This window comes from Dipodomys spectabilis, unplaced genomic scaffold (assembly GCF_019054845.1).
Source record: "Dipodomys spectabilis isolate Male_0828 unplaced genomic scaffold, ASM1905484v1 ptg000329l, whole genome shotgun sequence".
Classification (NCBI taxonomy): domain Eukaryota; kingdom Metazoa; phylum Chordata; class Mammalia; order Rodentia; family Heteromyidae; genus Dipodomys; species Dipodomys spectabilis.
In genome coordinates, this window is record NW_024871006.1 from 2822423 (window position 1) to 3109240 (window position 286818).

Below are 286818 nucleotides of genomic sequence, written 5' to 3' on the forward strand. Positions count from 1 at the left end.
CGGGGCTCGCCGCTGGTCCCAGCTTCCCGCGTCCGCTGGCGTCGCTGTGGGAACCTCAGGCTCAGGTTTGTGGTGAGGAAAGCGATTGGGAGAATCGCGGGCAAGTCTCCGAACTTTCCTTGGACCTCGGTTTGACTTTTTTTTCTCACGGAGGAAATGAACCTTAAAGAACACAGTTCTAAGGCGTTATCTGCTCGGCAGCCTTGGTGGCTTCATCCGTGGGGGTTCAGGAGTAGAGCCCAGGAGCGCGTGTCCTCGTTTTCATGCTAATCACCGTGTTGGTGCGACGAGCCCCTAGAAAGACCTTTGGTGTGCTGCTTCCATGGGATTCCTGTGAGCATCCAACCCGGGCACGTGGGGGACCATTTCAGTTCCTAAGCATCCTACACCTTTCAGTGTCGTTTGCACCCTCAGGGTCCCTATAAAATATCTCCAGCCGCAGCTGGAGGCTCAGGCCTGTCATCCCAGCTTCCCAGGAGGCTGAGATCTGAGGATCGTGGTTGACAGCCAGCCTGGGCAGGAAAGTCTGTGAGACTCATCTCCAATAACCAGGAAAGTTGGGAGTGGCGCTGTAGCTCAAGTGGTAAGAGCACGAGCCTTGAACAAAAAGCTCAAGGACAGAACTCAGGCCCTGAGTTCAAGCCTCCTTTCTCCCTTCCTCCCCCCTCCCTTCCTGTCTCTCTCTGTGTGTCTCTCTCTGAGTGTCTCTGTCTGTCTGTCTTACACACACACACACACACACACACACACACACACACACACAGTCTAAAATGTATTTCACCAGCCTGTGGTGGTCACACCTGTAATCCTAGCTACTTAGGAGGCTCAGATCTGAGCATCATGGTTTGATGCCAGAAGGAAAGTCCGTGAGAGTCTTATCTCTAATTAACCATCAGAAAGCCCTTAGTGGTGCTGTAGTTCAAAGTGGTGGAGTATGAGCCTTGAGAGGAAAAAGTTCATGGTTATCACCCAGGCCCTGAGTTCAAAAGTCTTGACTGTCAAGGAAGGAAAGAAGGAAGGAAGGAAATGGAGTTTAAGAGCTGGGGGAGTAGCTCAAGTGGTAGAAGCACTTTATTATTAAAAGTGATTGGCTTGGTTAGTAGTTACTACATTTGTTTGTTTGTTTTTTGGCATTTAGCATTTCTAGCACATTCCGCATACCAGTAGTATGCACAGGAGGCCCAATGTTGCTGCCTCAATGAAACGAACATTCCAATGGACAAATGAACATTCCAATATAAGTATATGCCCAGATGGGGAGGTGGTAAGCACTCAAGACTAAGTCAAGCAGGAGCTTCTTTCCACAGATGTCAGGCAGGGTGAGTGGCAGGGTGGGGGTGGGGTGGGAGGGGCAGGAGGAGAACCCTGAAGCCAGCAGTTGGATGGATGGATGGATGCTGGATGGATGGATGATGGGTGGATGGATGGATGGATGGATGATGGATAGATGGGTGGGTGGATGGATACGTGGATGGATGGGTAGATGGATGGATGCATGGATGGGTGGATGGGCAGATGGATAGATGGATGGAAAACCAGATCAGTACCCTCCGAGCTCTGCAAACTGGAATGAAGGAGGGCTGGCGTTGTAGGACCTGAGGTTTAGGGAGGCTTGGCCATTATGAGAGCTTCAATTTTAATCAGAGTGAAATGGGAAGCCAGGAGGAACAGACTTCATATTAAAAGGGTCAATTTGGGACTAGAGGGGTGGCTCAGAGGCTAAGTGCTTAGCCTAGCACTCATGAGGACCTGGGTTCAATTCCCAGCACTGATTTTTAAAAAATCAGTCTGGATGCTGGATGCAGCTTAGTGACAAAATTGTGTGGCACTTAGGAGCCCAATGGGTAGGGGCAGTGTGGATAGTAACCAGTGGTTGGGTTCCTGATTTATTCAGAAGACAGGATTGGCTGATGGATGGGTGTGTGAGAAGAAGGTCTGTGTGAGATTTTTGACCCAAGTGTCTGAAAGAATGGAGATGCAACAGATTTAGGGGGAAGGCAGGCAGGAAGAACCAGTGCCCCCACCGGATGCAGTGGGAGGTGCCCATTGGGTAGCCAGGGGTGGCTCAAGCCTGTAATCCTGGTGACACAGGAGGCTGAGATCTGAGGATCACAGTTCAAAGCCAGCCTGGGCAGAAAGTTCTTGGAGACGCTTATCTCACATTAATGACTGAAAAGCTAGAGATGTGGTTCACGTGGTGGTGGAACACTAGCCTTGAGCAGAAAAAGCTGAAGGACAGCATCCAGACCCTGAGTTCAAACCCTAGTACTGGCCAATAAAGAAGAAAAAGAAGGAGGAGGGAGAGAAGGAGGAGGAGGAGGAGGAGGAGGAGGAGGAGGAGGAGGAGGAGGAGGAGGAGGAGGAGGAGGAGGAGGAGGAGGAGGAAGAAAGAAAAAAAAGAAAAAGAACAAAATTAAGGACAAAAGAAGGCTAGTGAATATGAAAAAGTTTCCAGTTTGGCTAGAGATGTGAAATTGGGAAGTATTACTGAACTGATATTATCTAAAGCCTTATGGAAATGTTCCTGAAATGTTATATTTGTTGTTGTGAACTGCCTACTTAGGAAGCCATTAGGGGAATTGCTGTTTTAAAGCCAGTTGTGAGTCATTGTGCAGGGAAAATTACATTGTATTTTATCTTTTGAGTAAGTCTTGGGTGGGAATTACCTCCTGCCAAATGCAGTTCTATTGAGAGGGTCCCAGAATGATGATTCTTCAATTTTGATTTTTTTTTTTTTAGATTTTTGTGATGATGTGAAAGCAACATGCACTCAGTAGGAATCGGGCTTTGAATTCAGAATATTCATCTTTGTCCTAGGCCAGTGGCACGTGGCTCAGGGCCTCTTCCTGAGTCACAGGCTCCAGGCAGCACTGACAGAGATGCTCCACTGTGTACACTGGGCTGGGTTGCTATCCTATGATGTGGGGTCAGTTAGGCGTGTTAAATGACTTTTTTCCCCTTTAACGTAGTGTTTCATTATGTAGCCCTGGCTAGCCTTAAGCTTTCAATCTTTCTGCTTCTACTTAACACTTCCCAAGTGTTAGGACTACAGGCATGAACCACCACACTCATTCATTAACATAACTTATTTTATGGTGTGTGTGTGTGTGTGTGTGTGTGTGTGTGTGTGTGTGTGTGTGAGCTCAGGGACTGGGTCCTGTCCCTTAGTCCCTTAGCTTTCTAGTTCAAGGCTAGCTCTCTACCAGTTGAGCCACAGCTCCACTTCTAGCTTTTTTTGGGTGGTTAACTGGAGATGAGAGTCTCGTGGACTCACTTGCTCAGATGAACTTCAAATCACAATCTTTGGATCTCAGCCTCTTGAGTAACTAGGATTACAGATGTGAGCCAGACTTAACCCTATTCTCAACTTATGAAAGGCTTATCAGGATATAACTACGCCATAAGTTGGGGAACAGCAAGCAAGCAGAGTCAACAAAAATGATTAAGTTTGTTTTCTCTTTTTAACAAATAGTGACTTAAAAACATATCTAGACCTTGGTGCCCAAGCCCTGAGTTCTAGCCCCAGGAATAGCAAAAAAGAAAAAGAAAATCCCAAGGTAATAGTTACTATACAGCTATTTATCAGGCCTCTATTAAATACACAGAATGTCTTTGATGTGGAATTATGTGTAACTATGTAGTAAAAGCCCATAAGAGATAAATGAATTGACAATAATGTGGTACAAATTGCTTCACATAGAAAAATAACCTGAAGTTCTGTGGCTGAAGATGTAGTTGTGTGTAAATGAACCCGATTAATTAAGAAGGAAATCAAAGCTTTACTTTGATTCCCTGCTTTTGTTTCGGTTTCCCAGAAACTGACCAATCAATTGAAAAGCAAAAGAAATAAAAGAAAAGAGGCTGAGATCTGAGATACATGGTTCAAAGCCAGCCATGGCAGAAAAGTCTCTGTGAGACTCTTATCTCCAATTAACCACCAGAAAACCAGCTGTGGCGCTGTGCCTCAAAGTGGTAGAACATTAGCCTTGAGCAAAAGAGCTCAGTATCACTGAGGGAAATACAGATGTGACAGGACCACATTGCATCTGGAGGCTGGAGGGATGATATTCTTTGTGTCTCCCAACTGCTGGTGGCTGCCAGCATTCCTTGGCTTATGGCAGCATTCCTCCACACTTCTGCCTTGCTTGCTGTGTACATTGTCTTCTCCTCTTCTGTGGATGTTGTTTCCTTCTCTCTTGTGCAGACACTAGTGACTGTTTTTAGGGTCCATATAGATAATGTAGGATGTTCTCCTCTGGTCAAAATTCTTACTTTGATTAAATCTGCAAAGATTCCCCCCCCCCCCCCCCCCCGCCATACAAAGTAATGTTTTCAGAGCCAGAGATCAGAACTTGGTATCTTTGGGAGTCATTATTTCATCTACTATAATTACTCCAATATTTTTTTTTTCCTTAGTGGGACTGAGTTTTGAACTCAGGACCTGGTACTTGGTTGGCAGGCGCTCTACCACTTGAGTCAGCCCTTTTTGCACTGGTTAGTTTTCAGATAGGTTCTTACTTTGTAACTGGACTGGATTAGGATCCCCTGATCTCTGCTTCCCAAGTAGCTAAGAATACAGGCGTGAGCCACCATACCCAGCTGGATATTAATTAGTCCATTTTTTTTTCAGTGGTGGGATTGAAGAGCTTGTGGGTGCTAGGCAATCCACAAGCACTCAGTTATTTCCCTTCTCTGCAACACACTCTTGCAGTAAACGTAATTACCTTGTTTGCTCTCTCTGGTAGCATTTAAAATATTCCATGAAAAAAAAGTCAGAGAGAGAAGCAGAGAGAGAGAGAGAGAAAGAAAGAGAGAGAGGGAGAGAGATAGAGAGAGAAGAGCCAGGCACTAGTAATCCCCGCTACTCAGGAGGCTGAGAGCTGAGGATTTCCTTTTAAAGCCAGCTGGGACTAGAAAGCCCATGAAACCCTTATCTCCAATCATCTAACTCAGATAAAGCCAGTAGTGGCGCTGTGGCTCCAGTAGTAGAGCGCTAGCTTGGAACGAAAGAAGCTCAGGGACAGCACCCAAGCCCTGAGTTCAAGTCCAGGGACTGGCAAAAGAGGAAGAAATTTTTTTTTGGGGGGGGGGGGTCCGGTCGTGGGGCCTGAACTCTAGGCCTGGGCGCTGTCCCTCAGCTCTTCAGCTCAAGGCTAGGGCTCCACCACTTGAGCCACAGCGCCACTTCCGGCGTTTTTTGTTTTTGCTTATGTGGTGCTGGGGAATCGAACCCAGGGCCTCATGCATGCAAGGCAAGCGCTCTACCACTGAGCCACCTTCCCAGCCCCAAGAGGAAGAAATTATATTATGTCTCTGTGGTGCTATCCAGCTAAGAAACACTATTTCCAGATGCTAGATTGACTATATAATAAAATATAAATCGGGGTAACATGGTTACTTCCTCTGAAAGGACCCTCAGGATCAAGGTTAATGTCTTCGTCCCTCAGTTTCCTCTACAATGGTAAAGTTTATATGTAGTCTCATAGTATAAACAGAATACTAGATCCAAGTTTTTTCCTCTTTTTTCTTTCCTTTTCTTCTCTTGGACATTGAACCTATGCTATGGCCTTTCACAAGTAACAGATCCATTTCCCCAATCACTGGATTGTGTTTTTTCTCCCCCAAATATGTCCAGTGTTAGACTTGAGAGTCTCATGAGAAAATGAGGAACCAGAACAATAGTGCAATGGTTCTTACACTGTAATATCTTCTAGGTCATTCTGCATGTAATTAAGACTTGGAAGTTTAAGCCATTTGCTTAAACTGTAATCACACCTGTAATCCTAATTAGTTACTCAGGAGGCTGAGATCTGAGTATCTGAGTTTGAAGTCAGCTCTGACTGAAGTCAGAGTCTTTAGCTAGCAAAAAGCTGGAAAAGCAGCTGTGGCAAAAAGCCTGATCTCAAGTCCCAGAACCACCAAGAAGGAAAAAAACAAAAATTTAGGCCTTTGATTGCTCTCAGTAGATTCTAGCGATCTGCCAGTATCCCCCCTGCCACTTTCGTGGATCGTGGTGCTTGAACTGGATGCGGTCCCTGAGCTCTTTTTGCTCAAGGCTAATGCTCTACCACTTTGAGCCACAGCACCATGTCTAGTCTTTTGGTGGTTAATTGGAGATAAGAGTCTCACAGGGACTTTTCTACCTGGGCTGGCTTTGAATCATGACCCTCAGATCTCAGCCTCCTGAGTTGCTAGGATTACCGGGGGGAGCCACCAGTACCTGGCCTCTTTTCCTTTTTTTCCTTTTCACTTGATTGGTCAGTTTCTGGAAAACAGAAACAAAAGCAGGGTATGAAAGTAAAGCTGTGATTTCCTTCTTAATTAATTGGATTCATTTACACACAGCTACATCTTCAACCATAGAACTTCAGGTTTTTTCCTTTTTTTTTTCTTTTTTTTTGGGGTCCGGTCATGGGGCTGAACTCTGGGTCTGGGCGCTGTCCCTCAGCTCTTCAGCTCATGGCTAGCACTCTACCACTTGAGCCACAGCGCTACTTCTGGCTTTTTTTTCTGCTTATGTGGTGCTGAGGAATCGAACCCAGGACCTCATGCATGCAAGGCAAGCGCTCTACCACAGCCACCTTCCCAGCCCTGTTTTTTTTTTTTTTCTATGTGAAGCAATTTGTACCACATTATTGTCAATTCATTTATCTTTTATGGACTTTTTGCTACATAGTTACAAGTAATTTCACATCAAAGACATTCTGTTTATTTTATAGAGGCCTGATAAATGGTTGTACAGTAACTATTACCTTGGGATTTTCCTTTTTTTGCTAGTACTGGGGCTAGAACTCATGGCTAGGGCACTGTAGTCCCTGAGCTTTTTTTGTTCAAGGATAGCACTCTACCACTTGACCCACAGCACCACTGTTGGCTTTTTCTGTTTATCTAGTACTGAGGAATTGAACCCAGGACTTCATGCATACTAGGCAAGTACTCTACCACTAAGCCACATTCCCAGATCTACTCTTTTGTTCTGTGTGTGTGCTCCCTATCTTTATTTTTATATGTGATGATCACAGAATGCATGTTTCTCATTGTTAATGGGCAGTTATTATGGTCGCCTTTAAGGTTCTTTGTAACTAGATAGAAAGACAACCAAGATACAATTCTGGCCATACCCTTATTAAAGACCACAGGCCTTGATATTTTTAAGTAACTGCTATTGACCAGTAGATGGCGCTCCTTCCTTGGAGTGAATGACTTATGAATGAAGAAATTCTCCCTACACTTCTCCCCATTCTCTCCAGTATGATAGTAATGAATACTAATTATTCCTACTTCTTGCCAAGATACTTCGAATTCATCTTTTATTCATTCTCCATCTAGTCCAGACCCTCCCCATAGATCTCTGATAACAGTATAATGACCTCCTGCCTCTGGTATCTTGTACTTTTTCCATACACTGCCATCAGACTCATTTTCCATAAACACAGCTTGTCTATATTGGGCCTGGCTGGAGGAGAGGGCTTCTGTGGCGGAATGAGGCAAAGAGTGATGGCTGGTTTGTCTCATTTGGCTGGAGTAGGGCTGGGGAGGGGAAACGGATTGATGATGAAGTAGAGTCAGAGCCCAGGAAGAGGGGTAGAGAGAAAGAGAGGGGAGGGGAGAGGGGGAGAGAAAGAGAGAGAGAGAGAGGACAATCAGGTACTCAGATCAAAGCCACTCCACTGATGTCCAAGTAAGAAGTAAAGAGGTAATCCTAGTTACTCAGGAGGCTGAGCTCAGGAGGATCACAGTTGTCTAGACTCCAAAATAACCAGCAAGAAACAGGACTGGAGGTGTGGTTCAAGTCGGAGGGCACCAGCTGAGCAAGCAAGCTGCACAAGTGTGAGGCCTTGAGTTCAAAAAGTAGGAAAGAAATAAAAAAAGGAAAACAGCTTGAGCTCTTTTTGTATCACAGACTTTCAATGTGTTATTCTTCCTCACTACACTGTCGGATTTAGATTCTTCCACCTCGAGGAATTTGGTTTAGTTTTAATTAGTTGCTGCGAATATTTCCGAGCCAACTCTGGGAAGCATTTATCTAGAAAATAGTTTTCACTAAAACATAAGCTGGATATAGAGTGTCATTTTCCTAGCAGGCTTTGTATCATGTTCATATAGTTATCAATTCATTCCAGCCATCTGTATGACTTTAGCGACAAGCCCAACGTCCTTAATTTTGGTTAGTGGCTTCGTAATCACTTAGTAATGGTAATTTTAAATCCTGGAAATACTGAGACATCTGTATTTCCCAATGCAAGCTTCAAGGAGCAGCTGCAGGTCTCCAGAGAATAATGCTTAAAAGCTGATGCTTCCACGTTACTGGCACACAGGCAACCGATGCTATCTCATCAGCAACTTTTCAGAAAAACAAGCTCCAAGAAAGAAAAAAAAAACACACAAACCAGACAAATGAAAACCAGACTTCAGCAAGTTGCACGCAGCTTCCTGAGTAACTGAAGAATGTGCTTCTTGTGGTTAAAACGAGGGAGCTGTTTATTATGGATGAAACACCAGCACTCCAGGCATTTCATTGACATTTCACTGTGACTTGTTGAACTTAGGAGTGCTGACATGAAAACCTATTCTTTGTTGTTGTTCTCAGAGGCCTTCCAGCCGCGCCTGGAAGAGGTAGGGGGACATCCGGTGCAGGCCTGCCCGCCCTCCCTTCTCTGTCTTTGTTCCTGCCTTTTTCTTTCTTTCCTGCCCCCCTTCTTTCTTTGGGGGGGGATCCTGGGCCTTGGACTCAGGGCCTGAGCCCCGTTCCTTAAGTGTTTTTGCTCAAGGTTGGCGCTCTACCACTTGAACCACAGCGCCCACTTCCAGCTTCTTGCTGGGTAATCGGAGGTGAGCCTCCTGTGTGATCTTCTGCCCAGGCCGGCTTCGAACCTCGATCCTTAGGTCTCCTGAGTGGCTAGAATTGCCAAGCCCCCCCCCCACCCCCGTTTCTGTGCTCGGGTGGCTTCTTTGGGCCTCGCTGCTGGCTGCCCTTCCCCGACCCCTTCTCGATCCCGGGCGGTCAGGTCTCCTCCCTTCCCCGAGGGGATCGTCCCGTCCCCGGCCCCCCCCCCCGCCCCCCCCCCCGCCCCACAAGCCAAGGGACATTCGCGCATCCTGGAAACGGGACAGACCCGGGGGGGGGGCGCCCCGGCAGACAAACCCAGAGGGTGCGAGGGGGTCCGGAAGGAGGCCCCCCCGCGCTCGGCCCGGGAGAGGCCCGCTGCCCGCGGCGTTTAAACCGGGCCCCGTCTTCGCCTCGTCCCCATTGGCCGGCCCGGGGCCGCCCTCCCCGCCGCGGCCGCCGCTGATGTCAGCCGGGCGGCGCTCGCGCGGCAGCCGCCGGCTTCTCCCGCGCCCACCATCCCGGCCCCGGAGCCCCGCGCCGGCGCCCGCCCCCCGGCCCGGCCCGGCCCGGCCCGGCCCGGCCCGGCCCGGCGCCCCGCGCTGGGCGGCGGCGAGCGGCCTCGGCGGCTTCCCCTGTGCTCCCGACGCTCGGGGACTCCAGCCTGCAGAAAAACAACGCGCCGCTGCGGGGAATCCGGCGTCCGGGGCCCGGGCGAGGGGGCCGGGCGGGCCCTTTGTCTGGGAAGTCGGCGTCCCCGGCCCCGCCGCGGACGCGGTCCGCGGGATCGAGGGCCGAGGCGGGGGGACCCGCGGGCGAGGAGCCAGGGGGGCGGCCGCCGGCTCGCTCCGCTCCCCGAGGCGCGCGACCGGCGACTCCGTGCGTTTGTTTTCATTTGTGGAATCCTCCCCCTCCCTCCTCCCTCCTCCCCTCCCTCCCCCTCCTCCCTCCCCTCCCTCGCCCGCTACCGGGCATGTCCTGATCTGCGGCCGCGCCTACCGCCGCGGGTCTCCCTCCTTCTCCGCCTGACTTTGCCTCCCGCGCGGCTCCCGGGAGCATCGGCCCCGAGCCGAGGCAGGAGGCGCGCGAGGAGCCTCGAACCCCCGGACTCAGAGCTTGACATGGTGCGGTGCGGGCCGGGGGAAGCGAGGAGCTGAGCGCTGTCGGAGCGCGGTGCGGTGCGGTGCGGCGCGGTGCGGGCCCTCCCCCCCGGACGCCCGCCGCGGGTTCGGGTCCGGCCGCACCATGCTGCTGAAGGAGTACCGGATCTGCATGCCGCTCACCGTGGACGAGGTAGGCGCCGGGCCTCGCCCGCTCCCGGGGCGCCGCGGGGACCGGGCGGGGGGCGGCGGGAAAACCTGGGGTGCGCGCGCGCGCGTGCGGCGCGGGGTCCGGGCCGCCCCAGCCCGGAGCCTCGGGGTCCGCGGCTTCCCGCGGGCGCCGCCGCAGCCCCGCGAGCGTGGGGTGGGGCGCGGACTCCAGGTGGGCTCCCGGGGGGGGGGGCGGGGAGGGCATCGGGCTCAGACGTGGGGGGGAACCACCGTGCACCCGGAGGATCCGAGGCGCCCCCCCCCTCCTCGGGAGGGGGAACGCACCGAGCCGAGCCCAGCGCCCCGGGGCGCGCGCGCAGAAGCCGGGGTGCGGGGTGCCCCGTCCTGGCCCTGGGCCTGGCCTCATCCTGCGCGCCCTCGGTTGGGAGGCCGGCCGGCCGGGAGGCCCGAGCCCCCGTCGGAACCCCGAGGAGTGTGTGTGTGGGGGGGCGGGGGTCCCCCACCTGGCGCGGTCGCCGGTCCTCCGGGCGTCACGCCCGCGCTCCCGGCCCGGCCCACCCGGCTGCGGCCGGTGCCGATCGCCCGGTTCGGAAACTTTCTGCGGGTTCTCGTTGGCTCGGCCGCGGGGAGCCCGGGGCGGCGGCGCGGCCACCGGGGGGCGCCCCAGCACGCAGCGCCGCACCCGGGCCTCGCCGCCGGGACGGGGCGGGGGGGGGGGGCGCGTGGGGACCCCGGGCGCCGCCGCCGCCCTCCGAGCGGCCCCCCACGCCCCCGCGGGGGTGCTCAGACCCGGCGCCCACCCCCCTCCTCTTTGGGTGTGTGTGTGTGTATGGGAGGAGAGGGTTCGATTTTCCGGCTGCTTCGGGTTGGATCTACCCCGGTGCGGCTGGGGGGCGGGCAGCCCACGGAGGCGCGGTGGGGAGGGGCACGCCGGGGCCCACAGACCCGTGACCCGCCCGCTGCTCGGCCGACGGCCGTGGGGGGCTTGGCGGGGTCGAATGCGGGTGTGTGTGTGTGGGGGGGGGGGGTTGGTCATCTCGGCCCAGATCAAAGCGGGTTGGACTTGACGAAACCTGGCCCCGCCTGGTACCGGGGCTGCGGGAGAGAGAAAAGAGAGAGGAGAGGGAGGAGAGGGGGTCCCAGCTGCACCTGCCTCGCCAGCCAGCTTTGGGGTTGGCTGGCATTTGGGGGCCCTGGGATCCTTTCCCTTGGGGGACCGGATCTTCCTAACCCCTCCCTCCCCCCCTCTCTCCCCTGGGACCAGGTCCACCCATGGGGGGGGAGTGTGAGTGTGTGTTGGGGGGGGTCTAGATAAGAGTTTGCAATCTGAAACTGCGTGAAATTTGCCTCCCCCCTAAAAAATATATAATGATAGGAGGAAAAAAGCCAGTTCTAGAATCTTCTGTCAATCACATTTCTTTATTCAGGTTGATTCTTTCCTTGGGCTTTCTTAAATGCTCAGATCTCTCCCTCTCCCCCCCCCTCCCTCTCCCTCCTCCTCCTCTCTCTTCCCCCTCCCCCTCCCTCCTCCTCCTCCTCTCTCCCCCTCCCCCTCCCTCCCTCCTTCTCCTCTCTCCCTCCCTTTCTCCTTCCACCCCCCCTCTTTCTCCTCCACTCCTTCTCCCTGGCCACCCTTCTCTCCCTCCTTCCCTCTCCCCCCAACCCTGAAGTAGCCAGAGAAGTAATTGCATTTGAGTGGTATAGGTGGAGGCCCTTTGTTAATTGAAATCAGTGAAATCACCTTCCACCTGTAGGATGATGTATAATTATAAATTATTTAATTCACTTGGACTAAATAAACATGATTCAGTTTCTGGGAGGTCACATTCTGGTGTTTTCTGCAATGGGGTAAATAGATAAGACGTTTCAAGCTATTCAAATCCACCAGCCGGATGCTTGATGGCTCCTGCCTGTAATCCTAGCTACTCAGGAGACCAGGATCTGTGGATCATGATTCCACACCGGCCCAGGGAAGAAAGTCTGTGATACTCTCATCTTCGGTTAACCTCCAATGAGCGGCAAGTGGAGCAGTGGCTCAAGTGGTATTAGCATTGAGCAAAAAGAGCTCAGGACAGCGCCCAGGCTCATGAGCCCCAGGACCAGAGAGGAGAGGAGAAGGGAAAATTAAAATCCACCAGACCGGATAATAGGCCTAGTGTGCTAGCTCATAGACCCCTAGACTCTGAACTAGTCATGGATGCTCGCCTTCCCCCATCTCCACCCCACCTCTTCTGCCTGAATCCTCCACTCTGAGAAGCCGACTAACTGTCTAGGGAGATGATGCTGACAGGGAGGTTTTGATTCAACTCTGCCTTCACTTTGGACCCGATTCAACCCTCAGGGAGCTTCTGGAACCTGTTTCTATTTAATGGCCACAGTTAATTAGTAGCAGAGTTTTTGCAAATGAAGCAAATTCCAGTGTTTGGGTATAGACAGTGTCCCTGGCCGGATCTACCACCCCCCCCTCCCCGCACTGGAGACTGGCCTTAGGGAGCGTAGTGTCTTACCATCCATACTTTGCTGGTGAGCATTTGGAGGTGCCGAAAGGTTAAGTAACAGGACCCAGGCCTCATGATTAGTGACTGGGCTTGGGGGGAGGGGGTGAGGGGGAGGTGGTGGCTGGTGGAGTCATGATTTGTGTTTCCTGATTCAGCTTTTTGCTGTCAGTCCCTGTTAATCCAGGACAAAGAAAATCCCCTTTGTAGAAAACACGTAAAAGAACTATCAACTACCAGAAGAAATAGAAACCTTGCAATTGTTACAGGGTTCTCCTGTTCCTTTAGTTGTGTTGTATTATTTACTTATTTATTTTTTTCTGTGTGGTACTGGGATTCCTTTAATTGCAAGAATTCAAAGGTCTTTGGATTGCTGCCTTCTGCTATTTCACCCTTGATTGGTTGGTTGATTGGGGGACACTTTGATTTGGACTCAGGGCCTCTGACGTAGTAATCCAGTGCTCTATCATCAAGCTATGTCCCCTACTCCTCTAACATTATTGTCTTGGCGTGGGGATGTGCAACATTGGGCTTAAACTCAGGGCCTCATGCTCTTGCTTAGCTTTTATCCTTTCCTGCTTTAGAATGCTGCTCAACCACTTGAGCCACATCTCTGTTTCTGACTTTTGGGATGTTAATTAGAAGTAAGTCTTGCAGATTTGTCTTCCCCTGGCTGGCTTTGAACCTTGATCCTTACCTGTCTACACCTCCTGAGTGGTTAGGATTACAGGTGTGAGCCACAGGTGCCCAGCATCCTCTGTCTTTATTTATTTATTTATTTATTTTGGGGGGGGGGTTCTGGTCATGGGCCTGAACTCTGGGCCTGGGCGCTGTCCCTCAGCTCTTCAGCTCAAGGCTAGCGCACTACCACTTGAGCCACAGCGCCACTTCCGGCTTTTTTTTCTGCTTATGTGGTGCTGAGGAATTGAACCCAGGGCCTCATGCATGCAAGGCAAGCATTCTACCACTGAGCCCCCTTCCCTGCCCCTCTGTCTTTATTTTTAACCCATAAAGGTTCTGTAGTTCCAGGGAAACTAAAGTAGGTCCTAAAGAAGATAAAGCTGAATTACATCTAGCTAAGAGTGATGGGGATAGGGGTTATTTAAAACATTCATTCCATGGCTAGAGGTGCAGCTTAGTGGTAGAACATTTGTCTTCCATGTTTGAGGCCTTGGGTTCAATTCCTAGCATGGGAACAAATAGCTTTAGAATAAAGAATTATTATTATTTTTATTATTATTATTTTATGTTGGTTGTGGGGCTTGAACTCTGGGCCTGAGCACTGTCCCTCAGCTCTTCAGCTCAAGGCTAGCACTCTACCACTTGAGCTACAGCGCCACTTCTGGTTTTCTGGTGGTTTATTGGAGCTAAGAGTTTCACAGCTTTTCCTGCCCAGGCTGGCTTTGAACCATGATCTTCAGATCTCAGTCTCCTGAGTGCTAGGATGACAGGCATGAGCCACAGGCGCCTGGCTTAAGCCATTTTGTTTTATGGAAGGCTCAGCTCTCAGTCACTTAGTTACTCCTTTTAGTCAAGGAGATGGGGGTCTATGGTGAAGCCAGGACTTTTGCTTCCTGGCACAATGCTGTTTTACTGGAGACCAGAGGGGTCTCCAAGGTCTCCTTTCCTGTGGGTCCTAGCCTGTATGTACAACAGGTTTGCTGGTCAGTTCCCAGCTGAGGAGAGCTTAGGGACTCTGACTTTGTATCTACCTAGGGGACATGTAGGACAGTTGCTGTTGGAATCTATTGGAAGTGTGGCCTCAGAACTCAGGATTAGCTTCATGCAGTGGTACATGCTTATAGTCCCAGCACTCACAAAGCTGACGGAAGAAGATTGTGAGTTGGAGGCTAGCTCCGGCAACATAGTGAGACCCTGTCTCGAGACCAAATGTCTCAACAGATGAGGTAAGATGAGGCAGATCTAAGGCAAGAATCTTTTACTTCAATTGCTTTTTTTTTTTTTTTTTTTGTCGGTCGTGGGGCTTGAACTCTGGGCCTGGGCGCTGTCCCTCAGCTCTTCAGCTCAAGGCGAGCGCTCTACCACTTGAGCTACAGCGCCACTTCCGGTTTTCTGGTGGTTTATTGGAGATAGGAGTCTCACGGTCTCTCCTGCCCGGGCTGGCTTTGAACCATGATCCTCAGATCTCAGCCTCCTGAGTAGCTAGGATTACAGGCTTGAGCCACCAGAGCCCGGCTTACTTCAATTGCTTTTAAAGAAAGCTCCATCCCACGTGTAAACAGTTCCTCCTCTGACTGCAGTAACAAGAATGTGTGTACTTTCAGGGGGTTATTGAGGTCTCTGTGGACTTGGTACACAAGGAAGAAAAATAGAAACACTGGCCTCTGCCTTTAAGAAGAAAGTGAAAGGCAAAAAAGCAAAAAACAAAACTCCCCCCCCCCCCCCCCCAGAATAGTACTTTGTTCTTTCCCCTGGCAGAGAGCCCCGAGTACTTTATCTGGGCCCTTTTGGATCACCTGGAGAGTTGCATTTTATTTTGGCCAGTGCTGGGGCTTGAACTCAGGACCTAGACACTGTCCCTGAGCTTCTTTTGCTCAAGGCTAGCACTCTACCACTTGAGCCACAGCGCCACTTCTGGCTCTTTTTGTTTATAGAGTACTGAGGAATCGAACCCAGGGCTTGGTGCATGCTAGGCAAGCACCCATGTTCTCAGCCCTTGCAGACATTTCTGAGAGCAGGATGTGGGCTGCGGCCCTGGGAGTACCATGAATGGAGAGGCCCGCATGCGCAGTTGTGCCTGTGTGGCGTTTCTACAATCAGCAAGCGTGGCAGGGCAGACATTGGGGCAGGAAAGGGGTTTTGAAGTTTCATGTTGGGTTTTGCCTATTAGCTGATGCTCTTGGGTAGGCTGATTAAGGCTTTTTTTGGGATTAATCTCCTGCTTCTTCTCTAGGGCTCCTCAGAAACATACTTTGGAAGATGTTCTTTTCCAGAATGACCACTATTCTTCTGACTGTTGAGTTTTAGTGGTGGTTATCTTTGTGTGTTGGTGCTAGAGCTTGAACTCAGGGTCTGGGCTCCGCCTCTGAGCTTTTGTGTTCAAGGCTAGCGCCCTATCATTTGAACCACAACTCTACTTCCTAGTTTTTTGGTAGTTAATTGAACATAACAGTCTCATGGACTTCCCGGACTGGCTTCGAACCGAAATCCTCACATCTCAGCCTCCTAAGTAGCTAGAATCACAGGCACGAGCCACAGGTGCCTTGGCTGTCTTTGGTTTTTAATTTTCTGGTTAGCCTGGCTTCTTGGATAGGGAGCCAGGTGAGCTTCATTAATTTGATTTCTGGGTAATCTAAGTAGTTTTGTTTGTGTAATTCCCAGCTCTCGCCCCTCCCTCCTCTCCCCTCCCCCTTCCCCCTCTCCCCTCTCCTTACCTCCTCTCTCCCCTCCCATCTTCTCCTTCCCCTCTCTCCTCTCCGCTCTCCGTTGAGAGTGACTTCACAGGAAGAGGAGGGCATGTTAATGGACAGTGCAAACCTTTTCATCGCTAATGGAACTGGCCACAGGAGCAGATGCTGTCCTCCGCCAGCTGGGGTTGTTGACTTTGTGCCTGAAGGCTGCTGTGTTTTCCCTAGCACTTGAGTTTCAAGCCTGTTACCTGAAACAGGCACTGACTGGGTCTTACGAAAGAAAAAAGACCCATTCTTCACAAAACCCTACCACTTGAGCCTCCAGACCAGCTTTTTGCTATGCAGTTATTTTCAAGATGAAGTCTTTTGGACTTTTCTGCTCAGGTTCATCTCCAACCTTGATCCTGCCCCATCTCAGCTTTCTGAGACCTACAGTTATAGGTGTGAGCCACTGGCGCCCAATTTGGGTTATTTATTTTGCTGTTGGAGATAGTAAGAGAGCCGAGGCTAAGCTCAGAGTTCAAACCCCAGGCTGAACGGATATTATTCACATTTTAACAAAAAGTGATTTAATTTTTTTTTTTGGGGGGGGTCGTCCTGGGGCTTGAACTCTGGGCCTGGAATCTGTCCCTGAACTCTTTTGCTCAAGGCTAGCACTCTACCACTTTAAGCCACAGCTCCCCTTCTGATTTTCTGGTGGTTAATTGGCGATAAGAGTCTCACACAGACCCAGGACCCAACTCCCATCCTCAGATCTCAGCCTCCTAGAGCCAAGCCTATATAGGATTACAGACTTCAGCCACCAGCACCTGGTGGGACCACTGTTTTGTAGGCAGTCTTTATTTTTTGGTTATTTATTTACTCATTTATATTTTTGCTGCTGAGGATGGAACCCAGGGCCTTACAGATACTAAGCAGGTGCTCTACCGGCCAAGCTACACAGCCAGTGGGCAGTTTGTAAAATGTTAATGAGTTGCTTCTCAGCCCAGGATCCACCCTGCCCTGGGAAGTGTGTGGTGTGGCAAGGGTTACAAAGAATATCCATTCGCTTTATGTGTTTGTTTTGTGTTGAGGTGGAGTCTCAATTTGTAGCCCAGTCTGGCCTTGAACTCACTGGGAATTTAGTTCAGCATTCTATTTTTTTTGTGGAATGGGACTCAAAGGCTGGTACATGCTAAGCAAACATTCTACTACTGAGCTATAATCCTAGTGATTTAAATATATATGTGTGTACAGATATATACACTATATAATGTTTACATAGTATAATACATATCGTATATGACATAATATACGATATAATTACATAGTACATATATTTTATACATGTACATTTTATATATACATGCTATTTATGTATATTTTATATATACATATATGCACACATTTATATATGATATATATACATATACATATATATACATATGATATAGATACATATTTTACATATACTATGTAATTATATAAACAATTATTAATAAATACATATTAGATATATATTTTATTATGTAAACTAGGCGCTGGTGGCTCACATCTGTAATCCTAGCTAGTCAGTAGACTGAGATCTAAGGATCAAGGTTTGAAGCCGGGCCAAGCAGGAAAGTGTGAGACTCTTGATTGCCAGTTAACCAGCAAAAAGCTGGAACTGAAACTGTGGCTCAAGTGGTAGAGCACTTGGCCTTGAGCAAAAAAGCTAAGGAACAGTTCTCAGGCTTGATATCAAGCCCCAGTACTGGTGTTTGTATGCGCGTGCACATGTTCACACACACATATACACAGAGACATGTATATGTTCACACACATGTGCATGCGTGTGTGAATACACATGTATGCATATATGAGTGTGTGTGTGTGTGTGTGTGTGTGTGTGTCTCAGCCTGTCCTGGTGTTTTTCTGTGGCTTCAGGTCCTGGGTGGGCTTTGGCCTGTTGTCTGTTGCGTGGAGCTCTGCATGGTTTCGGCGGACCTCAGCAAAGCCTTTTGCGATCTGGATGGCTCCCTGTCTCTGCTCTGGGGAAGGACTGAGCTCTGCCAGTCAGCTGAACTCAGCACACTGGGAGAGGAACAGACTCACTTCCCGAGTCAGCCTCCTTCCCCACCCTCCGGCGCCTTCCGGAAATCGGGTATTTTATGGGATTTCCAAGTGGAGATTTTTTTGGTAGTTACAAGACAGATGAAACACCCCCCCCCCACACACACACTTCCGGGGATTATAAATTATTTTATAGCACAGCATCAATTGGAGAAAATGTAAAATTCTTTGGGAAATTTATCTTGGAAACTTTTTTTTTGTTGTTGTTGTTGGTTGTGGAGCTTGAACTCTGGGCCTGGGTGCTGTCCCTCAACTCTTCAGCTCAAGGCTAGTGCTCTACCACTTGAGCCACAGCGCCACTTCTGGTTTTCTGAGTGGTTTATTGGAGATAAGAGTCTCATGGAGTTTCTTGCCTGGGCTGGCTTTGAACCGTGATCCTCAGATCTCAGCCTCCTGAGTAGCTAGGATTACAGGCGTTAGCCAACGGTGCCCAGCTACTTTTTTTTTTTTTTTGGTGGGTTCTGGAGCTTGGATTCAGGACTGTCCCTGAGCCTCTTTGTGCTCAAAGAGGTGTGAGCCACGAGTGCCCGACAACTTTACTATTTGTACTATAAAACCTTCACTTTAAAGTCAGGCACTTGTGGCTTATACCTACAATTTTAGCTTCTCAGGAGGCTGAGATCTGAGGATTAGGGTTCCAAGCCGACCCAGCTAGAAAAATTCCAAGGAACTCTTTATCTCTCATTAACCAGCAAAAGGCTGGAAGTGGAGGTTTGGCTTGGTAGTAGAGGGCCAGCTTGAATGAAAGAGCTAAGGGAGAACAGAGAGCACTGAGTTCAAGCCCCAGTTCTGGTACATGTCAGTTCTGGTACATGTGTGCGTGCACATGCATGTTCACACACACACACACACACACAGTTCCTTAGCACTGACACTGAGAGGATTGAGGTCAGTCATTCCAAAGAGTTCATGTAATCTGGCTGTTTTCTTCCCATTCCCAGAGGAGTATATTCGTTTTTCTTTTACTATGGAACAAATTATCAGAAACTAAGTGTCTTGGAACAACACCATTTATCATTTCCCAGTTTCTGTAAGGAGAAGTGTGGGTGTGGAGGAGTCATCTTCCAAGCTTGCATGATTCCTGGCAGAATTCAGTTCCTTGCAGGTATAGGACGAGAGTTCCTACTTTCTCTTCAGCAATCAATTAGAAATTCACTTCTGTAAATCACCTGCTGTTCTGACTAAGGAGTCTTTTCTACCACATGACATTTTCTTCTTTCAAGGCCAATAGGGAAGTTGCTGCCATTTTAAATCCCTCTGGTTTGTCATCTCTGACTTCTAGATTTGTTCTTAAAAAGGGTTTACCTGCTTAGACCAGGCCCACCATGCTCAAGGGAAGAGGATTATCTATACGCTAGTGTGTGTCCACCATGCAGTGAAGTGTGTGTGTGTGTGTGTGTGTGTGTGTGTGTGTGTGTGTGTGTGTCCCCGTGTCCTTCTGCCAAACCAACCATAAGAAGATTAGCTGAAGCCCAGCGCCAGTGGCTCATGCCTGTAATCCTAGCTACTCAGGAGGCTGAGATCTGAGGATTGTGGTTCAAAGCAAGCCTGGGCAGGAAACTTTGTATGACTCTTTATCTCCAATAAACCACCAGAAAACTGGAAGTGGTGCTGTGGCTCAAGTGGCAGAACGCTCACTTTGAACTGAAAAGCTCAGGGCCAGCACTCAGGCCCAGAGTTCAAGCTCCATAGACTGATCCACCCCCAAAAAATAAAGGGAAGTTCCAGGTTGGTATTTGATCATCTTGAAAATACGCATTTTACATATAGTTTGTGTATGTCTGCACACGTGCGTGCTTGTGTGCTGATCCTGGGGCTTGAACTTGTGGTCTGGGGGCTGTCCTTGAACTTTCTCACTCAAGGCTAGTGCTCTACCAATTGAGTCACAGTTCTACTTCTTTTTTGGTGGCTAATTGGAAATAGCCTCACAGACTTCCATGCCCTTAAACCACAGTCCTCAGATCTCAGCCTCCTGCATAAGCTAGGATTACAGGAGTGAGCCATGGTACCAGAGTCACAGATATTTTCTTGACTTCTTGCTGGGTACTTGTCCAGGGATGGAGCCACAAATAAGGCAGTCACAGTTTCTCCTCCTGTGGTGTTCACAGGGTGGAGGGCACTGGACAAGCTTTTAAAACATTTAATAGAGATGATCGTAAAGTTATTTAGGTAGCAGAGAAAGCCACTGACAGTACTGAGTTAGAATTATTACTATTATTATTATTATTGGTTTTGAGACAGGATCTTGCTATATAGCCCAGGCTGGCCTCCAATTTGCAGTCCTCCATCCCAGCCTCCCAGGTGCTAGGATCATAGGCATACATGATTACGCCCCTGGCTTTTCTGATTTGTAATTAGGAGTCAATTAAAATGTTGCTGGGTGCCAGTGGCTCATGCCTGTAATTCTAGTTACTCAAGAGGAATTGTGATCTGGAGATCATGGTTCGAAACTAATCCAGACCAAAACATCTGTGAGATTCCTATCTCCAATTAAAACCACCAGAAAAGTCAGAATTGGATGTGGGTTTAAGTGGTAGAATACAAGCCTTGAGGAAAAAAAAGCTGAATAACATCTCTCTCTCTCTCTCTCTCTCTCTCTCTCTCTCTCACACACACACACACACACACACACACACACACACACACACACATCTCTGCTTAGTTTGTCCATGGGATAGATGGATGGTAGAATTCGCACTAGGGAGATGTCCAGGGATGAGAAGTGGGTCCTTATGGATACCGATGCTTGGCTAGTGTCTTTTCCTCCTCCTCCTTTTCTTTCTCCTCCTCCTCCTGCCCCTCCTCTGCTGGTCGTGGGGCTTGAACTCTGGGCCTGGGTGCTGTCCCTCAGCTCAAGGCTAGCACTCTATCACTTGAGCTACAGCACCACTTCCAGTTTTCTGGTGAATTATTGGAGATAAGAGTCTCACAGACTTTACTGCCCGGGCTGGCTTTGAACCGCAATCCTCAGATCTCAGCCTGCTGAGTAGATAGGATTACTGGCATGAGCCACCAGGGCCCATCCCTCCCTTTCCCCTTCTGGAGCTTTATTCTAAAGAGGGTGACTTGGCTGTTTACACTCAGCCCATGTTTCCTTCACCTCTGGTAGGATGATAAAATCGCACTCCACGATGCTGGGTGAACCTGTGAGGATGGCATCAGGCTGGAGGGAAACGGTGCAGCCAGGACACACTAAGGCAGTGTAGATTCTGGGGACCCTCCTCCCCTTTCCTGGCCAACCGCCCGAGCAGCCTCATGCAATGCTGTTTGTTGACTTAGAAACACAGGAGTCAGAGTGCATAGGAGATTTTGACATCAAGAATTAGAGTGACTCATCCTTGGCACATTAGCACCCTGCACTTAAAGCGCCTCCAAGCTAACCACCTGGCCACGGAAAGTTCTTGATCAAATCTACCTAATGACTTCCTTCTCTTCTGCTCCCCTTCTGTCTTTTCTCCTTCCATCCTCCTGTCCTTCCTCCCTCTTCGCTCAATTAATTAATTAATTTTTGTACTGGTGCTCAGACTTGAACTCAGGCCTGGGTGTTATCTCTTAGATTAGTTAAGTGCTCTAGTGCCTGAGCCACAGCTCTACATCCGGTTTTTTGGTGGTTCATTGGAGATAAGAGTCGCACAGATTTTCCTGCTCCAGCTGACTTTGAACTGTGATCCTCAAATCTCAGCCTCCTGAGATGACAGGCGCTCAGCTCTTTGCTCTTTTTAATTTTTGTAGCTTTTTTTTTTTTTTTTCCAGGGCTGAGGACCGAACCCAGGGCCTTGCACGCGCCGGGCGGGCGCCCTTCCGCTGGGCTAAACTCCCAGCCCCCTGCTCATTTTAATTTTAAGTGAAGCATGACCTTCTAGAACTCCTGTTGTTCCCAAGCAAAGAAAAATCACCATCCTTTCTTCTAGCATCTGACTCTCCGTAGGGTGTTGTTTCTTTTCCCAGACTGAATCATCCAAAGAAGTAAGAGTGGCCAAACAAATGTAATTTGTTAAGAACCTATAATAATGTTGTTTAAACACTTAATAGACGCAGCTCATCTCCAAGATTGCTCTCCGGCCTGTGTCACCCGGACATGTGTGTGCCCACGTGATTCTACTCTGATTATAATATTTTTATGAGGGCCAGATCCAGGTGCTTCTGTGTGGTTTTTTTTTATACCAAAAAATAACTTATCTCTGATTATCTAAAAGAAAATTTAGGGCTAGGAGTATGGCTTAGTGATGGAGTGCTTGCCGAGCATGCATGAAGCCTTGGGTTTGATTTCTCAGCACCACGTACACAGAAAAGGCTGGAAGTGGTGCTGTGGTTCAAGTGGCAGAGTGCTAGCCTTGAGCAAAAGAATCTCAGGAACAGTGCCCAGGCCCTGAGTTCAAGCCCCAATACTGTCAGCAAAGAAAAAGAAAGAAAATTTAACAATTAATTTGGATGCTACTATTGTTTACATCCTCAAATGCACTGAGTCTGTTTTAATTTTTTTAATTTATTTGCTTTTATTTAAGTTTTATGTAGTGTGTGTGTGTGTGTGTGTGTGTGTGTGTGTCCTGGTACTAGGGCTTGAATTCATGGCTTAGATGCTGTCTCTTAGCTTTTTCACTCAAGGCTAGCTCTCTACCACTTGAGCCACAGCACCACTTCCAGTTTTCTGGTGGTTAATTGGAGGTAAGAGTGTCACAGACTTGCCTGCCCTGGCTGGCTTTGAACCATGATCCTCAAATCTAAGCCTCCAGAGTAGCTAGGATGACAGGTGTGAGCCACTGGTGCCTGGATTCTTTTTTTAGTTTTGAGACAAGATGTCATGATGTAGCCTGTGCTCATCTCCAACTCCCAACTGGTCCTCCTGCCTTAGTCTGCCAAATACTGGGATGATAGTGTGTCCCACCATGTCTGGCTATTTATTTATTTATTTATTTTGCTTATGTGGTGCTGAGGAATTGAACCCAGGGCCTCAGGCATGCAAGGCAAGCGCTCTACCCTGAGCCACCTTCCCAGCCCTGGCTATTTATTCTTAAAACCAGCAAAGTTTCATTTATCTTTTGTCTTTGGAAAAATGATGCCCAGAAGGCTGCTTATGTTAAGCATCTCTGTCTTTGCATGTCATATACATTGTGGCCGTTTCCTATCTGGGCTGTCTTGATTGCACAGTGATGAGCTGGGCAGTTTTCTATGGAACAAGACCTTGGCTGAGCGTGACCTGGGTTCAGTTTTGTGTTTTTGGTGGTGCTTGGGTTTAGAACTATGGACCTTGTGATTCCTAGGCAGATACTGTACCACTAAGCCATGCCTCCATTCCAGTAATGTTGTCTTTATGCCAGCTCTATATACCTCAGCCAGACATCACATGAAAGGCTCTGTTTGGAAAGTATGAGTGTTAAAATTTGGTTTCTAAATTTAAAAGTTTTCAGATTTTATATCACTTTCCATATGCAAAGAAGGGAAAGAGAGAAATTGCGTTTGTTGTGATTTATTTCCTCTAGTCTTTATAAGAGTCCTATTACAGGTGTTTACTTATTTATTTTTTTGTGGTGCCTGTCTTGGAGCTTGAGCTCAGAGCCTGGGCGCTGTCCCTGAGCTTCTTTTGCTCAAGGCTAGCATCTACCACTTGAGCCACAGTGCCACTTCCAGCTTTTTCTGTTTATCTAGTACTGAGAATCCAACCCAGGGCTTCATGCATACAAGGCAAGTCCTCTACCACTAAGCCACATCCCCAGCCCTATAATAGAGGTTTAAACTCAGGGCTTTGTGCTTGCTCAGTTTGCTTGCTCAGCTGATACTTTCCCACTTGAGCCATACCACCAGTCCAGCATTTTGCTAATTATTTTGGAGATGGAGTCACTGTGACTTTTTTTTTTTGTCTAGTTCTTAGGTCCCAGTAAGAAAAGAATGATGAGCTATCCTGTTTACCTCAGAATTAAACCAAGTGTCATTCCTCTATTTGACTTTAATTGGTGAATCATATTCCTTTGTGAAAAGAACTTTTGTAATTTGTGCTCTAAAATGAGAACCACCCCAGCGCTCATGGGAATTATCCCTTTGAATGGTGTTCAGAACCTTTGGTTTCCAGGGGTGTCAGCTTAGAAGTTCGTTCTAGAGCCTCCCTAGGTGACTCAGAATTAAGCGTGAAAATACCGGGAGGGAACAGATGAGACACAGTGCCTTTGTTACATTTAGTTGGGAATTTAAAACTCTTCATATACAGTAAGCAAATTGGAAGGTATTCAACATAATCTAAATGAGCTGGGCACCCATGGCTCATATCTGTAAATGTAGCTGCTCAGGAGGCTGAGATCTGAGGATCACAATTCAAAGTCTGTGAGACTCTTAGCTACAATTAACCAGCAACTCTCCCCTCCCCCCAAACAAACCAGAAGTGGAAGTGTGGCTCAAGTGGTAGAGCACCGGTTTTAAGCAAAAAAAGTCAAGTTGAAGAAATGAGACCCTGACTTCAAAGCCTACTACCAGCACAAAAACCAACCAACCAAACAAAAAGGATCAAAATGTACTATTCTTATTTTCTTCTTTTCCTTTTTGTTGTTTAAAAATAATTTTCCTTTTATTTTTATTAATGTTGTTTACTTTTTGTTGATGTGGTACTGAGGAATTGAACCCAGGGTCTCATACATGCTAGGCAAACACTCTACCAGTAAGCCACATTCCCTTCCCAAAGTGTACTATTCTAAATGATGTATCTAGTGGATTGGGTGGGTGTGGTATGAGAGTTATACAGTGGGGACAAAAATCTTATGTTTTTCCCTTCTTTTTTGTTTTTTGGTTTTTTTTTTCTGGTCCGGTTGTGGGGCCTGAACTCTGGGCCTGGGCGCTGTCCCTCAGCTCTTCAGCTCAAGGCTAGTGCCCTACCACCTGAGCCACAGCGCCACTTCCGACTTTTTTCTTTTTGCTTATGTGGTGCTGAGGAATCGAACCCAGGGCCTCAGGCATGCAAGGCAAGCGCTCTACCACTGAGCCACCTTACCAGCCCCTTTTCCCTTCTTTTTTGTGCTGCTGCTGGGACTTGAACCCAGGGCCTCATGCGCCACTTAGCTTTTCAGCAATATTTGGAGTACTTGGCAGGTTTAATTCAGGACAGCTTCTGTGCTGTCAGCAGACAGAAAAAGTATGTCTGGTTCAGAAGACTCAGGAAATCGGCTTCAAGAAGCTTTTGGGAGGAGAGCAGGCTGGTAGATGGAGTGTGTGATTCGAAGTAAGGTTGATTTTTGTACAGGGTGGAAATAAGACATTAATTGATCTCTCTTTTGAGTAACAGTACAGTTAAAATATTACTTTATTATCTTAGAATTGTATAAATGTTTAACTTGGGAGAAGAAATCCTGTGTCAGTATGATGGCTTATTTATCCATTAACTTTGTAACATTTTCATTCTTGCCAATTCTCTTAGTGATTTCTACAAATAGAAGCTTTCAACTCACTAACCAGAAATTTGGATTTTTATTTATTCAGTTAGTTTTGGTGGAAATGGGATTTGAATTAAGCCTTGCGTGGCAAGAGCTCTACCACCTGAGCCATGTCCCAGGCTCTTGTGCCCAGGGGCAGCCCCCACTTCCACCCTTTCTCCCCTCCCCTCCTTCCAACACCCCTTCCCCCTTATTCTATTTAGAGATAGAGTGATAGAGTCTAGGGAACTTTTCTGCAAGGGTAGGTCTTGAACCTCGGTCCTCCAGATCTCAGCCTCCTGAGTAGCAAAGATTAAAGGTGTGAATCACTGGCACTCATCTTGTTTTTGTTTTGAGATGCATTCTTGCTATGTTGTCCAGGCTGGCCTGACTCAAATTCATAGGTTCAAGAAATCCTCTCACTTTGGCCTCCTCCGTAGCTGGGACTACAGGAATGCATCGCCACACTCAGTTTGGACAGATGGTTTACTTAAAGGCAGGGGCCATCAGTAGGGGAATTACATATGTGCTTTACTCCGTGGACACGTCTGGAATGTGTAAGTGGCTGTGGTTAGTGCAGAGTGACTTGACCCTCTATCAGGAACATTTTGAGTCTGAAGCTCAAATGTTGTTGATGATAGTGATATAGTGCTAATGTCGTATAGCTACTATGATTTATGATTTTAAAGGATCTAAGGAGCCTTCACAAATATTCATGGTGGCTGTTTTTGTTGTTGTTGTTTGGGGTAAGTACTGAATTTAAACTCACAGCCTTCTGCTTGCAAGGCTGGTGCTCTTCCACTTGAGCCACACCACCAAGCCCAGCTTTTTGTTATTTTGGAGATGGGAGTCTCACAGACTTTTTTTTTCTTCCTGGGTTGGCTTTGAACGGCAGTCCTCTAGATCTCGGCTTCCTGAGTAGCTAGGATTTCAAGTGCGAGTCGCCAGCGTCTGGCAAGAGTGCTTTTCTTAATATTTAAAAATGCTATGAAAATAGTATCAATGAGACAGATGCAGAATGTGGTTATTTAATCTTCCCGCATCTGAGGATGAAGAGTTGGGTAGCTTGAATTGCATTTAGTCATCTGGGAAGAAGTTATACCTTGCAAGATGGAGACTCAACCCTGGTGGACTGAAGGCTCTGATTTGTGCTGATTTTCTTTTTTGTTGGTCATGGGGCTTGAACTCTGGGCCTGGGTGCTGTTCCTCAGCTCTTCAGCTCAAGGCTAGCGCTCTACCATTTGAGCCACAGCTCCACCTCTGGTTTTCTGGTGGTTCATTGGAGATAAGAATCTCATGGACTTTCCTGCCCGGGCTGGCTTTGAACCGTGATCCTCTGATCTCAGCCTCCTGAGTAGCTAGGGTTACAGGTGTGAGCCACTGGTATCCCGCTCAAATGCTGATTTTTTTTTTTTGGTCCAATTGTGGGGCCTGAACTCCGGGCCTGGGCACTGTCTCTCAGCTCTTCAGCTCAAGGCTAGCTCTCTACCACTTGAGCCACAGCGCCACTTCCGGCTTTTTTCTTTTTGCTTATGTGGTGCTGAGGAATCAAACCCAGGGCCTCAGGCATGCAAGGCAAGCGCTCTACCACTGAGCCACCTTCCCAGCCCAAATGCTGCTTTTTTTGATAGCTGTTTTGCCCCCTGTAAGAAGGTGCCATGTCCAAATGCAAACTCCTTAGATGACCATATCAGGGGACGTCTCTTTTGGATTGTGTATGATGGCAACTTGGGTTTAGCCAAGTGTAATGATGGATTTGGGTGAGATAACATGGATGCAGATAGACAGACATGGTTTCTTGCCACGATCTGACTAAAAGGGAGATTAGTACCCCTACTCCTTAAATAATATTAGGCTATTAGCTGTCCAAATAGAATAATCCCCTTAAACCTTTTCAAGAAAAAACACTTCTGGAAGGTCAAGTGTGTGTAAAATGAGCCATTATTTACAAAAGTGCTCAGGCTCTTTTCCATTGTCTTTGTGGACTCCAGTCTCTGTCTTTCTTTTCTTCCTCCCTTTCTCCTTCCTCCCTCCCCTCCTTCCTCCTTTCCTTCCTTCTTTCCTTTCTCTCTCTCTCTCTCTCTCTCTCTTTCTCTCATCCTTTTTCTTTTCTTTCCCTCTTTCTATATCTGTCTTGGGGTTTGAACTTGGGGCCTGGATGGTGTCCCTCAGCTTCTTTGCTCAAGGCTAGTGTCCTACCACTTGAACCACAACTCTACTTCCAGCTTTTTTTTTTTTTTTTGGTCAGTCATGGGGCTTGAACTCCTGGCCTAGGCACTGTCCCTGAGTTCTTCAGCTCAAGGCGAGCGCTCTACCACTTGAGCCACAGCACCACTTTTGGTTTTCTGGTGGTTTATTGGAGATAAGGGTCTCACTGACTTTCCTGCCTGGGCTGGCTTTGAACTGTGATCCTCAGATCTCAGCTAGGATTACAGGTATGAGCCACCAGCGTCCGGCTTCCTTCCTTCCTTCCTTCCTTCCTTCCTTCCTTCCTTCCTTCCTTCCTTCCTTCCTTCCTTCCTTCCTTCCTTCCTTCCTTCATAAAGTTATCTTTAAGTGGTTGTACAAAGGTGGTTTCAATTCAACATGCTAGATTCTCTTAACATGGTTTATGTCTACAGATCACTTTTATTTATTTTTGTTTTGGGCACAGGGGCTTGAACTCAGGGCTTGTTATTTAGTTAGTGCTTGTACTTGAACTCAAGGCCTAGGTGCTTATACTTAGCTTTTTTTTACTCAATGCTAGCACTCTATTAAGTGAGCAATAGTTCCACTAACATCTTTTCTAAGGTAGTTAACTAGAGGTAATGTTCTCATGGACTTTCCTGCCTGGGCTGGCTTTGAACCCTGATCCTCAGGTTAGCTAGGATTATAGGCATGAGCCACAGGTGCCCACCGCATTTTATTTATTTTTAATTTTTTAAAATGTTTAATTTTTTTTTAATTCTAAGGGTGATTACAGAGGGGTTACAGTTACAGAAGTCAGGTAATGAGTATGTTTCTTTTTGGACATTGCCACCCTTTCCCTCACTATCTCCCATTTTTCCCCCCTCCTTTCCTCACCCACAAGCTATATAGCTCATTTTCAACATAGTATCTCATGCTGCATTTGTAATTTCATTTTATTTTGTCAGTCGTGGGGTTCAAACCTGGGCCTGGGCACTGTCCCTGAGCTCTTCAGCTCCAGGCGGGTGCTCTACCACTTTAAGCCACAGCGCCACTTCTGCTTTTCAGGTGGTTCATTGGAAATAAGAATCTCATGGACTTTCCTGCCCGGACTGGCTTTGAACTGCGATCCTTAGGTCTCAGCCTCCTGAGTTGCTAGGATGACAGGCGAAGCCGCTAGCTTCAGTACTTGTTCTGCAATCAAAAGCAGCTGAATCCCCCTCACAGAAACCTCATGATGCATTCATCCATTTTTCATCTGGTGAGCGTCCTCCTCAGGCTGGCCAGGCCCACCACCTCTGCTGTAGCCCTGGACAAGGAGCTGGCCCAGGGACTGCCAGCGGGTCTTTCTTGGAACAAAATAAGAACTAAGTAAAAAGCTAGGCACTGGTGGCTCATGCCTGCTACTTGGGAGGCTGAGATCTGAGGATCATGGTTCCAAGCTAGCCTGGGCAGAACTGCCCATGAGACTCGTATTCATTTAACTACCAAAAGAGCCGGAAGTGGAGCTGTGACTCAGGTGATAGAGTGCTAGCCTTGAACATAAAATCTTTTGTTGTTGTTGTTGGTTCTAAGACTTGAACTCAGGGCCTGCGCTCCTTCTCTACCACTTTGAGCCACAGCACCACTCTTGGTTTCCTGGAGATAAGAGTCTCACCTACTTTTCTGCCCTGGCTGGCTTTGATCTGTGATCCTCAGATCTTGGCCTCCTGAGTAGCGAGGATTACATGCATGAGTCACTGGTGCCCAGTGAGCACAAAATCTTAGGGACAGTGTTCAGGCCCTGAGTTCAAACCCTGGGACAGACACAGGAAGGAAGGGAGGGGGAGAGGGAGGGAGGGAAGGAGGGGAAGGAAAGAAAGAAAAGAAAAGGAGAACTAAGAGGTGAAGCTGTTTTCAGGGCTCAGGAACTGCTGGCTGGCTCAGTGTGGGATTCTAGGCATGTCTGGTCGCTGCTGGGCTGAGGATCTATCTGCCTTGGGTGTTTCTCAGGAGCTCAGGCTGGGGTAGGTCTGTGCACTGGGAAACAGACATGAGGCTTTGCCCATCACTCTCAGCCACGCCTGCGGGTGTGGCTCACAGCTAAGCGCTGTGCTTCCTTTCTTCTTTTGTTGGGTTGGTTCAGATTGTGAGTCCAACACACACAAAGTTGACAAGTCCTGTCACTGCCCCCTTCCCACCGGAAGTCCACTTTCCAATGCAATATGTGTTGTTTTCATGTTTCTTCATTCTCTGATTTGTTGTTGTTAGTTAGTCGTGGGCCTGGGCGCTGTCCCTCAGCTCTTCAGCTCAGGGCTAGCTTTCTACCACTTGAGCCACAGCACTACTCCCAGCTTTTTCTGCTTATGTGGTGCTGAGGAATCGAACCCAGGGCCTCATGTATGCAGGGCAAGCACTCTACCACTGAGCCACCTTCCCAGCTCTTTCATTCTCTGATTTACTGAAACACCTTCCACATGTATATTCCTGAGCCAGAGTACCTGGGAGTGATCTCCATGGACGAAAGTGGATTGGGATGTAGAGAATCTGAGTCCTTGGAAGTAGAATGATGACTCGAGTGGTAGAGTGCTAACCTTGACAAAAAAGCTAAGGGACAGTGCCCAATGAGCTGAGTTCTCGCTGTGTGCTAACCATGATCTCTTTGATTTAGGAAAAACTATCTTCCTAGATTTCTGCTTCTGTCTTAGCTCACCTTGCCTACCAGGCCTGGGTCGTGTTACCAGCACTGCAGAGGTCAAAAGGGGTGCGGTAGTTGTTGGACATGTCACTCAAATGCTGGAGCAATTGCCTCGCAAGTGGCTGATGCTGAGTTCAGGCCCCCTTACCTCCCGCCTTGCCCAGCTGAACCGAAATACCTTTAAAAGAGAGAGAGAGAGAGAGAGAGAGTGTGTATGTACACTGATGCTGGGAGAGAGAGAGTGTGTGTGTATTTACACTGATGCTGGGACTTAGACTCAGGACCTGAGTACTCAGTGTCCTTTAGGTGTTTAGGCTCAAGGATAGCACGCTACAACTTGAGCCACAGCTCCACTTCTGGCCATTGAGGGGTTAATTGGAAATTAGTCTCTTGGACTTTTCTGCCAGGGTTAGCTTTGAACCACGATCCTCAGATCTGTCTCCTGAGTAGCTAGGATTACAGGGGTGAGCCATCGATGCCCGGCCTTTGACTCAGTGCTTTGAATGTAGGGACATCCACCAGGACAAATCACCATTTTGGAGTCTTCTCTCTAAATGGCCCATGGGAAAACCTCGTCCAGGATCCCTGCCCTTGCTCAGTGGGTCTGTGTGATAGGAAGACATGCTCACGGCTTAGTTTATTTCCAGCCCTGCATGGACTAGAAATCACTTGTGTTTACGTTGCCATAGAGGTAGGCCTCTGGCCTGGGCGTCGAGGTTCCCGTTGAAAATAGATGGGCTGAAATGATGGTTGAACAGGTGTCTGTGCCTTGTAAAGTTGTTGGTGTTTTGTGAAGGCCAGAGCTTAGAATCACACACACGACTCTTCTGCACTAGATTTCGTGCTTTAATGGGGTTTGTTATTTTTGACACATTCCTTCCCCCTTCTCATTTTATTTATAGACCTTTTTTTTTTTTTTCCTCTTCAAGCAACGACATGCCAATTTCCTCGAGTAACATAAGGAAAAGCTTGAGCTCATTTTACTTAGCTGTCCTACCCTTGTTTAGTGTAACTGGAGTCTTCCTAAAAATAGCCCTCCTTTGTCTAATGGGATTCTTATTATAGCCGAGGTCTGCTTTATTTAAACACAAGATGTCTTTTTAAACAGGCCCCTCTCAGTGGATAGGCACTTACTCTTCGTGTATGGATATAATGCAATCAAATGTATATAATATGTAATGAAAATATAGTTCCCTGTTGGTTTAAGCTTTCCTGGATAGAGTAGTAGAAATGATTCATTCTGTACTCACTTGCCACTTACAATCATTTTCTTGCTTTCTTTTTTGGCAGTACTAGGGTTTGAACTCAGGGCCTCATAACTTGGTAGGCATGCCCCCTTTTGCTTCAGTTATTTTTCCAATAGGGTCTCATATATATGTATGCCAGCTTGGACCATGATCCTCCTATTTATACTTCCTGTGTAGCTGGGATAGCAGGTGTGTATCACCATGCCCAGCATTTTATTGGTTGAGATGAGAGTCTCTTGGTTTTTTTTTTCTTTTTTTGCCTAGACCAGCCTTGAATCAAGATCTTCTACCTCGAGTCTTTAGGATTATAGGAAAGAGCCATCACAACTAACCTTATTCTCTCTGTCTGTCTCTGCTGGTACTCAGGCTTGAACTCAGAGCCCCAATTCTCATTTGGCTTTTTTACCCAAGGCTGGCTGGTATTCTGCCACTTGAGCTACAGCTCCACATCCAGCTTTATGCTGGTTAATTGGAAGTAAGAGTCTCATAGACTTTCCTGCTGGGCTGGCTTCAAATTATGATCCTCAGATCTCAGCCTCTTGGGTGGCTAGGATGACAGCTGTGAGTCCACAGCATCTAGCGCTCTTGTGATGTAGTGTGGGAGCCGCGCCTTGTAGCTCAGTGGCAGATGAGATAAGCAGGCCCTCCTGCCTTTCCCTCTTTCCTGAAACCCCTGACTTTTCCAGGAAACATCAATCACAAAATACCGGTCTGTGTTGCTTGCCTTACAAAAAGCAGTAGGTATTGGGGTGTAGCACTGAAAACCTCAATTACATTAATAAGCTTAACACTGACTTATTCCCTTACCCCTTCATTAGATTTAATTTTTGAAATGAGGTCCTCATTAGATATTTTTGTACAACAGTTTAGGATTATGATTTAGCACGGAGAGGAGGTAATTTAGAGTGTGATGAGGCCAATTTATTTCTAAAGGCATAAACATTTCATTACAGTGATGTATTTGTCCGAGTGGACATTTACTTAGCAAGGCTCTGCTTTGGTGGAGGAGATGCACAGAAGACCACCATGCGAAGCACAGTGTAGACACACTGGCAATGGTTTTAGCCTTGTAGTGCTCTTTCAAGGTGCATCTTGCTGTTCTCCCCCCGTACTGCTCCCCAGACCAGCATTCAAACTCTTAAACTAATGCCTTCCCTCATTGGCTGACACTCTACCGACTGAGCCATGCCTCCAACCCATGGATTAGTTATTTATTTTATCCTGCTGTCTTGATTTCATAGATGTGGATATTGATACCCAGAATATTTGTAAATGCCACCCAAACAGAGAGTCAGTGGCAGAACTAGCTCAAATCCAGGGGTCGTTGCTTGTGACTTTCATCTGTTCTCTCTAGGAACAACTGTTGATTTCCACAGCCAAAGGGAAGCTGACATTAATTTGCCATCAAGTTAATGAAGCTCAGTATACTACAAATTCTCAAATGGATGTATGCCCCTGAAAGAGTAATGGGGAATGGTATGTATCTGGAGCATGATATCTAAGAAATTGTATAGTTAAAAATCTTGCTCCTGGCTGGGTGTCAGTGGCTCTTGCCTGTAATCCTAGCTACTTGGGAGGCTGGAATCTAAGAATCACAGTTAGAAGCCAGCCTAGGCAGGAAAGTTGAGAATCTTATCTCCAATTAACCACCAAAAAGCTGGAAGTGAAGATGCACCTCAAGTGGTAGATTGTCAGCCTTGAGTGAAAAAGCTCAAGGACAGTGTCCAGGCCCTGAGTTCAAGGTCCAGAACCAGCATTAAAAAAAAAAAAAGAAGGGCTGGGAAGGTGGCTCAGTGGTAGAGCGCTTGCCTTGTATGCATGAGGCCCTAGTTCGATTCCTCAGCACCACATAAGCAAAAAGAAAAAAGCCAGAAGTGGCGCTGTGGCTCAAGGGGTAGAGCGCTAGCCTTGAGCTGAAGAGCTGAGGGACAGCGCCCAAGCCCAGAGTTCAGGCCCACGACCGGACCCCTCCCCCCCCCCAAAAAAAGAGAATATTTAAGTGGGTGGGGATATAGCTTACTGATAGAGCATTTGCCTTAGTTTCATTTCCAGCATTAAAAGAAAGAGAGGGAGGAAAGAAGATGGGGAAGAGGAGAAAAACGAATATTGTGAGTGTGGTAGTGCACACCTATAATCACAGAACACTGGAGACTGAGACTGGAGTCTAGCTCAGGCTACATAGTGAGACCCTGTCTCAACCCTCCACCCCTCAAAAATACTAAAAAGGGGGCTGGGAATGGGTTTAGCAGTAGAGTGCTTGCCTAGCATGCATGAAGCCCTGGGTTCAATTCCTCAGTACCACATAAACAGAAAAAGCCAGAAGTGGTGCTGTGGCTCAAGTGGTAGAGTGCTAGCCTTGAGCACAGAGAGGCTCAGGGACAGTGCTCAGGCTTTGAGTTCAAGCCCCAGGACTGCCAAAAAAAAAATACTAAAAAGTAGAAAATGGCAAAGCCATCCCCAAAAATATTGGCCTCAGTAGACCAATATTCGATTTGCACTTGCCATTCTTTATAGAGAAACTGGAAAGGCAGACACAATGTTCTAGTACTTTAAAGCTATTTTAAATTACCGGGAAACTTGCTTGTTTTTAGAAAGCATCTATGTCTTTCTAGACTGCATCTTGAAAAAAAAAAAAAAGGCACTTGAAGATGTCATTATATGAATATTCAGAAAGCTACGCTGTAATAGACCTAGATGGGACCTTATGATTATCTAAAGATAGTTAAATCAGAACTTTCAAAAGACATGGCTTTGCGGTTTGAAGCCAGCCTGGGCAGGAAAAATGAAAATAAAAAGGATTTCATAAACTAATTACCTAGTACTGGGAATGACCAAGGAAACCAAAGTTGTAGCCTCTTGAACACTGGAAACATGTCTTGTGGGCTCTCCTATTAGTGGATCACATATATAGAAACACACACACACACACAGACATACACACACACTAATACACATATAGGAAAGCACTCCGGTTAGCACTCTACCACTTGAGCCACAGCCTCACTTCTTCTATTGTGGTAGTTTAGTGGAGATGAGAATCTCACACTTTCCTTCCCAGGCTGACTTTGAACTATTATTCTCAAATCTTACCCTTCTGAGTAGATAGGATTTACAGGTGGGAGCCAGTGGTGCCCGGCTCTTAGCATAATATTTTAAAGGTACATTCATTTTTGTGGGTGATTATTACTTCATTATGTTGATGTACAGTATTTCATTTATCCACGTTTTGGATATTATGAGTAATGTTGCTGTGAAGATCCATTTACAAACTGTGTGTGTGTATGTCTGCTGGTCATGGGACTTGAACTCAGGGCCCGGGTGCTGTCCCTGAGCTTTTTTTGCTCAAGGCTTGCACTCTCTACCATTTGAGCCACAGCTCCACTTCTGACTTTTTGGTGGTTAACTGGAAATAAGAGTCTCATGGACTTTCCTGTCCCCACTGGCTTTGAACTATGACCCTCCGATCTCAGCCTCTCCAGTAGTTAGGATTACAGGTGTGACCGAGCTATCAACATTCAGCTTGGCTTACATGTTTTGTGTGTGTGTGTGTGTGTGTGTGTGTGTGTGTGTGTGTATGTGTGTTGTAAGAGTTTTTATATATTCTGATTGCTAGACCCTTATCAAAGAAGTGGTTTTCAAATATTTTCTTCCATTCTGAGGAATGTCTTTTGCCTGTTCATATTTATCTTTGAAACACAAAACTTTATTTTTTTTTCGGATGGCTGTGGGGCTTGAACTCTGGGCCTGGGTGCTGTCCCTCAGCTCTTCAGCTCAAGATGAGCGCTCTACCACTTGAGCCACAGCACCACCTAGTTTTTTGGTGGTTTATTGGAGAGTCTCATGGCCTTTCCTTTCTGAGCTGGCTTTGAACGGTGATCCTCAGATCTTAGCCTCCTGTGTAGCTGCTAGTATTACAGGTGTGAGCCATCCGCGCCTGGCTTGAAACACAAAACCTTTAAAGTTGGGTGAAGTCCATCTATTTTTGCTTTGGTTCCTTGAGTTTTTTTTGGCTTACACTAAAGAAGCCATTCATGTGGTGCAGAAGAATTGAACCTAGGGCCTCATGCATGCAAGGCAAGCAACTCTACCACTAAGCTACCTTCCCAGCCTCTCTTTGCTTTCTTTTAAGTGTAATAGTTTTAGCTCTTATTGTAGATCTTTTAGTTTTTGAGCTATTTTTTTTCTTTTTGTGCCAGTTCTCAGTCTTGAACTCAGGGCCTTCACCCTCATTGGCATTTTTCACTCGACTGGACTTGAACCATACCTCTCCTTTCAACTTTTCGCTGGTTAATTGGAGATAAGAGTCTCACGGACTTTCCAGACTGAGCTGACTTTGAACTGAGATTCTCAGATCTCAGCCTCTTGAGTTGCTAGGATGACCGACAAGAACCACTAGCAAATGGCTCTTTGGGTTAATTTCTGTCTGGCATGGGGAGGTAGTGTTTCAGAATCATTCTTTTTGCAGGTAGATAAGTGTGTAACCCAGCGCCATCTGTTGAGAAGGTGATTTTTCTCTGGTATATTGTTGAGAGTTTGCTCTCTTTCACTTTACATTTCGAGCCAGAGATGGATGCGTACACCCACAAATTACTTCGTTTTTTTAAAAATGGCTATGTAGTATCCACAATGTACTTCTGTTCTTGGTTCTGTACCCACTGGGTTGTTCCCAGAGATGGCTGTGACAAACCCTGTTGTCGTGATCGTATGTGTGTGAGTGGCTCTCGAGGGTGTGTGTCTGGGAGTGGAGCGTGTGCACACGCCTCCCAAAGTGCTTGCAATATTTATGCTGCTGTTGGCGATGGAAGAAAATTACATTTGGGAAAACTTAGTTCCAAGCATTCTGTTTGTTTTGTGTCTCTGCGAGGGGAAAAAATCATTGCTAGGAAGAAAGAAGTAGTATTTGCAAGTGAAAATTTGCCTTTCAGGCATCTGATATTTAATTAGTAAGAATTATGTTAAACAAGCAAAAGGCCAATAACTAGAGAAGCTATTATGCAGTTAACATCTCCTATTTTTACATACTATTGTGTAGCTTCATGGAGGTGAAGGTCTCTGCTAGTAGACAGTGGGTCCCCCCTTACCCATGGTTTTCCTTTCTTCCCTCCTCTTCCTCTCCCTCCCACCCCCGCCCCGTTTTGGCCAGTACTGGGCTTGAATGCAGGGCCTTGTTGCTGTCCCTGAGCTTTTTCTGCTCCAGGCTAGCGCTTTACCCCTTGAGACACAGCTACACTTGCAGTGTTGTGATAGTTATGGAAGATAAGAGCCTTATAGACTTTCCTGCCGGGGCTGGCTTTGAAGCATGATCCTCAGATCTCAGCCTCCTGAGTAGCCATAGTTACAGGTATGAATTACTGGTACCCAGCCATGGTTTTGTTTTCTGAGGCTTCAGTTACAAGTAGCCAACGGTAGTCTGATAATATGAGATAGAAAATCCCAGAAATCAATGGTTCAGAAGTTTTTGTTGAGTGCTCTTGGTTCTGAGTAATGTGATGAAATCTCACACCTCTCAGGATGAGAATTGTCCCTTTGTCCAGTGTATCCATGCTGTATTCCCAACTCACCATTAATCAATAGTCTGCCTGGTTATCAGACCAGCAGACAATGTACTATAGTGCTTGTGTCCACTAACTTTTCTTTTACTTAATGACAGTATCAGGACGAAAGAACTAAATAATGCTAGTAATTTGGATATGCCAAAGAGAAGCTATAAAGTACTTCCTTGTAGTGAAAAAGTGAGTTAGCCCACTGTGATGCTGTTTGCCTATGATCTTGGCACTTAGGAGGCAGAGGCAGGAGAATCGTGAGTTTGAGATCAACCTGGAGTATATAACAAGGCTCTATCCCAGAACAAAAAAGGAGTTAAGTTTATATAATGTACCTACAGGAGAAAGAATAATATACATGGACCTTGGTACTATTTGTAGTTTCTGGGATCCATGGAGAAAAGGAGGTAACTGGCGCTGGGAAGGTGGCTCAGTGGTAGAGTGCTTGCCTTGCATGCATAAGGCCCTGGGTTTGTTCTTCAGCATCACATAAGCAGAAAAAGCTGGACGTAGGGCCGGAAGTGGTAGAGCGCTGGTCTACAGCTGAAGAGCTGGGGGACAGGGCCTAGGCCCAGAATTCAGGCCCCACAACCTACAAAAAAAAGAAAAGAAAAGAAAAGGAGGTAATTGCTATAATGGAAACTGTGTTAATTAAATCAACATCATAATAGTGTGTGTTTGCTCTTCTCTAGGTTTGGGAGTGCATGCACACATATATATATATACACACACATATGTATATATATATATGTACATTTATATGTATAGCAGAGTAGAACCAGTGTATTGAAAGGTTGTGTCTTTTTTTTTGCTCCCCAGGTATTAGTACACTGTAGTCATGCTGAGAAAGAATGTTTTCCCATTAGCTCATCCTGTATTGTCACATGACAGGATGGACAGCTGACAGGTTAGGTTGGGAGTGATCCCAACCTGAGAGATGGAACCATCTACTGATAGACTGTTCTGATAGCTGAACAGTCTAAAGACCAACACACCTAGGTTAGGCCAAGGCCAACAAGACTGGCCACCAGAGGGTCAAAAGAGGCTCCTGGAAAGCGGATAGGTGGGGCTCCTCCGGACCCAGCTGAGATGTCACTCTCCTAGGAAAGGTTTTCATTCTCCCAACCACACATCATTCCATTCTTCTTCCTGCCTTTCTTCATTCAGGAAGCTGTCTGGATGTCCCTCCCATTTCACCATAACTTTGCTATTAATAAGACCCAAGTCATCACTTATCATATAAGGCAAAGTCTTTTGTGTGATTTTTGTTGTTGTCTTGGGGCTGGAATTCAGGACCTGGGTACTGTCTTTGAGTTTTTGTGCTCATGGCTACTAGCACTCTACCACTTGATCCATAGCTCTACTTCAGCTGTTTTGGTGGTTAATTGGAAATGAATGTCTCATGAATCTCATTCCTCAAATATCACTCTCCTGAGTAGCTAGGATTACAGACAGGCATGAACCATCAGTGCCAAGCCCTTTGTGTGATATTTAAAGTCCTCCTGGGCTGACTGAGTGCTGTCTCATACTCTGTCTTTCCTTATAGCTTGTTCTTAGGCCAAATCAAACTAATTACTTTTCCCCAAATGTACTATGTAGTTAACGTTTAATATCTCTTCATTTTATTGCTTTGGCTCTCTCAAAAATCAGAGCTAATGAAATGTTGGTTATTGCAATTACACAGACATGGTTATATAATGCCCTTAATAAATGAGATTGAAAATGTTATATGTTTTCTAACCCAGAACCACATTCTAGCTTTGTTCTGTCGAGAGCATCACAGCATTTTTCTGAAGATTATGTCCTGCTCAGTTCTTCAGGGCTATGTGCAAGGAATTGTGGTCCTGACTTAGACACAATGAATGGGCAGTAGTCCTGTCTGTCCAAATGAAAGCATTGACTTTTTTTTTGGCCGGTCCTGGGGCTTGAACTCAGAGGCTTGAACTCTGTCCCAGAGCCTCTTTGTGGAAAGCATTGACTTTTAAAACTCATGGTTACTTGGAAAATAAATGTGAATATATATATATATATAAAATTTTTTTTTTTAGGTCCGGTCGTGGGTCCTGAACTCTGGGCCTGGGCACTGTCCCTTAGCTCTTCAGCTCAAGGCTAGCACTCTACCACCTGAGCCACAGCGACACTTCTGGCTTTTTTCTTTTTGCTTATGTGGTGCTGAGGAATCGAACCCAGGGCCTCAGGCATGCAAGGCAAGCGCTCTACCATCTTCCCAGCCCCTGAATATATTTATTATGCTATATATTTATATACTTGATAGAAAAATGGAAGGTCACACTAGTGTCATCTGTGGTTGGAATGACACAGTATGCTGACTATGACTGGTATTTCAGTGCTTCGTGTATACTAGGAAGAGGTTCTATCACTGAGCCATACCTCCAGCCCATTTTTGTTATGTGTGTGTGTATACACATATGTACACGTATGTACATATGTACCAGTACTGGGCCTTGAACTTAAGCTAAGGGCCATTGTGCCTTAGCTTATTTGCTCAAGACTGGTGCTCTAACCACTTGAGCCCCAGCTCTACTTCTGACTAGTTGCTGGTTATTTGGGGACAAGAATCACAAAGGACTTTTCTGCCCTGGCTGGCTTCAAACCACGATCCTTGTATCGCAGCTTTCTGAGTAGCTAGGATTACAGGTGTAAGCCATTAACCCTAGCTATTAGCTATGAACGAAGTCTTATGATCACAGGTACTTTGAAAAGTTCAACTTTCCATGTAAGTTCTTTTCCCTCCCCTCTCCTTCCCTCCCCTTCCGACACAAATGTACATTCCTTTTTATTGTTGCATGTTCTGTGTTCCCCAAAAGTTATATTGAAAACAAAATCCTCTAATCCTACAAGTTGATGGCCTCGGAAGGTGGGGCTTTGGGGAAATTAGATGAGGTCACAGGGTGGGGCCCCTTGCTGGTATTAATGGCTTTATAAGAAGAAGAGACACCTGAGCTAGCATACTTGTCCTTTCTAACCCTGTGAAGCCCTGTGCCAGGTAATGGTGCAGCAAGGAGGGCCTCCCCAGATGGTGAGCAGGTGCTGGCACCATGCTCTTGGACCTCTCAGACTCCAGAACTGTTAGACAAATAAACTGAAGAGCTTTCATTTTTAGCTAAGTGTATGTAAACGTAGGCAAAGCAAGCTGGTCAAAGGGATGCGGGACAGGTGAGCAGTGTGCTTCCGCCCAGCATCCTCTGCCTGGCCCTCCTTCTGAGTTCTCAGAAGTAAGGAGACTGATGCTAGTGGTCTCGTTGTCCGCCCTGTGTGAGTTCTTTCACTCAACATTGACACCTCTAAAGCCATTCAAGAACAGCTTGCATCAGGACCTCTGCCCTTGAAAGAAAAGGGATACATCCTGGTTCTTGAGCCCAGTGTGACATCTGCAGGAGTTAAGGACACAGAAGTAGAGCTGATTAGACCTACACTTAATCCCTGGCCCTCCCCCTTCCTGAGTATCCCATAGTCCATTGTCCTACAGACCTATCGTATTATGTATTATTATTATGTTTGCCAGTTGTGGGGCTTGAACTCAGGGCCTGGGCACTGTGAACTTTTGTGTTCAAGGCTAGCACTCTACCACTTGAGCCACTGCTTCACTTCCAGTTTTTTAGTAGTTAATTGGAGATAAAGGGTCTCATGTCTGGGTGCTGGTGGCTCACGCCTGTAATCCTAGCTACACAGGAGGCTGAGATCTGAGGACTGTGGTTCAAAGCCAGCCTGGGCAGGAAAGTCCCTGTGAGATTCTTATCTCCAGCAAACCTCTCAAAAACTAGAAGTGGTACTGTGGCTCAAGTGGTAGAGTGCTAGCCTTGATCACAAAGAGACTCAAGGACCTCGCCTAAGTCCTGAGTTCAGTCCCCATGACTGACAAAAAAGTAGTCTCATGGACTTTCCTGCCTGGACAGTCATTGAACCATGATCCTTAGATCTCAGCCTCCTGAGTAGCTATGATTATAGTCATGAGCCACCAGCATCTGGCTAGACTTATGGTATTTAAAGGCCTGAATGTCTTGCTCTTTCTCACTCTTTCTCCCTTCCTTATTCATTTATTTTTCTGTGTTGAGGCTCAAACTGTGGGCCTCATGCTTGCTGAGCAGGTGCTTTGCCACTCCTGGGGCTTGAACTCAGGACCTCACACTCTCACTTGGCTTTTTCATTCAAGGCTGGCACTTGACCATCTGAGCCACACCTTCACGTCCAGCTTTTTGCTGCTTCATTGGAGATAAAAATCTCAGGCACTTTCCAGCTCAGGTTGGTTTTGAATTTCGATCCTCAGATCTCAGCCTCCTGAGTAACTAGAATTATAGCCATGAGCAATGGGTACCTGGCTTGCACCCAGTGTTTTTATTGTGTTTTGTCTTGTGCTTTATGGCTGAGCACCCACCCTGGTATCATCTTCCCACATACCTTTGTAGTCAGAACCCCTGGAGCTGTGGTCTCCCTCAGACATAGAAGTTCAGACTGTACCGAGCAGCATATTGGGATATATGTTTTCCTTGGTTGGTGTGTGTGATAATCTCCCTGACAGACAATTCAGATCTTATGACTGACTCCCTGGCTCAAGCCGTTATTATTATCAGGAGCTGATTAGGCACTAGATTAAGATCTGCGTGGTCAACCGTCTGGAGCCCTCAATACCTATTTTTCGTAAAGGCTAAATTTCCAGCTTGCTCCCTTCGTCTGTTTGTAGCAATGTTGCCCTGTGTCATGGGAGAAGGCTATTTTATATTTAAATAGAATATGCTAACTTTACTAAGTAAGTGGTGACCTAAAAATTATCATGCAGGAGAATGGAATTTCACTGGCTCACCCAGGAAGTTGCCATCCCAGGAGAACTGCATTTTCGGTTCATTGTGTTGGTAGGCAGATTGCCACAGTGTGCTGCCTGAGGGAAAGAAACACAAAAGAAAGATGTCAGCAAGTAGGGAAAGGATCCTCTGAGGAGTTTTGCTTAATAGAGTCTGTGACGGTAGGGTGCTGGTGGCTCACACCTATAATCCTAGCTACTTGGGAGGCTGAGACCTGAGGATCGTGGTTTGCAGCCAGCCTGGGCAGAAACAAAAATTATGATACTCTTATGTCCAATTAACCAGCAAAAAGCAGGAGAAGGAGGTGTGACTCAAGTGGTAGAGTGCCAGCCTTGAGTGAAAAAGCCAGGCAAGAGCCTGAGGCCCCAAGTTCAAGCATCCTCACCCCCTAAAACATACGGTCACCAGGAAAATTATGAGGAAGGAGAGAGAGCTAATCAACTCATTAAAACAAACAAAATCTTTTGTTCCCAAACCTTCTTCATATGTTGATCTATTAGGCACAGAAATGATCAGAGATATGTGTGTGCGTATGTGCATGTGTATGTATGTCTGAGTGTGAGTGTGTGAGTCCAGGGACTTGAACTCAGGGCCTGGGTGCTGTCCCTGAGGTTTTTTTTTTCTTTTTGCCAGTCCTGGGATTTGAACTCTGGGCCTGAGCACTGTCCCTGAGCTTCTTTTGCTCAAGGCTAGCTCTCTCCCACTTGAGCTGCAGTGCTACTTCCAGCTTTTTCTGTGTATGTAGTACTAAGGAATCAAACCCAGGGCTTCGAGGCTGGGAAGGTGGCTCAGTGGTAGAGCACTTGCCTTGCACGCCTGAGGCCCTGGGTTCGATTCCTCAGCACCACATAAGCAAAAAGAAAAAAGCCGGAAGTGGTGCTGTGGCTCAAGTGGTAGAGCGCTAGCCTTGAGCTGAAGAGCTGAGGGACAGTGCCCAGGCCCAGGGTTCAGGCCCCACAACTGGACCCAAAAAAAAAAACAACCCCAGGGCTTCATATAGGTGAGGCAAGCACTCTACCACTAAGCCACATTCCCAGCCCCCTGAGACTTTTTCTTTTTTGCTCAAAGATATGCACTACCACTCGAGCCACAGCTCCACTTGTGGCATTTTTGGTGGTTGATTGGAGATCAGAGTCTTACAGACTTTTCCTTTACAGGTTGGCTTTGAACCCTGATCTGTAGATCTCAGCCTCCTTGAGTAGCTAGGACTACAGGCCACCAACAACCTGGCAATCAGACATAAATTAATGTCCTTACTTTGCTTTGTGCTTGGTGGGCCCAACACTAGTCAAGGTCTTTGATCCTCTAGTAGTAGAAATGGTCGAGCTTTTCAGATTGGAATAGCTCCAAAAAGCTATTCCATGGAAAGGAATATATTTTATGTATATTTTATGGCACACATTATAGTGAATATGATCAGAAACCCTTCAGTGGAAGATTCTCAGGAAATACAAAGTCTCAGCCTGTCACCCCAACACCTGGGCCGAATTCTGGAAGCGTATGGAAATTGGCCACTTCAGTTTTCTCCTTGGCTTTTATTTCCTGCCTTTTAATATATTTTCTCATCATAGAAGCACTTCGTGTTTTGGCACTCAGACATACTTCCCAGCATTTCCTCTGATCACATCGATAACCCTCTACTTTATAGTCGGCATAACAGAAGAAAAATCAGAAATGGCCTCATCTAGGTTCCTGATTCATTAAGGAACCACCAAGGGCTTCGCCAGTTATGAATAATGCATCATCCATGATGGGAAATAGAACATTCTAGGCTCCAATCTCTTGTGTGAGGAGGGAGAGGGCTCTGAAGGATCCTTGGTGTAGAAGGGCGGATAACATTTCAGCAGATCTCCTCACTCCACTCCTTGTCTTCCTCCCCTCCGGGTAGGTGGACAGAAGGCTTTTCTTCGGAGGGGCCTGGGAGGAGGAGGAGGAGGAAGGTGAGGAGGAGGAGGAGCTGTTCTCTCCCACCCCTTCTGGGTTCATTCACACCCACAGCTCATATATAGGATGCATTTCTTTTCCCTCCATGCCAAAGATTTGGGAACAGAATGGTAGCTTTTGAAACCCATTTTTGTTGTTCCAAAACCTTTTTTACTTCGTGGTGTTGGGGAAAAGACAGGCTGCTCTGCCACATGCCCCCCCCCCCCCCCCCCCCCCCCCCGCCCAAGTCTATTCTTCCTTCCTTCCCTCCTTCCCTCCGCCCTCTCTTTCTACCTTTCCCTTTCCCAGCAGTATTGGAGCTAGAACTCATGGCCTCTTGCTCCTGTTTAGCTTTTCACTTAAGGCTGGTGCTCTACCACTTGAGCTTCGGCTGCCCTTTGAACATCATGCTGACTACTTAGGGGCAAGAATCTCACTGTTTTTGTTTTTTTTTTCCTGCCCTGGCTGGCTTTGAACCATGATCCTCAGATCTCAGCCTCCTGAGTAGCCAGGATGACAGGCGTGAGTGACGAGACCACTTGGCTTAAATCGTCTTTCTTTGAAAGCGGTAGGGAATTTACCTTCATTTTCCCTGTGCCTTGGAGTCTTTGCCTCCTGGAAGGATGCATCTCCTGAGCTCATACATATTTATGAAGTTCTGGGAATATGGGTGGTGAGCCAGCCAGAAGATCTTCCCTCCATGGGACTCCATCTCACTGAGCCATAGCAATTACAGACCTTCCAGAAATGATAGTGTGAGGTCAGCTTTTTTTTTTTTGGGTCCAGTCGTGGGGCCTGAACTCTGGGCCTGGGCGCTGTCCCTCAGCTCTTCAGCTCAAGGCTAGTGCTCTACCACATGAGCCACAGCGCCACTTCCGGCTTTTTTCTTTTTGCTTATGTGGTGCTGAGGAATCGAACCCAGAGCCTCAGACATGCAAGGCAAGCGCTCTACCACTGAGCCACCTTCCCAGCTCCGAGGCCAGCTTTTTGCTGGTTAATTGGACATAAGAGTATCATAATTTTTTCTGCCCAGGCTGGCTGCAAACCAAGATGCTCAGGACTCAGCCTCCCAAGTAGCTAGGATTATAGGTGTGAGCCACCAGCACCCTACCGTCACCACTCTATTAAGCAAAACTCTTCAGAGGATCCTTTCCCTACTTGCTGAAGTCTTTCTTTTGTGTTTCTTTCCCTCAGGCAGCACACTGTGGCAATCAATCTGCCTACCAACACAATGAACCCAAAATGCAGTTCTCCTGGGATGGCAACTTCCTGGGTGAGCCAGTGTTGGTGCTGGGCTTGAACTTGACCTCATGCTCTTGCTTAGCTTTTTTTTCCCCTCAAGGCTGGCATTCAACCATCTGAGCCACGACTTTACTTGTGACTTTTGGTTGGCTCATTGGATCTAAGAGTCTCATGGACTTGTCTGGACTGGCTTCAAACTGTGATCCTCAGATCTCAACCTAGATTACAGATGTGAGCCACTAACATGACACCTAGCTTGAATTTTCTTTCTTCTTCTTCTTTTTTTTTAATACAAGAAAGAATCCTATGTTTTAATTGTTTTACTGCTCAGCTGCTATTTTGATATGTTGAAGGAAGTCCATTGATTCTCCGTGAGGAGTGCTTATTGGTGAGCATGAGTCAGCCCGTCTGCTTTTATTAATTTGCTCAGAAGCTTTTTCTGGCAGATTGATTTTTTTAAAAGCCCCCAACAAAACAGAGATTTTATTTAATAGAAATATTGTCAGGATGACATTGAGATTTGAGCGTTGGCTTTCACAATCATTCACTATAAATTGCATAAGGTCTTTGGTGTTTCTTAAATCTGTAAGAATCAAGATATTCCTGGCACTGGTGGCTCACGCCTGTAATCCTAGCTACTTAGGAGGCTGAGATCAGAAGATCACAGTTTGAAGCCAGCCTGGGCAGGAATGACCGTGAGACTCATCTCCAATTAAGTATCAAAAAAAGAAAAAAGCCAAAAGTGGAATTGTGGCTCAAAAGTGCTCGAGTGCTAGTCTTGGGCAAAAAAGCACAGAGACAATGCCTAGGCCCTGAGTTCAAGCCCCATGACCGACCAAAAAAAAAAAAAAAAGGGAATCAGGATGTCTTGGAGAAATTAAGCTGTCTGTTGCTGTCTGAGGGATATTTGTTCCAGGATCTGCAAAGAGATCACAGTGGAAAGGTGCTCCAGTCCCTTGTATAAATGGCTTAGTATTTGCAAAGAGCTTCCTCATTTCCTTTAACTCCTCTCTGGATGACTTATAATGCCTAATGCAGTGTAATGCTGTAGTTATGCTGTGTCATTTAGGAATAATGACAAAGAAGCCCATCTGTACGTGTTCAGGACAGACAGGTACTGGGGCTTAAACTCAGGGCTTTGTGCTTTTGCTTGGCTTTTTTGCTTAAGGCTGGTGCTTTACTACTTGAGCCACAGCTTCCAGCTTTTTGCTGGTTAATTGGAGCAAAGAGTCTCATGGACTTTCCTGAACAGGCTGGCTTCAAGCCATGATCCTCAAAGCTCAGCCTCCTGAGTAGCTAAGATTACAGGTGTGAGCCACCAGCGCCCAGCCAGACATGATTTTTTTTTTTTAAAGTTTTTTCCTCTTACCCATGATTGGTCAAATCAGCAAGCTGCAACCCCGCATTTAAAGAAGATGTACTACATTCTTCATCCCCCAATGGAGTTTCATTCCTGAGCAGGCAGTATTTGCTTGAAGAACTCTGTTGACCTTACCCAGCAGGCCAAGCCTTTTTAAAAACCAAACCAAAAACCTTTAAGGAATTGGTGTTCATAGGGAGAGATGGTGAAATCTTGTTCATAGTATTTCCAACCTACCAGGTTCACCTGTGTTTGAATGAGTGTGTGTGTGTGTGTGTGTGTGTGTGTGTGTGTGTGTGTGTGTGTGTGTGTGTGTGTGTGTGTGTGTGTGTGTGTGTGTGTGTGTGTGTGTGTGTGTGTGTGTGTGTGTGTGTGTGTGTGTGTGTGTGTGTGTGTGTGTGTCCTGGCATGTCTTTGTGGATTTCCATTCACTGATGTGGATTTCCATTCAATGGTTGAAGAGTAAAAAAAAAAAAAATACATAGAAGCTTAGAATGTAGAAACACAGAAGAACGTTGCTAAAGGAGAGAGATTTTGTGGCTCCTTCAAAAGGAAGACCCCCCCCCCCTCCCCCAACATCTATGCACGGCTCAGGAATATGTGGTCCAAGTCTCAATGCAGATATTCTCGCTAGGGCATTTTTTTTTTTTTTTTGGCCACTCATGTGGCCTGAACTCGGCCTGGACGCTGTCCCTCAGCTCTTCAGCCCAAGGCTAGCGCTCTACCACTTGAGCCACAGCACCACTTCTGGCTTTTTCTGCTTATGTGGTGCTGAGGAATTGAACCCAGGGTCTCATGCATGCAAGGCAAGCACTCTACCACTGAACCACCTTCCCAGCGGCCCCCCCCCCCCCCGCCCTTTTTAACCCAGGGCTTTGTGCGTACAAACATCTTCAAATGCTATACAGTAAATACTTGTAGCTCTGCAAATCCTAAGATCTCTGTTCTGCTCACTTGGCTCCTGAAAGCAACTTCAGAGAATCTGGAGCATGCATGAGCGTGGCTGGAGTGGCAGTGTGGTATCTCTCTTGCTGATTCCCTGAACAGAGTAACAGAACTGTCAACAATGTCTGAGTATGCATATCCCACTTAGGCCAGGAACTGGTGGCTGACACCTGTAATCTTCCCTGCTCAGGAGGCTGAGATCAAGGATCATGGTTCAAAGTTAGCTTAAGCAGAAAAATCCATGAGATTTTTACCTTTTTTTTCTCGTTAGTCATGGGGCTTGAACCCTGGGCCTGGGCACTGTCCCTGTGCTCTTCAGCTCAAGATGAATGCTCTACCACTAGAGCCACAGTGCCACTTCCAGTTTTCTAGTAGTTAATTGAAGATAAGAGTCTCACAGACTTTCCTGCCTGGGCTGGCTTTGAACTGCGATCCTCAGATCTCAGCCTCCTGAGTAGCTAGGATTACAGGCATGAGCCAGTAGTGCCCTGCTAAGATTTTTATCTTTAACCACCAAAACGCCAGAAATGGAGGTATATGTAGTATTGTACTAGCTTTGAATGAAAAAACTAAGGGACAACACCTAGACCCTGAGTTCAAAGTGCCCGTACTAGCATGGGCGTCCACGTGTGAGTGCGTGCGCATGCACGCACACCACACACACGCACACATACACATACTAAATCAAATAAACGCAAAACCAAGCCAAAACAAGGAAAAATAAAATCACACATTGTATTTAGGGCTGGGGTTTTGCCTTCAGTGGTAGAGCTCCTGCCAAGCAAGCATGAGGCCCTGAGTTCAAATCCCTGTATTGCTAAAAAAAAAAGGTATTTTAATCGATATTATATATGTTTAGAAGAAGAATCAGACATTGGCACATATCATAATGTTTTCCTAAAACTTGTTTAGTTTGTGTAGGTTGACCACGTATTTCCTGAAATTGGATTCTACCTAAATACTTAGTAAGAGTAGACTCAAGGTGAAGCACCCTTCCCATGCATTGACAATTGAATTCCTGTCCAGTTTGAAGTTTCTTTTCGCATGTCTGTGGGTCTCACGTAGCAGGTGCATGCACACGTCTTCTATGTAGCCAGCAGGTGTGAGCTGAGCCCACACGGGTTAAGCGATGCTGTCTTCTGATCCTGCTGGGCTTTCTGAAGGAGGCCATCTGCCTCAGATGAGTCCCGCGTCAGCCTCAGGACTCTGGACACCATGAGACTCTGTCCGCGGTCTTCCTTCGGCACAACCGGGCCATTCTCCCAGCCTCCTCCTCTGGTCCCTCCCCAGCGGGCGAGGCACACTTGTCATGTTCTCCCAGCCATCTTTTGTGACACGTGAACTTTGGCTGCACCTCCCGCTTGGCTGTGAACTGATTATTCTCACCAGGGCCTGTTAACACAAATTCCATCACTCCCACAGCTAAAAATAAACCATATTTTAACACTTGGAAACCAAATTCCAGGCAGATCTATGATCGCTTTGATTGAGTCTTTGTTGGAAAAAAAAATGTTAATGTTGGAATCTGATGCTTATTTTGAAGATGGGAGGTTTTCTCTTCCTTCTGGAGAGCGAGGCCGATGGATGGAAATCAGTTCCAGGGGTCAGCGGTTATAATCCACGATTAATAGATGCCCACAAGTCTGAAATGACACTAGTTCACCTTGGCTTGGGACATTTTTCTCTAAGTTGTGGTGGACTGTTATTTGATATCAGTCATTTATTTAAACCAAGCTGCTGTATTAGAGGCTTTAAATCATCAGGGTTTGCAGCCAATGAAATATGAAAACATACTGTGCTTAGGATGTAAAAATACAAATCCTAGGGCAGGACGCTGGTGGCTCACGCCTGTAATCCTCCCTACTCAGGAGGCTGATATTTAAGCATTGAAGTTCAAACCAGTCCAGGCAGGAAAGTCTCTCAAACTCCTATCTTCAATTAACCATCCAAAAGCCAGAAGTGGAGCAGTGGTTCAAGTGGTAGAGTGCTAGCCTTGAACAAAAAAGCTAAAGGAAGCCGGCACCCGTGGCTCATGCCTGTAATCCTAGCTACTCAGGAGACTGGGATCTGAGGATCACTGTTCAAAGCCAGCCTGGGTAGGAAACTCCATGAGACTGTTATCTCCAATAAACCACTAGAAAACCAGAAGCGGTGCTGTGGCTCAAGCCGTAGAGTGCTCACCTTGAGCTGAAGAGTGCAGGGACAGCACCCAGGCCCAGAGTTCAAGCCCTATGACCTACTTAAAAAGAAAAAAAAAGCTAAAGGACAGTGCCCAGGTTCTGAGTTAAAGCTCTAGGACTAGCATGCACACGGGGACACACACACACACACACACACACACACACACACACACACACACACACACACGTCATCTGTGAACTGATGGAATTGTAGATGAGTTTCAACTTCCTTCTTTATTATTTTTGTGTTTTACAAATGTTAACTGATGACTCTGATACTATAAGAAAAACAGTACAAAAACTTTCACAGGTTTTAAGGTTCACTGTTTTTTTTTTAGATCAGGCTAGTATTCTGCCACGTGAGCCACATCTTCACTTCCAACTTTTTTTTTCTTGGTGATTTATTGGAGACAAGAGTCTCATTGGGCTTTCTTGCCCCAGCTGGCTTCAAACCTCAATCCTCAGATTTTAGCCTCCTGAGTAGCTAGGATTATGGTCACAGTGGCTTTTACAATGGCTTTTTTGTATGCAGTTGGCACCTGAACCTGTGCCCTAACCCTTAGGGAATGTTAGGCAGAGCCTGTGAGTGCAATAGCTCAGAAAGCTCACTTTCCATACTGGATACTGATCCAGCTAGTTGGACAAAACCAACTCAACTTCTTTGAACCTCATTTCACTCATCTGGAAAAGGAGTACTCTTCAGAGACATGGAGATCAGATTTTATTTTATTTTATTTTTTATTTTTTTCTTTTGTGACATTTTAGCAAGGATTTATTTTAGCATAGCAGAATAAAAAGAGAAATGGGGAAAAAGGAGAGAAACAGTTCTTTTTTCCCCTGCAAGAATTGCGAGTTTAATATTCACTTTTTTCAGAGGCTGAGTTTCACTATGTCATCTATCTATGGCCTGGAATGGGTCTCAGCCTCGGCCACCTGAGTGCTGGGATTACAGGCATGAGCTACCATGTCCAGAGATAAGGTTTGTAAAAGGCTTGAGACTATTTGACAATATAGAGATGTTTCAAAGGTAATTTTTTTCCCCCCTGGATCATTAACTGTCTCTGCTGCTTAGTGATCTAAAAATTTGAGTGTGAAAGAAGTCTATTTTGTGTTTCAATTTTATAATGAACTCTCTAATGATTTATTTCCTGCTCTTACCTCAAGCTTTTCCTTTGTACCATCTTTTTTTTTTTTTTTTAAATTTTATTTTATTTTATTTGAGAACATACTGTACAGAGGGGTTACAATTACATGGGCAGGATAATGCGTACATTTCTTACCAAGCATTGCAGCCTCCTCCTTTGTTTACCCTTGACCTCCCTTCCCAGCCTCCCCCCTCCCCCCCACCCAATCATACCCCCCCCCCCCACACCGACATTGTAAAGCTGGTTTTGACATGACATTTTGTACTTCTCATTGTTGCAACAGGTCCACCTGAATCCTTAAACGACTTGTTTGTCCCCATCTCCTCCACATGTTATACTGACATCAAATATAGTGAAAGCGGGGGTTACACTGTGTGTGGGGGTGTACCATCTTTTGTGTGTGTGTGCGCATGTGTGCGCTAGCACTGGGGTTTAAACTCAAGGCCTGAGTACTCCATTCTATAGCTTTTCCTGGTCAAGTTTAGCACTCTACCACCTGAGCCACAGCTCCATTCTTAGTTTTTGCTGGTTAATTGGAGAGAAGAGTCTCATGGGTTTTGCTGCTTGGGCTGGCCTTGAATTGCAGTCCCTCAGATCTCAGCCTCCTGAGTCGCTGGGATTGCAGACTTGAGCCACTGGCGCTTGGCGCTTCCCAAGTCTTTTAAAGCCCCATTGGCCCGTGAAAACCATGAATTAGGACAGAGACCCAGCTCCTCTTAAGAGGTAGGAATCGGGAGGAATTTAGGGTATAGCTAGAAAATATTCCTTGCTAGAACAGTGAGTTTGCAGTTTCTAAGTTGTGGTTTTTTAGCCAGAGATTTGAGGAAAGACTTGGAGGCAGAGCAGAATGCTAAGAAAAGGATATGCTTAAAATAGATGTCACGTGCTTCCATTTAACTACACACTAATTCCTAATTCAGGGCTGGAACCCAGGGCCTCGCGCATGCGGGGTAAAGCACTCTACCCCTGAGCCATATACATGAAACATGATTTTTCTGAGGGGCTTCAGTCCAAGTACACCCTTAACCATACCTTCTCTTAGAATCCTGAGTTCATAACAGTGCACACATCCCTACACGTTTTATAGCTACAAGATAGGAAGAGAGACTCATCCTGAAAGACTGTAAACGAATCACACCGGATAACCTTTTCCTGTTGGAGTCCTGACTATCTTGACAATGGATGCTGTGTTCATTTCAACAGCATCTTTATTGGAAAAATCTCTGCTTGGCCCGGGACTGGATCGGCTTCAGCACAGGCCAGCCACGCCCTCTCCCCCACCCCCCATTTTCTCAGGGGATTCACTCCCCATGCAAATAGGGCTATCTGCAGCTCGCAGGAAACAGCAGGGTGTTCCGGAGAGGAAGGTCTCTGTGTTTTCTGTAATAATAGCTAACATTTTTGTGGGCTAGCTGTGTTCAAGAGACTTCATTTCAGGCTTCAAGAACATTATCTCACATCATCCTAAAAAAAAAGTCGTCTCCCTCATCTAGATTTCTTGAAAGACCTTGGTATATGTCAGTGCTGGTGTAGACTCTGTTGTACAGATTTCAGGTGTGTGTGTGGGGGGGGGGGAGGGGGCAGTTATTACACATTCAATCTCCACTGTTTATTGAGTGATTATTATGTGCCAGACATTTGTCTGGGCACAGATTACATGGTAGTGGCTTAAATGGACTCTGCCCTCAAAGCCCTCAGCTTGTTGGGAGGGAGATTGTGACAGTGGCATCTAGACACAGAAAAGATACACTAATAATGGCAGTTGGCATTAAAATGGTAAAGAACGAGAGTACCTGGAATGGGCTGTGGAAGAGTCGGGAAGGATTCTTGCCTTGGCCTTTCAGGGGAGAGCTTGACTTGCATGCACTTTGATTTCCACTTTGACCCTTTCTAACACCCCTGATGGTGTTAGTTGAATGAGTGAGTGAATGAGTGAATGAATAGGCCTAGGCTGAGCCTGGCGGGGGTGGGCTGTGTGTGGGGGAAGTCAGTATATGGCCACAGCTGTGGTAATCATAATTGGCCCTGTGCTATGTGAGAACTTAGTCATTCCCCTCCCCCTTCCTAAACTGCTCCAGGCTATAGAGATAGGAAGGCCGCTTCCTGGGGGATGGCCAGACATCTAATGCGGAGAATTGTGGATTTTAGGATGTGGCCTCGTACCAGCCATCCATTATTCTGAGTTCTGGTAGTTTGCCCTTTCTCCCTGTGCTCGCAACCTCAAGCATCATCCCTGGCTCCAGCCTTGCTGGTGGCTTAGTTGTTACTATTCTAAACTTCAGAGTTGAAAATGCTGAGAGAGACACCCAGAGACAGACAGACAGACAGACAGACAGACAAGAAAGTCCAGGCCACAGCAACTGAATTCCATTCGAATCCTACCAGAGCCCCACCCTACTGTGCACCTAGAAAGTTCTCCTGACTTGACCTGTGGAAATGGGACAGGGGCTGCAATCAAGGACTTTGGTTCTCACTAAATGAGGGAGCTGCATTCTCTGTGAAACCCAGGCCCCAAGCAGTGACTCCTACGCATGCGTGCCTTCTAGGAACAAAGACAAGACCCTGAGTGTCCACCCGCACGTTGCTGGTGGGGCTGGACATCGTAAGGTGCTGAGTGCTCCCCGCCTCTCCCTCCCCTTCCTCCTTCTCTCCTTCCCTCTCCTCCTCCCCCTTTCTCTCCCCTCCTTTCCTTCCTTGCTCAGGCATGCTGCTTGCAACTTTGCAAATAGCCAAATGCATTTATTTATTTATTCATACATACATACATACACAAACTGTGGTTTAAACTCAGAGCCTTCTATTGGATAGTATTCTACCACTTGAGTCATGCCTCCAGTCCAGCTTTTTGCTGGCTAATTAGAGATAATCTTTGAGACTCCCCCCCCCCCCCCCCCCCCCCCCCCGCAGGCTCTGAACTTTGATTTTCCAGATGTCAGTCTCCTGAGCAGGTAGGATTACATACATGAGCCACCAATCCCTGGCCTTAAATTTATTTTTGTAACTAACTGATTCATAAAAGGGCTCTTGTGTAGTAGATCCATCTCGAATTGTTGATTTTTTTTTTTTAAAAAGAAATTAAATACTGTATTTAGTTAATAAAAGAAGTAGAGCCTAGGATTAGCAGCAGCTGTGTTGGTTGTTGGTGTGACCATTGAATTCTACCATGGCAGAGACAGAAGTTTAAAAATAAGAGACCTTTCATCTCTCCAGCTACCACTGAGGACTCGCAACCTCAGCCCCATGTCTGTGTGTATGCTTACTCTGTGGGTGGGGCTCAGAGACAGGTCTGTGAAGCAGAAGTTTGGACGTTTGAAGACCATGGAAGTTAATTTCTCATCCAAGTAGGGTCTGGAGGTTGGGTAGGCGGGAAGACTCCATGGTCAGATGCTCCATTCATGGAGTGACAGCTGAGAAACTGTGCGTGTTTCTGAAGTACCAGTGTTATACTTTGGTACACGTGTACATTGTGGATCTGTTTGCTTATTTATTTAGACAAGATCTCACCATGTAGCTAAAGCTGTCTTTGAACCCAGAACCTTTTTTCTTAGCTCCATCCAACACTGGGATTATAGGTGTGCGCCCCCATGCCTGACTCTGTTATGACATTTTTTTGATATTTTTTAACTTTAAATTTTTATGGTATTTTGGATCAAATCCTGAGTCCCCTATAAGCCATTCACATTTAAGTCAAACGGATTAACACGCCTGTTGCCTCCCATATTTTTCTTTTAATAAGAATATTCTTATTTAATTTTTGAGGCACAGACTTGCTATGTAGTCCAATCTGCCTTGATTAACAATGTTTTAATTCACTTATTTATTTTTTGCCCGTCCTGGGGCTTGAATTCAGGGCCTGGGCACTGTCCCTGAGTTTCTTTTGCTCGACTAGCACTCTACCACTTGAGCCACAGCATCAGTTCTGGCCTTTTCTGTATATGTGGCACTGAGGAATTGAACCCAGGGCTTCATGCATGCTAGGCAAAGCACTCTACCACTAAGCCACATTCCTAGCCCCAATACAGTATTTTATTTTATTTATTTATTTTGATTGGTTGGTTGTGGGCTTAAACTCTGGGCCTAGGGGCTGTCCTTCAGCAATTCAGCTCAAGATAAGCTCTCTACCACTTGAACCACAGCACCACTTCTGGTTTTTTTGGTGGTTAATAGGAGATAAGAGTCTCACTGAATTTTCTGCCCTGTCTGGCTTTAAACTGTGACACTCGGGTCTCAGCTTCCTGAGTAGCTAGGATGACAGGTGTGAGCCACCAGCACCCGGCAATTTTTTTTTAAAGCACATGATTTTTTTTTTTTTTCTTTCTTTTTTTGCCAATTGTGGGGCCTGAACTCTGGGCCTGGGCGCTGCCCCTCAACTCTTCAGCTCAAGGCTAGTGCTCTACCACTTGAGCCACAGTGCCACTTCTGGCTTTTTCTGCTTATGTGGTGCTGAGGAATCGAACCCAGGGCCTCATGCATGCAAGGCAAGCACTCTACCACTGAGCCAACTTCCAAGCCTACAATTTTTTTTTTTTTAAATCAAGTTAATACAAAGTACTCCTGATGAACAAAAAAAGATCTCAAAATCTTAAAAACAGGTCTGACCTTGCAAAGACACTCAACCTCACTTGACCCTGAGTAACCAAAAGGAGTCACTGAAATTTCAAAAGGAAACAACATCAACCAAAAAAAAAAAAAAGTGTTTCCTTAAATTTGTTCTAGGTTACTGCTTGGCAACCACAGTCAAATAACAGAACCTCTCTGAGCTTTCTTTGGTCAAATGGAGACAGCACTGAAAAAGCATGTCTGGGGACTGTCCACACAGGACAGCTTTAAGCAGCCCACCAGTGGTCGCCGGAAGTGCAGATCTCTGGGAGATGGGAGCAGGTACTGGCTGAGCGCAGCACCGGCGGCCTGTCAGGGTTAATGGAGCTCTGTTCTAACTTTAGAGGTCCTATCAGAGCTGAGGTCCTCTGCTGCCTCACACATCCGCCCAACTGCTGAGTAACCCATTTCCTGTTTAGTCACAGCCCTGGGTCTGCGCCTGGCCACGGCTGCAAGCTCTATACTTCCCTCCCGGCAGCTCTGCCTTCTACAGGTCTAGATGTTAGTCCTTATATATGTTTTGCCAGTCCTGGGGCTTGAACTCAGGGCCTGGGCACTGGCCCTGAGCTTCTTTATTGCTCCAGGCTACCACTTGAGCCACAGCACCACTTTGAGCATTTTTTCTTTATGCGGTACTGAGGAATCGAACCTAGGGCTTCATGCATGCGAGGCAAGCACTCTACCACTAAGCCACGTTCCCCGCCGCACTCCTCCCCTCCCCCCTCAGTTTCCATTGTTCTTGTTTTTGTGCTAGTACTGGGGCTTGAACTCAGTGCCTGGGTACTGTCCTTGAGCTTTTGTGCTCAAGGTTAATGCTCTACCACTTGAACCACAGCTCCACTTCCAGCTTTTTGCTGGTTAATTGGAGCTAAGAGTCCTACAGACTTTTCCTGCCCAGGCTGGCTTTGACCCTCAATCCTCAGATCTCAGCCTCCTGAGTAGCTAGGATTATAGGCATGAGTAGCTGGGCCCAGCTATCTTAGCAGGTTTTATTATGAAGGCTCTGTGAAGCATTTCCCATACCTGCTGATTCAGTCATTTCCAGCCTCCCTAGCCCTGAACACAGCTATGTTCCCATCACCGACTAAGCCTAACCAGGCAGCCTGGAACTCACAGGCCTGGGAAGTGGGGGTGCAGTTCTGGCTGGTCCAGCACGCTGGAAAACAGCTTACTTGTTCTCTGGATTGGAACAAGGCAGATGAAGCAGTCATTTTGTCAGCATCTCTTCTGATCTGCTCATAGCTGGAGATACCAGGAAAGCCGAGCCTTTATTTCCACCACTCTTCTGTCTACTCTGAAGAATGCAAAATGAAATGGGGAAAATGACAGGAGACTGTTGCTAAAATAACTTAATAGACTTGGAGTCTTAGTCATTATTAATGGTTGTTACTTTTGAATATTTGTCAGTGTACCCTGCAGTTTGGGGAGAGAGGCTAGATTTGAGCTTTTCTTTTTCCTTTCTTTTCTTTTTTGTGCTGGTCCTGGGGCTTGAATTTAGGGCCTGGACTCTATCCCTGAGACTTTTGTTAGTTATTGGAGACAAGAATCTGTTGGGCTTTTCTTTCCTCTTTTTTTTTTTGGCAGGTCGGAGCTTGAACTCAGGGCCTGGGCACTGTCCCTGAGCCTCTCTGTGCTCAAAGCTAGCGCTCTACCAGTTAGCCACAACACCACTTCCAGCTTTTTTCTGTGTATGTGGTACTGAGAAATTGAACCCAGGACTTCATGCATGCTAGGCAAGCACTCTACCATTAAGCCACATTCCCAGTCCCTCTCTTAGACTTTTCTGTCTTGGCTAGCTTTGAACTGCCATCCTCAGATCTCAGGCTCCTGAGTAGCTAGGATTCTAAGCGTGAGCCACGGCTGCTTGACTTGAGCTTGGCTTTCTACTTAATTAGTTCACAGGAACTTAATGGGCACAATGTAGAACCCTAGGGGAATAATGTGGGTTTTGTTCCTGAAGTCTTGATGATTCAGTTGAATTGGATAACTCTGCTTTATCCTGAAGTGAACTATAGTTTCTCATGTGGGCTGTTTCTGAGTTGTCTAATATCTGCCCTGAAAGTGGTTGCTGGTTAAAGAATCTCTGCATTTTTGTTGCTTGAGCTGAACTTGTGTCCCCTCACAGGTGATTTGCTGACGGGATGGCTCTGAAGGCAACACTAGGCTGGAGACAAGGCAACTTCTCTACTTGACCATAGCCCGCCATATTGTGAACCAAATGGGAAACGTTAATAAAGCTCTGTGATTAAAAAGCAATTATATGTAAAGCACCATGTCCCATCTGTTCCATGTCGCTGTCAGCCCTCATAAACCTGCTAACTGGGCTAGGGGTGGGGAGGGGGGTGACCACCCCCCACCCCCTTCCTCCCTGATCTAATTCATACGCATAGACCTGTTTGAGCCTGAGCTGGTGGCTCACGCCTCCAATCCTAGCTGCCCAGGAGGCTGAGATCTGAGGATTGCCTTTCAAAGTCAGCCAGGTCTGGAAAGTCAATGAGATACTTATCTCCGATTAACCACCAAAAAGCTGGATGTGGAGCTCTGGCTCAAGTGGTAGAGCACCAACCTTGAGTGAAAAAAGTTCAGGGACAGCAATTCAGGCCCAAGTTCAAGTACCAGTACCAATGCATATATACACAAAATAGTTCTGTTTGAGTCAAAAGGAAAGGGTTGGATGTTGGGGGTTGTTATAATGTGTTGACTAAAACACACACACATACATACACCTACATACACACATATATGAAAATAGTATAATGAAATCTACTTTAAAAAGGGGGAAACTAAGAAAGTAATGAAGGGCTCAACTTGATCAAAGTACCTTATGTGCATATATAGAATATAACAAAACCTCTCTACAATTAATTTAGGCTAATTAAAAACAAGAAAAACAGGGCACTGGTGGCTCACGTCTGTATTCCTAGCTGCTCAGGAGGCTGAGATGTAAGGATCTGGTTCAAAGCCAGCCTGGGAAAAGAAAGTCAGGGAAAGACTTTTGTTGGTCGTGGAGCCTGATAGGCCTGGGCACGGTCCCTCAGCTCTTCAGCTCAAGGCTAGCGCTCACTTGAGCCACAGTGCCGTTTCCGTTTTTTTCTGCTTATGTGGTGCTGAGAAATCGAACCCAGGGCCTCATGCATGCAAAGCAAGCACTCTACCACTGAGCCACCTTCCCAGCCCTAGGGAGACTCTTATCACCAATTGGTTACCAGCAAACCAGAAGTGGCACATTGGCTCAAGTGGTAGAGTGCTAACTTTGAGCAGAAATTGCTCAGAGACAGCACCCAGGCTCTGAGTTCAAGCCCCACCACTGACACCCAACCAAAAAAGACAGATGTGTAAAATGAACAACAACACGTCTTTATTTGCGGTAGTGCATTGGTTTTGGTTGTTTTTTTAAAAGTACCACATTAAGGTAAGACTTATCTGGGTGGCTGAGGTTTTTGGGTTCTCCTTCAGTTTTGTGTATAAAGTGATAGATAAGGAAGGCCAGGAATTCCGTCTAGTCTAATCTGCCTCTGTCTGCTATAAAAGCCTTTCCTAGGTGGCCATCTGTCCAGCGGTCACCTTCCTCATTGTCCAGCAGTGATCATGGCCCTTCCTCATTGGCTTTTGGTGGCTAGAGGACTGAAATCCAGACCTTGAAGGCTTGGCCTTCAAGGCCTTTCTCAAAGTGGCCCCTGTCTGCCTTGAAGTTACCAGCTCACCTGCCTCTCTCTCTTCCCTAAACTTCTTCAAGGACTGTTCTTTGGCTCATTCTGTCTTTTTGGTGGGGGAGGAAGGGGCTGAATTGTGTCCCTGTCCCATTTCCCTTCACCCAACATAGTCCTGCCTAGCTCTTGAATTTCACCTGAGACCCCAGCTCCCGGTTGGGACCACTCCCCTCCCCTCCCCCAGCAGGCTTAATCGCTCGGTTTCCCCACTGGAACATGCTTGTTTCCGCTCAATTCATATCGCCATTGTTGCATTAGCTATTAGCCCATGATTGGTCTGTTTGTTTACCTCTGTCCTCCCTCGAGGAGAGCAACCAGGTCTTCCCAAGTCAACTGAATCAATCGCCATTTGATGCAGTGCAAATAGGAGCAGCAGAAACTACAAATAACTGGCGATAAAGAGTAGCAGAGGGGATGCTGGTATTGTGTGTGCTGGGGTTTGAACCCAGGGCTTTGCATTATCATAGCAAGTGCTCTGCCACTGAGCTGTATCTTCAGCCGGGGATGCTGTGTGCTGTCTGTCTGTCTCTGTCTGACAGGAGGGGTACCAGTGCTGGAACTTGAACTCAGGGCCTCGAGCTCTCACCTGCTTTTTTCCCTCAAGGTTGGTGCTCTAACCACTTTTGGCTTTTTGTTTGTTTTGCTGGTTCATTGGAGAGCCGTATATAATGATTTGTCTGCCTGGGCTGATTTTGAATTTTGATGCTCAGATCTCCTCCTCCTGAGTATTACAGAGTTCTGCCACTATGCTGGTCTTGAAGTCAAGCGATCCTCAATGAAAGTCTTGGTCACAAAGCTTGCTTTGGGATACTTTGTAATTATTTTTAGTGTTGTTTGTTTGTTAAGCAAAAGTTGATGAAAGTGATTAACCTATCACATACCCGTGACAGCACTGGAGCCAGTCATGGCTGGTCATTTCTTGTAAAACTACCTCTTTTGAGCTCATATTATTGTGAGGGAGAGCTCCGGCAGCCTAACCACCTCACCCTCATTAACTACAAGTGCACATGCATTCTTCCCCTCCCTCCCTCCCTCTGAGGTGTGGGCACTGTCCCTGAGCTTTTTGTGCTCAAGGCTATCACTCTACTCCTTGAGCCACAGTTCAACTTCCAGCTTTTATCTTTTAATTAATTAGTGTGGTTAATTGGAGATGAGTCTTAAGGGACTTCCCAGTCCAGGCGGGCTTCAAACCATGATCCTCAGATCTCAGCCTCTTGAATAGCCACCCGGCCCCAGCTCACATGTGCATTTTAATGGATGCAAACTCAACCTCCAGCATATGTCCAAAAGAGACCAGCATCACCTGTGGGATCACGAGGAAGTGCTTTGGTGCCAGACATCCTAGACGAGTATGAGTTTTGGTCGAGAAGCTTTTCTACCTGGGGAACATATAGTCAGTCTCCTTGTGGTCTGGTCAGCAGATTGCTAGCAGATGGTGTTCATGGGAATGAGGGCAGAGCTGACTGGAAGGGAAATTGAGGCTGGAATATTCTAGGGGAGCAGCCCTTTGGGTGAGGAGAAGGGCTGGTTTTCCTGCCCTTGAATGAGCCTGTGTTACATTCACAGTTATGCGAATGTAAAGGACATTTATGCAATGTCCTTTACTTGAACAAAGAGGGACGTGGTGTCAGGTGCATTTGACGACACCACCAGTTCTTGTACTGCCTCCCAAGGCTTTAGCAGACGAGAAGGAGAGTTTGGTTCCACGCTCAGCCTTGCTGGCTGCTGACTGCTAGCGTCCATTTTCCCCACTGGGTGTAATCCTTATTATGAACCACAGAACAGAGCTTTGGAACTCGTGGCAGAATTTGCTGCAGGTTTATTTGAAGGTGCCTCTGATCCTGGAGCTCTTTTGAACTGTGTGCATAAATAGATGGCATTGTTTAGGCACTTGGAGCAGAAGCTTAAATTGCTTGAGAAAGTTCCAATTAGATTCTAGGTGTCTTTGTTTGCCTGATTCTACCCCCTCCCCGTTCCCCTCTTGTTGCTTCACCCCTGGGGCCACAAGTGGTACTTTTTTTTCCATATTCCTGCCACTTCAGCATTTCTCAAAACTAGGGCACAACCAATCCTTTTACCTCTTCAGCCTGGAGAGGGAAGAAATCCAAAGAAATGGGACAGAAAATTAAAGTACAAGCAATCTTAGCTAGGGTGTCCCGCAGAAAGACAGCCACGAGGAGCAGGGTACGGAAATAATTTTGTTCCTGATTAGAACTGTGCTAGACAGCCTGTGGAGTTCTTTCCATCCAGGGAGAGTGTGTTAACCTATGACAGTCTAGAAACCTGCACATCCTGAAAGAGAGGAGGAAGAGGAGAGGAGATGAGGAGGAAGGGGAGGAACAGGAGGAGGACACCATCTTTCTTGATCACTGGTTGGAATATACCTTGGAACCATCCTCTTATGGTCCTATACTCTCCCCTCCCCGCCCCCCCTCCATGGGGCTTGAACGCAGGGGGCCTGGGCACTGTCCCTGAGCTTTTCTGCTCAAGATAAGCACTCTACCACATTAAGCCAGGGCTCCATTTCTGGTTTTCTGGTGATTAATTAGAGATAAAGAGTCTCACAGACTTTTCCTACCACAGCTGGCTTTGAACTGTGAGTCTCAGATCTCAGCTTTTTGAATAGCTAGGATTATAGGCATGAGCCATCAGGGCCCAGCTTCCTGTGCTTCAAGCTCTTACCTTCTGGAACAGTCTTTTGTTACCATCTTGCAGTCAAAAGGCCCCACTGGATGATACGTATGTCACCATACATATTTAGATATGGTTGACACCCATGTTTCCAATTGCATGTTATCAAGGCTAAAGGGAGCCTTAGGTTCTGTCTCTGCCTGGTTCTGATTCCATGGTGATCCTCTAGATGACCCTAATCCCATTGTAATCTCATTATAAACATAAAACCACACCCACTGGCACTAGGACAGATCTGATTATATCCAAATTAGGGAAGAAAAGAGGTGACACACTGGTTCCTGGAAATCATGGCGTTTCTCCATAAAACGTTCTAAAGCCTTGTATACCGCACAACTCACCTCCATAACCCAGTGCCAGGAAGAACCTTGACTCAGGAAATCTGCACCTGGAGGTGCCATTAGGGGAGGGGCTCCCTTTCTCCATCGTTTGGATAAGCTTTTCTGTCTGTTCCCAGAACAGTGTGGTTAGGTATGAATCACACCCAGTAGGATAAAGACGCTGTAGACTGGGGAACAGGACTGCAGGAGCAGGGACCCGGAATCTTCCAAGTATTTACTGTTCTGCCTCTTCTGAAAGGCGCTGACATTTTGTGTCTTTGTGCTTCCTCTCAGACACCTGTGTATTATCACTCAAGCAATTCCAACCCCTGGGTCGTACGTACTTAATCTGCACTAATGGCAGGACGTGGAAGTGCCTTGTCTCGCACTTCCTCCTGTCCCCTGCTCTGCTTCTGAAAGCCTCAGTGTTTAGAAGTCAAAAGGTAACCCAGGGGGGAGTCGCTTTTGATGACACCGATCCACATATCTTAGGTTTTGTGAACTTAACCTTGTGTTCTGATCATTTGTGGGTGTGCATGCATGTGCATGCATGTTCTGCTTCCATGGCTTGAAATCAGGGCCTCACGCTCTTACTTGGCTTTTTTCCACTCAAGTTTGGTCTCTCCCACTTGGGTCATGCCTCCGGTTCAGCTACTTGCTGATAAATTGGATATAAGAGTCTCCTGATCTTTTCTACTTGGGCTGGCTTTGAACCATGATCCTCAGATCTCAGCCTCCTGTGGAGCTGGGGTGAACAGGTGTGAGCCACCGGTGCTTGGCTTAATATCTTCTTGTGAAGGGGTGCTGAAGACCAAAGATAATTTGTTCTGCTGCCATTGCAGTGAGCATCACGTTTTTCTTTAAAGGGAAAAGAAAAAAAAATTAAGAGTAATAAGTACACCTCTCATTTTCTTGACAGGTAGCAGAGGGGAAAAAATAGTGTGCTGTCTTTGCCTTGGCTAACGATCTTGCCTGGCTGAGAGGTTTTGTTTGCAAGGAAAGGTTGACACATAATCCTGAGAGAGAACTGAGAGTCACCAGCGTCCCCTGTTTTGGGACAGAGGAAAGGAACAATACAGTGGTTATGTTACAGCCAGTTGCCAGAATGGTCAAACAGGAAAGGTAACTCATCTTTGAAAGGTTAATCCTTTGATGCAGCCATCACCCGATCACCCGGGAGCTGAAATGAATGTGTCGGAAACAAACTTTTGGCTGAGGGTGTGGCCCGGTGTAGACACTGTGCGGATGCTATTTGCAAGGCTCTTCTTTCAGTCTCCAAAAACCAGACTCAAACCAACAAGTTCTTTTTTTTTTTTCTCCTCGCTCTGTTAGCTCAGGTTTTGCATATTTAGTTACTTAACCATAGCCAGTGATGAGCAATAGTTTAATAAAATTAGTCACCCACAGTCACATTCTCATTGCCAATCAACGCATTGGAGACCACACTGCATGCTTTATTTCCTGGCTTTGAAGTAAATGTAGAACTGCTCTCTTGATTCTCATGGGACTTTAGACATATTTGTGTGTGTGTGTGTGTGTGTGTGTGTGTGTGTGTTGGTACTGAGGTTGGGACTAGGGACTTGAACTCAGGGCCCAGACACTGTCCCTTAGCTTTATTGCTCAAGGCTGGTATTCTTCCACTTGAGCCACACCTCAACTTCTGCCTTTTTGGTGGTTCACTGGTGATAAGAGTCTGATGGACTTTCCTGGCTAGGCTGGCTTTGAACTATCATCTTCCAGATCTCAGCTTCCAGAGTAACCAGAATTACAGGCATGAGCCAGCAGTACCCAGTTTTGGGCAGTGTGAAAATAGAAATGCTCTCTTCCTTTTTCTTTTCTTTACTTAAAAACTAGGATTGGGGATGTGACTCAAGTGCACCTGCCTAGCAGGTTCAACTTCTCCCCCGACCCAGTGCAGCCAGAAAAAAGATAGGTAGGTAGGTAGGTAGATGGATGGATGAGGACAAATGGACAGACAGACAGATAGATATTCAAAAATTCAACTTATGAAGAAAAAGACACCTGGAAAGGACCTGAGGGGAGATACTATGACCCTCTTTCTCACTCTAAAGATGATAGGATTCTCTTTCCCTCCTTCCTTCCCTCCCTGATGTAAGAATTACTGTGTGTACCTCTTTTAAGTGGAGAACTTAGTGGTATTAAGCTCACTCTGTCGTGTGAGCTTCTAGCAGGCCCAGCTCCTGAATCCATTGGTCTTTGCCCATTGGTCACTTCCTTCCAGTGTCTCCTCCCTCTACCCTCTGCTCACCACTCTTCTTTCTGTCCCTCTGAATGTCCTGCTCTAAGTATCTCCTTCCTATACATGGACTAGCACCATGGGCATCTTTTTTTGTGTGCCCTGCTTCCTCCTAGCACAATGCTTCTGAAGTTCACCCATGTGCTGGCATGAGCTCTATGTCATTTCTCCTTAAGGGTGAGTAATAGTCCACTGTTTGTATACACTGCATTTTGTTATCCATTCATCTGTTAATAGATGTACAAGAGACTCCAATTTTTTTATTACTTATTATTTTTAACCAAAATTTAGTGCTGAGGACTGACTGAATCTTTTTAAAATATATTTTGGGTTTTTTTTTTGGGGGGGGGGGGATGTACTTGTGGCCTTGTACTTAGGCAAATGTTCGATCACTGAACCTCCAGCCCTTTTGTGCTGATTATTTTTGAGATTGGGGGGGGGGGTCTCACTTTCTGCCCCAGTGCACACCTGAACTGTAACCTACCTATCTTAGGCTGCTCCTCACAGCTGAGAATAACAGACTCTGGGTCACATTTTGGGTTCTTCAATCTCAAAGGCGAGAGTAGGTGAAAACAGATGATTTTGTTTCTTTAAGTTTTTAGATAACTGGAGCTTGCTCTGTTGAATTTCTGAATTTACAGGATCTTCCTGCCTTAGTTTCCCTGGTACTTGGGACTACAGAGATGCATTTAGTAGTGCACCACTGTGTCCAGCCAAGTGTGGCCAAGTGTGAGTAGATTGAAAAGGTTATATACACAACGAAGATCCAAGCAAAACTGTGATTTCTTCATATCCAGGTAGTTTCTTGTAAATTATTCTCAAGATTCGCCATCAGAGTACTCTTCTCTTCCCTACCACAATACTCACACTTCGTTAACTTACTAGACTCCTAAGCGTACAAGATACAGGATGTGGTGAGGCCAATGTCCAAGCAACATTTTCATCCTTGGTATGGGACAGCAGTTTTCAAATCCTCTCTGTATATGGGATTCCCATTTGAACGTACAGAGAGATGAGAAAAGATGATTAACACACATAAATACTTTTGTGTTTGCTGTAATAAATGAGTATGGCCTTGGAACTCCTGACATTCAGCCTTCCTCTCTGTTGTCTGTATGTATTTTGTAATACTGTGTTACAATATTGTAATATTGTGTGTATAGATACCTGTATTTGCATCAGACTCTTCTTTTTTTTGGGGGGGGGGGGGAGTCTGGTCATGGGGTCTGAACTCTGGGCCTGGGCGCTGTCCCTCAGCTCTTCAGCTCAAGGCTAGCGCTATACCACTTGAGCCACAGCGCCAGTTCCAGCTTTTTTCTTTTTGCTTATGTGGTACTGAGGAATCGAACCCAGGGCCACAGGCATGCAAAGCAAGTGCTCTACCACTGAGCCACCTTCCCAGCCCCATGCATCAGACTCTTCTTGTGACAAGATATTCCTGGTGATCAAGGTGCTGGTAGCTCATGCCAGTAATCTTAGCTATTCAGGAGACTGAGATCTGAGGATCTTGGTTCGAAGCCAGCCCAGGCAGAAAAGTCCATGAGACTCTTATCTTCAATTAATCACAGAAAAAGCCAGAAGTGGTACTGTAGCTCAAGTAGTAGAGTGATAGCCTTGAGCTAAAGGAGTTTAGCAACAGTGCCCAGGTCCAGAGTTCAAGGCCAAGGACCAGCCCCCCCCCCCCCAAAAAAAAAATACCCCTGAGGAAATTGGAAGGTGCAAATGACAGCCAACCAATTTGTATGGCATATTATTGATGTGAGCAGTGGAAGTAGTGTCAGGATGTTGGAGGTCAACTGAAGACAATGCGTGTGATCTGATAGCCGTGGTGGTCTTTAAAAATTATTATTATTATTATTGTTTTGTGCTGGTTTTGGGGCTTGAACTCAGGACCTGAATGTTATCCCTGAGCTATCCTGCTCAAGGTTAGCACTCCATCACTTGAGCTCTATTTCTAGCTTTTTGGTAGTGTATTGGAGAGAGAGTCTCATGGACTCTCTGTCTGGGCTAGCTTTGATCCACAGATCTCAGCCTCCTGAGTAGACAGGATTACAGCTGTGAACCACCAGCTCCTGGCTACCAGCCTCTGTTTTGTAGTTCTTAGGAGGTGAAGTACCAACTTCTTCTCCATCCCCTTGGGATCATCCTTCCTGCTAGTACCGCACCTTTCTTCTGTCCCCAAAGCCTGTCAGAGTCCAGGCCTTCTTGCCGTGGCCACTATTAAATCCCGGTGCAACAAAATGTGCTGAGCATTCTCACAGCGCCACAATTTCTCTTTCGTCCAAAGCCTTTTCTTCCCTTTCTTCTACCTCAGGCACTTGGCTCTTGTACTTTTGTTTGAAACAGCTTTATCCCGCTGTCATTTGCATACTGTGTACTCAGCCGTTTGAAATTTACTGAGGAGTTTAGCAAATCCACACCCATGGGCATCCCTCACCAGAGTCCGGTTTCAGGGCTGTGCATCCGCCCCAGGAAGGGCTCTCGTACAGGCTGCTAGGCTTTGCTCACACCCCACTGCAGAAGCCAGTGATCTGTTTGTTGTATGGCTCCGTAACTTTGATCTCTACTAGGAATGTCACCACACAATCCAACAGTCATACAGTGTGTAGTCATTTGAGCTTGGCTTCTTTCAGTCTGAATGGAGTTCTTGGTTCATTCATGTAGAGTGTTATCAGTAGGTGTGTGTGTGGGGGGGGGTGGGGATGGTCTTGGAGCTTGAACTCAGTGCCAGGGTGCTGTCCCTGAGGTGAGGAATCCAACTGAATTATTTTCCTTGGTTTTCTGTGTGTTGTCCACCCCTTGGTGAGAGGTTTTCTTGGACAGGTGGAGGGAAGAAATGCAAGAGCTCAGAGCCTCTGGAATAGCAAGGCACCGGCGCCCGGCTTACAAGCAGGACAGGTAGTGAATGTGTGAGGCCCTGTGGGCTCAAGAGTCAACAGCATTAAGGGTGTTGTGTAGATGTTTAGCAAAACATAATCATCATTCATATTGTTTCCGGTCTACTAAGGAGAGCAGGGAGCCACTACTTCCTGTGTAATGGGGAGGTCGTGGGCTGTGTCTGCTATGGTCTGTGTTCTGGGCAGAAACGTGTCTCTGAAAGGCTCTTCTCTCCAGAGAAGCTACCAGAACGTGCGCTTGGGAGCTCACTTTATGACACTGGAGAATTTTTCACATGGGGGCAGAGGTGAAGAGCGAAGATTCTGCGGCAGCTCCGCCATCGTCAATTCCAATTCGCTCACTGACCTGCCATCTTGGATTATTTTCATGCCCTTTCTAGAAGCTTCCATTTTGAGGAATAGAACCTATTTCACAGGATTGTTGTGAAAATCGCAAGATTTAGAATGACGTGTTAATTTCCCCCTCCCTCCCCCTCCTGTTCTTCCTCCTCCTCTTCTTCCTCTTCCTCCTCTGCTAGTACTAGTGCTTGAACTCAGCCTCACTTGTTTGGCTACCACATGAGCCAAACGTGCCTCTACTTCTGGCTTTTTGGTGGTTAATTGGAGGTAACAGTCTCACAGACTTTCCTGCCGGGGCTGGCCTTGAACTCCGATCCTGTCACTCTCCACCACCCGAGGAGCCAGGATGACAGATGTGAGCCACATGTAACTGGCCTTTCCCTTTGAGTGTTTTATGGTCACATTCTTTGCTATTGTTTTATGAAACCTAAATTGTGTACATTTGTTTCCCAGTGCCCTTGCTCATCTTTAACCCCAGTGAACATGCTTAACTGACTAGAAATGTGTTTTAGTACATGTTTTTATCCATTGTTCGGGAATTGTAGATCTTCTTGGCCCTAGTTTACAAGCATCATTCATTCATTCATTCATTCATTCATCTATCTATCCATTCATTCATCTGAGGATTGAATTTTAAAACCATCCTGTTTCTTTTCCCTGGTCTTTCCACAACTCTAGTTAGACAGAGAACATTTCCTTCCTCTTCTGAAATACAACCCGTGTCTCCTGTGTCCCCACTCCCCCCCCCCCCCCCCGAAGTCTCCATCCCTTGTGGACAGTCTGCCATAGCCCTGTGTTCTTTAAAGCATTCTCTTCATTGTTGACTTTCTCCAGTGTCACTACTGCATGTATGGATTTACTATTTTTATTTATTCCGCTTGATGCTTGTTGCTCTTTGCATGGCTGGTTCACTGACTTCACGGTTCTGAAAAATCCTTAAGTATTATCTTTTCAAATATTGCTTGTCCTATTTCATGTCAGCCCGAAAGCCGTGCTGCTGTTCCCTCCGACCGTGGGAGACAGCCTGGGTGCTGCCTGTCAGTGCTCACACAAAAGGAGCACATCGACAGCTAGTGGTTCATGCCTGTGATCTAGGTACTCAGGAGGCTGAGATCTGAGGATCATGGTTTGAAGCCATCCTGGGCAAGAATGTCTGTGAGACTTTCTCTTTTTTTGGTCATTTGTGGGGCTTGAACTTGGGGCCTGGGTGCTGTGCTTGAGCTCTTTTTGCTGAAGGCTAGTGCTCTATCACTTTGAGCCACAGCACCACTTCCAGTTTTCTGGTGGTTTATTGGAGATAAGAGTCTCACAGACTTTCTTGCTTGGGCTGGCTTTGAACCATGATCCTCAGCTCTCAGCCTCCTGAGTAGTTACAGGCATGAGCCACTAATGCCAGGCCTGTGAGATTCTTTTTCTCCAATTAACTACCTAAACACTGGAAGTGGAGGTGTGGCTCAAGTGTTAGAGCACTAGCCTTGAGTGGAAAAGCTAAGGGATAGCACCCAGGTCCTGAATTCAAGCCCCAGGATTGGTCTGCGCGGCACACACATGCATGGGCACGCATCCACCAGGGCTTGTGGCTGATTAGGACCAGGGTTCAAGGGCTGATCCATTCCTACAGGGTTCAGAACTCCTACAGTGACTTTGGCTCAAATGATTCCCCATTGGCTTGGCAAATATTTCTTTTCCCTTCTTTCTTTGCTTTCTTTTTCCCCCCTTATGTGGTGTGGGGATGGAACCTAGAGCTCTCAATTCAGGACAAGCTCGCTACCACTGAGCTATATGTCCCAGCTTCCCCCCCCCCCCCCCCAAATCTCCTTACAGCTGCATTTCAGAGTCTGTTCCAATCCAGCCTTCTATGCATTCTGTATCCTCCTGTCTCTCCACCTTGTCTGTATCACGGTGTGAAAGATCTCCCTTCCCACTCCTGTTTCTTCTCCTTTCTCCTTCGTGTCTCCTTCATATGCCTTCCTGGCACCTGCTTCTTGGAAGACTCAAAACTCACATGATAACCGTTGACATCATCTTGTTCTTGACCTAAATACCTGTGGGTCTTCTCATTGTAGCTATTATTTCATACCTTTTTAATCCATTTTATCTTTTATCTGTTCTTGTGAAATGTTTATCTGTCTGATGCCCTTTAGGTAATTTCCTCAGATCTGTCTTCAGCTTTTCTCTTTCTTCATTTGTGTCTAACCTACTATTTAGCCTATCTATTGACTTCGTAATTTTGTTATAATATTTGTACCCAGAAGTATTGCTGGGCTTGTTTTCACATCAAATTGATACTTTTTCATAGAATTATATATATATATATATATATATATATATACATATATATTTCTAGCATTTTACTTTCCTTTTTTCTGCCTTTAATAGCTTTTTTTTTGTCGGTCGCAAGGCTTGAACTCTGGGCCTGGGCACTATCTCTCAGCTCTTCAGCTCAAGGAAACGCTCTACCACTTGAGCCACAGCCCACTTCTGTTTTTTTTTTTTAGTGGTTTATTGGAGGTAAGGGTCTCATGTCATGGACTTTCTTGCCTGGGCTGGCTTTGAACCATGATGCTCAGATCTTAGACTCCTGAGTAGCTAGGATTACAAGCATGAGCACCCACACCTGGCTTGCCTTCAATAATTTTAAACATACTCATTTGTTTTCTTTTTTCTCAGATTGTAATTTTATCCCAAGTTCCCTGGAAATCTTAAACTTTCTCTCCCTGCCTCCCTCCCTCCCTGCCTCCCTCCCTCCCTCCGTTCCCTCCCTCCCTTCCTTCCTTCCTTCCTTCCTTCCTTCCTTCCTTCCTTCCTTCCTTCCTTCCTTCCTTCCTTCCTTCCTTCCTTCCTTCCTTCCTTCCTTCCTTCCTCCTTTACTGGGGCTTAAACTTAGGAACTTGAGCTTGCTTGGCTTGCCTGCTTGCTCAGCTGGTGCTCTACCACTTGAACCATAACTCCAGCCAAGCTTTTTGCTGGTTACTTTGGAGATGGAGTCTCACTAACTTTTTTGCCCATGCTATCTTTGAACTATGATCCAAGTAGCTAGGAATATAAATGTGACCTACTTATTTTCTGTTTTTATTGCATTTGAGTTTTTAATTTTCTTACAAGATGATCTTTGCATGGGGTTCTAGGAGTTCCATTGGCTTGGAGCCAATGTAATTTCTTAGTTTTAAGCTTCCTGGATCATACTACTCAATCATCATTCAGATTTGGGATATTTATTTTTTTTCCAGAGAGAGATTGTTTTGTTTTCTTTATTATTATTATCAGTATCATTATTGTTATTATTATTTGCCAGTCCTGGGGTTTGAACTCAGGGCCTGGGTACTGAGCTTCTTTTGCTCAAGGCTAGCACTCTTCTACTTGATCCACAGCACCACTTCCGGCTTTTTTTTCTGTTGATGTGGTACTGAGGAATCGAACCCTGAGCTTCACGCATGCTAGGCAAGCACTCTACCACTAAGCCATATTCCCAGGGACACAGAATCATCCTCAGTTCTCCCTTGTAGCCTTGCTTTCTCTGGAGGAAGCTAGCCTCTGAGCATCCGGACTCCTTTCAGGCTTCGAGGTCCAACTCTGCCTCCGGGTGACTCTAGGTTTCATCTCTCTTCCCTTGGATTTCCAAATGCAGAGTCTGCAAGTTCCTCCAACAGAATCAGAACCAGCCCTCGGGCCCTCCATAGCCTCCTCCTTTCTCGAGGTGCATTCCCTCAGTTTTCCCACTCCACGTGTTCGTAGTGGGTGAGCCTCCCCCGCCCCCTCCCTCACCCCGCACTGCAGTTCAGTTTGCTACGGTGTTGTTAAACCACCAATCCCATTTCCCATATTGACTCCTGAAGTTCAAGGTCTACACCAGGGCCTTAAGGGACTACAGACAGTTAGTGTGTGCCTTTACCTTCCGACCCATGGAAACTCCATGAGGAAAGCCAGGCAGCAGGGTGGCCACTCAGGAAAGCAGAAGACATAACAAGTGCTTCCTTGTTCCCATTTCTTCCATCTCACAGGCCTGGCCTAGCAGCGTGCTTCTGTCTTTCCTTCTGTCTTCCTCCACAGCTTTCCACCAGCTTTCTCCCTTTGCCCTTTGCCAACAGGACGGGGAAGGGGGAGGGGGAAATGAAGTGTGGGCACAGCCCACTGCGCGCTGCTGCACAGATGAACCTGCGTGTAGGGATTGGGGACCTGGGAACAGGCCTTCTGCTCCCAGAATTGCCTGTCCAAGTGTCACACCTTTCTCCTCAGCTCCTGGATTACCATGGTTGGAGATGCGTAGCGTCACAGACCTGAGCAGTTGAAGGTGGTAGAATGTTCTTCCTGCCTGGTCCCTTGCAGGGTTGGGGCTGGGGTACAGGGAGCTTCCTCTACTCCCGTTCTGGGGTCTCCCCAAACTCTTGTTGCCTTCAACTGAGTGTATGGAAAGAGTCAATTCCACTGGTGCTTCCATTTTCTCCAGTGAGAAAGAAGGTATCTCTGAAGATGCTTCTAGAATCTTCTGAGAGTAAAACAGAAAAAACTATGGGTCCCCATAGAACAGCACAGGGGAATGGTGGGTAATGGTACAGCGCTGGGGCGGGGCCTTGAATAGGTCTCGTGTGTGTTAAAGACATCGGGTGTCCTCTGGGAGACACAGGGGTGGCTTCTTTCCCCTAAGGCGACGCACACAGGGCACAGGATGTGTCTTTCCTGTTTTTCTCTAAGCCCGGGCCCGTTGTGTTGAATGATGAAGCAGAATTTTTCTAGCAGCTTTGGTGCAGCCTTAGAAGACAGGAACATTGTTTCTGAGCCTCAGCAGAGCCCCATATTGAAAAGATAGTCCTACCAGCCTGGATTTTTGAACTGGACTGGACCCTAGATCTTTCAGTCCAGTATTCTCACTGGCATCCCACTGGCTAGTCAGGTGCTGTAACTTGGAAGCCAGAGGGTGACCTGCAGCTTGCGTCATCTGTGTAACTTGCAGTCGCTTGAATAACTTGCATAGCTTGGGTAACTTGCGTAACACACATAGTTTGCGTAGTATCACAGACCTCTTCATCTGTCCATCCAGCACGTAGCTGGCTTGCTTCGTTTCTGTGCACCGCTGTTTCCGCAAGCCTTCTGCTCAGTTCTCTTCAGCCCCTCAGCATTGTGTTTACTCCACACCCTCCATTTCAAGAAAGGCTGTGCTGTGGGAATGCTACGGTGTCATTGAGTGTTTATTTATTTATTTTGGACACAAGAGTATGTGTCGAGCAGGCTGACTCTGTCCTTCTGTCTTAGCTGAGATTACAGGCATGCACCACCATGTGTGTATAGTAAATACGTTTCAAATGACTTTGTTGTTGTCGTTGTTGGGTTTTTTTGGATAGTGGAGGGAGGAGAGTTGGACTCCAGACTTTGTGTTTGCCTAAGCAGGTACTCTGGCCATGGGGCCATGCCACCAGTTCTGTATTTTATGTAGTTATTTTTCAGATAAGGTCTCTCACTCTGCCCTCATGTTCATGTGGAGACAATCTGCCAATGGGACACTTCTTGTTGTAGTTGGAATGACAGGTGCATGTACCATGTCTACACCTTAATAATAACCATAAAATTACATATTTTTTTTTAAAAAGAAGGGAGCTTCTCAAACTTGTGTGCCTTGAATCTCGATCTCCCCAAATAGCCTTACAAGTAGCTAGGATTGTAAGTGTGAACCACTACATCCAGTCTAGTGGGGCTTGAAGTCAGGGTCTGGGTGCTGTCCCTGAACTCTTTTTGCTCAAGGCTAGTGCTTTACTGCTTTGAGCTACAGGGACACTTCTGGTTTTCCGGTGGCTAATTGGAGATGAGAGTCTCATAGATTTTCCTGCCCGGGCTGGCTGTGAACCATGATCCTCAGATCTCAGCCTTCTAAGTAGTTAGGATTATAGGCGTGAGCCACTAGTATCTGGCTTAAAAGACTAATTTTCAAAAGCATTAAAATAACTATAGACAAATGCACAGGTTGCTTATATGTGTTAAGTGAATATATAAGAATGCACTGACGATAGCATTTATGCCTTTTAGCACAACCAGGTACTGTGGCTCACACCTGCATTCCTAGCAGCTCTTGAAGTTGAGATCTGAGGATTAAGGTTCAAATGTAGCCTGGGCAGGAAAGTCGGTGAGCCTCTTAATCCCTATCACCAAAAAGCTAGAAGTAGAGATGTGACTTAAGTGGTAGAGTACCAGCCTTGGGTAAGAAGGCATAGTTCCCAGTCCCTAAGTTCAAGCAGTAGCAGAGGCACACACAATACATATACAAATACATAGTAAATAAGTAAATACATAAATAGTTTGCAGTCATTCAGACTTAGAAATACCTCTGCATGGGCTGGGAAGTTGGCTCAGTGGTAGAGTGCTTGCCTCGCATGCATGAAGCCTTGGGTTCGATTCCTCAGCACCACATAAGCAGAAAAAAGCCAGAAGTGGTACTGTGGCTCAAGTGTTAGGGTGCTAGCCTTGAGCTAAAGAGCTGAGGGACAGTGCCCAGGCCCAGAGTTCAGCCCCCACGACTGACAAAAAGAAAGAAAGAAAGAAAGAAAGAAAGAAAGAAAGAAAGACCTCTGCATAGCAGGTTGCATTTTATAATAACTAAAAAAAAAGAAATATTGATATTTCTTAATTCCTCTGATTGGCTGGTTGGGGTTCATGAAAGCTTGATTTCTGGCCAGTTAACATATTTTATTTCCTACTTGTTTGCAATATGGAGTCATCTCTCAATGGAAGTGATGATGTCTATTTCCATAACAGGTACTGGTGGGGATACAGATAGAGGTTTCCCTGAGTTTGCTCTCTCTACCTCGTCTTCCAAGTGAAGCAGGTGTTGACTTCATGCCAAAAATCATTTCAGCTTTCCTTCAGTCCACTGAGATCTGGAGACGTCAACTCAGTTTCCAGCAAGTCCTTAAGTTAGGGACCAGCCTCAGGTCTGGTCTCAGGAGTTGCTGCATGAAGCCGTGCTGACGGTACACCTGGAGAGGTGTTGTATAAGTTTGAAGAAGCAGAGAGAAGCGTGTAAGAGCTGCAACCCATCCATCTGCTCTCCGGGCTCCTGGGTGGCTTGGTAATTTCTGTAGCTGAGCTGTGAGATCTTTTGAACATCTAACAGAATAGTTATTCATAAAGGCACTTAGGCTGATGGCTTACTCAAAATGTCTTGCTGTTTATGATGGACTTCATGTATATTTCAATGCATTTCTAAATGGGGGACACAGAACATTGTGCCTTTGATTAATTCATTGGGATTTTTTTTTTTTTAAGTCCTCAAGGATTCTCAGGCTGGTCAACTCCAAAAAAGAAGTCAGAAAAGGGGGGGAAAAATGGTAAATTGGAATTGGAGCCGTGGAACTGGCCCCATAAAAATCGTTGAATGTTGTACTGAATTCACCATCGGAAACACAATAGACCCGGGTGAGGATTTATGAAAGCTCATTTAAAAAAGCAGATTTAAAACTGCACACAAGAGGCACTGTGGTATGAATTTAATAAAGTTCACAGGCTGTGTTGGACTATTATTTTATGACTCTGGCTTTTTAGGTACTTTGCTGAACAGTATAAGTGCTTTTTTTTTTTTTTTCCTGTCTGTGCCTTTATTGGGGCTTGAGTTCAGGCCCTCACACTCTTACTCTTTTTTTCCCCTCCCTCAAGGTTGATGTTCAACCCCTGGAGATACCGCTCCACTTCCAGCATTTTACTGGTGAGTTGGAGATAAAAGTCTCTCCAACTTTTCTGCCTAGACTGGCATTGCACCATGGTCCTCAGACCTCAGCCTTCTGAGTAGCTAGGATTACAGGCGTGAGCCACTAGCATCTGACCGCTCTTGAAAGAGACTTGGGTGGCTGACAACTCTTTCTTCTTGCCTTGTAAGCAAACCAGGAAATTTGATTTGCCAGTATTGAGTTGTCAACATGGGTTCAGGGTATCTAGATAGTGGCCAGACCAGCTTCTCATATAGGCTCTTTAGCAATGATGATCTCTGTACATGACTGGACCCTTCCTCTAGTCTGTACAAGACACCGACTGCATCGCTGGTATTCAGGATTGAAGTTCAAGTCTTCTCTGCCCAGATGTCCTCAAGGAAACACTGGAGACCTTGAACTGTCAAGCCTCACTCCAGGATCTACCAAATGCTTCAAGGTTTCCACAAAGTTTAACTCCCTGTTAAGCTTAGAAGTCCAGAGATTCTGATGGCATTTGGGGAGGGAGGGAGGGAGGGTTTTTTTAAGCAGGGAACACTGAACTTCAGGTGTTGGGACTCCAGGAACAGGGGGGCACTTGGGAACATGACTTTCACTGCCCCTCCCCCAGGCAAGGGCATACTGTCTAGTTTTATGGTGCTGGTCCTCAAACCCCAAGGCCTTGAACACACTAGGCAGATGCTCTCACATTGAGCGATATCCCTGGCCCTCATTTGTCCCCGCCTCCCATGACAGCCATTGGTTGGTGGTGGCCAGTGCAATGGTTCCTATTGGTGGCTGGACTTCCTCAGCAGCTGCCAGGAGCAGGTAAAGGGATCTAGGCCAAGCAGGCCCCAAGACAGCATCAGGAAGGACAGGACCAGTCAGTGGCCCCTGATTTTCCTTCACGTGTCCAGTCCATCTTCAGCACCTCTCCTCCTGCATCTTGGCAGCTGCTACTCCTCTGGCTGGAGTGGAACGCACTTGGGTGGCCGGGAGCCTGGTGGCTCTCATATTGGGTAGCAGGTGAGGTGTGTGATGCCTAAGGCTTTCTTTCATTACAGACTTTGAGCCGTTTTCTCTTTTTAGAACCAACCAAAGATACACAGGCCTCAGCTGCAAGGATTCATTTTCTGGTCCCGCAAACAATCCAGCAGCCAAATCGGATTTTCTAGAAAGTGTGTCTTAGGAATGGAGCTTTGATGGTGCCTTTTTATAAAGTAAGTCCTAACAGCCATCTTTTGCCTTTAAGGTCTGCTTGAGTTCTTCTTGAGCCTGCTTTTGTTCCCTTTTCGTTGAAAAATACTCTGAGCCACCTAGGAAATGTTTTTTTTTTTTTTTTTTTTCTGAACTCAAAATTTATCTCCAGATAGAGGCTTTGAGGCAGGCGGTGTGAGCTTGCGAGAGAGAGGTTCTGCTGTACCCTTTCTTCAGACCGAGGGACTGGGTGTGAACGGAGGCCATCATGAGGATTTGATGGATGATTGAGGGGAGGTTGCAAAGGTCTGAATTTTGGAAGCAGAATTAGGCTAGCAAGAAGCATGTTGCTTTGCTTGGGCCTTAAGCAGATTTGTTCTACAGGTTCATCATAAATACCAAACTATGTCGCTAAAAAGCCAAGCCACCTGACAGCCACAACCAGGTGCATGCTGTCTGTTTGGATCTTGTGTCAAAATAGCTCATGATCTAAGAATAAAAGTCCCCCAGCTTCATGTTAAGAATGTAGCATTAAATCCAGATGCTTGTGGCTCAATGCCTGTCACCCTAGCTACTCAGGAGGCTGAGACCTGAGGGTCACAGTTCAAAATCAGTCTGGGCAGGAAAGTCTATGAGACTCTTATCTCCAATGAACCATCAGAAAGCCAAAGTGGAGCTGTGGCTCAATGGTAGAGTGCCAGCTTTGAGGGAAAAAGCTCAGGAACTGTGCCCAGGCCCTGAGTTCAAGCCCCAGGACTGGCACCCAGAAAAAGAAAAAAATGAGCAGTCCAGTGCTGTTAGCGAAACCTCAGATTTCTTGGAATGTCATCAGTTTTTTCCCTAATGTCGTATTGTACACAGTTACTCATCGTTTCTTCTTCGCCATTTCCACATAGTTGACAGTGTCTTCATTTTCCTCATTTTTCACAACATAGACAGTTTTTGAAGTGCATCGGGAAGGCATAGAATATTCTTTTTTTTTTTTTGCCAGTCATGGGGCCTGAGCTCTGGGCCTGGGCGCTGTCCCTCAGCTCTTCAGCTCAAGGCTAGCACTCTACCACTTGAGCCACAGCACCACTTCTGGCTTTTTCTGCTTATGTGGTGCTTAGGAATCGAACCCAGGGCCTCATGCATGCAAGGCAAGCACTCTACCACTGAGCCACCTTCCCAGTCCCTAGAATATTCTTTGATTTGAGTTCATCTGATATTTTTTGGTCATTTGAATTTGGGGATGGTAGAGGTGGGGGATAGCACAGAGGCGAAAGGCTTTTATCACATCCTGTCAAGAGGTCATGACTGCATCCTGAGCTCTGGCAATACTAACTTTCTTGTTTGTTTGATTGTTTTTGAGATGGGGTGGTCTTGCTAGGTCTCCCTGGCTGGCCTTGATTTACCTAGTCCTCTGCCTCATTCTCCTGAGTGCTGGGATTACAGGTGTGTGTCACCACTTCTGGTTGGGTGAAGCTAAGCTTGGTCTCTTAAGATGTCTGTCAGAGTTACCTACTATGAAATCACTAATTTCCCTTTCTTTATTCATTTGGAGAGATGCTTAGAGCCTGTGCAAGAATCCTGTTTATTTGTAAAGTTTGCCCACTGCTATTTGACACTCATCAGCAGGTCTTGGCTACAACATTCTCCTGGCGAGTTTCTGCTGCTTCCTTCTGTATTTATGATGTGAGTTGAGTTTCCGCCTGTCTCCATTTATTTATTTAATCATTTATTTATATCAATATGGACATATTTATATTTATATCACGGATATCTATGTTCTTCTGTGCCTAAGGGTTGGTAGCCGGATGGTAGGCCAGTGTGGGTCACCTCCCACAGGGGAGACCATGGTGCAAACAGGGACGCTGTGTCCTCTGACAGAGGCCCGAAGAAGAGGCTGGGAGGGTCCGTCTTGGTCTGGTGGGGAACAGGAAGGAAGGCATTCTCTTGAATGAGCTTTTGGCTTCTTAGGCACTGTGACCACAGTGGGAAATGAATCTTTTCTGGGCTTTAACTGAATAGCATTGGCCAAAATTCCTGGCCCCTAAAGTAGTGCTTCTCCACCTCAGTGCTGTTGACATTTAGACTGCATAATCGTGTGTGTGTGTGTGTGTGTGTGTGTGTGTGTGTACGTACGCGCGCGTGCGCGTGTGCATGTGTGTGTGCTGGGGCTTGAACTCAGGACCCTGGGTACTTTTGCTGCGCTTAGTGCTCAAGCCTCCCATTGGGCCACAGCTCCACTTCTGGTTGTTTGCTGATAAATTGGAGATAAGAGTCACCTGGACTTTCCTGCCCTGGCTGGCTTTGAACCATAATCCTCAGCTGCTGAGTGGCTAGGATGACAAGCATGAGCCTGGAGGATGTGTAATACCATCCCTGGCTTCTCTCCCTCCATATGCAAGAAATGCTTTCTCCCATGATCCCTACAATACCCCCCCAAGCGTCATCAGGTGACGTGTGCTGTCCCTAGGGGAGCACAGGCCCCAGGATGAGAGTCACAGCCCCCGCCTTGCTGCGCTGGCTAAGGGGCAGACAGTCTTGCTTTCTCGGCTAGGTAATGCTCTGGTGCCACAAGCCAGCACATCAAGAGGCAGATGTTCCGATCCGTGGTGGTGGTGGTGGTGGTGGGTTCTGAGATGGCTGCTGTGTTCTTAGCCTTGCTCGTGGTGGAGGGCTGTTTGGCTTTTCTCGGTGGTTTCTGAGTGGTTCTGACAGTCGCGATCACAGGTTCGTTATCAGAAAGAAACAATGGGCCCAAATCCACGCCTCCTGGACCAGGGCGCGCAGTGGCTGCTGGTCAAGTTGTTTTCTGAGATGTTTGGATTCTCCAAGGATTTTTGGGACCTCATCTTTTCCCCCCTTTGATAAGTTTGTTGTTGTTTTTAAAAGAAGACACTTGTCATTTCAAACCCAGCCAACGCGACCCCAGCTTGAGGCAACAGGCCCAGCTCGAGGCCAGCAGGGCCTTGCTCTGCTCAGCCGCTGTCGCCACCTGTTGGTTACTGGCAGAACTGACACCTTTGCCCGTGCTGGAGCTCTGTGCTGTGCACAGATGTGAAAGTTGGCAGGCAGAGAGAACCTGCGTTCCGCCAGGAAGCCGAGGATGGGGAGGGAGGAGAGGAGGGCTGCAGCTCTGCTTTGTAAGTTAGGATGAGGAATCAGAGGGTAAGCCGGGTACCAGTAGCTCAGGTCTGAAATCCTTTGGAGACCTGAGATGTTTGGATTGCAGTTCAAAGCCAGCCCCGTTTCCACTGCTCTTTGAGTTTTCCCCGTGCTTCTGATGGAAGCCTTCCACCCCTCATGGTGTCCCTCGTGGCTAGCGATCATGTGTTTCACAGCCCCCACTGCTGGCTGCTCATGGGTCAGGGCTGTGGACTTCCCCTGGGCTGTTGCTGGGGAGAGCTGGCCCATCACCACCAGGACTGCCCAGGATGGAGGAGAAGCTGCCATTTTTGGGGTTTTGTTGTTGTTGTTTTGGTCAGTCGTGGGGCTTGAACTCTTGGCCTGGGCACTGTCCCTCAGCTCTTCAGCTCAGGGCCAGCACTCTCCCTCTTGAACCACAGCGCCACTTCTGGTTTTCTGGTGATTTATTGGAGATAAAGAGTCTCAGGGTCTTTCCTGCCCAGGGCTGCCTTTGAACCGTGATCCTCAGATCTCAGCCTCCGGAGTAACTTGGATGATAGGCACGAGCCAGCGGCGCCTGGCTGAAGCTGCCCCATTTCACTCTGCTCCTCAGACTCGATTTACCTGTAGCCCACACGCAGCAGGTTGAAGGCAGTAGCTTTTTTCTAAACAGAACATTGGGGAGTAAATGCTTGGTTTGGAATGGAGGTGAAAATGAAAGGCTGGGAGGCGCCAGGCACTACAGGAAGGCTTCACTGCCCTTGGACTTAGCTTTGGGGGTGGGGCCCTTCCCAGGCGGGGAAAGGACTTTCTTTCTGAAAGAGACCCTTCTAGTTCGTGTCTTACCACCAGCCCTCACCAAGAGCCAGGCGGGTTTTCTGGAGCCGTGGGTTCGTGTTGGGTGGCACCCAAATGAGCAGGGACATAAAGGTCCCTGTTCAGACTTTTTTTGGGGGGGGTGCGGAGTCTCAGAGCCTTGGCTTTCTTCCCCTTCCTTTCTCTGCGGTTCTTACCAACAAGCCCCCCTTTGATGGGCCCCCGATGAGGGGCAAAGGGGGGGGGGTCTTGTCTATTTCTTCTTGTTTGACAAGCTCCGTCCAGGGTCTCTTGTACTTCCAAACAGAAAAGCAAACTTGGAAACACATGGCCGATTGGTTCACTTTGGGAGAAATCTCGTAAAAAAATCACTGGAAAAAGGCATTTATAGCCCTTTATCTTGGTTGATTTTATTTTTCTGCACACTGCGTGGATCGGCCTGGAGAGCCTCACTGCTAATTACACACACGGAAGCCACGCATTAGTTTCTGCCGGTGCAAAGACTTTGCCACTCCCTGTGAGTCCTTTGAATTCTGAGTTTATGGACGGACCCTAAACTGAGTTTCTGGCCGCCTTCAGTCACGTTGTTGTAGTTTGTAATCCCTTCCTCCTCCAGATGCTCTTCTCCAGCTCTTCTGTTACCCAGGAGCGCCAGTGGTGTTGCTGGGGGATGGAGTGGACCCCATTAGCTGGGTGTCAAGTCACAGCCACAAGGAAACAGCTTTTTTCTTTTTTCTTTTTTGTCGGTCGTGGGGCTTGAACTCGGCATGGGCGCTGTCCTTGCGCTCTTCAGCTCAAGGAGAGTGCTCTGCTACTTGATCCTGTAGCACCACTGCCTGTTTTCTAGTGGTTTATTGGAGATAAGAGTCTCATGGACTTTCCTGTCCAGGCTGGCTTTGAACTGTGATCCTCAGATCTCAGCATCCTGTGTAGCTAGGATTACAGGCGTGAGCCACCGATGCCCGGCTAGGAAACAGCTTTTCTAAGCATCTTGGATTTCAGAGCATCTTCTGCATCTGGCTTGCATTGCTCCCCAGCTCAACCCTATATCCCCCCTAAATCTTACCCTCCTTTATTATATATATATTTTTTTCATACACATACGTAAACAAAACTAAATACATATATACATATAAACTAAATATATTTATAAATTTAGATATATAAATTTATTTATTTTATGTATTGTTTATTTTTATATAAGCATATGAATATATATTTATAAATAAATATTTAGTTTGTGCTGGTACTAGGGCTTGGACTCAGGCCTAGGCACTGTCCCTTAGCTTTTTCACTCTAAGCTGGCACTCTACCACTTGAACCACACCTTTCCTTCCAGTTTTTTGGTGGTAAATTGGAGATAAAGAGTCATGGACTTCCCAGCCTTGGCTGGGGCTTTGAACCCTGATCCTCAGATCTCAGCCTCCTGAGATGTTAGGATTAAAGATATGAGCCATCAACACCCAGATCTAAATTTACTTTTTTCCTCTTCTCTCTCCCCTTCAGAAACTCATCACAAGTTTTGTCTTGGACCTTGTGTGTGTGTATGCATTCAGGTCCTGGGACTGAAGCACACGGCTTGAGTAATGCCCCTGAGCTTTTGTGCTCAATAATGTTCTACCACTTTTCTGGTAGTTAATTGGAGATAAGAGGCTCATGGACTTTCCTGTCCAAGTTGGCTTGGAACCATGGTCCTCATATCTCAGTTTCCTGAGTAGCTAGGATTACAGGTGTAAGTCATTGGCATTTCCCCTCCCCATCTTTTAATGTCTCAAAGACCACTAAAAACTGTTACTCCGCACAGAGACCGCGCTTTGTGGCAGTCTGGCTTTAGGATATAGCTAGAAAATACTCCTTGATAGAACCATGTTGGCAGTCCATAAGTTTCTGAGTGGCTGAGATTACAGGCAGGAGCACCGACACCCAGCTCGCTCCTCCTTTATAGAGTCCCCCTTCCTCTGGAAATGAGCGGCTGTCCAACCCAGCCCCGGAAGAGTTTGTTCAGCCACAGTGCCTGGTAAACATAACACACTTAACACGTTTCCTGGTGCTCACACCTCTAATCCTCAGCTCACACACCTTGGGCTCACTGCTGGTGAGCCTTTCCCATTGAGACAGTAGACAGAGAAGGGAAGAAATGGATGACTCACCAGTGGCTGAGCTGGACTGGGACATTTTCCTGGTTGGCTCTTTCACCGCAAGAAAGTGCTTTGTCAAAAGGAAGTGTCAAGGCTGTCATGGAAATTACTCATTAGCGTGACTAATTAATTGAGCCATCCAAGGGGGGTCGGGGAGAGAGTTTGCCATGAAAATGTCTAACTCTTAGTTGAGAGGCGTGAGCTTTCACTCTTGATACTCATGATTGGTTTGGGGTTTTGTTTGGGGGAACCTCACTAAGAACACCATAATGTAATTCTAGTACTTAGGAACAAGCAAGTCAAATAGGAAAAGAGATCCATTCGCTGAGCACTGGTGGCTCACACCTGTAATCTCAGGAGGTCTGAGATCTGAGGATCGAAGTTCAAAGCCAACCTGGGCAGGAAAGTCCCTGGGACCTCCCCCTCCCTCCCCTTTTTTTGGGTCACTTTTCAGCTCAAGGCTAACGCTCTACTACTTGAGCCACAGCGTCACTTCTGACTTTTTCTGTTTATGTGGTACTGAGGAATTCAACCCAGGGCTTCATGCATGCTAGGCAAGCACTCTACCACTAAGCCACCTTCCCAGCCCCAGTTAACTACCAATTAACTAGCTTTGATCACAGAAGCTCAGAGACAATGCTCAGGCTCTGAGTTCAAGCCCCAGAACCTGCAACACACACACACACACACACACACACACACACACACACACACACACACACACACACACCAACACAAACCTCAACACACACCCCAAGTTAAAAATTGTGATGATCTTCTGAAGGGAAAAAGTGGGGTGGGGGGAGTAAATTTGGAGCTGGGCATTGATGGCTCACACCTTTAATGCTAACATCTCAGGAGGCTGGGATGTGAGGATCACTGGTTCCAAGCCCCAGGCAGGGCAGCAAAGTCCATGCCAGTCTTATCTCCAATTATCCACCCAAAAGCTGGAAGTGGGGGCGTGACTCAAATAGTAGTAGAGTGCCAGCCTTGAATGAAAAAAAATCTTAGTGCTCAGGCACTGAGTTCAAGCCCCAGTGTTGGCACCAAAAATAAAAATTAAAAAGGAAACCAGGAAACCTCCATTAATAGTCCTCACTCTCTCCTGCCTCCTGATCCCCCCTCCCCAATCCTGTGGGCTCGGGGAGGGCTGGCAGGCTCGAGATGTTTGTCAATGGCATGTGAAGGCGCGCATGGAGTGAAGGCATTTTCTTCCTAATGTTCATTTCTATTTCCGTGGTTCGCTTCAGTACCTCTCTTTAATTAATACTGCTTAGGCTCGCTGATGAATAATTCAGACTCGTCCAAGCAACAGATGTCAAGGGATTCAAAACGACTTGCCCTGAATTATTTATTATTCCCCCCCCAACCCCCCAAAAGTAACAGGTTTGTGGAGCAAGGAACAGGCAACGCAGATGTAAGAGGAGGGATTGTCGGCAGGCAGAAAAGCCTGCTTCTGAGGCCCCCTCCCCGGTCTCCGAGCGCTGCGCAGCCAGGACCGCCCTGTCCACTGACGGTCCCTGCCACCACTTAGCATCCCAGACGGCCATCCTCTTGTGGAGAGGCTGGAATCTCTGGGTTTCCAGCTTGTCTGGGGATAACACAACAGTCACTGGGAATCCATCCTGGAATATAACAAACCAGTCTCGCTTTGCAGGTGTTTTTCAGACATGACTTATGGGAGATTTCCACGAAGAGGGGACAGCTTTGTTTTCAAGAGTATGTGAAGAATAGTGAAGAGGCATAGTAGCCTATACCTGTAATCCCAGCACTCCAGAGACTTAAGACAGGAAGCTGGACAGTTCAGGGATAGGCTAGGCTTACAGTTTGAGATTCTATCTTTGGAGAACAACCCTTCCTCCCATAAAAGAAGGAAGGAAAAAAAAAAGTTCAAAAGGAAAGAAATCCTCCACACACATGCGCACACGTGCACACATACAAAGAAATAAGAGTTTTAGAAAGAAAAGCCAATTTGTCAGATAGTTAAAAGTTTATACACAAGAATGATTACTGTATAGTTTTTTTTGGGGGGGGGTTAGTTTCAGGGCTTGAACTCAGGGTCTAGGCACTGTCACGGAGCTTTTGTGCTCAAGGCTAGTACTTTCCTACTTACTCCACACCCAGCTTTTTTTTTTTTTTGGGTCCGATCGTGGGGCCTGAACTCTGGGCCTGGGCGCTGTCCCTCAGCTCTTCAGCTCAAGGCTAGTGCTCTACCACTTGAGCCACAGCGCCACTTCTGGCTTTTTTCTTTTTGCTTATGTGGTGCTGAGGAATTGAACCCAGGGCCCTCAGGCATGCAAGGCAAGCGCTCTACCACTGAGCCACCTTCCCAGCCCCTCCACACCCAGCTTTTTGGTAGCTAATTGGCAATAAGATTCTCATGGACTTTCCTGCCCAGACTGATTTTGAACCATGATCTGCAGATCTCAGCCTCCTGAGTAGCTAGGATTACAGGCATGAGCCACCAGTGCTTGGCTAGAATTGTTGCATTTTGTTGGTGGTGGTGCTTGTGGGGTTTTAACTTCAGGCCTGGGCGCTGTCCCTGAGCTCTTCTGCTCAAGGCAAGCACTCTACCATTTTGAGCCACAGCACCACTTCTGGTTTTCTGGTGGTTCATTGGAGATAAGAGTCTCACAGACTTTCTTGCTCAGGCTGGCTTTGAACCACGATCCTCAGATCGCGTAGTCTCTTGAGTAGCTAGGATTACAGGCATAAGCTACTAGCAACCAGCTTAAAATGATTGGATTTTTTTTTTGGGGGGGGTCAGTCTTGGGGCTTGAACTTGGGGCTGTCCCTCAGCTCTTCAGCTCAAGGCTAGTGCTTTACCACTCAAGGCTAGTGCTTTACCACTTGAGCCACAGTGTCACTAAAATGATTGGATTTTAAGAAGCAACCCTCCCCCCCAAAAAAATTCCAACCATGAAAGATTAGTTGAATAAATTCTGGTAAATTCAAGGAATGGAATAATATATAGCCATCCAAATGACATAAATGTGTTTGTTATTTGGAAAAATATCAACATATTAAATAGAAGATGATAGTAACTGAACGAGGCTAACAACCAGTTTCATTTCTGTAGAATAATAGGAAAATGTGGGTTTTTTTGGTTTTGTTTTGTAGGCATGGACAAGATATTAATAGTTGCTAGTTAGGGTGTGGGAGATGCAGAGTGGTTTTTTTTTGTTGTTGTTGTTGGTTGTGGGGCCTCAACTCTGGGCCTGGGCGCTGCCCCCCAGCTGTTGAGTTCAAGGCTAGTGCTCTACCACTTGAGCCACAGCGCCACTCCCAGCCTTTTCTGCTTATGTGGTGCTGAGGAATCGAACCCAGGGCCTCCTGCATGCAAGGCAAGCGCTCTACCACTGAGCCACCTTCCCAGCCCTACAGAGTGACTTTTTACTTTGGATAAAATACTGCGTATTTGCTCCCCTATAAATATGCATGTTCATTTACATCTGACCTTGTTCTGAAAAGTAGTCGTCTGGGTTATAGGAAAAGCAGGTTTCTGGGAACCCCTAAGTCCAAAATAATTGCCATTGAGGTCCAGATTTGAAAATTACTATTTTGCAAATGGTGCTTCGTCTAGAAATCAAGATCTGTGCATGGAAATTGCTTTACAACTGCTTTTGCAGATGAGGAACTCAGATATGGAAAGGTCAGGTCTCTTGCCTGGGCCAGAGTTCATCTGTGGCAAGATGGCTCTTCCGGTGGGGGGACAGGGGCGGGGCTTGCCGCCTTACACCATGCTAGCCTCCGCTGCTTACCCACCTTGCCTTGCTTCAGCTCTGAGGGCTCCTGTCTCCTTCACAGGCCTGGCTTGCGGGGTTGATGGTTCACAGGCCTGGCTAGAGGTGAGCACTTAGCTCGCTGAGTGTCCTCTGGGGGTGGGAGGGGCCGTTTCTCGCTTCAGATGAATAATGAGTGCATTTGGAGTAGAAATTGCACCTGCAGCCAGTTCTTTTTTTTTTTTTTTTTGGGTCCGGTCATGGGGCCTGAACTCTGGGCCTGGGCGCTGTCCCTCAGCTCTTCAGCTCAAGGCTAGCACTCTACCACTTGACCCAAGCGCCACTTCCAGCTTTTTTCTTTTTGCTTATGTGGTGCTGAGGAATCGAACCCAGGGCCTCAGGCATGCAAGGCAAGCGCTCTACCACTGAGCCACCTTCCCAGCCCACCTGTAGCTAGTTTTGTTAGGAAGTTTCATAGCCAGGTGGTCTCCAGATGAGAAATGGTTTTTGGCTGCCCCTCAGAAGGGCTGAGTTAAAATCTCACTGTGACAATAAAAGTAAAGAGGCTGAGTGCGACAGCACATGCCTATAGTCCTAGCGCTAGGAAGGCAGAGGCAGGAGGATCATAAATTTGAGGCTAGTCTGGGCTACTTAGGGAGATTGGACTCTAAAATGAACAAAATCCAAAAACTTGCCAAACGCTGGTAAAACTTTTTGGGGTGTTTTTTCTTTTTCTTTTGGATGGTGCCAGGGACTGAACTCAGGGCCTGGTGCTTGCTGAGCCACGTTACCCGATCCTTTTACTTTAGTTTGGTTTTCAGATCATGTCTTACAACTTTGTGGAGGGTGACCTTCAACCACAATCCTCCTAGCTCTGCCTCCCAGGTAGTTGGGATAACAGACATGTGCCACAATACCTGGCTATGCAATATGGGGTGTGTGTGTGCGTGTGCGCACACATTGTGCGCGTGTATGCGCTAGTGCCAGTCCTGGGGCTTGAACTCAGGGCCTGAGTGCTGTCTCTGAGCACTAGCACTCTATCACTTGAGCCACAACTCTACTTCTTTTTGGTGGCTGATTGGAGATATGAATCTCATGGACTTTCCTGCCTGGGCTGGCAGGAATCTCAATCCTCAGATATCTGCCTCCTGGTAGCTAGCTAGGATCACCAGTGTGAGCCACCGGCACAATACTGTCTTTTTATTTTAGCTTATTTTTTGTCATTGGGGCTTGATCTTGAGGACTATATGCTGTCCTTGAGCTCTTTTGCTCAAGGTGAGCACTTTACCACTTTGAGCCACAACGCCATTTCCGGTTTTCTAGTGGTTTATTGGAGATAAGAGTCTCATGGACTTTCCCTGCCTGAGTTGGCTTTAAACCATGATCCCTCAGGTCTCAGCCTCCTGAGTAGTTAGGATTACAGGTGTGAGCCACCAGCACCCAGCTAATACTGTTTTTTGTTGTTGTTCAGTCGTGGGGCCTGAACTCTGGGCCTGGGCGCTGTCCCTCAGCTCTTCTGCTCAAGGCTAGCACTCTACCACTTGAGCCACAGCACCACTTCCGGCTTTTTTCTTTTTGCTTATGTGGTGCTGAGGAATCGAACCCAGGGTCTCAGGCATGCAAGGCAAGCGCTCTACCACTGAGCCACCTTCCCAGCCCCTAATACTATCCTTTTAGATAAAAGTATTAACCTTATTTTGGTATTGAAGGACGATGGGCAGCTTCCTGTCCCAAGAGCTGTTCACCCGGCAGACGGCTCTCAGAAGTCTGTGCTGTCACGTGCCATCCTTTTCTTCTGCATCATTGGTTTCCATTTTCCTCATTCCACTTTCTTGCCTATCCACGGAGCCTTACACCCAACCTGAAGACTAGTTGACCAGTCTCTCTAGCTTGCCCTGATTGAGTTTTTCTGTGAAGCTTGGTGTCATTTAACTCCCTCCCCCCCCCCCCCCCCCCCCGCCTCCAGACTAAAAGCATGTGCCTCTGTTGAAATGTTTTGCTTTTCTAGATTGGGACCTTCCTGTCCTGACATGAAGTCTTTGCTGCTCAGCTCAGCCACCAACATAAGCTGGCACAATCCCCCACGGGCTGCTGTCATTGTGAACATACATCTGACCTTGTTCAGGAAATGTGTATTTAAGGTACTAGAGCCCTGATTTAGACTGTGCTGGCATTTGTGAAAACATCAGTCTAATAGTGTAAGAAATAGAGTGTATGGCGGAGGAGTGGATATTGGGAATAATAGAAACTTTAGATACCACTGAAATTTCAGGTGTGTGTGTGTACATGCATGCTGGTAGTGGGGTTTGAACTCAGGGCCTCCCGTCTCACTTGGCTTTCTCACTCTAGGCTGATGACTTTTTGCTGGTTCATTGGAGATAAGAGTCTCATAGACTGTTTTGCCCAGGCTGGCTTTAAACCATGATCCTCAAGATCCTGAGTAGCTAGGATTACAGGTGTGAGCCACTGGTGTCGGACTAGAGTGTGTTTTTGACTCTTGGATGTTGTGTCAGAAAAGGTAGTCACATCGAAGACTTCCCATCTTATAAGGAGGGACTAGCAGAGGAACACAGAGACCAGACCACTTCCCTGTCAGGATTTGCACCTGGGCCCTTGAAGCCTTGCTGTCTTGGCTTCCAACCATGGAGCTATCCTGTCTTATTAAGTGTCTGTATCAAATGTTTATCCCTTTCTCATGAGCATAGTGGGAAGGATCTGGAACATGCTAGAAAGATGGAGATGCTTTCATTTTCATCTGGATTTGTGGATGTCATCATGTACACTGCCAGACTATGAGCTTGAACCACGTGCCCGGCCTCTGGGAGAAACTAAGCTGGTGGACCTTTCTCACAAAGAATAGTCTCTCAAGTGAGTCTCGATCACCAGAGGAGGAAGGACACAGCCCCAGAGAAGCATTATTAAAGGAGATGTCAAGAGGGGAAATAATGAGGCAGGCGCTGGTGGCTCATGCCTGTCATCCTAGCTTCTCAGGAGGCTGAGATCTTTCCTGCTAGCCTGGGCAGGAAAGGCCATGAATGAAACTCTTTATCTCCAATAAACCACAGAAAACTGGTAGTGGTGCTGTGGCTTAAGAGGTAGCACGCTAGCCTTGAACAGGAAGAGACTTAGGAAGTTCAAGCCTCATAACCGACGGCTCCCCCCAAAAAAGGGGTGTGTATGGAGGGAATGACTTCTTAGGTCATAAAAAAAAAAGAAGAAGAAAAGCAACCACACCACGTGAGCCACCAGCTGACAGATGTTTCTGGAAGACAGCTTAAATGCATTAGATTGGTCTGCATTGTGGATTAAGGGACTGTGTGACTTAATAACTTGTGTATTAAAGACTGGCCTGCAAATGTTAACTCTGTCCTAAAAATGTAGCCACATTAATTGAATTTAGAAGCAGTATGACAATTACTCTTTTTTTTTGGTTTCTGCTTCTGAGATGCATGAAATAAAAGATCAAAAGTCAGGAACAATTGCACTGGAACTTTACCACGGGAGTTTGCTAAGCGTTCGTCTCTGCTGCTAGTGGTTTTTAAGTGTGTATTTTTTTCTGAACTACACTAAGAAAATCCCTCCCTTTCCATAATGGATGGTCTTTCCACTGGTGAAATGTGCCAGAAAATGCTCTTAGGCTAGACAGGGTTTGGAATATAGAACATTCTTATAGTCTTGGGCTAAGATGCTGCAGATAGAGATTGATGATGGTGGTGGTTTTATGAGCTGAATTTTCTTTTATGGGCAAGGGTTGGTACATGACATGGCATAATGAGGAAATACCCTCCTCCTCTCCCTCTCCCTTCCCCTCCCCCTCCCCCTCCTCCTCCTCCCACTCCTCTTCTTCCTCCTTCCTTTCTCTCTCTCCTTGCTCTCCTCTCTTGAGCTCAGGGTGCTGTCCCTAAGCTTTTGTGCTCTAGGCTAGTGCTCTACCATTTGAGCCACAACTCCCCTTCTGGCTTTGTTGGTGGTTCATTGGAGAGAAGACTCTTACAGCCTCTCCTGCCCGGGCTGGCTTTGAACCATGACACCAGTGCTAAGCTCCATGGGCTGGCACACGCAAGAACGGTTCATTGCAAACTCAAGAAAGGAGCGTTTCGGTTGCTCCTGCAGCCAAGCTTTGGACTTCCGCACTGAATCATTTAGGCCAAGTGTGGCACTGCTTTGGGGACTGGGGTCAGAGGATGGAGGAACATGACAAGGTTCCTTCCTTACCTGGCCAGAGTTCAGACACACGGACTTGGAGATCATCCCAGATGCTGAGGCAGGGGGCGATCTCGCCAGGACCGCTGGGCAGAGAGAAGCTGAGATTGTTTTCCCCCCTTTTCTATCTGTGGCTGGGGTATCCGTGAAGGAGAAAGCTTATGAACGTGCAAGGTTTAGATTCCTGAACAGCCCCAAAGAACCAGGGCAGGGCAGGATTTTCTCCTTGCTGAAGTTATTTATTTACTTATTTAGTGCATTTAGAATACTAAGGGAAAAAAAAAAGGAATTTCCCTCCCTCCCATCTTCTTTCCTTTCTTTTTTTCTTTCTTTCTCTCCTTCCTTCCTTCCTTCCTTCCTTCCTTCCTTCCTTCCTTCCTTCCTTCCTTCCTTCCCTCCCTCCCTCCCTCCCTCCCTCCTTCCCCCCCCTCTCTTTCTCTCTCTCTTTCCTCTTTTCTTTTCTTTCTCTCTTTCTATCTCTTTCCTCTGTGGGTATGCCAGTACTGGGGCTTAAACTCGGCTTAGGTGCTGCTGTCTCTTAGCTTTTTTTGCTCAAGGCTGGTGCTCTATCACTTGAGCCTTACCTCCATTTCAGCTTTTTGCTGGTTACTTGGAGAGAAGAGTCTCCAGCTTTGCCTGTCTGGTCTGGCTTTGAACTGTGATCCTCCTATCTCAGCCTCCTGAATAGCTAGGATTACCAGGAGTGAGCTATCAGAGCCTAGAAAAGTTGTATTCTTGCCTCGGGGAGTTACCAGGCTGGACCGTGGGGAAGGAAGCATCGGTGGGCTGTGCCAGGCCCAAAGCGTGTTGGGATTCAGCTGGCATGCTTGGATGCAGAGGCCCGGCCTCCATTAGTCCTTCCTTCCTATCAGCTGGACTCCGCAGGCCTGCGGCTGCATCTGCGGTCCCAGGACATCATGTGCTTACCGAGTCTCTGCAGTGGCTCCCTTTATTCTTGCTTAATTTTTGAAACTGATAAAATACACAGTCACCATAGTTACCCATGGAAGTTTCCAGTTCTTGGGCAGGAAATGTATGCATGGGTTTCCCACCACTCTGGAAATCCACAGAACGCTCATTCAACTGAAACTGTATATCCATCAAACACACACGTGTGCACACGCATGCACACACACACACACACACACACACACACACACACACACACACACACACACACACACACACACACACACACACACACACACACACACACACACACACACACACACACACACACACACACACACACACACCCCTTTCTGCCCCAGCCCTGGCCACCACCGCTCTTTCTGCCTCTGAATTTCACCACTTTATGTGCCTCAGCTAAAAGAAGCAGATGCATGCAATATTGGTTTGTTTATTCTAGTTAATTTCAGTGAACACAGTGTGTTCAGTGTTACAGCTATGTTGGGATTTCCCTCTCTCCCTTCCTCCCTCCTTCCTTCCTTTCCTTCCTTCTTCATGATTAGGGTTTGAACTCAGGGCCTTGTGCTTGCTCAGCTTATTTGCTCACAGTTGGTGCTCTCCTACTTTAGCCACATCTCCAACCTAGCTTTTTGCTGGTTATTTTGAAGATGGAGTCTGACAGCCTTTTCTTCCCAGGCTGGCTTGGAACCACCATCTGCCTGGATTTCAGTCTCCTGAGTCACTAGGATTACTGGTACCCACTGGCATCATCGTTCGATTTAAGCGGAGTGATGGGTATTACTTCCCGGGTGCGTACCTCCACCGTGGGTGGAGCCTGGGTGGCTTCCCCTCGCCGCTGGAGGCATGGACCAGCGCTCCTCCTGCAGTCCCGGCTCACACTTCTCACACTTCTCTGGCTAGATGTGTCTAACTGCTGCTGCTGGCTTGGATGGAAGAGGTTCTTGAGAAGTGGGGACTTCAAGAGTGAATGGGAGCCCATGTCTTCTCGTGTCCAGCACGTTCCCCTGTGGCCTGTAGGCCCCACTGGTTGATGGGGAAGGGTGGCTTTGGTCCGCCTGAGTCAGGGTGGCCCAAGGTTATGTCATACAGATGACTCCTTCCCCTTCCTTTTCTCTATCTTCCTTTTTCTTTTGATGGTATGAGTCTTGAATTCAGGGCCTTATATTTTCTAGGGCAAGGGTTTGCCACGGGCCACACCCCTTTATTCCTTCCCTTTTTTTGGTAGGGGAGGGAGGGGTCAGTCATGGGGCTTGAACTCAAGGCTAATGTGCTCTACCACTTTGAGCCACAGCGCTCCTTCTGGTTTTCTGGTGATTAATTGGAGATAAGAGCCTCATGGACTTTTCTGCCCTGGGCTGGCTTTGAACCGCGATCCTCAGATCTCAGCCTCCTAAGTAGCAAGGTTTACAGGGTGTGAGCCACCGGCTCCTGGCTTCTTTCCTTATTTTTGTTTATATTATTTATTTATTCGTGTATTTATTTTGCCAGTTCTGGGGCTTGAACTCAGGTCCTGGGCACTGTCCCTGAGCTTCTTTTGCTCAAGGCTAGCGCTCTATCACTTGAGCCACACAGCATCACCTCCAGCTTTTTCTGTGTATGTGGTACTGAGGAATAGAACCCCGGGCCTTTTTGCATGCTAGGCAAGCACTCTACCACTAAGCCACATTCCCAGCCTTTCCTTATTTTTAAAGGGAAATGTCTTGACATTCATATTCATGCCTCAATTGTCACGGACTTTGATCCTCCTGTTTACAATTCTTGAGATGACCAGAGCTTGCCACCATGCCCAGATTTTTTTGGTTGGAATGAGATCTTGGGAGCTTCCTGCCCAGGCTGGCCTTGAACTGTGATCCTCCTGATGATCTCAGTCACCTGAGTTGCTAGGATTACAGGCCTAAGCCGCCGTGTTTTGTTGTAGAGCACACTTAGCGCCTGTGGAGTAAATTCTGGGAAAGGAGCCGTGCTTCACTGGGAGCTAGCTGGCTGTTTTCTCAGGGCTAACCTAATGGTTTGAGGCCCGGCCCACGGGTGGAGGTGAGCTTAATTTGCACCGCACCTAGAATGGGAGCGAGGAAGCTGGGGCCTGGTGTGGGCCAGACATGGGGGCCCACGGAGCGCAGCCCACACTTCAAAGGCTTGGGAACACACTTTCATGTTGCTTGTTTTTATTTTTCCTTTTTTTTCTCCTTTGAGCTGGGCACGGGACCCAGCTCTTCAACTGCCTTCCCCATGCTACGTAAACACTCCTGGCCTGGGTTTTGCTTTTTGCTTTTTACCCAAAATGAGATGCAAATGACAATGCATGATGTCATCTGGAACCGAGAAGGAGACTTGGGTCATGTCATTATCTAAGCTGCGAGGATGGATGACTTCACTAGGCACGACCTCTCCTCTCTCTCTCCTTCTCTCTCCCTCTCTCCCTCTTTCCCTCCCCCCCCCCCCTCATCTTGGCTTTAAAGGGAGAATATGGATCAACACATCATTTGGAAGAAGGAAATTAATGATAGTTAGGGGCTTGTCAGCTCTCACTTGCAGTGAGCTGGAGGGGGAAGGGAGGTTTAGAGACCCTCCCCCCCCCCCCCCCCGCCCTCCCCCAGTGGCAGTTACTCCAGCCCTCACCATCACGAGCAGGTGGATTAGAGGCTCCTCCTCCCCAGGAGCTCTTGGAAGTTTCTAGAGCCCCACAAGCACCCTTCAGGGCTGTTCTGATCAGTCAATAGAAGGATCTGTAGTTAATAAGAAAGTAGAATTGTCCTGCTGGCCTGGGAGACTGTTCCCTAGGTTGGAGGCCGGAGGCCTTTTGAAGTGGGGAGCCTGCTTCCTGCAGGGCTCGGCCTTTGTCTCCTTGAAAAGTTGTGACCTTCTTTCCACCAGCTACCTCAGGCTTGGAGCTGTTCTGATCAACATTTCTTCCTGGGATTCTTTGAGACTGGGATTCTTTGAGACTTACTCCTTCTGGGTGTGTGAGTGGCTCAGGGTTTTGGGGTGTGTGTGTGTGTGTGTGTGTGTGTGTTTGTGTGTGTGTGTGTGTGTGTGTGTACGCATGCTCTGTATTCCTCTCTCTCCCATGCTGACAGCACATGCACTTGGTGTAGTTGGAGCTGTAGAGAGCGCAGTCTTAACCCCGAGCAACTCAATTTTGATTTCCCCGGTGGCTTGCCCAGGCCCATGGGAAAGGGAGAGGGAGGAGACCGCAAGGCCAGCCTGGCCTCTGGAACTGGAGGCCCCAGGCAGCCCCCACGCAAGCCCTGTCCCGCGTGGCCGGGCTGGATGACGCACTGGCGGCCTTGTGAACGCGGCCAGCCTCTGCAGCTGCTGCACTTGACTCCGGGGCCCCGTGGTTCCCAGGCTCGCTGGGGATCCGGGACGCCACAGACCTGATAGAACCCAGATGTGCCAGCCAGCGTGAGTCACGCCGGGAGATTCATTAAGAAATTGCTTTCTGGGTCAGCTGGGCACCAGCCTGTATTCCGTGCACACACCAGGAATCCCCAGGTTCACGGCCATTTGTCAGCCATGGCAGCTGGGTTCTCTGGGTCACCCTTGAGCCACAGCTCCACTTCTGGCTTTTTTGGGGGTTGGTTCATTGGAGATAAGAGTCTCTCGGACTTTTCTGCCTGGGCTGGCTTCGAACCACCATCCTCAGATCTTCCTGAGTAGCTAGATGCTTTTTTTTAAAAATCATAAATTATATAACATTTTTTGTTGTTGTTGTTGGTTGTGGGGCCTGAACTCTGGGCCTGGGTGCTGTTCCTCAGCTCTTCAGCTCAAGGCAGGCACTCTACCACTTGAGCCACAGCGCCACTTCCAGCCTTTTCTGCTTCTGTGGTGCTGAGGAATGGAACCCAAGGCCTCCTGCATGCAAAGCAAAGCAAGCACTCTACCACTGAGCCACCTTCCCAGCGCATTGTTTATATAACATGATAGAAAAGACACCCTGCATGGAAGATTTGGTGGTGGTGTGGATTTGGGCATCTACTGGGGGGAGGGTCTTGGGAGGGGGCCTCACAAAGATGGGGGGGAAGAGGGGGGATGCTACAGACCTCAGTGTTTCAAAGAGCCCAGCGCAGGGCCACACTTTGTGTGGTGAAGCAACGACCCACCCTGCTGGCTGGGAATTTGAAACACACACTGAACCCATCCCTGGGTAGATGAATTGATGGGTGACACAGCCGACCTGCGGAGCCTTCATCTCCAGTCTGGGAAATCCATCTGCACCTTCCAGGAGCTCCTCTCCGCCGCTCACGTGGCCCCATGCATTCATGTGACCCCGTAGCATTGCCTAATCTCCTTTGATCCCGGTGGAAAATTGGAGCCCATGGCTGTAGAGATGAACAGGATTAAAATCCAGAGCCCCGGGAAGAAAAGCGGCTTCTGGCTTGCCTTGAGGCCTCTGAGTTCCTGTGGGGGTGGCTTTGAACTTGATGCAGGCCCAAGAGTGGGGGTTGGGAGAAGAGAGGGAGGAGTGGTAGCCTCACCTTCCACACCTGAGCTCGAAAACTAACCATCATTGCAGAAGAAATGTCTTTATTTTCCTCATACAAAAGCAATGACCCTTCCTTGTCGAAGGAGGAAAAAAAATAATACAGGCTCACCAGAAAATACCCACCTGCCCACCCCATGCCCTGTGTTAACCATTGTTGAAAGTGTGTGCATATTCAATTGCACACACAATCCTGTCTTCCTGTGCAAATATTTTATTTCTGCAGTCAGCAAATATTCACTGAATGCCTGCTGTATAGCAGCGCCCCTCTCCCCCCGTGGAAATGACCTTTTAAAGGAGGAAGGCATATAAAATACTAAAATGAGATCTTATGGACTGTGTTTATTACTATTACTACCTTTTTTTTTTTTTTGCCAGTCCTGGGGCTTGAACTCTGCTCCTGGGCACTATCCCTAAGCTGCTTTTGCTCAAGGCTCACGCTCTACCACTTGAGCCACAGCACCACTTCTGGGCTTTCCTGTGTATGTGGTACTGATGAATCGAACCCAGGGCTTCATGCATGCGAGGTAAGCATGAGCCACCCTCCCAGCCCTGACTGTGTTTATTAGTAACTAATTCCCCCTTCCCCCCCATTAAACATATTACCTCTGCCAGTTGTGACAGATGTCCTGGTTTTTACTCAAGTCCTTGTGCTTGAGTAAAGGAGTACCTTCCCTTTGGAGGGGGGAGGGGGGAATTAAGTCTGGCCTTAGACTTACAAGGCATTTAGAAGCTGGACATAGTGAAGCACATGTGTAATGCCAGCCATTGGGAACGCAGCGTCAGAAGAATCTCAAGTTTGAGCCCAGCCCAGGCTAAGTTATCTCTAGACACAAAGTACCAAGGTCAGGGTTGTTTATTTGTTGGAGGGGGGGGGGTGCTTTAGTGGTAGAGCACTTGCTTAGCAAATATGGGTTCAGTTCCCCCAGTCCCCACACAGAAAAGGGACTTAGAAATGTCCTTGAACGTGTGAACTACTTGGTCTGAATTGGACCATCTACGATTTGCTTCTTTTCCTAATCCTTGTGCTTACAGTTTTGGACATTCTGAATTACATGTGAATTTCTGCTGTGGCTGGGAGGGGAATTCTGAGAGGTGGAAGTGGGAGGCAGGTCAAATTGTTTGGGCCAAAAAACTGCTTGGGGGGGGGGCTTGTCAGGTGGGCTCTTCCATCTGAGGACTGCGTCTCGTTGAAGGGCTCCCAAAGCAGCTGGTCAGCTTTATATCGCAGGGACAGGTGGATTTGGCCACTCTGCACAAACCTCCAAGGATGTGTTGGGGAGGTGGGATAAGGGCGGAGCTGGCAATCCCTGAGACAGCCTGGTGGGAGGCGGGGAGCCATATCCAGGGGGTGGAGCCACGCCCGGGGGTGGAGCCACATCCAGGGACTAGAGCCAGACCAGGGGAGAAACCACATCCTTGGAGTGGGGCCACGCCCAGGGGAGGGGCCACACCCAGGGGTGGAGCCACATCCAGGGGCACAGCCACGCCCAGGGGTGGAGCCACACCAGGGGAGAAACCACATCCATGGAGTGGGGCCACGCCCAGGGGAGGAGCCACACCCAGGGGGTGGAGCCACGACCGGTAGGACAAGATCCCTGTCACTGGGGAGTCTACCAAAGCATAGCCACCAACCAGGTGCCATCCCGGTGGCCACTAGGTACAGTTGCCACTTTCCCTCCGGAAACCTTTGCAGCTCTTGTATTCTCTCCAGTCTGGTGAGAACCTGTGAACACCTTCTCCCCCAAGGAATGGGGCCCTTTGACCACACGATGGAACATGTTTCCATTTTGTCTTCTCTCTGCCGTGAACTCGAGTTAAAGGAAATTGTGGCCACAGGGTAGAAAACCAAACTCCACCGAGAAGCGACTCTGGTCCTTAGCTGAAGCTGCTAAAAAGGTTCGGAGGCAAAGGTGGCAGCCACGTGGGCGAGCTAGTGAGAACAGTTTGCAGTCTTTTGCTGAAAGTCTGGGTGGGAAAGGCTAAAAATCTTTTCTAGAATCTGCTCCAGGGATAAGGGAAGACCTGGGAAACATGGTAGCAAGGGTACTTTATAATATTTCTTCTAGATGGGCGGCAGTGGCTCACGCCTGTAATCCTAGCTCAGGAGGTCGAGATCTGAGGATCCCGGATCAAAGCCAGCTCTGTGAGACTCATCTCCAGTTAACTACCAAAAAGCCGGCAATGGATTTGTAGCGCAAAGTGGTAGAGCACTAGTCTTGAGCACAAAAGCTCAGGAATAGTGCCCAGGTCCTGAGTTCAAGCCCCTGGCCTGGCACATGAAATACTAACAATATTTACTCTGTCTCTCCCTTCTTCCTGTGCCTCCCTCCTTCCCCAACCTCCTTCCTTCTCTTCCTTCCCTCCTTCCCTCTCTTTTTGTACTATTTTCTAAGGTAATATGTCCTTTTCACTTACTTTATTAATTTTTTTGTTGGTTGTGGGGCCTGAACTCTTGGCCTGGGCATTGTCCCTGAGCTCTTCAGCTCAAGGCGAGTGCTCTACCACTTTAAGCCACAGCTCTACTTCCAATTTTCTGAGGGTTAATTTAAGATGAGAGTCTCACAGACTTTTCTGCCCGGCTGGCTTTGAACCGAGATCTTCTGATCTCAGCCTCCTGAATAGGTAGGATTACAGGTGTGAGCCACCAGCACCCAGTTTAGTAAGTCCTTTTAAAAATCACGCCTTGGGGGCTGAGAAGGTGGCTCAGTGGTAGAGTGCTTGCCTTGCATGCGTGAGGCCCTGGGTTTGATTCCTCAGTACCACATAAACAGAAAAGGCCAGAAGTGGAGCTGTGGCTCAAGTGGTAGAGTGCTCACCTTGAGCTGAAGAGCTCAGGGACAGTACACAGGCCCAGAGTTCAAGCCCCACGACCTACCAAAAAAAAAAAATCACGCCTTGAATTGATATTAGCAATACTTGGTTACCTGTGATATTTGATGCACCACCTATGTTATTGCCTATTTATTTAAAAAAAAAGCAATAACAACAAAAAGCAATACAACAGCAAAAACAAAAACAAAAAAACAACCCAATTCAGCAAAAGGTAATTCTCTTCACCCTTGCTTTTTTCTCTCTCCATCAGTTCTAAAAATGAATGCTGTTATGAAGTTAATATTAAACTGAAGTAGTACCATAGTATCTACCCTTAGCCACTCACAGGTGGCTGTCCCTAAAAAGAGAGGGTGATGGGTATGTGTTGTGAGCCATTGCGCACCATACCTGATCTCCATGCGCAACACGGGAGGACAGAGTGTGCTGCGACACAATGACAATCGAGTTGTAATAACGATCGCCAGGCTACAGCCTGCACGTCAAAGCAGAGGAAAGAATTTTAATTGCCTCTCTTCTTTTGGCAAGATGGTATTTTGTTTGGGTTTGTTTTTCCTAACCCTCCTCGAACTGTAAATTATGTTTTCTTGTGTTTTGTTTAGTCTTATCCTGATTATAAAAGGACTACATGCTCGTGGAGACTATTTAGGACACTCAAAAGGAAATAGAAATTCCATAAACCTAGAGCTAAGCCTTTTGTTTTATTGTTTTGTTGTTGAGAGAAGGTCTCACTATGTATCTTAGGCTGGCCTTGAGCTCAAGATGGTCCCGTTTTGGGCTCTTTAAGTGCTAGGAAGACAAGCATGAGCCACCTGGCCCATCTCGGCGATAATTAGTCCTAATATTTTAGAGAGAGGTAGCTAGTGATCTCTCTCCTTCCCCCCTCTTCTTAAATATTTCTTTGTATATCTCATATTTAAATGCCATCTGGATTTGGAGTTGGAAGTTATGTTAAGCCTTGGAGTTATGTAACAGACGCCCATCTAATTTTTTTTTTTTTTTACTCCTGGTTACAGCTTTGATTATAGCACCTAAGATTTCATACATAATATTGTTGTTGTTGTTGTTTTTTTCCTTCCTTCTTGCCTTGATTCTTTTTTTTTTCCAGTACTATGGTTTTGCACTCCGGGCTTCTCCATTGTCTGTTTTGTGCTCTATCTCTGAGACATGTCCAAAACTCTTAAGCTATTTCTTTTTTCTTTTTTTTTGGATCCAGTCATGGGGCCTGAACTCTGGGCCTGGGCGCTGTCCCTCAGCTCTTCACTTCAAGGCTAGCGCTCTACCACTTGAGCCACAACGCCACTTCCGGCTTTTTTTTTCTTTTCTGCTTATGTGGTGCTGAGGAATCGAACCCCAGGGCCTCATGCATGCAAGGCAAGCGCTCTACCACTGAGCCACCTTCCCAGCCCAAGCTGTTTTTCAGATTAGCTCTTGAGTTTTTGTCTGGGACTAACCTCAGACAGTCTTTAATTCCTTGGTAACTGGGATTATAGAAGTACACCACCATGCTCAGCCCCTTGGTGTTTCTTTAATGTGACCTCTTCCTATTTCATTGTGTTTTGTCTTTTGGTAGGAAAATGTCACCAAAGTTTAGTTTCCAACACAGTATGATGGTAATTTCCTTTAAGCAGAACATGTTTGTAACTATTATTATAACTTAAAATGTCTTATTTCTACCATCTTGTTTGATTTTTTAAATTTTTATACAGTACCTTTAAAATTTTCCTGTGATTTGCTTATATGTGCTCTGTCTTGTTTAGTAATTTGAAAATTCCCATCTTTCTCAGCATCACCTTTAGACATGGCAAGGGGCATTCTCTACCTTTGCCTCTTCTCATGATCAAGGTCAAAGTGGGCTTTCATCTCCCCCTCTCCTCCTTATCTCCATCTCCAACAATGAGCGGAGCTAAGAATGTTAACAATACATGCCTTGCTTCAGATTTTTTTTTTTTTGGTGGTATTGGGGTTTGAGCCCAGGGACTCTACCTCCCAGTTATGCCTCCAGCCCTTTTTGTACTGATTTTGCTTGAGGTAAGATCTCACTTCCTGGGCTGGGAAGGTGGTTCAGTGGTAGAGCGCTTGCCTTGCATGTCTGAGGCCCTGGGTTCAATTCCTCAGCACTACATAAGCAGAAAGAAAAAAGCCGGGAGTGGCGCTGTGGCTCAAGTGGTAGAGTGCTAGCCTTGAGCTGAAGAGCTGAGGAACAGCGCCCAGGCCCAGAGTTCAAGCCCCATGACCCGGACCCCCCCCCCCAAAAAAAATCTCACTTCCTGCCCAAGCATGAGCCTGGACTTCGATGTGCCTATTTTAGGCTTCCTGTAATCGTTGGTCTGACCCCTTGGTCCTTTCTTCCATTAAGATGAAGTCTTCGGCCTGCCATGCAGCTGGATTCTCAGTAAGATGGCAGGCATTCCCACCTGGCTCTTGGTTAAGATAGAATCACTTGATCTTCTCAGGCTGGCCTTGAACCGTGATCCTTCCATTTTCACCTTCCCAAGATTACAGACATAAGCCATTGGCACCTTGCTCACGTCATTTATCTTAATTATTTTCATTAGTCAATATCACATCGTATCTACAGTAACTACCTTACTGGTTCCAATGCACACAGCTGGGTCTTCCATGCCTTGATTTCCCCTGTCTGGAGCTCCTGGTGTCCACACCTTTCTTAAGTTTCTAGACTCACTGTCGAGTGTGGAGCTGTTGGCTGAGAACGTCCGGAGTGGTGTGTTGCCTTCCCATAAAAAAGACAACTTTGTACAGGTGTAAAGTTTTGGCAGAACTCTTCTTTCCTCTCAGAAATCTTGGGGTATGTGCTTTTGCTTTGTGGATGGGGACACGCAAAGCCTCACGTGTATTGCTGAGCTAATAATGCACTATTCCTGGCAGCCCCCTAGGCCCATTTTTTTGATTGTATTTCTCACCTGGAATTTGTGATCGTCCTTTTGAGTAGCTGGGATTACAGGCTTGTACCAACACACCCTGCAAAACACACACACACACACACACACACACACACACACACACACACACACACACACACACACACACACACACACACACACACTGCCTCCTTGGATCATCATGCTGGGAGATGAAACTGTATGCTGGAAGGAATAAATTAGAGATTCTCAAAGGTCACTAGATAGTGGGCAGAATTCTAGGTTTCCTTCCTTCTTTCTTCTTTCCTTCTATCTTCTTCTCCTTCTTCTTCCTTCTTCCTCCTCCTCCCTCCCCACCCCCCCCTCACCTGGGCGCTGTCCCTCAGCTCTTCAGCTCAAGGCTAGCACTCTACCACTTGAGCCACAGCGCCACTTCCCCTCTCCCTCCCCCGCCACCCTCTCCCTCTCTTCCTCTCTCTCCTCCTCCCTCCTTTTCCCCTTTCCCTTTCCCTTTCTCTGTTTTTCTTTCTTTTTCGCCAGTCCTGGGAGCTTGAACTCAGGCCCTAGGCAGTGTCCCTGAGTTTTTGTGTTCAAGGCTAGTGCTCTATCACTTGAGCCACAGCTGCACTTCCTTTTTATTTTTTGGAGATTAAATTGGCTGGCCTTGATGGTCAGATCTCAGCCTCCTGAGCATCACAGGATCCCGAGGATAACAGGCATGGCCAGCCTCCTAAGTCTGACTCTTGTTAGTGTCTGGTTCACCATTGCCAGTTTATAAAGAATATTTGAAGCTGTAGAAAAATGCTGAAAAGTTACTCACTTAGAAATACCGTGACATGCGCAGTGTGATCTGCAGCTCATCTGAAAATTTCAAAAACTGGATTGACACTAGGAAGAAGATGCTCCTAAACGTTGCTTAAAAACAACCCAGACATCAGCAGACCCTTCCTGTGCTCTAATTTTCCTGTAATGGAAACAAATGGGTTTCCTGCTGAGGTGATGGGGGGGGGGGGGGATGGGGGGGAGGGGGGGGGATGGGGGTGGTCAACACTCAGGCTGTAGGATCACAGGGGACAGTCCCCTGTCCTCAGGTGGCCACGACTCTCTCTCTCTTGACCTCCTGGAAAAGGTGGGGTGCAGTTGGAGCCCCGGGGAGAGTGACTGTGAATAGGGGAAGGTGTAGAAGGAACCGGGGATACGTGGGGGGGGAGGGGCACGTGGGAGAAGAGCAGGGGCAGGAAGGCAGCCGGTGGGAGGCCGGGTGGACCACCGAGGCCAGGCCGGGGGTGGGCATCCGTGAAGGCTCAGCCAGGGAGAGCTGTGAATATGGCGAGGAGCTCGATTTTGTCGCCTGCTTTGGAGAAAACCAATCAAGGCTTGAGGTTTGAGGTGAAGCAAGAGAATTCTTGTGGTAGCACAGGGGGGCATGGAAGGAAGTAGGGAAGAGGAGGACTGAAGGCTGGGAGGAAGAGGCCAGGCCTATGAGGAGGCCGGCTGTGGGGTTTTCTCTTTCTCCAGCTGATCCTTCCCAGCTGCCTGCCCTGCATTGCTTGCTGTTTCTACTGTGTGTGGGGTGGGGTCTTGGTCACCGTCTCTGTCATTCCCCACTTAGCATCAGTGGTGTTGTGGTGCAGGTCAGGGTGCCAGCCTGGCCCTCTTTCCTGCCCGAAACCTGTGGCCACCCCGTTGCATCTCCGGTGACTCCAGTACAAACCTGTCCCCTTCCCAAACCTGCCCCGCCTTTCTCTGTGTCATCCCAGCAGCCAGTGATCTCCTTCCCACATCCTCCTCACAGACACCCTGGGAGCTCCTGCAAGGGGCGGGGGGGGGGGGGGGGGGGGGTTGCACCTGCAGGAAGCAAGCGGGCTGCAGGGTTTGTGCCCAGCGTGTTAGATGTGTGTGCCCAGCGCCCCTTACCAGTGGCCGGCGTGGTCACTTTTATACCATGTGTAGTTTCCTCTGAAAATGATACAAGTTAAATGCTACCAACAAAAACCTCACCAACTTGGCCTGACCCAGTTTCGTGCGATGCATTTGATTATAGAACTCTCTGGTTTAAGTCAGGGCCCTTAGTGGCTCACGCCTGTCATCCTGGCTACTTGGGAGGCTGAAACAAGAGGATCGTGGTTCCAAGCTCACCCAGGCAAGACTATTATTTCCAATTAACCAGTAAAAAGCTGGGAGTGGAGCCATGGCTCAAGTGGTAGAGCACCAGCCTTGAGTGAAAAAGCTAAGGCACGGCACCCAGGCCTTGAATTCAAGCGACACACACACATACACACACACACACACACACACACACACACGATTTCAGCATGCTCACCCCCCCCCCCCCCCCACACACACACACGATTTCAGCATGCTCACCCCAGGGACCATTTGCCCCTCTGTAGCGGTGGGGACAGGACAAACAAGAGCACCCCCCATCCCCCGCCATGCCCCACCCCCTGCCGTGGGAGTCAGACACACTTCCTCCTAGCCTAGCATTCCTGTGTTAAGTTCGTTACCATCCATTAGCCCATTCTGGCTTCAGAGCTTGGAAACACTGAAGCTCGGGAAGGAACCTTCTAGAACCCTGTCCCCTCAGCCCGCAGGCTTCAGGGCTTTAACACATCAAAGCAATCTGTTGTCTACTTTTTTTTTTTTTTTTTGTCAGTCGTGGGGCTTGAACTCGGCCTGGGCGCTGTCCCTCAGCTCTTCAGCTCAAGGCGAGCGCTCTACCACTTGAGCTACAGCGCCACTTCCGGTTTTCTGGTGGTTTTATTGGAGATAGGAGTCTCACGGTCTTTCCTGCCCGGGCTGGCTTTGAACCGAGATTCTCAGATCTCAGCCTCCTGAGTAGCTAGGATTACAGGCGTGAGCTACCGGCGCCCGGCTGTTGACTACTTTTGGCAGAGGTTGTTGGTGACAGGGAAGGGAGGCTCCACCGTTTTGGGTAACTGAGGCCTCCGGCGCCATCTCTCCTCGCAGGCTGAGCTGGGCAAGAAAGGCGCTACTGCACGTGTCCTCGTCCCGCGCCTCTGGCCCCAGCTCCCATGTGAATCTGGGTTTTTGAGGCACGAGGTGCCACACATCTGGGAATGAATGGCACCTTGCTGTGCGTCTAATCCTGGAGACTGAGCCAGCAGGACGCGCCCCTTGGCTTCTCCCAGCTCCCCATCCTGGTAACAGGGCTCCTCCTCCAGCTGTTTGCACCTGGGGATTTTACTGCCCCAGGAACCTGTCACAAGCTGGACACACCCCTTGCCCGGTGCGCAGCCTGCGCAACTGACCATGGTGGTGAAAACTTCCCTTCCTCCCCAGGAGGAAGTCTACCCGCCTCCCCGGAACCGGAATCCTGCCCCGGGATCTTGGCCTATGGTCACTTAGTCCACGCTGTCATTTCTTTTACCTGAAAAGTATGTTCCTTACCAAAGCTTCACACTTGGTAGACGTGTATTTCCCCCCAACTCTTTACAAGAAAATTGTCATTAACTATGGGCTGACTCTCTCTCCCTCCCTCTCTTCCTCCTCCTCTCTCTCTCTCTGTCTCTGTCTGTCTGTCTGTCTGTCTGTCTTTGTGTTTTACTCTCTCAGGTTTTTCTTGCCCTGTTCATACACTAGTATGAGTGTGCATTTTAGCAAAACTCCAGTAAAAACTCCAGTTCTACCAACTGTTTTGTACCATACTCCCTACCCCCCCCCCCCCCAAAAAAAAAATGTATCTATCGGGGCATCTTTCCATGTTGGCAAATAGAGACCCATTTCATGATTTAATGGCGATATTATATTTCATTATTTGGGAGACCATGATTTATCTAAAAGGTCCCATTGATGGATGACTGGAGGTCGTCCAACTTTTTGCTGTTGCATACCATGTAGGCATGAGTAATTTTAAGCAGATAAATCTTTACACAATTGTAGAAGTTTCTCTAGGATAGATTCCTAGGAAGAGTAGCTAGGTCAAATGGTATAAACTGTTTGTTTCTCTCTCTCTCTTTCTTCTCTTCCCTTCTCCTTCTCCTTTCCTATCTTCTTCCCCTACTCCTTCCCTCCCTCCTTCCCTTCCCTTCCCTCCTTCCAGCTTCGTTTCTTTCTCCTTTTTTCTCTGTTCTTCTTTCTCCCTCCCTTCTTCCAAGACTTTCTCTCCCTCTCTCCTTTCTTTTTTCTTTCTTTCTTTCTTTCTTTCTTTCTTTCTTTCTTTCTTTCTTTCTTTCTTTCTTTCTTTCTTTCTTTCTTTCTTTCTTTCTTTCTTTCTTTCTTTCTTTCTTTCTTTCCTTCCCTCCCTCCCTCCCTCCCTCCCTCTTTCTTTCTTTCTTTCTTTCCTTCCTTTCTTTCTTTCCCTTCCTTCCTTCCTTCCTCCCTCCCTCCCTCCCTCTTTCTTTCTTTCTCTTCCTCCCTCCCTCCCTCCCTCCCTCCCTCCCTCCCTCCTTCCCTCCCTCCCTCCCTCCCTCCCTCCCTCCCTTCCTTCCTTCCATTTTGTGACAGTACTGGTGTTTGAACTCAGGGCTTGCCAATACTCTACCAATTGAGTCATGTTCCAGCCCTTATCATTATTATTGTTATCTTGCTTTAATTGTGCCATTTTTCTGATAGGGTCAGGTGCTTTTGCCCTGGCCAGCCTCAGATCATGTCCCACCTCTCTCCAGCTCCTGAGCAGCTGGGATTCCAGCTGTCTGACTCCCAAGGAGCAGCGTGTGTCTTGAGGGTCCCAGCGAGCTCTCGGGGGGAGGGGGGGCGTGCGTCTAAGGGCACTGGTGGCCTTCACAGCTATGCTACGGCTTACAATCTTTGGGTTCCCCCATAAAAACGGGGGGTTGGGGGGCACGTGCCTTGGAGCTGCCCCATTCAGGAAGGCCACGTGGGTAGAGGAGACGGGTCTGCCGGGCACATTGCTGACTTCCGTCCTGCGCTGTGGTCAGGCAGGAGGATGGGCACGGCTGTGGGCATGGAGAGGGCTTGCGGCTTCGGTGCCTTTCCCACGCAGCCACGGCCCTGCACCTAGGCCTAGTCCTACCTGCTCTCTACCTCCACGGGGCAGAGTCCTGTTTGAGGGCTCGGCGCCTCGTGGCTCTGCCCCTGGCATGAGCTGGTGCTGTCCACGGGCACCAGGGTGCCAGGGAGGGCATGGCGGCTGCTCGGGCATTGGGCCTTCCTTGGGGAAGATTCGCGCTTATGATTTTCTTCTCCTCTTCTATTCTTTTTTTCTTACTAGAGAGACACGTCCTCCATTTTCATATCCTTGGTGCCCGGAACATCGTCGGTGCTCAGTAAAGGTTTCCAGTGCATTGAGTTGGTTTAAGAATTGTGTTGACTTTTACTCTAAGAAAAGGGCATCACAGTGCGTGACAGTGATCACAGCTCTCAGGAGGCAGAGCCTGCAGGTTCGAGGGCATCCTGGGCTCCCCATGGAGCCCCTGCCTTGAAGAACAAACAACAAAAACTTCTCCAGAGAAACAAGAAAAGCTGTTTTCTACATGTTGTGAGAGTATTAAAAAAAAAAAAAGTTGAAGGCTGGAGACGCATGGGTCAAGAGTTAGGGCAGCCAGCCGGGCACTGTGGCTCACGCCTGTAATCACAGTTCAAAGCTAGTCTAGCAGGAAAGTTCATGAGACTCTTATCTCCAAGTCACCACCAAAAAGCTGGAAGTAGCGGTGACACAAGTGGTAGAAGCTCAATAGCTCAGGCAGTGTCCAGGCCCAGGATTCAAACCCCAGGACCACCCAAAAAAAAAGGTAGAGCACTTGCCTAGTAAGCACAAGGTGGGGAGTTCAAATCCAGGGACCTCAAAAACAAAACGAGAAAAAAATTAAAACATAGCATAGGGGCTGGGAAGGTGGCTCAGTGGCAAAGTGCTTGCCTTGCATGCATGAGGCCCTGGGTTCAATTCCTTAGTTCCACATAATCAGAAAAAGCCAGAAGTGGTGCTGTGGCTCAAGTGGTAGAGCGCTAGCCTTGAGCACAGAGAGGCTCAAGGACAGTGGCCAGGCCCTGAGTTCAAGCCCCAGGACCAGCAAAAATAAATAAATTAATAAATAAAAATAAAACATAGCTTATATCCTGAAGGAGCTTGCTAGCCATGTTGGGGAGATGAGCTCAACCATTCACTCAGCAGTTCATTCACTACATGTACTCTAAATAGGCTTTAGCAAGATGACACAAGAGAGAGACATGTATAAAACATCCACAGAATTATGTGCTCATCACAGTGATGGAATTTTTAGGGGAAGCTTCCCCCCAGTCCTGGGGCTTGAACTCAAGGCCTGGGCACTGTCCCTGAGCTTCTTTGGCTCAAGGCTAGCACTCTACCACTCAAGCCACAGCACCTTTTCTGTTTGATGGAATTTTAGTAATCATTGATCTATGGAGTAAGCCAGGTACCAGTAGCTGGTGCCTGACATCCTCAGCTGCTCGCCAGGCTGGGGGTGTGGGAAGCTGAGATCAGCAGGATATATTAGTTCTGGGCCAGCCCAGGCAGAAAAGTTCACAAGCCTATCTCCACGAGATGAGCTTGGCATCCCATCTGTGGTGAGAAGTGAACAAACAGGAGGATCAAGGTTCTTCCTGGCAGTCTGGGAAAAGCTGGTGATACCGTTTCTAAGCAGATGCTCAGTGGCTCCTAACTCCGCAAGGATTGGATTGTCCAGGTGCACAGTTCAAGAGGCCCCGCTGAAGATCCCACTCCATGGCCAAGGAAGGGAGACAAGGGGGAACAATCAGTTTTGGCTGGCGGTGAGGGGGGGAGGGATGGGCTCCATCTGGGTTGGTACAGAAGGGTCTGGAAGAAAGAGGTCTGTTCTGTGCAGATGGGTTGGAAGCTGACAGATTCTGTAGGGAGAGGACAGGGTTGGGGTGATGCCAAACATACTGTACCCTAAACTTCTCTACATAGATAGGACTGACCCAGGTTGGGGAGGAGGCTGCCTGGCTGGCTGTGGAAGAGACCAGGGCCACCGGTGCCCGTTGGGATGGAGCTGGGGACCCGGAGGTGCTGTCTATGGAAACGCGAACGCCATGGCCCCGCGTGACCGCGTTCCTCCGCGTGTTCTGGTCTTGCCTTCGTTCACCAGTGCCGAGTGTCCTGGCAGCACACTCATTTTAAGAATGGAATTTGCCCTGTAGTCCAGGCATCCTACCTTGAACAGTTATAAAAGCAAATCAGATGCGCCTGCCTTCTAATTTTAGAAGGCACCGGCTGACCTTCATTCCGCTGTTGCTAACCGGAGGCCGGTTACCTGGGCGACAGCGTCGCAGTGTCACCACGCAGCTCCCTCGGCTGGGGGAGGGGCGGGCAGGGGGGCCGGCGGGGACTCTGCTCATGGCTTTCTCCCAGCAGGGGAGGAGGGATTTGGGGCTCCCCAGAAGTTTCTCCTATTGCTGTTCCCGCAAGGGGGCGGGTGGGGGGTTCAGGCTGCGGTTTGGACAACCATCGTTCAAGGTGTGTTCTTCAAGGTACAGGTACTGGCTTCTGGAAGATTCTTCCTTTGCTGGTGGCATGAGCAAGAGAAGCGTGTGTTGCAGACAGTGCCAGATCATGGCGTAGCTTAATAAAGACGGAGTAGGCCATTTTCGAAGTCACATTTTTAGCTACTCAGGAGGCTGAGATCGGAGGATCGTGGTTTGAAGCCAGCCCAGGCAGGAAAGTCTGTGAGATTTTTTTTTATCTCCAACAAACCACCAGAAACCAAAAATGGTGCTGTGGCTCAAAGCGGTAGAGCACTAGCCTTACAAAAGAGCTCAAAGACAGCGCCCAGGCCCTGAATTCAAGCCCCAGGACTGGGGGAAAAAACCCCAAAGTCACATTTCCACCTGACAAAGTCAGCAGTGAGCCGGATTTAGACTCGGAGCTCTCAACAGGAACACTTTGAAGAAAGCTAAGATGGAGTTGTCCCCGCCCTGCCCCTTTCCCACACACCAGGCCGGTGGGGGTACACCCAGACACAGGGTACACAGATTATTGTCTCCCCCAAACTTCTCTGTCCAGCGCCTTGGCCTGTGTGTTGCTTCAGCCTGGAGTTTGAAGTCCCTCTCGGGGTCCTTGGTCCCCAGGGCAGGGACGGCTCCTGGTCCTCAGGGATGGCGCCCACCCACACATTCGGTGAGGCCACATGGGTGGACTTCATTGATTCTCCTCCTCACCCGCCAGGCTCCAGGCCCCGCCTGGTGGCCGGTGTCCTGTCACGGTGAGCATGTGCTGGATCCGTGTGGGAGGAAAACTTTCCAGGACTTCCAAGCTCAGGCCCTTGGCTTCTAATTTTGTCTCCCCTAGTGACTTCCCCTGACCTCGCTTGTCCCCAGAGCACTGTCCCCCACCACTAAAAAGAAAGGAACATTCCTAGCTGCATCCCAACAACGGTTAGCAGCGAGCAACACAGGGCTGAGGGAAGTGGTAAGACTTGGTCCTGATCTTCCCACCCAGCCTTATAGATAGCTGGTCCTTTCTCTAGTTGGCAAGCAACATGGCCAAGGAGATGAATGCCGGAGTGGGTCCTGAAGCTGCATTTCCCTGGATCCAGACCCCAGCCATTCCACTCACTGGCTGGGTGACCTTGGACAAATGACTCAACCTCTCTGTGCATTCAGTTCCATCCTTGACAAGTCAGGCGAGAAACCCCACCCGCCTCACAGGCCTGTTAATATAGATTGCATAAGTACAGTATGCAGATTTCAGAGGTGTGCTGAGCCGAGGGAAGGCAGCAGGCTGTGTGCAAGCTCTTGGGATGACTTCTGTCATAGCAGCAGAGATCCTGGAGGAAGTGGAAATGCTACCTGTGAGCACATCCATTCATGGGCTGGCTTGCAGGCCGGGACCTCTTTGCCAGATTACGTCCTGTCTACTGACAGGTCAGGCTCCTCCCCCATCACAATGCCCCTCCCCCCTCGGTTCCCAGCCCCTCCCACGTGGCTTGTGATCTGTGCTGCCTCATTAGCGCGTTTGGGAATGCTGCCTTCACAGACCACGCTAATTGCCTGTAGTGTGAAGTGTAGCTTTGGCATCCCAACTGGGTAACAAGGAGATGTCCTATGGCAGGAGAGTCAGGGTGATGCGTGGTTTGATGGATGATGCCCCCCGCCCTCAAAAGTTAAAGGATTCCTCCAAAAGTTAAGCATGGGATTTACTGTGACACCCACTTCTAGGGCTGTACTGAGTTGAAAGCAGGAACTCGAGCTGATTAGGTACTCAGGTTCACATAGTAGCGTTATTCACAGTAGCCGAAAGGTAGATGCAGCCCAAATGTCTATCGGTAGTTTACTGGATAATCAAACCATGGTATAGCCACACAGTGGAATATTACTCAGCCCTGACAATTGGAATTGGAAGAGCTGCCACAACATGGGTGAGTGTTAGGACACATTTTGAAATTTAAAGACACTCAGACTCCCCAGTGAAATCAACCAGATACAAAAGGGTCAAATGACTCCCCAAGTGAAAGCTATCTAGGATAGATAAATTCACAGCAGCTCCTCGGGGAGCTGTTATTTAATGGGCATGGAGTTTCTGTCCTACAGTATGGAATGATCTTGGGGAATGGGGGTGGTTGCCTGACATTGTGAATGGACCTGAAGCTGTAGAGCACCAAGGTGGCTAAAATGCCCGGGGATGGAGTTCAGGGCAGAGTCCACGCTTAGCAGGTGTGAGACCTGATTTTAACACCCGCCACCACAAAAAACAAGTTAAAATGTCGCGTTTATATATTGTGTATACTACAGGGAAGGAAGAGGGAGACAAACTTGAAGAATAGCACTAATGTCTTTTTTCCTCCAACGCTTTGCAACCATGGGAAACGATGGTCCCCCAGAGAGGATCCATATGCATCCATTTTTAGGAATATCTAGAGGATAGAGAGCGCCGGGCACAGGGGCTCACACCTGTAGTTTTAGCTCCTCAGGTGGCTGAGATGTGAGAATTGCAATTCAGGGTTGCAGGCATGGCTCAGGAGAAAGAGCACTGGCCACTGAGCAAAAGCAAGCATCAAGTAATGAGTGGGAATCTCAATCTCAGACCAAAGAGGAGGAATCGGACTTTCCTGCCCCGGCTAGCTTTGAACCATGATCCTCAGATCTCAGCCTCCTGAGTAGCTAGGATGACAGGCGTGAGCAACCGATGCCTGGCTGACACAGCACTCTTAAAACCAAGATCTCCAAAGCGTGTCAAGCTGCCCGGTGCTGGCCCAGGGGAGTAGGTTACCATGGATGGCTGAGGAGACTGATTTTGCTGACACCAGGACTTGAATTCAGGGCCTTGTGCTCTTGCTTGGCTTTCTTGCTCATGAATGGCACTCTACCATTTGAGCCAGGCCTCCAGGCTAGCCTTTGGCTGGATAAAGTTTGAAAAGGGAGTCTCACAGACTTCTCCACCCAGGCTGCCTTTGAACTGCACTCCTCAGGATCTCAGCCTCCTGAATGGCTAGGGTGACACCCAGTTGCAGCCACAGATTCAGCACGGGGCTTGGCGCTATGTGAATGAAGCCTTGCCTGGACGCTGCCCTTGAAGCCAGGGCCTCCATTCCTATGACTTCAGTCCCAAACTTAGGCCCGGTTAAGCATCTGTGTACACCGCAGGTTATATTAGTTTGTCACAAAAGGGGGATTTTTTTTCTTTTTTTGGAATTAAATGCCAATAACCCGACTCCCTTTCAGATCTTTTTTTTTTTTTTATCAGCATTTTCATTCCTGTGCCCCGGCCCAGTGACACAGGTATTACGTAAACAAGGCTCCTCCGAGCGCCGCTTGTAAACGTCTAGGAGGAAAGATAAATATATGATGATGGTCTGATACCCTGCGAGCGAGCTGCAGGTTTGTATGTCCTTTGTAGGATCGGATATTGGTTTTTGTGGTTTATTGAGCTGGCAGAGTGACATCTGACGAAATGCCGGAGAGCTTTGCACCTTTTTTTTTTTCCTTCCCTTTTTAAATCTTCCTGTCTGCACATTGAATCACAGAGTCTGGAGGAATAAGGAGCTCCTGAGTCACGTCCTGCACCAGTAAAGGCAAAAAGCTCTACGGGGCGGTGGCTCGCACCTGTCATCCTAGCTACTCAGGAGGCTGAGATCTGAGGATCGTGGTTCAAAGCCAGCCTGGACAGCAAAGTCCATGAGACTTGTATCTGCCATTGACCACCAAAACTTTGGAAGTGGAGCTGTGCGTCAGGTTGTTCAAGTGCCAGCCTTGAGGGAAAAAGCTCAGGGACCGCACCCAGGCCCGGAGTCCAAGCCCTGGGACACACGCACACACACACACACACACACACACACACACACACACACACACACACACACACACACACACACACACACACACACACACACACACACACGTAACCAAGTATAAAGGGGTTGGAAGTGTAGGTTGAGCGGTAGAATTGCTGTCTAGTCCCCGGCTCACCCTCCCCACCCACAACCTCCGCCCAGCTTGCTTCCCCTGTGAACAGCACATTTCTTCATATCCAGGGAAGTTCCCAGCCATTTCCGAAGACTTGTGGGAAGTGTTGAGTCTTTTACAAAGGGAAAAGTCCTGGACAGATGGTCAGTGTCTAGCCATCACCTACCTTACACCTCATGCTCAACTCAGGGCCTTGCTTAGATGGTTGGCCTTCCTTGCTTCCCTCCCTCCCTCCCTCTTTTCCTTCTCTCCTTCCCTCCCTTTTCTCCCTCTTCCTCCTCCTTTGTGTGCCCCTCTCTCTTTCTGTCTCTCTCTTTTCTCTTCTCCACCTTCTCTTTCAACAAGGTCTCTCTGGCCTCAGATTCCAGGTCCTTCTGCCTCAGCCTCCTGAGAAGCTGAGTTGACAGGTAGACACCGTGGGCCTGGCTCAGGTTTTCTCTGGTTTCTGCATTGCACAAGGACCAGGTGTGGTGCACAGGCCTGTCATCCCAGCACGCAGAAGCGCAAGGCAGGACGATGATGATCTTAGGGGCTAGCCTAGGCTAGGGCGTGAGGTGATCTCAGAAACAGAAAGTCTGGCAGGTGCCTCACTCTCCTCCACTCCCCTAGAGCTACGGGGCCGGAACACAACAGGACTACACGTTCACGTCAGACGCAGGGCCAAAGAGAGGGGGCCGTGGGCGCCCGGGCAGTTTGGGTACAGGTTGACAATTTAGGAAACGCTTCCCTCTGTGAATCCTTTCTCAAGTTCTCTCCGTGTCCCTTGAAGGCATTTTATTAGTTCCTTTTTAGTGATCAGAAGAAAGTGGCTCGGATAAGTAACTTGTCTAAGGAAGCCGGGGTGGGGGGGTGGGGGGCTGCTCCGGGGCCTCCCAGGGGCCAGCACCATGCTGCCTGTTCCGCTTGGAAACACGTGGCCTGGCTCTGACCGCTGGCCTGTGGCCTCCAGAGCCCAGAGAAGGTCTTGGCGTGGTGTCGTGGCGGGGCGCTTTGAATTCCCGTCGATCTCAGTTGGAATCCACAATAGCCAGTGGGAATACACGAGCTGGGAAACTCACATTTTCCAGTAGCCACGTTGCTCCAAAGATGTTAAAAAGAAACAAATGACGTTAGTTACCAGAACCTATTCTCAGTAGATCAGTGTATTCAAAATGGCACCATTTTGATATATAATCAATACTAAAAAGTATTATTCACTGGGCATTGGTGGCTCAGACCTGTCTGTAACCCTAGCTACTCAGGAGACTGAGATAGGAGGATCACGGTTCAAAGCCAGCCCAGGCAGGAGAGTTCTTAAGATTCTTCCCTCCAGTTAACCAACAGAAAACCATAAATGGAGCTGTGGATCAAAGTGGTAAAGTGCTGGCCTTGAGTAAGAAAGCACAGGGAGGGACAGTGTCCAGTCCCTGAGTTCAAGTCCCTAGACCATATTCCTCTCACTGCCCCCCTCACCCCCAAAAAAAGTATTGTTCCTTTTGGCACTACTTAGACTTGAACTCAGGGCAGATATTTTACCACTTGAGCCAGACCCTCAACCTTATAAAAATTACTCATGAACCCTTCCTTTATTCTATTTTGCTCATTTGTTTGACAAATCCAAAGTGCGTTTCACACTTAAAGCAATGTCAACTCACAAGCTAAATTTTCCACAGAAGGACGTTATCTGCGTTTGGATTTTGTATTATTTCCCATTGAAAAAAAGTAGATTCAGAGGCCTGAATGTCATTATTGAGTCACAAATCAGCAACCTTTGCACTGGAATTAAAAGTTGCAACATTAGGTTTTGAACTCAGGGCCCTGAACTTTCTAGACGGACCCTTTGCCGCTGGAGCCATATCCTGACTTTGTACCTCAGTTACTGTGTTAGGCAGGGACTCAAGTTTTGGCTTGGCATGGACTATGATTCTCTTTACCTTCATACGCCCCCTGCAGAGCTGACATTACCGGTACACCACCACACGTGGCTCCTGGTTGGGATGAGGTCTTGCTCACTTTGTTTTTGCCCAGGCTAGCCTCTTGCCTCCCCCAAGAGATTACAGGCTTAAGCCACTACACCCAGCACACAAGCTACATTTCAAATGCTACATACAGCAAGTCGTTGTCATTCTCAGATAGCTACCAGGCTGAAGGAAAGCTGAAACTGTCCCAGGCTAGTCCAGTACCCATAGACTCAAGAAGGGCTGGACCACATCATAAATATACTTCCCACTCTAGGAGCCTTACATCGAGTCTCGGTGCAGACCACTTTACCTCTACTGCGGTAGCGTGACAGCGAGCACAGCTGTGCTCCAGTAAACCTGATTCTCCAAAAAGGTCCCAGGCTCAGAGTTTGCCAGCTGCCAAGAGGTGAACGTTGGTTCCCGGTGCCTTTGCCTGCTATGGGCTGATGGAGCAGCGGCTCTTGCCTCTAGCTTTCCGAGAGAGGTTGTCGGCGTCTACCCTCATGACAGCCCGTTCCCGGGTGTCATCACAGTGGTGACGTCGCTTTGGCACGCAGGCGACAGTAGGCCTGACTTCCTGTGTGCGGCGGGTTTCTCGTGCGCGCGCCCTGGAGCCATTGCTTTACTGTGTTTGGCATCTGTGTCATGAGGCTGGAAGAATGGTCTCCTTGCAGCATTAAGGGTCACATGAGTAACAGGGGACCCTACCCCCGGCCCCCAAGAAGGTCAGCTCACATCACCCTCTGCTTTTCCCTCCACATAGCTAGAGATATCAGGCATGCTTCACAGATGGGAAAGCATGTCACTTCCTATTAAGTCAGATGACAGCTGCTGAGGTCACGTGGCCCCCCCTCCCTTGTCCATCTTGATGCAAAAGGCCAAAGAAGATCGTAATTGCCATGGGACCTGGAGAAACAGAGCCCCATCGGGGAAAGGAGGCTCCCTGGGAGTTGGTGATGATGAATGCAAAGTGGTTTGTGTGGACTAGGAGCTGGGACTGGTGGAGGAAGAGAAAGGGATGGGAGGCGGGGAAGAGTTCAGGGAAGCCATGACACCTTGCAATTCTATCCCAAATGCATGGGACTCAAGGCTGCTCTGGGCAGGGTTGGCGCTGGAGGGGTTAATGGGATCTTGGCGAATCCCTGACCATGGGCCACACAGGTGGGCTTCAAGTCAAGTTTTGAAAAGTTAAGTCTCAGACTGGTAATGAGGCTCAGGGGAGAGCGCTTGCCTCGCATGCATGAAGCTCTGGGTTCAATTCCTCAGTACCCCATACACAGAAAAAGCCAGAAGTGGTGCTGTGGCTCAAGTAGTAGAGCACTAGCCTTGAGCCCAGAGAGGCTCGGGGACAATGCCCAGGTGCTGAGTTCAAGCCCCAGGACTGGTAAAACAACAGCAACATATAAAAATTAAGTCTCACCAGGTGCTGGTGGCTTACGCCTGTCATCCTAACTGCTTAGGAGGCTGAGATCTAAGGATTATATAGTTCAAAGCCAGCCCAGGCAGGAAAGTCTGTGAGACTCTAATCTCCAGTTAACCACCAAAAAAGTTGGAAGTGAAGCTGTGGCTCAAATGGTAGAGTGCCAGCCTTGAGCATAAAAGCTTGGGGATAGTACCTAGATCCTGAATTCAAGCTCCACTACCGGTACACACACACACACTCACACACAGACACACAGACACACACACACAATCTCAAGGTTGAAGTGTGCTGTGCAACTTCATGCCATCGAGCCCTACCGTTTGCAACCGCGTGAACGAATGACACGCTTGGTTTCTCCAGCGGTGTCATCTCCTGCCTTGCTTCGCAGGCTTCGGCACTATTCAGCCTCCAGCCCTGGGCCCCCGAAGGAAAGATCTGGAGCCCTGTGATTTGAATATGTTTTAACAGCGGAGAAGATAATTATTTGGGGTAGCTGCTCTGATGATAGCTCGCACAGAGCTCAGCCTGCAGAGTGGAGCTGTCTCTAATCATGATTGCCTGTAATGATTACCCCAAACTCTGGAATGATAACAATAGATTGTACAAAGTTAGGGCATAATTAATTGCTTCCCCAAGCCAGATGGGAACGGAGCTACAGCAACTTTGAGCTTGCAGTCAGCCTTTTCACTAACTCGACTTCTTAAAAGCAAAGGCATGGTTCCTGGTACACCACCCCCTCCTTTTTAAAAATCACACCGAGGCCCAGATTTGTGACACTCATTCACCTGTTCAGAGCGGGTAAGGGCTGGGGCTGGGTGAGCCATTCACGTCCTAGGCCTGCCAGCTTTGAGCTACAGAAAACCTTCGATCTCTCTGTGACTCCGTTTCCTTATCTGGCAATACCTCCCTGGCTGACATGTTGGATTAGAAATAGATTATACCTAATCGGTGCCTTGAGCTGATAGGTAGCCAGTAAGGGTATGTCATTATCTTCATCATCACCACCATCACCACCATCACCACCATCACCATCATCATCACCATCATCATCATCATCATCATCACTGTGGATTCTCAAACTGTGGGAGTTTGTAGCTTTCGCTTGAGCTTGCAAGTTGGTTTGTAACCAGTGATCAGGGATGTGGTATTTTTCTCTCATTAGGGATGGAACTTGGCAAGAAATAGATACAAAAGATGACAAGATACAGGCCTCTGGTTTTTTGGGTTTTTTTGGTCCGGTTGTGGGTCCTGAACTCTGGGCCTGGTGCTGTCCCTCAGCTCTTCAGCTCAAGGCTAGCACTCTACCATTTGAGCCACAGTGCCGCTTCCGGCTTTTTTTTTTTCTGCTTATGTGGTGCTGAGGAAGCGAACCCAGGGCCTCATGCATGCAAGGCAAGTGCTCTACCACTGAGCCAACTTCCCAGCCCAGATACAGGCCTCTAAGAACAGAGTCCACCAGCCTGGTTCTGATGATTCTGTGCCAGTACCCACAAATGCCACCATGTCCTGCTGCCTGGGTTGGGCATTGAGTGTGTGTGTGTGTGAGTGTGAGTGTGAGTGAGAGAGAGAGGGAGGGAGGAAGGGAGGGAGAAAGAGAGAGAGAGAGAGAGAGCAGGATTCCAGCCTCCTGTCCCACCATTGAATGTAGAGGTTGGGGAGTGACCCCAGAAACGTCACTTTTAGGTAACCGGTCACTTGAACATTGATTATCTGTCCCTTCCCCTCTGAGAAACTCTATGCGCTTTGTCTGCAAATCACAAAAGTAGCTTAAACACAAAGCCAGGCACTGGTGACTCATGCCTGTAATCCCAGATACTCAGGAGGCTGAGAGCTGAGGATCGCCGTTCAAAGGCCATGAGACTCTCATCTCCAATTAAACACCAAAAAGCCACAAGTGGAGCTGTGGCTCACGTAGTAGCGCACTTGCCCTGATTTAAGGCAACAACAAAGTAGCTCAGACACAGGGCCCAGGCCCTGAGTTCAAACCCTAGGCTGAGAAAAAGGAAATAACAAAATGAAAACTACCCAAGCAGCTTCTTACTGATCAGCTTCAATGGCCCCAAGTAGCACCGCGCACCTGATTTTCTTGGGCTGGAAGGAAGCGGCGGTCACCAGCGCTGGGCCATCTCTCCCGCCCACCATCCCTCCCCTCTGCTGGTGCTCCCTGGCCTGAGGCTGTCTTAGCTCAGCCTGGTGTCTGCTCTGCCTGGCTGGGGTGCGAGCCTCTGGAGTGATGAATGAGGGAGAGTCCCGGCCTCCTCCGACCCCAGTGAATCAGCTGCCCTTGCCCGGCCCCGCGCAGGGCCCTTGAGCTCCACCCAGCCGGGCTGACTGGCGTCTGGCTAATGGCTTTGCTGTGTTACACATTGACCTCGTGCGGGCTGGGCAAGCAGTCCAGCACCGACCAACTGGACAGTGATCATTTCAGTGCCGTCTGATCCAGTCATCCCAGGCAGTTTCCACCATGTAGCCAACCCCAAAAGAAACCGTGCACCAACTGCGCATGTTTTCTAGAGTTGCCCTGCAAAATACCCATACCGGCTGACATTTAGAAGTTTGTTGTCTTGGGATCTTTCCTCACCTCATGATGTAGTTTCTCTACACAACCAAGGCTAGCCCCAAACTCTTGAGCCTTCTCCCTTCGCCTCCCGAAGGCTGGGAGAACAGGCATCTGCTACCATGCTCAGCCAGAGTGGGTTCCTTCTGAAGATTGCGAGGGAAATTCTGTTCCAGGTCTCAATCCTTGGCCATGTTCTCTTCACACCTGCTTCCTCTGTGCCAGTCTGTGCCTTGTGCCCACATTTTCTTTTTTGGAAGGGCACATACCACATTCCGCCAGAGCCCATCCTAATGACCTCAGTTTTACTCGCTCGGCCCCATAAAGGCCCTTTTTCCAAATAAGTCACATTCTGAGGCGCAAAGAAGCAAGGCTTCCCCACATTTCAGAGAGCACACTTCAGCCCATAGCACACATTAAGCAATTTCACTTTGAGTCCCTTTGATTCTTTTTTTGTGGCTGAGTAATATTCCACTGTCTGCAGTCATTTAGAGTTTGAACACCCAGTACAAAGCACCTGCCAGTGGAACCCCACTGCCCACCGAGCAACCGGACACCCAGGCTCAAGACTTGTGCAAGGTAGACCATGGATCTCATAGCTGTAGCTCACAAATCACCCAGCTGTGGACTTGTTCCTTACAAGTTGCCACCCTGGCAAGAGCTCTAGTGTTCGTGAGCCAGAGTCAAAGTAGTACTGGACTAGGGGGAATCCAAGTCCAGCTTCTGCACCTAGATTCCTTTCTGATTTTCCACCTGCATCTCTTCCTCTTCCTCTTCCTCTCTCCCTCCTCCCTTCAAGTATGTGGCCACACTCCTTTTCTGGAGATGGGCGTGGCCTGCCCAGGTAGCACAGCCGTTGGAGAAGAACCAGCCCAGAGCCCTAGCCTGCTGCCGTTGTCATGGTTACCAGGCCTGGTCCCCTGGGCTGGCCACAGCCTAGCTCCCACCAGCTTCTTCATACCTGGCCCAGCATGGAAGAGCCATCCATAGACCCGCGTCCTCTAAGCTTTGAAACCATCCACTGCTGACTTGAACATTTCTTCTGCCCCCTAAACTTAAAATCTATTTCTTCCTCTTGTACACGTTTGGGGGACCTGCATCCCTGCCTGCTTGGGCTGTTGGGGAGACAGGGGGCATTGTCATGATCTTGCTGCAGACTCAGGCTCCGCCCTTGTCCCTCAGCTGCTGTGACATCATAGCTGTGTTGCCAGGGCCCCTGCAGGAACATGTCATCCTGCCGGAGACCTTGAATGGACTTTTCCCTTGAGCAAAAGCCCGCCGCCTCTCTCTTCCTCTCTTACTAACCCCCTATCAAATTAATTTCACTGCTGCAGAAGTTCTTTGGAACTTTCTACTGGGAGGTAGAAATACCAGCTGGATCCTGGGTGGGTCCTAGCTACCTAAGAGGCTGAGATCTGAGGATTGGGGTTTGAGGCCAGTTGCCAGAAAAGGCCATGGGACTCTTATCTCCAATAAACTGCTTTAAAAAAAAAAAAAAGCCAGAAATGGAGCTGTGGCTCAAGTGGTTGTAGCTTTAGCCTTGAGAAGAAGAAAAGCTCAGGGACAAGGCTCCAGCCCTGAGTTCAAGCCCCAGGACTGGCACAAGTAAACAGTGAAGACAAGACAGAACGTCTCCCGTGGCCTTGGTCATTGGGTCGTTTTGAGGGGGGGCGGTGGTGCCTGGGACTCTGGCCGGAGGCTTCACCAGCCACCATGGAACTGGAGGAGGACTCAGAGAGCCCTGGTTGCCAGCGTGGCACAGGTTTCTGGAACTCAGCCTCTCCTTGGGGCTTTTGAAAGCTTCCAGAAGGTTCTCATGTCCAGCCACCTGGGAGATGTGGACAGCGGGCCCCAGGGGAGCCACTCACATTGGGAGTGGGGACATGCGAGCTTCGATGACTGAGGTGGAGCTACGTAGCCCAGCCACTGCAGAGAACCCGGGCACTGCAGAGAACCCGGGCACTGCAGAGAACCCGGGCACAGCTTTCTTTGCTCCGCAGAAGGGGTGGGGGGTGGGGGTGGGGTCACTCGGTGTGCCAGGGTGGCGGGGAGGGGATGGGGGGAGGTTATCTTCAGAGGCCAGCCGGGCTGACCTGCGTCTCCGTGTCTGTGCGCTTTGCAGTACAAGATCGGACAGCTGTACATGATCAGCAAGCACAGCCACGAGCAGAGCGACCGGGGCGAGGGCGTGGAGGTCGTGCAGAACGAGCCCTTCGAGGACCCTCACCACGGCAACGGCCAGTTCACCGAGAAGCGGGTGTATCTCAACAGGTGAGTCGGGCTGCCGGGGAGACACCCTAGAGTCCCTTGGCTCCTGATGCCAAGCCCCGTGTGAGGTTGCGGCCGTGGGCGTGGGGCTAGCAGTTCTGCCCTGGCCCTGTCCTGCCCCTTCCAGGTGGGAGCCAGTCTGCTATTCACTGTGCCCAATCACGGCGCTCCTGAGCTAAGCCCCGGAAGGGCTGGCGTTGCGGGCGTTCCGTTAGCTGTGGGAGGAGATGACCCCTTCACATGGCAGGGCGGGTCTGCGGGCTCTTGTGCCCTTGCGTCTTGATAAACTAGGACTTCGTTTGTAGTGGAGTGGTAATCAGGTGTCTGGAAAGGGACCTGGAGAAAAGTCCAGACACTTGGGACTAGATCAACACAGACTAGGTCAAAGGTTGTCCCCCTGCGTTAGGAAGGATTTTAAACCTGTTCAGGTCAAGTTTGTCTTTCCTGCTTCCTATTTTTTTCTTTTATTGCTAATGATATAGTGGATGACTAGAGCTGGTCTGATGATCTCCCCGTCCTTCCCCCTCAGATGCAACCCATCCTTCTGTTCTGGCTCTTGTCTGGGTTAGAATCGTGGCAACAGGGTGACCTAGGAGTGTAGGTGACTGGAATGAGCTGTTGAAATCAGCCTTCCCTGTATACTCCGGCTCCCACCTACCCGTGGCCTCTCTGGTTGGCCCACTGTGAGCATTCAGAGTTGTCCCTGGTGACTGTCCATCCATCCTTGATGCCTTGGAACCTGTCACCAGAGTAGATGTAAGTCTCCAGTCCCTCTAGCCAGGGCTGCAGAGCTAGGAAGTTCCTGAGCCTCGAGGAAATGCCGATGAGATTGATCCCTGGCCTCTGGGAGAAGTTGGCAATTCTCAGGCTTTGAACCACCTCTGCCTCCAGCCCACTGTTGACCCACAGGACTTGCTTTGCCCTGGGTCTAGGAATGACTTCTTTTTTTGTTTTTTTTTCCTCCAGTCCTGGTGCTTGAACTCAGGGCCTGGGCACTGTCCCTGAGGTTCTTTTGCTCAAGGCTAGCACTCTACCATATGAGCCACAGCACCACATCTGGCCTTTTCTGTGTATGAGGTACTGAGGGATTGAACCCAGGGCTTCATGCGTGCTAGGCGAGCACCTACCACTGAGCCACATGCCCAGCCTAGGAATGGCTTCTTTACAGAGACAGATTCCTCTGCGTTGGCCTTCTGAGCGTGGAAGGGATGGAGATCCCTTGAACCCAGGCCCCCCAGGCATCACCTCTGAAGAGCAAAGAGAATTGAGGGAGGGAGATGCAGGAAAACAGAAACTACGGAAAATTCCATTTCTTGGCAGACAATGACATTCTTTTAAGTTATTGCCTAGTGAATGTTCCCTCTGTACCCAAAAAGAAAAATCAAAGGAAAAAAGTCTCAGCAACTTTATAGCTTTTGCTGAACCCGAAGAAGTGTCTGGCTGGCTGTGTCCTGTCTGTTTTCACGATCAAAATACTAGGATATTTATTCTAAAAGCGAGTCGTCCACATTACCGAGAGGGGAAATGTGTTGTAAATAAAAGATGTGGACTCTCAGTAAGAGTAAGGGAGAAGATGGCTGCTTCCTGCCGCACACACAGGAGGAAACAGAATGATCCAAAGCTGATCTCAAAATAAAGGAAGGGAGCCGGGCGCTGGTGGCTCACGCCTGTAAGCCTAGCTACTCAGGAGGCTGAGATCTGAGAATCGTGGTTCAAAGCCAGCCCGGGCAGGAGAGACCGTGAGACTCCTATCTCCAATAAACCACCAGAAAACCAGAAGTGGCGCTGTAGCTCAAGTGGTAGAGCGCTCGCCTTGAGCTGAAGAGCTGAGGGACAGCACCCAGGCCCAGAGTTCAAGCCCCACGACCGACAAAAAAAAAATAAATAAAGGAAGGGAAATCCCCAGGTGCCAGAGCTAGAAGGAAACTTAAATCACCGTGGGAATCAGGCTGATGAGTGCCGAGGAAGCCAGGAGATGTCAGGGTCCCTGGAGAGCCACGGGCACCTAGGAGCTGGGCCATTGTGCCCCTAGGGCCACCTCAGAATCCGTTTTTAACAGGCCGGGTGGCTCACGCCTATAATCCTAGCTACTCCTAGCTACTCGGGTGACTGAGGATCACAGTTGGGAGCCAGCCAGAGCTGCAAAGTCTGGGAGATTCTCATCTCCAGTTAATCATCAGAAAACTGGCAGTGGAACTATGGCACAAAGTGGTAGAGTGCTAGCCTTGAGAGGACAAAGCTCAGGGACAGAGCCCAGGCTCTGAGTTCAAACCCCACAACAGGAAAAAGAAAAGGGGCGGGGCTGCGGCAAGGTTGGAGACCTTGAGTACCCGAGGGATGCTCACGCCTGTCATCCTAGCTACTTAGGAGGCTGAGATCTGAGGATGGTGGTTCAGAGCCAGCCTGGGCAGGAAAGTTCCTGAGACTCTTAGCACCAGTTAATCACCAAAAAGCACTAGCCTTGAGCAAAAAAGCTCAGAGACAGCCCCAAGCCCTGAGTTCAAATTCCAGGACCTGCACCCTGCTGCCACCACCCCCCCCCCAAAAAAAAAAGTGTGAGATCCTAGCTGAGTAAAAAACAAAAGAACATGGGGTGTGGTTCAAACTAGGGGTGTGGTTGAAGGAAGAGCTTGCCTGCCTCTTGAGCCCAGAAAGAAGAGGTGTAGCTAGAGTAACAGGTAATTAAAAAGCGAATTGGTTAACATCTGGGCAAATCTGAATGAGCCCAGAAAGCTTTTAAAAACCCTAACAATAGCTAATTGGTGCTATAACTATAAAATCAAGTAATAAAGCACAATAATACAAAAGATAGAAGAGTAGTAATTATAGTTTTAAAAAATGCCTCTAAGGTGCTAATGTTGTTTAGGAATTGGAAAGAGAAGTTGGTTGTTTTCAGTTGTGTTTTTTTCTCTTAAAGACAAGTTAAAGGAAGGTCTGAAGGAACAGTAGAACAGTAAATGAGTTTCAAGAGATAACATGCTAAATCCATACAAGGCAAGGAGCCTAGCTAGTAGTATGGGGTTTGCTTTGTACTTGCAAAACTGTGGGTTAGATTCCCAGCACCACCAAAATAATAATAATAGTAATAATAATAATAATATAATGTATGCTAAATAGAACACATACATTTTGAGGGCAAAACAAATTGGAAGGTAAGATACTCACTTTCCCAGTCACTCTTGCCGCAAGAGGTGACCAAGTGACCACTTCTGGCCAATGAGACACCAATATTTTCCACTTGGCTGATGCTAACACCAGAAGACATACTAGATGATCAATGGATTAAATGGTGCCATGACAGTATTTTTATTTATGAGGTTTTGTTTTGTTTTGTTTTTGGAAAGGAGAAGAAAAGGAAGGAAGAAGAGGAATGGAGGGTGATTGCTAGAAGAAAACCAATAGTGCTGGCCATGTGAGCCTTGAGAACAGAACTGAATGCTCTAGTATAAGAAAGGTCTCCTGGGTGCCGATGGCTCACGCCTGTAATCCTAGATACTCAGGAGGGTGGGATCTGAGGATCACGGTTCAAAGCCAGCCCGGGTAGGTGAGACTCTATCTCCAATAAACCACCAGAAAACTGGAAGTAGCGCTGTGGCTCAAGTGGTAGAGTGTTTGGCTTGAGCTGAAGAGTTGAGGGACAGAGCCCAGGCGCAGAGTTCAAGCCCCATGACTGACAAAAAAATAAGAGTTTTTTTTTTTTTTTTAACAATCAATAGGTGAGAGAGGTTATTACCTAGAGACTTAAAAGTGAGAAATGAATTCAAGTCCCAGTACTGGCACCCCCCAAAAAAAAAAGTCAGCCAAGAACATACACGTCCTGTAGAAAACATTAGCAAATCAAATACCTCAGAGAATAATAATGTGATGACCTAATCAGATTTAGCCCTGAGAGCCATTAAGTTGACATGAAGGAAATTTTTATGTATGCTTGTCCACTGTAAAGTCAGGAACTAAATAAGGATTCTGTTATCACCACTTCTGTCTGACCTTGTGGAAAGGTCTTAACCAAGGTGATAGAACAAGAAATGAACAGCTGGGGATGTAGCTCAGTGCTAGAGTGCTTGCCCAGCATACACAAGGCCCTGGGTTTGATTCCCCAGCCCCACACAGAGACCTGGTTGATCACAGTTCAGAGCCAGCCTAGACAGAAAAGTCTGACTCTATCTCCAATTAGCCAGAAAAATCCAGACTGGAGGTGTGTCTCAAGTTGTAAAGCACCAGCTGTGGGCAAGCAAGAGCTCAAAGCCATGAGTTCAAGCCCCACAGATGAACAAACACTGAGTATTAACACGCAGGCAGGCAAAATAGTTGCAAAAATATAATTTTAAACATTTCATTTACAATAGAAAAACTTACAGGAACCTGTTAAAAAATCTACAAGATACTCAAAAATTTAATTTGCAATCGAAAAATAAAGATACTTGCTAATAAATCTACAAGATATCCAAAATAGTTGGAGGATATTTTAAAAACACAAGACTAATGATGGGATATACCATATTCATGGATTGAAAATTATTATAAAATCACAGATCAACGTATAAGTTTAATGTAAATCTCATTAAATTGCTAATAGTGTTGTTTTTTTTTAATGCAATTCGGAAACCAGTAGTTCATACCTGTAATCCTAGCAGGATGCTGAGATCTGAGGATTGTGATTTGAAGCCAGCACGGCAGGAAAGCCCATTCAATTCTTATCTCTACTTTCCAAAAAATCTGAAATTAGAACTGTGACTCTAGTGGAAGTGTGCTAGCCTTGAGCACAGAAGATTGGGGACAGCACCCAAGACAGGCAAAACAAAAAAATAAAACAACTGGAGAAGGTTATTATAAAAATGTATACGAACAATTTTGAAAAGCTGAATAAGAGGGACTTACTCTACTAGGCAACATACTTTTTAAAATAAAATTATGGTAATTAAGGAAGTGGAATATTAGAGCAGAGTTAAATTAACTCATGGAACAAAACAGACTCCAAATAAATTCAAGTCATTATAAGAGCTTCATTTTGAGCAGAGCTAACATAAGAAATTAGCAAGGAAAAGATGAACTACTGAGTATATAATGTAAGGATGATTCAATTTTCAATCAGAAAAACAAGTTGGCTCCTATTTTCACAGCATACACAATTTAATCAAATTACAGATTGGTTAGATATTTAAGTATAAAAATTCAGGGAAAATATAGATCACTATTCTTTATTATTTGAAGAGCATGCTAGGCTAATAAGGTATAAAGAAATAGACTGTCAATACTACTACATTGGAAAGAAAACACTACATGGCAAAAAAAAATGTTAAAAATAAACATTTCCATAACAAAACAAGCCAAAATTTAAAAGGACTATCTCTGTCCTGATACTAGTACTGCATGCCTGTAATCCTAGTTACCTGGGAGGCTAAAATCTGAGAGTTGTGGTTTGAAACCAGCTTGAGCAGACATAGACTTGAGGTTCCATCTCCAATTAGCCAGCGAAAAGCCAGCCTGGAGGTGTGACTCAAATGGTAGAGAGTACTAGCCATAGCAGAAAAGGCTAAATGAGAGTGTTAGGCCCTGAGTTCAAATCCTACTAATGGCAAAAGAAGAAGGGATGAGGAGGAGGAGGAAGAGGAAGGGGCAGCGGTGGCATAAGAGGAAGTAATGATGGGGAAGGCTAAATTCAGCTCTAGTTAATCTTTGCAATAGCTGCCAAAATACCTAGACGCTATCTTTCCCAAACTTTTGGGAAATCGGAAGCTAGGAAGAATAATGAGTCTAAACATTCTAATGAGGATTCAGAAAAACAGCAGCAGTTTGGAATTAGGGTTTATTTCACACCAGAAGAAGATGAAACAAGAACAAGTAAGCGGCCTTATCTTTGCCTCCTAAAACACCACTTGTTCAAGAATGCAACGCAGGGCTCCACGCTCTCTAATGACATGTTTTGGAAATCCCATGAGTCTGGTTGATGATTGAAGATGAAGCAGTTTTGCATGAGTACACCTAGACAACAGAAAGGGTCTCTGTGGGGACATATGCACATCTATATGAGCATATAGAGTAGATACAGAGGCAAGCATTACTCCTTGATTGCATTGGTAGAAACGAGGTGAAATGACGTCGAGCTGTGGGTGGGAATGGCAAGGGAAAGACTGAGGTGTGTGTAATTGAGGGGAGATAAAAGGTCTAGCTCTGGCTACTTCTGCTAGATAAAAGGACTATCTCTGCTCTACCATTTGAGTCACACCTCCAGTCTGGCTTTTTGCTGGTTTATTGGAGATGGGACCTCCAGGATTTGTCTGCTCAGGCTGGCTTCCAACCACAGCTCTCAGATTTCAGCCTCTTAGGTGGCTAGGATTATAGGCATGCGTTACTAGTGCCAGTGTCCTAGCCTGCAGCCCTGGGCGACTATAGTCAGGTGCTTTCTAGCCAGTGATGGGGGTTCTTGAACACCCCACAGAAGGGGTGTCCAAGCATATTCAGATGCCGAACAGGGTTAAGCACATCAGAGGGTTGGTTCAGTGAGAAAAACTGGAAGAAGCTTTTAAAAATGTATTTTTATTGTTATTATAAATGTGACGTATAAAAGGGTTATAGTGTCATTAGTCAGGTCATGAATGCATTTCTGTTTGGACATGCCCCTCGGCTGCCACCCACTTCCTTTGCTCTCCCCCCGTTTTTCCTTCCCGAAGTTGTATAGTTCCCTTTCAACATAGTGTCCCGTGAGCGCCACTGCTGTACTGCTTCATCCTTTGTGCCTCCATTTCTGTGCCCCCTTGACCCTCCCAAAGACAGGTATGGAAGAATGTTTAGAGCTCCTAATTTTCTACACTAATGTCTATTAGACATCCTGGCTCTGCTTTGGGAACCAAAGAGGCACAGGCCAAAGAAGTGTATTCGCTCCTTCCTTCCTTCCTTCCTTCCTCCCTTCCTTCCTTCCTTCCTTCCTTCCTTCCTTCCTTCCTTCCTTCCTTCCTTCCTTCCTTCCTTCCTTCCTTCCTTCCTTCCTTCCTTCCTTCCTTCCTTCCTTCCCTTTCCTTATTTCAGTGGTACAGGGTTTGAACTCAGGGCCCGATGCTTGCTAGGCAGGTGGTTTGCAGCTCATTCCAGCCCAGTTCTTTTAGCTTTAGTTATTTTTTGAGGTTAGACTCTTCCTTTTTTGGCCCAGAGCTAATCTCAGATTACAGTCTTTCTATCACCAGCTTCTCAAATATGAGATACAGATGCATACTACCAAACTTGGTTTGTTCATGGAGATGGGATCTCTCTAACTCTTTGCCCAGGTGGGCCTTGAACTGCCATCCTCCTGATCTCTGCCTCTTGAACAGCTGGGCCTACCAACAAAAGCCACTGTGCCCCACATAAAGTACTGACACTCTATGATGAACTGGGTCTATCATTTTTGTAATTTCAAAGGCTTTGGGTTTATTTGAAAGAGCAGATGTACATCTATTAACACCAGGGAGATTGTGGCATAACAAGAGAAAGAAAATATTGCTAGGTGACAAAACTATGAGTTAACAAATGAATTCTCATTATTCAAAAGAAAACCAGCCAGTGGCTTATGCCTGCAATCCTAGCTGCTCAGGAGGCTGAGATGTGAGGATCACAGTTCGAAGCCAGCCTGGGCAGAAAAGTCCCTATGAGACTCTTATCTCCAATTAACCACTCAAAAACTGGAAAAAAAAAACAAAACAACTATAGGTACTGTGGCTCCAGTGGTAGAGCACTAGCCTTAAGCACAGAAAGTCTCAAGGACAGCACCCAGGCCCTGAGTTCAAGCCCCACAACAAACAAAAAAAAAAAAAAAGAAAGAAAACCAAGCCTGTTCACTCACACTCCCCACTTAGGGCTTCTTCAAACTGACCTGTGGCCTGCAAGCGGAAGTCACGTGGCTGCCATGTTGGCCAGGCTGTCATGTGACAAGTCATGGAATATATAACATTACCACAAATTTGGACAGAGTGCAGTGAGCCTCTCTTACTAAAAGGCCTAGTTCGATTTTCTGATCAAGGTGGGGTCCCAGGCTGGCTATTGGCAGCATTTGAGTTCATCTGTCCACCTGATCAAATCTGCATGTTCTCAGGGCCCAGTTAATAACTTAGCTTATTAAGCACTTAAGGTAAGCACTTAGCTTAGTGCACTAGCACCCGGTGGACCAGAAATTCCGGAGCTGGCCGAGTGACTCTGTCCCCACATCAGTCTCTATGAGAAGTCAGAGCACTTTCAGACACTGCTTTGTTAAAAATTCATTATCCCAAGAAAGCATTAGAGGTACCAGCAATCGTCAAAGCCACTATCATCAGGGCCTGCTCCGGTTCCCGTGGAAAGAAGCAAATGGCTGAGAGGAAAGCTGGATTCAACCATAATTATCCTCACCACACCGAGCCCAGACAGCCGTCCATCAGTGAACGCTTGGTTCACTTTGGCTGACGCATACGTTACCTGTGGGGAGGGGGAGGGAAATGAGGCTCTGTGGTCAAGTTTCAAACTGCCAATGAGCCAGACCAGTGGCTCAAACCTGTAATCCTAGTTATTTAGGAGGCTGAGATCTGCAACTCCAGGTTCAAAGCCAGGCCAGGCCAAAAGGTCCGTGAGACTCTTCTCTCCAGTTAGCCAGGAAAAGCTAGAAGTGGAGTTGGGGCTTAAATGGTAGAGCACCAGTGCCTTAAAAGAAAAAGCCAAGCAAAAGTACAAGCCTTTGATTCCAAGCCCAATTAGCACAGGCACGCACACATGAATGCATACATGCACACGTGTGTGCGTGCGTGTGCGCACACATACACACCACAAAGTTGCCAGTGAAAGAAATTGGTTTTCGTAAGCAGAAAGCATATTTCATGGAAGAATATGAAGGACCTACAAAATTATCTGGAGGTACAAAAAGAATAGGCAGCAATTGACTCAGCTCAAAAAAAAAACCCCAATGATAACAGTGCTACCATTTTTTTTTTTTTTGGTAGGGGCAGTACCAGGGTTTGAACTCTGGACTTTTGGGCCACACCTTCAGTTTTATTTGCATGAGTTATTTTTCAAGTCGGGCTTTCTGTTTTTGCCCAGGGTGTCCAGAACCACCATCCTCCTATTTATACTTTGTGGTTGGGTGGCAGGTGAACACTGCTGCACTCAGCATGTCATTGTTGAGATTGGGTTTCTTGTTTTTGTTTTTGTGTTTTTGGCCTGGGCTGGCCTTAAACTGAAGTCTTATTGATCTCAACTGCCTGAGTAGCTAGGATATTAGGTACAAGCCACTGCACTGGGCTCTCTTTGCCAAATTTTAATTGGGTGGCATGTCCCTTTTACAATGCCATTCATGTTTTATTAGCTCTTGCTTCCAGGACTTGCCCCATCCCCGGTATCTGCAGCGCATCGCAGTGGTGGTCACTTAATGCATTAGCTATCTTAGGATTAATGCATTCATCCATTCACATAAGTGCTCTTGCAGCCCTACCTTTACTGCTTGACTGGGAGCTTTTGATCCAGTTCAAAGGAGCCATGTTCTTTGGCTTGTCTTCCAAACTCCCGGTTTTGACCGGCCTCGAGGGAAGAGAGACAAGGTTCCGATCAGGCTGGAGAGTAGTGGCTCTAAACAAAGCTGGCACCCGGCAGCAGGGAGGGGGTTTTCTCCAGTCACCTTTGATTTTTCACTGTGGCCCTGGCATTGCTCCAGTCCCTTCCCACTGAGGCCCCGGAGGGTGGCGAGGGCTTTGGAGACAAGATGAGGGCCTATTTTTAGGCTTGTTTTGTTCAGTCATGAAGTATCATGTTCTTCAGCACCACGGCTCCTGGATTAATTAGGCTGCCTTGGCAGCTGCCAGTCAGGGAGCATTGCCAGCTTCTGAGGGTTATTCCACCCCATGGCTGAGTGGAGTTGCTCGGTGCCAGTGTGTTCCTTTCCCACGTGGCCTTGACCTTCCCTTGCACACTCTTGGGCCTCCAGGGTCTTCTGGGGGGCCAGGGGAGAGTAAAGTTGCTGGAATTTCTTGTTCGGCAGACATGCCAATCTCCCTGCTGATCCCCTGGCTCTGGGCGCCAGTGCACATTGGCAGAAGCCGTTGCCATGGCTTAGGTCTCTCTTTGCTCTTCTCGCCGCTCTCCCAGATGGGCTGGGCAAATTGATGCCGCTTCCCAGAAGGCTCCCACCGTGAGCTCAGGGCCCACGGAAGAGCCCCCCCTGGCTTTGAGAACCCGCTTTCCCAGGCAAACAGGTGATGGGGCAAGTCGTGGCTGCTCATCCGGTCGCTTTGCTGTTCCCAAAGATTCTTCACGCTCGTCCTGACTTTGTACATGCCCAGAGACCATGGGTTTTCATTCAAAACAAACAAACAAACAAAAAAACAAGCAAAGGCTTGAGTGCAGTTTGGGTGTGTAGGGGATTAAAACAAAGCCGAGCTCAAGCCTGTAATCCTAGTTACTCAAGAGGCTGAGATCTGAGGATCACGGTTCAAAGCTAGCCCGGGCAGGAAAGTCTATGAGACTCTGATCTCTAATAAACCACCAGAAACCAGAAGTGACGCTGTGGCTCAAGCGGTAGAGTGCTCACCTTGAGCTAAAGAGTGCAGGGACAGCGCCCAAGCCCAGAGTTCAAGCCCCACAACCGACAAAACAAACAAACAAACAAACACAGGTCCCTGCCTTGACTGCACCTGACTTTAAATTGGGAGTGAGTATGCCCTGTAGCCCTAGGAGATAAGGTCATGATGTATTTTAGAATCTATATTTATATATCCTCTACGAATGTTTATATTGTGTCATATAGGGAGAGTGTGTACACATACACACACATGTTTTAAAAGGTGACAGTACTCTGGGAAAAAAAATAACTAGGACATGTCAGGGACTTCTTTCTTTCCTGCCCTTCAGACCAGGCTATTTTATTCTGTCCCCATATCAAGGCCAAAGAACAGTCTAGAAACTCTCCTGCCACCAGGCCCTCTCTCTTCTTTTCCCTCCTCTACCCTTGCGGGAAATCACCCAGACAGGTTTATATCTGTTTCGGATCTTAGTGAGCATCCACCTGGGTCTGCCTGGCTCCTGAAAGATGTAGGTGACTAGAGAGCATCCGGCCTGCCCACATTACCCTAATACCACCCAATCAGAGGGGCCCAGGAGCCCGCCCCATGCAAGCCCCTCCCACCACAGCCTCTCCTGAGGCTTCTCCCTTCCCCCCTCCCCCTCATTTCCTGGGCTTGAACTCAGGGTCTAGGCACTATCCCTGAGCTTTTGCTCAAGGCTAGTGCTCTACTACTACTTGAGCCACACCCCCACTCTGGTTTTTAGGTAGTTTATTGGAGATAAGAGTCTCCAGGACTTTCCTGCCCTTGACTGGCTTTGAACTGCAACCCTCAGATTCCAGTCTTGTGAGTAGCCAGGATTATAGGTGTGTGGTACTGGCACCCAACCAAGAAAGTAGGAGGGTGTAGGGTCTGGGTCTGAGTTGAAGGAACTCAGGTTCTGTATGATTTCTCTGGGAAAAGCCAGGCAACTTGGCCTCCCCTGGTGATAGCTCTGGTCCAGAAGCTGTACCCCTGTGTCTTTAGGATGCCCCAGATATCCAGCCAGCATAGACATTCTCACCGTGAGCAACTGAGTCAGAGCAGGGCAGGAACATCATTGTAAAGACTAACCAGATGAGGGAATGTGGCTTCATGGTAGAGCACTTGCCTCACATACACGAAGCCCTGGGTTTGATTCCTCAGCACCACATACACAGAAAAAGCCAGAAGTGGCGCTGTGGCCCAAGTGGTAGCATGCTAGCCTTGAGCAAAGAAGCTCAGGGACAGTGCCCAGGCTCTGAGTTCAAGCCCCAAGACTGCCAAAAAGAAAAAGAAAGAAGTCACCATAGGAACAGCAGGATGGGAGCCATGGATTATTGTCAGAGAATTACCAGATACCATGTCCCAGCCCGGGAAGAACACTCAAGGTCAGCCTCTGAGCCTGACCCCCAGGGCCCGGAGGATGTGAGGGGCCTGGTCCGCCGGAAGTGCGTTCCTGTCACCTGACCATGGTCTCAGAGCCCAGCGACCTGGCTGACAGGCTGTGTGGGAGAAAGTTCCTGGTCGGCTTTTTCATCTCAGAATGGTTTAAGTCCCAGATTTCCAGTTAAGACAATCACCCAGTTGGATGCTGGTGGAGAAAATGAAATTAGACTCCATTCAAAGCACTCAGCATTTCTCGAATGTTCAGTGCAAGAAATCCCAAATGAATGGACACTGCATATGAGATTAGATACCAAGGGACTCCAGGCAATCTGGACTAAAAAGCTCCAGAAGCTTCTAAAAGAGAAGATGGGACTCAGCCTGCCAGCCAGGTAGATAGAAGCTCAGGGAAAGCACGTAACACCTCACACCAGAGACCAGTGCACAGCTCACCTGGCCTGGCCTTCTTTTTTTTTTTGTCGGTCATGAGGCTTGAACTCTGGGCCTGGGCGCTGTCCCTGCGCTCTTCAGCTCAACGCGAGCGCTCTACCGCTTGAGCCACAGCGCCACTTCCTGGCCTGGCCTTCTTAACCAGGCAGCGGTGACTCAGGAAACCTCTGTCTGCGAGGATGGGCCAGGTGTCTCAGCTTTGACATTGGGGACTCCATAATTGTCACATGTCTCTGTGCTGTGCCCTGTAGATGCTGGACAGCTCCCCTGACCTATGCCCTCTCCATGTCAATAAATATCAGTAGTGTCTTGAACCCATCCCAGCTGAGACAACCAAAAATGTCTAGACATTGCCAAATGACTCCTGGTAGCTGGGGGTGGGGAGGAGGGAGAGAGGGAGAGGGCAAAATGGCCTGAAGTCACTAACTGTCTCAGTTTGCCTGACATAGGGGAATTTCAGTGTTTAAACCAAGAAAATCGCAGATAAAGTAGGATAGGTTGGCCATCTGGCTATGTTGCCGGTACTCAAAGTATGAAATCAGGCCAGGTATGGCAGCTCACATCCGTAATCTCAGCTACTCAGGTGATGGGAGATTGGGAATATTGAAGTTTAAAACCAGATTAGGCAAAAAAAAAAAAAAAAATGAAAACCGCACCTGTCATCTCAGCTACCCATGAGACATAAATAGTAGGATCACGATCCAAGTAGGTAGGCTGAGGCAAACATACAGGCCCCAATGCAGGAAATAAATGAAAGCAAAAAAAAAAATGGGGGCTGGCAGTGTGGTTCAGTGGTAGAGCGCCTGTCTAGCCAGTGCGGTACCATGAGGTCAAACACCAGAACCACCACCACCAAACAAAAAGTAAGAAACAAAATGCCTCTTTGTCTTTGAGAGGCGTTGACAAAGGCTTGCGGGGGAGTGTGACACAAACGTAGTGTCACCCGGTGTCTGCACACTTTCAGAAAGGCTTCGGAGTTGAAATGTCTCTCAGTGCTTGAGCTTTGGCACAATGAATTCCTGGGAGATCTGACCCTGGCCCATGCATGGACGGCAGACTGGACCGAAGCTCTCCCTTCCTAGAAGAACTCTGGGCTGACACCTCATAGTAAATTTGAGCGACACTTTTCCTTAGGATTGTAGACTATGTGACAGTCTACATCATGAAAGTGACAGGGACAGTGGAGAGTCCTTTAATTCCATTTTCCTTTGCAGGTCCTTATAAATCACTGCAGCAGGGAAAAGTGAGTTTTCCATTCTGTGATAAAAATGATCCCAATATAATCTTTTCTACTTGAGCCACAGTGCCTCTTCCAGTCTCACAGAGACTTTTCTGCCTAGACTGGCTTTGAACTGTGATTCTCAGATTTCAGCCTCCTAAGTAGCTAAGATTATAGGTGTGAGACACTGGCACCTGGATGTATCTTACTTGACTTTATGTCATCAACTCCTAGTACAGTATTCTTAGTACATTGCAGTCCCTTTCAAATAAAAAAAAAAAAATGATCCCAATAATGATGTGTGCTGGGGAAATAGGGGCTGAAAGAAAGGTTTCTTAGTGGGCTATAGACATAGTTTAAAAGTATTGTAGTCGTCAGCTTTCCATCATGATAACAAAACACCTGAGATAATGAACTTATAAAGAGAAAAGGTTCACTGAGGCTCACAAGGTTGGAACTTGCAGCACGTGGTAGATACGAGCCCTTGCTTTCCGGCCTGTGGTAGAGGTATGGAGTGATGTAAAGTAGGAGAGGGTATGCTGCACAGCACCTCAGGGCCAGGAACTCAGAAGAGGAAGAAGGCTGGGATCCCACAGTCCCCTTCTAAAGGCTCAGTCCTAACGATGTAACTTCTACCCATCTCCAGAACATCCCACCACCTCCCACGGGACCAAGGCTTTCTTGATCACATTGGTCTTTGGAGGAAATTGAGCATCCAAACTACAGCAAACACAGTGGGGCCCTCTTTAAAAACACCTACTGCCTTTGGCCCAATAAAGGACTTAGACTGAAGGGCTTCCTTGGGTAGAGGTATGGCTTCAGTGCTAGAGTGCCAGCCTTGAGCAAAAAAGCCAACTGAGCCAAGCACCACTGGCTCATGCTTGTAATCCTACTACTCAGGAGGCTGAGATCTGAGGATCGCAGTTTGAAGCCAACCTGGGCAGGAAAGTCCATGGGACTCTTATCTCTAATTAATTACCAATAAAACTGAAAGTGGCACTGTGGCTCAAGTGGGAGAGCACTAGCTTTGAGCAAAAGAAGTTTAGGGAGAGGCTGGGAAGGTGGCTCAGAGGTAGAGTGCTTGCCTTGTATGCATGAGGCCCCGGGTTCGATTCCTGAACACCACATAAGCACAAAAAGCTGGAAGTGGCATTGTGGCTCAAGTGGTAGAGCGCTCACCTTGAGCTGAAGAGCTGAGGGACAGCGCCCAGGCCTAGAGTTCAGGCCCCATGACTGACAAAAAAACGAAAAAAACAGCTTAGGGACAAGGCCCAGGTCCTGAGTTCAAGTCCCACGACCAGGCAAAAGAAAAAAGAAAGCCAAATGACTTGAGGTTGGAGGTGTGGCTCAGGTGGTACAGTGTCATCCAATGAGTAAAAAAAGAGATACTGAATTACAGTCCTGGTCTCCAACAACAACCAAAGCCAAGTGACAGTGCAAGGGCCCTAAGTTCAGGCCACAGTAACACACACACACACACACACACACACACACACACACACACACACACACACACACACACACACACACACACACACACACACACACACACACACACACACACACACACACACACACACACACACACACACACACACAGAATGGCTTTTAAATTATTGGGGGAAAGGTCATTGGTTATAGTGTTAGCTAAGCTGCTGGAGAAAACAACAAAGCTGAGGATTCTAGGCTCCAGAGTCTGGATGACTTATAAGCAGGGAAAGCCTCATTGTGAATGGACAACCATGGATGGTTTCCTTCTACCTCTTTCTTCCAGACAGTGACTGTGGTTAGGAGTGTGGTTCTGCTGTTTTGTAAGGAACGAATTCTGCAGGGATGGATCCCTGCGGGTGGATTGGAGGAGACACACAGTGCACGTGAATGGCTCCTTGTCAGAGGGGGGTGGGGGTGGGGGCAGGAAATGCGCCCTGGGGCTGTAGGAAGAAGATAAATTGTCCAAGCTAATTGAGGCCTTGCATAACTTGACAGACATCTCCAACTCTGATTCAACCCATTAAAAGCATCTGAAAACACACAGCCCTATCCATTAGGCCCGTTACATCATCTCAGGCTAAATAGTAGGATCCAGGTCCAGGTAGGCAGGTCTGGCTGGTCGCTGTCTCCTCTAAGCCAGCGGGTGGGTCTTCCCACTTCACATCAACCTCCATTGCTCCTCCGCATCAGCGACTGGAAGAATCAAGCATAAGTAAAAGCTCTAACAACCCCTAGGAAGGGTGACCATCTTTGACAACAATGAATCTTAGGTAGAGGAGTAGTCACTACAAAGATGATAGACAGGAGGAATTCAGCCATAGAGCAACAGTCAGGAGTTTTATGTGAATCAGGCACCATTGGGCCACACCTGTAATCCTAGCTCCTCAGAAGGCTGAGATCTGAGGATCACCATCTGAAGGCAGCTCAGGCAGGAAACTCCATGAGTCTCTGATCTCCAATTGACCATCAAAAAGAAGTGGAGCTGTGGCTTAAATGGTAGAGCACCATCCTTGAACTCAGCACCCAGGCCTCTGAGTTCATGCCCAAATGCTGGCACCAAAAAAAAAAGAGTTCTGTGTGAATTTTTTAAGTGCCTGGTCTTGTCTTTCTCCTCAGAACCTGAGAACATCAGCTTTCACCCAATGTCTCTCCCATATTGGTTTTGACTCTGATAAATAACCCAGAACTTTGCACAGAGTATTATCAGAAACGAGAGGTACCGGACAGTGTTTCACTGGCTCTGGTTGAGATTTATGTCTCACCACCAAAAGGGAGTTGGGGGTTTGGGGTTGTACTACTAGTTGGCTGTATTTCCTTTCTTAGTTCGATCTATTTGGAATTCAAAACTGCTTCTTGATGTCCCCTACTGCTAGCCTTCAGCCCCAAGGACCGAGAACAGACATCATCTGCCCTGCTAGGGTTGGCATCCAGACTCTGCAGTAGACCTCCAAACAGCAAAGACAAAATGGCAGCTTCTGGAAAGACAGAACACTCCTGATTAAAACACTGGGTGGAAATAAACTCAGGCAGCTATATTTTGAGGACTAATCTCACCTATTCCTTAAATATAACAAGGGATAGTTAAGGAATTCTCTGGGCTTTTACTCTGCAAGAGTTTACCCCTGAAAGAAAACAAAGAAATAAACACATAAAACTTAGCTGGAGCAGGGCGTTGGTGGCTCAGCCTGTAATCCTAGCTACTCAGGAAAGCTGAGATCTGATGATCATGGTTCAAAGCCAGCCTGGGCAGGAAAGTCCATGAGACTTTTTGTTGTTGTTGTTGGTCATGGAGCCTGAACTCGGGGCCTATATGCTGTCCCTGTGCTCTTCAGCTCAAGGCAAGCGCTCTACCGCTTGAGCCACAGTGCTACTTCTGGTTTTCTAATGGTGCATTGTAGGTAAGAGTGTCTCAATAAGAGTCTCTTGGACTTTCCTGCCTGGGCTGCCTTTGAACTGTTATCCTCAGATCTCAGCCTCCTGAGTAACTAGGATTACAGGTGTGAGCCACTGGCACCTGGCTTCTAGAATTTTTTTTTAATTTTTTTTGTCAGCCGTGGGGCCTGAACTCTGGGCCTGGGCTCTGTCCCTCAATTCTTCAGCTCAAGGCCAGCACTCTACCACTTGAGCCACAGCACCACTTCTGGCTTTTTCTGCTTATGTGTTACTGAGGAATCAAACCCAGGGCCTCAAGCATGCAAGGCAAGCACTCTCCCACTGAGCCACCTTCCCAGCCGGTGAGACTCTAATCTCCAATTAACTACCAGAAAACTAGGAGTGGTGGCAGAGCTCAGGGACAGCACCCAGGTCCAGAATTCAAGCCCTATGACTTGGCGGGGGTGGGGGGGGGGGGGGGAGTACTTAACTAGAAGTTGGTTTGTAGAAAGCCTTCCGGAACCATGCCTTTTGAGAATTTGTTTTCCCACAAATGGCTGTCCAGCGTCTTGCTGGCTCAGGCCTGTAATCTTAGCTTCTGCGGAGGCTGAGAGATAAGGATGAAAGGTGGAATCCAGTGCAGGAAGGAAAGTCCTTAAGACTCTTATCTCTCTTATCTCTAATTAACTGGGGGGGGGGGGGAGGACTCACACCTGTGTGTGTGTGTGTGTGTGTGTGTGTGTGTGTGTGTGTGTGTGTGTGTGTGTGTATCAAGCATAAAAGCTTGGGACAGTGCTCAGGTCCTGAGTTCATCCCCAGAACCAGCACACACAAAAACGAAAATTAAAAAAGAAAGTCACTGGATTTAGGGCTCACCCTTAAATCCAAGATAATTTGATCTTCAACTCTGTGTGTGTGTGTGTGTGTGTGTGTGTGTGTGTGTGTGTGTGTGTGTGTGTGTGTGTGTGTGTGTGTGTGTGTGTGTGTGTGTGTGTGTGTGTGTGTGTGTGTGTGTGTGTGTGTGTGTGTACTAGTGCTTGACCTCAAGGTGTCATACTCTTACCTTTTTACTCAAGGTACTGGATCTCTACCACTTGAGCTACACCTCCACTTTTAGCTTTTGCTAGTTAACTAGAGCAGCAAGAGATTTTTGGACTTGTCTCCCCAGGCAGAATTATAGGCATGAGTTACTGGTGCCCAGCAGATAATTTGATGTTGATATCCTTAACTGAATTACATTTTCAATGACCCTATTTTCAAATCAGATCCTATTCCCCAGGCACTGGAGAGGAACATGGTCCAATCTGAGATGGCGCCAATGTGTTTCAGTCATCAAAGAGCTGTGTTTCATTCTTTGCATTGCCAGCTTCTTATTCTATGGCTTTTGTCCATTAAAAAAAAAAAGTCACTCATGCCAGGTGCAGTGGCTTACACCACTAATCCTATTTAGAAGGCTGTGATCTGTTCAGGAGGCTGAGATCTGAGGATCATGGTTTGAAGCCAGCCCAGGCAGAGAACACCATAAGACTCCTTATCTCCAGTTCACAACCAAAAAGCCAGAAGTAGGGCTGTGACTCAACTGGTAGAGCACTAGCCTTGAGCAAAAAGAAGCTCAGGGACAGTGTCAAGACCCTGAGTTCAAGCCCCAGGACTGGCACACCCACATAAAAAGACCACTCATGTGGTTGTCACGTTGAGTCCAGTCTCTGGCATTTGCCTCTGTTGATACCTGTTTGGGCTCACACATATATGGATTCCATTTCCCCTGTTCCATTCCCAGAAGACAAAGGACTGGTGCCCATTCAGGGCAACTGCCAGGACTCAAATTCTCCCGAGCTTGCAAATCCAATCCATGGAGATAGGCCCAGAGCCCAAGGAGCTGCCCTTCCCCAAATTAGGTAGAAGCTTGTTTTGAGGGCACAGAAAATAGTTGATACCATAAGGACCAGAGATGGAGAAAGAATGGGTGTAAGGAGAATAAATACTCCAGAATTCCTCCAGTTGTAGTTAGATAAAATGAGTCTCTGATTCGATTCTAATTGCTTTCTTTTCCTTTCCCTCTTGTTTTCTTTCCTCTTAGCAAACTGCCTAGTTGGGCTAGAGCTGTGGTCCCCAAAATATTTTATGTGACCGAGAAGGCGTGGAACTACTATCCTTACACAATTACAGGTAAGTCCTGAAATTTGCCCTGTGCTGCGATAGTAGCTGAAATTCCCTGAGTTGCCTCCAATTATCTGAGCAGAACCTTGTGGGGGCCTGTGAAGAAGAACTATTAATGATATTTCTAGAGATTTGATTATCCTGACCCCCTTTCCCTTCCCACTCCCTGGGAGATGTCCACAGACTAGCTGTTGACTTGTTTTACAACATCCTGGCCCTTCTAAATGATGTGAATTTATAGAAAAGTGTCTAATGAGTCTCTCTCGATGTCCCCAACATCCTTTTTCTCTTGGAGAATGTGAAAAATCCTTATAATCCATTTCCCTTTTAATGCAACGATGGTACATTCTCTCGACCACAAACTGTGGCCCCTACGTTTAGACAGTTGGACTCCTGTTCCCAAACACGCGAAAATTCAAGATCCTACTTCAAGTTCCCAGTAACAAGCTCTTCATATGGGTTATAAAAGCCGCTTTCCCACTTAAAAGATTTCTTTGATGGGTAATGAAATGCTCAGCTGGAATTATTAGTCTTTAATTCTGCTCTGACAATGCCAACACTTCGGTTTTTAATTAGCCACAAACCTATGAGCTAATTGAATCTTGTCTTATTGTCCTCATCTGGCCAACCACAAGAGCATCCTGGGAAAAGTTCCAGACTCAGTACATCATAGAGACATTCAGTGTTTATGAATATCTCATGTTGGGGGGGGGTTCTTTACCAGATTTTAAATAATTATACCTCACTAGGTGTAATCTGTATTTGTTAGCTTTGTGGTTTTATGTTCTACTTAAGTGTGATCTAAATAATTTTCTTTTTTTTTCTTTTCTCTCTTCTCTACCTGGACATGTGGAATCAGAATACACAGTAAGTTTCATTTAATTTTTTTTACTTAATGAGAATATTTAATGAACAAGATTCCTTGTATTTGTCTTATCCATTTCATAATTAAAAAAAAATAGGTATAACTCAGAACCAGAAATGGCTAAACATAGCCATTGCGTATAACATACATCATTGCATATAATGTAATAATTTGAATACTCCAATTTGTTCAAGAATATTAATGCTTACTCAAACACCTTTGATCTTACCTTTACATGATTAACTTTTGTTTGTAATTTTGAAATAGCTTGGTAGCTTTATGGGTGGTAGTTACTATAACCAGAAGAAGAATTGCTAGCAATGTGATAGTAAAGAGAGTATGGTATTGGGGCTGGGAAGGTGGCTCAGTGGTAGAGTGCTTGCCTTGCATGCCTGAGGCCCTGGGTTCGATTCCTCAGCACCACATAAGCAAAAAGAAAAAAGCTGGAAGTGGCACTGTGGCTCAAGTCTCAAGTGGTAGAGTGCTAGCCTTGAGCTGAAGAGCTGAGGGACAGCGCCCAGGCCCAGAGTTCAGGCCCCATGACCGGACCCAAAAAAACAAACAAACAAAAAGAGAGTATGGTATTTGTTGGTGGAAGGTGGGCTCATGTTAGACACTAAAAACCAGGACGACATGAACAGACAGCTGTGCACAGTGCACAGGGTAGACAGTCTCTGTGGCCTGATAAAATAATTTCCTTCCTGTCCTAAGAGACAGTCTCTGTAATATTATTATTGTATTATTGTGTTGTTATGTTCATTTGGTCATTTCCCTCAGTGGCCCCCAGGTCAAACCACCGTAACAAGAAAATAGTTAATAGAGCTGTGGGAAGAACTGATTTTATTTTTTTAAGGTAAAGCAGCATCAGTTTGTTTGAAAGCAAAAAGAAAGCTATGAAAGGGGGAAAAAAAAGCCATTTGGAAAGGAGTCCCAATAATTGGAATTTTATTTATTTTATTTTTTGTCAATTGTGGGGCATGAACTCTGTGCCTGGGCACTGTCCCTGAGCTCTTTCGCTCAAGGTGAGCACTCTACCAGTTTGAGCCACAGTTCCACTCCAGTTTTCTGGTGGTTCATTGGAGATAGTCTCATAGACTTTCCTGCCCAGGCTGGCTTTGAACCATGATCCTGAGTTCAGCCTCCTGAGTAGTTAGGATTACAAGAGATACCAGTGCCCAGCTTAAAATTTTTATTTCCATCAAAATAACCAAAGAAAGCTGGGAAGGTGGCTCAGTGGTAGAGCACTTGCCTTGCATGCTCGAGGCCCTGGGTTCGATTCCTCAGCACCACATAAGAAAAAATCCGGAAGTGGCGCTGTGGCTCAAGTGGTAGAGCGCTAGCCTTGAGCTGAAGAGCTGAGGGACAGCGCCCAGGCCCAGAGTTCAGGCCCCACGACTGGACCCAAAAAAAACAGAAAAAAAAAAAACAAAGAAATCAAGCACCAGTGACTCACGCTTGTACTCCTAGCTACTCAGGAGACTGAGCTCTAAAGAGTGTGATTCAGAGCCAGCCTAGGCCAGAAAGTCTGTGAGACTCTTCTTTTCAGTGTACCACCAGAAAAATGAAAGTGGAGCTGTGGCTCAAAGTGGTAGAGCACTAGCCTTGAGCACCCAGGCCCTGAGTTCAATATCCACAACCAACCAAAAAACTAAACAAAAACAAAGGAAAGCAAGAGACAAAAAGAGGAATGGAGAAAAGTGATTTGTAATGTCCTCAATGTAAGGATGACAGGAACTAGTAGGAGCTCAATGCACAGTTGTGGAAAGACTGAATGAATGCATGGCCAATAGCTTGATACACAGGCCACGCACACAGCCAGGCCTGACACGGGCTTCAGAGTTACCAAGGCCAACGGCCACTTACTACCTGCAGATCATAAGCAGAGCTCCCCCAGTTGCCCAGGGGGTGTCTTCTCTGGGCTACAATCTCACCTGTCCTTTGAAGAATGAAAAACAGGAATAATATTCCAAGTTTGTCATTAAATTCAACTTACTTCACCTCCAGGGCTGTCGGTAATTCCATCCCTTCATATCCAGAGAATAAATACCTTTTGTGAAATGATAGGAATAGCATTTTTTTTGGTCAAATGTGTCTGCCTTTAGAGGAGAAAAAAGAGGGCAATAATTGTATGGTAAGATGCACATTTTAAATGTTAATGTTCACCGGGCACTGGTGGCTCACACCTGTAATCCTAGCTCCTCAGGAGGCTGAGATCTGAGCATCTCGGTTCAAAGCCAGCCTGGGCACAAAAGTCCATGAGACTCTGATCTCCAATAAATAAACCACTCAGAAAACCAGAAGAGGTGCTGTGGCTCAAGCAGTAGAGTGCTAGCTTTGAGCTGAAGAGCTGAGGGACAGCACCCAGGCCCAGAGTTCAAGCCCCACGAGCGACTACCCCCCTCAAAAAAAAAAAAAAAAGTACCAAAGAATCACACTGGAACAAACAGCCATGTGGCAGAACTGGCCTTGGGGACTCAAGGAGGCGGGGTGAAGGAAGAGAGGCAAGGAAAAACACAGGACAGGAAGCGTGTAACCCAGAAGCCTGTCCTGCAGTATGTAAGTCTAAAACCAGCCAAACACTAGCAGGAACCCCTGGAAGATGCCTCTGCTTGGGTTAGGGTTGACTCAGGAGGTGAAGTAGAGGGGGCACATACCTCTCAGTATTTTCAGGAAAACTTGTTACATATCCCAGGTACGGATGGCTTCATCGGATTAGCTGAGGAGAGAATGTCATTGAAAGTAGGGCAAGACTTCCCGGTGAAGGTGGCACTGAACCAGGGGACAAGGGACAGCGGACATCCCCCTTGCACAGATCTGCTCTGTCTAGTCAGCTCAAGCTGCTGTAACAAAACACCGCCGACTGGAGGCAGGGCTGCCGCTTCAGTAGATACTTATTTCTCCTCAGTTCTGGAGGCTACAAGTCCGAGGGGAAGATGCTGGGCTGATGTGGTTGCTAGGCAATGCTTCTCTTCTTGGTGTGCAAATGATTGCCTTATGAGGGTCCTAATCCTCTCCTTGGGGGCTCCGCCCTCGGGACCCTGTCTAAACCAGATGACCTCCTAAAGGTCCCATCTCCAAATGCTCTAAGTCAGGGCTGTAAGCAGAGGTGCTTAATCCAGGCAGGTAGCATTGTGGGTCTTGGCCTCTAGAACTCCCGGAAGGCAGGTGGCAGGTAGTATTTTGAATGTCGGGTCAACATAGGCGTTGGCTTCTCCATAGGAAATCTGAGTTGGTCCAGACTAGCTCACTTTTTTTTTTTTTTTTTAACTTTCTAGTTTAAATCCAGAACAGCTTTTCTTGGCATCTCCCCAGGGCGTGGGGGCTGGACTTGTTTCTCTTTCGCTCAGGTGCGCCCCGTGCAGGTTTGCAAGCGCGGGACTGAGGCTGGAGGGAAGGGGAGCTGGCACAGACTGTGTTCAGGCTCCCTGCGCGCAGGGTTTGTGACATGCTTTCAATTGTCTTCATCTTCCTGTTTAAAATGTTTTATTTTTTTAATTGAGCTCTATCCACAGCCCTTTCATCGTCATACCTCATTTTGATGTCTTTCTCAAGCTCGGTTTTTCTCAGCTCTGTACCCCCTAAAGCACAACTTCCCCAATACCCAATGTCAGATTCCCAAGGAAGAGCCTCACACCCTCCATTCCCCCCACCCCACCCCCCTCAAGGGTTGAAAAACTCCAGACCAGCTCAGCCAGCATGAGCCCTGACCTGTCCACTTGGGACTGGCCTGTCTCCTGCTCTGACGGTCCAGCTGGTAGTCAGACCTTAGCCTGCCCTCATTTGCAACAAAAGTCAGGCAAAGAGAATGTTCTATGTGGGGTTTTCTGGACTTCCACATTGCTCCAGTTACCAAGAGATAAAAGCTTCATCACTGCGAGAAACCCTGTGTTTACGATTCTGTGGAAATACCATGTGCCCAGGAAGTGGAAAAAATGCCTTTAACTTGATTATGGAAAGAAAAAAAAATCTTAGTTATATAGGAAACAAAGAACAGCACGATGAATTTCCCAGAGGACAAACTGTTTTAAACCAACATAGCCGAGTCACCAAAACCAGCAAAGTGCTTCTGGACAGCCACCTTCCCAAGGAGTTGGTTTTATTTTTCCTAAAGCTTAAAAGAAAGAGAAGAGGGAGGCGAGGATGTGGCTCACAGGTAGAACGCTAGCCAATGAGCAAAAGAGGGGACCCTGTACTTGAAGTTGAACATTGCTTCATAGCATCAATTCAGGCTCACTGGTAACGAAGGAAAAATGATTTTTTCCCCCTTTTTGCAAGCATTTGAAGAGTCTGGCTATAATGACAGTGACCTAGAGTACACAGTTGGTGTATATGCTTTGTTACTGTGACATCTCGCCACTACAGCATCTTTTAAGAAGAATCTGTGAGACAGGCAAATGAATGCTTTCTGCTAGTCAAAATGCGGCCTTGCCACGAGGAGACATCCCATTGTCATCCGACATCTTAATTATTTAGGTGAAAGAGGAAGAAAGAGAACGTCCAAGAAGAGTTAAGTGACTTTTTCTGGGTGCTAGTACTAGGGCTTGAACTCAGGGCCTGGCTGTCCTTAGCTTTTTCATTCAAGGTTAGTACTCTACCATTTGAGCCATGTACCTACTTGTGGCTTTTTGCTGATTAATTGGAGATAAGAGTCTCTTGGATCTGTCTATCCGGGCTGGCTTCAAATCGGGATCCTCAGGTCTCAGTCTCCTGAGTAGCTAGGATTTATAGGTGTGAGCCATTAGGGCCTGCCTGCGAAATGGCTGTTTTTGTCGGGTTGCGGAGCTTGAACTCTGGGCCTGGGCGCTGTCCCTGTACTCTTCAGCTCAAGGCAAGTGCTCCACCACTTGAGCCACAGCGCCACTTCTGGTTTTCTGGTGGTTTATTGGAGATAAGAGTCTCACAGGCTTTCCTGCCCGGGCTGGCATTGAACCATGATCCTCAGATCTCAGCCTCCCGAGTAGCTGGGATTACAGGCGTGAGCTGCTGGTGCCCAGCTGAAATGGCTTTTTAATGACAGCCTCAAAAGGTACTGAGCCATCAGAGCAGACCAGAATGGAATAAAGAGTAGGGATGCTTGGAACTGAGCATGTGACCCTGACACAGTCACCTAAGGTGAACTTGTCAATTTTCTCAGGAGTGGCAATGGGGACTAAGATAGTTCTTTTCTGAAAGCAGCAAACTCTCTTGGCTGGAATTTCACTCCCCATTTTGGCCTCTCAAGTAAGTTCTAGAGTGGATGAATGACCTTCATCTCTGTCAGCCTCGCCCTGCCTGCTCTGAGTTCCAGCCAAAACATCCAGTAAAACTCTGAATTACATAACCAGAGAACAGAAGTGAGCTCAGGGAGGGCTGTGTGGGTTACACCAGTGCTGCGGGACCAGCCGTGTTGAGAATGACAGCCATCTGGCCACCTCGACTACCTACTCTGGATGCTGAGAGAATCAAGTCTCCAAATGTCCCATCTTGGGGGTCATAGAGAACCCAGATTATTAGCTGGTGATGAGGTGATTTTTAGCTCTGCATCGCAATTAACCCTAACTATCCAATGTGAGCAATTTCAGTCTAGAATTTTGAGGAACCAAAAATACCCTTCCTTTAGAAATATGACTTTTTTTTTTTTTTTTTTTTTGGCCAGTCCTGGGGCTTGAACTCTGGGCCTGGGCACTGACCCTTTGTTCAAGACTAACATTCCACCACTTTGAGCCATAGCACTGCTTCCAGTTTTTTGTGATTAATTGGAGATAAGAGTCTCACAGACGCCGGGCGCTGGTGGCTCACGCCTGTAATCCTAGCTACTCAGGAGGCTGAGATCTGAGGATCGCGGTTCAAAGCCAGCCCGGGTAGGAGAGACCGTGAGACTCCTATCTCCAATAAAAACCACCAGAAAACCGGAAGTGGCGCTGTAGCTCAAGTGGTAGAGCGCTCGCCTTGAGCTGAAGAGCTGAGGGACAGCGCCCAGGCCCAGAGTTCAAGCCCCACGACCGACAAAAAAAAAAAAAAAAAAGAGTCTCACAGACTTTCCTGCCAAGGCTGGCTTTAAACTGATCCTCAGATCTCAGCCTCCAAGTAGCTAGGATTACAGACGTGAGCCACCGGCGCCTGGCTAGAAACATAGCCTTTTATCAACAAGGACATGTTAGGGACCAAGTCAAATCAATAGTCTTTTAGTTGGGGGCACTGATGAGCCCGGTAGCAATGGACACAGGCTTGAAGAAGACCTTCATGGAGAGGCTAGTAGACACACAAGTCTCGTGGTGTAGACAGAGGCAAAGTGACCCAGCTTAAAAATCTTCAGCGTTCCAGAAAATCCAGATGGAGGCAAGTCGGGAACCATAACTACCATTTAAGATGATGCATAGACAATTAAGGAAGGAGAGGAATCACTAGATTTCATTATTACAGGACATCTCAGAGCCTTTATGATCCTTATGTACACAGCGAATCTTCCCAAAAGAAGGCTATGAGGTTTTGGATTTGGTAAAAATTATTTCTCTTAGGGTCAGAGCTACTATATGCCCATTAAATAGGCCACTGGATCAGTTCTGTCATACAGATGTTATTTTCAATATCAGTGGGCTGAGGCATTGCCTAAAGATTGGTAGTACTCACATATCTAAGTTTTTTGAAGACTGCCCAACAATAATGAACATATTTTCTTAAGTCAGGTGGCATAGATATTCTGTTTAACCACCTAGGCAAAGGCACCAGTATTTTAGGATGAGGAGAGTTTGTATGAAACATTCCATCCTGTGATGGTCAGCTTTCCATCACTATAATAAAATACCCAAGCTAATTAACCTAAAGAAAAAAAGGTTATAATTTTGGAGGCTTCAGTCCATGCTGATTGGCCCGATGGGGCTTGTGGTGATTCAGGATGTCCTGGGGGAGTGCCTAGGAGCAGCATAAAACTCCTCCCCTCGTGACCACGAGGCAAAAGAGAGAAGAAAAAGCCAGGCTTCATGCCTGTGATCCTAGCTACTCAGGAGGTTGAGATCTGAGGATCTTGGTTCAAAGCCAGCCTGGGCAGGAAAAGCTGTGGAACTCTTTATTTCTAATAAACCACCAGAAAACAGGAAATGGCACTGTGGCTCAAGTGGTAGAACGCTTGCCTTGAGCTGAAGAGCTCAGGGACAGCTCCCAGGCCCAGAGTTCAAGCCCCATGACCCCCCCCCACAAAAAAAGAAAAAAAGAGAGAGGGAGAGAAAGGAAGAGACCTAGGTCCCACTAGAACCCATATCCTGGATGTCCTAACAGCTCCCCATAATGCTACCTTGGGGATAGAGCCTTGGACTGGGGGAGACACTGGACACCCAGGCAGTAGCAGTGTCCACTTAGGAGATGAGCTGGTTGGCTGTGTGGATGAGCTGACCTCTGGGGCTGCCCGCCCGCAGAGCCTTTCCCCAGGCCCGCCTGGAGCTCTCCCCCTCCCCGCAGCCCGCAGAGCCTTTCCCCAGGCCGGCCTGGAGCTCTCCCCCTCCCCGCAGCCCAGTAGCTCAGCACATGGTGGAGCAGGAACCTTGGCACCGCCAGGTTTGTTTATTCAGCTTTCCATTTGCTCTTACTGTTCCCAAGCCCTTTTTTGTATTTCAGAGAAAATGAATTTGGCCATTTCGAGAGGAGAGAGCCGAAGATTAAATGTGTTCTCTATCATAACAGAACTTTGTAAAGTTGTTTATATATATATATATATATATATATATATATATATATTTTTTTTTTTTTTTTTTTTTTAATATCATTCAGGCAGTTTCTTTTTTCTTTTTTTGCCAGTCCTGGGCTTGAACTCAGGGCCTGGGCACTGTCCCTGAGCTGCTTTTGCTCAAGGCTGGCCCTCTACCACTTGAGCATAGTGCTACTTTTGGCTTTTTCTGTTTATGTGGTACTGAGGAATCGAACCCAGGGCTTTATGCATGCTAGCCGAGCACTCTACCACTAAGCCACCTTCCTATGTTCCTATTAGGCACATTTTACATAGGAGCAGTTAGCAGGAGTTGATTTTCTTTTTCCTTTTGGTAGTAGTAGGGTTTGAACTCAGGACCTCCTGCTTGGTAGAAAGGTGCTCTACCACCTGAGCCATGCCTCCCAAAATATTTTTTCTCTTATATTTTGGTAGTTGGATAAATTCAACAAATCAATCACTTAATAAATGCAATGCATCTTGATCAATATCACCTCTTTCACCCCAAAAAATATTTTTTGAAGGCATGTTCAAAGATTTTTACTAGCAAATTTTTTCCTTTGATTGTTTTTCCAGTTACAGTATTGGAATTACTTATTTGTATTCTACAATTTACTAATTCCTGTGGAGTTGTGTTCAAGTTAGTGAGACCAGAAAATACAACTGGAAGGATTTAATGGGGCAGATTTCTTTCTGTAAATGTATAAGAAAGGTTGGGTGCCTATAATCCCAGCTACTCAGAAGATGAGATCTAAGGATCACAGCTGGAAGACAGCCCTGACAGGAAAGTGTGTGAGACTCTTATCTCCAATTAATCACAGAAAAAGTCAGAAATGGCGCTGTGTGGCTCAAGTAGTAGAATTCTAGCCTTGAGCAAAAGGAGCTTAGGGACAGCGTCCAGGCCCAGAGTTCAAAGCCCAGGACTGGCAAAAATAAAACAAAGATGAATTTTAATATAATAAAATAGTACATTTCAAATTATTAAAGTGAATGCAAAGTTGGATTTGTCTTTTAGTCTTTGTAAACCCGAGCTACTACAAGATGCCCGATAGCCTATTGCTATACATACAGGCAGATATTGGTACAAGAATGCATCCATCTGCTGGGCTCAGTGTACATGCCTGTAATCCCAGTTATTTGGGAGGTAAAGATCAGAGACTGGAAGATTACAATTTGAGGTCAGCCTAGGCAGGAAAGTAAGACCCTATCTCAACAAACAAGCCAAGCTTGGTGGTATGCATCTGTGATGACTGTGAAAGGCATAAATAGGAGGATCTTTGTCTAGGTTGGTCCTGAGTATAAACATCATGAGACCCTGTCTCAAAACAAAAAGGTCTGAAAGCGTGGTTCAAGTGGTATCCTGCCTTCTGCCTGCTTAACAAACATGAGGTCCTAAGTTTAAACCCCAGTGCTGGGGGGAAAAAAAAGAATACGACTATTTTTACTGCAGAATTATAAACATGATGCTGTGGGAAATTTTAATAAGAAGTGTTGTTTTCCTTTGTCTGTTGTTGCTCTGGTACTGGGGCTTGAACTCCAGGCTGCCCCTTAGCATTTTTGCTCAAGGCTAGTACTCTACCACTTGAGCTATAGCTCCACTTCTGGTGCTTTGGTAGCTAATTAAAGGTAAAGAGTGTCACAGACTTTCCTTCCTGGGCTGACTTCAAACCACTCTCCTCATACCTCTGCCTCCTGAGTCACTAGGATTACAAGCATGAGCCACCTGTGCCTAGAAGGCATATTGTGTTCACTGAAGAATTTGCTACATTGGGTTTTGTTTTTTTTTTAAGGGTGTGTGTATGTGAATCTTTTAGTTCTCAACCTAGAAAGCCACCTGCAAATTCCCCACTTGGCCAGATGGCTGCCTGTACCTGATTCATTCTCCTCGCTTTATTTACCACGCAGCCCCGTGGCATGGAATGTGGTTGGCCTGTCTCTTTAAATTCTGGCCTCTCTTTGTGGTGTGAAGCTTATCAGTATGCAAGAGCATCCTCTCCTGATTTCTGCCTTGACAAGTCCAGCTCCAGATTGTACAAGCCTGAATTTAGTTTCCTTGCTTGGATATTTTCCTAGAAGTGCCAAGGAGCAGAGCATCCTCCATTCAGAAAACACGCTTCCATTCATGGCACCGTGGGCTTCCTCCTGCCCTTCCTCCTGCAGTGAGTTGCAGTTACCCGGCCTGTCAGGAGGACCCTCAATGGCTGGACTATGAATGAACAGAAGCCCCAGAGTGGGGCGCTGGCGGAGAGAAGCCAGAAGCTGCTGCCTGGCTGGGCCTTGGGGTGGGCGGAATGGAAGCAGCTGTTTTCCGGCTGCCAGTCCGCTCTGCCTGGCCCCCTCCTGCTTCCTCTCAGCCTCCTCTTCTCTCAGATCCTCCGTTTTCTTGGCCACCTTGCCTTCCTCTACAGCCAGGATCTGGGAAGTCATTCTCAGATTCATCATGTCCACGTAGTGCCTCGTCTCTTTGCTTTCAAATCCTTGGACTTAGGTTGGTCACCAGTGGCTCATGGCCTGTAAGGCCTGGCTACTCAAGAGGTTGACATCTGAGGATCAAGGTGGAGGAAGAGCAGCCCTCTGCTCCCAGCCTGGTTCACCGAGACGGGGCTGTGTTCTCCTGGTGGTCTCCTGCTGGAGAAAGGTGTGGACATTTGCACACGCAGTGTTGTGAGCGATTCCATCTCAGGTTGACATTCTCTGTCTGCCCATGGAGGAAGATGAGCGTGAGATTATATAGTATAGTAGCAGGCACTCAGGGGCGTGGTCAGGACTCCAGATCCGAGAAAAGGTCAAGTTCAAGGGCAGTGTCACGGTCACGGATGCCAGGCAGCGCAGGTTGTTGGCTCTCAGGCATGGTGGCAAGAGAAGAACATATTGCATTCTGTGAGAGTCAAAAGGAAATGATCCTTTTAAAGGCCTAGAAATACTTCCTCAAGCCTAAGCCAGCTCTGGCCTCTCCCATTTGATTCCGAATTCCTTGTCAGGTGCCTCTGTGAGGTGGGAGAATTTGGCTTAGAGATAGAAAGGAAGAAGGCATTGAGAATTTGGGCTAAGGTCACACACACACACACACACACACACACACACACACACACACACACACACACACACGCATGCAGGCGCGCGCGCCGCGCGCACACACACACACACACACACACACATACACCCCACAGTTACTCTCTCCTGTTATTCAAGATAGAGTCCTACCATAGTATAGGCTGGCCTTTTTAGGGTACAGGGGATTGAACTCAGAGCTCCTGCTTGTTAGGCAAGTGCTCTTATTCCTTGAACCATGCCCTCTCCGAGGCTTTTTGTTTTTAGGTTTTTTGTTTTGTTTTGCTTCCATATAAAGTTTTGAGCTTGGGCTGGGAAGGTGGCTCAGTGGTAGAGCGCTTGCCTTGCATGCCTGAGGCCCTGGGTTCAATTCCTCAGTACCACACAAGCAAAAAGAAAAAAGGCGCTATGGCACTAGCTTTGAGCTGAAGAGCTGAGGGACAGCGCCCAGGCCCAGAGTTCAGGCCCCACAACCAGACCAAAACAAAACAAAACAAAAATAAAGTCTTGAGCTGACTTTGCCTGGGCCAGCCCCAGACCATGATTCTTGTACCTCCCCCAAGCTGGCACCAACAGGGATGCGCCACCGTACCCAGTCTCCCTCAGGCTGGGAATTACAGCTGTGTGCTACCCACTGGGCTTTGAGTCCTGTGTGTGTGTGTGTGTGTGTGTGTGTGTGTGTGTGTGTGTGTGTGAGTGTGTGTGTGTGTGTGTGTGTGTGTGTGTGGCCTCACATGCTGAGCACAGCTATAACACTGAGCTGCCTGCTCCCGTCCCTGAATAAATCAACTAAAAAAGAAGAAGAAAGGGAAGAGAGAGAGAAAGGAAGAGAAAGGGAGGGAGAGAGGGAGAGAAGAAGGAAGGAAGGGAAAGGAAAGGAAAGGAAAGGAGGGAAGGAAGGGAAGGAGGGAGGAAGGAAGGAACTCCTGAGTTTGGAGGCGAACCCTGGGACTACACCAACTTACTGAAAGAAAAAGAGATTTACAGGAAAGAGACCTGAAATGTTTTAACAAGCCTGGCAGGTGAAGCAGCATTATGTGGGTTTTAGAAACACCATTATAAAGATATGATTTATATTTTACTTCTGAAGCTGGTAAAGGTTTGGTATTTTTTTGGGGGGGGGGAGCTGGGAGAAGCTAGGTGCTTTGGAGAATATTGTATCCTTGCATGACAGTAAAGACGCTCTTCCGAGTTTTGCCACTCGTTTCTCTGCAGGTCAGGACTGCTGTCCCATGGCTTCATGCTCAGTCACCCCGCTCCATGCACAGGTCACAGCCCCACCCAGAAGCGCAGTGAATCCCCCAGGCTGTGGACCCTTTCTCTTTAAGACTTGGGTTTGCTTACAGTGAGTTTTGTTCTCATAAGTGTTTCTTATTGCCATAGCAACCCTAATCAATCACAGGACCAAAAATAGCTCTTTCATGTTTTCTGAAGCGTGTCTGTAGTGAATTGGGAATGCAGCTCTACCCTGCGTTTTGTGTGCGCCGCTTTCATTTCCCGACACTGAACCTGGGAGGGTGCTGCATCTTTCCTGGCAGGTTCCCTCACCCCTTCCCAAAGCTCCCAGCGGATGTCTGAATATTCAACCAAGAAGCATCCTTTCTCTGTCTGGTACTGGAGGCTTCAGAATGCCCAGTGATCACTTTTAAATGAGAGGTTTATCCCAGTGGACTCCATCGGGTTTGGAAGACCAGTTAAAAATGCACAGATAGCTGAGTGCCAGTAGCTCACTCCTGTAATCCCTGCAACTCAAGAAGCTGAGATCTGAGGATCAGCTTTGGAGCTAGCCCAAACAGACAAATTGAGACACTTATCTCCAATTAACCAACGAAAGAGTCAGACTACAGGCATGGTTCAATTAGTAGAGCACCAGCTCTGAGTGGAAAAAGCCAAGTGAGTGCACACACACACACACACACACACACACACACGCACACACACGCACACACACACAAAGTATAGATACTGTAATGCACTAGTGTCTCAGGCCTGGAATCCTGGATACTTGGGAAACTGAGAATGAAGGAAGGGATGACAGTTCAAGGTCAGCTCAGGCAGAAAAGTTAAGACTGCTTCTTGATTCATAGCTGGATGCAATTGGCACATGCCTGACATTCCAGGCGATAATGGAGGCTGAGATTGGGAGGATCATGGTGCCAGGCCAGCTTGTGTAGAGCTCTTTTGGGCATGTGCCCAGTTGTACTCCCAGGCAGGAGCTTACCAAATTGAAGGCCATGGCTGATTAGAAGGGAAATGTTGTTTGATTTTTCTACTGCCATGGAACATAGTTCCTATAGTCTGAGCAAATTTGTCACAAGTTTGTCATCTCGCTCTTTCCATGACTCAGGAGTGGAGGCCAAGGTTAGCTCAATCCTTGGCCAGGTTGGAGGCTCACTCAGGACTGGAGGTCTCTGCAAGCTGACCCATGGTTGGTAGGCTTTGTGTCTTTTGACATAGGACTGTGGTCCCACTTTCTAGTCAGCCTTCCTCCATTCCTGGCCTCCTGGCTGCTCACTCAAAGCCCATCAAGTAGTCTCTGCTATTGTGCACCGGTGCCTCACACCTGTAGTCCTAGCTACTCAGGAGGCTGAGATGATCTGAGGATTGTGGTTCGAAGTCATCCCAGCCAGAGAATTTTATCTCCCATTAGCCATCAAAAAGCCAGAAGTGGAGATGTGGCTCAAGAGATAGAATTCTAATCTTGGTTGAAAAGGCCAAGTAAGACCTGGGCACGGGTAGCTTACGCCTGTAATCCTAACGGCTCAGGAGATTGACACCTGAGAATCATAGTTCAGAGCCAGCCCAGGCAGGACAGTCTGTGAGACTCTTATCTCCAATTAATTACTCTCCACCCCCCACCCCCAAAAAAGGCCAGAAGTGGAGCTGTGGCTCAAGTAGTGGAATACAAGTCTTAAGCACAAAAGCTCAGGGACAGCGACCAGGTTCAGAATTCAAGGTCCAGCGCACACACACACACACACACACACACACACACACACAGAATTCAAGGTCCAGCACACGCACGCACACACACACACACACACACACACACACACACACACACAGTGCAAGGCCCTGAAATCAAGCCCTCCCTCCAAAATTCAAATTCAAAGCACCAAACAGAAAAAAAAAAAAGGTCTTTGTTCTTAAAATGAAGCATTGGATCCTATGACAGAATCTCAGGAGTGGCTGGCTCATCTCCTGGCTGTCAGAGGCTGTGAGGAGCCCCGAGGAATCACACCATGGCCCTTACGTGCATGGGGGCTGCCCACCCGGAGAGAAGCTGCCCCATCTCAGAACCAGGGCCTGGGTCTCCTTAGCCCCCTGTTCATCATCGAGTGGATATCAGCTTTCCTTTCATGTTGTGAGCCAAATGGCGCTTGAAGCAAGCCGAGTTCCACAGAGAACACAGGCATCTTCCAACCTTCCTAGTTTCAGGAAATACTGATATCTCGTGTGTGTGTGTGTGTGTGTGTCTGTGTGTGTGTGTCTGTGTGTGTGTGTGTGTGTGTGTGTGTGTTGGGGCTTGAACTCAGGGCCTTGCAATCTTGCTTGGCTTTTCCACTCAAGGCTGATGCTTTGCCTCTTGAGTCAGACCTCTCCACTTCCATTTCTTTTGCTGATTAGTAGAACCTAAGAGTCTCTCAGATGTGTGTGTCTGCCTAGGTTGGCTTTGAACTGTTATCCTCAGATCTCAGCCTCCTGAGAAGTTGGGATTACAGGAATGAGCCGCTGGTACCTGGCTTCTCATATCTGTGCTTAGAACAAGTTTAAGTGGTTAAGTCAGGACCCTCAACTTCTTTCTCATCCCACACTCCTGATCGGGTGTTTAGGCTAATAATATATTCCTCGCTGCTGCAGAATGATTAATCCTAGGAAGCAGTATCTGAGCAAAAGACGCGGTGAGTTGGGGCAGCTTGAGTGACTGATACACCATTCCTGATGTCAGTGGCTGTAGATGACCTTGTTGGAAAATGACTGAAACAGTTTGAGGGCTGAAGAACAAAGGTGGCACTGGAGAAGGGGTGGGCTGTGTTGAAGAGCCAGACACAAGTCAAGACTGGCAGCACCCAAGGGACCCTCATTCAGAAACGGTTTGCATTCAGTGGGTGTTTCTGTAGTGCTGGAATTTGAAGTCAGGACCTGGCACCCCCTAGTCAAGCCCTGTACCATTTGAGCAACATCTTATGTTGCGTTAGCGGGAGTGGGGGGGGGGGGGGAGATAGTCATTTCCCTGATTCATCGAGAACAAGCAGCATAAAGAAATAAGCGGGCGATGGGAAATGGAGGGAAGGAAGTGTAGGTGTTTCTCTCACATGGTTTGTGTTCTCATCAGACTATGAATGGAAATGATCAGCTCCAGGATAGAGAGGGGAAATGGCTTGGAATAACTTGGGGTGGGGACAGCCGGGGAGAAATGGAAGGCTTGCTTGACAGCCAAGCTCTGCTGAATTTTTAGACACACTAACCTACACCGGGAAGACAGAAATTTATCTTCAGATGAACACGTCATCACATTAAAATTCAAATGCCTAGAGCCACGTACGTGTGTGTGTGTGTGTGTGTGTGTGTGTTGGTACTAGGACTTGAACTGGGGGCCTGGGCCCTGTCCCTTAGTTTCTTCACTCAAATGCACGCAGGCATGCAATGTCAGGAAAGTTAATCTGTGGCCAGTTCTCAGCCTCTGCCCCTAGAGATCTGAGCTGAGCTCAAGGCTGATGTTCTACTAATTAAGCTACTCGGCTCTCCTTGCATTGTTCTTACCTTGGCTGGCTTTGAACCTTGGTCTTCAGATCTCAGTCTCCTGAGTAGCTAGGATTACACGTGTGAGCCACTGTCACTTGGCCAACATTCCTGATTTTAACTTGAGATACTCAAACATACCAGGGCTCCGGGCAGCAACCATCAGATATCCCAAGCGATGATCCATCCCAAACCATCTGCCCAAGGACTACACACTGGCCGCCGTGGGCTGGGCCTGTCTGGTGCTGGCCGATCCTCGTCTGCTTTGCTGAAGGCAGGTGCACCATCACCCGATAACACAACAACCCGAAGTCCTCAACTTAAAAATAACCACATCTGCTCATTTGCATTGGGAGCGTTGCATTTCATATTTGGGTTTTCATCCCCTAATGCTAAAATGCCTTTGCCTGACCTAGTTACGTGGTTTCGAGGTTCAATCAATAAGAGCGCTTTGTGGTTTTCTACTTGGCACCCCCAGACCCACCTCCCACCCGTTACTGCAGTGATCCTCAGATGAATTATGGGCTCAAAAGTCCAACATTGATTTCCCTCAAGTCTCTCGGCTTTGAAGAGTGTCTGTCTGCCAGGACATCTCTCCACCTTCAGAAGTCAATCCGGGCTCTGCTGCGGGGGGTGGGGTGGGGCAGCCCTCCAGGACTGGCGGCTCGCAGCCCTGCCCTGGGACTCCCTGGCACCGGGTGTGAGGGCAGCAGTTCCCGAAGAAGGTTGGAGCGGAGCCCGGAGAAGGTGTTGATGAATCATCCTGGGTCCTCGTTCTGTATAACGGCGATTACTGGGATCGATGGCTTCAGTGCCTTCTTAGCCAGGGTTCAGGTGGCTTGAAGCACCCAGATTAAGACACATCGGAGCCAGATGCGCACAGGCATGCAGTGTTGGGGAAATTATCCAGGGCTAATTCCCAGCCCTTCCTTGCCTTCTGGTACTTAGGCCCATGAGGTCTCTGCTGTGGCTGTGGGGATGAAGCCCATGGGGGGAAAAGGAGGTCTCTTATGGACGTGTGTGTGTGTGTGTGTGTGTGTGTGTGTGTGTGTGTGTGTGTGTGTGTGTGTGTGTGTGTGTGTGTGTGTGTGTGTGTGTGTGTGTGTGTGTGTGTGTGTGTGTGTGTGTGTGTGTACACGCCAGCACTGAGACTTGAACTCAGGGTCTGAGCACTGTCCCTAAGCTTTTTCACTTAAGGTTAGCAATCTACCACAACTCCATTTCTGGCTTGTATGTGTGTGTATCTGTCTGTCTGTCTATCTGTCTCATTGGAAATAAGAGTCTCATGGACTTTCCTGCCTTAGCTGGCTTTGAATGGCGATCCTCAGATCTCAGCCTCCTGAGTAACTAGGATTACAGACATGAGCCACTGTGCCTGGCTTATTTATGGACTCTTAATGAGATGTGAGATAATGTTCCCTCCAGGGTTTCTGACTCCGTGGGTCTTGGCGGAAGCCCAAGAATTGGCATTAGTAACAAGGTGAGCTAGGATGGTCCTGCCGTTACAGGACCACACATCCTCTCTTGAGAAGCACTAGGGTAATCATGCCGTGTTTGAACACTAGGACCAGGCTGCTCAGCTTTCATCTGATGCTGTGATGCACTAGCTGTGTGATCCTGGGCTGTTTACTTAACCCCTCAGTGCTTCTATTCTGCCTTTTGAAAGCAGAGATGAGCCGGGCACCGGGTGGCTCACGCCTGTAATCCTAGCTACTCAGGAGGCTGAGATCTGAGGATCAAGGTTCAAAGCCAGCACAGGTAGGAAAGTCTATGACTCTTATCTCCAATAAACCACCAGAAAATCAGAAGTGGCACTATAGCTCAAGTGGTAGAGCACTCGCCTTGAGCTGAAGCGCTCAGGGACAGTGCTCAGGCCCAGAGTTCAAGCCCCAGGACCGACAAAAACAAAAACAAAAAACAGAGATGATAATAGGATTTACCCCTGGGAGGTTTGGCAAATATGTGAATGCATCTTGAATGTGTTAGGTACCCGTATAGCGCACGCTCTTGAGTGTGCTACATAAAAAGCCTTTTAGCACTGGGATCCGATCAAGTCCAGTCTCATTTTCCCATCACCTGCAGCCACACCTCCACCCCCACCCCGCCCCATGGAGCCCATTAGCCTCCAGCCCCATCTGTGGTGGCTGAGAAAGTCGCTGCCCAGCTTAGTACCAGCAGGAGGGTGTTTATCCCAGCATCCATCAAAGTCCTCTTCCCAGACTGCGCCAGCCCTTCAAAGCTCGACACCGTGACAGGACAGCGGGACCCACTAAGCCCTGCCAGGCTGGGCTCGCAGTTCAGCTTTCTCTCCCTCGCTGGTCCACCCAAGCAGAGAGGCTGCTGTTTCTGGTCAGAAACTGTGTTTCCACCGCAGCTACATGCTGATCATTGCCCTTGGGTGAAGGAATCCTTCGCTCTGACTCACACACACACTTTGGTTTGGTTTTGTGGGGACCAAATCCCAAGGCTTTGTGTACACACAGCCTGTACCCCACCACTGAGACACACCCAGCCTTCTTGCACTCAGTGTGTGTGTGTACACGCGCGTGTGCACTGCCATGGGGGCTTGAACTCAGGGTCTTGTGTTCATACTTGGCTTTTTTACTCAAAGCTGGCACTCTACCACTTGAGCCAAACCTCTACTTTCTGCTTTTTTGCTGATTAATTGGAGATAAGAGTTTCAGATTTGTCTACCTGGGCTGGCTTCAAACTTGTGTCTTAGATCTTAGCCTCCTGAGTAGCTAGGATTACAGGTGTGAGCCATGGATGCCCGGCTTGCTCTACCACTTGAACTACCGCGCCACCTCCAGTTTTCTGCGTGGTTTATTGGAGATAAGAGTGCTTTTTTTCTGCCTAGGCTGGCTTTGAACCGTGATCCTCAGATCTCAGCCTCCTGAGTAACTAGGATTACAGGCGTGAATCACCAGTGCCTGGCTCACTTTAGCTTTTATAATGTCACTCTTAAATAATGCTTATGATTCCTGTTTGAATACTAGGGTTCAGAGAAGTTATATAACTTCCCCAGAGTGAGCTGTTAAACAGCAGGTGTGTCTGGCCTGAGTATTCTATGACTATGGAAAGGTAAAGTGAGGTCTTGAGCCATGGTGGTCTCTCCCAGTGCTGGAGCCTGACCCTCACTTCAAGGATTTGCTTCTCTATAGCCAAGTGGCAGGATCCCCTCGAACATACTTCTTCTGGAAATACTCTCTTGGGCCCTGTGGCCTTCCATAGCCATGACTGTCTGTGGTCTGACTGGAGAAACATAATCACGCTCCAGCGGCGGCTTTGCGTATCTAAACGTCGTGATGGATGTAGTACCTTGGCAATCTTGCTCTCAAATCGTGCTTGAAAGGAAGGGAAAGTCATGCTAATGGAAGTTTTCCTTCTCTCCACAGTGCTCCTTTCTGCCGAAATTCTCCATCCACATAGAAACCAAGTACGAGGACAACAAAGGGAGCAACGACAGCGTGAGTAGCTTGTGGCCTTGTGTGCTGTGCAGCCGTGCCGTTTCCAGAGTCTCTATGACCAGGGCGGGCGGCAGAGTCTGCGCCCAGGACCTCCGAGATGTCCTGTTTGGCCTAGTCCCTGTGGCTCGTTGAGATGTGCTTTCCCCCGACCCCAAAAACCTCTGTGATCTTTACTTGCAATGACTATCATTAGAGGCGGAGAGGATGATGGGAAACGCAGCTCCCCGGGGTTTGGTTCTGACCATTGGATTCAGTACAGATGTTTTCGGCGGCTATTACTTGACTTGGAGAAGTGACTCGAGTCAGATCTGTGTGTGACCCTGAACCTGATCTCTTACCTCATGCTTAGGTGGGCCTATCTGTACATTCACACATATCCCACCCGAAAAAATCGGGGGCACCTAGGGAAAACCTTTACCCTGCATGGCATCCTGACTCTTAGGCATTTGGGCCAGGAACTTGGTGTATTCGTATTGCTTAAAATCCATTGTCTCACTGGGCTGGGCTGGGCTTTGTGTGTGTGTGTGTGTGCGTGCACGCGCGAGTGCGTGCGTGCGTGAGTGTGTGTGTGTGTGCGTGTGTGTGTGTGTGTGTGGTGGGACTTGAAGTTAGGGCCTGGGTGCTATCCCTGAGCCTCTCTGTGCTCAAGGCAAGCTCTCTACCACTTGAGCCACAGCACCACTTTCCGGTTTTCTGGTTAATTGGAGATAAGAGTTTCATGGACTTTCCTGCCCAGGCTGGCTTTGAACCACGATCCTCAGATTTCAGCCTCCTGAGTAGCTAGGCTGACAGCCGTGAGCCACCAGCCCCAGGCCTGATGTGCTGTTCTGACTCTCCCTGGCTTCTTTGTTCTTGAGTAATTAGGACTGCAAGCCTGAGCCACCAGCTCCTGGCAAGGGCTCCAGCTCCTCTTCTGTCCGGAGTGGAAGCAGAGTTCAGGACTGGTGGGCAGAGGTGGGCATCCGCCTTCCTCCACACGCGCTGCCAGGTTATTTAATAAAAGCTCAGTTCATTTCTACATGCTCTGAATGTCAAATCTTATCATTCGGTTGCCATCCTTCTTGCCACTATCTCTAACCTGATTTCCTCCCCTACCTGCCAAAACTTTAATGAAATGGCTGATGATAAGAAGCAATAATTAAATGGAAAGACGATAGTGATAATCACATGGATTAGTGGCGGAATAGAGCACATGTTATTATCTTATTATCAATGATCATATAAGTCATATTTTTACACCCTCCAAATTCTAGTTAAAAAAAGGAACAAGAAAGAAAGAGTGTTTATAGGATGACTAGATAGAAATACCGCTTCTCGCTAAAAAAAAAAAAAAAAAAAAAAGCTGCAAACTGTGATTACTATAAGCCTGGCCATCAGAGGGGAAGTCGTCTCCCAATTGAGGCCCATTTATGTTACGCACCTACTGAGGAGAATTATTTAAGCCTTAATGAGTGCTGGGCGGAGGCTGGCACCGGACCAAAATGAGGTTCTGTTGTTTGTGTAAGGCCCTAATTCTGGGTTTAAGAGAGTCATTGTTCAGCTCGGCCTGGCTCAGCAAAAGGCTCAGCCACGTGTGTGACACCTGCTGCAGGTGACTGGTGTCCCAGGGGATAATGGGGGTGGCCTGGCCCCTATTCCTTTTTCCAAACAAAACCCCAGCGTCTCTTAACAGCAGCGGCTCTGACATCACCTGAGAAGTTTGACCATTGGCTCCCGCCTGGATTCTCCATCCCCACCCCCTCTCACCCCGGGGGGAGGGGGTTTCATTGCCTTTGTTGGCCCCACTGCAGCTACCATGGAGGAAGGATCTCACACACACCCTTCCAGGGGGCTGAATTCTGGGTGTGGTTGTGGGCATGCTTGTAAAAATGGCCCATGCTCTGTTTGGCTTGACCATTCGAGCCTCAGCCAGCCAGGGCCTAGCTGGGCAAGTCACCTGAGAAGCTGGCAGTCATGGATGCCCCCAGGCTGGCCTGTGCTTTGTTTTGTTTAATCTGTTAGTATAAAGGTGAGGTACCGAGGGGTTACAGTTACGTAAGTCCGGTCACGAGTACATTTCTTTTTGGACAATGTCACCCTGCTTTGCTTTGCTTTTTTTTTTCTCCTTCTTCTTAATGCCAGTGTTGGGGGCTTGAACTCAGGGCCCAGATATTATCCATTTGCTCTTTTGTTCAAGGTTGGTGCTCTGCTAACAGCTCCACTTCTGGCTTTTTGCTGGTTAATTGGAGAAAAGAGTCTCAGACTTTCCTGCCTAGGCTGGCTTTGAACTACACATTGCAGCCTCCTAAGTAGCTGGGATTATAGGCATAAGCCACAGACACCTGACCAGGCACGAGGATTTCTAAAACTCTCCCAGGGGGACCTAAGGGACAACATGACTGAGACCTAACAGATTTAAGACACAAACACTCAAGAAAGCAAAATCTTTGGATGCCTTTTCTTTTCCTACTGCTGAAAATAGAACATTTTCCAAAAAGCCTGTTTGGCTGTAACCGCCACCCTGCTGTGGGGCCCAAGACACTGTATATATTCTTATTAGTCACATTATCGACAAAGACAGTATTCCTCAGCTAGGAAAGTCCGATAAGCAAAGAACGTCTAGTTCTTTTTCAGTTCCTGGAAACTAAGCTCTGTCTCTCACAGAGCTCTCCCGAGAGGTTGACTGAAACAAGTATTTGGAATTTATTTACTGCCTAGTTCATCAAGGTTGGAAGGAAAGAACACAGCGTTGTTCTAGAGACCAAAAGATCATTCCAGCTCCGGCTTTGTGACCTTCAGCAATCCTATTAACCGACTGGAGTCTTGGCTTAACAAGAAGATAGAATAAATAATGCTTGTATCACGCTGGGTGCCGGTGGCTCACACCGTTTGAAGCCAGTCTGAGTAAGAAAATCCATGAGACTCTGATCTCCAATTAACCAGTAAAAAGTCAGAAGTAGGACTGTGGTTCAAATAGTAGAGCACCAGCACGCCTTGAATGAAAAAGTTAAGGGACGGCATCCAGGCTCTGAGTACTGGCGCATGCGTCCCCACACACGAACGCAATAATGCCTCTGTCAAAGCGTGGACGTTTTCTAGAGGTTCGTTTATATGGAAGTTCTTTTTAAACTGTAAGTTCTCATACACATACTAGAGGTAGCCACTGGGCCAGCCATCCTGTGAATAGTATATCTTGGATTGGCTGCGATAATGGTGCTTTGTTCACGAGGCTGGTTTTGTATGAGTTGTTAGTCATTTGTGGTTGTGCACCTGTTATTGGAAGCCAGGCACTAGGAGAGGTGTTGAGGAGACAGCCATCAGAGACCTGTGTTCCCTTGCTCCTGGAGTAGGAGAATTCAGACCACGAGCCAGCAAAGCAAGGAAGGAATCGCAGCTGTAACTGTCACAAAGGCAATAAACAGGATAAAGAGAGCCATGTGGAAGCCATGCAGTCAGAAAGGCCTCTCACAACGCAGGACAATTCCAAGTGGGTCTGAGTTTGGCACGGAGCCTGCCATCTGCTGGTTTTCCAGGCCAGGGGTGTAATCATGAGCTGAGGTGCAACCTTCCACCCCAATTCATCTATCGAAGCCTTCAGAATATGATTGTGTTTGGTGGCAGAGCCTTTAAAGAATGGATTCACTTCAAACAAGGGGATTAGGGTGGGGCCTAATCCAGCATCCTTGTGAGAAGAGAAAACTTGGGCAGTTAAGGAGAAGTTGGTGCACATGCGCACAGGAGAGAACAGCATAGTGAGTTGGCTGACTGTCAGACTAGATGGGAGGACTGGGGGGTGGGGAGGCGGACAACCAACCAACCTTGCCAGCAGCACCCTGCCCTTGAGTTTTCAGCCTCCCCCGGAACTGTGAGATGACTCAGTTTTGTTGTTTAAGCTGCCCAGCATGTAGCAGTATGTTATAGCCTTCACAGCACAGGAATGCAGAGACGCTGAGGGCAAAGACCTTGGTTCCCTGACAGTCAGAAATTCCAGGAACAGATAGAAAATCATTGCCCAGCTGGGCCCCGGTGGTTCACGCCTGTAATCCTAGCTACTCAGGAGGCTGAGATCTGCAGATTGAGGTTCAAAGCCAGCCCAGGCAGGAAAGTCCATGAGACTCTGATCTCCATCCAGTGAACCACCAGAAAACCGGAAGTGGCGCTGTGGCTCACATGGTAGAGCCCTGGCCTTGAGCTGAAGAGTTGAGGGACAGCGCCCAGGCCCAGAGTTCAAGCCCCATGTCCAGCAAAATTAAAAAGAAGATCATTGCCCAGAGGGAAAGAAGGTAGAGAAGTCGATGAGGTTGAACAGAGGGGGAAGCCAGATCGTGGAAGGCATGTGGGGCTGTGGCAAAGAGTTTGGATTGTAGTGCAGGGGGAAGTTAGCCCAGGATTGTAAGCCAAAGAATGGCATGACATGCCCTACAGAATGTTTTGAAATGAACTCTTCATGTTGGTGATCATCTTAGTATGCAATAATGTTGTATAGATGATGAGCGCAGTTTCCTTCCACTGTGCACCACACCTACCCTAATGTAAACATGTCCCTAACTTTGGTGTGTTTGTCCAAACTACATACTTGGTGCAAATTTCGCCACTTTTCCCCTGAAGTCCTAGGTTCTATTCCAGAAACAACAGCAGGATTCCATGTTGCATGATTTATCTTTTTTTTTTTTTGGTTGGTCATGGGACTTGAAATCAGGGCCTTGGCTCTGTCCCTGAGCCCTTTTTGCTCAAGGCTCTACCACTTGAGCCATACTCTACTTTTGGCTTTTTGATGATTAAATAGAGATAAGAGTCTCACGGACGTTCCTTGTCTGGACTAGCTGCAAACCATGACCCTGGGATCTCAGCCTCCTTCCTGAGTAGCTGGGATTACAGGTGTGAGCCAATGACTCTTGGCCCTAATTGCTTTCAAGTTTAACTGCTGATTATTACCTTACATTAGTTAAGACTGATTTCCACAAACAATGGGTTGTTGTTGGTTTTAGGAAATTAGGCTATTCCATTTCCTTAAGTACAAAGGTTTCCACACAAATGGAGTTTATTCTCTGGGTGCCATCTTCACCAGAGTTGCATAAACATCTCCCTGCATTGAAGGCTCATCGTTCATGCCCTGGGGAGAGGGCCAGAGATGACCTCCTCACCCCATATCGCTTACCCTGGGAGCAACCAGCTGCCTGGGAAAGCTTCATCATGTGGGGGAGAACTACCTCTATTTATTGTTTTTTTAATTGACGACAGTCCTCATGAAGTGCGATGCAGTGTCAGCATTTGTAACGTCAAGAAGGCAATGCGGCAAATGCGATGGTTAGTAACGCATTTCAAGATGTACTCAAAAATTAAATTACAAAACAGACGTGCCAGGGAGAACTGGGAATTCATATTTACAGGTCCCAGAAGCTGATTTCTTTTTTCCTTACATGGCTTCTAATTGAGGATTGTTGAAAGGGGGAAAAAAAAAAGTATTTGCTTTATTTTTAGATACGATCTCTGATGTCTTCAACTTTTATGGCTCTGCTTTTAACTGTGGATTATTATAACCAGCCACCTACGAAATCGGTAATTTTCTCTAATAAGTCAGAAGATACTTTAAAAAAAAAAAAGAAAAAGAAGAAGAAAAAAATTGTATAAAACACCACTCCCATTTGTACTTTGGCAAGATTGTTTTCTACTTTGGCCCATGCCACTGTACATCTATGTCTAGTAGCATTCTTTTGAGGACAATGAATAAAATCAGATCATGTCTGATTCCTTGGGAGGTAGCTGTTGCTATTTGCAGTACATCTGAGAGGTGGGTGTTTTTGTTTGTTTGTTTTAAATGATCAAAGAGGAATTCTGTCCAGCAGCCGAAGAGTTGGCTTCCTGACTCAGGTATAATCACCGTGTTTCTCACCTCCGTAAAGAAGCTACAATTATTGCTTGTAATGATTACTCTTGATAGATACAACCCAGCGTGTTTGTTTTCTGTCTGGCCTTGGTTCAACTATGCTGTGCTGACGTAGTAGTACTAAGAGTTAAGAAGACAGTTAAGCAACATGGCTGAAAGCAGGACAACCAGAGACAGTGCCCAATTATGATTGGGAAACTGGAGAGCAAAGCTAGAAAGGCTTATTTAAGTAGCAGCATCTGAATGACCATTTTACAGCTGTTGTCGAAATCACTGAGTCATCAGGAGACTGACACCATTGAAGGAAGCGGATACTGGGAAACAGCACATGCACACTATTGCACAATGTCACTGCAGAGATTACACATTAATAATGATCGACGCCACAGGGAGCAAATCTTGTGTAACTGATCATAGAGCAAATGGGCATACTGTGTCTCCTCGTGGGACACACGGCCAGGGATCCCTCCTTGGATTGACCTTTCCATGTTTAACCCGAGTTCAATCGTAAGGAACGAATCAGACATCCAACTGGCCCAACTTGTTTGAAAAATAACTTCTAAAAAACCAAAACCAGCCAGACACAGGTGGCTCACACCTGTAATCCTAGCTACTGGAGGGGAGAGCGAAGGATCATGGTTTGAAGCAAGGTGGGGCAAAATAGTCCGTGAGACTCTTATCTTCAGTTTACTGGCTGGAAGTAGAGCTGTGGCTCAAATGGTAGAGCATCAGCCTTAAGTGAAGAAACCAAGTGAAAATGTCAGACCTGGAGTTCAACTCAAATACGAATACGCACGCGTACACACGCGCACACACCAAAACCAAACAAAAACCTAGGAACTACCTAAAAGAATTGGACAACTAAATTTAATGCCTGAGTCTTTTTTTGGGGGGAGTGGGTGTCCAGTCGTGGGGGCCTGAACTCTGGGCCTGGGCGCTGTCCCTCAGCTCTTCAGCTCAAGGCTAGCGCTCTACCAGTTGAGCCACAGCACCACTTCTGGCTTTTTTTTTCTGCTTATGTGGTGCTGAGGAATTGAACCCAGGGCCTCAGGCGTGCAAGGCAAGCGCTCTACCACTGAGCCATCTTCCCAACCCCTAATGCCTGATTCTTGATTAGATCCTGGGCTGGAGAGTAGGGGATAAGAAGCAAAGAAAGATATTATTGGATTGGGTGCCAGTGGCTCACATCTGTAATCCTAGCTACTCAACAGGCTGAGATCTGAGGATCACAGTTTGAAGCCAGCCTAGACAGGAGAGTACGTAAGATTCTTATCTCCAGTTAATCACCAAAAAGCCAGAAGTGGAGCTGTGACTCAAGTGGTAGAGTGCTAGCCTTACACACAAAAAAGCTAAGGAACAGCTTCCAGGCCCTGAGTTTAACCCCATGGCTGGCGTGTCGGCACACATGCCTATGCGCGCGCACACACACACGCGCGCGCGCACACACACACACACACACACACACACACACACACACACCCAAAGGGTTATGAGCGTAAATAGCATCTAACAATTATGAGTGACACACCTTTTTTTGGTGACATGCTGGGTGGGTGTGTCGTAGATGCAAGGCATTATTTCAGCATTCATGGGCGTTCATGCATCCTTCTTGTGGGTCTTTAAGTGTTGAATGGTGTTTGCCTAGAACCGCTTACCCTGCACTGGAGTCTGCAAAAGAAAAAGTCATTGTTCGGCCTTGGGGACTGGAAGGGTCTGGTGATAACTTTGTCCAGGGTGCTGATGAGCTTCGTAACAATACAAATGACTTGCTAGATCTCTGCGAAGAGAACGGTGGGATCACCTTCCTGCTGTAGGTGCAGAGCCAGCCCCTTTGTCAGATGGATTTCATTCTTGAGTCCCCGGATGCAGCTCTGAGATAAACATACCTGCAAGGACAGAATTCCTGGCTGGCATTTAGTCTCTAAAACCAAACTGTAAGGCAGGCCTGTGGAAAAGGAGCTAATGGTTTCTAACGGACATCATTTTGAAGCTGTTTTTTCCTTTGACGTCACCGAGCGTTGCTTACATCTGCTGTGACTTGCTTTCTAGCCAGGCGGTGTGTCAGCTGTTAACCTCCAAATTCTTCACTTGATCTTCCTAGACTGCCCGAAATATAATCGGAATGACATTAAATCCTTAAATCTGACTTAAACCATCTCTCCCCCACGAATACCTATTGAAGACCTATTTATATTGCACCCAATTTTATAGCCCCATTAAATGTAAACTTGAGGGAGCTGCATCTGAAAAATTTCCATCTTGTTCCTAAACTTTTAAAGATGGTTATGGTGTGTGTGTGTGTGTGTGTGTGTGTGTGTGTGTGTGTGTGTGTGTGTGTGTGTGTGTGTGTGTGTGTGTGCGCGCGCGCGCGTGTGTGTGCTGATATACTGGGGCTTGAACTCAGAACCTCTTATTCTCATTTGGGCTTTTTGGCAGACACTCTACCACTTAAGTCACAACATCTACTTCCAGCTTTTTGGTGATTGATTGGAGACTGGCTTCAAACCATGAGCCTCAGATCTCAGCCTACTGAGTAGTAGGATTACAAGCATGAGCCACCAGCACTCAGCTCATAAATATATTTGAGGTATGCAGACCATTATGTACAGTAGTTTTAATTATCTTTAGTTACGTTGATCAGATTATTAGAGATAATAAACAGAGGTCGAGAAGTGTCAGCTAAATGCCATCACATAATGGATATGCATTAGTGAAACCAAGTAATTGGCTCACCTGGTGCTAAAAATTATTATGAGACTGGTAGATAGATAATCACTGGATTCGTGTCTGTTATACATTAGAGTTTGTTACTAACTCACTTCACCTTGTTTGGCAGATCAGAGCTAGAGTGAAATATTGAAATGAAAAATGAAACATAGTAAAGAGACTCTTGAGGAATAAAGGATACTGAAAAGGTGTGTGTGTGTGTGTGTGTGTGTGTGTGTGTGTTAGTAACTTAATTTTAATCTATGGGGGAAGTCTTGTTTTTAGCACCCAACTAAATTTGCTTGGAACCATCTGGGTTTCTTGGAAGAGCTGATATACCAGTTGCACACACCGCATGCCTTTGTTGGGGCTTTTTGTAACAGTTAGAAAACAATATTGCTGAGGCTGGTGGTATAGCTCAGTGGTAGAGCAAATGCTTAGCAAATGCAAGGCCTCGGGTTCAATCCCTAGCATCAGAAAGAAGGAAAGAGAAGGGAAGGGAAAGGAAAATAAAAGAAGCTATTTGGTACATAAACTTAATCAATACAGATGTGGGCTACTGGGCTCAAGCCTGGGATCCCAGCTACACAGAAGGCTGAGAAGGTCTAAGGATCCCAGTTTGAACCCTGACCAGGTGGAAAGGTCCATCCAAATTTTGGTTTTGTTTTTGTCGGTCATGGGTCTTGAACTCTGGGCCTGGGCGCTGTCCCTGAGCTCTTCAGTTCAAGGTGCGTTCTCTACCACTTGAGCCACAGCACCACTTCCGGCTTTTTCTGCTTATGTGGTGCTAAGGAATCGAACCCACGCCTCATGCATGCAGGGCAAGCGCTCTACCACTGAGCCACCTTCCCAGCCCAAGTCCATGCAGATTTTATCTGCAATTAGCTACTAAAAAGCTGGAAGTGAAGTTGTGGCTCAAGAGGTGGAGCCACAGCCTTGAGCACAAAAGCCAAGAGACAATGCCCAGGCCCTGAGTTCAAGCCCCAATACTGGCACAAAAAAAAAAGAGAGAGAAGTACTCTTATAAAAGAGGGACCCATGGGACTGGGAAGGTGGCTCAGTGGTAGAGCGCTTGCCTTGCATGCATGAGGCCGTGGGTTCAATTCCTCAGCACCACATAAGCAGAAAAAGCCGGAAGTGGCGCTCTGGCTCAAGTGGTCGAGCGCTAGCCTTGAGCTGAAGACCTGAGGGACAGCGCCCAGACCCAGAGTTCAGGCCCATGACTGACAAAAAAAAAAAAAGAGGGACCCTGTCCCCTTCCGTGGAGTAGCCAGGAGGCTTGATTAGACTTGTCACGTGCCACACGTGGGAGAAGTCACTGTCTGTTGTACACACGCTGTAGGGTCTAGAGAATTTTGTTATATATAGCTGCTTGGACAGACCAAGGCAGGTGAGGCTGAAGAGAGGTTCTGTTTTTATCCTGTTGAGTTCAAAGTGCTCGTGGAAAATTTAGTGAAAAACAACTGGAAGGAAATTGGATGTATAAATTGAGAGCTGAGACCTAGAGGTAGAGATTTAGAAGTCATAAAGCAGAGGTAGCTTTAAAGCTGTAGGAACAGAAGATATTTCCCACAGGACAGATGAGTGGGAACAGGAAAAGAAGGTCAAGGACAGAATCCATGAGAAGAGGGATATTCAATGGGAAGGGAAGGGAACAGCGTCCCTTGAAGATGGATAAGAAGGCGCACTCAGAGAGGCAGCGGGAGAATTGAGATGTTTTGGGGTGACGCTCACAAGCCCAGGGAAGTGAACCCAAGAAAGGCACTGCACCAAAGACAGCCACAGAGTACAGTGAGCCCAGAACTTCAAAGATCCTGTGGGATCAAACCATTATGAAAGCTATTCATGCCAAGTGCCTGTAGCTCACACCTCTAATCCTAGCTACTCAGGAGGCTGAGATCTGAGGATCACCTTTCAAAACCAGCCCGAGTAGAAAAGTCCATGAGGGAATCTCCAATGAACCACCAGAAAACCAGAAGTGGCACTATGGCTCAAATGGTAGAGCACTTGCCTTGAGCTGAAGAGCTCAGGGTCAGTGCCCAGGCCCAGAGTTCAAGCCCCACAAGCAACCCCCTCAAAAAAAAGAGGAACAAAGACCAGATCACACCACACAGACTCCCTGTCTCCTGCCACACTAATGTCCTACACCACTTCAAATCTCAGCCAGCAAGAAATCATCACAAAACAGGAGCCTTCAACCCTGCACTCTGGAACGAGAGCCCAAACACACCTCTTTTCTTTATAAGTTTTCTCAGCCACTGGTATTTTGTTCTAGTAACACAAAATTGTCTAAGACAAAAGGCGAGGCTGACGTGCTTATAGCAGGATGCTGTGGACACAGATGTATTTCTCATGAAAATGATCAGAAGCTGGGAGAAAGACCTGCGGGGGGTGGGGGGTGAATCACTATGATGGGGGAAAAAGAGACCCGGGCCCCAGAAATTCAAAGGCAGAGGAAACGAGTTAGAAATAAAACAAGGCAATGGATGAGCCGAGGCCTGTTTGGCGGGGTCCAAGATGAGCAAAGAATGCTCTTCTTAGAGCCAAGTGTGGTGGCGATGTAGTTTTCCTACCTCTCAGCCCCCATGTGCCTCTCTGAGCAAAGATCAGATGGGGAAGGACATCTCAAAATCCCCACGGCCAAGACTCCTCAGCATCCCCCCTCCCTCCGCCCCACAGAGAGCATACACACTGCCGAGGCTTTGGCTACGGCCCTTCGTGCATCTTCCACAGTCTGGCCAAGACCTTGGATGCATGTCACATGCCAAGTGACAACCAGAAACAGATCTTGCTCCAAACTCAAGAGAGCCCACACTGGGATTTAATTGTGAATTTCTTCAGCCTTGCGACTTCATCCTGCCAACTTCCTGACCTTTGGTTAATGAAGATTTTTCACTTTGCGTTGGCATTTTGTATCTAAGGATACTGGTTCTAAGTGAAGGCAGCACTGGGGCCCTCTGGCTTGTGATGGGCATTCTTGACCACTTGAGGCACACCTCTACCTCCATTGTTTTGGTGGTTAATCAAAGATAAGAGTCTTACAGACTCTTCTTCCCAAGTTGGTTTCCAACAGGCTCCCTTAGATCTTAGCCTTCCTGATAGCTAGGATTAAAGAAATGAGCCACTGGCTCTCAGCTCCATCGATAGCCAGCTCTTCACACCAGATTGGAGACTCTTGTAGTACCAGATAGAGCAAGCACCTGTATGTGGTGTGAGGAAATCCAACAAATGCAGGAAGCAGCCCCAGAGCCCCTGCTAAATACCAGCACAGAAGAATAATACAAAACACTTAATAGTAGCATACGTGAGCTCCGTACTCACAACACAAAAAGAAAGGGCAGAAGGCAGGGAAGGGCACTGCTGTACCAGGACCTCAGGCTCCATTGCTTGGCTTGCTTGCTGATGGCTGGTGCTCCACTTTTTAAGCCATACCTCTAGCCCAGGTTTGTTTTTTTTTTTTGGGTCCGGTCATGGGGCCTGAACTCTGTGCCTGGGCGCTGTCCCTCAGCTCTTCAGCTCAAGGCTAGCACTCTACCACTTGAGCCACAGCGCCACTTCCGGCTTTTATCTTTTTGCTTATGTGGTGCTGAGGAATGGAACCCAGGGCCTCATGCATGCAAGGCAAGCGCTCTACCACTAAGCCACCTTCCCAGCCCCTTTTGGGGTTTTTTGGGGTGTTTTTTTTGTGTGTCTTTTTTTTTCCGATGGTTAATTGGAAATAGACTTTTGCAGATTTTTCTGCCCAGGCTGGCCTCAGATTATGATCCTCCAAATCTCAACCTTCTGAGGAGCTAGGACTACAGGCATTAACCTCTAGAGCCTGGCTGTGGTCTTTTCATTCTTCACCTGCTCAGAAGCAGATCCTGTGACCAGAGGGGACCTAAAGGGGATTCCTCACATTGAAGAGAGAATTCTGCCTTAAACCTGCTGGCTGCCTGAATAGGACCATCGGTAATAAATGAGAGAATTATTCAATAGTTGGGGTTCAACTGTCTTCAGCATATAAACAAGTGCATGAAAAATGGGATCGAGGGAAAGGAGAAGAAGAGTGAAAACAGAGAGAGATGTTCTTTATCAAACATTGGAGAGAACATTTGTTTCTCAAATACCCGTCGCGTCATTAATCTTGGTTCTTGTTGTTCAGACAAGTGACCCTTTTTATTGTTATTTTGTTGTGCTGGGAACTCCACCCAGGACCCTGGCCGAGACTCAGCAAGCACCTACTGCATTCCTAACCTTCAGGGGATTGTTTTGTTTTGTTTTTGGTTGGTCTTGGGGCTTGAACTCAGAGCCTGGGTGCTAACCCTGAGCTTCTTCACTCAAGGCTAACGCTCTCCACTTTGAGCCACCTCTCTACTTCCAGTTTTCTGGTGATTCATTAGAGATAAGAGTCTCACGGCTTTTCCTGCCCTGGCTAACTTTGAACTGTGATCCTCAGATCTCAGCCTCCTGAGTAGCTGGCGTGAGCCACCAGCGCCCCGCTTGGATTATTTTTTTTTTAACTGTAACCAAATTTAAACACCTTCCAAGAGATGGGCCAGCTAACTAAGATATAATAATAATAATAATAATAAATTATTCCACTAAGTAATATAGGCTCACTAATGCAGGCAGGAGACCTCTTGGGAGCCCTGTGAGACTTGATGTGGGGTGGGGGTCGGCCTAGAAGACTTGTCTCTGTTTCAGACACAATTGAAAGCCACGCTTGCTAATAGAAACCTTGGCATAACCTGCTATCTGCCACCACGATATTAAACTGGCTCAGAGCCAAGGACAACACATGGGAGCAGCGGGGAGAGATTAGCATCGCATGGGAGATTTTAGGCTCAGGGCCAGAAGAGGTGCTTTCCTCCCCTCTTTTCATTAAAAAATAAGAAGAAGAAGAATATGGGAAAGAAATAGGGAAGGTACACAAGAATTCCTTTTAGCCACTCTGTTCTCCTGGGACAGTCAGATATCTATGGAAATAGATCATTGGCTGTCAGAGATCTTGGCTGTGGCTTGACCTTGAAATGACCTCCACCATGACCCTTCCTGAGTTTGGAGAGAGGGAGCTTGTTATCTCCAGCACAAGGGAAATAATAATCACAGAGGCCTGTTTTCCACCTGGACTTAGAGGAATCATTATTTGAGCAAATAATCTGAGCAAAAAAAAAACAACAACAAAAAACCTTCTCATTGCTACCTCATCCCACGCTGATCCAGGGAAGGACACACAGGGATTGGCTCCCAGTACCTGCTCCCTGGGGCTGAAGCTGGGCACTGGTGGCTGCTCACGCCTGTGATCCTCGCTACTCAAGAGCTGAGATCTGAGGATCACAGTTCAAAGCTAGCCTGGGCAGAAAAGTCCATGAGACTCTTAACTTCCAATGAACCCCCAGAACACTGCAAGTGGAGCTGTGACTCAATGTGGTAGAGGGCTAGCCTTGAGCAAAAGAACTCAGGGACATCACCCAGGCGCTGAGTTCAAGCCCCATAACAAAACAAAAAAAGTCTCATGGATTTTTTTTTTTCTGTCCAGGCTGGCTTTGAACTGTGATCCTCAGATCTCAGCCTCCTGAATCAGTAGGATTACAGGCTCCACAGTGCTTTCTCTTCTCCCCATTTATGCCCTATAGCACCCACTGCGGGTAGCCTGAGCATTGCACCTGGGCAGGGTTCTTTGTTACAATGATTCTAGATGCTGCGCCCAGAGCACTTGCTCTTGCCAAACCAGCGCAAGATGTCTTTGGGGAAACTTCTAAACTTTTCCTTTGGGAGGAAAATAAAAGGTTCAAACCTAGCAGGAAGTTTGCAAGAATAGAACTGAGATGGCAGAGTCACCGATGGTTCACATTTTTCCCCATTTGCTATGTCCCTTTGTAAATGTTTACACGTTGCCCTTGGAGAATAAGTTCCAGGCACCTTGACCCTTCACCCCTGGTGATGTCATTGTGGTTGTCCTAAGAACACGGGTTTTCCCTTACATAACCACAGGGCCATGATTCAATTCTGCAAGTTTAACGTGGACATCGTTGTGTGCTATTTACATTTTGATAATTATCCCAATAATGTCTTTTTATAGCAAACAACAACAGCAGACTACAGGATTCATTCATGTCCCAATACATGCTCTCAGCACTGAGTTCTGTTGTCACTTTCTTGAGTCTTTAATCTGGAGCTGTTCCTCAGGTTTTCCTGGGAGTTTTTTTTGGTGTTTTTTTAAAAATGTGTTTTTAAAATACAATTTTATTGTTTTTATTAAGGTGTTGTACAGAGGGGTTATCATTTCGTAAGTCAGGTACATTTCTTTGTTTCGTTTTCATCTTTCTTTCTTTTATTTTTTTGCCAGTCCTGGGGCTTGAACTCAGAGCCTAGGCTTCTTTTGCTCAAGGCTAGCACTTTACCACTTGAGCCACAGCACCACTTCCAGCTTTTTCTGTTTATGTGATACTAAGGAATCGAGCCCAAGGCTTCGTGCATGCTAGGCAAGCACTCTACCACTAAGCCACATTCCCAGCCCCTCCTGGTTTTTTCTTAGGAACACAGGCACTCGGTGGCTGTCCCTCCTTGGTTTTCCTTGTCTGTGATTAGATGAACACGGGGTGCCCCGGGCAGGGGCTGTGTAATAGACTTGGTATATTATCCAAATAGCTTTGGGGACACTTTGTCTTCTCTTGGTTGTCCGTGCTGTGTTCATTCCAGAGCAGGTGTTGGGGGCTGGTGTGAAGGACCAGTGTTGGTGGGAGTTCACAGCCTGCAAGGCCACCCCAAGACAAAAACCCGGGGCAGCTGTGGACTCCCTAGTCTGAAAAATGCCATTCCGAGCAGCTGTGGAGAGCTGGGCATGGCGGCTCTCAGGAGGCTGAGGCGGGAGGATCACTGAGCCTGTGAGTTCCAGGCCATCCTGAGCAGCTCTGAAACCTGTGGCTGATGCCTATAAGCCTAGCAAGTCAGGAAGCTGAGATGTAAGGATTGAGATTCAAAACCAGCCCAGGAGGAAAGTCCACGAGATTCCTACCTTCAACTAACCATCCACAAGCCAGAAGGGAGGCTGTGGCTGAAATGGTAGAATGCCAGCCTTCAGCTACAAAAAAGCTAATCAGTAGCACCCAGGTCTCGAGTTCAAGCCCCAGTAGCAGCATCAAAAAACAACAACAGAAAAAAGGGATAACAGATAATGGATCTGTTGGGATTAGCAAAAGCAAGCCAAACTCCTGATAGGTCCTAAATTCAAGCCCCACTACCAGCATTAAAATTTTAAAAAAATCCAAAGCAAAAACAAAAGCACAAAAGATGTGGATCTTTTTTTTTTGGTCGGTTATGGGGCCTGAACTCTGGGCCTGGGTGCTGTCCCTCAGCTCTTCAGCTCAAGGCTAGCACTCTACCACTTGAGCCACAGCGCCACTTCCAGCTTTTTTTTTCACTGCTTATGTGATGCTGAGGAATCGAGCCCAGGGCCTCATGCATGCAAGGCAAGCGCTCTACCACTGAGCCACCTTCCCAGCCCAAGCTGTGGATCTTATTGGATTGGAAAAAACAATCCAAACTCCAAGGCTTCCTTTTGTACCTAACTTGGGTGTGTCACTTGGGTGATTTGGCCTCTTAAATAATATATCCATGCTACTCTTCCATTTTAACTGCCATGAGTTTAGTGAAGGCCCTGATCCCTTTTCTAGAACAACCTCTTATTAAACCCATCATCACCTGCACAGCTATTGAGAGGGAAGAGATCAATGTAGTCTCCAAATCTGACCATTTTTTATAGTAGTTCTACTTGTAAAGACAGAATTCCAGTGCCTAGGATCATGAAATAGTCAACATTTGCAGAATCTTCAGTGTCAGCATTTCCTGGGAGCTTGATCTTGAGACCCACTGAATCAGAACTTGCATTTAAGCAAACAAATTGCCTTAGGTGATTTCTGAGCCATAGCAAAGCACGGGATGAACTGATAGAACATGCTAGAAGAACTTGTTCTGGATTTAAAAAAAAAAAAAAAGTTGCCCCTTAGGCTCTGTGGTCCAAAGTATGGAAGATGATTCCCAAATTACTTTCTAATTTGAGAATGAGTCCTAAATTCAATTTGAAGTTGTTTGCTATTGTTGTTATTTTTCCTCAAATACTCAGAAATAAATTTCATGGATAGGCTTGAATGAGATTTAGTGGATGAGATCTGAATTTTATGTTCTACTCGCACAATTCTTTTTTTTTTTTCTAAACTTTGACATCTGCTACTACTTCTTGGCTTGCAAAACCATCTGCTAGCCGACAACAACAAAATGAGTCGACAACCAGTGAACACAGGCTAATGTTAAAAATCAAGGTTTATGCTTAGGCACTGGTGGCTAATACCTGTAATCCTAGCTACTCAGGAAGTGAAGATTTGAGGATCATAGTTTGAAGCCATCCTGTGTAGAGACTCCTTTGAGATACTTACCTCCAATTAACCAGCAAAAAGGTGGGAAGGGGAGGTGTGGTTCAAGTGGTAGAGTGCTGACATCAGGCAAGAAAAGTCAAGTGAGATTGGAAGGCCTTGAGTTAAGTCCCAGTATCAGCATACACACACACACACACACACACACACACACGCACGCACGCACGCACGCACGCGCGCGCGCACACACACACACACACACGACAAAAACTCAAGGTTCATGGAATTTAGCAGTTCTGTTCCACAAAAGCAACAACAAAAGGAAGTGTTAAGGGTTATTTACAGGAATGCTAATAGAGTGTCTGAGAAACAGCAAATGAATGAGACTTGCTGGCTGTCTAGCACATTCACTGTGACCCAGAGCTTCCTGGGCTTCTAGTACTAGAGCACTTAATGACACTTCAGGGAAGATCAGCCTCTTAGTGGAACCCTTAGGGTGTTGTTCAGACTTGCAGAATTCAGCAGAACATAAGGCTTCGTTCCCCCACCCCACCCCAACTTAGCGGGCACCATCTCACTCTGTGCCCAGCTGGCCTAGAGCTCACTGTGTAGCCCAAGCCAATGTCAAACTCATGATCCTCTTGCCTTCAACTTCTGGAGCGCTAGGCTTACAGGCATGTACCACCACCCCTGGCTCAAGTCAAAGGCTTTTACTGTCTTCTGTTAAGTTTATTTAGTAGGTGTCTAGACTGTTGTTCATGCTGATTGAACCAAGCCATCTACTATGGACTACTATGGTTGATAGGTAGTTTTTTGTATACTAGTTTTCTGTTGTTGGTGGCATTTTATGTTGCCAGTCCTAGGGCTTGAACTCAGGGCCTAGGGGCTGTCCCTTAGCTTTTTCACTCAAGGCTAGCTAGGATTCTACCACTGGAGCCACAGCTTCACTTCTTGCTTTTTGCTGGTTAATTGGAGATAAAAGTCTTGTGGAAGCCAGCCACTGATGGCCCATACCTATAATCCTAGCTCCTGAGGATCTGAGGATCTGAGCCATTCAAAGCTAACTCTGGTCAGGAAAGTCCATGACACTCTTGATCTCCAATTAACCATCAGAACACCAAAAGTGGAGCTGTAGCTCAAACTGGTACATACTAGCCTTGAGCATAAAGAGCTCAGGAACAGTACCCAGGTCCTGAGTTCAAGCCCCAAAACTGACAAAAAAAAAATCTCATGGGAGCTGGGAATGTGGCTTAGTGGTAGAGTGCTTGCCTAGCATGCCTGAAGCCCTGCGTTCAATTCCTCAGTACCACATACACAGAAAAAGCCAAACGTGGCACTGTGACTCAACTGGTAGAGCCCTAACCTTGAACAAAAAGAAGCTCAGGGACAATGCCTAGGCCCTGAGCTCAAACCCCAGGACTGGTCCAAAAACAACAACAACAACTCATGAACTTTTCTGCCCAGGCTGGCTTCTAACTGAGACCCTGAGATCTCAATTTCCTGAGTAGCTAGGATTGCAGGTATGAGTCAGTCACTGGCACCTAGCAGGTAGGTAAGTTTTAAAACAAAAATCCTAATGGGCTTGTTGCTACTTACTACTTTTACCCACATACAGAAAGCTTGAACTGATAGACAGTTGTTCTGTTTAATTCTGAAATATTATGGCTATGTGACCTTACATTTAACAGAAGTACCTAGAGCTGAGCAAAGCACCTACCAGAAGTTACACCCCCTGCTGATCCCTCCAGGGAGATTGAGGCCCCTGAGGGCCCAAGAATTAAATTCTAACCAAACGTTATCTGAAAATGAATTCCCGGTTACTCATTATTGCTTGACTGAAAGGTGACCCACAAAGTCACTGCGATCTTGAGATAGGAGCTGCTGCTGTGTGCCTAGGGACCGGAGGAGGAAACAGTGAGCAGGGTGTAGAGAGGAAGCTGAGGCCTTTGGGAGGAAGCAAGGGCCTGCCAGGGAAGGGAGAAAGTTCTAGATGGGTGAGTTATGGGCAGAGGCAGTATATTAAGTCCATAGCTGTGTGTAGCATTTCCTTCTTTGCGAAGTGCCTTTGCACCCATTATCCCTACTCACCCTGAAGGCTCAGTGAGGGGCAGGAACTGATAGAGTGCCAACTTCCACATGATGAAACAGCTCTCTGGAAAAGTTTCTAGAAGTTTCTCCCAGCTCCAAAGTCCTGGATGAAAACTAGATATTTGGATTGCTGGGCTTCCTTCTCTCTACCTTAAATCAACGTATTCTAGAGAGCATTAAAGAAACTGGTCTGTGGCTGGGCACTGGTAGCTCACGTCTATAATCCTAACTCCTTGGGAAGGTGAGATCTGAGGATCGTGATTCAAAGCCAGCACAAGGCAGAAAGACCACGAGATCCTTTTATTGCCAGTAAACTACCAAAAAGCCAGAGGTAGCTCTATGGCTCAAGTGGTAGAGTGCTAGCCTTGAGCAAAAGAAGCTCAAGAATAGCACCCAGGCCCTGAGTTCAAGCCCCAGGACTGGAACACACACACACACACACACACACACACACACACAAACACACACACACGTCCTGTCTATTGGGAAGAACATTTTTGAGTGGTTGTGTGGGTGGAGAATGGATGGATGAATGCGGAGCTATATCCATATCAAAAGAAAGAAATTAGCCAGGCATCAGTTGCTTATGCCTGAAATCCTAGCTACTCAGGAGGCTGAGATCTGAGGATCGAGGTTCAAAGCAGGAAACTCCATGAGAGACTCTTACCTCTAATAAACCACTCAGAAAACCAGAAATGGCGCTGTGGCTCAGGTGGTGGAGCGCTCGCCCAGGCCCAGAGCTCAAGCCCCACGACAGAGAGAGAGAGAGAGAGGGAAACTGAGGTAGGTTTAGTGGCCCATGGCTGCCTGACACTCCCTCCCTCTCTCCTTCCCTCCCTCCCCGCCCACTGTACTTGTGGAGATGAGTGGAGATTGCAGGGCCTGTCCAGGAAATGGACTGCTGGGATTTGGAGCCATCCAAGGCTGCAGTGCTGGACCAGAAGGGAGACAGGGAAAGCAATCATGTTTCTACCTTAGACCTTTAAAGGACATAAAGTGAAAGAGGCGTAAATCTTGGAGTCAAAAGCATCAGGAGGTGAGGGTGATGAATGTGTCTCCGCTGCGTTAATTGGGGATCAAAGCAGAGATTGGCATTTGAGGTTGTCCTTTGACATCAGCAAATCTGGACTTCCAGCAAAAATGTCTGCGCTATCCAAGAGATTTATTAGGTCGTTAGCAATCAAAGATGGACATTTTATTGCAGGTGTTCTCCAGGTGGTATAAATTACAAGGAAATGAAAGAGAAGAGACAAAAGGAAAGATACTCACTAGGAAGAAGATTGGTTCATTTATATTACAGCCCTATAGCGAAAGCAATTCAGACCTTTAAAAGTAGGCTGAGAGCATGGTTCGAACACAAAGTCCTGAGTTCAAATTCCAGGGCCACCAAAAATGAAGTCATAATATTCAATACATATCCTATGAAACTCAGAACATTCAGGAGACGGGCTGGGTTGGGAGAGATGGGAACAATTCAGGACTGACAACAGTCAAGATGCACTGTACTTGTAAACTGATTTGTTGAATAATTCCCTTGCACGACTACTTGAAGACAATAAAAATACATTGTTTTTGGTTTGTTTTTTTTTTTTAAGAAAGAAGTTGAGTGCCGGTACATCAGGGCTGTAATCCTAGCTACTGGAGAGGCTGAGATCTGTAGATTGTGCTTCACAGCTAGCCAAGCAAGAAACTCTTATCTCCAATAAGCTACTTAAAAAGCTAGAAAGGGAGCTGTGACTCAAATGATAGAGCAGCTCTGGGACCATGCCCAGGCCCTGAGTTCAAGCTTAGTACAAAAAGAAAAAAACGTAGAATGTATTGGGAGCCAAGTACGGCGATGAACACCTAAAATCCCAGCTGCATGGGAGGCTGAGTCAGGAGGATTGAAACTTGGGAGCCAGTCTGGGCAATGTAGTGCCTCTTCCAAAACACCATAAGAAGAGGCGGTCGGTGTAGAATCGCTTACCTAACTAGAGGAAGGCCCTAGGTTCTCAACTCTGAATTAAAACAAATAAATCCTGGTAGGTGATTGGCCCTTCACACTGCCTCGTCACTGACAGGATGCTTTCCCTGCCTTGTCATTGGCCCCCGGGGCTGAGCAGCAGGGAGCATGTTCTCACTTTACCGATGATGAGAGAGCCAGCGCTCCACCTGTCACCTGACACCCAGCCACACAGCCTGACCTGCCCCTCCCCCCCTTCACACCAGCTTCTCTGCGCCTTTTTTAATTATTATTATATTTTCTTGCATTGGTTTGGTGTGTCTTGCCTTTGTTTTTTGTTTTTTTAAGTTTACCCAGAGCCTCGTGCGTGCTAGGCAAGCACTCCATCCCCGGCCCTGCATTTTCCATAGTAAAGATGTACTATGATGGAAATAGGAAGCTGGCTTCCTTTATTAAGAAATAAAAACAGGGGGCTGGGAAGGTGGCTCAGTGGTAGAGCGCTTGCCTTGCATGCCAGAGGCCCTGGGTTCGATTCCTCAGCACCACATAAGAAAAAAAAAAAAAGAAATAAAAACAGAAAAGATTGTTTTTTTTGTTTTGTTTTTGCCGGTCGTGGGGCCTGAACTCTGGGCCTGGGCACTGTCCCTCAGCTCTTCAATTCAAGGCGAGCACTTTATCATTTGAGCCATAGTACCATTTCCGGCTTTTTCTGCATATGTGGTACTCAGGAATCGAACTCAGGGCCTCATGCATGCAAGGCAAGCACTCTACCACCAAGCCACCTTCCCAGCCCAAAGACTGTTCTTTCTAAATGAATTCCTACACACTTAAAGCTGATTCTCAAGAGCAAATGAAAGCTGGTGTAAGGCCGGGGTGAACTGTGCTCTCTTCCCCCATGGGGAAAAGTAGAATCAAGGGGTTCAGCCAGGAGCTGGTACCTTACCAGTTCAAGCCTCTGGATCTGGATACCCCACCTCACTCTCCTGCCATCTGGGTACTGGTCCAAGTCTCTTCCCCTTGCCTGAGGTGCTCCTTCCAGAGTCTTCTACAGGCCCTAGGTGAGGAACTGAGCCAGAGGCCCTTGCTTAAGTTCTTCAACAGTAGATGAGATCTCTTGATTCTTTTTTTGGGTCCGGTCGTGGGGCCTGAACTCTGGGCCTGGACGCTGTCCCTCAGCTCTTCAGCTCAAGGCTAGCGCTCTACCACTTGAGCCACAGCACCACTTCTGGCTTTTTTCTTTTTGCTTATATGGTGCTGAGGAATCGAACCCAGGGCCTCAGGCATGCAAGGCAAGCGCTCTACCACTGAGCCACCTTCCCAGCCCCATCCCTTGATTCTTTAGTGGCTTGGGACTGGCACCAAGTGTATCATTTTTCCCTGAGAGGCAGCTCAGGAATCAGCTGGAAGGAGACACAGACGCTGAAGTTCTTCAGGACATTTGTTGGGGGTAAACAAGACAGAGACATGCTGGCCTGTAGCAGGCCAGGCCAAGTGTGACCTCTGAAGACCACCAGTCTTGGATTGAGAATGGGGCTCAGTGGTATGCAGGAAGCCCTGGGTTTGACTCCTCAGTACCACATACACAGAAAAGCCAGAGTTGGTGCTATGGCTCAAGTGGTAGCGTGCTAGCCTTGAGCAAAAAGAATCTCAAGGACAGTGCCCAGGCCCTGAGTTCAAGTCCCAGGATTGGCAAGAGAGAGGGAGGGACGGGGTGAAGAAGGGAGAGAGAAATGAAAGCCACCAGTCTTGTGCACCTGTATGAAATGGGAAAGAACCTTGGCAAAGGCTTTGTTGTTTAGGCTCCCAAATGAGTTGAGGGACTGAGAGGCTTCAAGTCACCTGGAGGAGGCAGACACGAACACGGAGGCTATCGAAGGCCAGGCCCTGGGAACCCTTCCAAGTTCAATCGCGACCTGTCACCCTTACGAGAACACCAGCAGCCTGCGTTCCGTCCTCAGCGCCCACCGTGTGAGCTGCGATCAGAGAGGACAGGGGGAAATGAGGGCTATTTTGAGCAGAGCTGCTGAGACTTATTTTGGGAGCCGTTATTGATCCTGCTGCGGGGAAACTGCCCGTGTCCCTGCGAGGTGTTGGATGTTGACTCTCCCAAGCCGCCAGCCCAAAGGGAGAATTCACACTCTGTACCAAAATTAGCCAGCCTTTCTAAAAGGAGCCTTGTTACAGCTGCCTGGGAGCCGAAACTTAGAAGTGTGTGTGTGTGTGTGTGTGCGCGCGCGTGCACGCGCACGTGTGCACACTGTGAAAACCTTCTTAGTCTATGAATCAAGTATTTTTAACCTGGCTTTAATGTAATTCTCTGTCCCCGTAATGAGCTGCTGTGACCTAGAGCGCCTGATTAGAATCCCGTTTGAACCTTTTTGTCTTCTGTCTCGGTGTCACTTTGGTGACAATCTCCTAGACCTTCTGGCTCACCTTTAATGGTTCCCAAATGAGTCCAGGGGTCACCGTTGTGTCCAGCGTGGGTCGTGGGACTTTGGCTTGTGATATGAAATTGTTCTCAGCTCCCTGCCCAGCTTGCTGGCACTCCAAACCCTAGCACATAAGTGTTTCTTGCCTCATGGGATCCTTCCTGTAGTTCCCACCCCCCCCCCCTCCGCGCCCCAAGACCTCCACCTTCCCCCCTCTCCCCCCCCACCACAGTCCCAGGCATCTTTCTGGCCCTTTCTCCCTGCCTGTGTCATGATGGCTTTTTTTTTTTTTTTAATCATCTTGTTGTTGTCAGTCGTGGGACTTGAACTCAGGGCCTGTGAGCTGTTTCTGAGCCCTTTGACTCAAGGCGAGCACTCTACCACTTAAAGCCCACTGCAGCAGCTTTCTAGTAGTTAATGGGAGATAAGAATCTCACACATTTTCCTGCCCCGGGGCTGGCCTCAAACCATGATCCTCAGATCTCAGCCTCCTGAGTAGTTAGGATTACAGGCGTGAACCACTAAGCACCAGGTGGCCCTGTTTGGGTTTTTTTTGAGTTTTCCAACTCAAAACTCTTTGAGCCCAGAGAACAAAATGACTATTCGTCTTCACTGGAGATCATCCAGGACACTGAAGCTTCTTGTTCAGAGTGTAGAGGGCACCATGGCCCTCACCCTGGGTAGCACAGCCCACCAGGTGACAGGCACAAAACAGCAGAAAGAAATCCCCCCAAGGCTCTAAAGGTCAGAGGCTGAACTAAGGTGTCCGCGGGGTCTGCTTCCTCTCAACTCCCCCTGAAGGCCTTCCTTGTTGCTTCCGGCTTCCGGTGGCCCAGGAGTTCCTTGCGCAGTGCATGAGTCATTCCTGCGCATGCAGCTTTGCTCTCCGGTGCCAACAGTCCTGCGTCTTACCGTTCCTGTTTTCTTTTTGTGCCAGTACTGGGGCTTGAATTCAGGACCTTGCGATCTCAGTTGGCTCTTTAGCTCAAGACTGCTGCTCTACCATGTGAGCTACACTTCTACTTCCATGTCTGGTGTCTTTAGTGAAGCTGTTACCATCTCTTCTTTTTATAAGACACCAAATCCAGGATTTCATTCCAGGATCCTTAACTGCAAAGACCCCGTCTCCAAATGAAGTCAATGTTGAGGCTCTTGGCAGCCCTGAGTTGGGAGACAGATACTGTTTAATCTACTCGGGGAGTCTAGAGATCCCCATTTAAGGAAGAATCACAAACCAGAGATCCCATTTCTGAGTGTGGATCCTGGGGAAATGAAAACTTGGTATTCGCCAGTGCTTTAGCCTCTCTGATCAGAGGCGAGGATAAACAAACATTGTGCGACCACATAATGGAATACCACTTAGCCCTGAAAAGGAATGACCTTGGAAATGTGCAAGACAAAACATGGGGATGGAGAACAGATCCGTGGTTGGCAAGGCTGGGAGGGAAGGAGGTGCTATAAATCTTTCTTGGGATGATGGAAGAGTTCTACAAGTGAATTTTAATGATGGTTCTTAGTACCCCTTGTGTGTTCAATTAATGTATCTGTACATACTACCCACTAAATATTGATAACAGCAAAAAAAAAATTAGGGTAGGGGTAGGAGGTTTCAAATGAAAGGCAAGGGATCGCCACTTATATTTGTGAATAACAAGGTAGCACTAGATTTTAGTACCAAGTTGAGTTTTCATATTTGATCCTGCCCAAAGTTAAGATATGTCTAATCTGGGCAGTTGCTACCTTTTTCCTTGCACTTGACTATATTTCTCAAGTTAAAAAACATCTAGTTCCAGAGAAACTTTTTCTAAGAACGGGGCAAAACAGAAAAATGAAAACAACTCTGGAGGGTGTGACTTCCTTGTGGTTGCACCCAGGAAGGGGCCAGACTAAACAGTTCTACTGCTTCTTTCTGAGTGCTCCAACAGAATGAGCGGAGCGTGGTGACGCACGCCCATCATCCCAGTACTCCCAGTTCATCAAATGAATTTATCCCAGTTTCCTCACCCATTCCCTCACAGTGGGATATTTTAACTTCTTTCTTTAAACCTTTATGATCTTTTCTCCCTTTTGTCATTCCAATAATAATGCAATGACAGTCTTCATGCGTAAAGTTTTTCTTCCAATGAGAATTATCTGTAATCCTAGTAGGAGGCAGAGATCTGAGGCTCACAGTTCAAAGCCAGCTCAGGCAGGAAAGCCTGTGAGACTCTTATCTCCAGTTAACTACCAAAAAAGCCAGAAGTGGCACTGTGGCTCAAATGGTAGAGTTCTATCCTCGAGCAGAAAAATCCCAGGGATAGTGCACAGGCCCTGAGTTCAAGCCCTATGACTGGCACAGAAAAGAAAAAAAATTCTCCAAGTGTAAACTTTGTAGGTAAAAAATATATGAAAATTAGCCAGGCACCGGTAGCTCACGCCTGCCATCCTAGCTACTCAGGAGGCTGAGATCTGAGGATCATGGTTCAAAGCCAGTCCGGGCAGGAAAGCCTGTGAGACTCTTATCTCCAGTAAAACCCCAGAAAAGGGGTCTTTTCTTGCACTTTTTCTTCCCTGGTGGGTGACTGGCGGAGTGGCTTAGCGGTAAAGCACCTGCCTAACAAGCATGAGGTCTCGTGCAGACCCCAGTACTGCAAACAAGAAAAAAAATTAAAAATCCTCACTCCTTCCCTAGTGGGGAGCAGGGCGGAGGTCAGGGGAGGGAACCAGACGGGCACCAGAAGCCAGCACAGATGCTCCGTGGGAAGACAGGAGGGGGCGAGAGTGACGTGTGCTGTGCGCAGCTGCTCCGGTGTGAGCATGGCTCCCCTCAGCCATTCGTATGTTAGAAGCCTGCGTCTGGGGGAAACCTTTAGAAGGTGGCATCTAGAGTCTGGGGCTGGGAAGGTGGCTCAGTGGTAGAGCGCTTGCCTTGCATGCATGAGGCCCTGGGTTCGATTCCTCAGCACCACATAAGCAAAAAGAAAAAAGCTGGAAGTGGTGCTGTGGCTCTAGTGGTAGAGCACTAGCCTTGAGCTGAAGAGCTGAGGGACAGCGCCCAGGCCCAGAGTTCAGGCCCCACGACTGACCAAAAAGATAAATAGGTAAATAAATAAAGGGGAAGTGTGTACCTTACTTGGGGCCTTGTTGCAGAAGCCATTATGTCTCTCAGTCTCTCGTTCCTCCCTCCCTCTCTCCCTCTCTTTTTCTTTCTCCGTTTCCCTCTCCTTCTCTGTCTCTCCCTCTTCTTCCCTCCCACCCTCTCTGTCTGTCTGTCTGTCTGTCTGTCTGTCTGTCTGTCTGTCTGTCTGTCTGTCTCTCTTCTCTGTGGCAAAGTTCCCGCTCCCTCTCACACTCATCCTGCCCTCCCTCCTGAGGGTCTGTGACCGAGCCAGGCATCCGTGCCCGCGCCAGGCCCGCACGCAGGCACCCTGAGCTCTGCAACCCTCCTTTTTGTTTCCTTAGCCTGCCTCGGGCATTTCGTGACAGCCACGAAAGCAGGCTGCTGGTGTCCGTGACACCACCAAGATGGGCAGGGAACTCCAGGGGATGGAAGGGAAGTACCTACCTCAGCTCACTTCCACAGCCAAGGCCCCTCTCCCGAGGGACAGGAGGGCTGGTCCAGAGGGCCCCACTGGCGAAGGGGTGCGTGTGGCCCGCGGGCTGGCAGAGGAGTTCGTGAGGTGGCCTGAGCCCGCGCTGGTTCAGTCGCTGGGCGGCAGAAAACCTGCTGGGGCACAGGCAAGGTGAGCAGGGTAGACAGGTGGGCACGCTGCCAGTGCCGCGCGAGGCCCGGAGGGCATGGTGCCTGCTTCGGGAAGGCCACAGTGAAGTGGTTCCTGGGCCCTGGGACAGGGCTGCTGGACGGTCAGCAACGCTGTCCTCCAGGCATGCAACAGAGGAAAAGCTGCACGGGTTGTCCTCAAGATCCAGCCCTGGGAGACTTCCCCAGCTTCCTGCGGTGTCCCTGCAGCGCCCTCTACTGGCCAGGCTCGCGGTCCCTAAGCTCAGCCGGGTTAGCGCTGCTACAAGGAGTGATCCAAAAACAATTAAGTCCAATTAGACAAAGCCACGTAATCTGTCTACAGCTCCTTTAACATGATTTGTTTCCTTTTGTTTGAATCTCATAGATTTCACCAATAAGTTTCCAATTGTGTGTGTGTGTGTGTGTGTGTGTGTGTGTGTGTGTGTGTGTGTGTGTGTGTGTGTGTGTGTATAGTACTGGGAATTGAACTCAGGGCCAGAATGCTGTCCTTGAGCTTTCTTGCTCGAGGCTAGGGCTCTACCACTTGAGCCACAGCTCCACTTTCCGGCTTTTTGGTGGTGAATTGGAGATAAGAGTCTCACAGAGGGAGCCGGGCGCTGGTGGCTCACGCCTGTAATCCTAGCTACTCAGGAGGCTGAGATCTGAGGATCGCGGTTCAAAGCCAGCCCGGGCAGGAGAGACCGTGAGACTCCTATCTCCAATAAACCACCAGAAAACCGGAAGTGGCGCTGTAGCTCAAGTGGTAGAGTGCTCGCCTTGAGCTGAAGAGCTGAGGGACAGCGCCCAGGCCCAGAGTTCAGGCCCCACGACCGACAAAAAAAAAAAAAGAGTTTCACAGAGGGAGGGAAAGTGGGAGAAAACAAGGGAGGGGGTAACAATGTTCAACAAGAAGTGTACTCGTTGCCTACGGATGTTAACGAATGTTACGGTAACCCCTCTGTACGTCACCTTGATAATAAAATTAAATTAAAAAAGAGGTAGAAGGTGAGGGGGAAGAGAGTCTCATGGAGATTGCTGGCTTTGAATTGTGATCCTCAGATCGCAGCCCTACTGAGTAGCTGGGATTACAGGTGTGAGCCACTGGCACCTGCTCCAATTCTTTTTTTTTTTTAACGTCTTCTGTAATTTGCTCTCCAGAAGTTGGTTCCCTCTAGGTATTCTGTTTTGCCTTCTTACTGGGGGCACATGCCTTTCTTTTCTTGGCTTATCCTGGTGAGACACAGAGGGAGAGAAAAAGAGAGAGCCTCTGACTTGTATAATCTGAGACCCAGTATTTCATTTCACAACTGAATTCTCTACTTGATTTAAGCTTGTCTGCCTATTGTCTATTTCATTTCAGGGCAGACCCCCGTCCCTTCCAAACATTACAGTGGTGTCCCAAGGCACTTGAGTTTAGTGGCAGTGAAAGGAACAGGAGCTGAGCTAAGAACTGTTCTTTCTCTACCCTGGAGGGATTGTGGAGGGCAGTTCAGGTCGGGCTAGGTTGTGAATTGAGCCTCCAAACATGTTAGAAAAAAATTGGCAGCACAACCAACAGCAGACATGGCCAAGTAGCCGCACAAAGATTTTTTCAGAAAGCAATTGGAAATCTCACCTTGCGTGCTAACGGAGAAGAGGGTAGCAGAAACAGAGCCCTCCAGGTGCTGTCTTGTGGGAGTGTAGGTTATTAATAGGCCTCAAATTTGAGTCAAGACAACGTTCTTAGGTGTCAGACAGCCTGTTCTTCCAACTATTCTATTATCTTCTGAAGCGTTGGATGTAATTAGTGTTCTCTAATGATGCCCTGTAGGAACTGGCTCAGCAGAAAGGTGGAGCGAAGCTAAGACTTCCTCCAGAGATGGTGTCTACACTAAACTTAGTCTACTTAGGGTCCTTCCAAACTGTCTTCTTCTCTTTAGACCAGAAAATGACAAAAGGGGAAAACTAAAGGAACTTAATCATTCTGCCAAAATCATGTATCTATACATTGTGACTATCTTGCTTTTTCTTTTTTTCTTTCCTTTTGCAATTAATGAACATTTTGGACTGCACGCAGGGAAATTGACACACAGCCATCTCAGAATCTTACTGAGCTCTACCTTTGTTAGCTCTTATGTGGACCAAGGAAATGGCAATATTTAATCATCAAGAAAAATGCCAGACGCCGGTGATTTCACACCTGTCATCCTAGCTACTCAGGAGGCTGAGATCTGAGGATCATGGTTCAAAGCCAGCCCAGACAGGAAAGTCCATGAGACTCTTATCTCCAATAAATCACCAGAAAACTGGAAGTAGTGCTGTGGCTCAAGTGGTAGAGCACTAGCCTTGAGCTAAAGAGCTGAGGGACAGTGCCCAGGCCCAGAGTTCAAGCCCCACGACTGACCAAAAAAAAAAAAGATGCACCTGTTCCTTAGAGGGTAATGGGATTTGTGGATTTTCCCCTCCTTTTTACTCATTCATATTTTTCTGCCTCTGGCATTCTTTGTGAGATTAGATAGATGTAAAGATTTTAAAGAGAATACGTGCACATTTTTCTTCTCTAAGTCTTGGGTGCACACACACACACACACACACACACTCACTTCTCAAATCTAACCAGACCCTTGGTAAACTCTTCACTTTCCCTGTTCAGATTAACTGGAAAAGCAAAACAAGAACAAAACACCAAAAAAAAAAAAAAAAAAACTGAGAAGACTTCAGTTTGGAAGAGATTTTTGAAAGAGATTTAGCTCCTCACTCCCAAGCGTCTAAAAACAGCCGGCTTTGTCTTCTCCTACTCACCAAGCGGTGCTGGCTGCCACACCTGTCTCAAAAGTGACAAAAATCCAGGCGAGGGATACAAACCTTTTCCAAGATGCTTGCACATTTCTGTGGCAGGTGAAAGCGTTAGCCAGGAGCACCCCGGGGAGACATGCTGTGGGTGTTAGTGTACCTCGCACAAAGTAGCACCGATGCCCGGGCACCTTGTCGTGTGGTCTAACCTTTGCTATGTTGCTCTGTCCTTCCAGATTTTTGACAATGAAGCCAAAGACCTAGAGAGAGAAGTTTGTTTTATTGACATTGCCTGCGATGAAATTCCAGAACGCTACTACAAAGAATCGGAGGTAAGCTATAGACAGGTGGGGTGTGGAGGAAATTCGTGCATCTGATCATGTGTTCATAGGATTGGTCATTCACTCATTCCCTCAGCAGATACCGAGGGACTCCTAATCCAGGAGCCTTTCATTCAGTCCTGTGTAGATTGAAGTTTGGGTCACATCTTGTTTGAGTTTTTTAATGGAGGTCTCAAAATTAAGAACTCTGTACTTCCTCGGGCCCATCACTGGACCTGGCTGCCACTCCAATTCTATTTAGCTTTTCTCTTTACCCAACACAATCTGGACAACAGTGGTGTCTTCCTTCCTTCCTTCCTTCCTTCCTCTCTTTCTCTTTCCTTTCTCTCTCTTTCTCTTTCCTTTCTCTCTCTTTCTCTCCCTTTTTCTTCTTTCCTTCCTTCCTTATCTCTTTTTCTTTCTCTATTTCTTTCTCTTTCTTTCTCTTCCTTTTTCTTTCTTTCTCTCTCTTTCTTCCCCCTTTCCCTTTTTTCTTCCTTCCTTTCTTTCTCTCTTTTTCTTTCCTTTCTTCCTTCATCTCTCTTTTTCTCTCTTTTTCTTTCTCTTTCTTTCCTTTCTTTCTCTTTCTCTCCCTTCCTTCCTTACTTCCTTCCTTCCTTCCTCTCTTTCTATCTTTCTTTCTTTCTTTCTCTCTCTCTCTCTCTCTCTCTTTCTCTCTTTCTCTTTCTTATCTTTCTCCTTCCCTCTCTTTCTCCCTCCCTCCCTCCCTTTCTCTCTTCCTCCCTTCCTTCTCCTGTTCTTGAACTCAGAGCCTGGATGCTGTCCCTGAGTTTTTTGTTCAAGGCTACTGCTCTACCACTTGAGTCACAGCTCCACTTCTGGGTTTGGGGTAGTTAATTGGAAATAAGAATCTCACAAACTTTTCTGCCCCTACTGGCTTTGAACCCTGATCCTCTCAGATCTCACCCTCTTGAGTAGCTAGGATTACAGAATATGTGTGTATGTATACATGCATACGTGATGTGTATATATACATCCATGTGTCTATACATGCATGTATACATACTTTGACTTTGGTATTAGTGCTTTGATACAGAGTCTGTGGAGCCCAGGCTGGCCTCAAACTCCTGCAGGTGTGCACCACTCCACTGCGCCCAGATCGGGAACTGTATTTCCTGTGTTTCTCTGGAGTTTCACATAAAGAAAATCCTTAATCCGTCCTCAAAACTTTGACAGGTCATGTTGGCCCAGAACCATTCTCTTAAAATAGCATGTACGTTCCGTGAGAGCGTCTTTGTTCTTGGCTGAGGATAGATTTAAAGCAACAGCTTTCTCCCTGGTTTCTGTCCTACCACGATCTGCCCTTTGCCTTTCCAGCCCCTTTTTATTTTACTATTACTGCAAGTCACTGTCGAGATCCTGTTAGTCTTTTATTAATGGCTGCTGACGGAACTTGAGTGACCTGCTTGTGACTGCAGTGACAACAGATGTAGGGCTATTTTTGTTGTTCAACAACACGCGGCCAGTCACAGTATGTTTGGAAACCAGAGCCCCAGACTTGTCCTTGAGCCCAACATATGGACCTTGGAACCCTTCTCTTCAATTTACTCAGGCTGTTCGAAGATGTAATAAATGAGCTTAGAAAAAGTGAATCCCATGGACTGGGAAGGTGGCTTCATGGCAGAGGTTCTGGGTTCGATTCCTCAATATTACATAAACAAAAAGATAATAATAAAACTATATTAAAAGGGCTGAGAAGGTGGCTCAGTGGTAGAGTGCTTGCTTTGCATGCATGAGGCCCTGGGTTCAATTCCTCAGCACCACATAAGCAGAAAAAGCTGGAAGTGGTAGAGCGCTAATCTACAGCTGAAGAGCTGAAAGTCAGCGCCGAGGCCCAGAGTTCATGCCTCATGACCGACCAAAAAAATAGATAGATAGATAGATAGATAGATAGATAGATAGATAGATAGATAGATAGATAAAAAGTGAATTCCAGACAGGCACCAGTGGCTCATGCCTATAATCCTAGCTACTCAAGAGGCTGAGGTATGAGGATCACAATTCAAAGACAGCCCAGGCAGGAAAGTTCATGAAACTGATATTTCCAATTAACTAGCACAAAAGCCAAAAGTAGAGTCCGGTGTATATTTGTTTTTGTTTTTTGTTGGTCGTGGGGCCTGAACTCTGGGCCTGGGCACTGTCCCTCAGCTCTTCAGCTCAAGGCTAGCGCTCTACCACTTGAACCACAGTGCCAGTTCCAGCTTTTTCTGCTTTTGTCCTGCAGGAGGCCCTTGAACCCAGGGCCTCATGCATGCAAGGCAAGCACCCTACCACTGAGTCACCTTCCCAGCCCATGGTGTATGTTTGTCAAAGATGACTCTAGATAAAAAATGCATTGGGGCAGGGCCAAGTAGAAGTCAGGAGGTCACCAAAGTCATCAGATTTATTTCCATAGTTGGATGTTTAGGTTATATGAGGTGGCTTGAACTGGGACACTTATTTTGAAGATAGAATTGACAGAGGCTGTTTGTGGACTGCACATGAGAGAGAAGGAGTCCGGCTGATGCTAAGGATTCTGGTATGGGCAACAGTCAGATGACATTTGCTAAAATGATGGGGAGAAGAAGAGATTTGGGAGGAAGGTGGGTAGATTTAGTGATGGCAGAGAACTTCTTGAACGAAAGAAAATGAGTGGGACTTAGGTGTGAGAGGACTTGGAGATGAACATGGCAATTAGAAGACATTTAGAGTCCAATGACTGGATGAACGGGAGAACATAGATAATGCAATAGGAAAGGGGTTCAGGAAGAGGAAGAGCTGGTACCAAGAGTCTATAGAGAATTAGGGGGAAGATGCGGAGGGTCTGCCAAGGAAGGCAAGTTTCAAGAGAAAGAAGAAGGTGATCGCTTGTGTCAAATGCTGCAAGAGAGTCCAGTAAGATGGGTGGACCACTGAGTGGGAAGTGAGTGAACCCAATGGAAAACTCTTATGGAAACAGCTCCCTCCAGGACAACTTTGCCCCCACAAGATACTTGTCTCCTGCCAGCTTTGTTTGTCACTAACTGCTACTGCATTTAGTGGGTGCAGACTGGGAGTACTGCATCCTTCAACCGCAGATCACCCCTTTGCAATAATCATCATCTAGTACTGCCAAGGCTGGGAAGATTTACCCTAGAGGCAGAGGATACTGGAGTTGGATGGACCCCTGGTCCAGCCTTACACTGGAGCCTGCTCTGCCTGTCTTGGAGTCTTAGGGTAAGTCTAGTGGATGTGGCAGAAAAAAAAACACTCTAGAGCTCATCTCTGCTCCCCGAGATCTGCAGGGCCAGGAAGAATTTCCCCTCTGCCACAGCTCTGTTAATTCCACCACAAGGGGCTAGATGCATACTCCATCTGCAATGGGAAGAATGTCCATGGGGGACTCCAACTCGCCATCACTGGACACCTCTTCCCGCCCAACCTCCCCCCACTCCTCCCCGGACCTCAGACTGGAGTTGAAATTCCCCAGCATTGAGAGAGGTGAGTTTTCTAGGTTGTTTTGGTTGTGTGACTATCATGGATTGCCAGGACCGAGAATAGAATCCAGACCCGGCAGACCATTTCCAAGTCCATAGCTACTTCAGCACTGCGGTAAATAATTAACACGCTTCTCCCTGCCACAGCTTTCCTTCCACCGGGAGCTCTGACCTTGTCGCTCCCTGATTAAAAACCCCGCCTGGGTCTGCTCCCACACTGCTTCCCGCTAGCGGAGCCTTCCTGAGCACGTGCTCCCCGACCAGTCTGCGGGCCGTGCTTCTAGATCATACTAGCTCATGTGCGATCACTCTAGCACATGTTAGATCATGCTAGCACATGATCATACTAGCTTATGGTAAATCATGTTAGATCATACTGTCTCGCATTAGATTCTCCTGGCTCATGATCTAATACTTGATCCTGTTAGATTACAGTAGCTCATGTTAGACCATACTCGATCATATTAGATACTTGGTCATGCTAGATCATGCAGGCTCATGCTAGATCATGCTAGCTTGTGTTAGATCACACTAGATTGTGTTAAGTCATGCTGGCTCTTGATAGTTCATGTTAGATCACCTTGGGTCATGCTGGCTCATGTAGATATGTCAGATCATGCTACTTGTGTTCAATCGCATTAGATCATGTTAGTTCACATTGGCTCAGGCTAGCTCACGTGAGATCACTCTGATTGTAACCGTAGCCTCACCAAGCCCCGCTCTGCGTCTTCTTTTATTCTCCCCCATCCACGGTTCTGGAGCGCCAGCACTCAGCAGATGCTCACTCACAGTCACGGAATGAATGAGTGAAGGCCACGGCTTCGTGTTTTTCTCCCAGCAGTGACAATTTCATAGCGAGTTCTATGAAAGAAGATGGATTTGTTACCATTAAGCTAGCAGTTGTGAATCAGGGTTCTTTTTTTTTTTTTTTTTTCCATCTGAGGCGTACTGCCTTATGGGCTTGTTCTTCCCATCCATCCTTCTAAATTGCCTGTGTCAGCATCATAAACAGGAGCGCATTTCCTGCTCGGGTGGGCAGACTCTGTTCCAAGATGCTTGATGCTAATGGATCTAGACCAGGGTGTGTGGGGGCCACCCCTCTCACCCCGCTACCACAGCACACCTGCTACCCAGGCCAGCCCAGGAGATTTTCCATCTCTCCCTGGAAACCTCTGAGACACATACCCCAGATTGCCATTCTCAGTGAAGTGACCAGAGCTGGGAATTTTCCACAGGCTACCCTCTGCCTGACAGTGATTATGCCCCTCTCCCCCCTCCCCACCCCCACCCCATGCTTGCCCCAGGGGTTCAGAGATCAGATCCTCCTAGCATGCACCTTAGTCTCATATTTTGCAGCGCTACTGTTTTCTATCTAAAACTAGGGCTTTAAGTTTCAGCTCCTGCGAGTCCCTGAGCCTCCACTTTCATTCCTCTATCTAGTGGAGGATCTTGCAGGGTAAGATCATTAAAAAACAAATAAAATCAGCACGATTTCTGTAGCAGAAAAAGCAAAGCACTGGAGAGGGTAAAGCTGACCTCTGAGTAGCTTGTTAGAAGGTTGATATGCAGCCTCTGGCTTCTGCCAACTTTCCATCGTGACTCTCTGATCATCTGCCAAGATTTCAAGGTGAAGACTCCAGCAGAGGAACGAGGAACTCGGGACAGTCCATCGATGCATCAAAGCATGCCCGCAGAGGGACACAGGCAAACACACCCAAAACAGAGTTGGCCATTTTAGGGGTGCAAAACCAAATGTCCACACCCAGCTTGAGGACTTAGCTCAGAGAGCTCCCTCTTGCAGGCCACGGGTGCTGGCTAGTAGTCAAGTCGGCTTGTCTTGTTCCCTGGTTCACTGTGGGAATTCATGGGCAGTGGCTTCCGTGATACAGGGGGGACCGTGGCATCTGTAATGGTCGCCTCAGGCCACCCTGCTACTCTGTCCCAGGGGTGTGAAAGAACACACGGCTGCTCCATTTTCAGATATTCCTCCAGTATGCAGGGGAAAAGGGAAAAAGATACGCAGTTCCCTTGTGCAGAAGGTGTGTAAGTTCCAGGTTTGTGAGCAGGCGTGCTTTGGGTTGGGTTTGGTTGTTGGTTGCTTCTGGGTTTTGGACACAGCGGCTCACTGTGTTGGCCTCGAACTCCTCACCCTCCTGCCTCAGCCCTCCCTCTCGCCCTCCCTCCCCCCTCTTTCTCCTTCCTTATTTCTCTTTCTCTTCCTTCCATCTCTTTTTTTCCTTCCTTCTTTCCTTTCTTTTTTCTTTTCCCTCTCTGTTTCTCTCTTCTCTTTGTCTTTGTCTTCCTCTTCTCTCTTTCTCTCTTTTTTCCTTTCTTCTCTATTTTTCTGTTCCTCCCTCCCTTTCTCCCTTCCTTCCTGTCCTTTTTCTTCCTTTACTTCCTGTTAACTTCTTTCTTTCAGTAAGGCACTGATTTATAACCCAGGCTGCCTTTGAACTCAAAATCTTGACTCTACCTCCTAACTGCAGAGGTTACAGCGTGTCATTATACATCCCTTGTAAGTGCTCTGTCGCTAAACACTGAGTTGTATTGCCAGCAGTGTGTGTGCATATGTGTGTGTATGAGTATAATCTTTATTGAGTAATGTAAATATAAAGCAAAGGTGTCTCTAGACCAGTGATTCTCCAGTAGGGACAATTTCACCCTTGGGGACATCTGGCAATTTCTGGTAACCGTTTTAGTTGTCCCAACTGGGTCTAGCATCAAGTGACTAGAGATGAGTTGTGCCACTGGGCTTCCTCCCATGCCCAGGACAAACCCATAACCAAGTCCCAGCCCGCCTGTCTGCCAGCGGTGCCGACATGAGGATTCCCTGAGGTAGAGCAATCTAAGGAAAGGAAACTCGGTGAAACCCATCCACAGCGAGGCTCTAAGGAATGTCTCCAGCCAGCATTTGTTCTCAAGTATGAACTGTGTACCAGACTCTGCTAGGCACCAAAGATCCCAGACCGGATCAGGTCAGCCCTCCCATGGCTTCCCTTCTACTGCCTTTTGGACCTGACCTTCTGTTTCCGAAAAAGGAAATTTCTCTCCCAGTCATTTTGAAGGCTGTAACGAGGTCTTCATCTGACTAGTGGTAGCGAGGGCATTTGTTTGCTTTGTTTTGGTGGTACTGGGTCAGGGCTTCACACTGGCTAGGCAATGCTCTCCTGCTGAGCCACACCCCCTCTGTTTTAATTTTAGACATCAGATAAGAATTCCACAGTTTTTTGTTTTGTTTTTGTCCAGGTTGGCCTCCACAGCCATCATTTTCCTTAAAATAACCACCATGTTGTGATGACAGGTGTGCTCTACAACACTTAGCATTTTTATTGTGGTTGAGTCTCCCCCTGGCGGCCCATGCCTGTCATCCTAACTACTCAAGCGGCTGAGAGCTAAGGATTGTGGTTCAAAGCCAGCCCAGGCAGGAAAGTCCCAAGAGATTCTTATCTCCAATTAGCCACTAGAAAACCGGACATGGTGCTGTGACTTAAAATGGTAGAACACTAGCCTTGAGTGAAAGAGCTCAGCGACAACACCCAAGCCCCAAGGTCAAGTCCCCCCCCCCCCCCCCACACACACACACACAAAAAGGATCTCCCTAACTTTTTGCCCAGGCTGGCCTTGAACTACCATCTTCCTATCTCCACTACCTGAATAGCTGGGATTCCAGGTATGCGCCACAGGTAGGCATGAGATGCTGGGATTCCAGGTATAAGCCACAATGCCGATCCCTAGAACATAGTAAACTTTTCTGGTGCCAGTTCTGGGACTTGAACTCAAGACCTCTCACTCTCACTTGGTTCTTTTGCTCAAACTTGGCACTCTGCCACTTGAACCATACCTCCACTTCCAGCTATTTTTTTTTTTTTGCTGATTAATTAAAGAGTTTCTCCAACTTTTCTGCTTGGGTTGGCTTTGAACCTCAGACCTCAGAACTCAGCCTCCTGAATAACTACAGTTATAGGCATGAGCTGCCAGCACCCAGAAGACTAGAGTCATGTTAACTGGGGAAACGTAGACAATTTTGAACTTCAAGAGCAATGAAGAAAACGGAATGATTTGCGGCTCTCCTAGTGATTCCATGGAACCCAAGCCAGATTTTTTTTTTTTTTTTTTTGGTCAGTTGTGGGGCTTGAACTCTGGGCCTGGGTGCTGTCCCTCAGCTCTTCAGCTCAGGGCTAGTGCTCTGCCACTTGAGCCACAGCACCACATCCGGTTTTCTAGTGGTTTATTGGAGATAAGAGTCTCATGGACTTTCCTGTCCGGGCTGGCTTTGAACCTTGATCCTCGGATCTCAGACTCCTTAGTAACTAGGATTACAGCCATGAACCACCTGCACCCTGCTAAGAGATGACCCTTTTTAAAACTTAGCCTCCAGGTCTCTGGATTGTAGAGTTCTGGTGCAAGAAATCCTTAGCAGCCAGCTCCGAGGTCCCTCCAGTCTGTCTGTGGAATTCTCTCTTAACACAGAGAAAACAGTACAAAGAGAGATTCATCTAACTTTCCCAATAACTGTCCAGCATGAGAGATGAAGTGCTGCTTGCTACACTCAGCAGTCCCCTGAAAGAGAACAGAGAGGGCTGGGAATGTGGCTCAGTGGTAGAGAGCTTGCCTAGCATGCATGAAGCCCTGGGTTCCATTCCTCAGTACCACATACATGGAAGAGGCCAGAAGTGGCGCTGTGGCTCAAGTGGTAGAGTGCTAGCCTTGAGCAAAAGAAGCTCAGGGACAGTGCCCAGGCCCTGAGTTCAAGCTCCAGGACTGGCGGGGGGAAAGGGAGAGAGAGAGAGAGAGCAAGCAGAGAGACCAAATAGATAGTGCTGTCCTGAGCTCTATTCTTTAGCACCAAAGTGCCTCCCCCAAACCACCCAACCCCCTCAAATTAAAAAATATATATATTTTCATTCGGGGCTGCATCTTGGCGTAGGAGGCATGAAAGATTTTTCAGTGGTGCCAAATAACCAGCTGCTACCCAGCTTCCTCCTGCCAGGGCGCGCGGTTAAGTTCTATTTGTTGTTGTGTTGGTGTCGTTTCCCTCCCTCTTCTCCTCCCCACATCTGTTTCTTTCTGAGAGGAGCGCGGCTGTTCTGTGATGGGTTCCAAATTCCTGGGGTCTGGGTGCCTCTTCTCCCCTCTAATGTGGGAAGAAGAGAAATCGCTGGCTGAAGTGACCCTCGGCGAGAGTCTTAACAAATGGGGCCAGGAAGTCTGGCAACTAGGGTGTTTTCTCAGCCGAGCCTGAAAGGCTGGAGAACTCTGCTGTCTCTCCGGATTTCCAGAAAGCTGACCCTTTGGATGTAACTTTTACATTTACATGAGGTGAGATAGAAAATCCTTTCAAGAATCTGCTTGTGGGGCTGGGAAGGTGGCTCAGTGGTAGAGCGCTTGCCTTACATGCCTGAGGCCCTGGGTTCGATTCCTCAGCACCACATAAGCAAAAAGAAAAAAAAGCCTATGGCCCAAGTGGTAGAACGCTAGCCTTGAGCTGAAGAGCTGAGGGACAGCACCCAGGCCCAGAGTTCAGGCCCCACAACCGGACCCCAAAATCTGCTTGTGCCAGGCACTCATGGCTCACACCCATAATCCTAGCTTATTCAGAAGGCTGAGATTTAAAGATCCCTGTTCAAAGCTAACACAGGCAGGAAAGTCTGTGAGACTCCTATCTCCAATGAAACACCAGGAATCCAGAAATAGAGCCTCGGCTCAAGTAGTAGAGCAAAAAAAAAAAAGCCTAGGAACAGTACACAGGCCTTGAATTCAAGCCTCAGTACCATCACTAATTATTATTATTATTTATTATTATTATTTGGTTGGGCCAGGCATGGTGACTCAAGCCTGTAATCTTAGCTAACTTGGGAGTTAGAGATGGGGGAACTGCAGTTCTAGGAAAAAGAAGTCTGAGAGACTCCACCTCAACCAATGGATGAGCACGATGGCATTCGCCTGTTAGCCTACCTATGGGGGGAGTACACGCAGGAAAGGCACAGCCATGCCAGCCCAGACATAAAACAAAAGCTATCATGCTTCTGTGAGCAAAGCTGCTTTTGACTGGAAGGACTAAGCACCCAGTTCCATCTTAGAAAACAAGTTTTGGGGTTTATCCCCCACCCTTAAAGGAGAAATAAACTACTACATCATTTGCACGAATGAGCCTTCTCCCCCCCTTCCCTTCCACCTTCCCCGTGCACACACACAGAACAGCCCCATTGCAAATCTCACCAGTGGGATTTGGTAGTAAAATATCAGACCAAGTACGTCAAAATCAAGGCAGATGAATTCCTGAATGCCAAATCAAAGGCAGGCCTCTAGGTCTCTGTCAGGAGTGGAATCCCATTGTGACCTTGGGTCATCATTATCAATAGAAAAAGCCCTGTGTGGGGGAGTGTGGGCACAGGCTCTAGTTTGATCACTAGTACCACACACACACCTCACCACCACCACCAAAGAAAGGAGCTGACAGCCAGGCGCCAGTGGCTCACACCTATAATCCTAGCTACTCAGGAGGCTGAGGATCACAGTTCAAAAAGCCAGCCCTGGCGGAAAAGTCCATGAGACTCTTATCTCCAATAAACTACTCAGAAAAGGCCAGATGTGGTGCTGTGGCTCAAGTGGTAGAGCGCTAGCCTTGAGCACAAAGAGGCTCAAGGTCAGCACCAGGCTCTGAATTCAAACTTCAGGAAGAAAGAGAGGGAGGGAGGAAGGAAGGAAGGAAGGAAGGAAGGAGAAAAAGAAAGGAAAGGTGCTGAGGAAGAGCCCTTGGACAAGTAGCCTTATATCCCCAGACAAACAGACCAGAAAGAGAAGAATTCATCCAAACCAAGCAGAGAAACAACTGGGCTTATTTGTGAGGGACCAATGACTCAGGGTCCTCAGCTCCAGCTCTTGGGTCACCTCACCGTCACATGATGAACCTGGTCCTCGCTGGTCTCCTGGGTGACCACAACCATTACATTCCATCATGATCAGTTGAGTCTTCCCTTCAGAGTGCTTCCTCAGCAAATGTGGACGGCCTGAGTTCAATCCCTACAGGTGCAAAAAGGGTGGATGGATGGAGAACTGAGAGGAGAGGGCACCAGAGGGAAACAAGGCCTGTAAACTGACTAGTCCAGTGTCTGGCACATAGTGAGCATTTAGTCAAGACTCCCTTCTTTCCCCTTTGACTCTGCCACTGAGCTGGGTCACCTGGCCGCAGCTCTGTGACGCTCACCTGCCTTTGGAAGGTGCTTCCCCTGGGAGCTCTGGGAGTCTGTGTACACATTCATTTGTCAGCATGAGTAGGGAATAGAAGCAGGGGTGTCATTTGGACAGCTCCAGTTCTTGTGATCTCGAAATCCATCCTCTGGTCCACTCCAGGCAGTTCAAGTTCCTTCAGAAACTTAAACCAGGGCTGGGAAGGTGGCTCAGTGGTAGAGCGCTTGCCTTGCATGCCTGTGGCCCTGGGTTCAATTCATCAGCACCACATAAGCAAAAAGAACAAAAGCCGGAAGTGGCACTGTGGCTCAAGTGGTAGAGCGCTAGCCTTGAGCTGAAGAGCTGAGGGACAGCGCCCAGGCCCAGAGTTCAGGCCCCATGACCGGACCCCCAAAAAAAAAAAAAAGAAAGAAACTTAAACCAAAAGAAAGAAAAAAAGAATAAAAAGAATGAGCTGGGCACTGGTGGCTCACTCTTGTAATCCTAGCTACACAGGAGGTTGAGATCTGAGGACCATGGTTCAAAACCAGCCTGTAGAAGGAAGTCTATGAGACTGAATCTCCAATTAGCCACCAAAAAGCCAGAAGTAGAGCTGTGGTCGAGTGGTAGAGTGCTAGCCTTCAGCAGAAAAGTTCAGGGACAGCATTTAGGCCCTGAGTTTATACCTCCATAATGAATATTAAAAAAAAGAAAAAGGAGGAGGAAGAGGTTGAGGAGGAGGTGGAGGTGGAAGAGGTTTTCCTTCCTAAATTCCAAATGATGTGTATCTGATCTTTCACCTCTAAGAACCCTTAGAAGTTACATTGACTGTTGTGCCAAGTTTAGGCAGTCTGTGCCAGGGAGTCCCTGGATGATACCTGTCCTAATCCATCTTCCACTGCTATTAACTGAGTACCAGACTGGAGGCCAGGAGGCCCAGCAGCATGGAACAAGCATCCAGTGAGGGCGATGCACTGAATCACAGCTTGGTGAAGGGCAAGGTAGCGCAAGTAAGCTGCAAAGAGACAAGCAAGAGAAGGCTGAACTGATGACAGCCCTCACTCACCTACTCCTGGGATGGTGGTCATAGCTGAATGGCCTTATCTCCCAATACTGATACAGTGACAATTAAATGCTTCCATGAGTATCAGAGGGCACATTTGAGCCTGCGCAGTACCTGGGGCCATTCTGTCATTCTGACAGTCACTGTTTGCCATGAAGCCTTCTTACCAAGTGTATTTTCAGCGGAAGGGAAAAAACCATAACATTTAAGACTTAAAAGAAAAAAAAGCAGCAGCCAGGTCCCAGTGACTAATACCTGTAATCCTAGCTACTCGGGAGGCTGAGATCTGAGGATCATAGTTTGGAGCCAACTTGGGCAGAAAAGTCTTTAAGACTCTCATCTCCAATAAATCAAAAAGCCAGAAGTGGGGCTGTGGCTTAAGTAGTATGGCACTACCCATGAGGGGGAAAAAAAAAGGAAGCAGGTTTAAGCTGAACACTGGTGGCTCATGGCTGTAATCCTAGCTACTAGGAACTGAGATCTGAGGACTACAGTTGTAAGCCAGCCCAGGTAGGAAAGTCTATGAGACTCATCTCCAATTAAAGAGCAAAAAATCCAGAAGTGGAGTATGGCTTCAGGAGCTAGAGTGCTAGCCTTGAGCAAAAGGTTAATAAGGAGGAGCGTAAGGATTCAAGTTCAAGTTCAAGCCCCAGTACTGACACACAAAAAAGGATCCAATGGGCCTGGGGCTGTCGGCCAGCAAGCACACTTCTTCAGCTCCACCTGGTCAGGGGCACGGAGGGAGAGTGTCTCTCTGTCCCTGTCCTTTGAAGAACACAGGCAATAAATCCACACATTGCTCTTGCTCAGGACTTGGACCAGCTGCATTAGCCTTTGCTATTTTTAGTCTTATTAAATGAAAATACCAGAACTTCTTGGCCCTTAGAGCAGAGTTTGTAGATCAGGTCAGGATCACCTAGGAAGCTTTTATGAGAAGAGAAGAAAGGAAGGAAATAGCTGAGCTGCACCTTAGCCCAAGCACTCTGGATTCTTACCAGAGGGACCCCCAAAATCTGTACAAGCATCCAGTCTGGGAAAGCATCCCAACTTTTTTCATGCCATAACATATTTTTTTTTAAATGGTCAGAGATGGACACCAGTGACTCACACCTGTCATCCTAGCTACTCAGAAGGCTGAGATTTGAGGATCATGGTTCAAAGCCAGCCTGGGCAGGAAAGGTCCATGAGATTCTTATCTCTAGTTAACCACCAAAAAAGCTGGAAGTGAAGCTGTGGCTTAAGTGCTAGAGTGCCGGCTTTGCCCGGGGGGCGGGGGGGGGGGGGGGAGTGAGTGAAAGCTCAGAGACACCACCGCATAGGCCCTGAGTTCAAGTCCCAGGACCAGCACACACACACAAAAGGTCAGTTATGACTGACACATTGAGAAGCAGCTCATGGTCATAGAAGTTGTGTCTTGTCATATCTTTTATTCATTCCATGGGAGGAAGCTTTGCCTAAGAGCTCCACTTTGTGTTCAAGTTTTTCAGCCATCTTATTGATTAATTTGGCAGGAGGGAATAATAGAATAGGTCTGAATGACTGCCTGTACCTCTACTGAGAAAAGGGTGGCGGGCTGAGGGTTAGTGCTTTTTATTTTTGTTGTTGTTTGGGTTTGGGTTTGGGTCTTTGTGGCGGTACGGGGGCTTGAACTCAGGACCTTGAACTCTCTCAACTTGGCTTTTTCACTCAAGGCTGAATGCTCTACCATTTCAGCCACACCTCCACTTACAGGTTTTTTTGGCTGGTTAATTGGAGATAAGAGGCCCATGAACTTTTCTATTGGAGCTGGTTTTGAACCGTGATCCTCAGATCTCAGCCTCCTGAGTAGCTAGGATGTCAGAGGTGAGTCTGGGATCCTTGCTTCTGAATTCCATTGCATCTGTTGGGAATAGTCAGAACCAAGGTCCTCCTTGGGAACCATGACTCTTATCATGCGGCTGAGGTCGCTTCTAAGATGGGGTAGCTTCAGATTGGCCCTCATCTAGGCATAGTTCTTCTAGTGCATAAGACACCATGATGTTAGAAGTGCTACTTTGCCCCTTGACTAATAAGACCTGCGCCAGTAATGGTTGTCTCCTGCACCTCTACTTATTCAAACTCCAAGTACAACTGTTCAGCTCCAGCTCCAAAAATATCCAGGGAAGAATAGATGCTGATAAGGTACTTGTCTTCGTCTTTTATCGTGCAGGGGCCCAAAGAAAGGCATACAATTACTAGCTTGTTAACCGGGATCTTAGAATTCGCAACGAATTTCCCACAGAGGGTTAGAAATTAAAATTTGAGAAAAATAAGTGCCAATATCAAGTGGTTTGATTCTCTTGTATCATTTAATTCCTCATAATCAAGGGGGGGGAATTAAAGATTGGCCTCTTTTTTTTTTTTTTTTTTTTCCAGCCTTGGGGCTTGAACTCAGGGCATTGTCTTTGAACTTTTTTTTTTTTTTTCTCAAAGCTTCATTTTATATATAAGGAAAGAGAGGCTCAAAAGAGAGTCTGTGGCCAGGTACTGGTAGCACATGCCTATAATCCTAGCTACTCAGGAGGCTGAGATCTAAGGATTGTGGTTCAAAGCCAGCCCGGGCAGGAACAGCCATGAGACTCTTATCTCCAATAAACCACCAGAAAATCAGAACTGGTGCCGTGGCTCAAGTGATAGGGCTCTAGCCTTGAGTTGAAGAGCTTGGGGACAGCGCCCAAGCCCAGAATTCAAGACCCATGACTGACCCCCCCGCAAAAAAAAAAGTTTTGTGTGCCTTCCTGGAATTTTCAGGAAGCTTGGATTGAAACCCCAAATGGAAGACCCCAAGAATTTTGCTTCCCCCATACCCACCTGACTCCTGTAGTTAAAGCTAGCAGTACAAACAACTGCAGACTCTAAAAATCATACTAAGAGATTGTTTCCTCCTTGGCTGTGTCTCACTGACATCAGGTCTTAGAAATGGAGCGTCTTGCTGGGCACCAGTGGCTCACGCCTGTAATCCTAGCTACTCAGGAGGCTGAGATCTGAGAATCGCGGTTCAAAGCCAGCCCGGGCAGGAAAGACCGTGAGACTCCTATCTCCAATAAACCACTAGAAAACCGGAAGTGGCGCTATAGCTCAAGTGGTAGAGCGCTCGCCTTGAGCTGAAGAGCTGAGGGACAGCGCCCAGGCCCAGAGTTCAAGCCCGATGACCGACAAAACAAAAAAAGAAATGGAGCGTCTTGAAGCCAGGTGTGTGACCCAAGAGTAAGGGCCTTGCTCATCCCTGAAACTAACTCCCCATGTTATAGGATGACCAGTCATCCTATAATTGAGTAATACAGGAACTGACTAAAAAGAATAAAAAATTAGGCCAGGCTTACAAGTATGAACATGGCTTGGTATTTTTGCTAAACGTTGGCATTTTTATCACTTGAGCCACATCCCCACTTTTGGCCTTTTGCTGATTAATCGCAGTCTCTTGGATTTATCTGCCTGGGCTGGCTTTGAATCAGGATGCTTAGATCTTAGCCTCCTGAGTAGCGAGATTATAGGCATGCCAGCGTTTAACAAAAATTACAGCACTGGGGTAACCCACCGGGGAGTGTGGAAGTTCCACGAATTCCCTCTCCACGCAGAACCCCAGCCTAGACCTCTTTCGTTTGGCTAGTGCTGCTTTCTATCCTTTAGAATAAAGCAGTGAGTGTATTTCCTTGACTTCCATGAGCCTTCCCAGCAAATGACTGAACTTGAGGACTAAGTCTGTGATAAACCAGAAGTGAGGGCTGGCCCTAGGGGGCTGAGCTCATTCCTTCAGGGATCTGATTCTTCTAAGTATAGAAACGGTTAAAAACGGAATTGTTGAACACTCAGCTGGTGTCAAGGAACTTGGCTGGGTGCTGATGGCTCATGTCTGTCATCTTAGCTACTCAGGAAGCTGAAATATGAGGATCGAGGTTCCAAGTCAGCCAGGGCAGGAAAGTCCATCAGACTCTCATCTCCAATTAATCAATAAAAAGCTGGAAGTGGAATGGTGGGAGGGGAGGGCAGAGGGGAGAGGGGAAAGGCTCTCCTTCTAGGGCCTGGAAGGCGCCTGGCCTCAGTGACTAGCAGCTCCCTGAAGTGGGGAAGGTCAGCACTCCTGTTTTCCCCAGCTCTGGGTCTGGTTCTCAATTCTAGTATAACACCAGGCATCCCCGAACATCCTGTTGCCTAATGCTAACCGGATCCTTTTGGCACTAACAGATGCCAGGATCACTTCTAATCGAAGTCAACAGGGCTATTCAAGGCCACACTGGACGAACCCGCCTCCCAGCATATGACACCAGGAGACCAAGAACCCTGTCCTCGGAAAGCCACTCGTCCTGCTCTGGAAGCCTGGCGGGCGGGCGGCCTCTCAGCTGGACTGCCCTTGAGTCTGTCCCCACCCATTCTCATATTAGCACTGTCCTTTGGGCAAAGTATATTTATGGAGGCATCGGTAGCTTTAATCTACATTGGGAATGCTGTATACAGTCTGGGGCCGGGCACTGGTGGCTCGCGCCTATAATCTGAGTGACTCAGGACACTGAGATTCGAGGAATTGCTGTTCAAAGTCATTGCGGGCAGGAAAGCCCGTGAGACTCTTGCTCCAATTAACCACCAAAAAGCTGGAAGTAGAGTTGTGGCTCATGTGGTAGAGTACTATCTTTGAGCACAAAAAGGCAGGAATAGCACCCAGGTCCAGAGTTCAAGCCCCAGGACTGGGCCCCCTACTTCCCTGTCCCTCCCCGCCTCCAAAAAAAAGGCAGTCTGATCCATAGTTGGTTTACATTTATGAGATCAAAAGGTGCTAACAGATTGATAAATATTCTTGATGACCTGGCAACATGGCTGACCACGACCCGCTCTGGATTAACAGTCTAAATCTAGCTTGGAGTGGATTATTTTGGGAAACTTGGACTTCCAACCTGTTGCACAGAAATGGAGCTGGAGATGTTTAAGCCAATGCCTCTGTAATTTGAAGATGAGACGGGATGTCCATTTTTACAACTGGATAGGTTATAACTTATTTTAGCTTGTGGACTCATTTTGGTCTTCTAAATCTCAGGCTAGAATGCAGAACTAGTGATAAGTGGCTTCCTTGGGCTGTTTGACACAATTGATCTTGTTCCTCCTCATGTTTGGGACTCCCGCCTCCCCCCCCCACCCCCCAGCTGAAGGCTTGGCACTTTGAGGAAGTGGTCCAGTGGAAGAATTGAGGTCTAGTGGGAGGGAAGAAAGTCACTGAGGGTGTACACGTGAAGGGGACATTGGGCCTTAACTCTTTGCTGTCTCTCTTGTACCTTCCCAGCTGCCATGAAGTGACTAGATCCCCCCACACACACACCTGTCATTCACACCTGCCATGATGTATTAGGCCATCCCAGGCCTAAAGCAACAGGGCCAAGTGCTATGGACTGAAACCTCTGAAGCCATGAGCCAAAATAAACCTTTTCCTCCTTAGGAGTGGTTTATGGCAGGCATTTTGTCACAGTAATGGGAAGCTGAGACTTTCCCCTCCAGAAAGAAGCTCTCCAGCTTGCTAACCTCATCACGCAGAAGTTTTTGGTGCTGGGTGCCTCATGCCTGTAATCCTAGCTACTCGCGAGGCTGAGATCTGCAGCTTGAGGTTCAAAGCCAAGTCTGGGCAGAACAGTCCCATGAGACTCTTATCTCCAGAAGTGGTGCTATGGCTCAGAGTGGCAGAGCACGATCCTTGAGTATAAAGAGCTTAGGGACAATGCCTAGGTCCTGAGTTCAAGCCCCCCAACCAACAAAAACAAAAAGTTTTTGTAGAGCTCTGTCCTCCAGCTCTCTTTTGGTCAGTAGGGGACACTGAAAATTCCTGGTTGCTCTGATGACCAGCCCAGAGCTCAGCCTCTCCAGCGGTTCCACCCCAAGTCACCTCACTAGCAGAAACTCAGGTATGATGGAAGATCTGGCTCTGTCCAGGGACCCAAAAACAAAAACCCAAACATTTTTCTTTTCTTTTCTTTTCGTGCTGGTCCTGGGGTCTGAACTCAGGGCCTGGGCACTGTTTCTGGGCATCTTTGTACTCAAAGCTAGCACTCTACCACTTGAGCTACAGCACCACTTCCAGCCTTTTCTGAGTAGTTTCTAATTGGAGATGAGAGTTTCATGGACTTTTCTGCCTGGGCAGGCTTCAAACCACAATCCTCAGATCTCAGACTCCTGAGTAGCTAGGATCACAGGTGTGAGGTATCAGCAGCTGGCTCTTTTTCTGTTTTTATACATGTCAGTCTCACCTTAGGAGCTAAACTCCTGAAATAGAATCTCTTTGCAAGGGAACAGCACAAATCTCTTGAGTCTGGGGTATATTCTTGTGCCAAGAGCAAAGATTTGGAAAATAGCACTTTAGGCATTAGCTGCTAGAAAGCAAGACCTGGTATGTCTAGCCATGATTTATATACAAGTGTTTGTGTTTTCACCTTTTTTTCTTTTTAGCTTTTACAATTTTTTTTTATTGTGAAAATACCATACAGAGGGGTTACAATTACATGGGCAAGGTAATGAGTACATTTCTTATCAAGCATTGTTGCCTCCTCCTTCGTTTCCCCTTCCTATCTCCACCTCCCCCGCTCCCCCTGGCCCCCTCCCCCCATGCCAAATTCATTTTCGACATAACATCTTGTACATCTCATTGTTGCCATGGGTCCACCTGTATCCTATTTAAACAATTTGTTTTTTCCCTTCCCCTCCACAAATTATACCAACATCAAATACAGTGAAAACAGGGGTTATACTGTGGGGGAGGGACATACAAAGCAACAAAGAAATCATAAATATGTTAGAAACAATAGCAAGAAAGAAAAAACATTTGAGGCCTTATCTTGGGGTTCATTTCACCTAACATCAACTTATCTGACCTTTTCTGCTTGTCTCAGACATATACTAGTAATTGCAAATAAGGGAAACCATGGAACCTATGTTTCTTTGGGCCTGGCTTCACTTAATATAATTTTTCCAAGTCTTTCCATTTCCTAACAAATGGGGCAATGTCATTCTTTCTGATGGAGGCATAGAATTCCATTGTGTATATATATATATATATATATATATATATATATATATATATATATATATACCACATTTTCTTGATCCATTCATCTACTGAGGGGCATCTGGGTTGGTTCCCTATATGAGCTATGGTAAAAATAATGCTGCAATAAACATAGTCGTGCTGGTAGCTTTAGTATGGTCTTATTTGTGATCATTTGGGTAAATGCCCAAAAGTGGGATTGCTGGGTCATAGGGGAGCTCTATGTGGAGTCTTTTGAGGAACCTCCATACTACTTTCCAAAGTGATTGAACAAGTTTACACTCCCACCAACAATGCAGTATGGTTCCCTTCTGTCCACATCCCCTCCAGCATGTGTTGTTATTAGAGTTGTTTTCATTTTTGTTGTTGTTGTTGTTGTTGTTGCTGTTATTGGTCATGGGGCTTGAACTCTGGACCTGGGCACGGTCCCTCAGCTCTTCAGCTCAAGGCGAGGCTCTACCACTTGAGCCACAGCACCACTTCTGGTTTTCTGGTGATTACTTGGAGATAAAAGTCTCACACTTTTCTGCCCAGGCTGGCTTTGAAACGTGATCCTCAGACCTCAGCCTCCTGAGTAGCTAGGATTACAAGTATAGGCCATCAGCACCCGGCTGTGTTTTCATCTTTTATGGGAAGCCTTGAATTATTTGGGGGGGAAGGGGGAGCGGGGAGAGCAGGCCCCTGTGGCACAAAAATGCCTGTCATCCTAGCTACTTAAGAGGCTGAGATCTGGAGGATGATCGTTCAAAGCTAGCCCAGGCAGAAATTCTGCAAGACTCCATCTCCAAAAGAGTCTTCAGAAAATTCTAGAATGTAGGGAAAACCATGTGATGCCTGCCCTGTTCATTCTCCTTACTTGGAAAGGGCATTGCAGTTACCTAGTACAGCAACTCCTCCTTCGCCTTTTTTTCATTTAACATTTATTAAAATAAAAAAAACTGCTCTTTTCAATTAACAGAGCAAGCCCCTGATGGTTATTGTCCTTTGTGGTTCAAACTGCAAGTGTAATTAATCCTGGAGACTGTATATCTTTGCAAGAGTCAGCTAATATTACTGCCTTCCAGCTGCAAGCTCTGCTCCAGGGGGACACCGCGAGCTCCCGTGGGCTTCTCCCGCCCTCCAGGTGTGTGCTGGCATGTGGCCCACGCAGCGAGTTTCACGTGGGCTGCTCTAATGGAAATGCCCTTGGCATCACCTTCATCTGCCTGGTCCCAGCTTAAGGTGGTAAAGCCTGCCAAGATAGTTGGCCCTCAGAACAGAAAGCCTTAGAAAGATGGCCCAGGTCAGGTGTCAGTGGCTCATGGGTGTCATCCTAGCTACTCAAAAGGCTGAGATCTGAGTTTCAGAGTTCATAGTCAGCCTGGGAAGAAAAAATAATCACGTGAGACCCTTATCTCCAATGAGCTAGCAAAAAGCCAGAAGTGGAACTGTGACTCCATTGGTGGAATACTCACCTTGAGCAAAAAAGCTAAGGGACACCTCCCAGGCCCCAAGGTGTAGCCTCAAAACACACACACACACACACACACACACACACACACACACACACACACACACACACACACACACACACACACACACACACACACACACACACACACACACACACACACACACACACACACACACACACACAGTGTCCCACAGGAAGGCAGTGGCCATCCAAGCCCACCTAGCCCCTAGGGAACAACCTTGGCACTCGGGATTCCACCCTATCTCCAGCAGATAGCATTCCCAGCAGGGTGGTACTGGCCACTTGCCCTGCCCAGAACGTACCGTAGCCTGCAGAGCCAGAGACACTGAGGAATAACTAAGCCGCTGCACCCCACAGCTCCCCAGCCAACCCACTGCTGGGCTAGCAGTGCAGGGCCCGCCCCTGCCAGCAAGAACTTTGCTTTAGTGGTTCCACTGAAAAGCACTGTGGTGTTCCAGGTTCGAGTGAGAGAGCGCGTGAATAATGGAAGAGTAATCAGGACTCAGAAAGACTTGTAAGGAGCTGGGAAGGTGGCTCAGTGGTAGAATGCTTGCCTAGCATGCATGAGGCCCTGCATTTGATTCCTCAGTACCACATAAACAGCAAAAGCCAGAAGTGGAGCTGTGGCCCAAGTGGTAGAGTGCTAGCCTTGAGTAAAAGAAGCTCCGGGACAGTGCCAAGCCCTGAGTTCAAGCCCCAGGACTGGCAAAAAAAAAAATACTTGTAACCAGATGCTGGTAGCTCATTCCTGTAATCCTAGCTACTCAGGAGACCAGGATCTGAAAATCATGGTTGAAGGCCAAGCATGGGCAGAGAAGTCCATGAGACACATTTTTTTCCCGTCCATCGTGGAGCTTGAGCTCCAGGCCTGGGTGCTGACCCTGAGCTATTTTGCTCAAGGCTAGTGTTCTACCACTTGAACTACAGCTCCACTCCTGCTTTTTTGATGGTTAATTAGAGCTAAGAGTCACGTGAACTTTGTCTATGTGGCCCAGACCTGCCAGCCTCCTGCCCCAGCCTCCCAACTACTAAGATTACAGAATTGCCTGTTTGAATCCTGGATTGGGCGGCGGCTGCTCAGTGGGCTCACTGCCCAGGGAAGAGCCATGCTTGGGTGGCTCCTGAGGCCCTTGGGGAAGTGCCTTAGTGATCAGCCCACAGAAAGGACAGTCTGCCTTCCTCTCTGCTTACGTCTAGTCTGGAACAGAGTGTTCCTACCTCAGAACCTAAGAAAGACAAGGAAGTAAAGTGGTTCTGGTGACCCACAGCCACAGATCCCACTGACCACACGGTGCCCAGCACCCCGCCACGTGACCCACTAATGAGACATCTTTGCTTAGAATTCCTTTATCTGTAACCCCTATGTTTACAGACAGTAACTGATGACAATGTCCAGAAGATGATGGAAATGCCCACCGAGATTTCAGTCGCACACACACCAAGAAAACTGCCTGAGAGTGAGCCATCGTGTGTTTGTGTTTGAGCTTATTATCCATGTTTTCTCTGTAACATTCTACCCCCAGGATTAACGAAACAGAAGCATGGTGCTGGTGGCTCACACCAGCTAATCGGGAGGCTCAGATAGGAGGATCACCGATCAATGGCAACCTGGGCAGGAACCGTCAGTGAGCCTCTTATCTCCCATTAACTAGCAAAAAGCTAGAAATGGAGGTGTGGCTTAAGTAATAGAGTGCCAGCCTTGAGTGAAGAAGCTAAGTAAGAGTGTGAGACCCTGAGTTCAAGTCTCAGTGCTGGCAGGAAAGAAGGAAGGAAGGAAGGAAGGAAGTGCTAGGCACTGGTGGCTCACACCTATAATCCTAGCTACTCAGAAGGCTGAGATCTGAGGATCGAGGTTCAAAGCCAGCCCCAGCAGGAAAGACCGTGAGACTCCTATCTCCAATAAACCACCACTCCTATCACCAATAAACCTCATGCTTAACATGCATGAGGCCCTGGGTTTAAATATGTAGTAAGTATTGAAAATGAACATTTACAGTATAAAACAACTTATGGCTTTTACAAACAATGGTATGGGTAATATAATGGAGTTTGAGTCAGGACCAAAATGCTCTGCAAGCTGTGAAAATACAACTCAGAAATAAAATCTTTAGGGCTGGGAAGGTGGCTCAGTGGTAGAGCGCTTGCCTTACATGCATGAGGCCCTGGGTTCCATTCCCCAGCACCACATAAGCAGGAAAAAAAAAGCCGGAAGTGGCGCTGTGGCTCAAGTGGTAGGGCGCTAGCCTTGAGCTGAAGAGCTGAGGGGAAGAGGAAGAGGAAGAAGAAGAAGGAAGAAGAAGAAATAATAAAATCTTTTTAAAAAAGAAAGAAACATCAAATAAGTCGGGTGCCCAGTGGCTCACCTGTGTAATCCTAGCTAAGCTGGGGCAACAAAGTCCCCATGAGATAAGCACCAGAAAACTGAAAGTGGAGCTGTGGCTCAAAGTGGTGGAGCACCTAGCCTTGAGTGAAAAGGTTCAGAGGCAGCACCCAGGCCCTGAGTTCAAGCCCCATAAACTACCAGAAAAAGAAAGAAAGAAAGGTCAAGCCATGTGTGAACAGAGCAGTTTGGATACTTATGCTCAGAGACCCATGTGAGAAAACAGAGTGGAAGGAAATGATTACAAGAAGAAAGGAAAGCCGGGCGCTGGTGGCTCACGCCTGTAATCCTAGCTACTCAGGAGGCTGAGATCTGAGGATCCCGGTTCAAAGCCAGCCCAGACAGGAGAGACTGTGAGACTCCTATCTCCAATAAACCACCAGAAAACCGGAAGTGGCGCTGTAGCTCAAGTGGTAGAGCGCTCGCCTTGAGCTGAAGAGCTGAGGGACAGCGCCCAGGCCCAGAGTTCAAACCCCACGGCCGACCAAAAAAAAAAGAAGAAGAAGAAGAAAGGGAATTGGGAGGTGGAGGGAGTGAAATTTAGGGGGAGGTGAGAACCTGGGAAGAGAGAAGTTCAGACTGGTCAGATTGGATCTGAAAACACCTGCTTGCTTGGTGTCCACTCCCCTACCACCACCACTACCCCTTTTTTGTTTATTTTGGTCTCGTCTCCATTTAAATGTGTTCAGCTGAATGAATGCTCATTTCTGATCTGGAGTCTGAGGAAAGACTTCCCTCAGTTAAACCCTACCTCACCCCAGTGAAAGTGAATGTCTAATTATAGGCCAAGTTTGAGATTTACTAGATGCAATCAACAGCTGTAGAGAAGACACTAGTCTTACAAGAAAGAAAGAAATTGACACACTGTTACCATAAAAAGCCCAATTGTTAATTGCTTTTTTGGTATCCAGCTATATAAAGCAAACACCCTTTTGCTGTTTAATATTAAAGTAAATGTCGTGGAAAGAACATTGGGCTAGAACCAGGAAGGGCTGCTTGTCACCAAATACCTGTGATCTGGAGGGGAAATGTTCCATGTCTCTCAGGCTTCAGTTTTTTATCTACAAAATTGAAGGCATGAAACCAAATTATCACTTTCGGCTTAAAAATGCTATTCTGAATCTCGAAATCACAATGTACTCCTCATCACTGTCTGGCTCTTTCCCACAACTTCATTTCACGATAGCGTAATACAATTTTATGATTTTGTGGTATGATCAAGAGCCACACCATGGAGCCCAGGTACCCATGGCTTACACAGATAATCCTAGCTACTCCAAGAGACAGAAATCCTGAGGATTGCTGTTCAAGGCCTCCCAGGAAAATCAGGTTGGAAGTATGGCTCAAATGGTAGAGCATCAGCCAGGCAAGTGAGTTCCAGCTATGCAGCAGCACAGAAAAAAAAAAAATGGAGTTAAGCATCTCCAGTTATTGTTTTTTTCTTTTCTTTTCTGTAAACGCAATACTTTTCTGGTTGTAATCATGAATTAAAGTTTGTCTTGAGGCCCTGCAGGTCTTTTTTGGGGGGTGGAGGGAATAAGAGGGGGTACTGGGGCTTGAACTCAGGCCCTCTGTGCTATCCCTTAGCTTTCTTGTCTCAAGGCTGGAGGTCTACTACTGTGAGCCACAGCTCCACTTCTGGCTTTTTGCTGGTTAATTTGAAATAGAAGTCTCACAGACTCTCCTGCCCAGGCTGGTTTTGAACCTTGATTCTCAGATCCCAGACTTCTGAGTAGCTAGGATTACAGGTGTGAGCCACCAACACCTGGCTTGTTTGCTTCTTAAAGTGTGGACCTAGATTGTTTCTGAAGAAGGTGAGCTGGGTGACATTGTACACTCAGAGCTTGCAGGGTGTCCCCTGTACCCTGACAGCCACAAATCTACTCCTTCCCTCTTCTGGACATTTCATACAGAGGGTGAAAGTTTCAGTGCATTGATTTTTTTTAATGTTTTTTTTTCTAGGATCCTAAACACTTCAAATCAGAGAAGACAGGACGGGGCCAGCTAAGGGAAGGCTGGCGAGATAGTCATCAGCCCATCATGTGTTCTTACAAGCTGGTGACCGTGAAATTCGAGGTGTGGGGGCTTCAGACCCGAGTGGAACAATTTGTGCACAAGGTAAAGTGGATCCCAGAGACGCTCCTGGGCTGTGGACAAGGTCGCTGCCTTGGTTGTCAAGTTCAAGTACTGCGCTATACAACCAATGCCCAAGTGCTGAGCCCCGGCCAGGTAATTAGCTAGGAAACACCTTAGGTGAGAGAGCGTATTTATTTACACCTGGAGTTCCATCTTCTCCTGAGAAACTAGTTATAGACATGGTACACTTTAGCTCTCATTCTGTGACCTCCTCCACGCTGACCAGGTCAGTGTAATTTGGGAAGGGATGCTTTCAAAATGTACCGCTCACTTTGGCCTTAGAAAGAGGCCCAGATAGCTTCTTTCCTTGGGGGGGGCGGGGGGGGGCAGTGCGGGGGGCAGGGATTCTCACTCACTCGGATCTTGTGAACATAAGCTAGAACAAGAACTGCTAGTCGTCCCTTCGAGACACATAGTTCAGCATTTCTGCTCACTTAATAACTCTGTTACTGAAGAATTATTAAGAGCCCCAAAACACAGATCTCAATTGCATACTCACTTTTGTCAGAATAGATTCATTTTGTAGCAGAAACCTACGTGGGGATGATTTAAGTTTTCTGAGGGTTTCTAAGGTGACTCTTCTCCTTGTGACTTAAAAACTATAGGAAATGTGATATAGAGTATGACCTTTTATAGCTTGTCACTTTCATAAAAATAAATAGCCCATGCTGGGAATGTGGCTCAGTGGTAGAGTACTTGCCTAGCATGCATGAAGCCCTGGGTTTGATTCCTCAGTACCACATAAACAGAAAAAGCCAGACATGGCGCTGTGGCTCAAGTAGTAGAGTGCTAGCCTTTGAGCAAAAAGAACTCAGGGACAGTGCCTAGACCCTGAGCTCAAGCCCCAGGACTTGCAAAATAAATAAAATAAAATAAATAGCCCTGTGCTATTTATGTGCTTTTAATCCTAATTACTCAAGAGGCTGAGATCTGAGGATCATGGTTCAGAGGCAGCCTGGGCAGGCTCAACTCTGTGAAACTCAACTCAAATTATCAAGCCAGGCACTGGTGGCTCATGCCTGTAATCCTAGCTACTCAGGAGGCTGAGATCTGAGGATTGAAGTTCAAAGCCACCCCAGGCAGGAAAGTCAGTGGAACTCTTATCTCCAATAAACCACCAGAAAACCGGAAGTGATGCTGTGGCTCAAATGGTAGAGCGCTAGCCTTGAGCTGAAGAGCTCAGGGACAGCGCCCAGGCCCAGAGTTCAAGCCCCGAGACCCACAAAAAAAAGTTATTATTATTATCGTGTCTGGAAATGGCACTGTGGCTCAAAGTGGCAGAGCACTAGCCTTGAGTTCAAGTCTTAGGACTAGCAAGCATAGATTTGATAGATAGATAGATAGACAGACAGACAGATTCCCTTTCATAGATCTCAGTCTTCTGAATAGCTAGGATTACAGGCAGGAGCCACCAACTCCTGGTTTGATTGTGTAGTTTTGAGAGTTTTTTTTTTAAACTACCAGTGAGAATGATGCTGTATCACGGTATTCCTTTGCCCATTTTCAAATGAAATGAGGTGTTACTGTCACCCCCAAACACACCTGCTCTGGCACATGAGTTGCTAATAGGGATCTGAGGATAGCATTTGCATGAGTTTAAGTGCCAAGAATGCCTTTCTCTGAACACCTTTGTTTTTTTGGTTGTTGTTTTGTTTTGTAAAGAATCTATTCACAGTGAAGGGGGAGAAAATGTTGGAAAGCGAGCCATTAACACATTATTGGAGTCTTGTTTCCCGCGACAGCTGTGTTGTGTTTAATGTAATAGAGTAGATTTACCACCACTGGGCTTTGAAGTTCTCCTTTAGATTTCCATGAGTCTGACTTGCTCAGCTCTCAAATATGCATGGTGCCTGCTCCTGTTTCTATTCACCCGAGCTTCCTACCTCCAAATCTTAAAAGCCTGCGTACATATCCAGAGGCCTAGAGGAATAAACACTTCATTAGATATGCTTCTTAGGTTTCTGCAAACTTACTGAATTAAAATCCTCCATTTACCAGCCAGGTGCCAGTAGTTCACGCCTATAATCCTATCCATTTGGGAGGCTGAAATCTGAGGATTTCTAGGTTCAAAGCCAACCTAGGCAGGAAAGTATCTGAGACTCTTATCTCCAATTTAACCACCAGAAAATTGGAAGTGGAGCTGTGGCTCAAGTGGTAGAGGGATAGCCTTGAGCAAAAAAAGAAACCCAGGGACAGTGCCCAGGCCCTGAGTTCAAGCCCAGGACTGGCAAAAAATAAAAAATATATGCTGGGCACCGGTGGCTCATATCTGTAAATCCTAGCTACTCAGGAGGATGAAATCTGAGGATCGCAGTTCAATGCCAGCCTGGGCAGGCAAGTCCATAAGACTAATCTCCAATAAACCACCAGAAAACCAAAAGTGGCGCTGTAGCTCTAGACTTGAACTGAAGAACTCAGGGACAGTGCCCAGGTCCAGAGTTCAAGCCCTACAACTAACATACATACATACATACATATATATATATATATATATATATATACACACACACACACACACACACACACACACACACATATACATATACACACACATATGTATATACATACATATGTGTGTGTGTATATATATATACTCATATGTATGAGTAAATTGTTTCTTATTAATGTATTGTTTGTTTACTTTTGTCATCATGGTGCCTGAACTCAAGGCCTGGGTGCTACCCCTGACCTTTTGTGTTCAAGGCAAGCCCTCTACCACTTGGAGCCACAACTCCACTTCCAATTTTCTGGTGGTTAAATTGGAGATAAGAGTCTCATAGACTTTCCTGCCTGAGCTGGGTTTGAACTACAATGCTCATATCTCAGCCTCTTGAGTAGCTAGGAGTACAAGTGCAAGACACTAGTACCCAGCTATGTAAATATGTCTTTATATATTTGTACATATATACGAGTAAATTGCTTTTTCTCCTTCTATTACACGAAAGTCATACATACAAGGATATTGTATACCACACCTTGATTGACTTTTAAAAACCTGAATCCATATTTAAGATATTTCATCTGAGAAGAAAGAATGTTAGAAGTAGCTTGTTACCCAGAGAGGCGTTTCTAATTTCCAGTATTTATGACCTCCTGGCACCAATATGAGACACACCCTCCCACAAATGAAAAGTAGGCACTGTTCTAATTAAAGACCTAAAAGAGAAAAATCTCAAGGTAGCAGGGGCCAGTGACTCAGGGGCCTAGCTGCTCAGGAGATGGAGATCTGGAAGATTTAAGTCAAAGCCAGCCTGGACAAAAAAGGGAGAAAACTGAGTATGATAGTCCTGTCTACATAGGAAGCTGATATTGGGAGGACTGTAGTTCTAGGCCAGTCCAACATACACACACACACACGCACACACGCACACACGCACGCACGCATTTTGACAAGACCTCAATTCATCAAAAAAAAGCTAAGCATTGTGGTGCAAGCTTATTATCCCTGTTACAAGAAACAAATAGGAGGACTTCAGTAGCCCATTTTTGGGCAAATAGCAAGACCCTATCTAAAAAATAGCCACACCTAAAAGGGCTAGAAATATGGTTCAATTACTAAGCAAGTACAAAGCCCTGAATTCAAGCCTCAATACCACCACAAAAAGGAAAAAAAAACAAAAAAAAACCTTAAGATGATTTTACCCAGACATAGTTGCCATTAGTGCATGAAAGGCTTTCCCAAGACAATCACTCGACACATGGTTACAAAGAAAAAGGAGTTTAATGTCAGTAACCTGACAGGCTACCGCACAGGCTGATGGTAGCAGCTGGGCAACACTACATGCACAGTTGTATAGGGCTGGATTCATGGGGGATGTGAGAGTGAGGAATTCCACTGTGGCGTTGCTAAGATTTATGGTTGTAGCTGCACAGACAAGAACTGCTTTAATGAGGACCGGGAGGTTCTGTCATTAGAGGAAAGGCTGTGTCATCTAATTTCTGGGAAGGGTCACCTGATCTTAGGGAAGGGCTGTGCGAGGCCTAAAATGGTGGATTGGCTCCTAAGATGGAGGAGGTTAGGCTAACAGTGCCCAACCCCAGTCCAACTCAAATGAGACAAAGCCATTGACATCTGTAATTATATGGGTGTTGTGGAAAAGGCCTGGGGTGAACAAGCATAATATAATACATTTCAACCGACAGCTTCACCACATATCGATTGAGAAACCCATAGTTGCCAAGTTCCCAGAAGTGAGGGCCATCTTTTTTTCCCAGAGTTTTAATGAAACATGGGTTTGTTTTGGTTTGTTTTGTGCCTGTCCTAGAGCTTGGACTCAGGGCCTGCGCTCTGTCCCTGAGCTTTTATTTTTTTTCCCCTCAAGGCTAGCACTCTACCACCTTCCACTTCCGGCTTTTTAAGTGATTCATTGGAGATAAGAGTCTCATGGACTTTCCTGCCCATGCTGGCTTTGAATAGTGATCCTCAGATCTCAGCCTCCAGAGCAGCTAGAATTACAGGCATGAGCCACCGGTGCTGGGCTTGGAACATGGTATTATTTCAACCTCCTCTTTCTCCTTTTTTAGGTTGTCCGAGACATTCTGCTGATTGGACACAGGCAGGCTTTCGCGTGGGTTGATGAGTGGTATGGTAAGTCACCTTGCCTGAAGTCACTTGGAGAACCATTTCCTAATGTGTTGGCTTGGGATTTCAGTTCATCTAGAAGGCCAAGCACAAAGGCAGGCTACTGCTTCCTGTCTTAGAAATGGCCCTGTCCACTGAACATAATAGAGATACAATTATAGAAGCTGGGTCTAAAATAGCCTCAGAGCTACTGACAAAGTAGGCCTCAGTATGTTTGATGCTTGTATATAGTTGATATGCAAGGTCCTCTCTTTCTCTGTTGGATGCATTTCAAACCCATCCTAATTTATCCCCAAACTCCAATTCAGGATCAAAGCTGTCTCATGTCAAGAAAAACAGTCCTTTGAGGCAGAGAACACTTGAAACAATCCCTCACCAATTGCTACCGGTTCGGTAAAAATTCAAGGGCACATAGAGGAGCAGGTGCCCCAGTAAGCCTTTTGGAAGCCATTGTTCTGACTTGTTGGTTATGAAACGGGAAGAGTTAAGGAAGTTCTGCACTTTGTCACTCTGTGAAAATGAGGTTTGCTTCATCCCGTGACGGATGGCCTGCCCTCCCCAGATGCTCAGCCCTGTGGATGTGTGCACGAGTCCTTTGTATTCCCAGAACCCATCAGCAGATGACCTGTGTCCTTGGCTATAAATAGAAATGAACACACCCAACGGGTGACTTAGCTTCCATCTGATTTTCAGATCATTTATCTAATGAAATACCCTTCTCCTTGACCCTCCCCCAAGTCCCATCCCATTTGTTCTGAGTGTAACCTAAATCATATTTTGAACCTTTTCCATCATCATTTCACCCATCCCTCCCATTTCTTAGCCGAAGGTAGCACATTTAAAGTAACAGGATACGTGGGGCAGAATGGACCAAGACAGTGATGGTTACAAATGTTGTTGCTTCTGAGCCACATTTGGACGGGTGTGGTTCTGTAAGCTATGGGCTTGTTTTGTGTTGAGTTTTCCCAGACTTGTACCTTCTGAGGAGTACATGCATTTTCCTGGGTTGGTCCAAACACACCCTCTGTTGAGTAGCAAGTTGCCGTATATAGCAAATTGTGGTGAAAATATCCAAAGACCCATCTATTTGTCTTGTCGTTAGTGAGGCAGGTGGACAAGCAGCTTCCTGCAATTACTTCCCCTCATCCCGAAGCAAATCTTTGTGGGTGGTAACCCCCCTTGGGAACTCCTCTCAGATTCTCAAAAGGAGCATAGCTACCACCACCCCACCCCACCACCCCCAAAAAAAGGTGAACCGCTTCTGACCCCTCCTAACCTGGTCATCTCAGAGCTCAAGGTCCACACACTGTTGCCAACCTCAAGGCAATAGCGAAAGGGGATTTGAAGAGTATTCATAATTGAACTGATCAGAAGTTTGGCAAGGGGACAATCATCTGGAGGGCCAGAAGTCTGTGACTGTAAAGACCAAGAGAGGGCTGGGAAGGTGGCTCAGTGGTAGAGCGCTTGCCTAGCACGCATGGAGCCCTGAGTTCCATATACACAGAAAAGCCGCAAGTGGTGCTGTGGCTCAAGTAATAGAGTGTTAGCTTTGACTACAGAGAGGCTCAGAGACAGAGCTCAGGCCCTGAGTTCAAGCCCCAGGACCAGGAAAACAAGAAGAAGAGGAGGAGGAAGGAAGGAAGGAAGGAAGGAAGGAAGGAGAGAAGAAGGAAGAAGATGACAACAACCAAGAGAGACTTGGATAGGTTTCATTGTGGACTTTCCAGGAAAAAGGTAGCTGTAGAGAACAAAATATTGATAGAGGAATGGGGAAAAAAAAATAATTGTAGGTGAGTCTCCAGTGTGTGAATGACCTGTACAGAAAATAGGAGGGGAGGGGCTGGGAAGGTGGCTCCGTGGTAGAGTGCTTGCCTTGCATGCATGAGGCCCTGGGTTCGATTCCTCAGCACCACATAAGCAAAAAGAAAAAAAAGCCGGAAGTGGCGCTGTGGCTCAAGTGGTAGAGCACTAGCCTGAGCTGAAGAGCTGAGGGACAGCGCCCAGGCCCAGAGTTCAGGCCCCACGACCAGTCCCAAAAAAAAAAAAAAAGAAAATAGGAGGGGAGGGGATTCTTTGCAAACCAAGGACAAGGAAGAGACTTAAGGACATTTAATTCAGTGAGAGGGGAGCAATTGGGGAGAGGGAAATGGAATGCTAGGCAGGCATAAGGCCCAAATTCTCAAATTAGTACAGGAACCCAAAGCTAGAATAATAACTGAAAGGATATTCAAGCTCTCCCGTCTGGAAATCTTTAAGAAAAACACCTAACTATTTACCTAGGGTAGATGAGGGAAAGGCAGTTAACAGCCCAAGAAGTCTGTTGATCAAGAAATCCTTTGTGTGTCTGAGTGGAAGACAGAGGGGAAGAATGTGGGCTTTCATAGATGCAGATCATCAGAGCCCTGTTCCTCCCCCCCCCCCACCCCAGTGGGTCCCCACTTTCTAGATCCACAGCCAAAGCCCCAGGCAAAACAAGCCACCTTTTAACTCACTGGTGGGCCGATCTGAGAAGCACACACCCAATTTCTTGTGAACTGCTGCAGGCCGCCCAGCTGAGGTGTTAGTGGAGACCACAGTGGCTCCTTCATTGCCTGCCACAGACACTCAGGAAATGCACTGAATGGAAACAGCCCCCGCCACTCTGACTCCCAAGCCTCGTGTGCAAGATCGAGCTGGGGATGGAGGGTCTTCCAGGAAAATGAGTGACTGTTACCAAGGCCACGAGCACACCCAGAGACCCCTTCAATTCAGGCACCTGGTTGGTGTTGCTTCTTTTTCTTTGGTTTGTGTAGGCTCAGTGAGGCTCACATTAAGGTGTAAAGAAGTCTTTAAGCCAGGCACCAGTAGCTCACGCCTGTAATCCTAGCTACTCAGGAGGCTGAAATCTGAGGATCACAGTTCAAAGCCAGTTTAGGCAAGAAAGTCCTTGAGCCTCTTATCTCCAATGAACCACCAGAAGACCAGAAGTGGCACTGTGGCTCAAGTGGTAGAGCACTCACCTTGAGCTGAAGAGTTGAGCGACAGTGCCCAGGCCCAGATTTCAAGACCCACAACTGACCAAAAAAGAAAAAGAAGAAGAAGCAGCTTTTGTTGGGGTTGGAGGTGTGGCTCAGCTGGTAGAGTGCCAGCCAATGAATGAAAGCATCCGATATCAAGTTTGAGTCCCAGTCTTGGGCCTTAAAAAAAAAAAAAAATGAAGAAGCCTTTGGCAGCCTGGCACTGGTGACTCATACATATAGTCCCAGATTATAGATCTGAAGATGGTAGTTCAGAGCCAGCTCCAGGAAGAAAAGTCCATAAGACTCGTAACTGCAGTTCACCAGCAAAAAGCTAGAATGAAAGCTAGCCTTGAATGAAAAGCCAAATAAGAGCACAAAGCCCTGAGTTCAAGTCCCAATAATGGCCCTTGGGTACCACTTAGCGCAGAGATTCTGGTGAGCGACCCCCTACCCCCAAACCTAATGACTCAGAAATTTTGGAGGATTTAGGTCCAGCCATCTGGTCTACCAGGGTAATCTGATACCCTAGAGGTGATTCAGAACCACAGACTCTTATGGTATAGGTTATAAACCACAATGGAATTTATGGATAATTTAACTCATTCTATCCCAAAGGGTTAGACCAGGAGATCATAGTTTTCTTCAGGGACAGCTGCTAAACTTGGATCCCTTACAATAAAACACTCCCCTTTAAATAGATGAATTAGAACATGAGTCCCCTACTGGGCAGTGTATTTGGAGCTGAATTTTAGCCCCATTCATGTCAGCTCTGTGTTCAGTGCACCCCCTGGGCACCGGTCCGCACCATGCATGACAGCCCTGGCTTCTCTTTAATTAGACTCACCACCTTCAGAGTGTCATTATGAGTCAAGAAAAGAGACGCTGGACAGGACAGGATCCTTTCCTATCCAAGGGTTCATTTTTGCATCTCTCCTGAACATTTGCCTACCACGAAAGTCCTTCCCTAAGCAGATTTGATTCTGTTCGTGTTCATTGTAAAGTGGAGCCATTTCCGTGTGGAGGAGTTGAGTTGGTCTTTCAAAGCCCTGATTGGTCTTTATCTGTGAGCCTTGGGTCTTTGTGCATGACTAGAACACTAATCGGAGAAGCTATAACACATTTCAGAAGATGGGGAGAGAGGAGTGGTGGATAAAAATAGCCAGCCCGGCTTTACAAAAGCATGATTTTGCTTCTCAAATCTGACAGTGTTTTCAGAGAGGCAAGCTGAGGGAGCCAGAGGGACCTGTGACCCGGGGGACCTCACCAATGTCTTTGAAAATCTGAAGCTTCCCCTAAAAAAGTCTGTGGGAAGGTGACTTCTAGCTGGCATAGATGACACTGCACCATGAAAGTGACTTGGAAATCAGCTGGAGTCCCTGGAGCCGGCCTGCCAACCAATGAAGCCTGCTCAGGTGGAGAAATAGGCCTGCAAGGCTAGTGTTAGCTGGTAGAGATTGCCACGCCAGCGTTGCCCAACAACCTGGGTCTCTGAAATGAACTTGAATGCCTGGCTCTTGTGCAGTGTTTTACTACGTACGTGTGTGTGTGTGTGTGTGTGTGTGTGTGTGTGTGTGTGTGTGTGTGTGTGTGTGTGTGTGTGTGTGAAGGAAGGAAGAGGGGGGAAGAGGGAGGGAGGAATAAAGGAAGGAAGAGAGGGAGGAACAAAAGAAGGAAGGAAGTGGGGCCTAGCTTTTTGTATTGACTTATAATCACTTTGATGAGCTCATAAGTGACACTTGCCAAAGGAGAGAGCCACCATTTTGCTGTAGCTAGAGTATCCAATCTAACTAACAATTGCTGGCTCGGCCCTGAGTCAAAGCCTTGCTCTAGACTTTCATTTTGACTTCAAATCAGAAGAAATAACCTCTGTTTTGGCTTTGAAGACTAGAAATGGGAAGGTGGCATTTGCAGGAGAAAGTAGCATCCCCAGATAACACTGCTGAGCAAGACCGGCATGTTGAGTCCTCTTCGCTCACATTGCCGGTGCACGAGCAAGAGATGCTCACCTTCCCTAGTTCCCTGACCTTTCCCTGCTTTACGATAATAAATCCTTGCTAAACTTAAAAGGAGCATGAAAAGGGGGAAGAGGAGGAGGAAGTAAGGTACAGGGGCTCAGTGAACAGGGCACTGAATTTTGCATATGAAATTTCCCTTTTCGAAATCTTCGCTTCCACAGCTGCGTAGTACAATTCAGGGAACAATTCATGCTTGCTGATGGCTTGTTTCCCAGCATTTATAGTAGCTCAGTAACTGCAAATGACTTGTATCCAAAAGGCCTTCCAAATATTGACCTTACCTCCCCTTCCTATGAAATCAATTTTCCATCCTTAAAAGCAAAATAACTGGCAGCCAAGCACGGATGGCTCATGTATATAATCGTAGCCACTTGAAAGGCCTATATTCAATGGATCATACTTTGAGGCCAGCCAAGGCAGAAAAGTCTGAGAGACTCCATTTTCAAAATAGCTAAAAGTGGGCTGGCCATGTGGCTTAATGGTAGAGTGCTTGCCTAGCATGCATGAAGCCCTGGGTTTGATTCCTCAGTACCACATAAAAACAGAAAAAGCCAGAAGTGGCGCTGTGGCTCAAGTGGTAGAGTACTAGCCTTGAGCAAAAGAAGCTCAGGGACAGTACTCAGGCCCTGAGTTCAGGCTCTACAGCTGACACCAAAAAAAAAAAAAAAATCACATAAACTGAAAATTCAGTTCCAAAATACAAAAAAGGAAATAAAATGAATAGCAAATCATAGAACAAATGCAAATGACCAATAAACTCATTACCACTAACAAGGAAAACAGTAGGAAGATATTACATTTGCCTATCTGATAGCAAGAATCTGAGGTTAATAATATCTACCATGGGGTATAGGATGATAAAGTACAAAGTATGCTATAAAAATGCCAAGTCAGATAACCTGTCACCCAACCATTCCACTTCCGGAAATTTATTTTTATGGAATGACCCAGCAGGGTACCATTGGTTCATGCCTGTAATCCTCGCTACCCAAAAAGCTGAGATTGCAGTTTGAAGCCAGCCCAGGGAAGAAAAAAAATCTATGCGATTTGTATCTCCAAATAAACATAAAAACAGCCAGAAGTGGAGCTGTGGCTCAAGTGGTAGAACACTAGTGTCCAGGCCTTGAGTTCAAGCCCAGGACCTGCACCAAAAAAAAAAAAAAAGACACATGCTTATGAATATATGCATGAAGCTATTACAAGACTATATTGGTGTTTATAAAAAAATTAAAAATTAGTTTCAGTTTAAAATATTTATTTACAGGACTGTGATCGAAGGAATCAGGATGTGTACATATTAAGAATCTCATGTACAACCATTAAAAAGAATAAGGGAGTTTTAGATGTGCTGATAAAGAATAGAAGTGTGTGTGTGTGTGAGTGTGTGTGTGTGTGTGTGTGTGTGTGTGTGTGTGTGTGTGTTTGCATTAGTAGGAAAAGTACCAGACACTGGTAGCTTACACTTGCAATCCTAGCTACTCAGGAGGCTGAATTCAAAGCTAGCTTGGGCAAACAAATTCAAGAGAGTCTTTATCTCCAGTTAACCAGAAAAATGCCAAAAGTGGAGTCATGGCTCAAGTGGTAGAGGACCAGCCTTGAGAAAAAAAGCTAAAGGAGCTGGGAATGTAGCTTAGCAGTAGAGTCCTTGCCTTACATGCACAAAACCCTGGGTTCCATTCCTCAGTACCACATAAACAGACAAAGCCAGAAGTGGCGCTGTGGCTCATGTGGTAGAGTGCTAGCCCTGAGCAAAAAAGCTCACAGATAGTGTTCATACCCTGAGATCAAACGCCAGGACTAGCAAAAAAAAAAAAAAAAAAGCTAAACAAGACAATTAGTCTCTGAGTTTAAGTCCTAGTACTGGCACAGAAAGGGAAGAAGGAAGGGAGGGAGGGAGGGAATGAAGAAACTGGGTGAATAACAGGTCATCTATAAGAGAAAGAAAGAAAGAAAAGAAAGAGAGAGAAAGAAAGAGAGGAAGGAAGGAGAGGGAGAGAGGAAGGAAGGGAAGAAAGAAGGGGAAGGGAAGAGAAAAAAGTAAACCAAAAGTACTTGCAAATATAGCATAGTAATGATAGTATGATTCCATATATGTCTGAGTAAAGAAGAAAGACTATATGTGTTAATATACATGTAAGTCCCATCAACATGTGTCTCGGTTTCATACCAGTGTTATCATTAGGAGAGAAGCAATAGGATTAGTGGAGGAAGTCAGTACTATTTGATTACTTTTTTTTGGGGGGGGGGTCCCAGTCGTGGGGCCTGAACTCTGGGCCTGGGCTCTGTCCCTCAGCTCTTCAGCTCAAGGCTAGCGCTCTACCCCTTGAGCCACAGCGCCACTTCCAGCTTTTTTCTTTTTGCTTATGTGGTGCTGAGGAATCGAACCCAGGGCCTCAGGCATGCAAGACAAGTGCTTTACCACTGAGCCACCTTCCCAGCCCCCCTATTTGATTACTTTTATGGAATATAATTCATGAATTCTTTTGAGTGACTAAAATAGTAAATAATAGTTAGAAATCCTGTTTTTAGAAAGGAGAAGATGGTTGAAGCAGTGTAGGACTCACACAGTTGAAGTATGTTTTGCTCTTCAGTTAGTAGCATGGGAAATTGTAAAAGTTTCAATTCATTGATCCCCTAGGACCAAGGTGTCTTTGCTAAGGCTGAGCTGGTGGCAAAGGCAGGGGTTCTAATCCCGGCCCAGTCACCTAGCAGAGAAGAAGGTTCCATGCAGAGCCCTTGCAGTATCTTCATGTCCTGGGGTACAAAATTAGGATCTGCTCACCCTCACCTGAAGGAGGACAAGAAAGAGAAGGAAACAAATGTTCTCTTGAGGACAAGGAGTCAGGCACTAGTGGCTCATGCCTGTAATCCTAACCACTCATAGACTGAAATCTGAGGATCACTGTTCAATGCTAGCCAGGACAGGAAGTCTGTGAGGCTCTTATCTCCAATTAACTTCTCTCCTTCCCCCCCCCCCAAAAAAAAATCCAGGAGTGAAGCTGTGGCCCAAGTGGTAGAGCACTAGCCTTGAGCAAAAACACTAAGACACAGCACTCAGAACCTTAGTGCACACCCCAGGACTGGCACCACCAAAAAAAAAGTTTGACACATATAAACATCTGTTTGCTACAAGCAAACAAGACTGAACCTGAATTGCTGGACGTTACTGTGACCATTGAAAATCAATCAGTAATGAAAATGAATCATCTTTGAAAGTAGTTTCTATTATTGGGTACGCGTGATGGGGTTTCCTAAACATTGATTCATTCTTGTTTTTCAAGGTTATATACATTGTAAAAGCAAGATGTGCCAAGCACTGGTGGCTCCCACCTATAATCCTAGCTACTTAGTAGGCTGGGATCTGAGGACTGCGGTTCAAAGGCAGCCCGGGCAGGAAAATCCGTGCGACTCTAATCTCCAATAAACCACCAGAAAAACAGAAGTGGTGCAATGGCTCAAGTGGTAGAGTGCTCGCCTTGAGCTGAAGAGCTCAAGGACAGTACCCAGGCCCAGAGTTCAAGCCCCACAACTGACAAAAAAACAAAAGCAAGATGCCCATCATTTGGTCTGGTGAGCTGGACAGGGTCCATTTCACTTGAGGAGTTCCATACACTCCCGAGGAATATAGAAATGATTTCCATTGATGGTGTGTGGGGAGAATTCAGGATTTACACAATCCTATTTTCCTTTCCTATCCACCCAGACCAAAGAAATTATGATCAACTGTTTGAGAAATGGCTGAGCCAAAAACATGCATTCTTATGCAGTCTAATTGGGATTGTGTTTTCCTTTTAGAAGAAGAGATTTTGTAAACATTTTGTTTCTTGTTTGTATTTGTTTGTTTGGAAGAGGAGCTGGAGATTGAACAAGGCCTTCACACATTCTAGGCAAGTGCTCTACTGCTGAGCTACAAACCCAGGCCTGAAACTTTGTTCAACCCTTCGGAGAGAAAAATAATAACAGCAAGTTTCCATGGTTCACACCTAGATGATCGCAGCTATTTGGAAGGTGGATATTGGGAGAATCAAAGCTTGAGACCAGCCTGAGAAAAAATTATGGAGACTCCATCTCAATTAAAAAAAAAAAAAAAGCTAGGTGCTTACCTGTTATCTCGTCCCAACTACATAGGAAGCATAAGTACCAAGATTGTAGCAGTAGCCCCACCAATCATGAATAACACCAAACAAAACCCTACAAGCTTGCTCGAAAAATAAAATAGAAAGACCTGGAAGAATGGTTCAAGTAGTAGAATGCTTCCTTAGGGGCTGGGAAGGTAGCTCAGTGGTAGAGCGCTTGCCTTGCATGCCTGAGGCCCTGGGTTTGATTCCTCAGCACCACATAAGCAAAAAGAAAAAAGCTGGAAGTGGCGCTGTGGCTCAAGGGGTAGAGCGCTAGCCTTGAGCTGAAGAGCTGAGGGACAGTGCCCAGGCCCAGAGTTCAGGCCCCACGACTGGACCCTCCCACCCCCAAAAAAAAAATGCTTCCTTAGAAGGCACAAGACCCTGAGTTCAAACTCCACTACTGCTGAAAAACAATCAAATATAACAATTATGTTTCTAGAGTGGCCAAAAATTCTAGAAAAGTGTATCTTCTCTTTGCCAATTCCAAATGAATGGTATTCATCTTGTGACCCATAAGAATAGATTTGCAAATAATGTTCTTTTTTTATTTTGTATAGAAAATGTAGGAAATACCAATATACAAACCAGAAAGGGAATGAACATTTTCTATAAGCCCATCTCTACCAAAAAAAAAAAATCACTGAGCATTTTGAAATATTTACTTGCATTGTTTTTTAAATGTAGATAATACACTATGTAATATGTCTGATTTTTTTGTTTTAAGATTTTTATCAACAGTATTCAAAAATCTCTTTCTATAGTAGTAGTAAATATTCCTCAACTTCACTGTTGACAATTGTGTAATACTATCAGTCTCTCAAGTAGCTTTCCATTTTTCACTGTTATGAAAAAGGCAAGAGTTGGAGGCTCAGTGGGTAGTGTCCCAGCCAATGAGTGAAAGTGTCAGCTACCAGTCTCAGACAAAATAAATAAATAAGGCAGCAATATTCATCCTTGTTTTTTTGACAACATAAAATTGATACATCATGATAGATTGTGATAGAATCTTTGAAAGCCTAGAGGTCATGCTAAATTATCTCTGTTAAGCTTGATCTAATTAACACCCAAGAATGATTTCTGTTGGGGTTCATTAGAGCAGAGAAAAAAGTTCCCTTTTAGTTTTGATTTTCTAAATGAAGTGTCGAAAGGTATGTATTTCAACTTGTACAAATGTTAAACTTTTAGTTAAAAGTGACCTTCATCTTCATGCTCTGTGTATCTATGCTTAAGAAGTTTGGTTAACCAGCCGTTGAAATTAAGGGGATTACATTGCATAATGTGTTGTTGTTGTTGTTTACTACAATGTGTTGGTGGTAAGCATAAAGTAGCATTTCTTTATTGCTTTTCCTTCACCTCTGTTCTCTAAAAATGAAAGCATGCTCTTTGCTTGGCCAGATTGCTGCTTAGCATTCTTTGTTCTCATACTGCATTGGGACAGCGTGTTTGATGGATGGTGCCCAGGCGAGAGTGGATCATGAGCTCAATAGAATCACCTAGGCCTGGGCGTAGACCTATATTCCATCTAAACCCCAGACCGTATTGAATTAAATCATAAGCTCTGACATGTCTGCCCTTTGGAAAATGAAGCCAATCTCATATGACACATGGATTGATATAAAAAGACATCAAACCACAGGATACAGAAAAGACCTAAGGGAAAATCCTAAGAGCCAGGATTGGTAGCTCCTGCCTGTAATCCTAGCTATGCAGGAGGCTGCAAACTGGAAGATTGAGGTTCAAAGCCAGCCTGAGCAGCAAAGTCTGTGAGATTCTTATTTCCAGTTAACCAGTAAATAGCCAAAAGTAGAGCTGGAGTTCTTAAAGTAAAAATAAATGGTAGAATGCCATCCTTGAGCAAAAAAAAAGCTAAGGGAGAGTTCAAGCCCCAGTATAGGCAAAGATCAGAGTGGTAGTTTGCAAGTGCCCAGAATACTTTTCTTTGTAAAGAGACAGGACATTAAATCCTCCCATGACAGCAATAGAAGAATGCTCATCTGTGGAAATTGCTGACAAAACAGTATAAGGAGTGAGCTCGGTGTCAGTGGCTCACGCCTATAATCCTGCTTCACAGGAGGCTGAGATTTGAGGATCACAGTTCAAAGCCAGCCCCAGCATTAAAGTCCGTGAGACTCTTATCTCGAGTTAATCCCCCCCAAAAAAGCCAAAAGTGGAACTGTGGCTCAAGGGATAGAGCACTAGCCTTGAATGTAAAAGCTCAGGGACACTGCTCAGACCCTGAGTTCAGCCTCAGACTGGTGTACACACACACAGAGACAAACACACACACACAAATATATATATATATATTTGGAGTGGATTCAAGGGATGGGGAGTAAAATGAAGGAACCATTTAAAGTGAAACTAATTGTTGTTTTATACATTCTCATACTAAAGACAAGCTGGGTTCCTTGTTTGCCTTGAGGGTAGGTTGGGGGCTTTGTTTTTGAGCCCAAGATTTAGGTAGCTCAGGCTGGACTTGAACTTCCAGTCCTCTTACCTCAGCCTCCTAAGTGGTGGGATTGAAGGCATGTACCCCCACACCCAGCTTCCTTGTTTATATTTTTCTGATCAGTTTGAATAAGATGAGGTTTCTCAACCTGATCATTGCTGACATTTTGATCGATCATTCTGTCAATCAAACAATTCCTTGCTGGGGGTGAGGGGGTGTCTCTGAATAGATGCAGGGCTGCAGTTTGAACTCCTGGGGATGTCACAACACTCTCTTCTTGAGAACCGCCAGATTAAGGGATCATTATCCTGCAATACTGAAGGAAAAAAAAAAACAAAAACTGCAGACTGGGGCCAAAATGCATGTCATGTGACATTTTATTTATAGATGAGCATGGGTGGAAATAGTGTCAGCCATGACCAAGCTGTTAGGCTAGACTTGAAGCTCTCCGTGTAGACTTGCCCTCCCTGACACCCAGTGTTGTAGGGGGAAGAACAAAACAAAAACACGTGTCTGTGTGAGAATTGCCTCAAGTTTCACTTATCCCTCCCTTGCATCCAGTCTCCTGTGGTAGTAATGCACGTTTCCTTCCTATCGTTGAATGCATTAAAGACTCCACAGCCCTTTGAGAAAGGTATTTTGAAGGTAAGTATTGGCTCAAACAAACCCGATCCTCTGTCCCCAAAGGGATCTTCTAAGAAAGCTTTAGTAGATCTCAGCCTATGCTCTGCCCACACGCTAATACTTCTACCACTGAGCTCATGTTCAACCAGAAATCACAGCTAAATAATCTGTCCTCAGTTCTAAGTCTCCTTTTGACTTAACTTCCTTACCCTCACTCCCTCTTTGGCTGATTCAGCTAACTTTATGATGTATTCTTCATAAAGTTAGTCCGTTCCCTGCTTTTTCTTTTTCTCTGCCCACCCCCTAACCTCTTTGGCCACTGCTAAGCAACCATGCTCCCCTTAAATCTCTGCCCCCTCCCCCCCCATTGAAAGTCTGTCTTGAATAACGGAAGTTGCCAACGTCTTGACCTCTTTCAGATATGACAATGGATGATGTTCGGGAATACGAGAAAAACATGCATGAACAAACCAACATAAAAGTTTGCAATCCGCATTCCTCCACTGTGGATGACATAGAGAATCATGCCCAAACAAGTGTATGTAGAATTATTCAAACATGTCGCCCACCCCCTGCAAAACAAACACAGTGCAGTGATCTCTGAAATACCACAAATGCTCCCTCCCAGCCTGCCACGAAATCATGGCAGTGCCCACCACAGGCCATTGATAAAGGTGCTGAGCTGAGTCTAGACAAATCCTATGTCCTGTCTCTGCCAGACAGATCGATTCTTTAAAGCTACTTGAATTGGATGTGCACTCTCTCTCTCTCTCTCTCTCTCTCTCTCTCTCTCTCTCTCTCTCTCTCTCTCGTTATAAAGCTCAGAACAGAGATGGAGACATTTTGTGGTACTAGTACAGAAAGAAAAAAAAAATGACTCTCACCAACCATAAAAGAGCAAAGCTGGATATCATATGTAAAGTAGAACAACATGTCAGGAACTTTTCAAAACATACTTAACACTCACTTTATTCATTCAAGGGCGGGCTTCTGGCTGATCTGCTATTTTAGGTTTCTTTCCACTTGCGTTAAAATGCTTTCTCTCCCATAGCTGTGTTAGCCAATCAGTTCCTTTTGACTCCGGGTAAGCTGGTAGGGTAATCTGCAGTCTGCAGGCTCACAGACTGGGCGGGGAAAGGGTGATGAGCTAGGACGTGGGTCTCTCCGGAGTCAGTCACACGGTGGATGCAGAGAGCTGACTGTACTATGTAGTCCACCATTGAAAGCAGAGTCACCTCTCAATCATTTATGCGAATGAAGAGGAGATACCATGAGCAGAGGAAAACATAATCAACAAATCATTTCTATGGATCTTCAGCCCCAGCTGGAGTTCTTGTATGTAGGAGCCCAGGCTTTGGAATAATCACTAGGGTTTTTGTTGTTGTTTTTTCTGTGTGTTTTGTTTTTAAGCGCCAGTGGCTCATGCCTGTAATCCTAGCTACTCAGGAGGCTGAGATCTGAAGGATTGCAATTCAAAGCCAGCCCGGGCAGAAAAGTCCATGAGACTCTGGTCTCCAGAAAACTGAAAGTGGCGCTGTGGCTCAAGTGGTAGAGCATTGGCCTTGAGCTGAAGAGCTGAGGGACAGCGCCCAGTCCCAGAGTTCAAGCCCCACAACCAACAAAAAAAAAAAAAAAGTTGTGAAACCATGAGCTGATACTTTGTGTGATTTTAGAGAAAATTCAAAAAGAATGTAGTGACACAAAATCAAGTGATGGCTTTTGGATGCTAAGGGTTGGGAAGACCTGGTAGCACTTTGGAAATTTTCAGCTAAGTGTTAAGTGCATGTCTTTGGAATGTATCCTGCAAGTACGTGGCGCTGCCGTGGGATGCATGCACCTTGAATGTCTCTGAGGCCGCATGGGGTCTGGAGGTCTTCCTTTCCCTGCCTGCTTGCATGCAGTAGCTGCATGTGAGGCCAGCCTGATCCCTGAGACATGCCTCTCCTCCCTCCCTGCTCAAAAGATAAAAACAAAATGTTTGTAGGAGGGTGTGCCTGCTGGTGGCTCATCCCTGTCATCCTAGCTACTTAGGAGGCTGAGATCTGAAGATCAACGTTCAAAACCAGCCCAGGCAGAAAAGTCCCTGAGAAATAGCAGAAGGCCATTTGCATGATTTTCTTTCAGTTTGACTATCTCACACACACACACACACACACACACACACACACACACACACCATGCATTCTCTGGCGACTGGTCATGATTGTTCCATGACTTTAACAGATGCCACCGGTGCCCGCCCTCCCCCCCACAAAGTTCCACAAATGGTTCTTTGGAATGCTTTTGACATTTTCCTTATTCTTTGGAGTTCTGTGAAATTGGGGATCGTTTCTTTTTCCACAGTCTTTCTTCTCTATCATAACGAGAAACAATTAAAACCAAGAAGCTGCTGTGCATCCCAAATTAAAGCCACATGGTTGCACAGTGAAATTTCACTCATCAACCTGAACTGGGATGAATCAGATTGGACGTGTGCAAAATTAACATTCGTGAACACAGCAATAAGGAAATTACAGCCTTCTTTTCAATCGAGGGGTTTTGCAACCCCTCGATTGAAAAGAAGACTTAAAGAGACACTGGGAGTGGAAAAGCAAAATGTTGTGCTTTGGATTATTTCTGCCCCCTGCTGGATGCTTTGGGTATAACCATGTATGCAGACTGCAGAAAGTAATTTTTCAAAGAGGCTATCCATTTCTTACAGCAAAAAACACATCTAGAGCTTAATTCATTGAAGGTTTTCTTAGAGTCTTAACTTTGCCTTTTTCCCAAAAACTTAAGTTTTACTAGTCTTAGTCTTTTTTTGAAAGTGGTAAGTTCACAGGTACATTTTTTTTTCTTAACATATTCTGAAATTTGGATCAACATAGAAAAAATTCCTTTGTGAAATCCTTACCTTTTGGGGGAATTTTAAAAATTATCTAAAGGAATTCTTTCACGTGTTAAATATTATAAAACCTAATGATGGAGGCTGGGCCAGTGGCTAATGCCTGTAATCCTTTCTACTCAGGAGGCTGAGATCTGAGGCTTATGATTTGAAGCCAGCCTAGGCAGGAGAGTCTGTGAGACTCATATCTCCAATTAACTGCCAAAAGGCCAGCAGTGAAACAATGATTCAAGCCAGGTGCCGGTGGCTCACGCCTATAATCCTAGCCACTCAGGAGGCTGAGATGTGAGGATCGTGGTTCAAAGCCAGCCCGGGCAGGGAAGTCCATGAAACTCTTATCTCCAATAAACCACCAGAAAACCGGAAGTGGCACCATAGCTCAAGTGGTAGAGCACTCCCCTTGAGCTGAAGAGCTGAGGGACAGCACTCAAGCCCAGAGTTCAAGCTCCACGACTGACAAAATAAAGAAACAATGATTCAAATGGTAGAGCACCAGTCTTGAATGAAAAAGCCAAGGGAGAGCACAAGACCCCGTGTTCACGTCCCAATACTGACGCATACACACACACACACACACACACACACACCTAAGGAAGTTTCAACACCTAAAAACATGAAGGGAGGGGTGAAAAATGGACCACTTGAAAGGCAAGATACATGGGGAAATCCTTGGGTGACAAACATCAGACTTTACTCAGAACTTTACTCAGTGCTTATTTTAATAATTTGGTTACCTGCTTCCTTGTTCCCAGTAAATAAAAATGTAAAGGCTATCGGGAGCAGTTAAACTGGCAGTCACTAATAGTAAAAACAGTGAGATGCTGTTATTGAGAGAAGAGCTGGTTAGCTAAAAAAAGCAAATAGTGGTCAGATGCTAGTGGGTCATCCTGTAATCCTAGCTACACTCCAGGAGACTGAGATCTAAGGATCATAGTCTGAAGCCAGCCCAGGCAGGAAAGTCTGAACCTTTTATTTCTAATTAGCCAGCGAGGGGGGGGGGGGGGGGGGAGCCAGAAATGGCACTATTGAGTGAGTGATAGAATGCTAGCCTTGAGCAAAAGAGCTCAGGGAAGCACCTCCCAGGCCCTGAGTTCAAGCCCTAGGACACACACGCACACACATACACACCACAAATAGACTTTGAAAAGGAAATGATCACTGGATGGTTGCATGGTGGTGTTTAAATATCACTTTTACTTTCCCACCTAAGAAAAACATTGCAAATTAGACACCACTGGCTTACACTTAGAATCCTAGCTACTCAAAGAGACTGAGATCTGAGGATCCAGTTCAATGCCAGTCCAGGCAGTAAAGCCCATGAGACTCTTCAAATAGCAAAAAGCTGGAAATGAAGCCATGGTTCACATGAGAAGAGCACCAGCCTTGAGTAGAAAAGCTACACAAGATCATAAGGCCCTGAGTTCAAGTTCTAGTCTTGGCACAAAAATAACCATGGGGGATGGGGGAAGGAGGGAATAGCCCTAGTGTGTCATCTTGTAGTATTTTCCAGGCTAGGGTGTCCCTAGTCCCTTTAAAAGTTAAGCTCAGAGATGAATCCATCCACCTCTGGCCAGTAACTGCTGCTTTTTTCTCCCCCCACCCCTCTGTCTCTCCTGAAGACATGACAATGGACCAAGTGCGAGAATTCGAACGAGCTACTCAGGAAGCCACCAACAAGAAAATCGGCGTGTTCCCGCCTGCCATCTCCATCTCCAGCATCTCCCTGCTGCCTTCCTCGGTGCGCAGCGCCCCGTCCAGCGCGCCCTCCACCCCTCTCTCCACCGATGCCCCAGAATTCTTGTCTGTCCCCAAAGATCGGCCGCGGAAAAAGTCGGCTCCAGAAACTCTCACCCTGCCAGACCCCGAGAAGCCAGCCACCCTGAATTTACCTGGCCTGCGCTCTTCTGAGAAGCCATGTCGGCCCAAATCAGAGTAACTTCATGTGGAATGGCCCCTGGGTTTTTCTAGTTTCTTTTTTTTCTTTCTTTTTTGGTGGGAGTGGCGGGGAGGGGGGGTTATCGTTTCTTTGTTAACAATCGTCTTCTGATAGAGGAAAAGACTGCTTTGTCCTCAAACCTGTCCCTCTGAGGGTGCATGTGGCTGAGTAATTTCACAAATCAGATACGTCCCTCCGCCTGTCACCCAATAGCAGTTGCTGAAAGATGTTCGAGGTTTGGGGAGGTTTGCGTGGACTCTTGAGGGTCACGAGAGGAAAAATGTGCACCCTTACACAGCTTTGTTGCTAGGTGTGGGAAAACAGTGAAGTCCGTTTCTTTCCGTCAAACCTGATCGTGTCAAACTAAACAAAACACAAAACACGAAACGGCTCAGGCATCGTTTACCTAATTGTTCAGTTTTGAACTACTGACCACCAATACTTGAATATCAAGAGTTAACTGAGATTCCTATTTTGGGTTGTCTGACTCAGGATTTGGGGCCTAATTAACTCTTTAAAAGAATTTTTGAAAACTTTTAATTATCAACCTAGAAAGGCTCCAAGTGCAATTAATGATGACTTGTTTATACCTTTCTCAGAATTTCATAAAGAGATCCCTTGTTCCTATCTTTTAATAACATAACACCCCACACCCCTTGAGCCCCTGTGGCCTTTGAAATCCTGAAGAATGGCATGGCTGATATTTAGAGATTTAGTTGAAGAATGAGAAGCCCAAGAGAGATTAAACATCTTTCTTCTCTGCAGGTACCCAAAAACCTTGAATTGTCAGTTTTCAATCAGATTCTCAGAATTTGAGCTGAGCCAATTGTGGCTCATGCCTGTAATCCTAACTATTCAGAAGACTGACTGAGCTGTGAGGATCATGGTTCAAAGCCAACCTCAAGCAGACCACTCCTGAGAGACTCTGATCGCCAATTAATCTAGCAAAAAAGCTGAAATTGGAGGCGTGGCTCAAGTGGTAGAGCACCAGCCTTGAGCTAAAGGATAGCACTCTGGCCCTAAATTTCAGCCCCATTACTGGCACCAAAAAAAGGGGAGGGAGATTTTTTTAGAGTTTGCCAAACCATTGAGTAAAATTCATTGTCTGTGTATCCATTTCAATAAGTTCACCTGGATATAAGCTAATTGGGCTTGACAGCTATGGGAATGAACTATGGTGGGTGAACTGTGAAAAAGAGAATCCTCACCCATTTCTCTCCTGGTTTTCCTCTTAGTAACTACTTCTGGTAGACTTCACCCAAATGGATGGCCCAACTGTAGGTCTTAGGAAAACTGTCATTCTCTTGTTTCTCTTTTGAAATCATAATATTGGAAGCAAGAGGTGGAGTTCAATGGTAGAGCATTTGCTTAACATGTTTGAGGCCCTGGGTTCAATCCCCAGTACTTTAGGGAAAAAAAAAAAGGGGGGAACTAAATTCAAATGTTGAGAATCTCAGAGAAATAGAGTCAGTACTGCCAGGAGAAAACAGTGAATGAGCAGCATTGGTGATTTCTCTTTGTGAAAGAGAAGAGTGGTCGAATTGGTCCTTTTGTCTTTCTTTTCTGTAGTTAGGAATACAAGATGCAAACCAAGGTTGACAGGAGACAAGTTACTCATCCAAATTGCAAAAAGAGAGAATTCTTAGGGCTGGGAATGTGGCTTAGTGGTAGAATGCTTGCCTAGCATGCATGAAGCCCTAGGTTCGATTCCTCAGTACCACATAAACAGAAAAAAACTGGAAGAGGTGCTGGAGCTCAAGTGGTAGAGTGCTAGCCTTGAGCAAAAGAAGCTCAGGGACGTGCCCAGGCCCTGAGTTCAAACCCCAGGACAAGAGAGAGAGAGAGAAATATTCTCAGTTGGGCACTAGTGGCTCATGCCTATAATCCTAGCAATTCAGGACGCTGAGGTCCGAGGATCTCAGTTTGAAGCCAGCCTTGACAGGAAAGTCTGTGAGACTTATATCTCCAATTAATCACCAAAAAGATGAAAGGAGAGGTATGGCTCAAGTGGTAATATACCAGCTTTGAGTGATAAGCCAAGTGAAAGCATAAGGCCCTGAGTTCAAGTCCCAGTATTGGCAATAGAGAAAGAGAGAGAGAGAGAGAAATTGAAATTCTGCTCCAGTCTAAAGAGGGAACTCTGTCATCTTTGCACCTCACTGCCTTTAAACACAAAAGAGAGGGACAAGCAATCTCAGCTTTGACTTTGTGTTTGCAGAAGGAAAGAACACGGTAATTGGGAAGTTTCCACACCCATGCACTAGCTAGCCTTCTTGACCATAACCTCCGACCTCAGGAAAGGGATCAACCCAAAACTCAGAAACAAAATAGGGCAAGGTGTGCCCCACCCCTTTCCCCAGGTCTCAGCCAGTGGACCACACCTGCCTGCCTCTCCCCCACAATTCCTGCACTGTGTAGTCTCTTGCAGTCTGTCCACTTTCCTAAGGTGCAGGCACTGGCCCCGGGAGCCCCCAAAACTAAAGGGGTCAGCATGTCTAGATCACTTCTTTATCCAGAAATGGACATTTCACTGAAAAATAGACCCAGGACTCCAAGGAAAGCAGTTGCAAATAGCTTAAATCAACAGAGCATCTTTCCCTTTCAGAATGGTCTTACTCTTGTTTGCATGGAATGGAAGCATGAAACTTGCTTGTGGGAAAACTTAACCTTTTTTATCCGACCCCTTGGACGATGTCTTCATGCTGAGTGAGAATGTTTGGCTTTTAGAAAGCAAAACTGTACTTTCAGAAGACAAGGAAATTTTGTGTGTGTGTGTGTGTGTGTGTGTGTGTGTGTGTGTGTGTGTGTGTGTGTGTGTGTGTGTGTGTGTGTGTGTGTGTGTGTGTGTGTGTGTGTGTGTGTGTGTGTGTGTGTGTGTGTGTGTTCCTACCATTTGCAAGCTGGAATCAAGAGTGAGGTTGGTTCCTGATTTTCCCCACCCAACTTTATTTTGTGCCAGTTGTTAACACATCTGGCTTTTCCACTGATAAGCTCCCTTTTATGAAGTAGCTTTCTGCTATCAAGGCAAACCATTTGATAATGCTTTAAGAAAGCCAATTCTCTGATTTCCTATGTGAAGTTTCTTAAGTACAATGCCATAGACATCAACTGCAAAGCCGCCCCTGACAGTGTGATTCTTAATCAACAAATGTGTGTGTTCTCTTGAAGTAATGTTCCGATTTCCAGTCTTCACGTGTTTTATGTGCACTGCAAACGGGGAAGGGGTGTGCAGCTATTCCTTTAACTGCTTTGAATATTTAATCCAGCCAAGTGACTTCAGTATCTTACCAGTCTTGGTTTTCCAAGTATCATCTTCTTTTCTCCATCCATGAATTTGTTCTTGTGGGATACAAGCCTGTGAGGAATGTGTATAGAACATGAAGAATTTCCTAGAGATGAAAATCCAATGGCTGCATGATGGAAATATAGAAGAAAAACAAACAACAACAACAAAGTCGAAATTTGAATTTGCTCAACATGTATGAGGAAAAAAAAAATCGAATTTAACTCAGTGCCTCCATTTGCCATGTGGAAACCTTGAACTTGGTTCACCAAATTGTATTATAGCTGTATATATATATATGCCATATATAGATAAATGTAGTCAAATGCATCATATACCATCAGTCTCCAGTAGCCAAATTAAAGTACATAATCCTTAGGTTATTTACAGGTTCACTCCTGGAATCCTAGCTACTCAGGAGGCTGGAATCTGAGGATCAGAGTTCAAAGCCAGCTGGGTCAGGAAAGTCCGTGAGACTTTTATCTCCCGTGAGCCACCAAAATGCTGGAAGTGGAGCTGTAGCTCAAGGGGTAGAGCACTAGCCTTGAACACAAAAGCTAACATACAGCACCCAGGCTCTATGTTCAAGCCCCAGAACTAGCGCACAGACATACAGACAATTACTTATTGTGTGTGGATTTCAAATGTGACCATGCTGCTTTCACATAAAATATCAACATCGGGGCTTTGGCTCTGCTTTTCTAGGATAAGGATGGCTCAGAGTTTTTAGGGCATAAACTATTAGAAGTCATCCCCAAATATTTTATTTTGAGCCCGAGAGGATAAAAACAAAGGGAAAAGATAAGCAGGAAAGAGGATACTTCCATTAGAACTGAAACGTAAGTTCATTAGTGAACTAATTTACAAGCCCTTCTATCAGTCTTGTAGCTCCAAGTGGGGTAGATGGTTTTAATCTGTTTACTGGTATTTATTAGCCACCTGTTGGACTGTGGGGATTAGTTGTGAAGATATAATGAAAACATAACCCCCCCCCCCAAAAAAAAATCCCAACAATATCCACCAATTACTTTTGAGTAACTGTGGCTTTCTTTTGAAGGCACTGTAATAAATACTGAAGTAACTGAATAAGGCATTTTTTTGTGACCTTCAGGGCTAAGGTAGTCATGTGTATATATATATATTTTTTTTGGGGGGGGTCTGGTCGTGGGGCTTGAACTCTGGGTCTGGGCACTGTCCCTCAGCTCTTCAGCTCAAGGCTAGCACTCTACCACTTGAGGCACAGCACCACTTCTGGCTTTTTTCTTTTTGCTTATGTGGTGCTGAGGAATCGAACCCAGGGCCTCAGGCATGCAAGGCAAGCGCTCTACCACTGAGCCACCTTCCCAGCCCCTCATGTATATTTTAAAATTCTCCTTTCTGTAGTATCTCTTTAGTTCCCAGAGACAAGATCCTTGACTGCTTTTGTGGGCTGGGAAGGTGGCTTAGTGATAGAGTGCTTGCTTGGCATGCATGAAGCCCTGGGTTCAATTCCTCAGTACCACATACACAGAAAAAGCTGGAAGTGGCGCTGTGGCTCAAGTGGTAGATTGCTAATTTTGAGCAAAAGAAGCTCAGGAACACTGCCCTGGCCCTGAGTTCAAGCCCCAAGACTGACAAAAAGTTGCCGGGCACCAGTGGCTCACGCCTGTAATCCTAGCTCAGATCTCAGAAGACTGAGATCTGAGAATTGCACTTCAAGGCCAGCCTGGGCAGGAAAGTCCATAAGACTCTTATCTCCAATAAACCACTAGAAAACCAGAAGTGGCACTGTGGCTCAAGCGGTAGAGCACTTGCCTTGAGCTGAAGAGCCCAAGGACAGTGCCCAAGCCCAGAGTTCAAGCCCCACGACCAACAAAAAAAAAAGTCATTTTGTTTTTGAGAAGGGCCAGAGTGTATCTGATGCTACATAAAGCATGTAACGGACAACCTGAGAGAGAGGGACGGGCTAAATGCTTTTAGCATTTTTCTGTTGGTGAGATGAGTAGGCAAGGTGACAATCTGCCATCTGAGCCGTAGTTCTTCAAGAATTGAAAATCCAGCCAGTGACCTATAACCTCATCATAAATCTACACATTCATTCTTCTTGCAAAAACTAAAGCACTACACACATTGGCACCACGTTGGCATGCTGAGACAAAACCTATTGGGTTTGTCTGTGTTCTGCCTTCCAAAAGAAATCTGTTTGCCTTGAAAATAGACAGGTGAGTGAGCTTCCTAGGAGTTAGTGCAAAAAGGGAATGTGTCTAGGTGGAGAACTTTTCAGATGCCATTGTTCGCTGTAATGTCATTGTGAAGTTAACCCTGACTTTAAAGGAAAGTCTTGAGATGTTTGTCTTTTTTGTTGTTGTTTATGCTTTCACCTTGAAATTCTGACTGTTGAACTGAGAGTCATCTTGAGCTGCTTTGTCATCAGCAAGAAGAGAAAAGGCGCTTTGAGCATTGCTGTTATTTTTGAGCCATTCCGACGTAGCTTCATGTGTCAGTTCAGTGTTTCACGTTTTGAGCTGAGCTCAAAACCACTGCCACTGAGGAAGGACCAAGCATTAGAGGGCCCCTACCCTGACCGACCACAGGCAAGGCAGACCCACGCAGATCCTAGCACCTTGCCATCCTCCGTGTCATCCTGTGGCTGTGCTGTGTTGTCATGTTCCCTCGCCCCTCCCCCAGTTATTTATTATTGTTAATAACTTACTTTTTCTTACATTCTGTTGTAAATAAAATACAAAGCAATCTTTCCAAGCGTAGCTTCCTCTCTCTTTCTCAGTTAATCACAAAGGGGAATGGTGACCATTGTTGACTTGGGTGTTGATGGAAAGTAGGAAGGAAGGAGCAAGCAACCAAACGCTGCTACTTACACCCAGTTCTAGGACCCTGTGCCAGGAAGCCTCACCTTCCAAGAGGTATATTGTGCCCTGGGGTTCAAAACCCAAGGTAGGAAAAGTCTAGGTGTTTAGTCTAATAATCTAATCAAAAAATTATCCAAGAACCAGGTGCTGGTGGTTCATGCCTGTAATCCTAGATACTCAGGAGACTGAGATCTGAGGATTGTGGTTTGAAGCCACCTGGAAAAAGCCCCTGAGACTCTTCACCTCCAATTAGCCACCAAAAAGCCAGAAGTGGAGCTGTGGCTCAAGTGATAGAGTATTAGCCAGGAGCACAAAAGCTCAGGGACAGTGCCCAGGCCCTGAGTTCAAGCTCCCCAAAAGAGAGGTAAAAAATCCCAGAGAATTTGTACATGGGCTCATCCATCCATCTTGTAGGTAGTTGATTCCCCATCTTAGAATTCAAGACCACACTTCCCCACAAGAGAATCTGCAAGGACCTCCCTCCCAATGCAATAGCAGATTCTCTTCAAGGCAGATTGGCACCATGAGTTGAAGTCATTGTGATGTGGTTTCCTTTTCTCAAGTGGGGTGTGTGGTTTACAATAGGACCCTCTGGCATACCTGGCTTGGTTTGGCACTGGTATCAGAGTTTGAACTGGGTACCACCTGCCTTTTTGCTTTTTCACTCAAGACTGGCACCCTGCCACAGCTCCACTTCCAGCTTTTTTTTTTTCTGGTTCATTAGAGATAAGAGTCTTACCCCAGGTACCCGTAGCTGAGGCCTGAAATCCTAGCTACTCAGGAGGCTGTGATCTGAGGATCATGGTTCAAAGCCAACCCAGGCAGGAAAGTCCATGAGACTCTTAACTCCAATGAACAACCACAAAACTGGAAGTGGCACTGTGGCTCAAGTGGTAGAGCACTTGCCTTGAGCTGAAGAGCTGAGGAACAGCACTCAGGCCCAGAGTTCAAGCCCCACGACCTACAAAAAACAGAGCCTCACAAATGTATTTACCTGGGTTGGCTTTGAACCATGATCCTCAGATCTCAACATCCTGACTAGCTAGGATTACAGGCGTGAGCCATATCCAGAAAGGCCAAAAGATGTGTTCATTGCCCCTCACTCATGAATTTCCCAGGAGTCTTTGTGGAACTGAAGCACTGACAACCCCTCTCTCCTTATTCTTCTAGTTTGTCCTCAGTGGGCCTAGCCACCAGGGTCCAACATCAGCATCCTTCAGTCGGTTTCTACACAGAAAATTTCCCAAATGTGTGTAATAGCAATCCAGTTAACTAAAATATGCTGGCCTTTGTAGGTCCAATTTCTCCCATTATCACCCCCTCCCTGCCTTTTAATGCTCCATTTAAAACACACAAACTGGGGCTGGGAAGGTGGCTCAGTGGTAGAGCGCTTGCCTTGCATGCATGAGGCCCTGGGCTCGATTCCTCAGCACCACATAAGCAAAAAGAAAAAAGCCGGAAGTGGTGCTGTGGCTCAAGTGGTAGAGCGCTAGCCTTGAGCTGAAGAGCTGAGGGACAGCGTCCAGGCCCAGAGTTCAGGCCCCACAACCGGACCAAAATAAATAAATAAATAAAACAAACAAACTTACACACACACACACACACACACTTGCTGGCTGGCATTCAGTTTGCTCTCTTGGGTACAGCCTCGTGGGGTGTTTATTCCTGGGGCTGTAGTAGAGGAGGTGGTTAAATATTTGGATACCTAATAGTAATTATACAGATACTTATAAACCCTAATTTCTTAGTACAGTTTTGGGTTTTTGTTTTTTGTTGGTCAGGGTGCTTGACCTCTGGGCCTGGGCGCTGTCCCTCAGCTCTTCAGCTCAAGGCGAGCGCTCTACCACTTGAGCCACAGTGCCACTTCCAGTTTTCTGGTAATTAGTTGGAGATAAGAGTCTCATGGACTTTCCTGCCTGGGCTTTGAACTATGATCCTCAGATCTCAACATCCTGAGTAGCTAGGATTACAGGCGTGAGCCGCTAGGGCCAGGAGGTGGGGATGCTTCTTGTCCTGGTCTGAAAATGTGTCCACTGGGTCTTTGTTAGTATGTTCCTTCTTGTCATCCTCGGGCCAAACCGCCTCGATCAGGAAGCAGCATTGGCTGGACACCTTTTAACTTCACACACGGCATTTGGGACACAGTCAATGAAGGGGGACTGAGGACAGCCAAATCGAGGCTGCTGTGATTATTTAGATCTTAGTTCAGAATAACTTTCCTGTTTCCAGGGTTTCTCCTGCTGAGAAGCTGGCAGCTGGATTGCTACGCATGCGGCCTGCATGCAAGGCCCTGCGCCGAGCCTGCCGCAGTGCGCCTGCGCGGCCCGGTTACCCTCACTAAAAGGGTGTTTCGTCTCTTCTTGGACCACTACTTGGAAACTTAGAACAGTCCCTGCACGTTCCAATTTCCTTCCTGCCATCTTGGAGTTACTCTATTTCTTCACATTTTGCCAAAAATGAAAACCAAAACTGAGCTTTAAACCCAAGAATGTGACTCTCCACATTCATGGGTAAATACTTTAGAGTTTTGTTTTTTGTTTTTTTTGTTGGGTGTTTTTTTGACCCTAGAGGTAAAGCTCACAGGTGGAACAATTGCCTGACATGTTCAAGGCCTGGGTTCACTCCGCTCTGGGAAGGCAGGGGTTGAGAATTAACTCACGGAGCCAGGTGTGGGTAACTGGCCCACACCCATAATCCTAGCTACTCAGGAGGCTGAGATCCAAGGATCATGGTTTAAAGCCAGCCAGGACAGGAAAGTCTATGAGACTCTTATCTCCAATGAACCACCAGAAAACTGGAAGTAGTACTATAGTTCAAGTGGTAGAGTGCTAGCCTTGATCTGAAGAGCTGGAGGATAGCGCCCCTCTCCCCCATCTTTGCCTCCCTCTTTCTCTCTCTCTCTCTATATATATGTACACTATATATTATATATAATAGTACATACTATATAGATATAGCTATAGGTATATATCTTGGATACTTCCCTTCAAAATGCTTTGAGGATTTTGAGTTTTTTTAATAAATACCTTAACATTTATACATAGCATGGATATAATTTTTCAGAGCTATACAGTATGCCATAGGATTGAATATCCATATTATATATTACTTTATAATTAAACACAGAAGTTATTCTGTGGATTTTGTCATTATGTAAAATGCTGAAAGGAAATCCTTTTCTCCCCCTTGCCTCTTTTTTTTGTTGTTGTTGGTCATGGTGCCTGAACTCTGGGCCTAGGCGCTGTCCCTAAGCTCTACCACTTGAGCCACAGCACCACTTCCAGCTTTTTCTGTTTATGTGGTGCTGAGGAATCGAACCCAGGGCCTCATGCATGCAAGGCAAGCCCTCTACCACTGAGCCACCTTCCCAGCCCTGCCTTTCTCTTTTTTATATCAAGGCCTCAAGTTCTCACCTGGCTTCACTCCTGGCTGGCACACTACCACTACAGCCATGCCTCCAGTTCAGCATTTTTCTGCTTAATTGAAGATAGAGTCTTATGGACTTTTCTATCCAGGCTTTGGACAGAAATCCTCAGATTTCAATGCTCAGTGCCTAATTGGAAACATGTATGTGTGTGTGCGATGTATGTGTTTATGCATGCACGTGCCTGTCTTAGCTTAGGGCCTTGGCACTGTCCCTCACCTTTTAAGTTCAAGGCTAGCTTTCTAGTATAGCTCCCCTTCCAACTTTTTTAGTAGTTTATTGGAAACATGAGTCTCACAGACCTTCCTGCCTGAGGTCAGCTTCAAACCATGATCCTGAATAGTGTGAGCCATCTATGTCTGGCTGGAAACTTGTTTTTATTTTTGAAACTTTTTTTTGGGGGGGGGGGTCCGGTCATGGGGCCTGAACTCTGGGCCTGGGCACTGTCCCTCAGCTCTTCAGCTTGGCTAGCGCTCTACCACTTGAGCCACAGCGCCACTTCTGGCTTTTTTCTTTTTGCTTATGTGGTGCTGAGGAATCAAACCCAGGGCCTCGTGCATGCAAAGCAAGTGCTCTACCACTGAGCCACCTTTCCAGTCCTGGAACTTTTTTTTAAATACAGTTTATGTCTTAATTTCTCTCCCCTGTGTGATACAACCTACTCTAGTTCCCTGAGCTTCAAAAACTGACAAGCTACTACAGAAACAAAAGCCTAATTTGAGCATAAGGAACTGCATTAAATTGAATAAGTAAACATCAATACTGAGTCATTTTGCTTCACATACATTGTCACCAAACATTGGGTGTATCTTTCTTTGTGGATTCCCAGAAAACCATCGTATTACAGTACAATCAAAATGAGCTCAGCCTGGTGCTGGTGGCTCACACCTGTAATCTGAGCTACTTGGAAGGCTGAGATCTGAAGATCGCTGTTCGAAGCCAGCCTGGGCAGAAAAGTTCCCATGAGACTCTTATCACCAATGAACTACCAGAAAACCAGTAATGACACCGTGGCTCAAAGTGGTAGAGTACTAGCCTTAAGTGAAAAAGTGTAGGGACAGCACCTGGGCCCTGAGTTCAAGCCCCATTGCAGACAAAAACAAAGAAACAAAAACTGGAGCTCAGTATGATTTGAGCCTTTGGACCTTTTTGTTTTGTGGTGCGGGGATCAAACCTGGGTCTGGTACGTGGAACAATGTTCCCCAACTGAGCTCTGTCCTGGTACTGCATAAGTGTGACAAACCAGCAGTCACCCCTCCCTGGGGTCTTATTTCTGCGCCCTGTGAGTACCATACCTGAGAAATAGAGGTCACATAGAGGTCACCCCAAGGACAGCACTGGAGTCTTTTCTCACATACATCAAGGACAGGCAGAAAATTGGTCTGTGTAGACGGTTAGCAAATTTAACAACTCCCCCAACCTCCTCTATCCATCATCCATCATCTTTCCATCATCTATCATCTATCCATCCATCATCTACCCATCCATCCATCTTCTATCATCTGTCTACCCACATATCATCTGTCTATCCATCATCTATTCACCCATCATCTATCATTTCCCCATTCATCCATCTATTGCCTATATATCTATCCCTTTTCTATCATCTAGCGACCTGTATATTATCTGATTATCCATCTGTCCATCATCTATCTATCCATCATCTATCCATTTATATATTATGTCCATCCATCATCTTTCAATTGATCTATCCACCCATCCTCAATCCATCCATCTATTATGTATGTATGTATGTATGTACATATGTATGTGTCTGTCTTATCTATTTGTTTTTCAAGATAAGGCCTCATTCCATAGCCCAGGCAGGCTTGAAACTAGGTATCTCCCTGCTTCAACCTCCTAAGTACTAGATTTACAGACATAGACCACACAAAATAGAAAGTCTGAATGCTGGAAATATAGCTCAGTTGTAGAGAACCTCTTTAACATGTTGGGAGGTCCTGGGTTCAAACCCCAGCAACAAAAAGCAAAACAAAAACAAACAAAAAATCCCCAAAGCTCATGCCTGTAATCCTAGCTACTCAGGAGGCTGAGATCTGAGGATTGAGGTTCAAAGCCAGCCCGGGCAGGAAATGCTATGAAACTCTTATCTCCAATAAACCACTCAGAAAACGGGAAGTGGCTCAAGTGGTAGAGCACTAGCCTTGAGCTGAAGAATGCAGGGACATTGCCCAGGCTGAGTTCAAGCCCCACAACCAACAAAATAAAAAAATCCCCAAAAGGTCTACTACAAACCAGGTAGTGCTCAAGACAGAGAAAATGGTGGTTCCTGGACCTCTACCAATCCATGAAACCCATTTAGAGTTTGTTCTGAGTCTATTTTCCTTTCAACCACAGGAGGTAACTAAATACAATTTGTATAGCTTGGTGCTGGTGTCCTACACCTGTAATTCTTGCTCCTTGGGAGCCTGAGCTCTGAGGATCAAGGTTTAAAGCCAGCCCAGGCAGAAGAGTCTATAAGCAGCTGTTTCCAACAAAAAGCTGGAAGTAGAGCTGTGGCTCAACTAATAGAGTGCCAAGCTTGAGCAACAAAGCCAAGCAAGAACAAAAGGCCCTGAGTTCAAGCCCCAGTTCTGTCATACACACACACACACACACACACACACACACACACACACATATAAGAAAAAATAAAAAAGTTCTGTTGTTGTTATTGTTGTTGTTGTTGTTGTTGTTTGGCCAGTCCTGGGGCTTGAACTCCTCGGGGCTGGGTGCTCTGTCCCTGAGCCTTCCTATGCTCAAAGCTAGCGCTCTACACTTGAGCAACAGCACCACTTCTGACCTTTTCTGTATATGTGGTATTGAGGAATTGAACCCAGGGCTTTGTGCATGCTAGGCAAGCACTCTACCACTAAGCCACCTTCCCAGCCCAAAAGTTTTTGTTAGTCAACATTACTGTGATGAAATATGTGAGATTATCAATTTATGAGGAGGAAAAAGGAGGGAGGTTGCTCACAGCAGCTCTTGTCTGGGACCTGTGGCAGCCTCGTACATCATAGTGGGAGCACATGACACAAGAGACCTCTTTACTTCATGGTGGCCAGGAAGGGAAGAAACAAAACATTTCTCAAATCCCAATATCTTTTTTTTGGGGGGGGGTCCGGTCGTGGGGCCTGAATTCTGGGCCTGAGCACTGTCCCTCAGCTCTTCAGCTCAAGGCTAGCGCTCTACCACTTGAGCCACAGCACCACTTCCAGTTTTTTTTCTTTTTGCTTATGTGGTGCTGAGGAATCGAACCCAGGGCCTCAGGCATGCAAGGCACGCACTCTGCCACTAAGCCACCTTCCCAGCCCCAATCAAATCCCAATATCTTATTTGAGGGTGTATCCCCAATGACCTAACTTCTACTGACAAGGCCATACTTTTTCTTTTTTGAGACAGTCTCACTATATGGCCTCCATCTTAATTCTGCCTCCCAAGGTGCATTACCACACAGGGCTGGGTCCCACCTCTCCAAAGTTATATCAGGGGCTGGGAATGTGGCTTGGTGAGCCCTGGGTTCAATTCCTAAGTACCATATAAACAGAAAATGCTGGAAGTGGCGCTGTGGCTCAAATGGTAGAGTGCTAGCCTTGAGCACAGAGAGGCTCAAGGACAGAACCCAGGCCCTGAGTTTAAGCCCTAGGTTCAGAAAAAATAAGAAAGAAAGAAAAAAAGAAAAGAAAAGAAAGAAAGAAAGAAAAAAAGAAAGAAAGAAAGGAGAAAGTTATATCATCCCCCAATAACACCATGACAGAAGACCAAAGTTTCAGACCATGAGCTTCCGGGGGAACATGCAAGATTCCAAGTACAGCAGTTTGGAATTACATTAAAATGTCCTTTCTAGGGCTGGGAAGGTGGCTCAGTGGTAGAGCGCTTGCCTTACATGCATGAGGCCCTGGGTTCGATTCCTCAGCACCACATAAGCAGAAAAGGCTGGAAGTGGTGCTGTGGCTCAAGTGCGATAGCCTTGAGCTGAAGGATTGAGGGACAGCGCTCAGGCCCAGAGTTCAAGCCCCATGACTGAGAAAAAAAAAAAAAAGTCCTTTTTAGAGCTGAGCTCTGGTGGCTCACACCTGCAATTCTCAGGAAGCTGAGATCTAAGAAGACTGGTTCAAAGACAGTCAGGAGGGACCTTTTTTTAACAAGAAAAAAAGCCAGAAGAGGAGGCATGGATCAAGTAGTAATGTGCCAGCCTAGAGCAGAAAAAAGCCAAGCAAGAATTTAAAGCCTTGGGTTCAAGCCCCAGTACCTGCACCAAAACAATCAAACAAACAAGAATCCTTTCTAGAAACTAGTTTGGTGATGGCTGGGAAGGTGGCTCAGTGGTAGAGTGCTTGCCTTGTATGCATGAGGCCCTGGGTTTGATTCCTTAGTATCACATAAGTAGAAAAAGCCAGAAGTGGCGCTGTGGCTCCAGTGGTAGAGCGCTAGCCTTGAGCTGAAGAGCGGAGGGTCAGGTCCCATGACAAAAAAAAAAAGGAACTAGTTTGCTGAGAAAATATATCAAGAATGGTTTTTTTTTTTTTTGGTTGGTTGTGGGGCTTTGAATTTTGGGCCTGGGCACTGTCCCTCAGGCTAGCACTCTACCACTTGAGCCACAGTGCCACTTCTGGTTTTCTGGTGGTTTATTGGAGATAAGGAGTCTCACAGTCATTCCTGCCTGGGCTGGCTTTGAACTGTACTTCTCAGATCTCAGCCTCCTGATGACAGGCGTGAGCCACCAGCACCTGGCTTCAAAAATGATTTTTTTAGGGGCTGGGATGTTGGCTCAGAGGTAGAGTGCTTGCCTCGCATGCATGAAGCCCTAGGTTCAATTCCTCACTACCACATAAGCAGAAAAAAAGCCGGAAGCGCCGCTGTAGCTCAAGTGGTAGGGTGCTAGCCTTGAGCTGAAGAGCTCAGGGTAAGCACCCAGGCCCAGAGTTCAAGATCCATGACTGAAAAAAAATTTTTTAAGTTTCTTTTAGTGTTAAAAACATAACACCAGCCAGGCACCAGTGGCTCACACCTGTAATCCTAGCTACTCAGGAGGCTGAGATTTGTGGATAGAAGTTCAAAGCCAGTCCAGGCAGGAAAGTCTGTGAGACTCTTATCTCTAATAAAAAAAAAAAAACACTAGAAAACCAGAAGTGGTGCTGTGGTTCGAGTGGTAGAGCGCTTGCCTTGAGCTGAAGAGCGCAGGGACAGCACCCAGGCCCAAAGTTCAAGCCCCACAACCAACAACAACAAAAACAAAAAAACCCATAATACCATGCCAAATAATAAGAAAGAATAGCATTTTAAGAGTAAATGTTTCGGGCTGGGGAGGTGGCTCAGTGGTAGAGCGCTTGCCTTGCATGCATGAGACCCTGGGTTCGATTCCCCAGCACTACATAAGCAAAAAGAAAAAAGCCGGAAGTGGCACTGTGGTTCAAGTGGTAGAGCGCTAGCCTTGAGCTGAAGAGCTGAGGGACAGCGCCCAGGCCCAGAGTTCAGGCCCCATGACCGGACCCAAAAAAATAAAAGAGTAAATGTTCCTGCTTTTGAAGAAATTACAATGAATCAGGAGCAGGTGGCTCATGCCTATTATACAGGAGGCGATCCAGAGGTTCAAAGTTCAAAGCCAATCCAAGACAGAAAAATTCTTGAGACTCTCATCTCCAAAACATGGTCAGTAAAAAGCCAGGTTAGAGTCATGGCTCAAATAGTAGACTGCTAGAGAAGCAAGCAAACACCCAAGCCAAGCATAAGGCCCAACTACCAGAAAAAAAGGAAAAAGACAAAATCAGACTACAAGATCTGCTTCATCTTTATGCATGCAAGTTGTAAACATAATTATGTTTTATTTTATAAAAAGAATTAAGTGAGCCGGGCGCTGGTGGCTCACGCCTGTAATCCTAGCTACTCAGGAGGCTGAGATCTGAGGATCGCGGTTCAAAGCCAGCCCGGGCAGGAGAAACCGTGAGACTCCTATCTCCAATAAACCACCAGAAAACTGGAAGTGGCGCTGTAGCTCAAGTGGTAGAGCGCTCGCCTTGAGCTGAAGAGCTGAGGGACAGCGCCCAGTCCAGAGTTCAAGCCCCACGACCGACAAAAAAAAAAAAAGAATTAAGTGAGTGTTTGAATCATTTTTTTAAAAGTTGCTAAACCATGGGACTTGGAAAGCGGCTCAGTGGTAGAGTGCTTGCCTTGCATGCAGGAGGCCCTGGGTTCAATTCCTCAGCACCACATAAGCAGAAAAAGTTGGAAGTGGCGCTGTGGCTCAAGTGGTAGAACACTAGCCTTGAGCTGAAGAGCTGATGGACAGTGCCCAGGTCCAGAGTTCAGGCCCCACAATCAAAAAAAAAAAAAGTGGCTAAGCCAGAAATTGAGCTGTGGCTCAGGTGATAGAGCATCAGCCTTAAACAAAACAAAACAAAAAAAACCCTAAGGGACAAAGCCTAGACCCTGAATTCCAACCAGTACTATCACCTAAATAAATAAATAAATAAGGCTAGTTTCTAGTCACCTGGTAGATCATAGATCAATATAGCATGTTTTATTCAAGTCCTTTTTTTTTTTTTTTTGCCAATACTAGGACTTGAACTTAGGACCTGGGTGCTGTCCCTGAGCTTCTCTTGCTCAAGGCTAGCACTCTACCACTAGAGCCACAGCACAACTTCTAGCCTTTCTATGTATGTGGTGCTGAGGAATTGAACCCATGGCCTCATGCACTCTAGCAGCTGAGCTGCACTCGCAGCCTTTATTCAAATTAATTTTTTTTAGTCAGTCTCGGGGCTTGAACTCTGGGCTTGGGCTCTGTCCCTGGGCTCTTCAGCTCAAGTTGAGCACTCTACTACTTGAGCTACAGTGCCACTTCTGGTTTTCTAGTGGTTTATTGGAGATAAGAGTCTCACGGACTTTCCAGCCTGGGCTGGCATTGAACCGTGATCCTCAGATCTCAGCCTCCTGAGTGGCTAGGATTACAGGTGTGAGCCACCAGTGCCTGGCTTTATTCAAATTCTTTAAGGAACTTGACCTGTTACTGTCAGACCATAAAAATGTCCAAAGCCTCTTTTTCTGTGCCATAGGCTGTCTAATTTACATCTAAATGAAAAAGCTTTGAAACAAGATAAGTCACCCCACTCCCCCAACTTGAAGGTTGGCTTTGAGGTTGATCTGATTAATAAGTTTAGCTAGAAAGGCTATCATTTTGTTAATTGGATTTGAGAAGCCACAGCCTCAGCTGAGTCCTCACATAAATTAAGCCAAAGGTATCCCTAGAGGCATGCCTACCTTTAAAAGGAGCCAATCTTCAGATTACAATCTGAATCCAAACACAAATCAATTATTTTAAGTGTTTATGGGGAGATTGCTACTCTTCTCTCAGCCCCTACACCCTCTTTAACCTTCAGATAAAAGCAAAGATGCTTTTAAAAGTAGAATTCCAGCCAGACACTGGTGGCTCACACCTGTAATCCTAGCTACTCAAGAGATCTTTTGATCTTCTGTTGGAGGCCAGGCAAGCAGGAATATCTGAGACTTATTTGCAATGAGCCACCGAAAAGCCAGAAATGGTAGAGCACCAGCCTTGAGTGGAAAAGGCTAATAAAGTTAAGGAATGGTACCCAGGACCTGAGTTTAATCCCCAGTACTGAGGGGGTGTGGCGTGGGGTGGGGGCTCTTCTAATCTGAATGTGAATCCCTGTGAGAACCAATTGCTTTGAGTGTTTTGGGTGAGAGTCTGACTTTTCCTCACATCTTTCTTGGGGATGAGTGTGGAACTAGGGAACACCAGCCTTAAGCAAAAAAAGCTAAGGGACAGAGCCTAGACCCTTAGTTCCAGACTCAGTACTATCACCAAAATAAATAAATAACACCAGAGAACTACATGTCGAAGAACAGTAAAAATAGCTGGGCACAGGTGGCTCACACCTGTGATCCTAGCTACTCAGGAGGTTGAGATCTGAGGATCACGGTTCCAAGCCAGCCTGGGCAGGAAAGAGATTCTCCACTCTCCACCGCTTCCTTCCCCCTCTTCTTCCCTGCACTTCTCTCCCTTCTATAGCGTTTGAGAACTCATGGTTTAGTGTGCTTTCTCTTTTCTCTCTCTCTCTCTCCTCTTTTTCTCTCTCTTCTCTTTCATGCCAGTCCTGGGGTGTGAATTCAGGGTCTGAGCACTCTCTCTGAACTTCTCACTTAAAGTTAGCACTCTGCCTCTTGAGCCACAGCTCCACTCCAGGCTTTTTGGTGGTTTACTTGGAGATAAGAGTCTCACAGACTTTCCTGTCTGGGCTGGCTTCGAACCCTGATTATCAGATCTCAGCCTCATAAGTAGCGAGGATGACGCCCTTTCCTTTCCTCCTCCCCTCTCCTCTTCCTCCTCCTCCCACCCACGCCTGGCTCCATCCTACTGCACGTGGGGCACAACCTAAACCCATCCTGTGGTTAGTCCCATCAAAAGCAGGACTTCACAGATTGAGAACCTCCCAAGCACATCCGGGACTCGGGGGGGGGGCGTGCCCTCGAGAGGCGGAGTCTAGATTCAAAGGCCCCGCCCCGCCCCGCCTGCCGCGTAGCTCTGAGTAAGTATCCCCGCGGCCCGCCAGGGGTCGCCGGCTGCGCGAGCGTATTCCTCTCTGATGAAGACCCGCCCACTTCAAGTTATCGCGAGAGAAAGCGCGAGGCCTGCCGGGAGATCCTCACGGCCGTGCGTAGGCCGTCCAAGATGGCAGCCTTGGAGGAAGAGTTCACGTTGTCCACCGTGGTCCTCAGTGCTGGCCCTGACGGACTCCTGGGCGTGGAGCCCAGCAACAAAACAGACCAGTTTCTGGTGACGGACAGCGGCAGGACGGTCGTTCTCTATAAGGTGAGGTGATGGCAGCGTCCCGGCTGCCTGTCTCCCCCGCACCCTCCGCTCGGGGCCCGGATGCGGAGGCTGGCGTCGAGTAACGGCCCGTCTGCCCCGGCCCGGGACGCTGGACGAGGGCTGCGGCCCGCCGGTGCCACGGTGCCCGTGGGGCGGACCCGGTGCCACGGTGCCCGTGGGGCGGACGGGGAACGCTGGGGGGGGCCTCCGCGGTCGCGCGCGTCTCGCAGACCGCGCCCCGCCACGGCCCCCCCCCCCCCCGGCGGCTCGGAGGTGGGGCCGCCGAGCGTGACGCTGACCGTGGGGAGCCTGAGCCAGTCGTTTCTGTAACCTCCCCCCCCCCCCCGCTCCCCCTCGTCCCACCCCTCCACGCTCCCCCTCATCCCCCGCCCCCCCTCATCCCACCCCCCCCCTCATCCCACCCCGCCCCACGCTCCCCCTCATCCCCCGCTCCCCCTCGTCCCACCCCCCCCACGCTCCCCCTCATCCCCCCCCGCCCCCCGCTCCCCCTCATCCCCACGCTCCCCCTCATCCCCCCGCCCCACGCTCCCCCTCATCCCACCCCCCACGCTCCCCCTCATCCCCCCGCTCCCCCTCATCCCCCTGCCCCCCCCCGCTCTCCCTCATCCCCCCCGCCCCCCGCTCCCCCTCATCCCACCCCCCGCTCTCCCTCATCCCACCCCCCACCCCCCCACGCTCCTTGGGGAATTTGCCTTTTCTTTCTGCGGGTGGAGAGGCGGAGGGTTCTTGCTACCCTGGTGAGGATCTCGATGCCGAGTGACCTGGATGTGGGCACCTCTGGTTTACGTTGGGATTTGAATCGCAGGAAATCTCACGTTCCACCCCCGTTTACAGTATGCTTACCCTTGCTTTTTGTCGGGCGCGTAGAAATCTTGACTTCTTTTATTTATTTATTTTTTTTTGTCGGTCGTGGGGCTTGAACTCTGGGCCTGGGCGCTGTCCCTCAGCTCTTCAGCTCAAGGCAAGCGCTCTACCACTTGAGCTACAGCGCCACTTCCGGTTTTCTGGTGGTTTATTGGAGATAGGAGTCTCACGGTCTCTCCTGCCCGGGCTGGCTTTGAACCGCGATCCTCAGATCTCAGCCTCCTGAGTAGCTAGGATTACAGGCGTGAGCCACCAGCGCCCGGCGACTTCTTTTTTTTAAAGGAAAGCTTGGGCTACTGAGCATAGTCCCCAGTGTCTTTAAAGTATAGCTGTCTGGTTTGAAATTTTGGGGACAGATTACCAACCGTTCTTTATAATGTTTAGGCTTTTCTGCTGACTAGGGATCTTTACCCAGGCTGTCCTGCAGATCCTCCCTTGGGAATACAGGCAGGACAATCTCTGGAGGCCAGCCTCATCTACATAGCAAGACCCTGCCTCAAAAAACAACAACAACCAACAAAAAAGTAATTTGGTTACTTAGTCCTTGTCAACTACCATTTTTCTGTCTCTCCAGTTTTGACTACTGTAGGTACATACCCACTTCTTGTGAGAGGAATCTACAGTATTTGTCCATACTCCTTATTTATTTTAAGAAATGTGTTAAATTCTATCATTTGAAGGGTGTCTTTTTCTCAGGACTGGGGCTTGAACTCAGGGCCTGGGCACTGTCCTTTAGTTGTTTTTGCTCAAGGCTGGCACTCTACCACATATGAGGCTCTCATGAACTTTTCTGCCTGGGCTGGCTTTGAACCATGATCCTCAGATCTCAGCCTACTGAATAGCTAGGAGTACAGGTGCGGATGAGCCAGTACCTGGTCTGCCATGGTTTCTTTTGATTGTAAGTCTAATTGCTATTAATGTCTACAACTGACTACTTAATATTGTATTCATCTTATTTTCATTAGGTTTCTGATCAGAAACCCTTGGGAAGCTGGTCAGTGAAACAAGGTCAAACTATAACATGTCCAGCTGTATGCAACTTTCAAACTGGAGAGTATATTGTTGTACATGATAATAAGGTGAGCTCAGATCTTTATATAATAATGTATGTAATACAGCCAGATAGTAACATGTTAACCATGTCAGTTACAAATACATAGAATATGGAATGCTTTTTAATTTGTGTGCTTTTATTGAAGGTTTTGAGAATATGGAATAATGAAGATGTAAGCCTGGAAAAAGTATTTAAAGCTACAGTAAGTCTTTCAATTTTTCCTCCCAATGTATTTATTTAGCTTATTGGATAAATGGGGTCATTCATAATATAGTATACGTATGTTTATCTTAATGTCTCTAGGAAAGTGAGCCTAAGATTGCAGTCAGCTTTTCTTTATAGTTATCTTAGAGTATGCTTTGACAGCATCTCAATTCATGTATTAATAGGTTAGAAAACATATACTTAATAATTTTTTTTTTTTGGTCCGGTCGTGGGGCTTGAATTACCACCTGAGCCACAGCGTCACTTCCGGTTTTTTCTTTTTTGCTTATGTGGTGCTGAGGAAACAAACCCAGGGCCTCGATTATGCAAGGCAAATGCTCTACCACTGGGCCACCTTCCCAGCCCCTAGGAAACATATACTTATAATAAAGAGAGATTATTTACGTAAGTCATGAATGACTAATTTATACTTATTTCCATGAGTTTGGAGGTTTGGAGTATGTCTTTTATGAGAACAAATGAACTTACTTAGAATAGGTAGAGTAGTCCCTACAATTTTCTCATGTACATAGGGTTTTTTGTTTTGTTTTTAAGTTGTGACAGCTGGGTGCTGGTGGCTTATACCTATCATCCTGGCTACTTAGTGGTCTGAGATCTGAGGACTGCAGTTCAAAGCCAGTCCCGGCAGAAAAGCCCAAGAAGAGTGTTAGCCTTGAGCACAAAGAGGCTCAGGGACAGCTCCCAAGCCCTGAGTTCAAGCCAACTGACCAAAACGAAACAAAAAGTTGTGACTAGGTATGCCTTTTCTACTAATGACCTAAAGAACGTAAGTTAAGCCGGAAGCCAGTGTCTCATGCCTGTAATCCTAACTACTCAGGAGGTTGAGATCTGAGGATTGCAGTTCAAAGCTAGCCTGAGCAGGAAAGACGATGAGACTCTCATCTCCCATAAATTGCCAGAAAACCAAAAGTGGCACCATTGCTCAAATGGTAGAGCTGAGGGACAGCGCCCAGGCCTAGAGTTCAAGCCCCACGACTGACAAAAAAAAAAAGAAGACCATGAGTTAACTTATTAATAAAATGAGGATAAGTTCAAATCTTCTGGTCCTAAATGGATAACTCTGAAACAAATCACTTCACTAGGTTGGGCCAAGGATAGTGATGCAAATTTGTAATCCCAAGCTGAGGCAGGATTGCAAGTTTGAGGCCAACTGGGGCAATATAGCCTCTTTTCATGTTATTTTGTGATAGTTATTTGTTGGTCATGGGGCACTGTCCCTAAGCTCTTCTTGCTCAAGGCTAGAGCTCTACTACTTTGACCCACAGCTCCACTTCTAGCTTTCTGGTCATTAATTGGAGTTAAGAGTCTCACAGGACTTGGCCAGGCTGGTTTTGAACCACAATCCTCAAATCTCAGCCTCTTGAGTAGCTAGGATTATAGGCATGAGCCACCAGCACCTGTCACCAGAAGTCTTGTAAATGTCTTTGTCCTACTGTGTAAATTGTTTTAGAATGAAAATTAAAATATTTCTAATATTTCTTTCAGTTGTCGGCTGAGGTCTACAGGATACACTCAATAACAGGGATAGAGCCATGGGTCCTGTTCAAGGAAGGGGCTGTCCGTGGATTAGAGGCCTTGCTGGCAGAGCCACAGCAGAAAATTGAAACTGTCATCTCTGATGGAGAAGTGATTAAGTAAGTTACAGTACTTGAAAGTGAAGTTTTTACTAAGATAGGCATTATCTGTATAATCTCAGTACTCTCTGTCAAAGGCAGGAGGATCTCAAGTTTGAGGTCAGCCTGGGCTTTAGGCTCTAAGTTTCGGGACAGGCTACATAGTAAGACCCTTTCTCAAACAAAATGTGCTATATTTTCCCTCTACATTCTTTGCCTTGTCCAGAAGTAGTTTTGATTATAAACATAATGAAAATAACCTGGAACTAGTCATCCAAAGCCCTTGGTTCAGTCTCCACACACGCCCCTCCTCCCTCCCTCGCCCCCCAACCTAGTAGGTTAGCAACATTTGCTGAGTGCTGGCAGCTCCTGTCTATACTCCTGACTACTTAGGAGACTAAGATCTTAGGATCCAGATTTTTTTTGGTTGTGGGGCTTGAACTCTGGGCCTGGGCACTGTCCCTCAGCTCTAGCTCAAGGCTAGGCGCTCTACCACTTGAGCCATAGTGCCACTTCCGGCTTTTTCTGCTTATGTTGTGCTGAGGAATCAAACCCAGGGCCTCGTGCATGCAAGGCAAGCATTCTACTACTGAGCCACCTTCCCAGCGCAAAAGCTAAATTTGAAGTCAGCAAGGGAAGACAAATTCCAGAGACTCTTATCTCCAATTAACTAGCAAAAAGTGGAGGTATGACTTGTGGTAGAAAGCCAGCCCTGAGCAAAAAAACAACTAATAGTGTATTGTCCTGAGTTTAGTCCTAGTAACAGCCGAAATAAATAAATACTGACCAAAATAACATTTGGGGTAATAGATGACTTAGGAAACCCTAGTCCTGAGAGTCCTGTTGGAATGATAGAGAACTAGTGGTTATTTGAAGATAAAATAGATAGCTCCAATGACCACTCTCTTTAGTTCTATTGTACTGCCTGACTTCCAAGTCACAATCTTGTCCCTTGGAGAAAGTATAGCTGATTGTAATGAAATAATTTAAGGTATCAGCTTTCTCAGATTCTGGAATAGACTGAAAAATGACCCATTCATGTGATAGAGGCTACTTCGTGATTTCACATTTTGGCCCTTACTTCATCACATTTCCTGTTGAGTTGACTTGCTGCCTCTTTGGGTCTACTTGGTAAAGTCAAAGCAAAGACTTGTACTTTGTAAGTGAACAGTGTGGTGGACAGTGGACAGCTGTGTCAAACGCTGACACTATACATTTTTTTTTTCTGCCAGTCTTGGGGCTTGAACTCAGGGCCTGGGTGCTGTCCCTGAGCTTTTGCTCAAGGCTAGCGTTCTACCACTTGAACCACAGCACCACTTGCAACTTTTTCTGTATATGTGGTACTAAGGAATTGAATCCAGGGCTTCAGGCATGCTAGGCGAGCACTCTACCACTAAGGCACATTCCCAGCCTGACCATGCATTTCTTAGTGTGAGCAATTGTCTGGGGAAAACTTTTGGTCTCTGACTACTGCTTTGCCACAATCCAAGGCTATGCCATCTTAGTTATGAGTCTTTCAGCTTCCCTCTGTTGCATGAAGTAGATAAATAAGATCCAAATGTATTCCTCTGAATGCTAGGCCCCAAAATAATTCTGAAGGAAAGGGGGTGAGGGTCAGTTGAAGTTAATGGAACATTCATATTGTCTCTCTTCTCTTAGAACTTCACATTGTGGTCTGGGAAACTCAACATCCTATAACTAATGCAGATATACCTTTGAGAAAAAAGCCTACTGAGTGCCTGTGAAGTGTATTCTGAAACACTGAATTAGCTGTTCTTTGTGCTTCAGACATACTTTCTTAAGTTTTGATTGATAGACTATTTCAATTGATATTGGCGTTTTGTAATTTTTCTCTGTTCTTTTCAAGGTGGACAAAGTTTTTCATGGCATATAGACATCCTGTTGTAATATTTGTTACTGAAAAAGTAAGTGATATCTTCAATTTCTCACCTATTTTGTTTTAAATTTTAAAGTCATCCATATTATTTTCAAAATGAAAAATGGGATTTCTATAGTTTTTCTCTGATGGTTAAATTTCTTTACCTTTGTTCTTATTTTATTACATTTAAGCAGTTACACAAGAGTTTTGGAGTCCTGGAGCTTGAACTCAAGGCCTGGGCACGATCTCTGAAGTTTTTGCTCAAGGTTATGCTTTACCATTTGAGCCACAATTCTACTTGGTGGCTTTTTGCTGGTCAAGAATCTCAGGGACTTTACTATCCAGGCTGGCTTGGAACTATGTTTTTTTTTTTTTGTTGTTGTTGTTTTGTCGATCGCAGGACTTGAACTCTGGGCTTGGGCACTGTCCCTGCACTCTTCAGCTCAAGGTGAGCACTCTACCACTTGAACCACAGTGCCACTTCCAGTTTTCTAGTGGTTTATTGGAGATAAGAGTCTCACAGACTTTCCTGCCTGGGCTGGCTTGTAACCACAATCCTCAGATCTCAGCCTCCTGAGTAGCTAGGATTATAGACGTGAGCCACCTGAGACCGGCTGGCTTGGAACTATGATCCTCAGATCTCAGCCTTCTGACTAGTTAGGATTACAGGTGTGAGCCAATGCCATCTGGCAACAAATCATTTTATAAGTACAGTGCATCTTTTTTTTTTCTTTTTTTTTTTGGGGGGGGGTCCGGTGGTGGGGTCTGAACTCTGGGCCTGGGCACTGTCCCTCAGCTCTTCAGGTCAAGGCTAGCGCTCTACCACTTGAGCCATAGCACCACTTCCAGCTTTTTTTCTTTTTGCTTATGTGGTGCTGAGGAATCGAACCCAGGGCCTCATGCATGCAAGGCAAGCGCTCTACCACTGAGCCACCTTCCCAGCCCCAGTACAGTGCATCTTGATACATGTCCTTCCTTGCATCATTCTCCCTTTTTATCTTTTTTTTTTTTTTTTTTGCCAATCTTGGGGCTTGACACTGTCCTTGAGATTCTTTTACTCAAGGCTAGCGCTCTACCACTTGAGCCATAGCACCACTTCTGGCTTTTTCTGAGTAGGTTATTGGAAATAAGAATCTCACAGACTTTCCAGCCCTGCCAGGCTTCAAACTGGAATCCTCAGATCTCAACCTCCTGAGTAGCTAGGATTAGAAGTGAGAGCCACCAGCGCCTGGCTCCTTTTTATCTTTTTTAAACATGAAAATTTCTATCTGTTATTATTTCAGTTTCTAAATTAAATGCTATATAAACATTTTAAATTTTATATCAGACAAGAGGTTTTTAAATACTTTCTGAAGTACCTAACATTTAAATATAGTTGGTTAATTCTCCTTTGTTGCAGCATGGCAGTTATTTTGCTTATGTACAAATGTGCAAATCACATAACTTGACAAAATACACACTTGTATTTGGACCAGAAGAAAAACCCATTAAACCAAATTTTACTGCACATGTAGATCGGAAATTCATCTGTTTGATGTCATTAAGTAAGTTTCCTTTAAATTTCTAGTGCTTGTAAATAGAGGGGTATAATAGAATAATATATAGTTTTGAATCTTAGACTTTTGTGATTTTCTCTCATAGGCCTTCCCTTTTCATTCTTCCTTATAAAGCATTTATATCTTTAGGTTTTGCAGTTGGCTCTGTCTGCTGATGCACACTCATTAGATCAGTGAAGTATTTTAGGCAGAGCATAGTTTTCAAACATTGTTTCTGTAACTTTTTTTTTTATGTGAACATACTATACAGAGGGGTTACAATTACATGGGCAAGATAATGAGTACATTTCTTATCAAGCATTGCAGCCTCCTCCTTTGTTTACCCTTCACATCCCTTCCCAGCCTTCCCCCCCCCCCCCCCCCCCCCCCGTTTCTGTAACTTCTATGTCTTAAATTTACCCTAACCAATAAATATTATGATATCCATACAAAAGATTCTTAGGATAGATGTCCAGGATTGTTGATAGTCTCTACAGGAGTTGGCTATGGTGACACATGGCTGTGACCCAACTCTTGGAAGTTGAGACAATCAGTCTCAAACAAGACAATCTCAAGTTCGAGACTAGTCTGAGCTACATATCTAAACCCTGTCTCAAAAAAACAAGACTTGGGATGTTGTTTAGCGATAAAGCTCTGGCCTAGATAGAATGTAGAAGGCACTGTGTTCTATCCCCGCTGGATGATGGGAGCCTGCTGGGAGTCGTGTGCTTGGCATTGACTGGTCCTTGTATTACTTTTCTCCAGCCATTAGTTTCAATGTTACCTTTCTTTGAACAAGAAGAGAAGTAAGCAGCTTTGGCCTAAGCCATCCACTTTTTGCAGAGTTTTGTTCTGTTTTGCAGATATTTTTGTTTGTTCTCATTTGTTTTCTTATGGTACTAAGAGTGAACCTAGTACCATGTGCGTGTTAAGTAGGCACTCTACCACGGAGCTATATCCATTACCTTTTTTTTTTTTTTGGTCAGTTGTGGGGCTTGAACTCTGGACCTGGGCATTGTCCCTCAGCTCTTCAGCTCAAGGCTAGTACTCTACCTACCACTTGAGCCAAAGTGCTACTTCTGGTTTTCTGAGTAGTTTATTGGAGATAAGAGTTTCAAGGACATTCCGGCCTGGGCTGGCTTTGAATCTCAGATCTCAGCTTCCTGAGTAGCTACAATTACAGGTGTAAGCCACCAGTACCCAGCCATCCATAACCTTTAAAGTTTTGTTTTTTTTGTTTTTTGTTTTTTGTTTTTGCTGGTCCTGGGCCCTTGGACTCTGTGTTTGGGCACTGTCCCTGAGCTCCTTTTTGCTCAAGGATGGTACTCTACTTACTACTTGAGCCACAGTGCCATTTTGGGCTTTTTCTGTGATTAATTAGACATAAGCGTCTCATGGGCCTTCCAGACATGGCTGCTTTCAAACCATAAGCCTCAGATCTCAGTCTCCTGAATAGCTCACAGGTGTGAGCCACTGGTGCCTGGCAGAATTGTTTTTTCTTGGTCCTGGGGCTTGAACACAGGACCTAGGTACTGTACTGAACTTTTGTGTTCATGGCTAGTGCTCTGCTTTTCAGCTTTTCAGTGGCTAATTGGAGATAAGAGTCTCATGGACTTTCCTGCCCATACTGGCTTCGAACTTAGGCTCCTTATGTTTTAACCTCCTAAGTACCTAGGATTACAGGCATGAGTCACCAGTGCCTGACTGTTAGTATTTTTGAGGCAGAGTCTCATTGTTAATGTAAGCTTTTCTCAAACTTGATATCCTCTATCTTGGCTTCTTTAGTGCTAGTACTGTAGTTTTGCCCCACCTGACATTCCCTATTATTGTTATTAATCGCAAGCCAGTGTGGGCTTGAGCTCCACACCTGTGCTCTTGTTCCACCACTTTTTTGCTGGTGTTCTACCACTTGAGCTATTCCTCCATTTCCATATTCCTTATTTTCATTCTTTTTTTTTTTCCTTCTAGCCATTGGGCTTGAACTCAGGGCCTGGTGGCTGTCCATGAGCTTTTCTGCTTAAGGCTAGCACTCTACCACTTTTAGCTCTACTTTCGGTTTTCTGGTGGCTAGTTTCATGGACTTTTCTGCCCCAACTGGCTTTGAACTATGATCCTCAAATCTTAGCCTCCTGAGTAGCTAGGATTACAAGCATGAGCCACCATCACCCATTGTAGGGCTTGAACTCAGGGCCTGGGCACTGTCCCTGAGCCTCTTTGCGCTTATGACTAGGGCTCTACCACTTGAGCCACAGCACCATTTCTGGTTTTTGAGTGATTAATTGAAGATAAGAGTCTCACACAGACTTTTCTGCCTGGGTTGGCTTCAAATCCTGATCCTCAGATCTCAGCCTCCTGAGTAGCTATGATTACAGGCACGAGCTACCAGCATCTGACATTCAGAACTATACTAGTATATATATTAACGAATTGTACAAAAAAATAGATTTTATTGTTTTTCAAACATGAGTGTAATGGACTTTGATCATATTTACTATACAGAGGTGCGCATGTGCGTACACACATTTCTGTATTATTTAATAGAAGGCATTACAGTGATATATTGTTTTTTTGATTGAATTAGTGAAATCTTACAAAAAACTGAATACATTTAACTAATAGATAATGACATGTCCTTATCCACTTAAACAGTACTTTTTTCCCACAGGCTGTGATGGGTGCATATATGAAACCTTGCTACCAATATATTCAAGTGACACGGAAAAAGACCAGCGAGTCGTTAGTTCATTGTTGCTCAAGACTGTTGTAACGGGGGGTGCTCAAAATGGTGTTGGACTCACCGCCCTGGATTCAGATCATGTGGCAGTCCTCGGGCCTCCTCTGCCAGTTTCTAAGGGTAAATGAGTACATAGCAAAGTCCTTTAGCCCTTGGCTTTCCCTTTAGTTTCTCATTTCTTTTTTTCTTTTTCTTTGATTTGAGACAGTCTCACTATGTAGCTAGGCTAGCTTCTGACTACTGATCCTGCTTCAGCCTTCCAAGCGCAGGGATTCTAGATGTGTCTGGCTTTCTTTCTTTATTACCATTCCTATTCATTCTCTTGGTCATTTTTGTAACTTAATTTTTCTTTTTACTTTGTTTTTTGCAACCATGTCTTGTTACATAGCCCAGGCTATTCTGGTACTTGATTTATTAGCACAGACTGGACTCAAGTTCAGGATCCTCCTATCAGGGCCGGGAAGGTGGCTCAGTGGTAGAGCGCTTGCCTTGCATGCATGAATCTCTTGAGTTCGATTCCTCAGCACCACATAAGCAAAAAAAAAAAGCCAGAAGTGGCGCTGTGGCTCAAGTGGTACAGCGCTAGCCTTAAGCTGAAGAGCTGACAGACAGCGCCCAGGCCCAGAGTTCAGGCCCCACGACTGGACCCAAAAAAAAACCCAAAAGATCCTCCTGCCTTCGTTTTCCAAATCCTGTATTAGCGGCCTGAAACACCACACGTAGGGCCTCACATATATTAGACAGTCCTTCTCCCATTGAGCCACACACTCTGCATTCCCTCTTTTGCTTGTTTTTTGTTTGTTTGTTTTTGTCGGTCATGGGGCTTGAACTCTGGGCTTGGGTGCTGCCCCTGTGCTCCTCAGTTTAAGGAGAGCACTCTATCACCACAGCAATACTTCTGGTTTTCGAGTGGTTTATTGGAGATAAGAGTCTCACAGACTTTCCTGCCCCAGCTGGCTTTGAAGCTTGATCCTCAGATCTCAGCCTGAGTAGCTAGGATTACAGGTGTGAACCAACAGCACCTGGCTTTGCTTGTTTTTTTCTTTTTTTATTTGGGTTATTTGTCTTTTTAACCATTCAACAAATCATTTTGAAAGGGTGGTCCTGGGATTTGGAACTCAAACCTAGTTGTTGTCCCTAAGCTTTTGTGCTTAAGACTAGCACTCTGCCACTTGAGCCATAGCTCTATTTCTGGCTTTTTATTTTATTTTATTTTATTTTTTGGGTTCGGTCGTGGGGCCTGAACTCTGAACCTGGACTCTGTTCCTCAGTTCTTCAGCTCAAGGCTAGCAGTCTACCACTTGAGCCACAGCACCACTTCTGGCTTTTTCCTTTTTGCTTATGTGGTGCTGAAGAATCGAACCCAGGGCTTCAGTCATGCAAGTCAAGCGCTCTACCACTGAGCCACCTTCCCAGCCCTGGCTTTTTGATATTTTATTTTAATTAATTTATTTTTTTGGGTCCGGTCGTGGGGCCTGAACTCTGAGCCTGGGCTCTGTCCCTCAGTTCTTCAGCTCAAGGCTAGCACTCTACCACTTGAGCCACAGCACCACTTCCGGCTTTTTCCTTTTTGCTTATGTGGTGCTGAGGCATCGAACCCAAGGCCTCAGGCATGCAAGACAAGTGCTCTACCACTGAGCCACCTTCCCAGCCCCTTTTTTGATATTTTATTAGAGATAAGAGTCTCACGTATTTTCCTGCCTAGGTTAGCTTTGAACCATGATTCTCAGACCTTAGCTTGCTGAGTAGCTATAATTACAGGTCTAAGCCCCCCATGCCTGGCTGGTTGTTTGGTTGTTTTTCTTTGCTGCTGATTTTTAGGGTCCCTTATGAGATACAATTCCCATTAGTTTTTTTCCCCAATTCTTTCTTCTATTGCTGCTCCTATTTGTTTTTATTTTGTTGTTGTTGTTGTTGGTGTGTGTGTGTGTGTGTGTGTGTGTGTGTGTGTGTGTGTGTGTGTATGAGCACACACTCACGTATACATGTGTGTGCCAGTCCTGGGGCTTGAACTTAGGGCTTGAATGCTGTCTGAGCTTTTTTTCTCAAGGCTAATGTTCTATTTGACCCACAGCTCCACTTCCAGAATTTTGGTGCTTAGAGGTAGGAGTCTCACAGACTGTCTTGCATGGGCTGGTTTCAAACCAAGATCCTCAGGTCTCAGCCTCCTCAGTAGCTAGTGTTACAGGTGTCAGCTACTGGCCACCAGCTTTTAGTTTTTTGTTTTTGTTTTTAATAGTATCTTAGGACCAGCCTGGACTAAGATCCTCCTATTTGTACTTCCCCTCATAGCTGATAAGACAGACATGAATTATTATACTCAGCATATTTTTCTTTGTGTTTTCTTCATATTTCAGATAGCAGGTCAACCTAGACTCATAGTTCAGAGCCTGCCTAGGCTACAAATCAAGACTTTGTCTCACAAAGACCTGAAATAGTGATTGTTCCCCAGTAATTGTATGTACTGGGAGGCCTAGCTAGAAGGATTGCAGATTCAAGGCCAGCCTGGATACGGTAATGCAAGACCCTGTTTCAGAAATTAAAAAAAAGATGTTGGCGCTACAGCTCAAGTGATAGATTGCTTACCTAGTATTTGTGACACTGTGCATGTCAAGTCTTCTAACTTTCCCTCTACCCCAACACGGAAAAAAAATGTCCAAAGCTGGCCTTGAACTCTGAGTCCTCCTACCAAGTTGTGGGTTTACAAACACACAGCACCATAACGAACTTAGTTTTATTCCTTTTCAGAATTGCTTTAGTTATTTGAGCTCTTGGAAGTTTTGTGTTTTTTGTTTTTGTTTTTGTTTTTGGTCAGTCATGGGGCTTGAACTCAGGGTCTGTCCCTGACTCTTCAGCTCGAGGCGAGCACTCTACCACTTGAGCCACAGCTCCACTTTTCTATGGTTTATTGGAGGTAAGAGTCTCACAGACTTTCCTGCCCATGTTGGCTTTGAACCGTGATCTTCAGATCTCAGCCTTCTGAGTAGCTAGGATTGATTACAGGCCTGAGCCACTGGCACCCTGCAAAATTTTTACTTAGATTGTACATAGTAAGAGTTTCATCATGACATTTCCATACATTGATCCTGTTCATCCCCTCTAGTCCTGCTTATCTCCCTTCACCTTTGGAATTTTGATATGGATTCAGTGACTCTATAGATTGCTTTGTGCAGCATTGCTGTCTTTTTTCAACTTATAGATTCACGTGTAATTGATAAGACCTCCTACCTTTCCTCCATTCTCACCTGTCAGGGGTACTTCTTGCCATGTCCTCTCCCATTGTCCAACTTCCAGGCTAGTTGTAGTATTTATTGCTCATTTTATACTTAATTAAATCAAACTTCGGTCTTTACTCTGACGCTTTCCCCTTCCCCAAGATGTGACATATGTATTCTTCAAACTATTTCTGAGTTTGTCTTATTTTTTAGAATGCCTTTCCATATGGAACATAAAATTTCAAACTTTACAGACTTCAAAAGAGTTACCACAAGGGACCAGTGGACAAGTAAGTTTTTTTCTCTTGAGGATTTTTTTCAAATTTGGTTTTAATTTATTTTTTTGAGACAGGGTATCAGTATGAAACCCAAGCTGGCCTTGAACTTTCAAACTTCCTGCTTCAAGCCCCAGAGTCCTGGGATTATTATTGTGTGCCACTGCACCAAGCCAAATTGTGTTATTTTGCTATCCATAAATATTGTGAAGGAAAAGATCTCCCTACAGATCTAACTTTGATTAAAGTAAATTAAAAAATTTTTTTAGTTGGGCACGAGTGGCTCACACCCATAGTCCTAGCTACTTGGAAGACTGAGATTGGGAGGCTTGTGGCCAAGACCAGCTTGGACAGAAAAGTTTGTAAGATCCCCTTCTTTTTGGGGGTCCGGTCGTGGGGCCTGAACTCTGGGTCTGGGAGCTGTTCCTTAGCTCTTCAGCTCAAGGCTAGCACTCTACCACTTGAGCCACAGAGCCACTTCCGGCTTTTTTTTTTTTCTGTTTATGTGGTGCTGAGGAACCGAACCCAGGGCCTCATGCATGCAAGGCAAGTGCTCTACCACTGAGCCACCTTCCCAGCCCTGTAAGATCCCCTTCTTGACTAACTTGTCAACCTACAGCGTGAGAGACTGATATCAGGAAGATCGAGGTTCTAGCCTAACTTCGGCAAAAAAAAAAAAGTCTGCAAGATGCCCACCTCATGGTAAGAAGCTGGATGTGATGGTGAGCATCTGTCATCCCAATGATGGCAGGAAAGAAGATCGCCGCTTAGGCATGTACCTGGACAGGAAGTGAAACCCTGTCTAAACAAAGTAACCAGTGCGGAAAAGGACTAGGGCTGTGGATCAGCAGTGGGACACCTGCCCACAAGCTTGAGGCCCTGAGTAAACCCCCAGTAGTCCCCAAAGTTTGTTGTTTTTTTTTTTTTTTCGGTTGTGGGGCTTGAACTCTGGGCCTGGGCGCTGTCCCTCAGCTCTTCAGCTCAAGGCGAATGCTCTACCACTTGAACTACACCGCCACTTCTGGTTTCTGGTTTTTTCTGGTGGTTTATTGGAGATAAGAGTTTTATGGCCGGTCCTGATGGCACAAAGCGGCCGGTCCTGATGGCACAAAGCGGTAATCAATGAGGATAGGCAGGAGGATCATGAGTTCAGACCAGCCTGGGCTACACCTTTTAGCCAGGCACCAGTGGCTCACTCCTATAATCCTAGCTACTCAGGAGGCTGAGATCTGAGGATTGCGGTTCAAAGCCAGCCCAGGCAGGAAAGTCCGTGAGACTCTTATCTCCAATAAACCGCTAGAAAACTGGAAGTGGTGCTGTGGCTCAAGCAGTAGAGCGCTCGCCTTGAGCTGAAGAGCTGAGGGCCAGCACCCAGGCCTAGAGTTCAAGCCCACGATGGACCAAAAAAAAAAAAAGAGTTTCACGGACTTTCCTACCTGGGCTGGCTTTGAACCGAGACCCTCAGATCTCAGCCCCCTGAGCAGCTAGGATTACCAGTGTGAGCCACCGGTGCCCGGCTTCCCAAAATATTTTTAACCTGAAAGATTATATTTAATTTGGCTATTGTTTTAATAATTTCTGTATATTTATTACCTTGAGAAAACTAAATTATACCTAGTTTAGGTCAAAGAACAATTAGTTAATAAAACACCATTGTGTTTTAAGCAATACTAGGGTGTGAGCTCAATGCCTTATGCTTGCTAGGCATATACTCTACTATTCTAGCCAAACCCCTGGCCCTTTAAGTATTTTTCAGGAATAGTCTCATGATTAGCCTAGGTGCAGCCTAGGCACCACTCCCAGCTTCCTGATTGAGATGGGATCTCAATAACATTTTGCCTGAGCTGTCCTTTTACTGTGATCTTCCTGCCTTTGGCTTTATGAATTGTTGGGATTATAGGCATGAAACACTGCTTCTGGCTTAATTACCTTTTTAAGCTGCTTTATTAATTGAATCTTTTTATTTTTTAGCTATATCTTAAAGTGTTAGGTGTCCTAATAAATTAGGAATATGTAAATGTTATTAAGTTAAAGAATTAAAATTTAGGGCCTGGGAAGGTGGCTCAGTGGTAGAGCGCTGGCCTTGCATGCCTGAGGCCCTGGGTTCGATTCCTCAGCACCACATAAGCAAAAACAAAAAAGCCGGAAGTGATGCTGTGGCTCAAGTGGTAGAGCGCTAGCCTTGAGCCTTGAGCTGAGGGACAGCGCCCAGGCTCAGAGTTCAGGCCCCACAACTGGACCCCTTAAAAAAAAAAAAAAAGAATTAAAATTTAAACAGAACAAACTTCATAAAGTTAGGGTTCTTGGTTGTTTTGTGAACTCTTTTGTACTTACAGTGCCTAGCAGTGAGGCAGAATGTTTACTTTATTTACTGTCTGGGAAATATTGGTATGTAAATAAAACACCAATTTGGGTATTAGAATATTTTTTTTTTTTTTGGTTGGCTGTGGGGCTTGAACTCTGGGCCTGGGCGCTGTCCTTCAGCTCTTCAGCTCAAGGCGAGCGCTCTACCACTTGAGCTACAGCGCCACTTCCGGTTTTCTGGTGGTTTATTGGAGATAGGAGTCTCACAGTCTCTCCTGCCCGGGCTGGCTTTGAACCGCGATCCTCAGATCTCAGCCTCCTGGGATTACAGGCGTGAGCCACCAGCGCCCGGCTCTAGAATATTATTTTTTGGGGTTTTTTTTTTTTGGTTCAGCGCCCGGCTCTAGAATATTATTTTTTGGGGTTTTTTTTTTTTGGTTGGTTCTGGGGCTTGAACTCTGGGCCTGGTCCCTCAGCTCTTCAGCTCAAAGCTAGTGCCACTTCAAGCCTTTTCTGTTTATGTGGTGCTGAGGAATGGAATCCAGGGCCTCATGCAAGCACTCTACCACTAAGCCACCTTCCCAACCCCAAGTGTTGATTTAATGAGAGGAACTCAGCTTAAAATTAAGTTATAATTTATATTTAACAACTGATTTTAACAAAATAAACAATTCACAGTTGTACTCTAACAAACTTGTGTTTCTTTATTCCTTTAAGCTTGTGTTTAAAAACCTATTTTTTCTTTACAATCTGATCTTTGGAATCATAACATAGAAACACTGAGGGCCAATCACATTAACATAGTCCTAGAATCCCAGAACTCCCAAAGCAGGATGAGTACAAGTTTAAGTCCAAGCTGGGCTATATAACCCAAGTTTCAGGCCAGTGTGGGCTATAGTGAGGCCCTGCCTCAGAAACAGCAACAGCATAACAAAAAAAAAGTAGGCTGTGTGGCTCAAGACTATGAACTAGCTGTGAGGTACAGATCAGGGGATCAAGGTTCTACACCAGCCCTGGCAAAAAAGAAGTTGAAGAGATTCTCTCAGGTGTGGGGAAACCTGGGTACGGTAGCATTTGCCTGTTATCTCCAGTAGCACAGAAATACAAGTAGGAGTATGACAGCCTAGGCCTGCCCAGGCATAAAGTAAGACTTTACTGTGAAAATAAGCCAAGGCAAAAGGGGGCTGGAGGCATAGTTCAGGGGGTAGAACACCCTGACCTCCATTCTGCCCAGCAATCACCAGTACTACCAAAACTGAAAATACCCTTTAAATTGTTATTTATTGAGACTTGACCCTAGCTAGTAGTAAGTTATGCATATTATTTTGAATAGTTGACTGAATTTGCATTGTTTGTATTATAATTAGCTTATACAGTAAGTTATTGTTATAAGACTATTGAGTCAGGTTTTAGAAGAGGAAAAATTTACATTGTTTTGTTTTCTAGCTCTGGTATTATGGAGAAGTTTTGTTTATGTTACATGGGAAGTTTCTAACTGTGATTCCATACAAGTGTGAAGTTTCATCATTGGCTGGTGCCCTGGGGAAACTCAAGCATGGTCAAAATCAAGGTAGGAATTTGTTTATACACTTTTTTGTTTGTTTGTTTTCTGATGCCAGTCCTGGGGCTTGAACTTAGGACCTGAGCACTGTCTCAGCTTTTTTGCTCAAGACTAGTGTTCTACCACTTGAGCCACAAGTCTAGTTCCAGCATTTTGGTGGGTAATTGGAGATAAAGGGTCACAGACTTTCCTGCCTATGGTAGCATAGAACTGAGATCCTCAGATTTCAGTCTACCAAGTAGCTAGGATTGCAGGCGAGAGCCACTGGCACCCAACTATATACTGTTTAATTAGTGCAAACATTTTACCTTACCTCCTGGTTTCAAATACAGGTTTGCATAGCCACCTCTGCACAGGCCTCTTCCTAATGTAGACATTTGCTTCTATTCACTGCCTGAGGATCCTTAGGAATGGTGCCCAGGGAGGGGCCATAGCAAGATTGCAAGGCAAACCAGCTATGCCTCTCTCCACCCCTCATTTACTATAGCTCCTGACGTTGGTTCAGCATTGCTGCTCTGATTTGTAATCCTCAGCTGTGTTAGAATTTACCTGTGAAGTTATTGGTGGAGTTACATGGACTTCACTTGTGCAAGATAGTTATTTTTGTTTTTTTGTTTTGTTGGTCATGGGACCTGAACTCTGGCCTGGGCGCTGTCCCTCAGCTCTTCAGCTCAAGGCTAGTGCTCTACCACTTGAGCCACAGTGCCACTTCAGGCTTTTTCTGCTTATGTGGTGCTGAGGAACTGAACCCAGGGCCTCATGCATGCAAGGCAAGCACTGTACCACTGAACTACCTTCCCAGCTCCAGGAGAGGTGCTTTGGTTTTTGATTGAACCTTGATTGGTCAGAGTATTCTAGTTGTATATCTTATATTTTCTTTTTAGACATTCAGACCATTCCCCATTTTGCAAACTGGGAAACCTCTCAGGAATTTGGATTTGAATCTTACAACTCTGAGCAGTCAAGGAAAATGGTATGTTTGGTTTTCTCTTACTATTTCTTATTATACTTGTATTTAAGTAGTTGTATGAGGGAATTACCATCAACAAATAAATGCAATGCATCTTGATAGATGTCACTCTTTTCGTCTTTCTGACACAAATTTAGTACTTGAAGGAGAGATGGCAGAGCCGGGTGTCAGTAGCTCACACCTGTAATCCTAGTTATGCAGGAGGCTGAGATCTGAGGATCATGGTTCAAAGCCAGCCTGGGCAGGGATGTCTGTGAGACTCATATCTCCAATAAACCACTCAGAAAACTGGAAGTGGCACTTGACAAGTGGTAGAGTGCTAGCCCTGAGCTGAAGAGCTGAGGAACAGAGTCCAGGCCTGGAGTTCAAGCCCCACAACTGAGGGGAAAAAGAGAGATAGAGAGAGAGATGGCAGGAAGATGTTGATAAACAGAAGCTGAATTCTTTTCATGACTCATATCTGTACAACTTCACAGCTTTAATCCCAGTGACAGGGCAGTTTGAGTCTTGGAACCTGGGAACCTCTTGCCTTTTTATCCAAAATTGACTCATGTAGTCAGCTAGGGTGTGTGTGTGTGTGTGTGTGTGTGTGTACGTACGCAAATGAATTAATGCATATGTGCATGTACCAATCCTGGGGCTTAAATTTTTTGGGGGGGTCCAGTCGTGGGGTCTGAACTCTGGGCCTGGGCGCTGTCCCTCAGCTCTTCAGCTCAAGACTAGTGCTCTACCACTTGAGCCACAGCACCACTTCTGGCTTTTTTCTTTTTGCTTATGTGGTACTGAGGAATCGAACCCAGGGTCTCAGGCATGCAAGGCAAGCGCTCTACCACTGAGCCACCTTCTTAGCCCTGGGGTTTAAAATTAAGGACTGGGCACTGACACTAAGCTATTTTGCTCAAGGTTAGCACTCTACTACTTTGGGCCACAACTCCACTTTTATTTTTTTGTAGTTGATAGAAGGTCAGAGTCCCATGAACTTTTTGGTGGGGCAGGCTTCAAACTGTAGCCTTCAGATCTCTGCCCCTTCAGTACCTAGGATTACAGGCAAAGCCATCAGTTTTGGCAAGTCGTTTTTTGTTTGGTGGTGGTGGTTGTTTTTGGTCATGGGGCTTGAACTCTGAGCCTGAGTGCTGTCCCTGAACTCTTCAGCTCAAGGCCAGCACTCTACTACTTGAGCCACAGCGCCACTTCTGGTTTTCTGATTGTTAATTGAAGATAAGAGTCTCAGGGACTTTCCTGTTCAGGCTGGCTTTGAACCGTGATCATCAGATCTCAGCCTCCTAAATAGCAAGAATTACAGGCGTGAGCCACCAGTACCCAGCTTGGCTAGTTAATTTTTATGTGTACAATTAGGCTCAGGTTAGATAACAGACCAGTTTGAAATTTATAGTAATACTTTCTTGAGTATATTTTATTTTGTGTTTAAAAGCCACAAACATCTCAGCTAGGTATGGCTTCACACGCCTACAGTCCTAGCACTTGGGAAGCAAAGGCAAGAAGATTCCAAGTATGAAGCCAGTTTAGCTTACACAGGAAGACTCTGTCTCAAAAATAAAACAAACCCAAGCTGGGCCCTGGTGGTTCACACTTGTAATCCTATCTACTCAAGAGGCTGAGATCTGAGGATTGCAGTTCAAAGCCAGCCTGGGCAGGACAGTCCGTGAGACTCTCATCTCCAATAAACCACTAGAAAACTGGAAGTGGCACTGTGGCTCAAGTGGTAGAGCACTCGCCTTCAGCTGAAGAGTGCAGGGATAGCGCCCAAGCCCAGAGTTTAAGCCCCATGACCCACCAAAAAAAAAAAAATTAACAAACCCCTCACTCAAGATACTTAGTTCCATAGTTAAAACCACTTTTCCCTGTAATAAATTTGATTTTTTTTAAAGTTGTGTAGCGATGAGTATGCGAGTGTCTTTGGAGTGTTTTGTGTTAAATGTTAACAAGTATTTTATATTGTTTTGAGGTCCTAATCAGTTTATATTATTCCAGTTAAGGAGAAAAAAAATGGAAACACATTTACAGCCAGAAGGTCCAGCATCTGAACAACTTTTATCAACCATAAAGGTAAACCAAAACTTGAGTGGCTAAAAGCAATTCCAACTGCTTTTCACTACCTTGTCAGGGAGCACTTCTGTGGGATATGACGAGTGTTCATGTTGAGTCTGTGGTTATCAGAGCCGGCCCACAGCTGCTGTGTTTGACTATCACCTTGTGAGGTGGCTGTTCTTGCCCCAGCCTCCTTCCTATCTCATTCAGCTGCACGCTGTGTTTGTAGCCTTCAAAGAATATCAGTTTCTGAGCCCTTAGGTTTCTTTTCTTGAAGTTTTCATGTGTGTGTGTCCATTCATAGTTTCAGCTCATCTCACAGGACCACAGGAATACTGTCCAGGATGTGGAAAAGTGCAGCATTAAGTTTTGAGTGCAGCCTCACATTTACTAAGGTGGCCAATGGAATTCCTTAATTCTGCCCTTGCAGAAAGGTTCTGAGAAACATATTGAAGTGGAACTGCGCAAATTTCTGGCTAAATGGACACCCGACTTTCATAGTACCATCGGAGACTTAGTAAAAGGACTTCTCGGAAGATGTAAAGCAGAACCGTCCTTTTATCCCCGGAACTGTCTCATGCAGCTCATCCAAACCCATGTGCTTTCCTACAGGTAAGTGCCTTTTTTTTTTCCTTTTCCTTTATTTATTTATTTATTTATTGGCGATTGTGGGGCTTGAACTCAAGGCCTGAGCGCTGGCCCTAAACCTCTTTATGCTCAAGACTAGAGCTGTACCACTTGAGCCACAGCGCTATCTCTGGTTTTTGAGTGGTTAATTGGAGATAAGAGTCTCAAGGGGACTTTTTGCACCCTTTTCTAGTTTAAAACTGCAATCCTCAGATCTCAGCCTCCTGAGTAGCATGAGCCACTGGCATTCAGCTGCCTAACTCTTTTTGACCTTGTTGTTTTGGTTGTTTTGCCTAGACTGAGGTTTGAACCCTGGATTTGCACTTTCATTTTGTTCATTTGGCTTGCACATTACCATTTGATTCACATCTTTTTTTTTGGTCCGGTCGTGGGGCCTGAACTCTGGGCGTGGACACTGTCCCTCAGCTCTTCAGCTCAAGCTCTCTACCACTGAGCCACCTTCCCAGCCCCTTGATTCACATCTTGAGCCCAGCCTTTTGTGGTTGTTTTGGAGATGGAATCCTATGGACTTCTCTGCCTAGTCTAGCTTTGAACTATGAGCCTACAGATCTCAGTGTCCTGAGTAACTACGGTTACAGGTATAAGCCATCCCCACCCAGCTTGACCTTACTTATATAGCTGAAGTTATTCTTAACATAGAAAATGATTCCCAGGATGAGTGTGGTAGTACTTAGCCATAATCCCAGTATTCAAGATGCTGAAGCGGGAGATTCATGTAGCCAGCCTGGGCTATATAGCAATTTACTATCTCAAAAAGTGAAGATGATGGTGATTTTTTTTCTTAGCTTATGCCCCGGATTAATGGAGATTGCCTTAGAACAAACAGATGTGCAGTTGTTACAGCTCTGTCTACAGCAGTTCCCTGACATTCCTGAGTCAGTCACCTGTGCTTGCTTAAAAGTTTTCTTGAGGTAAGTTGGAACCCAATGGCTTTTGCTTTCACTACATTTAAAATCTCTTGACGGGCTGGGAAGGTAGCTCGATGGTAGAGTGCTTGCCTTGCGTGCATGAGGCCCTGGGTTCAATTCCTCAGCCCCACATAAGCAAAAAGAAAAAAGCCGGAAGTAGCACTGTGGCTCAAGTGGTAGAGTGCTGGCCTTGAGCTGAAGAGCTGAGGGACAGCGCCCTGGCCCAGAGTTCAGGCCTCATGATTGGCAAAAAAAAAAAAAAAATCTCTTGACATTAGAATGCTTAGAAAATGAATTTTCATTCAACAGTTCAAATAATGATAAGAATTAACCTCTTGCTTTTAACATCATAGCATTGGTGATGATAGTCTTCAAGAAATTAATATCAATATGGAGTCAGTTTTTGATTGTAGTGATACTGTACAAGATGAGAAAATGGAAGAGCAAACTAAAATCCTGCAAAATGGCTTCAAACGGGAAGACAGCAGCTGCAGCAACTGTAATCAGGAGTTAAATAAAAAGCCCCAAGGAGCAGCAAATGCGACCACCTCATGCCCTGTGACTCCAAAGAGAGCAGCTCTGCTGTATCCTTTGGAGCTTGGTATATCTGGAACACTTCATGGGGGTGTAGTAGTGCCAGCCAATGACTGAGGAGCCATTAGTATGTCTCGCCCCCCCCTACACCCCAGAGTGTCTAGCTGAGCTGGTTTTGAACTTGTGATCCTTGGATCACAGCCTCCTGAGTAGCTAGGAGTACAGGTGTGAGTCATCAGCGCCTGGATCAAACCTCTCTCTCTCTTTTTTTTAACCTGTTTTCTTAATAAAAATTTCTTAATGAGCTAGGTGCCTGTGGCTCACACCTGTACTCCTAGCTGCTCAGGAGGCTGAGAACTGAGGATCCTGATTCAAAGCCTGCCTTGGCAGAAAAGTCTGCGAGACTCTTATCTCCAGTTAACTGCCAGAAAACTGGAAGTAGCACTGTGGCTCAAGTGGTAGAGTGCTTGCCCTGAGCTGAAGATCTCAGAGACAGTGCCCATGCCCAGAGTTCAAGCCCCAGGATCAACCAAAAAACAAAACAAAATTTGTTAATGAAAATATGCTAAAGTAAAGATAGTACTAGTTGGGTGCCAGGAGCTCACACCTGTAATCCTAGCTACTTAGGGGCTGAGATCTGAGGATCATGGTTCAAAGCCAGCCTGGGGAGAAAGTCCATGAAACTCTTATCTCCAACTAACCACCAGAAAACCAGAAGTGGTGCTGTGGCTTAAGTGGCAAAGTGTTTGCCTTGAGCTGAAGAGCTGAGGGACAGCGCTCAGGCCCAGAGTTCAAGCCCCATGACTGACCAAAAAAAAAAAAAAAGATAGTGCTATTTATAATACTATTTCCAGTTGCAACCCAAAGATTAGGAGAGTGTTCAGCATTAGATAAATAACACTTTTATATAATTTTAGGAAAGGAAGTATTCATGTTTACAGTAGAATAACCTTTGTTGAATTAAGAGTTGTCTTTAAAAGCTGGTGCAAGTGGTTTTCATCTGTAATCCTAGCTACTCTGAAGGCTGAGATCTAAAGTCAGCCCAGGGAGGAATGTCCATGAGACTTTTGTCTCCAATTAGTCATCAATTGGAAGTGGAGCTGTGGCTCAAATGGTAGAGCACTAGTCTTGAGCACAAAATTCAGGGACAGCACTCAGCCCTGAGTTCAAGCCCAAGACTAGCACACACACACACACACACACAAAGAGTTTTCCTTTATTCCCAAATAGAAATGCAATTCTTCACTCAGCATACAGCGAGACATTTCTTTTGCCACACTTGAAGGACATCCCTGCCAAACACATCACGGTAAGTGGTGAGAAAGCCTCTGAAATTTTAGTTCTCATTTAAGTTACACTGCCTGACTGGTTATAGCTTTGTCTGGTTCCTCTTATGTAAATTTAAAATTACCCAGGTCTCATGGGTGATTTAAAAAAACCAAAGCTGGAGCTGGGAAGGTGGCTCAGTGGTAGAGTGCTTGCCTTGCATGCATGAGGCCCTGGGTTCGATTCCCCAGCACCACATAAGCAGGGGGAAAAAGCCGGAAGTGGTGCTGTGGCTCAAGTGGTAGCCTTGAGCTGAAGAGCTGAGGGACAGCGCCCAGGCCCAGAGTTCAGGCCCCACGACCGGACCCCCCAAAAAAAAAACAACAAAGCTGTTGAAACCAGAGTGACTTTTCAGTTACAGACCTTGGCATGTTCCACATGCTAGAGGAGAAGGCCAGGGAAGCCTTCTGAGTCATACAGGAGCGACGAGCAGAATCTCCAGCCACCTGCAGACAGATGGAGCTGTCAACTAACCGAACTGTCCACCCCAGAGCGCTCCACCATGGCAGGGACTAACTTCACTGCTGGGCCCCACATAGCTGCAGTATTGCTTTGATGTTAAATGAACCACCAGCCTCTTCATAGTTCTTGCCAGTATCTGTTAAGTTTTTATGTAGAGAAAAGTTATCTGCTGAAGTGGTAAATGGTCCTTTTTTTCCCCTTCCTTCCCAGCTATTTCTCCAGTATCTTTATTTCCTGTATCTGAAGTGCAGTGGAAATGCTCCCATGACTCTTCCTGGAATACACCCTCCAACCCTGAGCCAGGTCAGGTCACTTTCTTTTGTGTCCGTTCACAACTGTGATTTCCTCCGTCTATCTTTCAGGGGGAATAAGAGAGCCTGGGATCACCTGCCTTGTCATGCACACACCACTGGAGGTGGAAGGGGAGAGGGGTTCTGCCTTTAGTAGATTTCTACATGCATAATTCTGTATTGCAGAATTTAAATTACTGATTCTTTTTTTGTTGTTGTCGGTCTGGGGCTTGAACTCGGCCTGGGTGCTGTCCCTCAGCTCTTAAGCTGAAGGGTAGTGCTTTACCACTTGAGTCACAGTGCCACTTCTGGTTTTCTGGTTGTTAATTGGAGATAAGAGAATCACGGACTTTCCTGCCTGGGCTGGCTTTGAACCACAGTCCTCAGATCTCAGTCTCCTGAGTAGCTAGGATTATATGTGTAAGCAACGGGCACCCAGTTAAATTCCTGATTCTTCATTGTAATGCCCAAGAGTTTTCTTAGCCTTGTTAGGAAAGGACAGGAAGGATATTGATAGATTGTCCTCAATGATCTCTTAAGAATTAGAGCATTGGAAGTGGTGCTGTTGCTCAAGTGGTAGAGTGCCAGCCTTGTGTTGAAGAGCTCAGGGACAAGGCCCAGGCCCAGAGTTCAAGCCCCACCACCAACAAAAACAAAACAAGAATTAGAGCATGAAGCTTGCCTGCCTCTCAGAATTTGGCTGGGTCATGCAGGAAGATCCTAAGTTTGAGTCTAGCCTGGGCTACATAGTGAGGCCTTGTCTTACAAAAATAAACAAATGAGCCGGGTGAGTGTTGGTAGCTCACGCTTGTAATCCTAGCTATTTAGGAGGCTGAGATCTGAGGATCGTGGTTCAAAGCCAGCCCTGGCAGGAAACTCTGGGAGACTCTTATCTCCAATAAGCCACCAAAAATCCTGAAGTGGTGCTCAAGTAGTAGATCTCTAACTTTGAGCTGAAGAGCTGAGGGACAGCCCACACAAAACAAAGAAGCTCAGAGATAGTGCCCAGGCCATGAGTTCAAGCCCCAGGACTAGCAAAAAAAAAAAAAAAATGTTGTGATCCCTTATTGTGGAGTTAGGTTCCAGAGATTCCCGCCATAGGTGAAAATCCACAAAGTAGCAATAAGTGAGGGACTACTATCTAATGCCACTACTTTGCAGAATTTTGCCTATGGGGGGTGGGGAGTACATCTGAAGGTAACCCTCACAATAGATGGGAGATGACTATTTAGATTACGTCTGGAGTCTCCATGGAAGCTGTGAGCAATAGGAGTCTCACGGTCTCTCCTGCCCGGGCTGGCTTTGAACCGCGATTCTCAGATCTCAGCCTCCTGAGTAGCTAGGATTACAGGCGTGAGCCACCAGCGCCCGGCCCATGAATCTCTTATCTCCCATAACCACCAGAAAACTGGAAGTGGTGCTGTGGCTCAAGTGGTAGAGCACTTGCCTTGAACTGAAGAGCTGAGGGACAGTGCCCAGGCCCAGAGTTCAAGCCCCACTAACAAAAGAAAAGGATGGAGAGAAAAGTGAATATATGCTAACAAAATACCTTGCTGAGCCAGGTGGGTCACACCTGTCTGTAATCCAAGCTACTCAGGTGGCTGAGATATAGAGGCTAATGATTTGAAGCCAGTCCAGGCAGAAAAGTCCAAATGATTCCATCTCCAGTTAATGAGCAAAATGCCAGAGTAGATATGTGACTCAAATGGTTGAGCACTATCCACGAGCAAGCAAACCATGTGAGAATTGAGTTCAAGCCTCAGTACCACACCAAAACAAAATTGTAACAAGGCACTCACCGTACCCATATTCCTAGCTACTCAGGAGGCTGAGACCTGAGAGTTGTGGTTCAAAGTGAGCCAGGGTAAGAAAGTCCTTGAGACTGTTATCTCCAATTAGCCACCAGAAAACCACAAGTGGTGCTGTGTTTCAAAGTGGTAGAGTGCCAACCTTGAGCAAAGGAGCTCAGGGATTGCCCAGGTCCTGAGTTCAAGCCCCACAACCAACTTTAAAAAGTATCTTTGAAAAAAAGAAAAAAAAAGTATCTTTGAGAGACTGGAAATGTGGCTTAGTGGTAGAGTGCTTGCCTTGCATGCATGAAGCTCTGGGTTTAATTCCTCAGTACCACAAAATAGAAAAAGCCGTAAGTGGTGCTCTAGCCCCTGAGTTTAAGCCCCAGGACTAGGGGGGGAAAAAAAGTATCTTTGAGGCAGAAGGTGACTCAGTGGTTTAGTGCTTGCTAGTCTGAGGAAACAGCTGCTGCTTCCTTTTTTTTCTTTTTTTTTTTCAGTCCTATAACTTGAACTCAGAGCCTAGACACTCTCTCTCACCTCCTTTTTGCTCAAGGCGAGCATTCTACCACTTCAGCCACAGCTTTGCTTCTAGCTTTTTGGGGTAGTTTATTGGGGATAAGAACCTCATAGACTTTTCTGTCTCAGCTGGCTCCAAACTGCAATACTCAGATCTCTCAGCTTCCTGAGTAGCTAGGATTACAGGCATGTCACCTGCACCAGGCTTTGCTGCTTTAGCTTTATTTTTTTTTCAGAAGTGAGGACCAAATTCAGGGCCTTTCACTTGCCAGGCAAATGTTCTGCCACTGAGATAAATTCCTTTCATAATTTGCACGGGTTTTTTGGGGGAGGGGGTTTTGTTTGTTTTGTTTTGTTTTGGGGGGGTGTCCGGTCGTGGGGCCTGAACTCTGGGCCTGGGCGCTGTCCCTCAGCTCTTCAGCTCAAGGCGCTCTACCAATTGAGCCCCAGCGCCACTTCTGGCTTTTTTCTTTTTGCTTATGTGGTGCTGAGGAATCGAACCCAGGGCTTCATGCATGCAAGGCAAGCGCTCTACCACTGAGCCACCTTCCCAGCCCCTGTCCCTTAGCTTTTTTGCTCAAGGCTGGTGCTGTACCACTGGAGCCACACATCTTCTTCAAGTTTCCTGGACTTTCCTGCCTGGGTGTTCTTTGAACCATGATCTTCAGATCTCAGACTCTTGAGTAGCTCGGATTATAGGCATGAACCACTGGCACCTGGCTTTGAGTACAAATTTTGGCCTAGACAAGTTTTGTTTTGTTTTGTTTTTTGTCGGTCATGGGGCTTGAACTCTAGGCCTGGGCGCTGTCCCTGAGCTCTTCAGCTCAAGGCTAGTGCTCTACCACTTGAGCCACAGTGCCATTTCCGGCCTTTTCTGTTTATGTGGTGCTGAGGAATCGAACCCAGGGCCTCATTCATGCGAGGCTAGCACTCTACCACTGAGCCATCTTCCCAGCCCCAAGTTTTTTGGTTTTATGCTGGTAAAATATATGAAGCTGGGAGAAGGGAGAGTGGGAGAACAACAAAGGAGGGGTAACAATGATCAACAAGAAATATACTCACAGCTGGCACCAGTGGCTCACGCCTGTAATCCTAGCCACTCAGGAGGCTGAGATCTGAGGATTGCGATTCAAAGCCAGCCTGGGCAGGAAAGTCCTTGAGACTCTTATCTCCAATAAATCACTAGAAAACCGGAAGTGGGGCTATGGCTCAAGCAGTAGAGCATTTGCCTTGAGTTGAAGAGCACAGGGACAGCGCCCAAGCCCAGAGTTCAAGCCCCACGACTGACAAAAAAAAAAAAAAAGAAATGTACTCATTACCTTACTCATGTAACTGTAACCCCTCTGTACAGCATCTTTACAATAAATTTAAATATATATACATATATGTATGTGAAGCTTCTTTTATAAAGCCCTTCTGCTGTAGGATCAGTGGTTCATGGTTTCATATTGTGTCTTCCCTCACGGACACATTTAAAGTCTGTTTTGTTGCAGTTTCCTAGGGATCAGCTCTCCTTCCACAACTGGTTTCTCTGATGTTCTTTCATGTCAGTGATACCTGCTTGCTCATTGAAGCATGTCATACCATGTATTTTTATATATACATATATCTGTGTATATAAATGTATAGTAATGTAAATCATTTATGACACAAAGCATTCTACCCTTGGAATATTATTAGCCTTCACAATAGATGAGTGAATTCTTTTTTTGTAACTGCAGATAATGATCAAAACAAAAATATTAAAAGACCAGTACTAACTCTCCTTTGTATTAAATATCACTCTGGCTTTTCTTATTACTGAGTAGTCCTATAGAGGACATCCAGTTCTCCTACTAAGTAAGTTTAAAAGCAGAAAAGAGCCCTTTTAAAAATTAAAAATTATTATTATTGAAGTGATGTACAGAAGGGTTACTCTTTCATAAGTCAGGTAATGAGTACATTTATTTTGGGGCAGTGTCACCCAAGACCCCTTTTCTATTGCATAGAAATTCTCCCATTTCTAAACTGTTCAGACTTAAATATTTTCCTGGTGTAAGTGTTTGAAGTCATTGTGGACTTGTTACATGGATTAACCTAAAGTTATTTAGAGTCTTTTTCTATTTATCTTCAGATTATGGATTGGATATGCCTTCTTCTAGATGCTAATTTTACTGTCGTCCTAATGATACCAGAAGCAAAAAGGCTACTGATAAACCTTTACAAGTTTGTGAAATCCCAGGTTCGTGATTACTGTTGAATCCCTATTTTGTTTGTACCCACTTAAAGCTTGCTTATTCCCGGGGTGGGAGTATCCTCAGTGCTAGCAGCCAAACCAACAACGTGTCCATGGAAAAAGCCTAAGCAGTATTGGTTTATATGTAGACGTTATGGGGAAAGTTACCCTGAAACTTGTTTGTTTCTCTTTAGATAAGTGTTTATTCTGAGCTCAACAAGATAGAAGTAAGTTTTCGAGAGCTACAGAAATTAAATCAAGAGAAGACAAATAGAGACTTATATTCAATTGAAGTGCTGGAACTCTTCTGATAGCCTGTTTCCTTCAGTGATCTCTTCTGACACTTTTGTGTGAGTCTCCTGCTCCTATGGAAGAAAGGTCTGTTTGTGACCTCTGAGGTGTGAGTATGGGACCATCACGACTTGAGACTCTTGCTCTTTGGTAGACCTCGGCTGCACGGGAGACTCTTCTAGATGACGGACATTGTGGGGTTGGGAAGAGCCTGTGAATGTTTTTTTTTAATATGTGAGTTAGCTGCTTTTAAGTAAATTTATTTGTGTATTGATAAATGTTTAATTTCTTACATGTTCTGAAGCTTTTTTTTTTTTTTTTGTCCATTTTGGGCCTGAACTTTGGGCCTGGATGCTGACCCTCTGCTCTTCAGCTCAAGGTGAGCGCTCTACCACTTGAGTCGTAGCACCACTTCTGGCTTTTTCTGCTTATGTGGTGCTGAGGAATGGAACCCAGGGCCTCATGCATGCAGGGCAAGCACTCTACCACTACCACTGAGTCATCTTCCCAGCCCTCTGAAGCTTTTTTAAAAACTTTTTTTTTGTTGTTGTTTTAATTGTTAGCCAGGCACTGGTGGCTCACACCTGCAGTCCTAGCTCAGGGGCTAAGATCTGAGGATCGTGGTTCAAAGCCAGCCCAGGCAGTAAAGTCTGTGATACTAATCCCCAGTAAACCACCAGAAAACTAGAAGTGGCGCTGTGGCTCTAGTGGTAGAGTGCCAGGCTTCAGCTGAAGAGCCCAAGGACAGTGCCCAGGCCCAGAGTTCAAGCACCAAAACTGACAAAAAAAACCAAAATTGTTATTATAAAGGTCGTGTATAGAGGAGTTACAGTTAACATAAGTCAGGTAATGAGTACAGTTCTTTTTGGACAACATCCATGTTTTCCTCACAGTTTCCCAGTCCGTCCCCCCCTCCCCCCCCCCACTCACACCAACAAGTTATATAGTTCATTTTCAGCATAGTGTCTACTGAGTGAAGCTTTTTTTCTCTAATTAAATTTTAAAAATGACCACAGATGTTATGAATGTAGGCAGTCAGAAGCTGTCCCAGTTCATCTGCTTGTGGCACAGACCTCAGTGGCAAAGGGCTTTTAAAAGAAAAAAGTAGTTAAGCTGAGCACTGATAACTCATGTTTGTAATCCTTGCTGCTTAGGAGGCTGAGATCTGAGGATTGCAGTTCAAAGCCAGCCCAGGCAGGAAAGTCTCCAATTAACTACCAGAAAAAAGCTGGAAGTAGAGCTGTGGCTTGCAGTAGAACACTAACCTTGAGCAAAAAAGTCCAGGGACAGTGCCCAGACCCTGAGTTCAAATCCAGTAGAGAGAACAGTGGGATATGGTGCTTCCTCATTCCCTCAAAATGTGCATTGTGTACCTGCTAAGAGAATTAAGAAAACTAGGAGGAGACTTCCTGCCTTTTTTTTTTTTTTTTTTTTGGTGGGGGGATGTTATGGGGCTTGAACTCTGGGCCTGGGCACTGCCCCTTAGCTCTTCAGCTCAAGGCTAGTGCTCTACCACTTAAGCCACATCGCCATTTCCAGCCTTTTCTGCTTATATGGTGCTGAGGAATTGAACCCGGGGCCTCATGTATGCAAGGCGAGCACTCTGCCACTGGAACCACTCTCCCAGCCCCATGCTCTACCTTTGTTTTCTGTTGGTTAGTTGGTTGGAGATAACATAGACTTTCCTACCGGGACTGACTTTGAACGGAGATCCTCAGATCTCAGCCTCCTGAGTAGCTAGGATTTCAGGCGTGAGACATCGCTCAGCATCTTCCTGCCTTTTATGTACTTACTCTAGAAGAGACCTCAAATCAAACTGATGTTGGAGTATAGGGTTATTTTGTGTTCTGGTGAGAGTTCCTAACAGGTAGTAGTAGTACATCCTATTGGAGCTCTGCAGAAGGGGACGTTGTCTACAGTGACTTACAACCTTGATTTTATGAATCAGTAAACTCCAACAAAAGTTATTGGGGCTGGGTACCAGTGGCCCACACATGTAATCCTAGCTACTCAGGAGGCTGAGATCTGAGGATCATGGTTCAAAGCCACTGGGGTAGGAAAGTCCAGGAGACTCTTATGTCCAATTAACCACCAGAAAACCGGAAGTAGAGCTGTGACTCAAAGTAGTAGAGCATTAAGCAGAAAAACTCAGGGACAGTGCCCAGGCCCTGAGTTCAAGCCCTATGAAAGATACTGGGGTCCAATGTGATATTGACAAGATTTCATTTTGTTAATTAACCATTAAGAAGAACTCTTGGGACTGGGGATTTAGCTCAGTGCTAGCACCCTTGAGGCCCTGAACCAGCCCAGCACCACAATAAACAACTCATTATTCTTTCTTAGTTCCATAGGGCAACAGTTACTCAACTTCACTTAGAGCCACAGATTTGAAAGAATTAGAGATAGGCTCTGACTGGGTAAGATTTGTAGGGACAATTCAGTATTAAAAACATTCAAGGGGCTGGGAAGGTGGCTCAGTGGTAGAGCGCTTGCCTTGCATGCCTGAGACCCTGGGTTCGATTCCTCAGCACCACATAAGCAAAAAGAAAACAAGCCGGAAGTGGCGCTGTGGCTCAAGTGGTAGAGCACTAGCCTTGAGCTGAAGAGCTGAGGGACAGCACCCAGGCCCAGAGTTCAGGCCCCACAACCAGACACCCCCCCAAAAAAAAAA

General features: G+C 46.7%; 2 protein-coding genes across 4 annotated transcripts; both read left to right on the forward strand.

Moving 5' to 3' along the window:
- Nucleotides 1–9794: 9794 nt before the first annotated feature.
- Pitpnc1 (phosphatidylinositol transfer protein cytoplasmic 1) lies at nt 9795–237502 on the forward strand. Of its 2 annotated transcripts, XM_042702684.1 has the most exons (10): nt 9795–10120; nt 120898–121046; nt 140053–140141; nt 140992–140999; nt 159865–159936; nt 190051–190146; nt 214699–214854; nt 219397–219460; nt 232082–232200; nt 236166–237502. In XM_042702684.1, the coding sequence occupies exons 1-10, from the start codon at nt 10073–10075 to the stop codon at nt 236169–236171; spliced, it is 807 nt and encodes a 268-aa protein (XP_042558618.1). In that variant the 5' UTR covers nt 9795–10072; the 3' UTR covers nt 236172–237502. The 2 variants fall into 2 exon arrangements, with proteins under 2 accessions (XP_042558618.1, XP_042558617.1); XM_042702683.1 differs by lacking the exon at nt 232082–232200.
- Nucleotides 237503–254693: 17191 nt separating this feature from the next.
- Nucleotides 254694–284421, forward strand: Nol11 (nucleolar protein 11). Of its 2 annotated transcripts, none has more exons than XM_042665447.1 (18): nt 254694–254865; nt 256716–256829; nt 256950–257006; nt 258515–258663; nt 260510–260567; nt 261921–262065; nt 264722–264910; nt 268219–268295; nt 272031–272154; nt 273030–273118; nt 275108–275182; nt 275595–275776; nt 276598–276723; nt 277074–277304; nt 278485–278563; nt 279253–279345; nt 283755–283862; nt 284051–284421. In XM_042665447.1, exons 1-18 carry the CDS (start codon nt 254725–254727, stop codon nt 284165–284167), a joined length of 2154 nt encoding a protein of 717 aa, XP_042521381.1. In that variant the 5' UTR covers nt 254694–254724; the 3' UTR covers nt 284168–284421. The 2 variants fall into 2 exon arrangements, with proteins under 2 accessions (XP_042521381.1, XP_042521382.1); XM_042665448.1 differs by having other exon boundaries at nt 277134–277304.
- The last annotated feature ends 2397 nt before the right edge of the window (nt 284422–286818 follow it).

Bases quoted from the DNA above. Each gene is read 5' to 3' on its own strand.
- Pitpnc1 (XM_042702683.1), top strand. From the start codon at position 10,073: ATGCTGCTGAAGGAGTACCGGATCTGCATGCCGCTCACCGTGGACGAG. The intron at 190,147-214,698 runs GTAAGCTATAGA...TTTTTTTTCTAG, and splicing joins GCTACTACAAAGAATCGGAG to GATCCTAAACACTTCAAATC. The intron at 219,461-236,165 runs GTAAGTCACCTT...TCTCTCCTGAAG, and splicing joins GTGGGTTGATGAGTGGTATG to ACATGACAATGGACCAAGTG.
- Nol11 (XM_042665447.1), top strand. From the start codon at position 254,725: ATGGCAGCCTTGGAGGAAGAGTTCACGTTGTCCACCGTGGTCCTCAGT. The intron at 264,911-268,218 runs GTAAATGAGTAC...CTTATTTTTTAG, and splicing joins TCCTCTGCCAGTTTCTAAGG to AATGCCTTTCCATATGGAAC. The intron at 276,724-277,073 runs GTAAGTTGGAAC...TTAACATCATAG, and splicing joins TGCTTAAAAGTTTTCTTGAG to CATTGGTGATGATAGTCTTC.